Genomic DNA, 288,358 nt, shown 5'->3' on the forward strand with positions numbered 1-288,358 from the left:
TACACTTGTTTGTACAAAAATCGTAGTTATATCCCATGATTATTAAAAAATAAGTAAAACAAATCAGGAAATAGTCACCTGATAATTAAAATAAATTTCTATCGCAACTAAGCCAGGTAAAACAAAGTTCCAGGCAGACCAAGGCAATCTGAGGCCAAGCAAGCCTGGCATACCTTGATACTGCAATGCCAGTACATAGCCTGTGGCATATAACTAGCAATAGCAATAACTGTATTTCTGGGGCTACAGGTTACACAGATCAGGCAGATAGAGCCTGGATAGAGCTGCGTTGGCTGCAGTAAAGTTTTGTTCACTCATATAAAAAATTATAGAACAAAGTAAACCTTCTGCTTAATTCCATCTGTTCTTGTCCTAGGTCAAATTATGCACAGATTCATTCTGACCACTTTGAAAAAAGTGTGGGTTTCCTTTTTGACGATGCTTTTGCTTTACATGATCAGCTCCAACATCCAGATTAGCAAGACAACATAGATTTTTATCTTAATGTGTTCATTTCAGACTGTGTGCAGGTAGCATAAAATAGAGCAAAACCTAAGGCACTATGCTTTCATTCCATTGCCTTTCCCAACATGTCTGAGAACAGAGCCTATGACGATTCTCTCTTCATTCCCTTTATTTAATTGGTGTTTGCCTTGCACAAAACATCCAGAAATTACAGTATAGTAAGATTCACACCCTGCAACTTCTCATTCAAACCTCAGGTATGTTGACTTGCTAAAACTTCCACTCAAAGTGATGAGCTTTCCAAGGATTTAGCCACAATTAGAATTTAATCCTGGATTAAGAGAATACATCACACGAGGAGGAAATTACTGCAAATATAAATAATCTCAACCTGGCATTATGTTTCCGTCAGCTGAATCCACCTAAATATTTCCAGGTGCCAGTTGCTATTATAAACTACATACCATAGACTCTTATGAAGTCTTTAATACCAGCATTCCAGCAGGTGTAGGAGTAGATAATAGAAGTGTATCATAACAATGACCAGTCTAGGAAACTGCTGTAGCAGAGGAGTCCTAGACATGCTGGTTTCTGCTGCTCTTACCCTTTATGGACTTCCTCTAGATCCACTGTTTTTACTTACTGCTTTTCTGTTAAAAACCAGAAAGAATGCATCCTCTCAGTTTGCTGAAAAGGAAAAATACTTTTTTTTCCTGATACCTAGTTTATGCTTCTGAGCATCCCGTGGACTAACAGTGGTAATGACAATTCCAGAGTAGGAAAGCATCTGACATGTTACGAGATCACTTGAAAACAGTATAAGTGTTTAGAGAATTACTCACTAGCTATATAACAACTCATAATCAACCCAAGGCTATGAAATTTTTATGGAGAACAAGACACTTTTCCTTACTGCCTACGCATTTGATAATATCAAATATTATCCTTTTATTTCTTTTAATATACTAGGTTTTGATCCATAAATTAAGATATCAGCACTCACAAGTCTGCATGTCTAAGTTCCCAAGAAAGAGGAAAATAGAAATATCCTTCCCATTACATAATTTAATTTACTTCGGGATAGTAGTTTTCCATAGAATAAAAATATAGTAAAAACCACAAACATTGTACTCATACTTACAAAATGGTAAAGGTCCCTTGTTCCCTCGTTGAACAGGATGTATGATTCTAATATTAATGTCCACATTCTGGAAAGTTAACGTGATCATTATTTTTTGACAAATCACATGTTTCTCTTCCAAACTTGGGGAAGAAGTCAGGAGTGCAATTTCTGGAAAAGCAGACCGAGTTTGGGTTACCACTAGGTACCTACTGACTCTTTTGTGTGACGGTCAAAGGAATTCTGTATAAATCCCAGGTATCTGGGCCATGTAGTAAAACCCATGAGTTTTATCACAAACATTATTTTCTCACATGAACAGTTTTAACAGAACTATCATTATGCCACAGAATACAAGTGTTGTGTTCAGGGACTCCACTGTGGCTCAGAATTTAATTTGGCATTTTATAGCAGACAGCTTTCTGCTAATATACTGTGTATAGACCATGTTTTATAACCAAATTAAAGCATACTCGCTCTCTGAGGGAGGAAGGAGCTGCAAATCCATGCAAGTTGTGGTATTTTACAGAAGAAATTTTGACTCCATTAAGCTTTTATTTATTAAAGGTTAGATTCATGTTCATTTGCCACAAGACAGGTGAAAGAAAGCAAAAAATGTCAAAATCTGCATATCTTGTAACGCCGGAGACCTCTGTCAAATGTTAGGGCATAGGTTTCCCTAACTCTGCCTATGAATATTTTCGAAACACTATAGATACATTGTAGGTTAACCTATAGGTAAAACACAACCAGCTGTTGATTTCAAAACAGTGCCCCTAAGGGGCAGAGAAGGAGAGGCAGCATTGCTGCTCCACTGACTGGCTCACACCTGAGCCCCACCACCACAACAAGCCATGCTTCATCCCCAGCATTTCCAGCACCTCCGCTGAACAGTCATTACCTCTTGGAGTTACAAGAGCTCCAGATTCTACCTCAAAGATGGATAAAGCATGCATGAAATCACACGTTTGTCAAAAAACAGGGGTGATATTGGGATGACAAGGGCACAGAGGCAGACGCCTGTGTCTGTTGCAGCACTTCAGCCTGTCTCTCCCCTCATCAGCACTACCTGCCCCACTTTCTCTTCCTGAGCTTTTTATGTGTAGAGAAAGGCAGATTCTCTTTACAGTCCCTTCTATAAGGGACTTCACGGAGCTGAAGTGCTCATTTATTTTCTTTCCCATCCAAAACCAGGGCTTGTACAAAACCAGAAGGTAGATTGTCTCACTTCACTGGGTTTGTTTTTTTTTTGAAGCTGACTGCTCTCCAGCAGCATTTCCTAAAGAAAAAACATGTGTGCCATCACTCTATCAGCCTGCTCCTCCCTGCAAATTTGAAGCTATGTGCCAGTCCTGACCACCTGCAACAGGAAACTAATTTCAGATGTAAGGATTACAAAGACTGCCAAAGACTGTTTTACTGAGGTAAAACAAAGGTAAAGCTTTCTAAGCCTATAATAATGCCAAGTGAGAATTACTAATATACTTTACTAACACTGTCTCTTAAAAGGACATTAAGAAAGGGCAACAGTGGTTATCTGTCTATGTCTACCACAAGGCTGGGATCAACAGTTTTGCAGAAGACAGAGACATCATTGCCTCAGCAGGTTTCAAGATGCCATGGCGGTACACAAAAAGGCTAGAGATGCCAGCCTTCTTCATGGTAAACACTGATGCAAGATGTATCTATACATATCTAAAGACAATTTTTTTTTAAACTTTGAAGTATTTCACATTTCCAAGTCGATGTCCTTAACAAAATGGTATTGACACTGTGATTTCAAATCAAAAGCCTGACAACAATGGACAAGTAACAGGTATCAGTAGCTTCCACTGGAGAAACATATGGGGCTGCAAATAGCTCTTCCATGTGAAGGAATGCAGCATTCGTACAAGAGGAAAAGACTCAGCAAAACATATAGCCTACAGAACAGAAAATATCATCTCTTCTTTCCCTGGAAAGTTTTAAAACATCAATGCTTTTTGCAAGGACTCTGCTCTGACACAAGTTTAGGTAAAGGATGGAAGCAGATGACTTCTCAGAGAAGAAACGGAAACAAACAACTTCAGTAGAGATTTGTGAGTGGCTTGCCTGAAAATTACAGTCTCTCTGATCTTGTAAATGAATGGCAAAGTTCTTCAGCACTTCAAAAAGAGGAGTATCAGCTTTCTAGGGCTGTTTGCTTGGTGTACAAATAAATGGGGTGCTTACTTGGGCAAGAGCACACACTACCAAGCAATGTAGAAGGTCAGAAGAGGTGAGGAGTTACATCAAAACTGTGCAGCTTTTTGACATGGCCAAGGAGTTGGGCACTGCAACCACATTGCCCATTTTTGCTCATAATCCTTTGAGCAAGTCAGCCAAGGCTGCATCTGCTGAGGGAAAAACAGAGACCATCACTGTTCACAGAGACACAAGAAGTGAGCTTCCAAAACACTGTCAGACTGTCCTCAGGTCACTTTACCAATGCAAACTGGAAAAATAAAGCCTCAAATTTGAACAGCATTTTTCACCATTAAGGTGCCAAGGCCTTTCACAAAGGACATTTTATTTGCCTAGGAAAACCCAACAAATCCCTGTCAATCTGAGGGCTTGGCCACATATCAGCTGCGTGATCTGGGCCTTGTTTGCACCTGTGGTGAGTTTTAGGGTTCTTTTCCTATACTAGGTCAGAGATAAGATGTATTTGCTTTCTCATAATGCTTTCAATTACTTTGTGTCTCTTGAGAAGAATAATTGTAAAGCCCAAGGCTACTGAGACTTTTCTTTAAAAGGCTACAAGAAATGATTCTTTAACATCCTAACTGGAAAGAGGAGCCAGTAGAGCCATCTGTAATGTGGCTGTACTGTAACTGAACGTTCATTTCCACTTGGAGCAAGATAAAGTCAGACTGAAAGACATCTGGGTAATTCCAAGTGACAAACTCACAAAAATGTTAGCAATCAGTCATAGACAGAAAGTTGTGCCTCCATTCTCTGTTAGGCTCCTCCTCTCCCCACAGCAAAACCACCAGGAAAGTCATTCACAGCATAGTGGCCACGATGGTTCTCTGCAGAAATGCTAGATTTTTCACCCTATTTGGGATTTCTGGAAAGATTAACCGTTGGCAGCAGGAGACTAAGAAAGGATGAATACAAACACTGCAACCAGCTGTTAGTCAAGAATGAAAACCTTCTGACCTGTGTGAACAGCAGAGGGAACCACAAAGAAATCTCATCTTTCAGATGCTTTCTTGATGCTGTCCCCGTGATACAAAACACAGCTGAGGAGCACTGCAGGAATGACAAGCAGAGAGCTCTGACTGAACATACCTAATTCACAATTATTATCTCAAATCTTTAAATCTGTAACCTAAATCTATGTGCCACGTGAGATCATATAGATCTTGCCAATAGCTCAGTTGTTCCCTCTCTTTTGTATATTTGCTAAAATCTCAGGAATAAGGAGATATGTTTTGTTAAGTAGGTCCTTGGTCCCACCTCTGGTCTGACATCTTCAACTATGATAATTCTAAGCTGTGCCTTTTCTACTTCCCTCAGAACTTTCCACATATGTTTTTGTTTTCTGGTGGCGAGCACCTTCACACCCATCACCAGAGAGTTAGATGTGTATGTGCCCCAACCTACCCCCACTACATGCAGCTGACACTGGAAGGAGTATGTCTCCCACACCATGGGAAAAAGGGTTATGCAGTAAAGAGGAACAAAAGCCCTTTTCTCAGTGCTATTCCTGGCACAGCCTCAGGTTATCCACTTTGGTGGTATACAAATGTGTCATCCCAGTATTATACTGTCTCAGGATATGTTCATTCAAATGACTGAAAATAACTTCTCAGACTCCAAAGGGACATGTCAAACAGCTGGGCAAAGACACTTAGGACACTTTCCATCACCTGTGCAGGGGAAAAAATGGGCAAAACCAAGCATATTGTTGTTGGACTGCTCCAGAACAGTAATTAATACACTGCTATGTGGGCTAGCAGAAGCAGCAAGGAAAGTCTACCTGTCAGAGTGCTTAATAGCTTTAAGAGAGTCTCATGTCTTATCTGATATTGGGCTCTCCATACTGAGTCATATGAGATTATTATTTTAGCAAGACAGTTGAAGTTTATAGCACTTTTTTGTTGCTCACGGTGGGGATGAGATTTTCCTTTATCTTATTCCTCTGTATTGTTACCTCTGTCATTATGAAGCTGAGCACCCCATCTACAAGCCATCTGAACCCAAGTATGCTTCCCTGAAGTCCAGGGCTTTCTCTCCGTCACTTGCCTTCCTCACGCCCCCTTTCATACCAGTCACTATATGCTGACTGCCTCACCCCAGCTTTTATACCCTGTTGGAAGAGTTTCTAGTCCCTAGTGCTCCCTCGGTGTAGGGCAGCCTCCTTTCGCCCAGAGGACACGACTCCCACTCTTTTGTTGTTCCAAAACAAAATCGTGAGCAGTTTTGTTTTGTGAGCAGCCTCTGAGCAGCCAAAACACCTCTGCACCATTACGATTAGCATGACTCACGTTTGTAGCCTTATTAGTCTTGGGAGTGAGAGAAACTGGCCCTGCAATCCAGCACTGGGGTGTGCACCTGCAGTGGTGGAGAGGGAGATGTGGATCCATGGTTGGAGGCAGCATGACTTACTGTCTGCCAGGGCAGAGAACTCCCTGGCTGCAAATTCTGCTTCACGCCTGCACTTTGATTTTTAAAGCTGCATTCTCTAACAAAAAGGCTCAGCTTTCACCAAGTAAGACCTTCAAAGAATAATTTAGTTTCACAAAATCCTTTACACAGCTTTCACATAGAGCCTTCCTGAATGCAGTGTTTTTACCAGTCGGTGCTGGGTCAGGTCACTGACCACAGAACCAACCAGGCATCCCTACAAGTGACTTAAAGAAACCTGAAGGTAAAAATTAATTTGTTGTTTCAGATGAGGTAGCAGCAAACTAGCTGCAAGCAAATGTACCTAAAAATGAAAATGGTAATGACTGGCTCCAGTCACTGAATGTCTTCAAACAGGCACTGAATTCCATGGAAACAGAAGGTATACTGCAGATGGGCATCACACTGCAGTGATGGATTGTTTAGATGATTCTAAGCAGTGGAAATGCAGCCTAAAGGTGAAAACCCCTCAGATTTTGGTAAGAAATATGTACTCACTGGGACATATTAAAAAGAGATTCCATACCTTACCCTTAGTATTTAACCATCCACAGAATGAATTCCCATACCAACTACTATATGATAAGAGTTCACCCCCTGGGCCAGCTTTTGCAGCTAAGTAAATTTCATATTGTAATAAAGGTTGTAAAACATGGCTTTAACCAATAACGAATAAATATATGCAAAGGCTTTCCTGTGCTTGTCATATCACCTTCACATAGTGGTCTACTGTGAACAGTTTATCTTCGGACTTCATCTTGAAATATAACACCCGAAGTGAAGCGGATGCGTCAGCGGTGACGGATTGCTGCCATCCTGTGGCAGGCACATGCAATTCAGACCGACGTTTGCCTGAGAGAAAACCACCTTCTGAAGGTGTCATTTTAGAAAGAACTCTTACTAACTCATATTATTCTTAAATGCCACAGAAGGAAAGCTAGTCCTCCATAAACGACAATCTTCAGAGCTTAGAAAGCCGTGGGCCATTACAGCGATTCTACTAGAAATTACTCTCCTAAGCAGAAAATAAGGACCAGGTGAGAATGGGCTCGAGTCGCCTTTTTACTTGGAGATGTATTGCAGTATTTAGTGATCTAACTCCAGAAAGGATGCTAACCCTAACCTGATTCTAACCCTTACCATATAAAACTGCCAGTTCCAGAATGCACATAAATAAAAGGAAATCTCTGTTTCTGATGGTAACTTTGCTGCTGCCCTCAACTGGAAAAGCCATCAGACGGCTCTAATAAGGTGAGCCTTCTGCTAAGACTGTATCTAAACTCAACACAGTAGCACCATTCCTAAAATTGAATGATGTGTGTTTGTGGAGGGTGTTTGATACAAATCAATCAGTGAATGACCAATGGGCTGCTACTTTGTGAGATTCTATTTCTCACATCTTCTCCAGAGTTTTAGTGTTTGGTGGGAGAAATAGTTTTCTGTAACACGGCTCTGCGATCCAGGCACCTGGGAACACATGTGAGAACTTACAGATTGACAATACTGGGTCCAGTATCGTTTAACTTATTCATCAATGACTTGGATGAAGGGGCAGATGACTCCTCAGCAAGTTTGCTGAAAACAGAAAGCTGGGGGGAGTGGCCAATACTCCAGAGTGCTGTGCAGCCCTTCAGAAGGATCTCGATAGGAGGAAAGATGGAGAGAGAGGAATCTACTGAAATTCCACAAAGGGAGATGCAGAGTCCTGCATCTGGGGAGGAATAACCCCATGTACTAGTACAAACTGGGCACTAACCTGCTGGAAAGCAGCTCTGCAGAGAAGGACCTGGGGGTCCTGGTGGACAACAAGCTGTCCATGAGTTAGCAGTGTGTCCTTGTGGCCAAGAAGGCCAATGGTATCCTGGGTCGCATTAGGAAAAGCATTGCCAGCAGGTTGAGCAGTGCCTCACCTTCTACTCAGCCCTGGTGAGGCATATCTGGAGTGCCTTGTCCAGTTCTGGGCTCCTCAGTACAAGAGAGACATGGAGCTCCTGGAGTGGGTCCAGTGGGCGGTTACAAAGATGATGAAAGGCTAAGGGAGCTGGGTCTTGTCAGTCTAAAAAAGAGACAACTGCAAGGGTATGACATCAATGTCTCTAAGCATCTGAAGGGAGGATGCCAAGAAGATGGAACCAGACTCTTCTTGGTGGTGCCAAGCAATAGGACAAGAGGCAGAGAGTAGAAACTGATGCACAGGAAGTTCCACCTGAACATGAGGAAGAACTTCTTTACTGTGCAGATGACCGTACACTGGAACAGATTGCCCAGAGAGGTTGTGAAGTCTCCCTCACTGGAGATATTCAAGAGCTGTCTGTACACAATTCTGTGCCATGTGCTCTAGGATGACCCTGCTTGAGCAGGGAGGTTGGACCAGATGACCCACTCTGGTCCCTTCCAACCGGACCCGTTCTTGGATTCTGCAATTGTGTGACAGCAATACGCTTTACAGCTCCAGACAAATTGGAGAAACATACAAACTGAAGGCTTAAGAGATCTCAGCCTGAACAAAAGTACGTTTGCCTATGATACTAAATTGGGAGAATCTGTTGAGTCCCTCGAAGGCAAAGAGGTCCTACAGAGAAACCCAGACAAATTAAAGGGCTGGGCACTCGTCAACCGCATGAAGTTTAACAAAGACAAGTGTCGGATTCTGCACATGTGACAGGGCAACCCTGGAGGTACGTACAGACTGGGAAACAAGAGGTTGAAGAGCAGTGCCACGGAAAGTGACCTGGGGGTTCTGGTTGATAGCAAGTTGAATCTGAGTCAGCAGCGCCCTGGCAGCCAGGAGGGCCCATTGTGTCCTGGGGTGAATCAGGAAAAGCACTGACGGCCAGTCAAGGTAGGTGACTGTTCCACTCTACTCTGTGCTGGTGTGGCCTCACCTCAAATTCTGTGTGCAGTTTTGGGTGCTACAATATTAGAAAAATATAAAGCTTCAGCATTCAGAGAAGGGCCAAAAAGACAGTAAAGGGTTTAGAGAAGAAGCCTTACAAGGAGTGGCTGAGATCACTTGGTTTGTTCAGCCTGGAGGAGACTAAAGTGAGACCTCATTGCAGTCTACAACTTCCTCATGAGGGAAAGCAAAGGGGCAGGCACTGATCTCTTTTCTTGTGACCAGTGACAGGACCTGAAGAAATGGCATGAAGCTGTGTAAGGGGAGGTTTAGGTTAGATATTAGGAAAAGATTCTTCACCCAGAAGGTGTTTGGGCTCTGGAACAGAATCCTCAGGGAAGCAGTCATAGCACCAAGCCTAAAGAGTTCAGGAAGCATTTGGACAGTGCTTTCAGGCACATGGTGTGATTTTTGGGGCTGTCCTGTGCAGGGCCAGGAGTGGGAGTTTGATGATCCTTGTGGGTCCCTTCCAACTCAGGATATTCTTTGATTCTATGAAAACTTGAACTCTTTGAAACAGTGCAGTGATCATGTAATCCCAGAAAACCTACACTTCGCAGAAAAGACCAGGTGTTTCCCTGTGGTTGAGGTGCAGCACTTAAATCTCACCCTTGGCCAAGACTAAATATGATATTGGGACTGAGACCCCAAAACTGACTGGAACAGAGAGAAGTAGAGAGTCTTCAAGAGGCCTGAGACTCTGCAGGCTCTGACAAACATGGCCACAACTGAGACTCAGATTTCTAGAACTGTATTCTTGTCAGCGAACCAAAGACTTCACAGAGACTGAAAAGTAGCTGGCATCCTATGCAAGGCTGCTGTGTCCTACAGCAGATTATGGTGCATCCTTGGAATGGGCCCTGGGATAGAGTGAGCCCCCAGAGACTTTGCACCTCGGCACCCACATTCTCCTCTAGAAAGGCACTTTCTACATGCATGTCCCTCACAGGCAAAATCCTATACACTTATTAAAGAAGCCATAAAGCAACATACTGAAGGATTCATAGCACTATTAACAACCTTTGCAGGACTCCTACACACTCTGCAACTAGACAGGCTCCCACTCTTTGATAACACAAACCCTTAGACACCACCAGAAACAATTCACAAGCACCAAAGGTACTGGTATGAGTCTTGCCTTTGATGCCAGATTGTATACGCCACAATTTCCAAGAGTTAGGGCAGACAGATACTCTTTCACTCTGCAGATATCAGGTTTCTGTGAGAGTCCAACTTCAATTCACAGCAGACTAAATATCACTTATCTCCTGTTAACTTCACCTGTTCTACATAAGACGCCAGGAAAAAAGCCTGGATTGTTAAACCAAAAGGATAGGCAGACACTAGGAAGGCTGGTATGATGTGCATCATCTCTGAATTGAGATCTGTGCAAAATTGATGAAAAGCCATTTACAGACCACTGTAGGACTGTGCCCCATGGATGCATGTGCAGCCTAACCTTGTTTTCCCCTTAGCACATGACAAAGCAGGCAGAAAACCCTCAGAGTCCCTTTAACAACCAGCTAACTGGGAACTAGACTGAACAGCCTCCACAAACCGATCATCTTACACCAGCTAAGACCAAATGGGAGTTTCAGCCTTCCAGTACGCTCTCTCTTACTGATTTATGTTGATAACCTCCACTCTCACCCAGACTTGCACCTTCTCAACAGCTCCTTTCCTTCTGGGCTCAAAACTCAACAGCTTGCAGCAGCCAGGCAAACAGTTTCTGCCCATCAGCCTCACACCCACTGCTGCTTTTGCCTCTGCCAGTGCCTCTCTGTGCTCTCACAGCCAGACAGCCCTGCAACTCCCTGTTTGCTGTCAGCAACCCCCAACATATACTTTGCTAGGTTTCTGAGATGCTTCTCTGCTTACTGAGACACAACTTCCCCTCTTCAAAGACATAAGTCTCAACTACATGTGCTACATGGGATAGTTAAAAAGGAGAAGAGGCTTACACAAATGGTAACACAAATGAGGAGCCTCCATGCTGGGGAAAGGGGAAAAGAAAAAAACACTGGAGTAGCAGGGGGAGGACAATGGTCCTGCCACGTTCCTCTCTCTGAGGCATGGAGCAAAGGTTACCACGAAAGTAGCCTTCAGCAAATGGGGATGAGCAGGAATACAAAGGACCACAAACAGAAGAAGGGGTAGAAAGGTCCCCCTGGAAAGGAACATGGGCAGAGACAGTGAAAGTTGGCCACTGTGGGACTCAGTTCTGCTCAGGAAGCACAGGCCAGAAGGAAGCAATGAAAACCTTCCAGTTGGTCCTGCTGTTTCATCTCCTGAGTCAATGAGGCACTGCTGGTGGCAACATTGAGTATCTGATCTTACCTTCTCAGGTCTATCCATCCGCAGGTGATCTCCACTTCCTCCCGAGTTCTTCCATAGTGGCAAAGAACACAGCTGTCTCCTGACCTTCTAACACCTTATAATAGTTCAAACTGTTACTGCTTTCAGCTGTGAGAACTGTTAGTTCCAGGGAATAAAGTTTCTACAAAAAGATGCTAAAGGTATGGTCTGCATGGTATGTTCTCATCTCATGTTCCCGGTACTGCTCTAGCTATTAAAACACGTCTGTGAATTATTTAGGGATAATACTAATAGAAAGTATATTGAAATCTATTCTGTGTTCTTTTCTAGTAACCGCAGTGGTAGTGGATCAAGGGTTGGACTTGATGATGTCAGAGGTCTTTTCCAACCCGGATGATTCTATGATTCTTCATACCCTTCGTTATTTAAATACGTTTTTCAAATTTTGAGCTTTTTTTTTTGAAAATAAATCTGGTTACAGGTCAACTTTGTTCTGGGAGCCATTTGTAAGAATGCAGAATTGTCTGTAGGCAGCCAACAGAGCTGTTGATCAACTTTTAAAAGAAAATGTCACTATGAGTTTACATCAAAGGGCACATGACAAGGAATAGTCATTAGTAGTTCGCTAACCCAAAGACACATCACAGGGCTCTTATAATTATCCTGAAGACTACAGGATCTTACTTGATTTTTACCCTAAATTTCAATACATTACTTTTCTAAGCCAGGAAAGTCATATTTCACTCTAACTTCTTAAGTCAGTTCAGCGCAGTACAAAATTCAGTGGCATGCTGGAAAGACAGTAGAATTAGGAAAAAAACCTCTCTGTCTATCCTTCATGGCTGAAATGCCCTACAGAGATCTTAAGGATGGTAAGGACCATGTCCTACTGAAGCTGTTACCACTGGACAGTGCAGTGGTTCTGTGAGACCCTTATTCAATACCAAGTGCTTACGCAGCACACCTCAATCTTTTATGATCTCAGATATGGATTTAAAGGAAACAATTTTTCAATTTTAGGCAAAAGCTCAGTGTTTCTGGTGACAATGAGGTTTGGATCACGCTAATACAACTGTTTCCTCCATGCATCAATGATGGATGCATGTAGAAGGAAGCAGATCTCTACTCAACTATTTTCATAGGAGACAATATCAATTTCTTCTGGAAATGAAAGTGACAGAGTTTCTGCATGTGTCTTTTTCAAATTTATCTCAAGGACAATTTCTATTCCTCAGGTTGGAAAGAGGTCGATGCAGGTAATACTGTGATGTTTTTTCATGATGAAACAAACAGCTGTGTTTTGAGGGACTTCTATGCTAATTTAGGAATCTTCCAAACCCAGATTTCAAAATACAAAGATAAGCAGCATGATTGATATGGTGTTTACTTTGCATGCTTTGTTTTCCTGTGAAGGCAATACAAGCAGAAGGAGAAACATTCCTGGGAGCAGTCAAAGATTTGGCTGCAAATAAAAATGAACTGGCATTTTAACAGTAATGCTGCCATCCCACTCCAAAGACTTCCAGTACACTAACCTCTGTGCTCTCTCTGCTTGAGCTAGGGAACAAAATATTCCTCAAGGCCAAAAATGCAGTCAGTGGGCAAAACTGGATTGTTTTCTTTGAATTGATCAGTCCACTGAATATCATCAGGGGACCACAGAACTGTGCAGGATTGCATATCGACAGGAACAGACATGGGATCTGAATTTGCTTTCCATAGTTTTGAAAAAAAAATGAGGCATTCTCCAAACATTTTCCTGATAAAGAAAATCCAAACACTTTACTTTCTTTGCTGAGATTTTCATCTCCATTGTATTCAGTGAAAGTTATAACATGTTGTTTCCTAGAAGTATGAACTTGAATAAATTTGCATGCAATGCTGCGGAAAATGAAAATGAATATTTATTACATAAAGCTAACATAAAACCCAAACACAAAGATGGGTTGGAAAACAAATAAGAGAATTATGGGTTCCTTTTAAATTAGCATTAAGTGCAAAGAGAGGCTTCTATCCAACTTTTGCAGATTATAAACGAGAAAAAAAATCCTGCAGCAACAAAATTCAGTAACTAGATCTCCCAGTTCATATAGTTTCTTCAAGACTTATTGTTATGACTAGACATTGATCAGCTAATCCAGACAGCCATCGCTGATCAAGACATTCAAACAAAATAGGAAGAATTCCTGAGGTAGGTCCTGGTCAAAAGAACGTAAAGTTCCTTTCACCAGTTACGACAAAGCACTTAAACAAAAGCATTCCTTCCAGTTCCTTGTGGCAAGAAACTCTGCAAGGAAGGTATCTAGCACTTCTCCATCATTAGCTGGACCCTATAAAACCCTCCTAGCACATTGCTACCTGCAAAATTGCAGACACCTTGAAAATAAATCATATTGTCTTCACATTACAATAGGTAGATTTTCCGTATCACAGTTTCTTTTTAAGCTTAAAATAAAACTGCTGTGCCCCCAAGAGAAGCAGAACACTAAATTCACACAATATGTCTCAAGAACCATTTTGTTCTGATATTTCCTTTTTTAGTAGATGACACTTTCAGAGTTTTCTGAAGTGTTTTATAACCAGGGATAACTTGGAGGTTCGTGTGAAGTTTCAAAAATTAGGATTGATACCCGATCAAAAAGTAGTTCCACCATTGGCCAAAAGAAATGACAGGAGTCAGAATGGCTGCAGAATGACAAGAAGAGTCAGAATGGCTGTACAATGACAAGAGGAGTCAGTAGGTTCCGGCTTGGGCGCACCAGAGCCAATAGCTTTGCCAATAGGCCCTTCCCAACTGAATGGGGTAGATGTTGTTTTAAGTGAAGCTGCTGATCTCCACTGCCTATGGCAGCCAGACCTGGAGAAGCAGGCTTCCTGCTGCACAGGCTCTGCACCATCTACAGGTTCAGGAGGAGTTTAAACCTGCATTTTTAATTGTCCCTTTGGAAGTGAGGTGGCAGCTGCTGTGAAAGAGGCTGTGCAGACGCACACCTGATTATCAACACTGTCACCAAGCAGGCAGAATGCCGTTTCTGGTCTAGCTATGGCTTCCAAGTGACAAGCATGCAGAAAGAATCCCAAGGTAACACACTCTGGAAGCAAAAATGATGTGAATAGCTACAGTAAATGACCACTCCAAGTTAAAGGCTACAATTACCTGGCACAGTCAACAGCAAATGTTCTTTATCACCAATTTCCTACACCAGCTGAGAGTCCAGCTAAATCATTATCTTTCACCAGAAGGGAACTGACATTGTCTTCCCGTTTCTTTCCTTAACCAAGAAAATGTAATTCTAGGACTCTTAACTACCTCTGATATACTGTCCACAGTTCCTGACTCAAAAAATTCAGCTCTGTCCAGCAAGCAAATAAACTTCAAACGAAACAGCTGAAAACACAGAAGAAGAGTTAGATTAAAAAACAAAACAGGAAAAAAAAACAAAGGAAAAAAAAAGACGCTATTATAGCAAGTGATACAAATAACTGAAGTACCTTAAAATTCAATGACTTTAGGAGGACTTTGCTTCCAGGACTCTTCATATCAAACATGAAATGGATTTTTGGTAAAAAATGTATTTTTACTAAATCTCTGGTAGGGCATCTCTCAGCTACTGCTTTTGGGTGGCCATTTACAGCTGTCACATGCAAAAACTAAAATGAACAATGAAATCCATCTCCCGGAAAGAATGCAAGATTCAGTAATGGATCTGGAAAAAGGATGCGTAATAGAGAATACAAAGTGCATAGAACTCAGCAGAAAAGGAGATTTGCATGGTTCTTTTTATTCAAATGTTCTGAGATCTATTTTTTATGTACATATATAGGTATATATATAATACTTGCCATCTTTGGCAGCTGTTGTTTAATGCATACAAGGTAAACAGGTACTTTTCATAATGAAATTTTGCTTAGTTCGATGAGGGGTATGAAATACCAAAGCAGCTGCTTAGCTCACTAAAGCTGTTTCTGGTCTTTAATGATGAGTTTTCTTTCCAGTTTCACTACTTTCAGTATTTCATGACTTTAAGTCATCCAAGATTTGCTACAAGTAACACAAACTTTGTCAAAAGTTTTTTTGTTATTGTCTTTTTCTTACTTTTTTTTTTTTAAATTCTTCCCTTGGTTGTTGTGGGGTTTTTTTGGTTTTGTTTTGTTTGTTTGTTTATTTGGGTTTTTTTGTTCCATCTTTTCACTTCAAGCCTCAACAGGAGATTGAAGCACCTCTGAATAGATCTCATATAGAGACATGGTGGGTTTCACATGTGCACCATTTTAAAAATAAAGCAGGGTCACCCCCTTTGCCAATTTCCAGGAATCAACATCAAGTCAACATCAAGAATTTCTGTACAAAAAGCATGCCATAATGAGTTCATAACACAACAGCTACAGAAATAAATGGCAGCTTTCTTTCGTAGAGAAACTACAAATGAAATAAAATAAAGTAATGAAAAAACTTTACATATGACACACTTATGCAGAGCATCTATTTATTCCTGAGCAGGCTGGCAAGTATGTGTCAAGCTGGGGAAAGAGAGAAAAAGAATTTTAAACTGAAAAATTTATGGTCTGAAAAAGGCACAAAAGACAAAAATTCTGAGGCCCTTAAGAAAAAAAAAAGCATTATGAGAACCATTCTTAAACTGAATATATTTTACTGATCAAAATAGTATTTGGTGATGGTGATAAAATTGAGCATTGAAGTGATGCAAGGTATTGAAGAGCATATTTCTCTTTAACTAACAAAACCCCTGAAGATTTCAAATGGAAAAAACTGTCTGAAGAAAACACAAGTTTATCTCTTTAGAACCTTATATTCCAGTGCCTTTAGACATTCAGTATATAAATCTGGGTATAGAATCAATAGGAATTCAACCTAGAAAATAGTTCCTTTTTTTTTTTTATTAGTACTCTTTAAACTTTAATCTAATCTTTAAGACTGGTAAAATTACTTGTGGCAAGTGTTTAAGGTTGAGATTATGGGGTATGTTTCTTGTACAGGATTTGTAAAATACATTCTCATCTGTTTGAATGCAGACACATCATCACAGAGGGGACAGTGCATACAATTTATAAGAGAGATTTGTAGTAAAATTTAGAAACACAACAACAAATGTCTCAATATAATACTAACTTGGAAGCCAGGTGCAAGTTATTCAAACTGTACATGTACTTTTAAAAAGATATTGTCTTTTAAAATGTTTATATATTGAAGCATTTTCATTAAGATCAAACACTTATTAAAACCTCTAAAACTATAGCAGCAATATGGGAGCATATCTAAGCCACATGAACATTAATAATTAAAATAAAACGAAATATGAAACATTACATTTTTCAGATGTTTGTGTTAAAGAATTGGTAACACACAGTTACTTATGTCAGACCAAAGCATCTGGATTTGTTCATCTATGAACAATACCGTTGTATAGTTCAACATTATCATTTTCAAAGAAGTGTTGATTGCTGACTTTCACCAACACCATCCTGGAACGCGTCCTGGAGAACTCACTTGAATCCTTAATTCCAAGTCTGGCTACGATCCTTTTTTCATCTTTGCTACAGGAACTAAGGATGCTTTTAAATATGGATTCCTTGAAATAAGCCTTGTTTTATTTACACTATTCAAAGTTTACTTTTCCTTCCAACAACAAAATGTGCAGGAGGATTTACTACATGCTATACAATGTAAAAATAGACTTTAAAAAGTCTGAACAATGCAAGTAAAACTGTACAATGTTTGTTCCCTGCTCCAGTTCATTGCACTATTAAGTTAAAATGAATGAGTTGTCATGCCCAGACGACCTACTGTAGGATCAGAAAATCCACGTACACACAGAGGAGGCAAATGCATACTTCTTTTAGGTATAGTGCCAAATGAAAAAATACTATGAGTTATATCCACAGAAAGCTTCTCATCACAGAAAGGAGCATGGCTAATTCTGAAAGGCAGCCCTCTTCATGTAGGACACAGAACTGCAAAAGAACCACAAATACATCTTGATAAACATCAGTGAAGTTGGTCTGTATAAAAATGTAATGTATATACTAAAATATTTAAATGTTGAATTCTACCCTATTAGTAACACAGTAAAATCTAGAAATCTTTTGAAACTGGCAATTAAGTTATCAGCCTCTCTCAAAAGGTAATTAAGTGACACAACCCACTATCTTTAACTAGCTATCCAGAAATGAGGTAACTAAAGGTCATGTCTTAAACAGTGCTTTTTGAGTGTTCTATGAGAAAAGAGAACATTAAATAACAGGTGACACATGCAGTTATATTTTAAAAATATGCACTGACAATTTGAGATTCTAACTCTACTTTCTAATTCTGGTGCATGTACAAGAATCACACAGTGGGAAGATAAGACATGTCCTTCATGTGTTTCTCATTCCTGTTTCAACATAAGACACAAACCTCAGAGCAATCCAGCTTTCAAACCAATGCTAGCACAACACAAAAGCAAATAAAGAAGTCAGGTGTAACAATTAAACAAAAACTTCAAAGTCAAGAAAATAAATGTTCTCATTATCTGAAATACTTGCATAATTTAAAAATGGAATAAGGTGTAAATTCTGGCTTGATTAAAACAAAAAAATATTTAAGTTTTTACTTGAAAGGACAGACATGAAAGAGCAAGGTGAAAGATGGAAAATGACTGTTTTCATGACATCTACATTTAGAAAAAACAATACTAGGTATGTCATGCATTTTACTAAGTAGTAATGTATATCATATTATTTGTAGCACTGTATTTTTATGTCACGATTACTGTTTAAGGACAAGACTGTTAAGGAAAAGAACATAGAGCTTATCAATAAATACATCTTATAACAGTTTACTGTAATGACACATCTGATTACAAAGGCATTCAACTATGAATACATACTCATATATTGTTATATAATAGTTATGTTTCAAGGATGTCACAATTATTTACACTTATTTGTGTTCTTGAATAAGGAAAATATTAACCTTGAAAAGGTACAGAGAATGATTAATTAATTCATCCAGTCCAGAAGTGTGCCTTTTAAGATAAAGAATTTCAGTGTTGGTTTGGTACTTCGTTCCCTGTCAGCAAATTCATTCCCACACTCTTTTTCAAATCCCAGTTTTTACTTCATGATCCCTACCGATAAAATCTAATAACAATATTGATATATTAAAATATATTCAGAAAAAATTAAGTACAATTGCAAATGCTAATCAATTTCATGTTACCATCTATTTTAACTCTAAAGCTATACAATATTAAAATATTACACGAATCATATGCTGGTGGGATAAGAACTAAACTTTACTTGCCAAGGAAACCACTAAGTCCTTTTCCTTATTGTTAAGGATAGAAATGTTCACTGAAAAGTAAAAACAAACAGAACCCAACAAAAGGAAAAAATTCCCTTGAAAATAATTTGGGCTTCAGTAAGAGCAACATGAACAAGAGAAGGTAAGTTACTGCATTGGACCCAACTCTACACAGAACATGTACTTAGTCTGGCTTCTGAACACTTACCTGTGAGGAAATATTCCCTGTGGAAAAGAGCCAGGGGAGAGCTAACTGACCCCTGGAAAGAGGGACTTAAGCATGAGGAAAAAAATGATATTTTTAACATTTTAGGGGACACAAGGGGGCAGTAGAAATTGGGAAAAGAGGATGCTTTTAAAAAAGCAAACATCAGAAATAATTTCAAACCTAATAATCCTATTGAGAAGTACATATGTTTTTTTCCCCTAAGAGGAAATGCACTAAGTTGCACTGTTCTTTGTAATTTCTTTATTATACTGGATTTGCACAACCCATGTTCTGAGGATTTCTATTTGCAGCATTTCAGAAGCATTAGCTGGTTGTGAAAAAAAAAAGTACAAGAATGATCCATGGAAGATCAATAGGTGATCTGGCTGCAGAATTCTCCTTCAAGTTTCAATTCCATGCTCCAGCTCTTGCCCAAAATGTCTTGCCAAAACAAATCTATTCAATCATTATTAAATGAAGATAGTGACTATTAGACAACGCAGACAGAAGGGATCTGTGCATGTCTTCCTAAATGATCCAAATTTCGGAATTATTTTGGCATTTAGTTCAAGTTATTCAAGATAGTGAATGCTACAAAACACTCTGAATTTCAAAGAAAACATAAACTCATTTCACTGACTTTTGGGGTTTTTTTATTAGAACACCAGTAATGTAACATTTCCTGTTACATCACCACTTACTGCTCAACCTTAAGGTTCCATTTACCTTTCCAGGCTCACAGCATTCTTTTTTTATTTTTCCCATTGCATTGTGCCAACAATACTCTGGCCATTGTTAAAATAATCTTTTTCCTGATATTTTTTCTTCAGCTCTTGCTTCGAAACAATTTAAGTAACTTTTCAACAGTGGTCACCAATATCTGGGAAAGTTTACTAATAATTCTGTGGACAGCCACAACACCCACATAAGACTGCATATTCTAATTTCTTACATACCATAGAATAACAAGACAGTGCTGCTTTAAAAAAATCATTAAGGGTTTACTTTTAAGATTTTTTTTCTTTGCTGCGTAGAATAAAATATATATATATTTATAAATATATATAAAATAGAAACCTTGTCTGCACTTACCTGTGCAGACAAATGCCAAAATAACCAGATTTTCCATAAAGCTACACATATCCTACTGTCACATAGTTTTTTTGTTGTAAGATTGGACAAAATGATCCTCAAAGGAACAAGCAGTTAAAAGATTTTAACAGAACAAATATGTTTGGTGATATAATTCACACATTTCAAAGTTTCATTTCTTGATTAATGCTTAAGAAAAAGCAATAAAATCCATTTAGTTAAGACAACAGCTGGATCACAGAAGAGAAAATTGTAAAATGAATACAATTACCACCATACCATATGGATTATTACCACTGGATACAGAACTTCTTTTGGAAAACAAATTCAAACCCCTAAATCGTCATAAAGATTTTTACCTTGCCAAGACATTTTATGGTACAGCAGAATCTTCAAAAAGTAAGTCACTACTTTTATTTTGGAATGTAAGGAGTAGGCTGGAATTTCAGGTACAAAAGCTGAGCTAAAAGTTAATCTTAGTGATTGTAGAGAATTCACCTAATCTCCCTTTAACAAGCTTTAAAAGTAATTTCCAGACAATAGACAGGTGGTTGGAAGTATTTTGTGCCATGAAAGCCTCACTGAGCTTTCAGGTCAGAAGTTGTAGTTACGACTTCAGAAACAACTGGAAGACTTTGTTTCACAGGATAAATCTGCATTACAATGGAACACTGTTAGCTGAGTTATAAATATTTAACATAATGTCAACAGCTCAGTTAAGGCCACACCGAAAGGAAGAGTAAAACTCTGTGCTCCCTAGCTTGTACAACCGCCTGCCACTTGTGCACACAGACCCACACAGGATGAAGAAAGGCTTGGTCCTGTTCACTAAGGAAATGATAGCTGAGGGGAAATTGCCTTTTCCTTTCAGTATGAGTGATGTGAGTGATTAGTCTTTATACTCCCATCATTTGTGTTTTATTATTTAGAGATAACAGCGCTTGCTTGCATATGTATGATGTTTTTGTAATTGTCACATCTAGCTAGTAGAACATCCCTGGTGATTCGTAAGTCACAAACTTGCAGAGGCAGGAGGAAACTTCAGTTCAAGCTTCCTAGATCATCCTATCATTCGTTCAGGTAATCTACGTCTATAAGCCTTCTTTACAGGAGATTGCTCCATTTCCCTAGGCAGCCAGTTTCTTCTCAGTATCCTAGTGATCTGAAGGTTTTTCTAGATAGCTACATCTAAAAATAAGAGCAGACACTGTAAACAGCACTGTTAAATCCAATCACTTTCTACCAGATGTATTATGAAGAGCAAAAATTTTTAATTATTGACAACAATTGGGTCAAAGTTTGTGCCTCACAAAATTAAAGACCAGTGCCATTGCCATTAAAAAAACTTTGATCCTACATGGTTCTCAGCTCATAAGCAAATACATTTGTCTAATTTGAGATGAATTTTTAGAAAGGGTAAGTAAACAATGGAAAAATCAAAGGAATTAACTGAAAGGATCCCTGCATTCTTACTGTATGTGGTACTTGTGCAACCCTACACAAAACTTAGAAATTGACCTCTTCCAACAGGAAGTCTGTCAGAGCTTCTGGAATACTGAACAGCTCTTTTCAGATTTTCTTAAATAACAACATACTATATAACTTAAACCTGATAGTACTGTCAAATATGTGTAAGATGAGAATGTCTGTGTAAGAAATACAAAAACCTTTAAAAATCACCTGGAGTTAAGTCAAATGATTGTATATTTGAAAAAATAGCGAGACTTGGAAAGTAGGATATCAAAAGAAGAGAAAAACTTTCGCAGCACATGAAAAGCAGAATGTAATATACATTTGAGTGGCAGCTGTTTGTTCAGATCTTGGGAGTTTGATGCATATGCTAAACTTAAAACACTAAAAAAAATTGGTATCATTTATATGCCAAGAATTGAAGTAAGACCATGAGCATCAGTAAGATGTAGGCAAAAATGAAGTCAGAAGAAAAACATTTAAAAATAATTTAACAACCTGGAAGCTACCTGGAACACCTCCTTAAAGTAAAGTAAGCAGTGACTTTCAAAGCCTGAAATTCTATTAATATCATCAATGTATAATACTGGAAAATAAATGACTCATACAAAAACTTTTAAAATAAAATGCGAAGAAGCTATAACAAGTAAAATAGATAAATAATTTTTACTATTGATCAGAAGGCAACACTTAAAATAAAGTTATAAGCAGTCATATAGCAAATGCAGTTTGAGTTCTGATTCTGAAAAACCTGTACAACATAAGTTGTACCTATTTAACTTCATAAGCCAGATTTCTTTGCTCCTGCTGCTGTTGTTCAGCTGTTTGAATATACACTGCATACTTACTACATTATACTATCACAAACAAAGTAAACATGTTTTATTTATGAACTGTATAATCAGAAATCTTGAACAAAATAGAATATAAATGAAAGTTATGTTGATAGAAGGGCAACATAATTCATGAATTCTTTTCAAATACACCTTAAATGTACTTTAAGTTAATTTAGAATAAAATAAAATCCCTGCCAAAAAACACACTCACCCTTTAAAATATAGTCTGTTAACAAGCTTGGCACTTTCTCGCTATCTTCTTTCATGGCATGTAGAACTAAAGCAAGAAAAAATGTAAAGCCGATATTTAGCCATAAATTAAACACAACACTCAAAATAAATACCATGGAGCTGTTTCAACTACTCATAGGGACATTACTATCGGATTAGTCAGAAAACTCTTAATTGAAATATGAGAAGATACAATGAATGAGACACATCACATCTCCACCTTTCACTTGTGTAATTCTCACTGAACTCCACAGTACACGGACGCAAGAGTCCCATTTCATGTGGTTAATTATTACATAAAATATCATCAGACATAACAACAAAAAAGACCTCTTCCCTACAAAAAAAATCTCACCAAAAGAAAGCCACCACACCCAAAACTAATATGCGCTAACAACTATTGATGGGCTGGAAATCTCAGGCCACAAAAGTATACTCCATTACTTAATAGCTTTGATCTTCGCCTCAAATCATGGAACAATGAAGCTTTTCTGGAGAAATACTTATGTGACTTATTCTATGAAAATATTAGCGGCGGGTTTTTTCCTCCTGAAATGGTGAATTTAGCTGCTGTAGCTTAGAAAAATTTTAAATACGACTGAATTTGGCAATAACTTAGAATAATGCCAAAATGTCATTTTTTTGACGTATATGAAGTCAATCTTGTCCATCTTGCCTATTTTTGAAGAAAGGAAAGCACATGGAATAGCTCAACTTGACACATATAAGCTTGTCTGTTACTCCATAATGACAAACAATGACAACCCTTTATAAAGCACTCTGGACATGACTGAAAGAATCAAAAATACAGAATTATATCGAATAGCAGTAATCTTCAAATTCCTTGCACGAGACTCTAAACTCTAATGATAACAAGTGCTTAATAAAGTGCTTAATATCAATTTTTATGTTACAGACAGACACTAGTGTTCATAACTGTGGAATAATATAAAGCTTTGAAAGAAAAACCAACTGAACAGCCCTAAACATCTGCTTTACTGTTGGCCCTAACAACAGCAGAGAGTGAGTCAGAGACCTGCAATGCAGTCACAGGATGAAGTTCCAGCCACAACCAGCCCACAGAAGTCAATACTATGAATACTCTTTACAATGCATTTGTACAAGACATTCTGTTAATAAACTGTCAAACAACACAAAATGTTTTCAGGAGGCTTTAGTCTCTCTCTGCTTAATATTTTCAAGAGAAATTTAAATATGGCAAGAGGATAAAATTTCACTGCAGGAATAGACACAAAATGAGAAATCCATTTGTCACAAGATAAGTATGAATTAACAGCTAAGGGTGTCTACTGTAGAAAAATAAGGGGAATTTAATTCCTGCTTAAATATTTAATTTACTCCACAATTTATACATTATTTATTTTCTCTTTCTAGGAAATAACCAATGAGCCTTTTACCATCTCAGCCACCTGTGGAATCACAGAACTGTGCTGCTGAAAATCACCTTAAGACATAGTTAGATCCAAAGCCCTGCACTGAGATCTCATAAAATACACTGACGCACTCTACCACCTATTTTTAAACTGTTCCTATAAACCTCAAAAGAAGGAGATGCCATTGACTCCTAGAGATGCTCTGTTGTATTAAATCACCTTAGTAGGTAATTTTTAAAAATACAACTTTATTTTTTCTTGCAAATTAGAGTTAAAAAAACCCCCAAACAACCAGAGAACTTAGAACTTATAAATAATTTTGAGGATCTGGCTAAAAAGATGTGAAAAACAGGGAATTCAAAGCATTGTCAAAACTCTTGTTTGGTTTGGAATTCCTAATTATAAAAATTTACTAACAAAAAAACCAAACTACAGAGAGAAGGCAGCTATTTTAAAGGCAATCAAGCACAATCATTATGCAACTACTCACAAGTATGTTGACATCCACTTCAATTTTTCAAAGTCATTACAATAACCTCAATAAAGCACAGCAAGTTTAAACAAACAGGGGTATATTGGGCACTACAAGACAGTATTGCCAAATTACATGACATGCAGTATTTTCCATAAGGCCCAGCTGTCAAAATAATGTGAGAACTTTTACTTTCTGATACATGCAAGTTTCTAGCCTTCAAGGTTTCAATGAACAAATAGAAAACCAACATACCACGAAGGCTCAGTTAAAGCTGGCCGAAACATATGGTTAAAAATCATACAACTTTACATACATGGCATAGGGTAAGGGGGAAGAGAAAAGTATATGGAGGAATGGTTTGGAGCACACACAATTGTAAATACAAAGAGGAAAGGATCACTGGGGGAAATTCATATGCTCACTTTTGGTTAATGTTTGAAGATCTTCAACAGATGGGGGTCCATTTTTCTTCTCATAAGGAATGACGGTTGTTAAGTACTGTCAAATGAAAAACAGAGTTAGCTGAAGGTCCTTTCATGCAACTTTGTTGCTTGCATTTTATTTTGCAAAAATTGTAGCAACTGAAATTGTTAGCCACAAATAATTAAGATTCTACCTTTCCTATCCCAAAGCCTTTATCACAGAAGCCAACTTCTATTTTTTTTTCCAAATTATGTGGCCATCTGAGAAGCCATGCAGCTAAACACTAAAAAAAATATTTAAAAAATTGGAGCTGTTTACAGTATAAAGTTTCTCTGCTATGCTTCTTCCTCAGAGCCTATGCACACCAATAGCGAAATCCTTCCTCTTCTCCCTCCAGAAGTCCTTCATATACTTAAAGTACTTCTTACAATCAAAAAAAAACTCAAAGAACAACCTTTCCTCAAACAACACTATAAATGCAGATGAACAACTTTCAAACTTGCTCTTAAAAAAGAGTATAAATATCAAGCAGGCATCATGAGTTGTGCCTAAAATCAGAAAGTAATTCTTTCCAGAAAATACATAAAAAACCTTTCCAGGTAAATATGGATGTAACCTTCAAGTAACTTGGGAAACTAAGAACAGTCACCTTTTTAAAGGATTCCAGAGCACAACTGATGCAGGCTGTTGAGGTACCTTAAGTAAGGCATTCAGGTTTGCGGGAGAGTGCTAAGAAGTATTTTGGGAAAAAACCTAAACAAATCTTCAGACTCGAACTTTGTTTGAACAGCCTCAAAACAGCCGCAAGACTTTCTCAGTGACTGGTTAACTCATATCAAGAACATGAAATATTCCAAAGATTTTGACAGATCAAAGCCCAGTCGCAGCTCTGAAGGTGATCTCGTCCCCTATGCAAAGAAAATTAGGATGCCCCTAATTTCAGTTAGGTGAAAATGAAAATGTACAACTTTCACCTTGTGCTGCTTTACAATTCCAACCAAAAAGAACAAGGCGAGCCTAATGAAACACAAGGCCCCACTATTTGGAATTTGATTTAAATTATCCATTTTAATAGCTGACTGTGCTAACAGATTGCTTCAAACCAACTCAATTTTTTTCTATTTACTGAAATCTTTAATTCTTGTCTGCTTAAAAAAAAAAAGGCAAAAATTTCTCACCTCTTTCAAGATTTCCATGCCTGCAGTGCAAACAAGACTAATTTTCAAATTTCTGAAGCAACCCTATTGCTTTTATTAAATGCATTTTAGATATCTTAATTTGCAGCCTATGTGGATGCATATTCTTCTTAAAGAGGTCAGCATTTAGAAAGTACTGAAATCACTGGAATTTTCTCCAGTGGATAAACTTCCCTCAATTCAGTTTGTAAGAATTTAACAGGAACTTTATTATGGGTTAAGAGCTACAAGGTAGTAGGCAAAGTAACTCTCAACCCCTCATCCAACTTGAGACCTGTGTAGTTCTCCATGCAACAAGCAGAAAACACGTCATACAAGGTAAAAGGTCTCCTCTCCTAGTAACAGCACTTCAGTGAGAGTCAAGTGTAACTCAGACTCTGGTGAAGAGGTTCACTTTGCAGAAGAGATTTGAGTTGTTGCCAAATGCTGCTACAACCATTGCCATGTTTTCAGCAGGACTGTGCACCTCACGCTCAAAAACATCATCTGTCTAAAGTCAAACAGACTCAGTTCAGTGTCACTTACGGGAACAAGTTGTACGGGATGTACTGACACCTCACCAAGACCTTCTGCAAACATAGGGTGCTTTTCTCCCTGCCTTTTCTTTTGGCATTTTCTCACATCCACTCAGCACAGCAGAGAAAAGCATGTAATGCTTCTTAGGAAAGAGTCAATTTTCAATCTCTTTTATAGGAGATGTAACCAACCAAGGATCAGCAGAGAAGTGTCCACTTAACGAAATGACCAGAATCGATAGCTAGATATAAGGCTGTTGAATCTGCAAATGTCAAAGATGAAAGTGGATCTACTAACTCAGAAATCAGACCTCTGTCTTCTTCAGCCTTCAGAACTAAGTGGCATTGTACCTTTTACCTAGACAATAAACTACCAGGACATGTTTCACTGACCAAACATCGATTTATCCCTGTTTTTCTTCTCCTGTAAACTCCACCTATTATTTTCCCTCTCTAATAGTAAAAATTAAAAAAAAACAGAAAAAGTGATTTCTTTCCTAGTTTCCAGAAAAAATTCTTTTTCTCATCAATACTTTGCAGCTGTAACAATCAGTTTCTATAATAACACTATAAAAACTCATTCCATAAATTGCTGTGTGAAGGATAACATATGAAAAGGATGAAAAAGGGACTAAAGTGTAGCTGACTGACATGACCACTTATTAAATCTGTGACCTCTAAAATTTTGAAGCAGATTTGATGATAAGCAGCAACGCCCATCAAAATTTGTAATCAGAAAGTGTCTGATATGCCTGAAAATCAAAATTTGTAATCAGAAAAAGTGTCTGATATGCCTGAAAATCAAAATTAAGATGACTATCTTGAATTTTCTTATGGAAGTATGATCACAGAAAGAGCTACAAACATTTCAATGGCTTTTATGCAGATGGGTGTTGGGTTTTTTTTCCCAACTGCATTATCACATGGGAACAAGAAGTGCTCATTGGAAGTTTATCTTTCAATGCTGAAGAACTCCAATTAATTTTCACTTATGTCAAACATACACACAGAAAAAAGGGCTAAAATTTAAAAAAGGAAGTACCCACTATCAGAGGGTAGTAGAAGGTGGGAAGTACCACTTAAAGACTGAAGAGTCCTAAAATAAGTGTTCAAACTCGCCATAAACTTTATGTTGTGACATTATGTGTAGGAACTTCTGCCTTCCCAGGCACACAAAAAATTGTCTGTCCTTGCATTTTTTTTAATCGCAATTCCAGACTGTTAACTAACTCTTCCCTGCTAGCAGAAAACACATGAATTTGAGTTTATAATGACAATACACCCTGAAAAAATCCACTCAAATTAATACTGTGAGAGTAGCACTAAGAAACTGAATATCTGATACTTGTTTTACTTTGCAACTTGATACAATAAGAAGATGACACCAGTATTTCAGAAGCAAGGCCAGGGGTTTGGTAATTTGACAAAAAAGCCCAATCAGACAAAAACCTTCCAAACAGAAAACAAATGCCATAGAAAAATGGATTTCTAGGAACTAAATCAGAACAGATTTAATTATCTTTCCCACCTTTCTCCAGTATAGTTCATATTATTTCCATGATCCTTTAGGATAAAGGAAGGACAAAAAAACCATAACCCCACTAACAAGGATATCGTATAAGATAAATCAGGGGAAAAGTATGATCAACATGAAGAATAACATTAGTAAATTAACTCAAAAAATGACTGGAAGAGTTACCCACTCTGTTATTGTTAACATATGATTATGCTACTTATGTCTAAAAGGAAGCAGTGAAAGTCTTTTAACAAAAAGTGTGATGGGATGGCATAGCTAAATATGTTCATGTCATGAAAATACATGATATTTAAAATGCCTAAGGATACAGGTAAATAGTTGTATATATATAGCAAAGAAAAAAACAACAGAGCTATATCTTTATTAGTACTGAGATAATGTACTCAGTTAGGTAAGCTCTGCACATGTGTTCAAGATCCTGAAAGCTGGGGACAAATATCTGGATCAATGTATTCATAAACTCTCATATATATCCCTTGCCTGAGTAAGTGTGTAAGTCCATGATTTCTAACCTCATGCTTCGGGAATGACTTGAGTGTTGTCATTTTACCTCCTGAAGTCCTCTGCAGGATACAACACTCATCTCCCAGACAAAAGCCTAATCAGCCTTAACTTCTAAACTACCAGACAATTTATTGCCTCAAATTATTTTTCACTGGGAAAAAAAAATTAACTCTAATGCACTCCTTTGGCACAACTCCATTAACTATAATGCGTGGGTATGTGTTAAATAATGTGAAATACCAATATTTTGTAATGGGTGCCAAAAGACTAAATAATAGCATAAGCATTAACAGTTCACTAAAATACAGAATGCATTTAATAAAATACATACTACATTTCTGAAATAAACAGGCAAGTATTATTTTGAAATAAGGTATAAACTCTTGCCTCTGAGGGACATACAACATCTTGCCTATGGCTCAGGTATTTTATATCGGTAATCTGCATTGCACACATTTCACTGCTTTTAAAATCATGCAGTTTCCAAAGGCAAAAGACATACAATACAGCCTATGCATTTTCCAGGTTCTACTCTGTTTTTAGATATATCAGTTCTGGACACTTGAAGAAAAAAGAAAACAAAACCTTTTTTTCACTTGGGGGTAGTGTGCAAGTTGTTAATGCTGAAGGCTGAAACGCTACATCTAGCCTGATACATATTCTTTGACTAGATATTAGATTTTTACAGACATGCAATGTTATCTGAAGCATGCATCATGGCAAAACAGACTTTTAGTCTGGGGTAAGAAATACAGGTTATTAGCTCCGTGCATCAGAGTATCAAGTCCTGACTCTCTCGAGCTGTTGAGGAGAGAAAGAGACTGAAGGCTGATCAGAGTCCTGAGGCAGGGAAGGAGCAGAGATTCCAACATTTTATCCTATTTTTAACTGTCTCAGCATTTATCTTCAACTACTGTCAATTTTCAAGATCTCAGCTCCTGAAAGTGCAGGCAAAGAATGAGAAAAAAGAGAGAAGATAGCCCAGCACCTGTTTCTCTCCACTCGAGTTTCCAAACGTGTGGCGGAAGCCATTCTGTATGACATTTGAGATCCCTTCCATGCTGAAGCGCTACAAGCAGTGAAAACACAGCAGAGAGAAAAAAAAGGGACAGAGAAAAGTTCAGAGGACTATTAATCAGCATTTATCAAGACTGTGAAAGACAAATGACAAAGACAAGCTCTGAGATGTATTTCAGCACATTTCTATTTCGTCATTCATCTACTTAATTTTTATCATTAAAAAGCAAACCTTATAATGGCAGTTAAGCAATATTTCTACATCAAAATTTATTCAAATAAAACCTTCTCACTGCAAACCTGATAATCGAGACTTGCCTTTTAAGCTTGTTTCATTTTGGAATGTAAAAAATAGCATTTTTGAAAGTTTAGTTCGCAATAAAATCTCCTCTAACATTTGTGTTTGAATGATATACATTTAAAGACACTGTTGATACCAATTTTTCAGATTTTTCGGATTTTAGGCACCTACTAGAAACACTGTTCAGTCTCCACCTCTTTAAAATGTTTTACGTTTTCATGCTTCCTTTTCCACAACTGAAGCAACAATTATAATTCCCCCTTTTCTGTAATATGATAAAACATACAAAATTAGTTAATAATACACCCATATTGATTTCAAGCACCATTACACAGAATTGTGGAATCCAAGTAAAGAAAAAATAGTATATAATCCAACCACAGTTTTTTTTCCTTGAACTCTGTAATCGTTTTTGCTTGCTGGAGAAGACAAATGAAATAAAATAAAATAAAAAAATCAAAATAATTTTGATGTTTTGCATGCAATATAAAAATCAGCAACTGACAAGAATATAAGAAGAAGAAACTGTCAAGCTGCTGAAACAGGGCAGTAAAAAGACCACACCTCAGCATGTTTATCTGAATGTATATATATATGGGAGGGGGAATAAAATGTGCTGTAATACAGTATTCATTTGCTTTCTAAAGCACAACAAGGTCAGTAAAGACATAAATGTTACCAAAGCCATCTTAACCCTTTTAAGATATCCTACTTAAGGGAACTGGTATCTTCAAGCCTGGACTATTTCTAATTGCTCTCCAGTTTGCCTTTATGAGAGAGGTAAAAGTTTTAGAACTCTAAGAAACTGATTTACCCAAAGACTGTATCAAGGATAAAAAATTACAATATCTATTTTCTTTCAAATTCAATTATAGTATCTACAGGAGAATTCATTTTCTTAGAGTATGAAAATTTAACTCTACTTCCAATCTTTGTATTTAAATGAGACTTCACTACAGTTAATAAAATTACTAATTTATACATTATTTATTAATAGAAACTCACTCTTCACAAAGCTACTTGAACATACTCTCTGTATGCATATTCTCAGCACTTTCTTAAGAAAAAAAAGAAAAAAAAAGGAGTGTTGAAGTAAGGAAGTTTGCACCTCCTTCTGGGAGAGGGCTCTCAACTTTGTATCTAGTGACAGTGAAAGCTATTTTCAAAGGAATCACACATGTGCAGCATACAGTCTTACTTACGAGCTAGTCTGTTCACTCCCTCTTAGAAAGCAACCTGACACATCAGCATCTTCAAGCGACCAAATACAAAAATATCTTATACTGGGACAACATACAGTTATATTTGTAAGCATCATTCACGTTTCTAAACTTGAAACTAACTAGAATAGCTTATGAATCACTTGACTCAAGTTTCAAAACCAAACAGTTATTTTTCTTTCTAGATAAAATACCCCTTTTTGGTTTTCCATGACTGAGAACCAAGAAGGAACTTTTCACTGTGCTCGTGTAAAGTGATGACAATTTTGTATGCTTTTCCAGACATATACTTTCTTAGAGTTTCATTAACATTTAGCTACACACATAGATTTTTCATTATAGAGAAGAGATCAAAACCCCATTTAGGTTACATCACAGGTATCTTATTCTTGTAAGTTTAGGAATAGATTCTGAAGTGTTTATATTTCATTATAAATGTTCAGTCTTTATATTTGAAAAGCAAACCCCAAACCTTTTAATGTCCAACTGAAGCATTCCTTCTGGGACTTAGCCAAGATCTACAAAACCACATTTTTTGCCTTCTGTAAGAGGCACTAAAAAATTCAAACATTAATATCGCAAATAATTTAAAATTATACTAGTCAGATAAGAAAGAAAAAATTGCATTGACAAGCTAATAACCTAATTTCTTTTGTTCTTTGACTCCTCTTATTGAACTCCACTTGAAAGACATTTTTGTTCCGTTTTTCCTTTTGCTGCTGTTCTGTAAACAGTAAAACAAATTCTCCCCACCCTGTACATCTGCACTACACTTTGGCCTTATCCCTGTCTCCTGTTGGATGTAGTAACTCTGCCCCAGGTTAAGAGATCTGGGGTAAGACTTTCACTTTTTTCCTACCTAGAAACCAATACAATCAATAAATATCTGTACAACTACACCAACAATATTTCCTGCAAGACTAACACGTACTAAAATTCACACAGTGAAACCAAACAGATGAGTTTGCCTACTGACAAAAGAACACAGAGCAGTACATCCACAGACAGTATTTTCTGCAAGAAAGGTATGCTGGCTCCAGGCTAATTTGCAAACAGTTAAAGGAATCTTTTTTGAGTATGGGAAGAGGAAAATATTATACGACTTTGTGAAAAAAAATTCTCAACAGGAAGTGCCTAAGCCTTGTTTGTGAATGAAAGCATAGAAGCAGGTGTACCAGGTATCTTGATATAATCTAGAACTACTACTTCCCATTCAGAAAAAACAAAACACGTTTTAAAAGTATAAAGAGCCATAAAAATTTTCTTACTGTTCCAGGCATATGACCTCTTTCTTGTTTGCCATTCTGAGGACTACCATTTTTCAGCTTCTTTTTCTTCTTTGCAGTTTCTTTGTGTTCTCGCTGTTTGTTTTGCACTTCAATGAGGACAGAAATGAAACTGTTTTTCACTTCCTTCTCAAACTCCAACTCATCTCGTAGAGCCAGCTGCTGTACCAGTTCCTCAGAATAATCCTTAATAGCAGTTTCAATTTCTTCTAGCAGTTCATTTAATTCAGCAACAGACAATCTTTTTATTCCTAAAAATATTTCATATAAAAAGTAATCTGTCAAGATTTTAAGCATGAGAAAACTTACGGGGATTAAAAGAAAAAAGTACTCTGAAATTTCTCAAAACAAAAAATTCAATTCTTAAACTATATTTAACTCTTAACTATATTTAAACTCTAAAATAAAATTCCTAAAAGAATAAACACATCCCAGAGGCAACAAGATTAGCAACAAGAAGACAGTTAAACTTTTTTCTTACTTCTGAGAAATCTGAGATAATCTGCAAATACGAAGAGAGTGTTGGTAGTTAAGGAAGCTGAAATAAGTGCTAAACTTCTGACACCACTGTAAACTATTACTTTCTGCCTGCACTCACTGTTCAAAGTAAAAGGCCTTCATATTTTCTGACGACAATCAAAACTTTGGCGTTTCTGGAATCCCTGGGTTTTTCACCCATAGCAATACAGAAACTATATTCTATGAGCAAGAAAATCTTCTTGGTGATACTGCTAAGGTATGCATGCATATTAATAACAATTTGTGCCAAAGTTTTATGACAACATTTTTTGCAGTATTTAGCAGAAAAACTAGCATAATTCTCCAAATTTTCCACGTAATCAAAAGCATGGCCTTGCATTGCCTGAAACAAAAACCTAGATCAATAGCATTAATGGTTTTGAGATAGCATGAGACTGAATTGGTCAAAGCTAAATCAGAAGCTTGTAAAATGTCAGTTTGTAAGGAAAAAACAAACATCCAGGTTTGCATTTCAAAGGTACTACTGGGTCATGTGTTACAGAGAGTGAAATTATGATCAAGAAAATGTTCTGAGGCTTGCCTGGGTTAGAAATGAGCACATTCTTAGAGGACTGCTTTTTGTTCCAGTTTAAGTCTGACACACCCAGGAAGCTAGTAAGTTCCAGCAGTTGCTATGTCAAAGACCATAATTTTAAATAGCACTTGAGAAACAGCTAGTCCTGATTACACTGATGAATACAATCTGTTTAAGGACATGGAATAGATGTTTGCAATTATTTAGTTTCATAAAATTAGTCTAGTAAATATCATGTCTAAAAAAATTCTTGTAAGGGAAAACACTGACAAGACAAGTGTTGAAAAATATAAATAAAGCCACAAACTACAAAAAAGTGTTGCTCTTAGAAGCATCAAAGGTAATACGTGACATGTAGATTTTCTCTCTTAAATTACAGCAGGGAAAATTGATTGTAGAAAGCTCCTTGTCACTTATTCAACTAAAGAAAAAGCAATTAAACCTGTTAAGACAATTCTCTATCAAGGAGACCTTTTCAGAGTAGCTTAGGCCTTAAACTCTGTTCAAACCCTATTACAGTACTGAGAGAGAGCACCTGTGAGTCCCAACACTTAAAAACTAGCTTCACAGCCTAAGAAACAATTGTTCCAAAAACATAGGTGCAGGCTACCCAACTGCAGTTCTGACTTGTTTATGATAGATCAATTGTCATTATCAAAGTCTACAAAGGGCTACATAGGAAATACTCAGCTAATGTAGGTGAGTGAAGCAGAGGAATTCAAATACAGAAGACTACATGTACTGAAACTTAGACATGTAGGCTAAAGAACTCACTTGTGTAACCACAGCTTGACTGTTGGACTGCTTTAATACGTGTCATTTCCTACCCAAGAAAAAACTAAATACAAGCTTTGATTTCCTGCTCTGAATCCTAAACATGAACACCTCTGTTCTATCCTATAAAAGCCAGACAGTTTCCAGCAAAGCCTGCAAAAATTTCAGAGATGCAGACCGACACTGAAGCACCTTCACACACTGAAAAAAGGTAACAAGAGCTTTTAATAAAATAGTGACCTGAAAGACAAGAAAGCAGATTCTGAGAAACTGGTGAAGCAAAGTTAAATTAACTGCCAAAGTAACTCAAGGCACAGTTCAGTCGAGACTGACCTTTAAACCATAAAGATGCAACAGAGAAGATGGACTCAAGACAAAGCAAAATAAATATGATATGAAATACCAAGCAAGCTTGATTAGCTCCAAACCTAAAGACATATGGAACTGTCAGGAAAGCAGGAAGCCCTGCTGAACACAATACATTTTGCTTTCACATTCCTTAAATTTATGTGTTGAGACAGTTGAGAGTCCAGCCATGAAAATGGTATCTCCTCCATAAATCTGAAACATAGCAGAAACTGTAAGCGATGCCCCAAGAGGTCAGCCAGTTTTCTGAATCTTCTACAGTTTATACTGATGACCCAGACTACAGGAAAGAAAGCACTAAACTTTATAAGAGGGACCAAAGTATAGCGACTGTCTAATGAATATTATTCGTATCCCTATCTCCTTCTAGAATTGATTGTGACAAATGCATACATTAAACAAATTTTTCCATCATGAAAGTGGTTAGTCACAGGTTTCTTTTTCATACAATTCAACCTACTACAATTAAACTATACATGTAATTTCTTTGCTTTTGTGTAGGGAAGCACAGATGATTTAATTTGAGTAGAAGATACAAAGGATTTTTTTAACTTTTAAACTTTTTGAAGAGGAATGGGAGGACTGAAAAATATGCATGGTCCTTATGGGGAAAAAAAGGAATGGTCACCTTATTTTTGTGTTACTGTCAATGAAGATATGTTGTAGTGGCTGAAACAGTACCAAAGAAACACCCTTTTCCTTATTTACTGTATGGCTTCCAAGAGCTTTAGCTAAACCTAAACAGCATATGGGCATCAAGAAAGTGTCTCACTTTACAGAAATTGCGAAAGTTTAATAAACAATTACCAACTTATCACTCTACCCATGAAGAAATCCCATTCCACTGTATCAACCTTCAGAGTATTTGCTTTAAATTGAAATTCTATAAAGTTTTATTCTTATTCTTAGTTATGAAAGCTGACAAAGATAAGTCCTCTATTTATGTTCTTAATCTAGACTATTCTTTCAGGGCATTTTGAAAATATTTTTGAATACACATATATATCATAAGAAGACTTCCTTTGAATTAAACACATGGCCAACTTACCCTTTCAACTATTTTCAGTAAGCATAAGGGCAAAATACTTAACAAATATCACTTACTCTCTTCATAACTGTTGTTTGTACTGGATCTCTTAAGTGTCTGAATTTCCTGGGAAAGTATAGAGAGCCGATCTGACTGGGTGGGTGTTTCATCATCATCTGGATCAGGCGATTCCTGCATCATTTCCTCTATTTCTTCAATCACCTTTGAAAAACGAAAAGCCTTATGAAAACCCTCCTGCCTGAAGAGAAACAGCCTGCCATTTGATGAAACTAACACCAAGACCAGATGGAAGAGAGTCAACAATATCATACTGACATCCTGACATCCTCTCCATCCTCGCTCCCTGAGAATACCCGTATCTTGTCACAGTAAATTGGTAATCACGTAGCAAGCAGTGTGTTGAAACTACATGGTTATTTCTGTATGAAGGTACACATGATTCTGCTTAAGAGAACTGAACTAAAGAGCAAGCTGCAGTATCTTTCTTGAGTATTCAGCTGAAGGAAAACACACCAAAAACTAATTACCACCCTCTACTTCACTAAACTTCTCTACCTAAAAAACCCCAAGAAAACCAACCAAAAACCAAACCAAACCAAACCCCAACAAAAACAAAGAAACAGACAACAACAAAACCCCCATCTACCCACCCAAAATATCTCACACCAAACAAAAAAACTCAACCCAACCCAAACAACAAAAAACCCCCACCCCAAACAACCTCAGAAACAAAACCAAAAAACCCCCCTGAACAGCCCGAAAATCTACTGTGCCTATGAGAAGTTTTACGAACTGATCCACCATAACCTGAAGCTGATTTGCATCCCTGCACATAAGACTTGAGCCAGTCAGAAAGTATGAGAACAGAAATTCTGTGAGTGGAGAGCTTACTTTTCATTATACAAATGACCATAGTTCTACAGGACAAATTATTAACTAGACATCTGAATAAGTAACACATCAACTTTTACAGATTTAAAGGCTGTAATCATTGCTGAGATCCACCTCACAGTAAAAAAGAGCTGAGGCAGTTCAAGCAATCCTGTCTCTCATATTATTAATAATCCTCTTCATCAGAGTTCACAGGTAACCATTTAAATAATAAGAAAATATATTATTGTGTTTGCTTCCTAAAGCAGGATCTTAATAGACCATCATTAACCTTACTCAGAAGAGCAATTTCCATGGGTTTGGAGCCAAAGTCTTTAGGCACTAAGTAATCTGAAATCTTACTAGCAGAAACATTGATCTGCTCTCAAGTTAGTCAAAAACTTCAAAGAATTGTTGCTAACAATAAAGCCATGTGAAGTTATGAATTGCCATACAGTCATGCTGGAAAACTACAAACTCTACCACACCACTAAGATTCTGAAAATATTCCTGCTTTTTAACTCTTACACCTGATTTAGTAGCCTTTCTGACTGATTCATGGTAAGAAATGCGTAAAGATTTCAAAGACCCTGGACTATCAACCTCACCTGAAGTACTGGAATACTTTTCAAATCTGAATGACATAGTAGTATCTCACACACTATTACAACCCTAAATAAAGAACAACCAAGAAGCTTAGCTACCATGAGCAGCAAGAACAACAACAACAACAAAAAAAAACCAGACTAAAAGAACATATTACACCAACAACACTAACTTTGCTGAACACTTTACCTGCTCTGCTGTGAAAAGTGGTTCTTCATTGATACAAGAAACAATGATAGAATGCATATCCAACTGTTCTCTCAGCTCTTCATCATCTGACAGGTCAAGGTTCAAGTTATCATTTACCTAAAAAGCATGAAAAGGTGTATTTATATAAATATATATACACACATCCAAATGTGAGTGTATAAAATACATGTATATATTTAAAATCCAAAACTAATATTGAATTTTAAGAATGAAACAGATTCCGTGCCTGCAATAATGGAATCAATAATTCTTGCTGTCAAATAACCTGGAAAATGAAATCAAAACTGCAACTGCAGAAAGTTAAAATAGCCATCAGTCTTTAAACTCTTTAAATAATCTCTGCATATAAAGACCATATACACACTGACACATAGATATCTACATGGAAGGCTGTCAATCCAATGTAGATATTTAAATCTTAAGTGAAGATAGACACTTGTCAGCGGATGGTGAAAAACCTGCCTATAATATCTAACATCACACAAACCTGTTACTTTATGTGCTTTTACAGTTCTACGTTATCACTTAATAAAAGACATGGAAAAAAGCTGAGAAGAGCTGATACCAATACTGAAAATTGGTATCAGAACATTGGTATCACTCCAGATTATTTAAAAAAATACATTGTTGAATACCTCAGAGTCTTTTCAAAAAGAAAGAGAAGTAACACTGTTCCCATACATATACCATTAAATTATACTCATCCTTCCAAAACAAAGATATACATATAGTAAAAGAAAAGATTTAAATCCCCTCCTTAATTAGTCGTGTATATTTTACTCTCACACAGTGATATATTCTAGTTTATATACAAAGTTGTTAGTTTTTCCTGCATGTTGTCTATTACTAGATTCCAGCCAAACCAACCTAAAAAAGCCCCGCAGAGCTGCAAGCCCTAACCTTTGACATTTTTAACTCAATTGCTTCTACTGGTCTTTGGGCTAATTTACAAGCATTATGACTGGCTGTACAAAGTCCTTGGTCTCACTGTATCAGTTTTCAATTTTTGTTGTAATTCTCCAATTTTCCCAATTTTCTTCAGAAACCCTAATAGTTTTTAGATTCATTTTGAAGCTGCAACCAATATCCCCAGATAGCTCATCTATAGGGGAAAACATACAATTTACTTTTTTTCAGTCCTCAGAATGAAGTCAAATGTCCACTTTTTTCCCAGGATTTGAATTACAATTACTGTGCAGTGACAAGGCTCCACTAAGAATATCTCTTCACCTACTACACAGATACACTCCAATTTGTCATTTTTTTAACATCTGCCATCCTCAAATATTTTTCCATGTATACAGGATTACAGCAACAACAATGGGACAGTAAGCAAGGGTAAGTTTATCAAGAAGGAGATCAGCTTCCCCTTCCGACATGTCCAGAAATATTTGAGATTGTCAGGATATATTCTGATAATTTAGGTTAATAAACCACCACAGCATCAGCTGTAGCCTGCGCTAAAAGGAACACCTGGCTTTCCCCACAGCCACACTCCGTGCCTCCTCCTGTCCTCACAGCACCAGGGAATGACCCATTTAAAAGCAATCTAGCAAAAATAAAACAAACGAGTAATTATTGTTGTACCACTACGTACAACGCTTCCACCCAACCGCTTCTTTCACTCTCTGAGACGTATAAAAGTGTGCGCAGATCTGGGATGTGAAGCAACTGAGAGCAGATGAATCAGCCTTATTCATCTTACATTTTTTCCTACTAGAACAGAGGAGAAGTGCTTTAAGCACAACTTCCGCAGCATATTATTAGTTTCAAACGCATCACGGAAGTGTTGCTTGGCTGTTAGTATTCCTGGTAAGAAAGTTAAAACAAGCTGCTAGCTGGTCCATATGTGCTGTCACATATCCAGGAATACTGCTGAACACAAAGAAGCAGAAAAAAAGTATGTCAAACGCTCCCAAATGGACAGGCTTTACACATCAGAAGGCATGCCAGGTGGAGTGAAAGCTGAAAAACCTTGAGATATGTTTAATCCATAAACTGTTTTTCCCCTCTCCTGGCAGCACATCTAAGATTCTTTCTAATCCAGCAACAGCACTTTACACTTTTTTATGTACTTTCTTCATAACTGCCTGCAAATAACTTAAAAAACTATATGAAACTTTTTTAAAAAATATTATACTTAGTTCCTTATCGAGAAATCCATTAGTCTTCCAGTCCATTTTTCAGTGACACCAGGTCACAGCAGGGGGGGCTTGTATTTTTACTTAAAATGTAAGGATTTAATTACTCTAAAATCACTTAGAAAATCTGAATAAGCACTCTAATAAAAATTAGAATAAACACAAGTCAAATTCAAGGGATTGAATCAACATCAGTCTCAAATCAATAAAGTGAGTTCCAAATTGGCACCTTCCCGTGCTGAACCCCAAAAATATCCTCTTCAGCAGAACAATCTTCACTCCTGTCACATTAAAAGCATTTGTGGATTATCTAATGATGGCTAAAGTCAAAGCATTACCCTATTCTCAAGTTACACAGACAGATATTTTTACAACGTAACTCAACTTCACTATGTTTAAAAGATAAGCCACTCTTTTCCTCAGAAGACCTGTGAGATGGGAATTCCTCCTGGCTTTTCTTCCTGAAACATTTTAATCCACTTACAAGAAGATCGGAGGACAACCCTTTCTATAAACCTCTCTGAAGCTCTTAATTCCCTGTTCTCTCCCCAGACTGTTAGATAAGGAAAACAAAACAAACTCTGGCAATTCAGTGTCTCCTGGGCCACCTTTCCTGTTAAAGAAGCCATCTGACTGTAGACTGAGATGAACTTAAAAAAAGTCCACACTGGATTTACTAAATCAGGGTATCCCTGCCTCTTTTCCTCCCTTACCCACATCAGTGTCCAACATGAATCAGACAGTAGAAAGATTTTATGTGAAGCACTTTCTCATTTTACATTTCTTTCTATCATGCTCTGGCTCTAATGAACATTCATGTAGAACTAACCTTGCATTATTTCAACCCAAGGAGATGAAAACATACATCAATGGTTGTTAGATTTTTTATTTTTAAAAACCTCTCATGTATAATGGCAAGCATTAAAAATATTTTCAGTCATTTAATAACGACACTTTTTTATACAAATGCAAATAGTTTTATTTCGCTGCTGAGTAAAAAAGATCCAAAGAGGGTACTTCTGCTGATCAGAACTTACCCCTTTTTCGGAAAGATTCAGTGTTGGCAAGTGCAAAGCTCTGGTGTGGGAAGATTTCCAGTCAACTGGCATCACGTTACCATAATTATCAGTCAAAGCATTCCAAATCCTGCAGAGAGGAATAAAGGAACAAAACCACAGACCTTAAAATAAGCAGTAATTGATCAGCAATAAACATATTCTTAATGACCATATACCTCTATCAGTAACTATATCTTCCTCCCTAAATATTCATCTGCAAGTTACTCACAATATTTTTAATTTTGAAACTAAGAGAAAATGTTTTTTGCTAAACATAATTTATTTCCCTTTTTAAACAATGTACGCACAGAAGTGAAACAGAAGAAAAAATGAAGAGACAGCTTCCATGCTAATTATATAACCATACTCAAAATCTTTTTTGGGGGTGGATGAGCCCTTCCTTTAACAAAATTTGAACTGAGCTATAAATTCCATTCCTAATGCTGTTCCTGTTTTCCTGCTGCACATTAGCATAAGGAATTAGACTGAGTAGCAAATTCTGAACCAGTTTTTTTTTCTTTCCCTTTATGACAGAACAACAAACATACACAAATTATACTAAAACTTTGAAAGAATTTAGTTTTATCCAGAAGTACTCTTTCTGAGTTTAGCTCACCACTGTCAATCGTAGCTGTTTCTACAGTGGCAGTACCAGAACCTTGCACACGCAGACCCACCCTGGTAACCAGTTCAGACTTTCAACAGAGCAGCTCTGCGAGCAGGCTGCTTCCTCATCACTCAGCAAGCCCTGGCTTTCTGCTGTGGGTGGATGTTTGGAGTGGTTGCCTAGCTAAGGCTCAGAGGAGGTCAGAGGAATGGCTGAGCCAGACACAGAAGAGCAGATACAGCCCCATCACTGCCCAACGTGACTCATGGTTCTCTGAACTTACCTCACTGTTTATACCATAGATATCTAGTCTCTAGCTGACAGGCTTTTTTTTTTTCATCTCTTAAAGGACGACATACAATTTTGTTACCTTAAAGTAAAACCGCAGTATTTTTAATGAAGATAAGCTGACTGAATTTACTATAAAATTAGAAGTATAAATATTGGTAAAATAATGTTTAAAAACTGGAAATCAGCATGAATCAGAAAAGCTTTATTGCTCAGGGGAAAACCCCCCACAATTATCACGGTTGCAGCTGAGATTTCGTTCTTCATTTGCTTTCTGCACTAACACTGAGACAGCGGGCACTTTCCAAGACGCTAAACAAACACCACCCCCGGTCACTCCGAACTTCAGGACAGGTACTTCTCGTTAGCCCGGCGGGGTCAGAGGCTCAGGGATGCTCACACGCTTCCCTTGCCGTCACGGGAATAAAGCCGGAGGGCTCCACGTCAAACCCGCGCCGCGGAGGCCGAACGTGCCCTCCTGCCCGGGCCCGGCCGCTCGCAGCTGCAGCCCCGGGGGCGGGGAAAGGCTCCATTCCCGCAGCCCACAAGCCCTGCCGCGGCTCGCCAAGGCCCAGGGGCAGCGCTTTCTAGGACAGGGCTGTCAGGCCGCGCTGTCCACTCAGGCCGGGCCGGGCCCTCCCGCTCCCCGCCGCCCCCTCCGCACCCCCCGGCCCGCACTCACTCGTCGTCCTGCAATGCGCTCTGCTCCGTGAGAGGCCGCAGCGGAACGCGGCTCTCGCCGCCGCCGCCGCCACCAGCCCGGGCCTGCGGCGGCTCGAAGCAGAGGGACAGCTTCGCCCCGAGATCCCCGCCGCACCAGCCGCCCTTGTCGCGGGCGCTCTCGGGGCCGCTCCCCGCGGAGGGCTGGAATCCCGAAAAGTCCTGCCAGTCCCCCGGGTCCCGCTGCGAGGCCGCCGCCGCCGCCGCCATCGCCGCCACCGCAGCCGGGGACGCGGGGCCGCGCGCTCCCGGCCGTGCGCGCTCCCGGCGCCTCCCGCGGCTCGGGGCGGGCGCGGAGCGGCGGCGCTCGGCGGGCGGGGCCGGGCCGACAGGGCCCGGCTGTGCTGCGGGGAGCCAGGCCGGCCCTCGCCCCCGGCACATCGGTGTCTGTGCTGACACACGTCCCCGCTCCCAGCAGGGGCAGCTCATCGGGCATAAGAGGGAAACATAGAATAGTTTGGGCTGGAAGAGACATTAAAAAGACCACCTACTACCAACGCCCCTGCCATGGAAGGATTATTTGCGATAGTTTCATTGTAACCTGCTGCGTGGCTTTCTCACTATCATTTTTGCCTTCATTCATGCCACCCAGTTGTTGGGAAACTAAGCTTTGGATATACTTGGTTCTTACCAGCACTGTCACTCCCGTTCCCGTCCTTTGCCAGCTTTATATTGTGCTCTTACACACAATAGCTTATGATGGGCTTTTTTTAATCCAGGTTTTATTTAGGTTTTTTTGTTTGTTTGTTTGTTTTTGTTTGGGGTTTTTTTGTGGGTTTTTTTTTTTTTTGGAGCCCCTATAAACTTTTGATATCCCAGTGTACATACCAGGAATTTTCTCTGCTTAACTTCCTGAAGTTGATTTGAGCCTCTTTGAAGTTTCTTTTTGTACTTCCTACATGATGTTTGGAAAGAAACACAGCAAGGAGCAAATGCTTTCCTTGTTAAGCATCTGTATGCTACTGAGGTGATTTAAAGGATTTGCATTCTATCCTACTCAGCTATAGCTTTTTCAAGCTGACAAACACTGGTGGGCAGAGGCATTCCAAATATGATCCTTTCAGTGCGAGTAAGGCAAAGGAGACCAGGACTACTTTGAGTGTTCAAATGTGGATGCAGTGATGTTTTCTGTTTCATTCTGATGAAAAATAAAAATGTTTGCAGAGTTTGAAGATGGTCTTCTAGAACACATATGTCATCCGTAGCCTTAGTGTTGGGAAGGAGCAAAAATGGTGAAACAGCTAACTAGGAAAGGAGAGGAAATTCAGCATATGTAAATGTAAAGGGATGCAAATAAATACTGATCTATCCTAGCCAAAGTCAATTATGGGCTTCACAGTAACTATTAGTACTTGGGCATTTTGGATTATTGCAGCTAGCGCTGCAAGAACATTAACGCAGTGGGAGTAGCAATCTAAACTGTAAATACGATGCTAAATCCAGGGAGTACCATGTTTGAACAATGTGGACCCTAATCCTTACCCTTCATCTTAAAAGGATGTACAGGGAAGTACATGAATGAGAAGTACAAAGAATGGCAAGATTTGCCATAAGGTATGGAACTGCTCCCAAAGAACTGTATATTCAGCTTTTCAAAAAAAAATGGAGACAAGATATGGGTCTCTAAATTAACAGGTGGCATACAGATACTGATCTGCTGCTGATTTGAATGCAGTATCAGGGATATTAAATGAAACCATTAGGAAGATGGTTTCAAAGAAAGAAAAGAAAAAAGTTGTTCACACAGCATGTAGTCAAGCTGAAAACCGCCTTGCCTCAGGAAGTTACATACCAGAACTTTGCATCAAGTCCATTAACTTACAAATTACTAGAAGAAAAAAACATTATATGCTAATAGATAAATAAATGATCTGTGGCTCAGGAAGTCCATGAAGTACAAATTGTGATTCCCCACACTTTTTATAGGACCTTGTATCAGGGTCTCGTATGATTAAGCACAGCTTTCTGACAGGTACGACTAGATCACATGCTCTCCATGGCAGGGCAGAGGCCTAACTTTGCATTTGAGAGATTCATCTTTACTGAATGCTGAAAGTATTTGGAATTCCACAAAGCTCTCCGATGTTAAAATTCTTTAGTATAATATGCAGAACTTTCTGTAACTGCAAACTGTTCTTCACCCACAGTGTGTTCTGAGCTGTTCCAATTTCAGGTCAGCATAACAATAAAACAAGTTCCTACCCCCCATAATATCAATCTATAAGCTAATGTTTCAAGGACTAGTGTGTGGAAGCAATAAATGTGAACATTTAAGAAAATACACATCAATAGGTTTAAAACTTTTTATTGTGCTGCCAAGAGCCAAATTACAAGAAACCGCCTTACAGTTAAAAAAGTAAACAAGCAATCTGCTGAACCGCAGTGCACTCCGAGTGCCACATATGCATCTATTTTTCAGAAAATTATATCTGCATTTCTCTTACAAGAGCACAACAGGAACCAAAGTAAAAGAGTGTAATGGATACAGCACATAGGATAAATCATATCTTTAAAATAATAATAATAAAATAATAATAATAAAAAAAAAACATTTTACACCATGTCCTATATCCTGCTAATATTTTCAGAATATGGCCTTGATTGTAAAACAAAAGCAAGCATTTACAATTTCTGGATAAAGACTGCTTACTCTTATGCAAGGAATGGATGTTTTGTCTTGACAAAATCTCTGCAGTAACTGGACAGAAACATCTCTGTTTCAACATCAGATTGAGTACAAAACACTGGGGAGACCACATTTTTTCTTACTGGTGGTTGGAAACTGAAGTTATATAAGCAGAAAAAATGTTGACCCTTAATGATACACCTATTTTTTCTTTGATGCAAACAGCTAGAACACCTTTTTGATATTCTAAAACAAAAAAAAATGGTTAATCTTCAGATTAATAAATTAGGTCATTATAATAATAAATTAGGTTTTTTTTTTCAGTTTTAAAGTTCAGCAACCTCTGACCAAGTATTTAGAACAATACTTGAGAGTTCCTTTACAAAAAATACATTTTCTTTTCACATTAAGCATACTGGGTATCTGTGTCTCTTATGAGAAGCATTTGTAAAAGAAAAAAGGCAATGCACAAATGGGTAATTAGTATAAAAGTGCCAAGACCTGTTTGGAAAGTAACATTGTATTATACAGTCAGAGTTATAAATGAGGCAAGCTACAACAAACTTCCAGCTTAATGTGGACAATATTCCAGTAGTTGTTTCAAACAATTGTTTGAAAAAAAAAAAAAAAAAGAAAAAACCCCTAAAATCCAGGAGCTCATGGTGTTATTTTATGGAGTTGATTAGTGCTGCATGTATATTGTCATCAGTGTCTCTAGCCAATGCATTCATTAAAAAGCCTTTTTAAGGCTAAGCAGGAAAAGAAAAATAAGAAACACCCTGAAATGTAGCAAGTAGCAAGAGCAACGCTTACTGCTATAACCGTGCACATACTGTACACACGCCAACACAAGAGTGCACACACACACACACACACACACACACACACACACACAAACACTTTCAAATCAAATCAAATCAAATCAAATCAAATCAAATCAAATCAAACTGTAGGTAGAATGAGATGCTCTTTTCTTGTCTTTCCTAAACTCACAAGCGATTAAGCATTGATATGAAATGCCTGTTATTTGTTTCTGCTCTGGGTAAAATCTCTCTCAGATAAAAATACATTCAACAAGAAAAAAAAATAGAAAAAATATATACTGTATACATAGTATTTTATATATACAGTATATATATGTATAGTGTATATACACATGCATGTATATATACATATGTATACCCACATGCATGTGTATATACATATATATACACAAACATACAAATACTTTTTGTTGTTTTTAGCATAATTATATTTACATAAATATTCCTATAATGCTAAAGTTTAAAGAAGCATGATCTCCTTTTTTTCTGAGCTTCAAAAAAGGTGCTTGAGTAATATACAATTAAAATTAAGCAGCTTCCTAGCATGGAAGTAGTTTCTAAATCTGCATACCAGTAAATAAGAACATCAACAGGAAAAAAAACAACAACCTTAAAACAGTCTCTTTTTTACTCTCTTGTAAGCAAGAGCTTTGTCCAACAAAAATATTTTTCCTTCTCCTGTATGAACAACCAGAGATTGATATAAAATAACAAAACAAAACCACAACAGACAAAACAAACAAACAAAAGCCCCTGGAACTGCATGGTGTTCTTGACTTTTCCTTCCTTCTTTCAATACTGCTGTCAAAAGATCCAGTGCTCATATCAGGAATTACTTAGGCCTCAGTCATTTGCTAACTCTGCTGAAGTCTGGCTAATCTAGCCAATCAGCTTTGAAGAAAACAAAAATAAAACCAAAAAGCAGCACAAGATATAATTTTATACATCCTTAATAAACCCACCCTTTATTTTCTGCTATAATCTTTTCCTTGCTATTTCATTAACTACTGCAGCTTCTCATCATATAGAAAAATATTTGCAGCTACACCACACCTGTGATGTGACAAATTCTGTTCTAGGAGTATATTACTGTAGCAACAGCTGAAAAAAAAAATCAGACCTTTTCATATTTTTTTCATCTGGGGTTAGGCTTTGGGTGCAACAGATGCAATTTCAGAGCAACAAGGAAAACCACTATCCTGCTGCTCGGCAGTTTGTTTTCTTGTCTAGCCAAGCATGACCAGCTTTTCTTCTATGAAGCTTCCTTTTACCTCATTGCCTATCCCTAGCCCCTGATTCCCCCTCCCAAAAAACCTCTATAGCTATGTTACAAGCAAATACATCTTAACAAGTTTTAAAACTTTGGTTCTAAGAAAACACTTGGTCAGTTATCTCAAGGAAAAGTGGGAATGCTTTTTCTGGCACATTGCAGGAGTCAGAGCTCATCCCAGTAAGGTCTTAGAGCTGTACATGTAGTCACAAATCCAATACAATCCACTAAGCAAGTGCACAATTCTAGTTTTATTTTAATAGCAGACTGTCTCTCTCTTTCTCTCTCTCTCTTCTCTCTTTCTTAATCCTTGGTAAGGGTGCAATTCTTCAAACTGTTTGATAGAAATTATCTGCCTGTAGGTTGTTCTGTTTCTGCATGCTGTAAAATCCACTGTATCTTGAATCTGGGTCTGCAATTCTTAGCATCCTCTGAGAACTGTCCACCTGGACCATGGTACCTTTCTTGCAGTCCACATACACCAGTTGATTATTTAGGCAAGAGGGCTGTTAAAAGAGAAAGGAAATACTAAGTTAAACAATTTTTGTAGTCCATACATAATTAAAAAAGTTCTTTTCATTCAAGCACAAAATGAAATAAAGCTGGCAATGAAAGAAACTAGACTTTTGCCCAAGTTGGTAAACGCTTATGCCAGGCACAGTAACAGACCAACACTCTCTTTAGAATCACCATTTTTTGTCTTCTGAATGGAGCTCTGGTATTCTCATATCCCAGCTGGGCTGGTTAAACTGTTCTCTGTTAATCTAGCACCACGCAAGGGCTTAACCTGTCGCACCATGTGTGCAGTGGCTTGTTTCCAAGACTTCAACAGCCTCTTTATTGCTGAACATTTACAGCAATGTTTTGTTCCTGGTTTCCAAAAAATGTGAAAGTCTGGAAATAGACAGAAACACAGCACCTTTGTTGGAGCTTTGTAGCAGGACACAGGAATCCACTGCTTTTTCTGATTGATGAGCAGGAGAACGATGATCAGTAACAGTGCTATCATGATTGGAATTGTCACCAAGGCAACAGAGCCGACCGAGGCATCCTCACTGGGGTGCGGCCCACTGCCACTCCTGTACTCTCCCTGGAGATGGTTCATATCTGGAAGGCAAGTGTGAGCATTTGCTAGCGATTACAAATGGGCCTTGGCCATAATGAAGGATGTAATTCCAAAAGTCTCAGTCGTACGTCTTGCCACTCATATGAATTTGGACTTTCACTCCTGAAATGTCACCTTATGGATATAAATTAGAACAACCAAAAGCTAGTACCTTGTGTAGTGACTATATTAGGCAGCAAAAGGCCATCAAAAAGAGAGGAAATAGCAGGAATCTAAAGCACAATAACGAACAAGTCTGACAATAACCTTGTAGCTCAATTATGTTTGCATCATCTTATCTGATCACAACCAAATTCCCATTTATTAAAAAAACCAAAAAATCAGTCTGTTTCCACGTTGATGGAAGTCTTTTTTTTTTCCTTAACTTTTAAAACCAGTAGGACAAATATGATGTGTTTGCTCTCTCATGTGTTGAGACCATATTACAATACTTTCACCACTCACTCTGTGAAAACAGACCACTGGCAGTCTACTTAGAATGTAAGAAGTTTTGCATGTAATTTCAAAGAATGGTAATTTTCAATTACATATAAAAAATTCCACACTTTGCAATGTGTGTTTATAATCCCTAGCCAGGATAGTTGCAACCCAGCTACTAATGCCTGTGAGAAATGAAAAAGCTGTAATTATAAAAGTGTAAGCTTAGAACTTTGTAAAGCAGTTAAATTTCATGCATCCTTTCTCCAAACAATAGTATGCTATGAGGTCATCCTCAGATTTAAAAAAAATACACACAAGTTTAGGTTGTTCTTCAATTACGAACGGTTAAAGACAGTGTCATAGAGTGCTTCCTCTTCCCTGGAATAATGATTGCAGCACAGTTTTAAATAAAAGATATATTTACATACTTAGACAACTTTATTAGCTTTGTCTCATTATACCTGAGATGTTTTTTTTTTTTAAGCTCTGACATTTGCCTACGATACATGTTAAGCTGTGGTACATGTTTTCCATGTTTGTTTATCAATAGAAGAAAATCAAATTAGGGTCTATCAACTCCAATGGTCTTCTTTCTAGTTTTTGAATCAGAAAAGACATTGCAGAACTCCATCATACCAACACAGATGTTTCTTCCATGCAGAAGATGGAATGATAATGAGACCAAATTGCATAAATGTAATTTAATAGACTGACTCATCTTTACTCAAAGCAAAATGCATGTAAGAGTTATGCACTGAAGAATATTCTCAGACAACCACCTTTTCAAAGCATTACATAGATGCTACCTGAATAGAACAAGTAGATGCATTAAACATGGGGAATAAACAGGCCTGTGTTATCCCAGTTTGTGTCAAATCTCACCTCTGTGAATGTGGATTATGTCATTTTCACTTGGTGTTGGCCAGTTTGGTACTTCTAGTTCAACATCTCCTCGATGATTTGTCTTCTCAATGGGAATGTTAGTGGGTTCAGGTACATACATCTCTGTGAAATGAGATAAATGTGTTTCACAAATTACAGGCTGCTTAACTTCTCAGTGCTGCTCTTAATTCAGGAAATACACTCGGCCATCTGCAGTGCTTTGTCCTATGAATTCTTTTATTTGTTTCAGAATTTTCATCATTATTAGTCTGGGATTTTGTTTAAAACTTGTTTCGTAATGTATGCAGGATAGATGCCTGCTGCCATTATCATTATCCTAATGTGAATGGGATGATGGAGTGATGTGGACAAATTTGCTTTTGAAAATACCATTGCAGAATACATGCTTCACTACAGGCTTGCTCCTCTGCAATATTAAAAAAAAAAAAAAGAAAAAAAAAAAGAAATAAGAAGGGAAGGCTACATCTTCCCAGCTGATATGTAAACAGTCACTGCTGGGTTCTTTGCCTTCCTTTATTTGCAATTCTCAAAGCAGGGGAACTGCAAGAGGTGGTACTGCTGAATCTCCTCAGTTGTCCTGTCAGAAGTAGTTACCAGCTGACTAAGGTGAGCAAACTTCTGCAGAAGTATGTCAGGACTTACATTAAAAACCAGTTGCAATTCTTATGACCCTTCTGCCCATCGCCAAGACAATTTCATATTGCTTTTAAGCCAAGTTAAAGTGATAAATAAAGCAATGTGGTATTTGAAAAGTAACGAAGACACTCAGAAAAGACAAATATTAATCACTGTGACATAATCTGCAGAGATGTAAGAATATTAATTTTCCCACTTCATTAACATATTTCCATAACCTTGTGGAAGGACAAAGCGGGGCAAGCAACTGATTTTTGAATTCACAGTTCTCAGAATAAGTGAAATTCAAACTATGTCTTTGCACAATGTGCCTATCTGTTAAGAATATTAATTTTCCTGAAGTCTAAAACTCCGTTGTCTTTGTGGTACTGTTCAAACATGGACTGACATTCAAAAAACAATTTAACCCCCCCTTATTATTGGTCCTGGTAAACCAGCATCACAGTGAACTGGGCTGCCACATCACATTACCTGGACACATGGGACAGCAGCTTCCCTCCACATTGATGGGTTCAGCACATGGGAGAGGTGGGCAGCTGACAGTGGAGCAGAGAGTCTGACCCTGCAGGCAGTAGCAGTGTGTGCAGCTGTCAATGTCCCAGCGTTCCTCATCTGCGTATGTTTTTCCACTGAAGTGGCAGACGACTTTCTTTGGAACTGCATCTTCTGTTGAAGGAAAACAGTGCTGTGATCATGCAGTAAAGGCTAATTACACAAAAATCTGATTTTTTCCCTAAACGCAGAAGTGAAATGATTGCTACAAAGAAATCCCAACTGTAATTAAAAGACTCTCTCTTCATCTTTCAGAAAATCTTTGTTAAAAAGATGTCATTTCTGCTGCTTTATGAAGTATATAATTAGCCTGGGCTGCTTCTCCTCATGTTCTTAATGCAAGAGGCTAGAGGAAAGATGACTGGGACATGAAAAGATGATATAAAAAATGCTGTGAAAATGAAGAACTGATTCTTTTATGTTTGACTATTTGAGACTGCCAACTACTCCTCTTCCTCCTTGTTTCCTAGTAAATCCTGTTAAACTAAGAAAAAAATCTCCTAACCACCTAAATTTCTAATTCGCAAGGTTTGAGAAAGATGAAGTTGGTCTAGAACACAGGAAAAAAACCAGATTAGGCAGGATGCCAAGAAGGATGAAGCAATTTGCAGATGAAATAACTAGAAGTGCTTAGACTATATCTTATGATAAAACACATTTGAAGAGAATCTGATCATTCCCTGCAACTGTGTCAACCCCAGGAAAAGGGCAATAACTAAACTCAGTACATTTTTTCACGCTTAGTATTATATAAATGGGAAATCAGTGTGATCTTTCTGCCTAAGCATTCAGTACACCATTTTTTTAATGTTGCATCCTATGCAAGCCTTTTAGGTGGTCTTCAGTATAACTTCTATTTCACTGCAAAGGTAGTAATGAATTGCTTAGCCTAGGAAGTGTTTTGCTGTTGTAGCACTTTAGAGATAACCAAAATAAAACCACAAAACAGAAGCTCCAAAAGCCAAGCAGCACCTCATTTTCATCTTAGCTTCTTACTACCTTTATTTCTTAGAGGCAAAAATTATGATGATGAAATAAACCTGCTGATGACATGAATTTGCACATTAAACATATGCAGGATGTTACAGAATGAAATCACAAACTTCTTAAACCATCGGATAAATTCTGGTTTAACATTCAAACAGATGACATATTTAAATATTTCAGTTAGAATTACCTGTCAAATATAAATAAAAAACCCTTATTAAATAATTTGGCCATTAGTAAAGGTTTTAATTAGTGACAACATAATAGCCTGACATAATCTGGAACAACAAGGTTAGCAGTCAGCAGACCAGTGCAACAGATCTGGACAGAATAAATTCAAATGCAAAAGAAGATAATACTAATAGAATTATCTGAAAAGCACAAAGGGTTCCAGAGATCCTTGGTATGGGTATCCCATGGCTTCTATGGCTATAAGTATGGGTCCCAACCTCCCCAAGTAGAAGATTTCATAAGTAAATGTTGGGTGCATATGGGAAAGGAAAAGTGGGAGGAAAAGGTGCAGAAAGCTCATTAGGTTTTTATCCAGATGATGTGCATGTTGACATAGAGCCAGTGGAGCCCTGTGTTAGTCAGCAAGCAGATGTGGTTGGGGACAAGGGTGAGGCCCAAACACTCCTCTCCTGCTCATTGCCTATGCAGACATAAAGCTGTGTACTGCCTGGGCACTCAGGGCTGATTTGCTTCCGAAGTGCTACCTTGCCCCACTCGGGATACCTTCTTCAATTTAGCAGCTGGTTTGTCTGGAAAAGTCCTTTAACTCGCTCAGAGTTTTGCAAGTTTGTGAGGAACACATCACAATTTAACACAGTAAATAGTTTTTAGAAGAATAAACAAGGGTAAAATCACAATAGCAGTGTTGTACCATTAAACCTCAAGAGGAAATTTTGAAGTCCTAATAAAGTATTATCCTGTATGTGTCTCCTGTTTTGGTGTCCATCCCTATGCAAGTATAAACAAGGATGAAGATGAAGACCACAACACCAATAGGTGCTCAAGGATAGTGGAAATGAGTCTTGCTGTGTCTAGCTCTACCTGCTTCTTTCAAATTTCCTCTAGCTGTACTAGAAAATCAGTCTCATCTGGTAAACAGTCATTGCTCTGTTTTCTGCAGAAGAGTGATCTTGTCTCTAATCAAACAGATGCACCCCTTTATCCTCTCTAAACTAGAAGATTATTTTTCCAAATGAATCTGTCTTTGTAAGAAAAAGAAAAATGTTAAATACACAGGATGACTTTGAGGATTCAAAGAACAAGGCCTGTAAAATTTTGAATTTGAATTTATACGAACTGGATCCAGAAAGAAGCAGAATAAAATACAGTGCTAAAAGCATACATAATTTTTGAAGTTCCAATCAATGAAGAAGACCTGTTTCCACAGAGTTTGCCTATGCCCAGGGAAGTGATTGAGTCACCACCCCTGGAAGTATTTAAAAGATGTACAGACACAGCACTTGGGGATGTGATCTAGTGGCAGACTTGGCAGCGCTGGGTTAACAGTTGGACTCAATCTTAAAGGTATTTTCTGACCTAAATGATTCTATGATTTTAAACATTTTATCAACTATTACATGAAAACAGGTAGGAATAATCTGTACAAAGATGTGCTTAGACCACAAAACATAGTACAACTTAGATTATTAAAATGTATCATAACTGAAAATCTTCATATCTAAGCATTAATTAAAATCTGGCTTCTATATTTTGTATTGCTAATCAGTTGCTACTAAAAAAAATCATTAAGCTTTTATAGCTCACACATTTAAGTATTTGTAATATTATGCAACTATAAAGGATTCAAAGTCAATTAATTAAAGCCATATCTACATGTTGTGTGTATATATTTGCAAACTTGACATGTAAGGTGTAGACAACAAGTTTTAGAGGTTTCATTTTTGTAGTTCATGGCACTAGTCCCTTCCTCACCCAAGCATTCTCCACTACAATACTAAGACTCATGTTCTGACTCTTACTGGTTTGATTGCCCAACTCTGCATACATTCTGTATTTTTTTTAATGTTAAAATGTTTTCTGAATTAAAATTTATTTTTATGGCTCAAAGTCAATCACTGGAAGAAAAGCCTGCAGAAAGTCTAAAAGCCAAAGAAATTCTAAATTCTCTCCATTTTTTATGCAAACCATAAGAAGAAACAGTGATAGGATAACATAGAACTTTCCCCTCGAAATGTCGTCATCAGGAATCTAAGTATGATTCCAAAGGCAACTGAAAATTGGATACTTTGTAACTTTTTCAGACATTCTTTCATGGAATTCCTTGTACATCATATAAAACTGTATCATCTATTATTAAAGCTGGTTTATCTGCAATGAATTAAAGATTTCAACGGTTGTATCAATGGTACATGTCTGAAAGTACTTCACAACCTTTCTGACATGTTTCCAAAGGAGAATCGTATTGTTTATAGATGGGCAAGTTGATTCACATGTTCAATTAAACATTTAAAGCCCATCAATTTTACTACATTCCTTTTTATGGAACTCTTGTCTACTCTATATCCCCCTGCTACTTTTGGAAATGAAGGTAAGTAAGCTATCCAATTTTTCTCTATTAGCAGCTTCCATTCTACAGCCTTTGTACTTACTATGAACTCAAAAAAAAGTAATCTTTAAATAAATACTCCTATTCAACATAAAACAAAAAAGTGATCAATAATATCAAACTCTGCAACTTTAAAAATGCCTGGCAATTTCCACTATCTACAGCATCCATTGAAGTTCTAGTTCCACAGTTCTAGTTCCGTGCAATTTCATAATGCTTCACACCTCACCTTCTGCACTCATAATTAATGTTTTCCTCATATTATCACACAAATCTCAACATAACCTATGTTACCTGGCAAATCTTCCTTTAAATAAAACAATTTTTGTGTAATGTCTTCATCTAATAAGGTGTATTACCAAAATTTCAGGAGGATGTCCCCTTGAGTTTGTAGGCAAATTACATGTGTATCTCCATGCACTTCTACCTAAAAAACCACAAATCATGATCCTCAAAGCTCCCTATGCATATTTCACTCTCCAGTTCAACTGGAGGCACAAACTGCATCTCCCCAAACCAAGGGAAACATATTTCAATTTGGTAATAAAACTTCTTTCTTACTCCCGAGAAGGGAACAGCAAGTTAACTATTTTTATTTGCTCACCAATACAGTAAGGACAACATTGTCCCTTTCTCAAAACAGGTCTCTCACAGGATACCGGTGGGCAAGACTCTGAGTAGCATCTAATCACACCATCCATGCAAATGCAGCTAGTGCACACATTGGGCTTCCAGGACTCAGCTGTCAGAAAAATATCTCCTTCATCGTTTTTGCAGTAACTGGGCATGCTCTCGTTGCTTGATGAGGAGGGCTGAAGAGGCTCATCTGTAAATATAAACAGATTAAGTTATTTAACTTACAGTGGCTAACTAACTTCTGTCATAATTCCTTAACAAAGAGGTCACTCTTGAAGAACACAATGGAACACACTGGCTCACTACTTCAACAAAAGTAGGACAGAGTCTCATGCCTCTTCAGTCCTTACATGTGATGAAGACCTCATGATGTGCTCTAGCATAATATGTAGACCTTTATTGAGTTTCAAAAAAAAAAAAAACCCAAACAAACAAAAAACTCAAACCAAAACACATTGGAAAAAGGACAGCAAAGAACAAAATAATCACCATCTGAATCAGCACCTAAAAAAGCCACTCTGAATTGCAAGGTATATAGGAATTCATCTTAAACAAGAGAGATTAAATTTTAAATCTAAAACTTGAATCCCAGCTTCTACCATAACAGTCCAAATCTTAGAATGATGCAAAGTGAAAAGCTATTATGCTGCTGTCACCTTCACCAGTGGACTTAGATGAGCTAATTATAAGCTGTTGAGAAACAAATGGAATTTGATCAGGCTGCAGCCTGATGCCAATGGGTTTCCTTTAATTCTCATGCCCACCCATGGAGAAGACCTATTTCTGCAATTAAGCTGTATCTTAACAGACATTATGAATCAAGAAACAGGACTGTATGTACAGATAAAGTATAAGAGAAGAAGAAGAAAATAAATGATTCATGAGAGTATTCAGATCAGGTTCTCAATCTAACTGCATTAATCTATGAGATTAAGTTCAGTATATAGCCAGTGAGGAAAGATCAACTCCTTCAAAACAGTATTTTCAAGTTAAGCAAATATTCATTGTCATTAATAATGAGAAAAATGGAAGGCAGAAGAACTGGCTGAAAATATTTTATCAGAAAAAACCTCCACACCCAAAACAACACTCTGTAGCAAAACCTAACAGCAAAACCTAACTTTTCTTTTTTTCCTAAAGTAAAATTTTTAGATTTTGGTTTTAATAAAGACATTTTCTCAGCAAGTGTACATACAATTCACAGGTTTGTAGTAAATTTCCACTGCAATAAGCTCCCCCATTTGTTACGTGAAATAGGAATTCATGTTCATTTATAATCAAATATCTTTCCTGGGGGGGAGGGAAAGCAAATCTTGTTATCTTCTTTACACTGTGAGGCAGTCTAAGAGGAATCTGGCACACCTGCTGGGCTGGAATGCTTTGATATTACTCAGCTGCCTTCAAGTCACTCTCAAATCATACCATGTGAAAGTAAAAGCAAACAGAACTATTTTTGAGACCAAATCCCAAATAGACAAGATAGTAATAAGGAGGTTCATAGAAACCAAGGCATGTAGAAAGGAAAAGAAACAAGCCTGTATCTACCTAACACTTTGACTGCTTTCAAAGTTTCTCTAATCCTGTATGTCTCCATAAACGAGTGCATGTTTCCAGTGCCTATTTCATAAACCTTTCAACTAAGGATTCTGGTTCTCACACAACCCTTACATTACTAGATTGCCTTAAAAGATGTTCAAAGTTTAGGGCCACAGCTCCTCTTTACACTTAAGATCTCTCTTGCACACAGTCAGGCGGCATTTGAATTAGAGACCTGAAGGCTCTCACTCCTCACTACTTAAAAACAAAGGCACCTCAACACCCAACTGTGCACGTACAGAAACATTCTCATACTGAAACATCATATTCTCAGATCAGGGAAGGGCTCTGATGAAAGCTGGTTGTCAGCACATACCTGGGCACTGTGGACAGCAGGAGTCCTGTGTGCGGGTGGGGTTTTGACAAAGAAGAGGTGGACAGACTTCAGTCTCACACAGGACGCGTCCACTGTGGCATGTACATTGTGTGCAAGAATCAATGTTCCATGTCTCTCCTTCTACAAAGTATTCCCCACCAGGAGCGTGACAGATCGATGGACTGGTGAGCTCTGGCTTTTGCACGATTATTTCATCTGGGAAAAACAGAATTGGTAGACAGGCAAAATCAACTGTGATTCTAATAATTAACAACTGTACCCAAGATTAAGAATTTCTGTTATTGTTGAAAATATATTTCAATAATGTTATTACTGAAAATAATACATAACAAAAGGTTCTTGATGAACCTCTTTTGACTTTATGTCAACTGCATCTCATGGAAAATGGGAAAAAGATAAACAAGAAAGAGCTTGAGAATCATTCTGAAAAAAGACCAGTTAATATAAATCAGATGTAACTTCAAGCATATTTGGCATTTCAGAAAAAAAATCAAACGAACCGATGATGTAGGAATTCCAAGAGGTAACTGTAAAAATTCTACTCATTAGACAGTTTCTTAACTGCTAAATGTTAGTATCAGTGCAATTCCTGAAAGGATGAGTAAGTATGCTTCTCCTCTGGGATTAAGGAAGTCCAGGTTCAAGTTAAGTTTCCCAACAGATGCTACATTAAAAAACCCCAGCAAAACAAACTAACTCCCCAAGAATCCCACACAAACAAATAACCCCCCCAACCCACCAGAAAAGAAAAAACACAGAATCCCCCACCCAGCCCTCTAAAAACATATAAGCACTTAACACTGGTGGAAGTGCTTCATCAATGTTGCACAAAAAAAGAAGGAAAAAAAAAAAGAAAAAAAAGAAATCTCCCATCTTTGAAAACTGGACCGGAGGAGCTGCCACAGTGTGTAGATTCATATTTCCAGTAACTGTATCTTACCAAATGAACCTTACTGCCTTTTCAAACAATTAATTACATTACCTCTGCAGCCCTGGCTAAAAGATTCACTCCAGCAGTTTAGAGAACAGATTTGTCTTCCTTCATGTTGAGAAAGGAACTAAAACTGTGTCCCTTGTTCAGCATGAGGGTCCTTCAGCCCTTCAGAGGGCATTAAAAATGGGGGAACTCTCTTTACCTCTTGGTGTATTGAAAGAATAAAAGAATCCTACCCTGCACCTTGAGGGTGTTTAAGCACTTATCACCAAGAAAAGGTTATGCCACAAACAGCGTGCTTGTAACCTGCTTAAAACACTTTGAAGACTACTCCACATAAGGTGCAGTAAGGGCAGTAATAGTTGCCTGCTTGTAGTAGGCAACTGGTTGATTTGGACCTGGAATGAGTCCACCAGGTTTTTCCATGCACTGTGTATAGATATCGAGATGCCTCACACAGCATGTTTTATTCAGGTGCAGAAGCCATGAGTTTGAAAGCTACAAGCTGCAAAGTGAAGCTTCAGGTTTTTAAGTGATGTCCTTCAGCCTGAATTCAACCCATTCAACATTAGATAGCTAAGTTAGGTGCCTCTGTTAAGAACTGAACTGCATCATGTTTCCTGTGCTACTATGAATGGAGGGGAAGTATGCTAAGTACTTCCCTAAGTATGCTACATCTCTAAATCACTTTCAGAAGGTCTGTCTTTCCCTCCTACTTAATTATAATGATGCCTAACGTGAACATCATCCTAATCCAAATATCTTGGTTAAGGAGAGAAAAATTAAGTGGACAGCAGCTCCTCTAGTTATTTAGCAAGCCAAAGCCTACACAGTATTTGTGGCTTCTCTTCATCATTGCTGTACTTGCCTGGAGAATGGCTTTTGTGCCCTTTGGTCTATGACACTGCCACATGGAAGACACCCAACTTAGTTGTTGTCATTTCTGGAGAATGATCAGTAGAACTGAAGGAAGCTGACTCTGGCTGATTTTATTTTATTCACAAAGTACTCATGCTTTTCTTTCAGGGAATTATTTTATCTTTCACTGATTTGCTTGTGCTATGCTTTTCCAATTGCTTACATTTATGAACCACATACCTGATTCAGCAGCATTTACCTGAAATGAGACTGCTAGTCTGCTGCCTTGTCATTGTTTGATTTTTATTTCAGCTGGAACAATATATTACATTTTATGCAATGGCATCCTAACTTACCATGGCAAAAGCAATGCTAATTTTTTTCTGGAAATTTTCCGAGTCATCTGCTTTGCATTTAGTTCTCTGCAAAGTCACAGGCCTGTTATGCTACAGCTCATATATTGTTCTTTATCAAAAAAGCATAACTAGATATTACTGCTGTATGTATGGTATTGCCTACTGCCTCCTTAGCAGCCCTGATAATGAAATATCACTGCAACTGAATTGCTACAAATTTGCAACTACTACTGCAAATTTACTACTACTAACCTGAAGGAGCAACTAGTCAAACAAATGAACACTTTCTGCATAGCATGGTTCTGCAAAACACTAGCAATTAATGGCTTTGTGAATCTTACAGGAAACCTGGAGCTTTTCATGAGCATTGTGAGGAACCATTTAAACCTCTTGATTTATAGAAACATGGTTATAAGGAACATTGTAGCAGTTAAGGTATCTCTTGCTCTGTTGACAACTAATTAAATATTGAACTGAATGTAACCACTTTTTTCAGTCTGAAAAATGACCTGCGAGAGTTGCCCGTACCCTGCTGATAGGTTAAAAGTGCAATTCAAAACTCAGTACATGAGGACTGCTAATTATTTCAATACCCTTATGACAAACACATTTGAGTGACGTGCTCACAATCTCACAATTCCAAACCACATTCCTATCTATTAAAATCCATGATATTTATTTAAAATCATCAGTGAGGAATCAATAAATTGCAAAATAAAATTTGAATTACATTTTTAACAAATATAAGACCTCAGTGGGGGAAACAAAACCACACTGAGACTAATTTGGCCTTATTCGTATACTTATATATGCAATCCCTTTAAAATGCTGTGTCTGCCCTAGCACTGTAAGAGTTTACACCAAGTATGACTTTGCTAACACAGAAGGTAGGTGACCAGTGTCTTGAAAGCAGGAACAATGTCAGACAGAGAAGCCTATGCAGACACTCTCTCTTAAAGGAGTGGATGTTGCTGGGCAAGCAGTGGCTCTTTTATAAAAGAGATCAACATCAACCCACCAAAATTCTGAATCTTGAGTTTATCTAATGAAAGAACTGACATGCTAACCTGTCCCCGTCCATATGAAGTATACCATCCCCTAAAATACTACACAAATCATTGTGAAAAGGCTGAAAGAGAGACAAACCTTTGAAGTCGTGCATCTTTCTGGGGACTATATTTTTCCAGTTACCACAAGGTGTGAAATGGATTGGAGATCACCATGTGTCTAAGTAATCTAAAGAGATTGGTTATCTTAAGCCACAGGGAGAATGCAGTCTTCTCTGTCACTTTCAGAAAGTGGATCTGGCTATTTATTTTGCCCTTAGGGTTTCCTGTTCTTTACAAAGAATTTGAAACAATTCATAATTGCTCATATTCTCCTAGTGCTGTCTTACTGTTTTTCTATTCATAACAGTTTCATGAGCCTCAATTGTTCCTACTTGTAACATGACTTCCAATAAAACCATAGACAATATCACTGTATTGCAAATTAATCTACTTAGCACATAAAACACTGTAGAAATAGTTCTGAAAACAGAGCATTAATCTTACACCCTACCCATACCTTTTCATAGATGTTTTTCATATTAACACTTACTAAAATTGTATTGGAATGCAACACGAATTGTACTTGGTCTTCCCACTGAAAGCATTGAAATAATCTACAGGAGCCTTCCCTCAGAACACAGAATCATAATATTCAATTACTTAAGACACCTGTTTGTGTACACTTTTGAGGGGTTGTGAAACATAGATCAGGAGATAAATTTTAATAAAACTCCACTTTAAAATCAAAAAAAGAAAATGTAATGGCTTATTACAATATTTGCTATCATAGATAACAGAGTAGAAACTTTTACTAGTTTAAAGATTTCAGTGTGTCAAAGATTAACAAGCTAGGACCCACAACATGTATACGCTTTAAATTTTTAAATTGCTATTTTTCACAGCTGAGATCTTAACGACAGCAAGTAATCATGTTATATTTGTGCATAGAAACCTTCATCTATACCTATTACTGAATGATGCATGAGATTATTTTCATGTATTAAGAAACAGAACACATGTGAAATGAAACTTGATTACAAAGGATGTAAAAGAAATCACATTACCTGGACACGATGGACAACACTGCCCTGGATGTATGGTGGGGTTGCCACAATTAGGAACGGGACAGGTGATCAAGGCACACATTTCCCGTCCATTGTGACAGTAACATTCCCTGCAGCCATCGTGCCAGCTCTCCTCATTCTCATGTCGGCGCCCATCCATCGACAGGCAAGATCCTGTTTTAACAGGAGGCATGAGAGAAGCCGTTGCCTCTGCACAAAATCAAAGAAAAATGAGGTGTCCTGATAAGCATCTGTTGCTTAGGAAGAAACACGCCAATTTCATGCCTGGATTCCATTTATTTTTAAAGCACATATAAGACCAAGTTCTGTCATTTACACTTAGAAATAAAGTAACAACACACAGGAAACAATTAAAAGGTATGCTGAAGGGGATGACAGGATGTAGTAGAATTTATTTCCTTGGAAAATATAATGACTTCTTTCTGTCAAACCTATACCAATCACCAGAAATGCAGTACTGTCTAAATAACATGAGAAAAAAAGAGAAATGCTATGGAGGGAAATAGGAGAAAGCATGAAACATATTTAAAATGAAATATTTAAATATCACAGGATATTAGATTATCTATAATGTATCTGATAGCAAGTAGAATATAAAAGCATTTACAAAAGCTACAGATGGTCTTATGAATGATAAAAAATTACAAGCAAACGCTAACAGGTAGATATTGGAAATATTACATAAAGTACTTCTTGTGAGAAATTATTTGGTTATATTACTATGATAAATGAGATGTTTGGAAGAGAACTGCTTTGAGAATTTTATCCCTCATTTTTTTTTAGCTTTTACTGACATGAGAATACAGTAGCTTCTTGGACTGTTGCACTCCATTGGAACACACAAGCAGTTGGTCCAGGGAGGATAAAGTCTCATTGGCATCTTAAGGGGTATTTAAGTGCTGCAGGATTCAGCCTCAATATACTCTTTGTTAATCCACTGAGTGAATTTAGAGCCCAACACTCCCCTACTCTCCATCATTATTATGATGAAGGATTTAGGATCAGTTTGTCAGTGAACTGAATTGTTTTCATTGGTAAGTCAGTGATGCTCTGCTGACACACATATATATAAGGTTATTTGTATTAAGTTCCTCATTTTATTTTCTTCTAAAAAAGGGATGATATATGAAAAGTAGCAATGTTTATATGTAATTTTAGTAACCATTTTTCTGTTCTGTTTTTTTTTGCTTGTTGACTTTTTGATTGGTTGGTTGGGGTGGGTTTTTTTTTGGGGGGGGGTTGGGTTTTGTTTTTTTTTTTTTTTACACACTAACATGTAGGTCAGCACTTCTTCAGCTGCAGCAGATCTATCAAAAGTGGTCTAACAAGCAGATGGTACAAAGTTTGAGGCTGGTTTTCAGAATAGAAAGCCAATACACAGAAATTACACTAGCATACCATTTTATGAATTAAAAATAAATGCTGCACAAGGATAAAGTACTTCTTAGAACAGTCTTCATCCTATTGCATGAACAAAAATATTATAAAAAATTTAAATTCGGTTACTATACTTTTATACTTTAGTATCAGATTATATAAATTCTGATTTGACTTAATTTCACTGGAATACTGGTCTATATTGAAATTATTATTGACACTGGGAAGTCCTAGATAAATGAAGTATCCGATGTAATCAAACTTTTTTCCTGATCTATTCTAAAGTATGCTCCAAAATTTGGAGAAACACAGCAAGCACATAGGCAACTATTCAAAATTAAGTTCACACACCAAGACTGTTTTCACTTTTCAGTTTTTAATTACAATTAGTACAAAAGCTAATACTTGAAGAAACCCAATGTCTAAATACAAAATGGGAATAACTGGCTAACTAAAGGTATGGTTGAAATGATCTGAGATACAGTAGTTTACAAGGCAAAAAGAAGTAAGTAATGTGTTAAGGTTGCAGAACAAGCAAGTTCAATTTAAGATACCAGTACAGGAGCACTATAAATTTAAATGCAACACTACTACTCTATTAGTTTGAAGATTTTACCACTGCTAAAGTACAATATCAAGTTTTTGAACAGCGATGAGAAACCATAGTAACAGGGTTTATTTGACTTAGAAATGCACCTCGTCAAAAACAATGTTTAGGAGTCACCAGTTGCAACTCTTTAAACGTTGCAAAAATTCTAAAGGGAATGGTGCTTAGCTGTTGTACATGTCTTCTAAGCTTAGGACAAAAAGAAACCAGTTCAATGTGTAGGAAGGGAGACAAATTTTAGAAAATTTATTTAAAAATGTCATATATTGCTAACCACAAGAAAACATTATTTTAGAGAAATTTGATTGTTTTGTTTTTTTTTTTCCTTTGAAAGTGGAGATTCTTAATAAATTAAATCTTAGACAAACATCTGTCAAGGCTTATCCAGATAGACTCTATTTTATTCAAGGTCAAAGAAATGGACTCTCAGTTTTCCAAAGGACTACCCCAGCCCTGTACTTCTATGGCCCTACTTCTATTAATCCTGCTGTAAGCTATTTCTGGCAGAAGTAATTTAGGCAGTGGAACTAACTCACAGGCAGAGGATTTACCCATACCTTCCTCTTACTTAGGCATTTTGGGTCAAAATTTTAACAAGGACTCACATTTTCCCTGGAACATACTGGTGATTGCTCTAATTATTCTTTGAAAAGTTGCTAATGACATGATGTTGAAATGATATTCCTCTTGGCTTGGTATCTTTATGATCACGACAACAGTAAATACTTAGAGAGGTATCAAGTTAATTTCACTAATTATTTGTGCTTATTTTAAAATTCACCCTTGTTAAGAAAAGCACTTCACAGTGTGCATACACATAATTAGTGACCAAAGAATTGCATCTGTTTATAGTCTGGGATGCAATTATGGCACACCTAAGAGAACACTCTGCGTATGTTCCGTCACAGCATCACGACAATAAAGTGTTGTGATTGTGAACATGGAGACAAATGACAAGCTGAGTGATAAGAATTATCTCAATGGAATGCCCTTCAGCAGTTACCCTTTCTTATTTAATTTTTAAAATTTTAATTTCTAGTAAAAGTCATATATTGTAGCTTATGTCAGTGAAATGTCTCTCTGCTTCTCATATCTGCAAAGTACATTTATAACATTTCAACTTTTATATTGTTAGAAGTCTTAAAGTTTTGTTATAACTGTTTGCAGTGTATTATGTCATGTAGAGAAAAGATAATGTCGGATATTTCTGATTTATATGCTTGCATGTTTGCCTTCAGCTACAGGCGAGTGACTTCAGGAACTCATACACTTTCTTCCAGTGCTATGTTCCCATAGCTTACCCTATTACATTTTATAATTTTTTAAAATGCAAAAGAAATAGCTGCTAAAAATGGTAAGAATAGAATCATTACACAAACCAATGGAAAAGTAATCAAACTTACTTGACTATAGCTATAAATCAAAGCACACAAGTAAGAATCAAAGAAAGTAAGCATGAAAGAGCAGTGAGGATCAGAAAGAGACTGAGCACAAACGAAAAGCTATTACATGTAAAACATGGAGATGAGCTACGAAGGAAGCCTGATACCCAGATTAATGTAAAACAGAATCTGAAAATATCTTAAAAAACAGACATGCTAAAAGCAGCACAAATATAAAGCAGACAACTAATGAACATCTGATCTCAATATCCACCTTGAACTTGATGGTTACAGGTTCGGCATGTGGAATCTGTGAAATTTTTAACTTAAGAATACCTAGTCCTTTTTGCTGGGCAAGTGCTCTCTCTACTCATTGTTCATTACAATTGCTTGAAAAGTGTCCAAGAAACAGCACTCCCATTTTAGACAATATACAGGATATCTACCAAATCCAAAACTTGTTTGTAAAGAAAAGATAATGGTGAAGAAGCCAAGAAGAACATCGCTAATGAAAAAAAAAGCCTTCGACTACCTTATTTCTAGCAGTTGCTTATTAAGAGCCTGATCCAATTTTTATTAATGATAACAAATTTTTTGTGACTTTTTAAAGGGAGATGAAAGCAGAGCTGAGGCTTTCTGCTGAAGCCAAGATGCACACAGATAATAACAAACACCATCAGAACAATACAATCCTTTGAGCAACGTAGAACCAACTCCCCCACCAGTTACCATATTTCAATTTGTACATATTCTGTGCAGTATTCCTTTTCTTTTGCTCTGTTTTCCAACTGCTTTGAAAACAAGTTGTAATTAGAGGTGGTAATGCACTTGCACGTACCTCTACACTTGCAGATAACACAGCCGTGACTGTTCTGCTGGAAGCCCATCGGGCAGATTTTACCACAAGGCAGATCCGGGCATTTCTTACATCGACAGATTTCACAGCCGTGCTTGTTCTTCCTAGATGACCAAAATAATTTGTAAAAGGTCAGCAAGACACTTTAAATATCTACATGTCATGATCTTTAAAGCAAAAGCATCCCCTAAAAAAAGTGAGTGATAATTAAAGAAAATTATTGTTAATTGTCACCCTTAGATTCACTGGTTCTATGGGATGTACAGGTCTCCAACCCTGGCATGTGCTCCTACAAACAGTTTCATACATAGTTATCTTTAAATGTTTAATTTCATTTGGTGCAATTATTCATGTATTTTGTAAAGAATTACAAGATTAGGGTGCTCATTTCCAATTTTTAAAAAATTAAATTATCTGAAGACTTCATTAAACATTAATCATTTTACAAATACCAGCCAAGCATTGTGCCTAACTTACATTCTACATGTAAACCCAGAATTTAAATTGAAGACTATTTTCCAATTAGCTTAAAAGGGTTTAAAGTTCAAATTTTTTTCAGGTGTACAAAAAAATATGGGGAAGTTCATCCCAAAGACAGGGTTCCTGAGAACACTGGCATCAGCTCGGCATCAATGTGTTTTTAAAATATCTTTATCTTATTCACAACTACAATACTACGCCCATTAAAATGTGCTGTCATTTCTAAAAAGCTTTTACTATGTAGTTCTCATAGATTTTCTAATAAAAATGTTTTGTGCACACTTTAGTTAAAAAAAAAAGTGTTTCAGCTTACTTAAATACAGAAAACACATACAGAAATCTGTAATTTTCCTCTGTACATCAGTATACTAAATGTGTGATACTATAGAGTAAAATTACTGCTCTTTACAAGATACAGTGTAAGAGGCTGAATGCTGCTTTTTTTTTTTTTTAAATGCTTTCTATTTATAGATAAACTGTGTGTTTAGTGCTAGCCTGTGGAGAAGTCCTGACCTGTGTGATGTTTTCACCAAACTCCCACAACTCCCCTGAATGAGGCAGACAGCATGTCTGAGACTGGGAATGCCTGGGCAAGTTATTAAACGGTCCAGATGTGATACTTAGTGAGTCAGTGTCAGATCTGATACTCTGTGAGTCCATGTCTGATCAAGGTGTCATTCCATCATGTCTAGGACTTCAAACGAATAGCAGCAAACTGCAAGATTCAATATTTATGCCTTTTAACCTTAATCTGATTAATAGTAAATGACTTTGCTAAATATAGTTCAGAATAATCCTTATCAGCTGAAGAAAAATATTTTTAAGAATTTAGTGTGACATCTACACTGGGATTCCCAGGGAAGAATACCAGCAGTAGTAAATTGAAAGAAATCAAAAGGAGAAAAAGTGGATTGCTTTAGACACCACAGAAAAGTCAAAGAATAGAATGGAGTCAAAGAACGGAAAGAAAACAGAATTTGTTTTAAGAACATATTCAAGGTATGTCAGTATAAGTCAAAAAACACAATGACAAAAGACATTAAATAGACCTTACTCAATGTTTTTCTCATATTATAACTTTTGAATAGTCTAAAGCAAGTGGCCTTGAAAATAACAATTTATGTATGCGCTTGTAATATTAAAACTAAAAAAAGCTTTTCCTGTTCAAACAGAGCAATACTCAATCACACTAAGTAAACAGTAAAAAATTCTGGAGTTCATACCAGCTCTCTGCTATTATTCAAAAACATTCACATCCTTGAGCACATGGATGAAAGCAGTCTTCTCAGACTCTGTCCTGATAGCTTTAAGTTATTCACCTGGTACAGGCAATAAATTAAGACCTATGATATGGAAGCAGTAAAAACTCCAAAATCTACCAGCCTTAGTGCACTCTTTAAATATCACATCTGATTAACCTGCTGATATATCAGTTTATAAAACAATTTTAACAGACATTAACTTTTAAAACACAAATACAAAGCAGAAATAAAAATATATGTTCACATAAACAGTCTGGAGACTACTGAACTCACGTCCTGTACTAGCTACTGACGATGTTGTAGGAAAAAAAAATGGATTCCATCTTTGTTGCAAATAGCAATTAAATATATTCTGATGGCTATTATTCTGATTTTTTTTCTCTTTTCTTTGCCAAAGTTCAAAATCAAATTTAAGATAGTGCAAAGGATTTCACTGCCCCTTATGAAATAGTTACAGCATAAGAGGATGTATATGGTGATTTCGAGTAAATTTAGAATACAGTTGTAAGTTGTATTTCTTTATTGCTGCTGTTTTATTCCAGCCACCCTTCCTGCCGATTCCATCGTGAAGTTCCCTCAGTTTCAGACACCTTAACACCATTTGTCTTTTTGTCTTCCAGCTTTAAGAGACCTGTATTTTGTGCCTGTACACTGGCATGGCTCAAACTTCACACTCCCTGGATGTTTTTAAACAATTTTGCATGCTTTGTACTTGTTTTAATTGACTTCACTCCTTTGATACTTAATGGAAGCAATATTATCCTCTTTAAAAAACTGAGACAGCTAACCAGACATTATTTCTGCTCAGTCTTCTAGGTTTTTCTTTTCTGCTACCCATCTTCAGCCATCCTTGCCTTTGAAGCCACTGGGCAAAAGTTCTGGGAAGACTAAACTGATGCTGCTTTTCTCTAGCTTCCCTCCTGCTCTCCTTTCTGTCACTTGAGAAACTAAAAATAACTCTCATCTACTCTTGAAGTCAACATGACTGAAGACAATTTTATTAACTCTAAAATTCTTGCTTTTCCTCTCTCATCTACTACTCAGTGTACTAAGAGAAGGACACACTACACAAAAGACTGCCATTATAAAAACCTGTTGCAATTATGGACAAGGGTTAAACAGAACTCTGAAATGAATCAGAAATTAAAGGAGTATTAGTATCACACTAGGAGCTGCAAATGTAGTAAACTACATTAAAAATCCTACAGAAATAAATTGCATATGAACATTATCTGAAGATCTGCTATCATGAGGTAGAAATTAAACTGTTATGAAAAGCAGGCAATAACATGGAATGGACCCATGAAAAATAAAATATATTCGTAAAATATATATAGAAGCTACCAGACTAACTACTAAGAAATTTCTGTGACAAAAGATCTGCTCAGTTTTCTTCACCTATTCCACAGTCTAATAAATACCACAAATATCTACTTTTATGGAGAAAGAACTCCACCACAAATACAGGTTTTGAACACATTTACAAAAACTTAGATAAGAGATAGCACTGTTCTTCACAAATTCTGTAAAGTAATTATCAGAAATGTCTCACTAAAATTAGTTCTGCTGTCATATCAACATTAAAAGAAACTTGAAATATTAGATAATCATTTGAATAAAATAAATGGGCTATAAAATGAAAAGTTATCAAAGCATGCAAACAGAATTTTAAAAAGCTATGTGCAAGAGACATTACTTGTAAGTAGCTTTCTCATCTTGTTTGTCAAATTCTTCAAAAAATTTTAAGCACTTCTTTGCTTTTATAATCTGCTGCTGTTCTTTGAGTTGCTGTTTCTTAATATGTTGATCAAAATCCATTTTGAAGAATACTGTCATCTCACATCAAGTAACAACATATCTATTTTCCTGCATTTCCCCCTGCTTTGCCACAAAGTAAACACACGTACATATGCCTGGAGTTTTGCATATTTTCAGTATGGACAGGGATTGTATTAAATACACTTTCAGAATCAGAATACGTACAAGTATCCAAAGGGACAGTACTTGTCACATACAATGGGTTTGCACTTCTTAGGCCGTGGTCGGCACTGACAGATCTCACAGTTGTGGATGTCAGTCTGGAAGCCGAAGGAACAGTCCAAGGAACAGCCCGAAATGAGGCCAGTGCACAGCTCCTCCCCTGTGAAGGACACATACAGGTTATCACAACATGAAAACTGTTTATATCAAACCCATCTTTAGCAGACTAAATCTTCTGTTCCCTTTTACTTCATAACTTTTTTAGTACTGGTAAGCCTTACCTTCAGACTCTTCTGTTTTTAAAATATTTAACAGAATTCTCCAGTAATGACCCAACCTGCATGAGCAGACACCACAGAATTTCTTCAGTTTCTGTCAGGAACCTGGGGAGTACCACCATAAACTAACATGATTTAATTAATAGATGGTCTCTGCAGCCAACGGAGACCTCTTTAGGGATATGGACATTTAAGGTTTTTCCAAAGAGGAAGTCAGTACATTACTTATTCCGTTTCTTACTTCTGTGAGCCTGAAATGTAAAGATAATCTTCACATTTTTAACACAATAATATACTGAAGGCAGACTACATAAGGAATCTTAGCTTTACTTTAATGTCTTCTCTTCTGTTTTTGTAATGTTGCATTTCAGACTGCAAAACAAAGACTTAACCTGATGTGGCTAAGCAAAGTGTTTCCTTATTTTTTCTACCAGATTAATGCTCACTTGTTAAAGAAGGTATGTTTTTTACCATCTCAGAACGAGACCAAAGCTTTGGAGAAAACTGGCAAATTCACTGCCTACTTCTGCCATGGAATTCGGGCATACAAGTGCAATACAACATAAGAGCCTCATTATCCCAAACAACAGTTCTCAGTTTAAGTAGGATGAATATCATCAGGTTCATGGCTCTCACCTCTCCATTTTTATGCAAATTTGGTGTCTGAAGCAAAAAGGGTGCAAGTTTTGGGGTTTTTTTTTGCCATTCAGAATACAGAAAAATGCCAGATCCTTTCATAACCTCTAGAGATTGTGTGTGTAAGCAGAGTATCGATGCCACAAGATTTAAGCGTTTACTCTCAGTCAGATCCAACCTTTGCACAGCAACGGTAACCCTTATCTCAGGTTCTTGCTTTATTCAGACAGAAACACACAAAGATCTTAATGAACTTTCACACGTTTCTGAAGGATTAAGTCAGGCTGACCTATCAAAAATACTAGATTTTTTTAATATGTAGCCACTAATGCTGATTTTAAAACATTATACTGCAGAGGAAACTTTGGTATTTTCTCTGGTAAAGAGTGATGTATGTGTAATACAAAGAATTTCCTTGAAGCAAGTTAAAATAATGAGAATTTCTTTTGCATTTATGATATTTATATTAGAATGTTTGTACAGAATTATTGCCTCGCAGCATACAGCAATAGTAATTAACTAGACTTTTCATTATGTAAGGCTTTATAAGGTAGTCATAATTTTTAAAGCTAGTCTTGAACTTTATGAAGAATGTATGGAAAAGTACACTGGAAAATCTTCAAAAAGAATTAAGTTCAGTTATGAATTTTGATATAATTTAAGTTATGATATCTTGTGCAGATACTCATAACTGATTGGTGAATAATCCTGGAATTGCACAAGCAGAATCAATCAGAGCCATTCATTTTCTGAAGCATACTTTGTCATGGAGATGAAATGTTTAGGTGGCTGTCCATAAACATCAGGTTCATGAAGACAGGCTAAGAAACAAGAAGGTACAGATGCAAAGGCATAGCAGAAACAAACAGGTATCTTAAAAATGTGAAAGAGCTGGAAATAACAATTTTAAAAAAATCTGAAAAACCAGAAACAACTAGAACATTTTTTTTAGTTGTCATATTTCTTTATCTTATTTGTCTCCAGATTTTTTGCTCAGGAGAGTTACCAAAGTGCAACAACCAAGTTTGACTACGAAGTTATAGCAGATGGCAAAATAATGATGCCTCAAAATCCCACAGCCAAATATATCTGTTTTCAGTCTTCTGCTTTCATTTGGTCAGTGAAACTGCTTTTCAGAAATGTGAAACGAGTTTGTTACATGGAAAGTTAATATACTTTCTTAAAAGGGTCAAGGTGACTAGGATAGTGCTACACAAGCAGGAAGACAGTGTCTCATCCCAAGTAGCTTATGATGTTAAATATACTTAAATACTCTGCTGACATACTAACCAGAAGATCCAGTCTTGAGGCAATATCTTCCTTTCTTAATCCTTTACATAGTGATTATCCTCAAAAGAATTTTCACTTTGTAAGTGGTCAAGAAAGAAAAGCTCTTCAGAGCCCTGGGATGGATAACTAATAACCACCACTGCCTCTCAGGAACAGACAGTGGAGAGCACATGAAAAATCATCAACAAACTGGCTATGTCAAACATAAAGGGAAAGTTTGCTGAAGTCAATGCAGACAACTCTTCAGTTATGAACAGTTCAGGTATGAAATTACTAGTGTTATGTTAATGCTACGTGAAGTAATCAGAAGAATCTCCAGAGACCTCTGCTGACAGTCCTTCTAATAAGATGCTAAAAATTATGGTTTCTGAGAAGATTTTTTAAATGAAATTAATATGTTATCGCACTTAAATTTCTGACAGTATGAGAGTACAAGATACGGAAATAGATTTTAAATAGTTTTTGGGAAATAAAATCACTATAAAGAAATGTAGTGACATGAAAATCAGAAAGTGAATTCTGGTCTGCTTTCTGACTTTACATCTAACCACATAAATTTTTCCTACTGAAACATTATTAAAAACATGACAACTACAGGCAGTGTCAAAACGAAGTATCATCTGGTACACATACACAGTTTATGTCTGCTGCACAAGCTTATTGAAAAGCCTTGCCCAGCATTTTAAGCCAGGTATTTTTTTGAGAAAATGAAGTGAACAATCAATGTCACAAAGCGGAGTGAGCTATCAGAGAAAGAAGAAAAAGAGGAAAAGATTGCAAACTTAAATATTCACATGGGGATCAAATTCAGTATACACAACTGCCATCCTGAAAGTTTTTCTATACCCTTACCTATAGCTTTAAATTAATAATTACTAACAATCATAAATTCATTATGAAACCATAAGTAAAAGCAGATTTTCTGCAAAGATTTTGCATTTCAAGTGTCAAATACCAAAGAACAAGGAGAACTAGCTCATGAAAGTCAACTGCAATGAACTGAGGAAATCTATTATGGCAAAATGTTACAAGGTTCCTTGTTTGAGAGTGTTTTCTATCTCTGCTTAGACAAATTTCATAAGCAAACTGAATCCCAAATAATGGAATGTATTTGCAGAGAAGAGATCCAGCCCTAACTGGCCTAATAACTGCTTCAAAAGTATATAAGGGCAATCAGACAGGCTGAAATGAGGGGACAGGAAACATTTAATAAGCCAATGCAGAAGAAAACTAGTGTTTAGAGTTTGACAGAAATGCATTATACACTTGCACATCACTGCAACTCTAGCAGAATGGGATCAAGCTTCTGATCACACAGTATAAGCTGTTTTTTGCTTTTTTCTGACTGATTAGTTATAGTGACATCACCTAGGGAGCTAAACTGATGGTTAGATAAAAGGTAGATAAAACAGAAACAAAATGATCAATAGGAAATCAATTAAAGGGAAAACGTTTCTCATTGTGCTGCTTAGGGAAACATGATTTGTAGAAACCCGTTCATTAATTTTTCTTATGAAACATGAAATGTCAGTGAGGTAATCTCAATAAAGAAAATAATCCATCTAAACAAGGTAGTAGGAGGGCTTAGGGGAATAAAGTAATATTGGGATGAAATGTAATACTGCAAACATACAAGGTTGTGCCATCCATAAGAATAAACAAGGATTTATGTGCCAATCTCAGAGTTCAGAGGCAGGATACTGGTTGATCTCAGAACGATACTGACATGATATGACTTTAGAAAAAGATGAATATGTTCCTGAATGTCTCAGGCTAACAGAACCATATTTTTACAAGAAATACTTAGCTTTTTAATGTGAAGACAGACCTTGGCTGAAATACCACATAAAACACTGAAATAATTATGTACAGTAGATGGCTAGAACAATAATCATGGAAAGGCTGTTTGTCCTCAACCAATGACATTATTAAATAGTCTCCTGCTAGGAACTGATACTCACTTGAGGACAAACATGCACTGAATACTTATAGCAGTGAACCCAGCCCACATGACATGACCACACACTTTTCTTTGCCATGTGCAACCACGACTGCAAAAGTCAGTTACCAACAAGTCCAGCTGCTAGTTCAGTCTTCACTACTCCTCTTTATACTGGCAAAAGCTATTGCTTACAGACTTTCAGCCCCCTAAAGACTGTAGTTATAGCAAATACTTTGTACTGTAGTTGCAACAAATGAACACACTGTATGCTGACTCAAATACGGGAATTTCAAATTATTGGATTAATTTGGACCAATTTAATATAATGCTGTTGGAAAAAAATACAAGTAGAAAGAACACTGAGGATGAATTGCTTTTCAAAAAAAAAAAGTGCCAATCATATTTGTGAATTATTAACATACAGATATTGGCAAGGTTTTTAAGCCTGGTCACCATTGTCCATAAATTCCTTTTAAATATAGTGATTTCTTTCCTCCACTTACAGACAATTTCATACATGCAGATTACAATAAACTAATATTAGAGTTTCAGAAGAGCATGACACTTTTTAAGGGGAATCTGTCTGGGACATGGGGGATGGGACAACCCTTTCTGTAGAAGAAAGGCTTGCCTTAAGAACAGATGATTACCAAGGTATGGTGAGGCTCTACACAGCATGTTACACATGAACTATGTGGTGTTTTACAATTTTCCACTAAGTATCTTACTGTCGGCACTAACATCACCTCTTCTTTTAAAAGGTTGTCCGATATCTATAAAACCAAGTCACTGGCTGCTGAAGGAAAGAAAAATATGTTCAAAAATCAGCATGTAAGAGCAGCTGATATACTGACGTGACCTACTATAGTCCAGGGCCTACCTTGCAAACAAGATGACAGCAACATTCTGTCCCATCATATGCAATGGTAGCAATCTTTACATTTGGGATAATTCACTTAACAGCGAAATATTTCAGATACAACACAACCTCTCCACTGGTATGGTATCTCACAAGCAATGTATCTCAAAAGGAATCACAAGTCTTTGGCCTAAATTCAAACCACTGGATGCATAACTTATTCCTGGTTTCAGAGTGCTCACATCCCTACCTCACACCTATGAATAACAGGAGTGTTATAAAATATTGCCCAAAAACCAAACTGAAAAGTAAAAAAAATTTCAACTCCATGAATTGCACGTATAGCTCAAAAAATGTCTTCTGTTTGAACTTATAATAGCTTGATTGTAATTCCAGCTCTTATTTTAAAAAAAAAAGACTTTATTTATTCTAACAAATGTATGGTATATAAAAAACTTTAAGCTCTTAAACTGGGATATTTATGTTTCTCCAATATATTATTTTACGTATGGACACACTGATATTTGTACTGCAAAGACTGAAAGTCATCTTACTCTAAAAACTTTTGAAAATGCATTCCATGTTGAAATACTTTTAGCTTTTTTTTTTTTTTTTTAGTCCTCTAATTCACAGAAGAAATAACTGCCAAAGAATGTTACTAGATATGTGACAAGTATTTCAACTTGGCTCAGGCTGGTGTCCATTTCTGAAAATTTGTAGTGTGGCTACACAAAGCTAGCTACATACCTTTACCAGCATTATTTTCTTGACGCTGAGGATAGGTCATATCAGGAAAACTGTTTCACAGTACCTTTATAATTAAGCACTCCTCAGCCGTCCTCTCGGTGTGGATTGCTACTGCTGGTTAATCTTCGGGGGTGGGGATCTGGGGAGGCAAATTTATGAAGGAGAAAACTAGGTTACTTATCAGTAACTGGAATTCTCTGAATATATTGCCTCCACAGATCCACACTAACCCTCCCTCCTTTTGTTAGAATTAACTCACGATACACAAAAGCTGGATAAAAATGAAGGGACTGGGCGCTGTGATGCTAGAAAACCCTGTTTAAAAAAATCAACTCATGAGTCCATTGAGGCAAATTAATGGCTTGAATACTTGCTCTAAACAGCTCTAGGATTCACATACAACACATGAATTCATGAAAATGGAATTGTAGCAGTGATATCTCAAAGGTGGAATTACTGGAGAATGAACAAGTTTCAAGCACATTGGATTTGTGGGGTTTTTTTTCCCTTTCACGTGTCAAGTGAAGTTCTTATCTACTCTTACCGTACTAAAGCATTACTAAAGCCAGTATATTGTAAATTTCAGAGATCCTGCTAAAGACTTTTATTCTAATGAGAAGACAGGTAATATTTATTTGGCATGAATAGTTCATCGTAATTCAATCCTCTTCAGGGAGCACTTCTACTATCTTGCACATGTGTACTTAAGAGTTAATATTTTTATTCTACTTAAAGCATGTACTTTTTTCTGACCTAAGCCTTAAATTTTTAGGAAACATGCTTCATCCCAAATTTTCCATGGCTGTATTTCATTAAATGAGGTCTAATATGGAATAGCTATTCCCTTTCACAGTACTGTAGAAAAATAAGACACCCTTTTTCTATCTACAAAATTATTCAAAAAACCCAGGATGCACTCTCCTTGCACTAAGGGAGACTACCTGGACTACGTTTTATTTTATAATTTTTATTTTCCATGGAATTTGTTACTAAATCAAAGTAACACTGGAAGATAATACTAAAATAGAAAAATGTGGATGCACCTACCTACCTTTTGTCAAACCTTCCAATCCTGCCTTTGAATATCTACACAAGTAAATGAAGTCCCACATTGCCAAACCCAAAGTCCATGCTGGAATTTCACTCTGCTTCATCACCTATAGAGGGAGATGGTGTAACTTGCCAGAATATTGAAGACCATGCTTCAGGTGTGTGCTATATAGAGTGAATGATAACACCTCCTATTTAACTCCATAGTAGCAAATATTTTCTTCTCATTTAAGGAAAAGGTATTAACACTCTTCTGAAAAAAATATTTCTGCATATATAGCTAGAACCTGCTTCGGGGAAAGGGTGGTATCATGCCTAGAGAACTGTGCAAACACATAATATACAAAGATTTCTAATTTTTGAGTAGTTATTGAACAGTTTGCTTGGACAGATGAAAGAGACCACAACACAAAGTGGATGATGATGCATTATAATGTCCAGGGAAAACGACTCATTTCAGCCTTCTACAACTGCATCTCTCCATAAGCAGTCTGGAGTTAATGAAACTGGATGACAGTTGCATCTTAGAACTGCAAAGGTAAGCCTTCTAAATGAAGCAACAAATTTTTAAAATTGACAGCTGCACTCCAATTCAATTTTAGTAAGATTTGAAAGGTTAAAAAAAATACTAAAGTCATACAAGCTCAGAGTTATACCCTGAAGAGTACTTCACATTCAATTCATTTGGGGTAAAACACTGTAGTCTCAGTTGCAGGAGAGATTTTAAAGGCTTTTTCTTTTCCATTAATCTTATACAGGGAATAGACAAGGCCCTGACTTCAGACTCTCACTGAAGAATGACAATGTCCAGCAGCAACTACCAGAGTTTAAATCCTCTGTTACTGCAATCAGCAGCATTATTCAATCCGCCCATCAGTCTTCCTTGGAGCAACAAGAGTCCTGCCTCAGAAACAACCACTGGTCTTCCACAAAGACTCCTCCGAATGTACTCCTTCTCCAAAAGACTTTAATCCTCTCCAGTTCTCCCTATGAAAGCAAAGGCCTAGACACACAAAAAGCAATCACTTGCAAACTAAAAACCCCGATTTTTTTCTTATTTACTGTTTTCTATTTGGTTTTTTTTGTTCTTGTATCATCTTATATAATTTTTTAATGTATATCATGTTTTTCTATTTTATTCTTGGTATTTGCAGTGGTTCTTACTAATTCCTCAATTATACTTTTTACCTTTTACTGTCCTGTACTGCTGCTTTGGCTTATATGTGCTTCTGGTCAGTATGATCATTCTTTCTCCCTCATCTTTTGTGGTTCCATCTCTACTCATTGGAACTTTCTTTCCCATATCTGTCTATGCTCACTCTTGGCTCAGTACAGTTTTTTGCTCCCTTTTCTTATGACTGTGGTCTGGTTTTGTTATTTTTTTTTAATATTTTATTTTATTTTACTTTACAGCATGTATGTTTTTACTGTGTGCTGCTCCAGCATGTTTTTGCATTCACTGCAAAAACAGGAAGAAGAATAAAAGACAAAGTAAACTACTTCTATTGATATCATATCCTAGAAATGTTATGATTTGCTTCTTTCATCCTTCTCGTTCTGTAGCTGGCTTGAATCAGGCTGGATAAACTTGAAACTAAATTACAATAAAGCACCAAACAAGTTTCATGATATTGTACTTATATAATTATTCCAAATAAACCTGTTGTACTTATTTCTGGATACATGAATGTAAATGAAGATAATAATGAAGAAAAAATTATTTTCACTCTATGTTCTTTCACTTTGTCATTTTGCTTTTATTTTGGCCGAAATAAACTGAAGTATAACAAATCTTCAGCAGAGATATCTAAAGAGAAATCAGTAAAAAATGAAACCTTATTGGAAAGAGATTAGTAGAATTGGGATATGATGACTTCAAATGGTAACAAGAGGCAGGGAGGATTCCTTTACTCAGGCACTTTAAACCTGACTCTGTTGAGTAGCTTAGATCAGCAAAAAACAAGTCAGTGCAGTATAAAGACAGTGATATTCCCAAAAGTCCACATCAGTCCTCATGAGCTAAAGGTAGTACACATTCTCACATTCTTAAGAGAGCCAAGATGCAACTAAACTGTTTGGACATCAAAGGTTTGGACATAGGATCTCAAAATGCAGAGGATTAGTGCAGTATATTTTCAGCATATTTGACCTAAACCTCCTTTCTTCTCATTTCTCATACACTCATTTGTCCAGAGCCTTGCAAGCAGGAGACATTGCTTGACAGAAAAATTCAATTTCTGTCACTCTGATTGATAACCACCGAATGATGAAGACTTCCAAGCTATTATTTTCACTTCTTTAGAAAACAAAGGTTTCCCTTTGCTCAGTGACTGAGATTTTTAAGCAATCTACTAGTCACATTATTTAACCGAAAAGAAAGATGACAGACAAATGATACTATTAAGTTTGCTCCAGATTGCTACTGTACCATGAATATAATTTCAAGCAAATCTAGCAAGAAAAAAATTCTCTTGAATAGGTTCTTATGCACTATTTAATCAGAAATACTCCAAGCAAGAACAGAAATTTCCTGGGATGGGGTATGTGTATGTGTGCAGCCAGGTAATCCAGGATAAAAAAAAATGATCCTTTGGAGTGATGTGTCTCTTGTGCACCAAACTGGAAGAAAGGACTGCACACAGGTATAGATGATGGAATTTGCCAACTACATCCATCTTGTTTGTGTCAAACTCCCCAGTCAATTTAGTAATAATATAAGGAGAAGGAAAATCAAATTACCGTATTAAAAGCAGAACTAAACATTTCTAATTTTGTCCTTCAGAAGAACTAAGTAAGACATGTAATCCAAGACAGCTTGGACATAATATATGGAAAGTCATCCTTCCACAAATACAACTTATCAAAAGTAATATTTCTGTATTACCATGATAACATTATTGCTTATTGCATATTTAGTTTTATTAAGATGTCTTCTCCTTTACCTTATGGAATTAAAAAATGCATATTTCCCCAGGGGAAAAAAAAAAGCCAGGACACCCGTTTTTTTGCTCCTTTAGCAGAACACTAATCCAATCCTAAAACTCTTCAGTTTCTACCTATTAAGAGTTTTCTCTCGACCATATCTACTGGGGACCCCTAAAATAGTCATATTGGTTTAGAAAGTGGCTGCGAACGGGTGGATTGAAATCAAAGGAAGGGAATAGAGTAATACTTTAGTTGTGTAAACCTTAGATGCCACAAGAAAGCTGCAAAATTACAATAACATTAGAAAGAGAGTTTAAACCCACTCCTAGGCTGGGTTGGCAGCTAAGATTAGTACTCCACAGGTGTCCTTTGTTGGCCAATTCCAAAAACCAACCTGATATTTCTTTATATTTCTTCCACAAATATTGAACTTTTAAGGAAACACAAGCAGAAAATACATTTTTGCTGATACACACAAAATTCTCACAAGGCACAATAATTTTCCTTGGGGAAGAAATAAATGTTAAAACCTACATAAATGTTAACTGAAGATATATGTATATAATATAAGTATATGTAATAGAAACAAATTTAAATATGGATATGCTTGTATATATACAAACACTCCCCCCCATATATACTTTTCAAACATTTATCCTCAAAATCTAAGTTTTGATGAAAAAACTAAGTTGAAAATAGGCTGTTTAGCAATAGAAGTTTCTGAAGTGCACAAACCTAGATGCTCTTGAAATTCTTTACATACACAGAGGAAAACGAAATGTGGAAGTCTGACTAGACTTCTCAAAGTCTGAATGAATATTAAGTGCCAAATTATTACCTTTTCTACCCAGCTGCTAATTTTCTACCTTAAGTCAAACATTACATGTTTTCCTCCAAACAAATTTTAAGCAAGCAAGCAATGCCAGAAATCAGGAGCCTGTTTACAGATGAGCAACTTTAAAGCACGCACATAATAACACAACATATAGTCAACATTATGAATGGAAAACCCCAGCATACTAGCATTTTTACATACAGCTTGAAATAAAAGGTAGAAGCCACTGTATTTTTGCATACTCACTGGTTTTGCACTGACAAATGCGACAACCATTTTGGTCCAGCTTGAAGCTATAGATACAGTCTTTTTCAGTCAAAGTGCAGTTCACCAAAGCCTCACAGGTGGGTGGACCTATTGTGATATAAGTTGGTTCTGGGGGTAAGAAAAAATAAAACAAATAAATTTGAGATTCCTTGAATATTTTAGTTAAGTTCACAAAAATCCATACACAATGCAGTAGTGAATAGTTTTATTTAATTTTGTTTCTGATGAATACTCTTGGTACTTCTGAAACAATAAAAGCAAAAGACTTTGTTTTGAAGTGATGTACACTCAACACAAAGAATATGAAGCTGCAGAAAATTTTTGAAGTATTGAAACTGGAAAGAAATACCACTTTGTTTTTTTCTTATTAAGAAATCAGCTTTACTGCATATACAGTTTGAAACTAAGTGTAAAATATTTATTTTGCCCACTTTTCTTCAACAATATTTAATAAAAACTTCATGCAGCTTATTTTGCTTTAGAAACCGAAAAGAGCTTCCTCTGAAGCTCAGTTGATTGATACTACCAAGCTTTACATCAAAGCACATGACTCAGTAGCCAAATTGTTCTCTGTGTGAATAAGATCACGTCTAATGAAATTTATAGCAGAAGAGAATCTGAATACCAAAAGGGAATGTAAGATTCACTGCATGTGAAAGATCTCTGGAAACCATTCAACATGTCTATTCATCGAAAACATCACTTCTTACAGTATACTTTGCAGTACCAGATTACGTTTTTCAAGTTGAGGATATTATTGCCAATTAGAAGTTACTTATAAACAGTATAATACTTACTTTTTGACACCATTTAAATATGTTGGAGTATGAAATTTGTTTTGATACACTGGGCAGCCAGAAATATTAATGTATACAAGTATCTAGTATACATTTTGTTAGAACAAAAGTCCAAAGACTTATGGAAATAACAAGGAACTTCAAAACTACTATCACAAAACAGGATACAGAAGGAATGAAACACCTATCTTTTCTGAATGAATTTTTACTCTGTGAAACTAATTTTGTTTAGCTTGTGTTTTTCACAGAACTCAGGCAATGAAGAGCCAATGAATTTATAGTTATGAGCATTATTAACATTATAAAAAGCATTCTGGAAAAAAACCTGCAAGACTTTAAAGAACTATAAGTTTTCATTTCACTGTTTCAATTGAGTGTATCTTGTCTCCTCATCTCAAGAAATGGAGACTTACAGGAAATTAATTTAAAAAAAATTCAGTGTCTGTATTGCTAAATTGTGAAAATGATATGGACTGGAAGTGGTCACATCTTCCCATCTCTCATCCTCAAACCACAGATTTTGCCATTCTTACTTATAGGCAGATGGTCTATATTGCCAGAATAAGGGTAGAATATTTTTCAGCATTGATTAAGTTGTTAGATGTATAGACTGATAACCAAAATACTAATTTCTGTGCCTATTGGTTCCACGGCCAGCAGGCAGATTTTGCACCCATGCCTTCCAGTCAAGTGAAAATTATCCTATTACAAGAATGAGCTTTTCTGTTTTCATAGTCTTTCATAATTTTCAGCTTTCACAGCTTCTTCCCAGCCCTGCTCTTGCCAGCACAACAGTTTATACAGTGGATAAACATTTTTAATTGTTTTAAAATTAAGGTCAGCTAATTAGAGTTTGGAGGGAAAAAACTGCATTAAAGACACCACAGTTAAGTTAAAGAACTTCAAACTTATCTCAGAGGTCAAGGTTCAGATTACTCACTTTGCTGAAAGTTTCAAAGTAACATTCAAATTCTGCTGTTTGTATAATTTTTAGTAGGAAAGTAGCAATACACTTTACAAATATATAAACCAGCACTAACAGCTTTGTTCATATACAAGGTGGAAATCTGTATAATGGTATCCATGTATCTCTAAACCCCTCAAACTTCTTCTAGTTTAATTTAAAATTTTTCATGTTTTTTGTAAGAGTTTAATATAAATTACTAGGTTGGAGGTCAAAGTATGGGTTTCTGTAAATTCTTCATTTCACAGTTCTGAGTTTGCACATGTAGTGCAGAAGAGTAACCATAATGAGCAATGTATTTTAAAATCCATGGATTTCCAAACTAGACTTCTTTTGAGCTCAGTGAACTTTTTGTATTTGTTTCCAAGTATATTCAGCAAACTATCTGTTAAATCATATTCGTGTCTAATACTTAACATTTGCATACTTAACAAACCATTACTTTAGGAATAATGAACATATTGCTATATACCAATAACATCTTACATTCCATAAACACCATTAATTAATCCCAGCTGTTTAGGCCTCTGAGTATATAAACTACTTTTGCAACCAAACCGATTTTTTAGCATCTGGGGACTATTCTGAAAACCTCCTTTCCTACCTCACTCCATTCTCCAACCAAAATATCCTAAACATGCAAAAGATCAGAATGCAAGAGTTACCCTGAAGCTACATTCAGGTTACTGGTCAGCCAGCCCAAACAAGCCCAAACCCTACACTTCAAAAGATCAAAAAGCCACAGCAATGCTTATACTCACAGGTAGTTAAAACCACTACAAATCGTATGAATCATTAATGTTAGACAAAGCAAAGTTCACAGGCAGTAACACAAGCTGGAGAACTGAAGAAAACTTTAGCTTTACCATAGGAAGGCAGAATGTGAAGTAAAATTTGTAGTTAAAAAAAAGTCACAAAACCTTACTGAAAGTTGAGATGCAGGTTAATTAGTAGTCATTGATCCACTTGTGTGTAAGCTAAATCTAGAGAGAAAGAGGATTTTGTTTTACTGAAGTCCACCCCTCAAGATAACTTCCCTTTACTTGCAGGTATAATTTAATATCTCGGAAAAAGAGCAGATATTTGTTATATCATTTCTGTGGTGACTTTCCAAAACGATATCTCTGTGTTTTGTGCCTTGGACAAACCTAACAGTTTTTTGTATGCTTGATACACCCCATAACGTGGTATTTCTTTCAAGGGACGAAACTGAACTGTTGTTATATTCATTTGAAAGGATTTTGTTAGTCCCCTATTAATTGTGTTTTACTATTCTGTTACCTTCCACTTTTTGGCCTGCTTTTAGCATCCTCAGCATTTCCATCTGCTTTTCCCCCCTCCTCTCCCTAAAGGTAAGCCCTGAGATACAGTAATTTTATATGCATGCCTGCTTCTCAATGAGCTGCAAGTAGAGGACAAAAGAAATAATTTCATTCCCTGCCCCCACATGTGCAAAAATGCAGGCAGGGTAAAAAAAAAAAAAAAAAATCAGCCCTTTTCACTTCACTAGACAAGACTCAACAAATAAAGCCAGCTCTGCTATGCCAGACTTCTGGCTATTTGAATAGGCAAGCAGTAGCTAAGCTTGAAAAAGCTGTACCACGGCATGAGCTGAACTGGGCTTTCACTGCAGCTCTTGGTAGAAACTGCAGAAGAAAGATCCAGTGCACAAATACACAGACAATGGGTGGGAAAAACGGGTGCTGTTTCTGCCTGTGTGGTTTACCAAGGATACAAATATACTACAGAGAGAAGAAAACAGAGAGAAGGGGATTGAAGACAGTCTGGATGAAAATAATGGATTATTTAATAGAGCACAGATTTTGCTGATGACAAGTACTTATATATAAGGTTAAATGCAGATTCCTATTAGAACATCTTGCTTCCACATAACTCTGAACCTGATACTTTCTGTGCTGAATTTTAGTGCAGAAGATTATTAATTTCCCTGCTGTGAGGTTGATAAAATTATTTGAATTAATTTTTTACTCTGCTATTTACTTAAAAACAACTTCAAAAATTTTAAAATCCACAATGGATATTTCAGCCGCTGGTGGTTCATCAGTCTGAGTAGTCCACTGAAAAACACTACAATATGTGATCAAAACCCTGAATCTCATTCATTTTCGCTTGAAAAGGCAAAGAAGGGGAAATGGGGAAAGGAGGGAAAATAGTGACATACAAGTAATGGTTGGAGCTGGCTTTGTCCTTAAAGAGACTACATTAGCAATACCAATACAGAAACCAGTTGTCACAAAAAAAAAATAAAAAAAAAGTCAAGGTAGAATATTTTCACTGGTATATTTCTATCCAGAATACTTTTGTAATATGAGCAAAACCGATCCCTAGTCCCCTCTTTTTTGTTTTCTGAGACCTCCCACTTCTCCTGAGTGATGTGACACAGCTTGTATTACAAAGAGCAGACATTTTCTTGTGTTAAAAATGAAAAGTACTATATATACACACACATTAGAACACAGGATGGTCTAGTACTGTGCCTTATATATAGATCTTGTTATATTTTGATGAGTATTGAGGTTCTAAGCTAAAGTTCAACCGAAGTATTCAGATATGGAGAGAAACTGATGCACTCATGTTTCAGTGAGATAAGGGGAAAATTCGTTTCTCAGGATTAGAATTTTATTATATACACAGTTTGATCAGTTGAAGTTATCAAAAAGAGAAGACAGAAAACTAAAATACACCACAGATTGCTAAAGCCATGGAAAAAAATAAAACCAAAGATAAAAAATCAGAGATGAATTATTGCTATGTTGTTGACTTCTACTGTTTATCTGAGTGTTTTTTTCTTCTAACTTTGGAGATTTTATTAAAATTAACTAAAGAATTATATAGAAGTGAACAAAAAAAAAAATCCTTCCTAAAGGTGGTAGCAGAATGAAAAACTATACCCATCTTCAAATCTTAGTTGTTCAAAATCTGAACTCTGGCCATTGAGTGCGTATCAGAAAACGAAGAGGGATCACACTTAACTGCTCTACTGCAAAGCCACATATATTATGAGAGCACCAAGTGTTCAGTTTTGGTTTGTGTCACTAGACCTGCTTTGAGCAGGAGATAGTACTAGAAAATCTCTGGTGGTCCTTTCTAACTTGCATGACTCCATGAATTTTACTTTCACATAAACAGAGGACATTTCCAGTGAAAGCAGCAATATCCTTGATAGATCCTAATCAAGGAAATGAAATCCAAAGACAAACATTTCAATTTCTGATGATTTCTGTATGTTTTTGCCAAGTACTGATCACCTTCCTCCTGCAATATAAAGTACACGTTTGCCTAATACCATCTTTTTGAAATCTACTTCATGATTTAAAAACTAGCTTTTATTCAGGAAGCAAAATTTCTTCCAGGTGTTTATTACAGCAGTTCTCTGTGAAGTGTAATTTAGTGACAGCCATAACCACCTTTAATCAGTCTCATTTTTTTGTTATTTAATCCTTTAAGTTAATATATTACCCATGCTTCAACTCTTGACAAGGTATTTTTATTATTATTATTACATGAAAAACAATCTCTTTTCTTTGTTTCGTTTGGAATGTAGTATATTGGAATGTAGTATATTAACTCCAGACAGGTTTTGTTTCTTGCAGTAATACCATGTGAGGGAAATACCTACTTCATGGTTTTACAAAATTGGTTTTAAGTAGGGAAGTAACTATTGTATTCTACGTTTTTTCTGCTGCCCAACATTTCTCCTGAATAAGCTTAACAGAATAGGATTTTAAGATGTTGAACATATCATTTGGAGCATTAAATAAAAACCTTTTCGATGGGGAGGGGGAGAAAAAATGAATCAAAATCATGTTCTAAACAAGGAGAACATAAAAAAAAGAAAGAAACAGAAAGACCTCCAACATGAATAATAAAGAACATGCCCATGTTTGGGGAAAGTGAAATAGCTCCCTCTTCTGTAGTATTTTATAACACAGACTACCTTTAAAAGAATTAAGATGTTTTGAACCTATGAAACCAGCACTAACTGACTTAATGAAATACAGCATCAGTGTGTTCAAGCATTTACCATAAAAAAAATAAAATAAAAAAAAAAGTAACTGAACAGTAGTCTAGCTTTTTACCTAATGCTTTAAGTGATAACTGGCTAAAAAATGGTCCTGAAGGGTGTGCTGCTCAACAGCCTTTCATTCGAGTCTGCATACTTGTTTGAATTTTGTCTACTGTCCAAAAAAGTTAACTGCAGCCTACTAAGCAGCAGCATGTGTGTTTACTTAAGCTTCCTGTAAAAACATTCATATCATTCCAAGAGTGACTAAATGTTTTCCGTCCTCATAGTTTGCATTCCAGCCTTCCCCACCCCTCCAGTTCATTACATGAAAAATATCAGTCCTGAGTCCTGTGCTGAAGAATTTCCTTCCTGGGTTTGAAATACCTAATGCCTTGCAGGAAATTTTTTCCCAGCATTTAGCTATCTGCGTTAACTCTCAGGGTTCAACAATTCAGCATCACATAACAACTTATAAAATGTATGCAAGGACTTAAGACGATACAATTTTCTAATGTCACAAATAACTCCAAAAACATATTCATTAATACTTTCTAGCACATAGTTTAGTTTGGTAGCCTTTTGTCTCAAATTTTATTCATACTGTCAAACCTGAAACTACTAAAATATGTATTTCTCCTTCAAAGTAACTATTATAATCAAAGACTTTTTACTGCTGCAATGCGAAGAAGCTTCCTATGAACCAATGGTGCATGGGGGTGTGTAGTTGTCTTTCTTGCAGTGATGCAATCAAAATACATACTTTCTACTCTCAAGATGTGAAGTTAAAACCTTTTGTCTGTTGTAATCAATTCTTCTGGTTTTCAGTTTAACAGGCTTATATACTCTTCAAATGTATTTCAAGTCTGACAAGAATTTTTTTTGACAAATTTTAGGTGGAGTGAGACTAAGGTATAATTACCTTTGTTATACCAGAATCAATTAAGCCTATCAAGAAATGTCTGAATATATTAAGAAGGTCATTCAGTTATTGTTACTAGGTGAAGATACAGTAAACATAAATTAGTGTACATCTGGGGCAAATCTATGAATGCTATAGGCATTGAAAAGAATTAGAGGATCCATGAGGTTCTTTATAAGTGAGACATCCTTAGCTGCACTGATGTATATATTCATTAAGATTCTTTGGTTATTTATCCTTTCAGCAGTCTTCCACTGAACTCAACAATGAATCACTGAAATCCATGAAAACGTTATTTCATAGCAGTACAGTCTTCCTGAATTTCATTGACTTTCACTGGCAGTAGGTTTCATTATACTCTGGATGGTGTGGTTCAACAGGCTCAGCTGCCTTGTCTAGAATCACTATACTAAATCATGAGCTGGCAAAAGTAAGCCCAATTCTCTATAGCTTGGTGTTTGCATCCCCTAATTGACATTGATGAAAAGCCTGGTTGAGAGCTACAGTGCTGCTGCTGAACAATAACTTATATTTCATGCTCTAAGGAGAACCCTGGGCCCAAACTCTGTGTCGGTGAGCACTCCTCACTACCACTGACTTCATCCTGAATGAATCAAGTTTCTTTTCACTGGACTCTGCTGCCTGCTTTTACTTAATGAAGTGCTAGACACACTGAAGGAACTGAACTGAATCACAACTCAGCTAGAGTTTGTAGCCCTTTATTGATGAAAATGTTAATTTCTTTTTGTGAAGATATGTGTCAACCATAATGACAGCAAAGTAATGTGGGCCTTATTCACGAAAAATCCTCTGAGGGGATTTTGTTTAACACTTAATTTCTCATTCATGGTTTATGCTGGCACCCTGCCACCTGTACCTGAGGGCTCTCATGCAGAAGGACTTACTACGAGATAACCAATTACTGCCTATCAGCTTTCCCTATGAATAGCCCGAGCCTCTGGGAGATGCAAGGGAACAGAAGCAACCATGAACTTTCCTAAGGGGCATCTTTGGCATCAATGCCAGCACTGAACACTTGTATTTATTATGTTGTTTAAAAAACAAAACAAAACAAAACAACACCCCCCAAAAAAAACAAACAAAAAAAAAAAGGAAAAAATTAGGTATTTTCATACTATCTGACCCAATATTTACTTGCTGTGAACACAGCTATTATTCCAATTTGCAGATGGTCTGTGGGAAACCTGGTTATTTCTATCACTGTAGCTTCTTTAGTATCATTTATATGCTATTATATATTCATATGTTTTATTCCCCCTTTTTTAATAAAGTTCATTAAAAATGGAATTACTGTTTAAACCACAGTAATATTATTTGGAAAGAAAAGAGTTGTTAGGCCAGCAGAGAAACAAGCAACTCTGTAAGTAGCAATACTAACTGCACCTGATTGCCAATGGATCTGGTTAGCTCCAACAGAACAGGAACCCAGACCAGCCACTGTGAAGAACCTCTAAGCCAAAAGAAGTGTGAGCAGATAGCAAAATTTTGCAGTCCCTTTTGACACCTGAAAAACCACTCTCTCCTCTCTACCTAGCTGTCTGTTTTCATTAATGTGTAGAAATGTGTTCTCTTTCAGACTTCCTTGTGCTGCTAGAAGCCACTGGCTCTAAAACCATGGGGAAAGCACAGAGGGTCAGTCTGATTACCTAAGCCTTGGCTCTTAATGAAGACTGTCTAGAAAACAAAGAAAGAGAAAACAAACTAAATAGATAATAGACTAAACAAACAAAGGCAAATCCCAAAGGACCAGTATCATTACAGCAGCTATAGAAGCTATATAGAAGCATCCATCAGTTTAAAACTAATTGTTTGTGCTGGATCCACAGAATGGGACAGGTCTGATTTTCCCAGCTCCCACCAGTGCCTGGCTTGAAAAGCTGCATCAGCTGAAGAGCTTGGGTTTGGGGACAGGCCAATGATGAACCTCTTCCTCTCCTCACCAAACTGTCTCATTGTGCCTCTGTCTCCAGCTTCGTGCTTTTTCTGTGACCCTTCCTTTCTGTCTCTCTCCCTGTGGAAAGAGTCGCCTTAAAGCAGCCAGTTCCCTGCCTGATACATTGGGCTTTTATTGGTGGTCATTGCTGCATCAGATAACTGGCAAGAAGTGATATATTGTAACAAGATATCTTGCCAAAAAGGGTTTTGATCACTCTGGTGTTTAGTTAAAAAAAAAAAAGAAAAAAAGAAAAGCTGCATTGAGCTATATATCGGTGAGCCACAGCCATCACTTGCATAAACACTGAAAGCTACATGTGATTTACTATTACTGCTTTCAGTTATGTAAGCAATTTCCTGAGCAAATCTCGTTTCATTGAGGCTGAAAATTCAACTGCCATGCCCTAAACACATCAAAAAGACAACCTTAGTCCCAACGTGCCACAGGAGGAATTTTGTTTTCCTCAACAACTTTCTACCTTCTAAAGCACATCTTCCCTCTTGTAATCCAATTCCGTTCTTTCTTGTCCGATCTTTTTCTTTGCAACAACCTTTTAGGTTGCAACAACACAGTGAGTACCAGAGGCAGAACTTCTGTATCATCAACAGAATCAATGCTCAGGAAGAAGAGTGAAAAGTTGATTTAAAAGGGGAAGGAGTACCAATCCATGCATCAGATACCAGTGACGGCAGAAACAAAATAGCATTTTAAATGGGACCAGGTTGTCAGTAAAATGATACAACTAAAATTTGGGACAGTAAGATGTGTGAAGGAAGCAATGTTTTTAAGGCTTGTCTTGCCATGGCATACTTCTCCCAGTTCAGCCCTTCTATAAGGAGAAAACCAGAGAACAGAAATCTAAAGAAGCCCCTTGCCTACTAGGTTAGCAAGCAATACCTGTATTGCAGTGAAGGCAGACAGTACTTATTTCCTATCCCATGCATTAAACTCCAAGTAGAAACACTAGTAATCTCAGATTTAAGGCTTAAGACACATGATGCTATCTGACCTTGGGGGTGGGCCAGAAGTCAACGACTAATATACCAGTCTCTGCTGCCGTCAGCTCAAACATTTACTTTTTTCAAAAATAATTTTAAAATACACAGTCTTAATGTTAAACGCAGACAGCCAACCTTTAACAGATTGCGATTTTTTCCTAATGTTCTGGAATTTTCTTAATGCGTGCTTTCAAAGAAAAATGTTAACAGGTTCAGAAAGACACACAGGCCTCAAACGTCTAGTCCAGTAACACCTTGCTCTCATATATCTAAATATTTTTATTCAGGCTGCTGATCACAAGGCATAGCAGCCTTCAACTAATTTGATGCCCCAAAATATAACTTCAAGAAATTTACTGGTACCCTTGATGGTTCATTTCTCAGGGATTTTTTTATTTCCTATTATTGCAAGATAAGTCTCAGATGCTGAATAATTTCTGATGAAGTCATCCAAAACTGCTTCTTGCAAACTCAATTTTTTTAAATCTTGGGTGCTAGCATCTGAACTCACTGATATGTTTTAACAGTCCAGATTTTTCATCCTTGAAATAATCCCAAATCTGGATTCCTGGAATTAAATAACTTGTAGTAATGGAGCAAAATAATCTGTTTTTGTTATATTACTTTGCTGTAGGAGAGGGAAGGGAAGAAAGCCGAGAGAATTCAAGCATTTTCAGATATTCTCTGACCACTGGTACCCAAATACACTTAAATCTCCTCCTGGCAACAACTAAAAGTACTTCCACTGATTGTTAGTTTCACCACTTACATAATTTCATTACCCATTCATTATTTGGCAGTATGTGTTATCAAAGAAAGACCAAGTCATATGTGATGTTTTTAAGCTTCAAATTTAGGATAATTGCTCAAAATACCATTTAGTGTTATTGTCTTCCAGATGACACACTCAAAACCAGATGACTACAACTAAGCATATATCATAGAACAGCTAACATGACAAACAAATAAGAAGCCACATTATTTTTGGATAAAATATAATTAAAATGACACAAGGACCTCATTTAAATATTGATTCTATTGTGCTTTTCTGTTAGTCTTCATCTATTTCTACAATAAGTATAATTTCACACCAAACCCCACACCCTTAAAAATTACAAAACTTTTATGGACCTAAACAGTTGCTAGCTGCATCTTGTTCTAAAACAAAATGCATGTTATCGAATAGAATTACCTAACCTAGTCCAGAGGAGGTAACTTGAGTCCTCAAAGCACTGCAGAGGCATTAGTGTGGTATGTTAAAGAAGCACCAGCTTGTTTATATTCAATAATGAATGACGGAAGCCTACATTCTACCCTGTTTGCTGCCCACAGTTCTTCTTAATTAACTCAGTTCAATATATATAAGCATTTAATTCAGTTGTCTCTAATCCAGTTTCTCCAGTCTGGAACAGGAAATCAGAGACATTTGCCTATCCTTCCCTCACTGGAGGAAAAAAAAAATCCTCTGAACATAATAACCTATTGAAAATACGTCCATCAGTCTCTCTCTCTCTCTGTACTACCTTCCCAAGCTCCCTCACAGCTACCTAAATAATGAGTGGTGACAGCAAATATCTCTGCAATATCCATCATGAGGTGACCACTGGGGATTAAAGGCATTTAACCTGTTTCTTCATAGTAAAATTAATTCAGTGCAAGTAGCAACTCCCTACAATTCACTGGCAGCTTTTACACATTATCAGACACCTTCTTCATACCTTGTGATGTGAATTTCGGAATTAAAAAGCACCTTAAAAAACCCTTATGCTCCTCAAATTTATCCTAAAAAGTAAGTATCTCAGTGAACTTACTTGGATGGATACTGCAAACCAAGAAGGGCCCTGAGACACATGCAGATACACAAAAATAATTTTCTTCTATCACAGAGAGAACAGACAAATCTTAATGGCAGCTCACTGAGCACCCACAAGTGTCTGTATATTGTGAAGATGGCTCTGACAACAGGTCTAGATTAAACAATTCTAAATTTAGTAACCTGGTCTTTTTCCTGATGATTACTCCTCCATAAAATGCAATTCTAAATGTACATTTATGTATATAATTTAAAATATTTTTTGTCTCAGTTTGCAAGTCTTCACATTTCCATTGTCAGGTTGGGCAAGCATTTTACCATATGGTTAAGATAAATCTCAGTGATTTATACCATATGCATGTATTTCCACAAATGAATGAAAACACAATTTTAAACTTCAAAAATTAGTCTATCTCCCAGATACCACTGCCTTTTATAAGTTTCACTGAAATATTTATGCCCAGTATCAAACTATAGTGTGCAAAAAGATTTTTAGTTGCAACTAAATGACATTGATGAAGAAGAAACCAGGAATAATCCAGTTAACAGTAATACCAACTGATGAACATTTCTGATCTTCTAACTTCTCCTATATTTACTAATAAGATTTAAGAAAAGCTAAGAGCAACATCAGTGAATAATGTTGATCTTAAACCATCTCTTACTATACCCTTCTGGGCCAAAAGAGTATCAGGGATTGCCACATACAGGTATAGTTAAACCATGCTGATGTTTTTTGTCCTCAGTAGTTTATTCAGTCAATAGGCAATGCTGTACCAGCTACTTCAATCCTCCAAAATTTTCAAGTAAACCAAGAATTACCACGTAAGCAGCAGTCATGACAGAGGAAAGCAAAATAAGAGGAAATACCAATCTTACCTTCACACACTGGGCAGCACTCCCCGGGGACTTTAACAGGATTTAGGCAGCTCTGTCCGCAGGCCGTGGCAACACAGTGTGGATCTCCATTGATGCACTGGCAGAAGGTACAGTCGTCCTCTCGCCAGCGGTCTCCGTGAGCTTGGATCTGACCATTGGCATAGCAGCCAGCAGGGTTATTTACTGGATAAAGTGGGTCTGAAATGAGAGGAATGGTAAGAGAACGAGACTTAATGCTTTGATTTTCTGATTTTGTTTTTCAGAACAAAATGCATCTTAGATCTATTGATTTCTTTTTTGTTCCAGCTTTCTGAAGGAAACTGAAAGCATCTAAATGAACCATTGGAATGACTCATGTCAGCACTATATCACTACTTTATACAATGAGCAAAGATGAGACCTCTGGCACATTTCTTGCTAGAGCAAGAAGATTGCCTTAAGCTACATCTCATCACAGTTTTGGAGATATACTAGTTTTTCTGAACAGATGATCTGGCTCAGTTTTCAATTTCATTTAAGTTGAAGTTTTTTTCCCCTTGAAAGCCACAAGACCCACTTATGTGCTAGAAATCAAATGAAGATTTTGATATTTAAATAACAATTTTATGGAACATACTTTAGGTTACATTTCTCATCAAGTTTCACATAAATAAATAATGCAACCCTGTATATGCAAACCCATGACTTGAAGTAAAAGCAGCTTTTACTCTTCAGAAATAGTATTACTCCAGAAACTTGATAAGTTATGCTAATATTAATAGTAAAAAGAATATATACACTATGTGATTATATACAACTTATCATGGTGGCTAATAAAATAAAACTGTCAGGCTCAAAAATTAAGTATCGGAGAATGTACAGTAAGTAGGTCAAATTTTCAAAGCAAGCAATAATAGAAATTACATATTAAAGCAAATCCAATATAATAAAAGCAATAGATACAACTGAAAACATTTTTTAGTGGACATCAAATAAACACAAGTGATTTACCTATAAGTTAATTTTTCAAGAGTGTTAAGTTTAAAGGACTTGGGAGAAATAGGACATCCTATCTAAAGGAAGTTTCATCACTCCCCTCTGGAAGGAAGGTAATGCATTTTGAGCGTAGGAAAAACACATAGCGGTGCTAAGTAACTGTTGTCTTATTATAAGCCACTTTATGACATTGAATATTTGGATTGAAACTGCTCACAACTTCTACCCTATCCTGAACTGTAGTGACATTCACAATTCCAGTAAAATGGGTTAAACCAAGAATCACACGTTTGTGAAAATAAGGCACTTAAAAATTAAAATGTTTCCTAAGCTCTTAACTTTGCACCTTTCATGTTTTAGGATTACCTTACATCCATAAATAACTATTTTGACTTAGCCAAAAATCAAATCATAAACAAACAAATGAAGTGAATTTTATCCTTCAACTTATATACAGGATTGTGATTGACAGAGGAATACAGAGAAAGCACAGAAAAGCCATATAAGACTTGTGCTATTTGCAATAGTCTTCTATGTGACTCAAACCACAAAGTTCCTGGTATTCTTAAAAGGTCAGTCATGTTTAAAGCTATAAATTGAGTCCAGCAAATTACATATCCTAATGCTGATATATCCTACAGGACTTTGAGAAAGAATTCCTCCAGGAGTTAAGGCAAGAAGGGCTTATGCCTGTACTACACAACTCACATCGACTCTACCATTACTGTTTTAGAATTCTTACAGAAAAGAAGAAAGCTTTATACTCTTTATATTTCTATCATCAAGTAACATTAGTAGGAAACAATGAATCACCTTGAAAACCAGTCATGAAATAATCCACTGAAGAAAAGCAGGTAGAAAAGAATGCCACCTCTTCAACAACTAGAAAAGCATGAATGGGTGGGCTGTTAGGTATTTATTCTGCCCATTTAGAAGACTTACCTTGTCAATTTAGGTGTCAACATTACCCAGGTTATTATAAGAAAGCGATCAGAGCTTTCTTTTTTAGTTATTAGATTTCTCTTATCTGAGGAGGAGCTTTGAGATTTCCAGCTGATTTCACTTATAGAGAATCTATCCCTAAATGCACATTTAAACAAAGGGAGTAGGAGTGCTTCACAGGCCTTTTGACTATGCAGTGGCCATAACCTGATCCCCCCGGGGCATGATCCAGGTGTAGAGTGCTAGTCCATGCCAGTTTGCTGGAATCTTGGTTGTGTTCTGGCAGAAGATGCCTCCAATATTTTCTAGTATAAGCAAGAGAGTCAACGTGACATTTCGTAGAGAGACCTTTTTAGGAGGACTGCAGGCCTAGCAAGCAGAGGAGGAGGTTCTCAGCAGGGCAAAGGAGGTGTATATATATAATTGTAGAGCAGAGAAGGTGTATGCATTGCTCTAGTTGAACACGAAAAGAAGTGGGTTGCAAAGCAAGGGAAATGTGTCTTAGGGCCACAACTGCTGCTATGGAGATGCCTGTCTAAATGTCCAGTGCAGAAATGAGAAACAGCTTTTTATGTCCTTTGTGAAGAAGGTTCCCGCAGAATCCCTGCACACTTGATCATATTTAAGGAGGTTCTGATGCAGAAGGGAAAGCCAAACAGCTCTGTATAGAAAAGGCAGAGCGTCAATGTCAGAGAAGCGCTGCAAAGAACAAAACAGCACACTCAGGCACAGCACAAACGTAGAAATAAATTGAATTAAGGAGGAATCTACAAGCCTCAGAAGAACAAAAGCCCTTGTTTGCTCATTTCCATTGAACAGGCAAATAAAGAAAAGCAGCAGAATTAAATGCAAAGAGCATTAAAAAGATACTGTACCTTCACACACTGGGCAGCACTCCCCTTCCGGCACATAGTACCTGTCGCAGTGTAGCTCACCACACTGGGCAGAGAAGCAAATAGAGACTCCGCCTTGGCATCGACAAAATCGACAAGCATCCATCCGAAACATGTCTCCATCATAATATTCCATGCTGTTAAATATGCAAGTTGGCTTCACTTCTGAAAGAAAGAAAGAAGTATTTTACAGATATTGTTAAATGCGAAATAGTTAAGCTCATGTTGCTACTGACAAGAACAGATATAAAAGAGACAGTTGATTTTTCTTTCATTTTTTAAACTTAATTACAATCTTATTTTATTTTATTTTTAGGAACATGGTATATTTTATTGTGTTTCAACAACGGAATAAAATAAAATGCTATTCAAAATTACTTTCAGAGCAATTACCTACAATTAAAAGTCTCAATTTTAAAAAGATCCTGAAGGAAGGTTAGAGCACTGCTATTTCTTCACAGGTGTTAAATATTTCTCATTCTGGATGAACCTGAAGCTACTTCAAATTTCAGCATATGAAACAATAGATTTTTCTGTTTTAAGAAGACAGTTTCTGATGTGTCTTAAGTGTAATCTTCCTTTCTGCAGGACTTGGTACTCACGTGGATAAATTGCACTAAAGCTGTCCAATCAATAGGTTAAAAACTCCAACAAACATTTTGTGACTGCATGATCTGTTATGCAGAACTGAACACTTCAAACAATCTGGAGCTGTAATAGCCAGCTCACAGTTATACTTCTGAATTGTAATAATATTTATGTGATCACTTTAGTGTTTCAAAAACATAAGACAGCTATTTCTTGTGTGCTTCTATCTACAGCAGAGCCTTGACATATAATTAAATCCAAACTTTGTTAGAAACTAAGAGCCTCTAAAAATTCTGAAGTATTTTGCGAAGGACATTGTCTATTTACTTGGTTAACATTAAAAAAAAATGAAAGGGGAAAAAAAAAAGATGCTCCCTAAACCAATGAAACAGTTTGCAGATTTAATCAGGTTTTTTTCATGATTATTATTTTTTTATACTGAAGAGGTTTGGTTCCGGATTATGAAGCAGATTATCATGAATATATCGTAAGGTCTTGTTAGGGCTTTTGATCTTGCAGTTACCCCATACATATGAACTTCCCCCCACCTATTGTCAGCAAACTGTACTCTGTTCAAGCAGCCCAACTGATTATCCCCACACACAATGTTGTGTTGCTCCAGGGCCCAGGGCTGAATCATTGTGACTCAAGACACTGTAGAAAAAATACTCTGAATTTACATTCAATTATAAGACTCCGCATTAGTCATTAAGGAAATCATGACTTCACAGTATCATCATTATATTATTCAATGACTTAAGCCTCCTCCCTCTTCCCCACTTCAGAATAAGCTTTTTGGCCTCCTGTGACACTAGCCCAAGATACCTGAAAACAGCCACCTGAAGTAAAGCACTGTCTAGTTAACCAATGTATTTTTTTCAGAAGCTATGAATCTAGCAGTCTGAAAAGCCAAAGGTTCTGCAAACAGGAAGCTATTTCAGCAATAACATTACCGAACTGTAGATAAAACCATCATGTTTCATTGCATTTGAAGCAAATGTAACAAAGAAAAAAAAGGATAATTGTCCATGTTTCTGATTTCTGTAGAATAGATGGAAACAACTACTTGCTTGTATATGCCTGGCCACATAGGATTGAAAACCGCCCACTTTGTGGTCAGGTGATTTTCTTTTTTTTGCTTAGTGATTAATCTCACATGGGAGATGAAATATATTCAAATGAAAATTCAGACTTGCAGATTCCTTCTAGCCCACCCCAATTCTCTTAACTTTTGAGAGTTAAAAACTTTACATCTGAGTTACTCCTGACAATGAGTTTTGACAAGGTTTTCTTTAAAACTCTAAAGTACTTATTTCCATATATGCTTATACTGATCTCCAGCCTTGAGTCATTTGATATGATCATAAAGCATTAGAGTTGAAACTTGGAAGTATCTTGAGCAATGTTTGATTTTTATATGTCTGTTCTGTCTTCAAGGCATAATGTAGAAAGCAGCATAAAAAATAAGAGTAAGAAGAGGAAATACCACTGTGTCCGGGAAAACATCTATGACCTCATTAGAAAGCAATTCGCATAAACAAACACTTGAAAAATATTTCAAGTTTATGTAGCTCAAGCTGTTAGTTTAAAAACCTTCTCAAAAAGGAAAAAGTGCCAACACAACTCAAAAGGCCTTTAATCCATTTGCTTCTAGCTTCAATGTTTTGTTGCAGCTTTCCAGATTTTTATTGTTTCCCTCCACCCCAAACAGTAGATATGAATTCATGCCTTGTTAGAAGTAGAAACATCATCTTCAATGAATTATCATTCATTTTTAAATGTCCAAACAAGACTAAGTAAGTAACTGCAAATCCTGAACGGAAACAGTATGTTTTAGTCCTACAATGAAAACCACCATAGAATTTCACTATTTTACCATCCAGGTTTATGGTAGCTTATATATTTATACTGAACTATAGACCTAAGCTTATATGTCCAGCTATGAGACAAGGATTTCTTTGGTTAGAACTAAAGTAATATATAAGTATATATGAGACTCCAGTTTTGAAACTGAATCAAGCCAGAACAAGCACTAAACAAAAATCTCTAGCTTTAGATACTCCAAATGGAAGCCTAATGAAAGAGTGAGCAGCACACAATGAAATTATAATGATGCATTTCTTCCACCACAATATGCTGAAAGATTCTCTCAGTACCCTGTCTTTTTTTTTAAAGTGCCAATTTTAATGCCTTATTGATCTGTGTATGACAGTCACAAAGGAATGAAAGAACATAAAGCTAATATTAAATAAATGCATCTTTTCCTAGAGGCCAGTAACCATGAATTCATTGTTTTGCTAATAAGGAGAAAACTACACGTAGGATTTTTCAAGCTTCACTGCATCACAAAGTAATTCAAATTGACCAAACTTCATAGCACAAAACAGTTAAACATATCTGAGACTCCAAACCCTGTTTCTGATGCAGACTACTACAACAAAGCAGTGGGCATGAGACACAGACTATGGATTTGTGAACATAAATTCAGTGTCTGCTAGCTCTCAGATAAGCCAGTAATACAAGATCGATCCAGCCTTTTTTTATTGGGACTGAGAGCCCTAAATATAAGGGTTGCAGTAAATCCCATAGTCTCACATTACACAAACTGTGATTAATTCTCAAGACGTCTATCACCAATCTGAATGGCAAAAGGACACAATCTGTTTTATCAAATTAGTTTTCTAAGGTATTTTAGCTTCTACATTTAAATCTAATGAAATACAGTTCTATTGGCTAAACTAGTCCAAAGTAAAAAACTTTTGTCATTGAGCTTTTTTAGTTTTCTAATACTTATGATTTTCTTTGATTAGAGTCATGGAATAGCTTAGAAACACATTCAAGTTTGGGAAGCCACTCTTTGCAAGGCAAAAATTTGCATGCGGTTACACATAAGATGCTTCAGGCATCAGCCTGTAGGCAAGTATGTGCATTTTCTTTTGTAATATCAGAAATTCCAGCTCTCCTGAAGCAGCAGCAAGATTCAAAACAAGTTTCTGTTGTTTAAAGGATTAAAAGGTTCATGATTCTAGCACTTCAGATGTTTCTTTAGCAAAGACAAGTATTTGTACCAAAGCCTTGGAAGGAACTAGGGCAAGTGCTGTGAACTTTCTATTAAATGAAAGAGGAGGAAATTGATAAACTTGAATCCTGTGTCCCTATAAACAAAACACAGAGAAGCTTTCCATTTTTAAAAAAGCTGCGTTGATAGTTTAAACAAGGGAAGGATATGTTTCATTGGAATTGACCCATAACAATGTTGTAGGACACCACACTGTATGTTGCTTTCTTGCAAGCCTATAAAAGCAAGCTAGATAGAAAAAACCTATTTGAGTTCTTACTCTTCAGGTTGAACTGGCTACTGCCCTATTAACAAGATTACAAGACCGTTCTGAAAGTCCTTTGGTCCTGCATCTTCTAAAAAGATCATCCATAAACAGAGAAATCAGAAATAAACAAACCCATAACTATTATTTGTAAATCAATGCAATTATTTATGCATACATTTATACATACTTACACGGTTTAAAGGAATTAATTACTATTTTGTGGCACCTGCAGTCTGTAAAAGCTGTTAAAAGATACTTGGGATGCTGAGGAGACCCAGACTCAGTTCTACCTGATACATCCCATTTTCTTTAAAACAACCAGTAATGGAGAAACTGCAGCCTACCTATTAAACAATTCCACAGTTTTAACTACTGTAACTATGCAAAAATCACAGAAGGGGTAATTCAGGTTAGACAGAAACAGCAAACAAACAGAACGGAAGTTTCCCAAGTTTCATTACATTTCCCATCTTCAAGTTCTCATGTTCTACTGGTTTTTTCTATCCTCCAATGTGCAAATTTCTTGCTAAGAGGACTCATCCTTAAGACACCTCCCTTAAGACACCTCAGGGTGTCCCTGCCTTCATCCTCTCTTACACATAAAATGCACACCTTTCTTTCAATTTAATTTTTCTTCATCAGTTCATGCTTTTGAGTTTCTGTGGTTTTCCTCAAGGCTATCCTGTGGCACTATCCCCCTTTTGTCTCTATTCCTTCTGGAAACTAAGCATTGCTACTTTTTAACATCCTTCAGTACCTTACAGTCCTACCACAGGAAAACACCAGGACAGCCAAAGGAGGAGTTGGGGCCACAAAGGGTGGTGGTTGTGCTCCAAAATCCCCAAACAGTGACAGATTTTCTTGATGAAATTGCCAAACAATTCTTGGAAGCAAGGCATATTCTTCATAACAGAGGAATGTGTTTAAATCCCAGTGGTCTCTGTCAGTCCATCACAAGAGAAAATAAATGTTGCAATCAGTTTAGCCCTAGGCACATGAACAGGGCACAGGCATCTGAAACAGTCTCAGTACCACTGTAAGGTACTGGCATAGCCCATCATTCATTGCCAGTACATCTGTGATCGGCCTCTAGTGCATGAGAAAAGTTAAAAATTGCAGGGGAAAAAAAAAATCTCCAAAGCTGTAACATAAGGCTGTGGTTTGGTGTTATAACAGGTCTAACCATTTCTCCCATGCTTTGAGAAAAATACTGAATTCTAACCTTGTCGCCAAAGTGTTGGCAACTTTGCCCAAGTTTAAGCACCTAGAAATATCTGAGCCAGAACATTACTGAAGATATTAGCTTACCAAGACAATTCACTTTGGCAAAAAACATTACTACTTCATCAAAGTAAATACTAGAAGTTTTTACTTTTTTTTTTCTTTATAACTTTTACAACCAAACAGAACTGTACCATTTGACATCTAATATTCTTTGTATATGACATATCATCAGTTCACAGAATCTATCTAGCATCTTGGTTTTCATTATCTGGTATGAACAAGTTAGAAGTTAGACTTTGTCCTTTTTTATTTAAAAAAATAACTCTGTTATTTAAAACTCAGTCTCTACTTCCCATTGAGCAACCCTCCCACTCATATGAACCCTGTAGAGCTTTGAGTTTGGTTTCACATCCAGCTGTGGTCCTGACAATTGCTACCCCTCCTGATAAATTTATTTACATTGTAGATATGCATCTACAGACTGAATATTTTTTATCAGGAGGTTTGGATTGACTGGTTTTCAGTTTTCAACATTTTCCTTTTGCCCCTTGTTTTAAAAGTAGCTGGTAATGATTTGCACTGTTTCACATACTGTTCCCAATTTGACTACAGTGAGCATAATACAGGTTCAGAGGATCTGTAATATCTGACTTTGTCTGGTAGACTGACCTGCCTTTTCACTATACTAGGTATTTTTATGCATGCATCAGGTAGTCTCATTTTCAGTGGACAGGGCAACAAAAGTCCACACCTTACCCTCTAGGGAAAAGAGATTTGAAGGAGGGTTCCACAGCCACTCTTAGCACAGGTGGACTCTAAAATCACAGCTCACAAATGGCTATGGCAGAAAGCAGACTGGTCCCCTTGGCCTTGAACCATGCGGACACATTGATGAGGACCACTCGTCACACACATATTTCACAAAACACTCAACAATCCTTTTAAAGTAGCAGTTGTTTTTAAGGAAACTTATTAAGAAGTGAAAGCCCTGATTAACAGAAGGCAGCAGCTCCAGGACACTTGGTAATTGCTCTCTCACATTTCTAAGGCAGCGCTCACAGTCAGCATGTGCTTTACTGCAGCTTACATTGAAGAGACCCAGGCATCAATACCTAATTAGAGAACAGGCAAGTTTGGATACTCTCTTGTTTCCAAACAGTTGTACTCTTACTGCACGTGCAACTTTCAATCTCTTTAGATTCACTTGTTGATGCTCATAATTTAGAGCTGAATCATTTTTTTCTTTACAAGCTTCCCCCGAGGAAAAGCAGCATACCAGGATTAGAAGATAAAAGTCCTGGTGAGCAATGTATTTTGGGTGGATCAGAAGAATCCTTAAATTAGCTTCTGTAAAATGAAGGATTTTGTGTAAGACTGCATCTTGGGAATCTCTCATTCAATTTTCCCCAAATACACATTATATACTATCTAGTATTCTATAAATGGAAAGTAGTTTTCAGGCAAATGCAAGTGGGGAAACTTCACGGCAATTGGAATAACCTGCCTTTAAACAAAGCAATATTCACTCTCACTTTCCCCCAAATGTGTGCTCTGCTACAAGGCCCTAGAACCATAGAGCAGGTAAACTCTCATTTTTCAGTTTCATATACTAAGATGAAATCATTTGCTATAAATTTCCCATGTTGCTTTATTTCCTCTGTATCTACTTCACACTCCTCAAAAATGAGCACATTTGACTATGTGGTGTAGCTCTTCCCTGAAACTTCACTGCTGAACACCACTATGCTGATCTCTGATTCCCATATGCAACAAGCAGTGATGTATATAGTTAGCTATACCTCTAGTTACACTATTTTATGGCAGTCAGAGATTTAAATTTAGCAATTCATGCTTCTGTCTCCTTCAGGCTAAAATTCTGTTGCATGCACAAACTGTGGCTTGCTCTGAGGGTCATCAAGAATGTAAGATTAGGAGAAACAGCCAGTCAGCTATCTTCTAAGCACAGATGAATGACAAAATCATATCACTATTGCATTTTAAACCAGTGTTTGTTAACAATTCCGGAGAGTTGTAAGGTTTAATTGACAAATTAAAGAGTAAACATGTTTCTTCTGACAAGGAAAAAGAAGCAAAAATAAACAATAATGCTGTAGGCATCATTGTTGTCTGAGCTATCCTTTGGACATCCAAAGACCAGGCAGGGTATGCTCTGGGATGGCTCAAACACTCATCCTAGATAAATCATGACAAGGAACTTTACTGTGTCAAAAGGAAACTTTGGTTTGATTCCTATTACCATTTAACAACATAAAATGATTTTATTTACAAAGATGCTTCCCTTCAAAATGAAGGAATCAATGTATGCCTTAAAATTGGCTTTAAAATTGACTGACCTTTGGGACAAGAACCACATTCTAATGACAGTAAGACCTGTGCATTAATTGTAATAATGAAATCTTTTAAACACAGCAGTGCTTTTAAAAGCATAAATTTATGTTAGTTAGTATAACAGTTTTATGTAAAATATTCTGATATCTGCATACATTTATGATGATTAAAATGTCACACAGAACTATTAGGAGCATCAGACCTCTGTAGTGTAGTTTTTTCCTGTAAACAATAAGAAAGTTGTTCTTAGCACTTTCTAAATAATTTTTTGGATTAAAAAAATCCAAAAAGAAGGTCAACCCATGCAAAGATTGAACAGCCACAGACAGTAGGTCTTAACAACAAGCCCCAACTAAATCAAAATATCAGGACTATTTCCAAGCAGGAATAATTGATATTTTGGTGGTTAATTATGTCTATATAATTATAGAATAAACCATGAGAAACAGCAGATTGCACATGATGAGAAGCATAAGGACACACGTAACATAAATCTGAAGCAGAAAAATAATGTATTGACTTACTGCTGTTATTTATAATCAAACAGGAACAATAACTCCACAATCTACAAAAAGAGTAATTACTGCAGAAGTTTCTCTCACTACAGATTAATATGCGTTTCTAAGACAGACTAACCAAAAGCTAGTTTGAAACAGTGTATATCAGTAACAAAGATAATCACAGAAAAACTACAGATGTATTGTTGAGCTTCTATATCAGTTTTATATTAAATCCAGGAGAAACATTCATGAAATAATAACTGATCTGTCCCAAAATTGTTGACAAACAACAAAGAGAACATACTGCAGAGTCTCTACAGGACACATAGTTTGCTGCCATTAACTGTCCTCTCAACACTGGCCACTGCTGTTCTACAAGAGGAGAGCTCTTTCCTATGCAGTAAAGCCAGCCTTCCCATACTCTGAACATGCAGCTCTGCATCTATCACATTAGCACATCCTTGCAATAAATATTGCAGAAGTCTGGCCTGCTTTAACATTCATTATTAGGGTTACCTAAATATACAAACTGGAGTTTTTTCAGTCTACATACACTTATTCGTAACGGATGCCTTTATTTTAAGGTAAAGATGATTACTAACCTTCCTGACTGCTCCCTCCAGCACCAAAAGAATCACTTAATTCTAACATCCAATAGATGATATAATTGCAGGAAAACTATCCTAATGTGAGTGTGGACATGTCCTTTTTATTCCATCCTCTTGCCTTTTTCAAGAGGTTTTCAAACACAGAAGTAACTAATTGAACTTGCTGGGAATGCTGATTACACAACTTCCCCACTTACCAGCTATAAACCCATTAACTTGCATCTGATTAAAACACATTCTTTAAAAGGCATCTAATCCTAAATGGAAAGGATAAAGATAAGGAATTCAGCATCTTCGTGGCAGTTTGTGCCAACAGCCATCCCCCACTGCTGAGAACAGCATGTCCTAGATCTTACAGATTCGACTCTTTTTACTTGGATGGAAATTTTTTTTAATGAAGAAATTGATTTAAGCCTATCACTGTAAGATATTTTCTCCATCTGTTACCGATATTGACTGTATCTCTTCTGCACTTGTTAATATTTGAAGATACTTTTAAAAAAGAGAACTGGATATTACATTCAACTATCAGTTTCACAAACAACATCCCCCCCTTGTCTTCATCGTAAACTGACCAAAGTAATGGTAGGTATTTATTACACACACACATATTTATCAGTTTGTCACTGTCTTAGACATTTATTTAGAAGTTCTTGTCAGAATTAGTTTTCCAGGAATTTAGAGGTTTTAGAGGACTTGTTTGTCTCCCTGAAATAAGAACCACCTATACATCCTAAAATGCACTTGAAAAAAACCAAATTATAAAGCAATACAGATCATTTGTCCTCTTTACCAATGATTTGTCACACGATCCAAGTGTCACACACTCATTAGTAGTTTCACAGTTGTTCACAGATTGTTATTAAAAATATTTATCATCTTCAGGCTTGTAACTATTTCCTCTTTCCAAAGTGAAGCATCATTAATAACTGCACCTGGAATTTTGCTTGAAGCAATTTAAAGTTACATCATACAGCATTATTTTTTACAAATCTGATTGTAGCATGAAGTTGCATAATGACAAATGTCCTTCTCTAAAAAAAGTATTTAACTTTTCTGGCCAGGTTTCTCAGAATTATTTTTTTTTAAGAGGAACTTCTTAAAAGATAATTTTGATACTGGTCTGTAATATACTAATACTGATTTTTAAGGATATATACAAGACAAATCTACAAATCTTCATTTTTCTTCAACCTGGCCTTTCTACTTTCCCCTGTGGCATCAACTTCCTTTCAAAAACTCTTTTTTTTTTTCCTTCCAATTTATTCTGTATTCATAGGTTACTAAGGTGAAGATTAGAAATGTGAAAGAGGCAAAAAGGAATCCTGACCCAAAAGCAGCTTGAATCTTTGGAGTGAGTTACAGTGAGCAATAAGGCAGTGATGCACGGGGCAACAGTGCTAAGACAGTCCAAACTGTTACCAAGGAAAAATGAATATAACTCCTTGGAAACAGAATATGAAGATGACTAAGGACAAAAATGTGGGCAATTTAAACAGTTCCATCTCACAACTGCTATAATATGTACTGCAAAAATTTTGTTAGCAGAACCCACAAATAATATGCAGACTGAAGAGAAACAATTAGCAAGGTGCTTTGTACCTTTGAGACTGTTTCACACCAGCAAAGACATCATATCAGAAACTGGTTTTCCATTTCTTGCTCAAACTACTAAAGCAAATCCTAAATCTAACATTGCACTGAGGTGTGTCACACAGTTAAATCAGATTCAGAAATAATATTTTAACAGAATGAAACAAATATGAAACAAAGGAAGATGAGTATTACTTTAGTACAACAGGCAGTATATAAACAAAAATAAGGTAAGTTACATTTATACAATTTTATCCCAAATAGTGGAAGAATTAGTCTGAAAGCTAAAGAATCTGTGAGTCTTCCTGATACAAATTCTTTTATTCACATGAAATAACTTAATTTTTATATACAATATCCGATTATATGTACTATTATTTTTGATTCAGCATGTCAGTATTTAAAATATTGCTATGTGTAAATATCACAAACATTCTCCTGGGGAAATCTCTCTCTCTCTCTCTCTGCATGTTTATATGCATATCCAATGACCACGGTAAAATAACGGCTGTTTCAAACATATGATACATGCACCACTAAACAAAATCAAATATTGCTGAATAAATATTAATTAATAAAATTGCACCAACTTGTAATTTTTTATGCTCAGAAATTATCTGAGCATGTAAAGCTTAAAGAGTACTTTTGCCCTTACCAATTGTCAAATATTAAGTTTCTTCACGACTCACCCTATATAGCATATATGCAGTTCTATACCCATAACATAGAGCAGTCCTGAAATATAGTCACTTGCATAACAAATTGAAGATTTTTAAACGTTTTCTAAACATTTAGATTGGGAAGTAAAGAATGAGAATAAATATATTCCTACACTGACTTAAAATTTCTAAAAGTTGTACACTTGTGTTAAAAATTAATCTGCAATTGATTCTGAAAGCGAACCTCATAATCTAAACAGCTTGCTTTCGCTTACAGTGCTGCAACAAGCACAGTTGCAATGGTTAACAAAACTTTCACTTCTAGAAGGACTCTAGTGTTTGCTACTGGCAAAAGACTACATGAAAAACATATATTTAGGGAGTCTTGCTAAAACTATAATTCCCCGAATCATAGGAAAAAGTCTTTTAGAAATTACAGAAGCATGACAACTTACAAATGACAGTTTCCCACTTCAGCTAAGCTTCCAGCTCCTTCTTACTGAATGAACCTCAAGAAAATTATTTCTCTTAGATCCTGACAACATAAAATTAATCAAATGCCCAGCATTTTCCAGAGATAGATAAAACCCTCCTCTCCAGGTGCAAGAGAAGGTTTCACGTACCATTGACACATTCAAAGACATCACAGCACTTGCCAGGTGTTCCATCTCCACGTGAGACTATCTGGGGAACGGAGCCTGCCTCACACATGGGGAAACCACATAAACCAGTGAGACACTCGCATCTGAAACCAAAGAACAGCAAGGAAAACCCCATAAATAAATGAAGCCACATACAGGATGAAAGAATAAGCAAGAGAAAAATGGAAAGTTAGGGCACAAGTTCCAGCTTTGGCGTATTCATGTCTTAGAATCGCCTTTTATTAACTCAACAACCAAGACAGCTTATGAACCCGAAAGATTTTTTGTAACCATCCAAACTCTGTTTGCTGGTCAAGGAAACCAGAAGACGGTACTGTGCAACACCAATGCTGCTCTAGAGCTATATGTAAAAATGTAGAAAATTGTAATTCCAGATTACTTGAAAATAACTGTGTTCTCCAGAGTTGCAAAATTAGGCTTCTCATCCAATTCTATCTGAAAAATCAAAACTGGTGAAACACTAACAGCAGTCATTGCATCTAATCATTAGAATAGTGTGCTCTCATTAGGAAACTAGATTATATCCAGTGTTATGTTGGAAAAAATTAAAAGAAATCCAGAGCCATTAAATCTAAGCCAAATAAAAATAATCGCAAGCTCTCTTTTGGTGTTGATGGTGTTGCAGTTTGTGGAAGGGGCAACCAATTACATATGACGCCAAATAATGTAGGAGGCTAGGTATATTACATACTGTGGTTAGTTTTGAACCATTCTAAAAAGAGTATTTTCTCCATGTAAGTAGTATTTATTTGCTTATTTAAGAAAACAGCCTAAAGAACTGGAAGATATAAAATGTAGATAAACAGTAGTCACATTTGTTTCCAGATTCTTTGCTTTACGATTAACATAACCGTTTCAAAGTCAGACACTGAGGACTTTTGATATGTTTACATTTAACAGAGTTCTTGCCCTGAACAATGGGCACACTATAGGGAAGGTAGCAATGATTCTATAATGAAGTGCAAGACAAAATGAACAAAAAGAAATATGCAAATATCATAGCTGAGAAACTTCATGGAATAGCACTTAAATTTTGCAATTGCAAATCAATTTTTTTTGTAAACCCCCCCCCCCCCCGATTGATTTAGCCTATTACAAATACACATATATGTCAAGTGGAAACAAAGAACTCAACAGAAGATCCTGTAATTACGAGTTAAAGAAATAAGAACTCTATTTGCTAATAACTATTTCAAATATTTTAAGTATCCCCCATTAAACCACTTCTCAGTAAGAAGCATTATCAGCCCTTAATGTATTTGCTTATTCTTTATGCTCAAAACCCAAGAAGCTTGGGTCTCCTCTGCCATGCATGTCTCCTTAATTGCCCAGCAGTTACTTCATCTCAGATCAGCATTCAATGAATGAGGAAAAGCCACCTCTCAACAGACAGGATTTTAATATATCTCCCTTTAACTTCATCAGTGTTAGATAAAATTGTTATATTCTGCACTGTAAGGTATTACTCAGAAGGAAGTTTGCAGGAAATACAAGTAAAATCAAGGAATCTCATAGAACTTTTCTTAAACTGTTTGAAACTGAATTCTAAATTACTGTATTACAGAAGTATGTTACTATAAAGAGATAAATAAGTCCTTGAAAAAAACAGACTTAATTGTATCACATTTCACAAATAATGCTAAATATGTCAAGATAAAGTGAAGCAATTTAATTCTATGTGCACATACATACTACAGTACAGTAACAGAAACCAAAGTTTTAATTATCGTATCTCTGCTTTTGACATTTTCCTCTCGACTTTTCTGTAAATATAAAGGAAGGGGAAATCTAATTATTTTCTTTACTGTATGCTGTTTGTCTTCAGAGATGTAGAAGGAAAAAAAGGCATTATGGTTTCTACTACATGTGATCAAAAAATCCAAAGGATTTGTGACAGCAGTTTCCCTTTAAGACGACTACTATCTCTCACCTTTGCTGTCCCAATAATGCAGGAATTTGGGGGGTGGGGAAGTGGGAGAGCGGAAGAAAAAAGATGACCTCTAGTAATCAACAAAAAAGAACAATTATTACTGTCAGGTTCATGGAATTTGTACCTTAACCCATCTAGACACTGATTCGAAAGATGGTTTTCCCTTCTGAGAAGAATGAGGTACAGAAATAAGTGCCTACAAACTAGTAATGAAGAAAGAAAAAAAATAATCTTTCAAAACATATGTAGCACCAAAAAAAAGTACAGACACAATCTGAAAGCAGTATTAAAAGCCTAAATAAAAATACTAAGTTTCACTTCAATCACCCTATTTTCAACATCCAGATAACCTCCGGGAAAATAGGCAGATCAAATTTCCTGAAAATCCGCAGAGAAAACGGCACATGTGATGAAAATATAGTTGTGGACGTTGATTTTCCAAGTCTTATGAGTTGAAGAACTCTTAGTTCTATTGCCTTCAAAACAGGCTTTCTCAGACATGTCTGTATCTTCCTTATTCTTTGTCTCATATTCATTGTTCACTGATAAGAGTTCCAAGATAACATTACATGGCTAGATTAATAACTTGTACCTTTCCCCTCTCATTTTTTTTCCCAGTCAGTGGTTTTAATAAAAAAACCACAACCCCAAGACACACAACTGAACAACAAGAAAATATGAATCACCATGTTAAATAAAGATAGGACAATCTTCCATAAAAAAGGGCTGAAAGACATATTTAGAGGACTGGTGGGAGCCAGTGTTCCCTTGTGCAGCAAAGACTCCCTCCTCTTCAGAGGAATGAAAGTTTCACATACTCAGCATAAGCAAACGCAACCTCTTGATCCAAAATTTTATATAGTGACTTCCCATTTGGTTAAAAAATAATCCATGCATCAGAGAACGCCAAAGTAGCATATAATCTCAGATGGACTTTTAAATAGTCTGCATTCTTTTCAGCCAGCTCTGCTAGGAAAACCTTTGACCATTGTCCAAGCTATTAGCATGGAAAACATTGTTTTGGAGACAGAAGTCTGTCAGAAAGAAACCCAAGGAATTCTGGTAGCTGAGAATGGTTGTCACACTGCCAAAACAACATCTGGAAATTTGGAATAAGTGATCCCATTTTCAGTAAGAGAGCAAGATGGGTTTTATAGAACTAGATTTTTCTGAAGTGATTTTGGGGACAGAGAGACAGATGGAAGATAAGTTGCAGTCCAGCTCTGTGCTCTGTCACAGACAGCTATCCACCTGTATCTTACCCTTGGTAATGGAACATTAGGTTTGAAGAAGTTTAGCAAGTCAGTTTGAGTTAAGCCTGTTGACAGTGGTCATGATCAATCTCAGATTAATTTCTATAAAATTTAGCTGTTCAAATAGCTGTTCAGTAAGGTGCAATGTTGCTTCTAAGTTGTTCCCTCTGTAACTGCAACTTGCCTAACGAAAACAGACACAGAAGTTGCTACAAGGAAACCTTCCCAGAGAGAAGATTGCTTCGTATGTCAAACTTCTCCCTTTACGCAGCTTACAGTGACACCACTGCAACACCAAATGGCATGGTGCCATCTAAAAGTTCCAAGATAAAAGGGAGGGCAGTACTTGAGGTACTGAGAAGTTGGTACTCAATGTCTGCCCGTCACACACCTTATTAACAAAGGCCCTCAGGAAGTGTGCCTCTTGGGATGTTATTACTGTAACAGGAGTCAAGTCAAGCCAAGAAGAACATGTTCTTCTAACAAGGAAGACTAGTTCTGTACGAGAGTACAATGTTACCAATAAGAGTGCCCAGAAACTAAAACAGAATAATCAAACAATTATGCAAGAGACTTCATGGACTGCAGCCTGAAAAGGTGGTGACATGGTCTGGAAGGAACTGAAAATCCCAAAAAAGGAGTTCATTGCACTGAAATTTTTAAAATACACAAACAACCTGACTGGTAAAAGGAATTGTCTCTAGTTCTTCAGGTCAAACAAACAAACAAAATCAAAACAAAACCCCACAAAACCAAAAACCCACCCGACAACAATAATCCTAGAAATTTCAATAACTGAGCAAGGCAAATTTCAACATACAAAGAACCAGAAATGAGATGGTGTTCATTAATGAATGTTTTAGATTGAGGAAGGTGACTCCTTCAGTAATATAAATGGTCTGACTTTTAAATTGTTTTTATGCTTTTCAGAAGATAAATGATTTCATTACTTGTTTAATATACGTTTGAGGGGTGTTGGTGGTGAAGTTGTTTTTGTTTGGTTTTCTTTGTTGTTTTTTTTTGTTTGGTTTGGTTTGGGGTTTTTTGTTTGTTTGTTTGTTTGTTTTTAAATATAATCACTTTGCTTTTTTCTTTATGGTCCCAAAGTGCAAAAAGGAAAAGGAAGAAGATGGGAAAAAGAAAATCAAATTGAATACTTGTAAATGACAACTTTTACTTCAAATCCAATTATCTTGGTTCATTTACTTCTGTTATTAAACAGATTTAAAGAGAGAAGGGCTTGGTTAGTCTCAGAAAAGCTGTTTTGATGGTAGGATCAAAAGAGTTCTCCAGGCACAAGGCATAATGACTATGAAAATAAGAACAGACACCCTGGAAAAAAAGATTTAGTACCAGTGAATGGGAAGGTTGGGGCAGGGGTATATTGACAAGAGAGATATTTATTTTGAGGATCGAAACAAAATTAAAGTCTAAAGCACTGAGACTAGAGAAAAGCATTCCTGAAACATATATCACATTCATGTGGAGATTTTATCAGTCCTTTTTTTCCCCCCCTTGCAGCAATCGAATATAATTTGCATTAACGTTATTAGCACTTATGTTACTGAAATGTAGCAAACTCCCACAGATCTGTTAATATAAGCACTTAAGGATACTGTGAAATAAGGAACTTTCAGAAGAGAACTCTCAGCATTATCAAAGCTCAGTAGTGGCAAAGTAAAGAGGTTAACTACAAGACCCTCCCTATCATGAAGCACAGGGTATAAGTGATGATGATACAGTAAAATGAAATACTAACACAGCAGTCTCGTGAAATCATTGAAGGCTTATTTCCAAGTTGCTCACACCTGAAGGCACAATGTAAGTTCAGTAAACTAGATGATGAACTTTACATACAGCTGGTCAAGCTACAACTTAAGGAATCAAACGAACATTAGCCTTGGAAAACAAACTCTAGAATTTTCCTAAATCTCAAGCATACAGACTGGAGAGGTTTTGCTCACGAGTTCAGGATCACTATTTCATGCATTTGCATGACAAAGATATGATTGAGGATGTCAATAATGAAAATATTAATTTTTCATGGAAATCTTTCAGATCAATAATAAACATGTAGAAAGAGATGGCAGAAAAACTGAAAGTTGCATGTAACACTTATTATCAGATCATTTCAAAATGCTCAAAAGTTGTTCCCACTGCTACACAGAACGACTCATATGGAAGTTCTTCCTATTTTAATTCTCCAGGGGGTTTACTTATTGAGCAATCAAAGCTAGTGTGCTCCCAAGTAAGAATTTTTTTCTAAAATTCTGGATATTAGAAAATAGCAAACAGACATCAAGTAAAGGAAGATGTTGAAAAAATCAGCACTTAGGTCGAGTAGATTACCATCGTTCCAAGGCTTATTAGAATCTAAAGAGTTTATTTGACTAAAAGACTTGATTTCATCATTTGACTAATATTAAATCAACTCATCTGTTTCCCTGAGGGATGAGATAGTAAAAGGGGATAGACACAAAGGAATCATGCTATGGAACCTGTAGGCATACAGCCGCCAATTGCACTGACTTTTCAGGTGCAGTGATTTTTTTCAAGCACACTGATATGTATAGAGACCCTTTTGAATTCACCAGTATAGGAAATAAAGTAAAATATAAACCAGTCCAACCTGCATTTTTCTCATGTTTTTCCATATCAGTTGGTGTTTTCCTCTGTTGAAGATCCCTGTGGTTTTTACCACTATGTACCTCAGTTACTCTTTTCTTCAGTTTATCAGTCTTACCCTTCATAATATAAAAAACATTTCAAAACTAAAAATAAGGTATTAATTGTTACACAAATGTCTGTTTTCTGATACCAGGAAAAGTTACTTCTTTTCTTATTTCACTAATTTTTAATAAGGAATTATAAATATCTGATCCTCTTACAAATAAAACACATTTCCTAAGGACATCAGGTCAAATATCACTTACAGATAATAGCTTTATAAGTAATTCATTAACTTCAATTTTTCTTTAACTCCAAAATGACATACCTCCCTGAAACAAAGCCATCAGGGATGGCAAACATAAGCAAACAAAAAAACCCTCCAAAAACGACAAAAAAAGGCAAAAAATCCCACCAACTCCCCCAAATACATTATTATTTATTTGCTGTTTAATTTCATGTCCACTCTCTCCTCTTTGAAAGAAAAAAAACCCAACCCTAATAATTACTTTATGTTTGGTTTTTCCATGCCATTCATGCTACTAAATACTTTCCTTGTATCCCCGAAGGCAATTCTGTATTAGGTTAGGGAAGATAATCATAGAATAGTTTGGTTTGGAAAGGAACCTCTAAAGGTCATCTAGTTGAACCCCACCTCTGGCAATGAGTAGGGACATCTTCAACTAGGTCAGGTTGCTCAGAGTCCCATTCAACCTGACCTTGAGTAAAAATGAAGCCAGAATTTTGTTCCAAAATCAAAATGTTTTTGAGACCTAACAGCTCCATTCAATTAATGAGACTTTTCCATGCACGCAAGAACTGTAATGCTTTTGTAGAAACAAGACTGAATTTCACCAATGACATTTCAAAGAAGTAGTGAGAAACTAGTTTTTATTTTAAAACAGTCCACAACTTTCAGTTCCACTTTTTTACTTATTCAGTAATTTGCAAAGGAAAAAAGAAGCAGCAACTTGTGGCTTCTGAGTTCCGAGATGATGTTTACTGCTATGTTCCAGAGGAAATACAACTTCAAACTCTTTTGTTATAACCTCAATAATGCTGACATTATCATCTGCTCTGAGTACCACTGGAAACTGCTTTGAAATTCTCACACCTACTTTCCTTCTAAAATGCAAATTGTAATTCTACTGCTTTTTTATGCGTATGGGTTTCCCTAGGCATCTGTGCACTTGTCAGTCTGAAGACAACAGTCAAAGACCTTATTGACCTCTGTGATACAAACAGAAATTTACCTATTCAAGCCAGAAATTATTCTCAACTAAATCACCTATTCAATTTCCAAACAAGTTATTAGCTAAGTAAGTAGAAGAAATGAAACAAAATACAGTGGGAAGTCTCTGGGGAAGAAGGAAAAATAATACTCAGTGTGGTCAAAGTATACATTAATTATTAGAGTGACAAGTGAAAACAAAAATTGTAACAGAAAGATATACGTCTACCAACTTATTATAAACTGAAAGAGTTCAAACAGTAGCTTGTTTATCAAGAATGGAAACAAATCAAATTCTATAGAGACTATAATCTCATCCTAATTCCAAGCATAAAATGCCACCTACAAGTAGAAACAATTAAGAGTCTCTTTAATTTATCTGGTTTAAAATTTCTTTTTAGAAGTTTCACAGTGGAGGAGTAAAATATACTATTTACTCAGCACAGGGTCATATTAAAGAACTACATATAATTTTCCATAAAAACTCATACATAAAAAAAAAAGAAATTATTTGCATAGCTATCATCAATACTTCCTCCCCCTGCAGAAATACTTTTGGTTTGTTTTGCTCTTGGGAAATGTGCTTCTTCCTTTAGGTAGTATTGTTTTTAAGGTTGTCCAATTCAGTACTTCCTAGGAGTTGCTGTAAGACCATGGATGTGTATTTTCAACAGATCATACAGGCACAAAAAGCTTGATCTTATAAAAGATGCAAGCAGGGACCTCTGTACTTACAATATCTTTCAACTTCTTTTGCAAAAGATTTACATGCTATTTCTTCTGCAAACGTTCTCATGTTTTCCTTTCCTTGTCTGAGGTCTCTGATACTCAGAAATCAGCCATCAGGCTCCAGAAATGTCATATGTTTCAAGAGCTTCTGTTCAAGTTTTATTGAGATGGCTTTAAAAAAACAACCAACCAACCAACCAACTTATCATCTTTTCCTCATTTGTGGACTTCAGAAAAATATGGTTGCTAGCCAAAACAACCCACATTGTGAGGCTCAATGCCAAGGCAGCAATAACCATCACACTGAGAACATCTAGGAATTCCTGAGGCAGCCACAGTAAAGAAGAAAGGGAATGCCTGAACTCTGAATTCTGGAATTCATTACCTCTCTTGGAAGACACCATGCAGAAGACAGACATGAGACATGGGTTCCCCTTTAAAGGTTACAATCATGCCCTGTTATCCTTGCTCTTTGTGGATATTCAGTACAACGTAGTCTGTAAACAGGACTGAATATCACTTTCTCAGCAGACCTGAATAGAGCAAAATTATTTTCCTGAGAAAAATATTTGCCATTTCCCAACTTTTGAGGATTTTAAAGACTAAAATAAAAATGCCTAAACACCTATTTCCAGATATTATGAAACTTCACAAAATTGCAGTGTTCTATTCAACTGTCAAAACAAGCAAAAGCCTACTGCAAGCCTGAACTTGACATGGGATGGGTTTGACTGGCATCAATGTAGAGCTTTCCTTCAACATAAACCTGCCTCTTCACTAAGGAACAGCCTCCAATTCAACACAAAGTGTAACACCCTGATGGTCAGACGTACTTGAGATGGCAGCGGTCTGCTAGAGTTCAAGTACAGGAGGAACAACTTGAGCAAAATCGGTCACAATGGCTAGACATCAGAGTTTCTAAGAAGCAGAGCAAAGCTTCTGCAGAACCCTTAACATACTTTTGTTAGACCTTTTGTACAGCTACTCAAGTTACTTGGAAGTCAATCCCTGAATAGAAATTTCAGGAAGATACAGGTGTTTGGATTCTTACTTGGTCTTACCAGTTCCAGCTGAACCTTCCTTTAACAAAAACTGGGATCCACAACCACTTTCTCTGGGATACCAATTCTTGAAGATGAGATGGGTGGAGGAGAAGGATCTAAAATTCTAGAACAAATACAAGGGAGACCTCTGTATCAGAGAAAGTTGCTTAAGAGAGGTGACTGGTACAGTGGAAAATTAGGAAAAATTTACACCTCCTAGAAAATCATGACTGCCCTCTAAAGAAGGTTGGGGAAATCAAAATGATGAATCCTATACGGAACACACAAACAATTTATCATAAAATTAAGACAGAAAGACCTAAGAAAACAATACAGACAAAAATGCAAGAATCACAGGGAATGATGTAGCAAAGATATGGAACAGCCAAACAGCTAAGAAGAGTGAATAGAAAGGGTGTACACAACCCTTCCTACTAAACAGTATAGATGTAAAGTTAATCAGGGATTCAGAGGCCACCTCTACAGATGTTGTCAAAAGAAAAACATTATCCAACTAGCTGTGTATGAGTGCTGTCAAATATAACGCAAATATGGTTGGTAATAGCTTACTAACTTACAACTACAGACTTGCTGTCATAAAATGAGAAGAAAGGAACTGTGCCAGTTTACATGTAGCTGCTACTAGATTCCCTAGACACTCCTGTAACATGAAATACAGAACGTTGGCTGCTAGGTCTAATGCTGTGATAGGTTGTGGACGCAATATATGAAACAATGATAACAGGTCCAAGTGTCATAAAAGGGGATAAAGTACATTAAAAGCAATTGCTTACTGGAAAAAGTAATCTAGAGGGACAACAAAATTATAGAATGGCTTGGGTTGGAAGGGACCTGAAAGATCATCCAGTTCCAACCCCTCTGCCATGGGTAGGGACACCTTCCTCTAGAACAGGTTGCCCAAAGCCCCACCCAAACTGGCCTTGAATGCTTCCAGGGATGGGCATCCACACCTTCCCTGGGAAACCTAAATACACCCTCTTTCAGTTTAAAGCCATTATCCCTCAACCTCTCACTATACTAATCATAAATAAATTTCAGTGACCTCTAAAGGAGGTGTGGTTTTTGCAACCCCTACTAATCCTTAAACGTCTTTCAGAACTGCTAAATAAAGTACACTCATGCTACAAATATTTTAACACAGGACAGACGAAAAAGAGTGTTTTCTTAATAGAAGATTCTCAAAGTGGAGCATGAATTCGTAGATTTATTCTTTTTCCTACTATTTCATACGTTGAAAGGTAATTCAATATGATAAAAAAATCTATTTTTTTACTGTTCTAACTTATATTCAACCTCTGTCCAAATAAAGTTTAAATTAAACCTTTTGACTAAATCAAATCTTTTCCATGAGCTGTATAAAAATGCAAGTATTTAAGAATTGGGGGTGGGGCAGAGGGAAGAACTGGGCTGTTTTCTAATAAAGCTTTAATGCTCAGGAAAAAACAAAATGCACATATAAATTGCCTCTTGGACCCCCCAGTGGGACTGAGTAGGTGATTACAATGTTAAATAGTATTTTATTCTATCATCCAGAGAACCACCACTTTGACTTGCTAGTCAAGCATGTTTCACTTCATCATACTGCAGACCAAATCGTGGCATTGCCATTCACAGCAGCCCCATATTGAGACATTTAGCCACGTACAAGGGAAAAACAACAGGGAAAAGACTATTCAAACAAGGAAAAAAGTTCTATGACTAATTCATTTAAGAAATTTTTTCAGAGGTTTTCTTCTAAACCATACAACTATAATCCTACTCCTTCATGCTACTTGAGCCAATTGAGAGGTTTGCATTTGTAATGATATCCAGCTATCTGTAACTAAGTGATAGTGAAATGGCCCAATTCAAAGTCTTCATCCGTTCATCCATCAGGCACAAGCCTTTTGGGCTGCAGTCTTGCAAGACTTGCTGTTAATCACTTTTCTGACAAATGAAACAGTCATCATGACCTGTATTGCTTTTTGCTTTCGATTTATTAAGCAGTTCACTGCTCTTTAAGTTTCTGTCTCTCTGTAACTTATTATCTGCTTCAGTTATGCTTCATTTACAATTGCTTTTTCTCCTCCTCATTCTACCACATCATTCTTGAAACTGCCTTTTTTTTTTTTTTTTTTTTTTTTTTAAAGCTAAGACTCAGGTAGAAAATAAACTACTGGAAATTTGGATAGATAAACATATATCAAATTTCTGAACTTTTTCTAATCTATAACATATTCAGGCTTATGGTGTGAGCTTTCTAAAAAAGTATCTAAAGCAAACTTATTATTGGAATTTAGTGAACATACTCCTGGATGTATCTGTCCCCTCAGAAGAATATTACTATATCCTATATTATCAGCAAGATATTGAAGCCACCATGAGCATGCTGCAAGAGTTCATCTCAGCAGGTAAAGGAGAATGACACTGATTCATTGAGACTGATTCACTTCCAAATTTTGAGAAGAGGCGTGGGAAATGTTCTTCAATGTTAAGTAGTTTGGGGAAGGGGATACATTTCCATTTTATAAAGTAAACATCATGAGACAATATAAATTAAAAAGTAATAGTTGTTTTTTGTTTCTTTGTTTTTTAAATTTAGAATACAATAAAAAAAAAAAGACCAAAATTGAAAAGGAAGGCACTCTGACAGTCAAATTTTTAAGGCAAGCTTAGTACCTTCAAAAGAAATAATGAGATTCCATAAACTGCTTCTGTCAAAGCAACATCAGTTGCTTCTAGCTATAATTACATCCTTTAATCCTTAATTCAATCCTCTATCAGTTTTCCCACTATTTTTCTTAGAACTGATACCAAGATAATCAGACTTAATCACTTAGCTTTTGTTCTTTTTAATACTGGCATAGTACTAACATCTTTCTACTCTCTATCGAGTTTTCTTGGATTATATGGTTTTATTAAATGACTGACCAAGAATAGTTGGGGGGAAGGGTGTGTGTGTGTGTGAAATATCTCTGAGAACAGAGCACTGAATGAATCTTGAAATTACCAAATCTGTAACAGACAACAGCACAGAAGCAGGAATATAAAACTATAGCAAGAAGCGGAGACCTAGAAAAGACTAGTGAGACTAAACTCTCAAATTATTCTGAGAACAGTCACAAAGAAAAAAGATAATCCAAAAATATTTGGTGCAAACGTGCTGTTTACTTTGTTGTATAAAATCCTATGAAGAAGTACAGAACTATGTGAGCAATAAAGATATAAGCCAATGACAATCACTGAAATAAGCTCCTGTTGTTACTGTACATTTTTCACACATAAAATTAAACAGATTTTGATAGAGATTTGCACACTTACAAATAAATTCTCAAGGGAATCTGAAAATTTGAAGAAACTTCACTCACAAGAGAAAAACTGGGAACATCTGAACATAACAGATTCTGCACACTTTATATTGATCATCTCTTCATTTAAGTTTGCAATAGAAGATGACAAACTTCCATTAACAAAACTGTAATAACATGTTTTTTGTAGGAGCTCTGATACATTTTTTTCTTCAACAAGCTCCCTGAGAAGGGAGCATCTTTACCAAGAACAGACTTTTCTAAGCTTTACTAACATAATAGTTTTCCTAACATAATAGCTATTTTCCTGTTTTCCTAACATTTAGCTTTCCTAACATAATAGCTGGAAATGTAAGGTGTCTCATAACAGTCTGATGAAGGCTGAAGCAACCAGTATTTTGATGTTGATGCCAAATCAGTAGGCTGTTCTGTTTTAACCACTGCATTAGAAATCAGTGTGACACCAAATGTAACCTCTGAATGCAATAGCAAGAATTTATGGCCTACTGTTCCCACTTTCCCCCTGGCATTGCTAGCAGAGATTTCATTATTATGAATATGCATTCAAGAGCTCACCCAAAGAGATGCCAATTTAACACCAGATTTAACAATCTTCATTTTTCTAGCATATGACATACAAGAAACAGGCCAAGAACAAGATGTGGGACAGAAGTCAATCTGCTCCTACTGTATATGAAGTTATCAACTACTTCTTAACCAACTGAGCTACATGTCATCCATGGCCATGGTACTCTCCTTAACTGCTTTCTGGTTCTGCTGGTATTAGACCTTTATTTTAGTGGTAGTAAATGAAACAGATAATCATAATTTCTTCAAAAAGTCCAGAATCTTAACAAAAAAAGTTTGATGATGTCTAAAGACTATGACCTTATGAAACAACATCTCTTTGCTTTTAATAAATTATTCTCAAATGTACACTAAAACCATACAGTGACACTTCTTTTGAACTTAATTCTAACAATTAAAAAGAAATATGATATCCATTTAGGCTACTCGAAACTGAATGTGAGACAATGCAATGTTAATATTTCACAATTCTTAATATTTTATTAAGAAATTCCAAAATTAAGCGAAAACATCCCCTTTTCCCAGTGTAGACTCATTTATCCATAAATCTGCACTTTATTTGACTTTCTCTAAAATTTTGACATGAGACCCTTCAAATATAAAGCTCCAATGTTTCCTCAAATCTGAGAAAACGTTGAACCTGAATTCAAATGGTTTGATTTTCACGTTCCAACTAATTGCACTTTGTTTCCCTTTCTGCTCTTTCTTTTCATACATACACTTCTCTTCCCTCTAACCTTCTCACAAGCTTTCTTTTCTGATTATCCCTATGTCTATGTTCCTTCATTCCCCCCTTCAAGTAACAACATTACCTACAGCACACGAATGATGACTACAGCACTGTCTTCCTTAAGAAGCATAGCAGTATATTAAAATCAAAATAACTAAAGATATTTGTAGCAGGCACACAACATGTAAATCCTTTATATGATCTTATTGCTGTCAGATTCAGTTTTTCTTCTTTTCTTCTCACCTACTCCATTAAAGAGTGTATTATTGCTTTGGCTGAATTAAGGCAATCCAAATAGTAACATGAAGCAACATAGATTGAGCCATAAAATTAAAAACTATTAAAGGAATACAAGACACCTATAATTGTTTCTACCTGTCTGCAGAAACACCTGATTATGCTAATTGTGGTCTTTTTTTGCAGTTTTATACATCAAGGAGGGCAGAGGTATTAACACAAAAACCGGTCCGATCATAAGATCAGGTCATAAGACTCCAGGAGCTAAGTACTCATCTTTCCCATCTCTGATCTCTTGTTAAACTCTGATCCCAATAATGCAAAACAAATGATTTTCAAGAGGTTTCAGGAATTCACAATTACCTAGCAATTCACACACTGAAAGCCTGATTGTACAATTGGGGTCTTTGTGTGCAGGAGACAGGAATATTGGTTTCATCACTGAATTACCACACACACAGACAAGTACACTTCAGACATCAGTTACAGTTAACACCCAGCAAACCAACTGACTTTATTTTTAAACATTCACAAAGAAATAAAAAGATTCTTTCAAGAACATGTTTACTCTAGGTGTTTTATTTAAGGTCAGTTCCCATGTGTGTGCGAGAAATAGAAAATATTTCCAACTGGTCATTTTTCTGAAGTAAATGAAGTTTTATTTTCTTGGTACTTTATGTTCCCTGATAGAAGTAACACTGAAGTTATCATTGACAAAAAATAAAGTGGATATTTTTCATTCCCTCCCTGCAAGTACTAGAAAAATCAAACCACAAGTTATATTAGACTGTACAAAAATAGAACACAATTTTACTTTTGTAAAACAAAAATAATTTGCCCTATATATCCCTTTTTAATTCAACAAGTTGAAACAACTTTCAAAGTAAAAATGTACCATTAATCTTTCTATCATATCAAGGTTTCTGAGTGCTAATCTAAACTATAAATTTATGAAATAATATTCTGAGATTCCTTCTTTTACTTCATAACCTATCTTTCTGAATACAGTCCTTAGTAGCATTCTATTCTAGTTGCCTTGAACATGCCGAGCTGTATTCACAACAATGCCGGTATGATGACTATGATACCTACAGCCTCCTGTGCAATCCCAACTAGCCAGGTCAGCTCTCAACTAATATGGCATCACTGCAATTCCTGGGAATTTTATGGAAAATATGTTAAAGAATAAAGGAAGGATACTGAGAATCCATACCGTGATCTGGTCCAAAATTCAGAAAACAAGAAAATAGAAGAAAACAACTCCGAATTAAAGAACATTTGTAGTATTCATTGAGTAAGGATAGTACTATTTTTAAGTATCAGATCATAAAATTTGCCACGTTTAGAAATATATTTTCAAATTTTAATAGCCAGGATTAGTGCATCATATGATATTTTTCCTCATCTCTTTTCCTGCCCTCTTCTTTTAAAATAAATGTTTTTAAATCTTCATGCAATAAGAGACTCCCATACGTCACAGAAACAACAGTTCTAAGGAAGTCCCCATACTAAATGTGCACCCAAGGGGTACCCAACAGAGAAGATCCATGATTACACAACCTTTGGCATCTTCTACTTTCTGAATTCTTAGTAAGTGTATCACTACTTTACACAATGGGTTGAGAATAGGGGAATATTCTATGGTGCAAAGACCTTCACACTAAGTAAACCAACTAATTACATCTACAAGAAATATTTTTTTTGGTGTAAAATATCTTCATTGGTGACACTTTTTGCTTGAATTTGTATTTATTTGGCATATTGCTGAATCAGGTTTTGGGAAACTTGTTGTAAAAACAGAAACTCAAATAGTGTTGCATAACTGTGGAACAAAACAAACTCTATAGTGTTTTATTTTTTAAATCGCAAAAAATTACACCTGCTTGAACAACAGAAGTAAAATGGAAGAAAATACTTGAAATTTCTGTTTCCCTACAGTTCCAGACAGCCATCATCTTTCAGCTTCTTACAGTGGTCTTCCACACACCAAAAAATAAAATTTTTTTCCTTTAACTAGATGGAAATATCTCTGGCATATCTTTTGTCATATTCATCATTTAATTTCTTATCATTAAGCACCTTCAAAAGTTTCTCAAAAGTATTTACTTTTGCAAAGTTAATTAAACTAACTGAAAGTCAATGTAGAGACATGAACTCCTCAAGGAATTTTAGCAAAAATCACCTTCATTCATTTGCACTAAGATGATTTTTTTGGGCTTCAAACAGATAGATTCCCGTATTTCCATCAGACTGATATATCTTTAACCTACTTCCTATGTCTTTTATTCTGTATCAATGTTTACTGCCACAGAAGTGCGTGTTATTATCCTGTGCTTACAGCAGTACTTGAATTGCAGAGAACAAGTTAAAAATACTGAGCCATCAAGACACCAACCTTGTGGGCAGGGTGCAGCAGCCATCAGCCGTCAGCCTGACTTGGGTTTCATAGCTATCCAGGGGGCAAACAACTTGTTGAACAGGAGGACATTCAACTGTGCTGCAATCCACACTGAACACTATGGAGGAAGGGAAGAAGAAAATTTCTTTTACTTATGCTTTAGAAGCTTTTTGCAAATTACTTCCTCATAAGCAACCACTTACGCGTCATCTGCATCAAATCATCTTTTAAGTCAGAAAAATTATCCAAGTAATGCATGTTTGCTAGGCAACATTACAGAAAGACTTCCTTTCTCTTTAAGATTCACTTTTTAAAATTCTTGACTCAGGAAGCAATTGAACTAATATTAGTTAATAAAAAATTTATAATAATTAGGCAATTTTAAACAATCATTACACCTGTGAATAATATTAGTTACTAGAAATACACTAGGTTACGGAGAATATATACTTCCAACAGCTTTTACAACAGTAAACAATTGTTGGGTTTTTTTTCCCTAATTAAAGGCTGTTTAAATAGCAAAATACTTGGGTTATAAGAAATTAAGAAAAAAAAAGGAGATACGCTATGGATTTATGTCTGCACATATAAAGTATGTACTTTAAAGACTATTCCATTAGGTTGTTTTGTTTAGGTTTTTATATATGGTGAAAATGAAATGCAAATGATCATATCTTTCTGCATTAATGAGATAAAGAATTCCACTTAACAAGAAAGACTGACCAACAGTTTTTAGAAAGCAACAAATGTTTAGAAATCCAGAAGAAAAAAAATAAACAGGCTGAATAAAAATTTAATCCTTATGAGTCATTCTCAGGAAGGCTGAAACACATCTTTATCTTATTTGGTCCCAAATCTTCCATGTTAACAAACAATATCAGTATTATCAGGTATTATCTATTTGCTACCCCTTATCATAATTATACTAAGAAAGTACAGAATAAAACATGGTTCCTGCTTTAAGATATGAGCTACCTTCTGATTGAGCAAGCAGGATGAACAGAATGTTATCAGACTGAAAATTATACAGTACGATATCCCTGATTAGTGATTAAACTTCACTTCAGTATTGACACTATCACCGCTGCTTACTGAAGTGCTAAAGTAGCTTGGCAATGCTATACCACACTTCTGGAAGAGCTGATAACCTTCAAAGGCCTGTTTTCTGTCTTCTGGTCCTACATTTTTCCAGCTTGACGCTCAGCAGTACACAGCAACAATAACCAAATCGGTCATAATGAGACACCTCAGTCTCAGAATTACATGTGTTCAGCACATCTCTACTGCAGTGATTACAGTGTGATAGTAAATAGCTCATTAACACTGAAAAGCAGCCCGAATAGTCTATTAAAAAAGTACAAACTTAAGAAAAACTACAAACAAACTCCGAATCAAGAGCTTTCAAATAGATTTTTTTATTATTATTATATTGTTAGATTAATCATAAAATGGTTGCGGTAGTACAGGACCTCTTGGAGGTTCCCCAGGCAGGTCATGTAGATCTGGTTGCCCAGGACTCTGCCCAGGTGGCTTTTCAATATTCCATGGATGGAGACTCCACTACCCCTCGGGGCAATCTATGCCAGTGCTCAGTCACCCTCACAACAAAAAAGTGTTTCCTGATGTTAAGAGGGAACCTCCTCTGTTTCAATGTGTGCCCCTCACCTCTCTGGTCCTGTCACTGGGCACCACTGAAAAAAATCAAACTTGGCTCTGTCTTTACATCTCTTTCATACTTTCCTCCCAGAAGAGTGATGAAGACAGATAAGAGATGCAAAATATCTGGAAGAGGAAAAAAGGTTCCTACTTTCTTTCAGATTTAAACAGGTTTCAAAATGGAAAAAGTATTGAGAAAAACTCACAGATAATCTGAAAATATTGTAAGGTTTCAGAACAGTCTATAACTGAATTCTTCATTGCTTAAAAAGATATTTCCCAGATTAGCTGTGTTACTGTCCTAAAAAAATAAGAGTGCAAACAATTGCCACTGAACTACCAGTGTCTTTTCACATCTTCCTTTGATTCCAATAATTATCACATGTACATTTCATGAAAAGGTTTATTATAAGCTGTTATTATACATTTTATTATAAGCTAAAAAAAATTGTCTATTCTAGAAGCTTTAAGCTTTAAATACATAGTTTGACAAATATGTGTCTTCGAGAACTCATAAACATGTTTCAACTTCCTACCAGTGAAGACACACCCGATCAACCTTTACTTACAAGTCTTCAGGAATTTTCTCATGCACTCAATTTGTATACAGTATCATCAGAGAGTTACCAATTTTTCTACAAGAATGTAACAAACTCTGCCATGGTTGCAGACCCTGACATATGTGCAATAATGTGCCACCTCCTTTACAGACTACAAAACCAAAGGTCTCTGACTGTGTACCTGCTAATACCTAGGCGAAAATAACTTTCTGGTAGAATATGTTAACACAGTATATTAAGTGTATTAAGTTTCACCCTGGAATATTATATCAGCTTTTCAACTAATAGAGTGTACAGTTTAGGGGCAAGATCTAAATAACTACCTAGGCATCTAACGATCCAGTAGCAAGTCAGTAATTACATCTCTGATGCAACACGGTGGCTCAGCATAGGGTAAGACTTCAGAAGTTGCAGATTTCTGAGGGTTCAGTTCAAGGATACACAGTCTGCTTCTACAGCAGCTAAAAAGCATCACGTAACATCCTTTGCTTTCAGTTCAGATGCATTTCAAGTGGTTCCTCAAGAATAATGTGACACAACACAACTACATGTGATAATGGTAGTTACACTTTCTGCCCAGGGAGAAGTAGGAAGGAAGCATGAAAGTATTTCTCCATGACAAAGCATTACCCTTTTTACACTCCTTGACACTTCAGAATATATTACATACAACCATAACAGATGGCATTCCTGGACTTTGAATGCAGCTGTATCACTGCCTGAATCACTTCCTTAACTGCCCTATCCCAGACATTTGCCAACATGGACCCCCACATGTGCTGGGTTTTTTTCCTCCCTCACTGACAACTTAAAAACCCTTTCTCCAGCTCCATTCGACATGCATCTGTAATTCTTGCTCATTCATTTTCTCCAGTCCTTCCCCACTCTTACCTCAAGTTCTCTCAACAACAGCTTTAACAAAGCATCCAATAAAACAATGCATGTACTATTTCTAGGAGCAACAGAGAGTACAGAATTCCTCTTCTCTCAGCTATGCATAAAAACTTGATTTTGCTGACCCTTGTCCTTAAGCACAAGGCTGTGAAAGCTCCAGACCTGACTTTCAATGTTGAAGCTGTACCAGGGTGGAGCACAAGTTACTTCCCTGTGCGTCATTACACGCTACCTACTAAATTTTGCTGCTGATCTCGGACTTTCCATCAAGCTCTGACTGCACAAAATTCTTCAAAGAAGTAAGCTGAACAATAACATTTTCTTTACAATTGTGTTTAAAACAATATTTGGTAACAGAAAAAAAAGAGGCCATGCTGGAGATGAATAAATGAAAGCTCTGCCAGAAAGATTTCTAAAAGACTGACAAATGATTGGTTGTTCCAACATAGGTTATGTCTAGCATGGTAGACATTTCCCAGTGTGGGGAAGGATGTCAGAAACTAAAATATGACACTCCCTTTTACACCATATACAACAACAAAAAAAGTTATAAATAAAGGTACAACAAACATCTCTTGGACAGCTGCCAAAGTAAACTATTTAGCTTGCTTTATTCAGAAGTGACAGCTAGAGTTCCTATCACCACTTCAGCAAAATACATTTTAAGTAGATTTTAATTCAATCTTTAAATAAACAAAAATGATTTACAAAGCATCACTGTTCATAGTGGTTTAGCTTTTTAGCCACAGGCACATATACTCCCAAAAATCTCATTTCAGGTTATTTTTATTTTTACCATTAACACGTTATGCAGCTCCATTTGAGATTGCTCATTCAAACTATCTTTAAGAATTACTTCTTTTAAAAAATACATTTTAAGAACTGTAACTCCCAGCTTAAACTAAATTCAATGCACATTCACTAAATTCACTGCTCATGAATGGACAGTTATACACAGCTTGCAAGAATAAAGGAGGTTGCTTATGGCACCAGACCAGTTATTTTACCTCTGAGTTTTGTAACTGTAGCAAAACAATGAGCAGGACATACCTATTCTCAGCACACACCACACTGTGATGAGATGCTTGGTGGAGCAACAGGTAAGAACATTTAAGATATATTACTCTGGACAAGCATTTGTCCAAATTTGGGCAAATTTGGACAGTCCATAGACAAGTATGACTAGGCTACTAAGTTTCTTCAGTGTTCATTTTCAGTGAATACCAATGCCTTTAATTGTATCCCTAAAGTAAAAGTCGCAAAAAAAGAAGTGGATCTCAAAATAAAAAAAGTTATTTTTATTCTAGCATTTAGTGTTAAGGAAACGCTATTTTCTTTCAGTAACTGAGTTGCCAATCACAGCATTTGAACATATGCAGATTTCAGCAGAAGGTTCCCAACTCAAATGCCACAGTAAACTAGAGAGCAGTGATATCTTATTTAAGGAACAAAAATAAACACAATTTATGCTTTAATTGTGCAAGCACTTTATCTTGGCATAAGGCAGCACTGCCGTCATAGGAAGCAGTCCTCCCAGCTTCTGGTAATTTGTTTGAGGCTGGTCAAGCAGACAGAGAAGAGCAGGAAGAGCATTCTGGTAGCAGAACTCACAGAACTAAAGTTTTTAGGTCTATGGCAAAAACTGGAAAACATTTTTCTCTGTTTGACATGTAAATTCCATCAACTTGTTGACATACTCAGTAAAACTCGTGACATCAGCTCCATAAGAAACTCTGCATGAACAACTACCTCCCAGGCCTTATACTGTCCACTATCCCATTTTTTTTTCCAGCAACATGGTATTTCAGTTATAATTCATATAGTTTAGTTCCCCTCCAACTCTTCTTTCCTACAATTCTTCAGGATACCAAGTCAAACTCTGAATACAAAAGGTCTATTCCAGGCCTCTCAATTTCTAACCCCCATTTGCAAAGTTCTACACTTCCCTTAAATCTCATTAGTTTCCTTCCCCAATCTCTTCAAAGCCTCTACTCTTCTATCCTCCTAATACACATCTTCATTTTTCCATTCCCATGTGCCTTCACCTGCTAAAGTCCCTGTAGCAAAAAGTACAAACTGCTTCAGAAAACAATACACACACAGCTACATAAATTCACTAATGTGATAGAGAATCATATTCAGTTTGAAGATTCTGTAGTAAGTGAAAACAGCCTTTAAGAAGTAATCTCCATGGGTAAGTCTAGACAGACTTATTGCAAACTACAAGATGGGAATTCAAATAACAGCTGGGAGGACATGATCAGAGCTAACACCTACTTTGAGAAAGATAAATAATCCAAAGTCAGCAAGACAAAATTCAGTAAAGGCATAATTAAGTATATACAGGAAGAATTAAAACGTAAAAATATAGTGGTTCAGAAGCAATCATGATACAGAAAGATCCTGGCATCACAGCATTTCACTAACTAGAAATAACTCTAGTAAAACAATTAAATCTTATTTAGAATTTTGCATGAGAGACAGAAAACAATTATTCTACAGTATTTAGTGCTGATGAAGACTCTCCAAAAATATTAGTCTGCTTTTGGATACCACATTTTAAAGAAATGTGGATAAATGGAAAAAAACTTATAGAAGGGAAACATAACAAGGCAGGAGTTCAAAGGAGCTATGTCATAAGAAATTACAGCTAATTCTAGATGAAAGAAGCCTAAGGTTGACAAAGTGTTCAAAAAAATTATAGTAAAAATTATAGTAAAGACTTGTTCACCAATTACTCAGGACAGAGAAAAAAAAATTTGCCTAAATTTCCATACGGTGGAATTTGCATTGGATATTAGGAAAAAAAACCACAAAGAGAAGCACTAGAAGATACAAAGACTGTACAGTCTTCTTCTGTGGAAGATTTAAGAAAATTTAAACAAGCATAGGAAAAGTAGAGTTAAACATACTTGAACCTGTTTGCCTACATGATTTTGGATTATACCATTTTACATGCCTGTTTTCAGCCCTCTGTTTTCATTATTCATCTTTACCAAAGCCTGGATCAAAGAGTGCATTACATCTTTCACATTCACTTGGAATAATAAATCACAAGAAAGGGTGTTCTCATGAAATGGAAGATGGGTAAATACTGAAAATGTTGTAAAGTTTTTCAGTATGCTCCTCCATAACCATTTTGCTCTCTGGTTTTTAGGGTCATCACTTGATAATCTGGAGAAATCTCAAGATAGAATTCATAATTCCCTGTTCATGCACAGGGTATACCTACTATGAAAAACCTTTGTATAACCTAATCAGTATATAAAGTACGTCACTTGCACTAGTAGCATTCACAGAAATGCAACATTCTTACTAGGTTACTTTTCCCTTGCTGCTGAGTTTAAATTAATGTTTAAAGAAAAAAGATGGTAAAATTTATCATAATATTTTTTTAATGGATACTGGTCACATTTAATAACTTTAATTTTCAAGAATCAGAATAATTCAGAGGCTATATGGGTTTTATTAGACATAATTATATAAATTACTTTGCTTGTCAGACAGAAAAAACTGAAAAATGGGGAAACAAATTGTGTCTGCTTTTACCTGGTTTGCATTCATAGAGGTCACAGCATTCCCCTGGCTTTCCTGATGCCTTAGAAACCAATATATTCAAATAGCCAGGTTGGCAAACCTTCCTCAAGCAGCCTGCAGGATTACACACACAACGGCTTGGGAGTGGACAGCATTCACCAGGAGGAGCATAACCTTCAATCAGGATGGAATCTTCTGGACAGCGAGGAGAAAACTGGACCTCACAGCGGGCCTTGGAGCAATCAGGTTTCTCTTCTGAAAGGGAGAGAGAAATCAGCATGCCATATGTGTCAGTAAAACACTGTACTGAAGCTGTAAACACGAACTCGGCTAAAGCTCCCTTTCTTCTCTTTCCCCAAAACAGTAAAAAAGGAAACAGCTGCTGCTGAACTGATTAGTAAAACTTATGGAATATACTTAAAAAAACTATAGGTATTTGCAAGATGACAGTTGCCTTATGAAGTATTTTACAAAATTCTAATTTGTACAATGTGCGTGACCGCTAAACCCATACAGCCTCAAGAACAGCTGTGAAGCTACACGGTTGGCCAGGACATTTGGAAACAACTTGTCTCATCACGTCAGCTCTGAAGTTCATACCTATACTTCAGTTTCTGAAGATTTTGGATTATGAGCAACTGATTTTAACCGGTTAATTTATCAACCTGGACTGAGCTTTCACGTATTCAAAAAGCTAGTTAAAAGTTCAACACCTAATATATTTGCAGAGTCCATACATTAGCAGAAGAGGATTTTTTCTGTATATGCTCCCATGTTCCCATTAGAAGCATTGTTCCTATGTGCTTTCACAGCTTGATCACTAAGAGAAGAGGTTTGACTATGGTGATGACGAGGTTTGATGATGATCCTTATGGGTCCCTTCCAACTCAGGATATTCAATGATTCCTCATGTACAAGTACTTTATATTTTTTCTTACAAGCAACAAAGATTACTAGCTTAAACGTGCTACTAGATAGATAGAGTCATAACTCTTTTGTTATAGTTAAAAATCCCACTATTTCCATCTATCTTCAAAACAGCCTTGACTAGATATGTATTTTCCCTAGAACTTTAAATAACATTTGTAAGACCAATGTTTTTCTGAAACCTACCCTTATGTCTTATCTGCTTTATTAAACACACTGTTCAGACTGAACATTATGGTTACAGAGGTTCACTGAAGAAAGCTGTAAAAATAATAGATAACATACTAGTTTCAGTATTTTACTGATAGTCTTTCGTTTACGGATATAACAAAAGGTTTGATATTTTAGTTGTTAAAATTCTTTTTGTTTTCCAATAGATGTAGTTCAACATTTACAGAGAAGTGATAGAACTGCTGCAGTAGCAGCCCTTGTACTTATGATAAGACTCTTGATAGACTACTTGTACTCAAGATAGATCCTTAAATTCAAACTGTTCATTGATCTACCTTAGCATTATGCATCCAGCAATCTTCTGATTTCCATGACTAACAGATAATCTCATTGTCATGCAGTCTCTCTCATGAAAAGACAAGTTTACCTACTATTTTTTACTTAACTGCAATCAGATATATGCATGTATCTATACGAAGATATGCATTTCCTTAAGGTCTGGTTGTACTTGACCAATGCAATTGGTCAAATCCAAACAATACAGATACAATTTGACCAATGCAATTGGTCAAATACAATAAAAACTGTGTTTGACTGATTTGGTCAACTTTTAGAACAGCAAGATTTGTCAGAAATGCATGTCAAACTCTTGGAATTCTGACTATTCAGGACTCTAGATATATCTCTTTTGAAGACCTATGCAAAGCCTACTGTTGGAGTTGGTAAGATCACCTAGCAAAAATGTGAAAACAGGGATATATCATTATCAACATGTAGGACACATCTCAAAAAAGAAGACAGAAATTTAAAGCAGAGAACCATGACAAGTATTTTTGTATGAAATGTTCACTCAGTGTTTCAGAGTTGTCTTTGATAGTGTTTTCCACGTCATTGTGCCCAACGTAGTTAGTAGCAACAGAATAAATAAATAAATAAATAAATAAAGCTAGCATCTCTTTCAGAGGAAATGGTTTAAACATAACCACCACCTTGCAAATATATGTTCATGTTTTAATACCACGTAACATAACACCAGTAGATATTTAGGAAACAAACTAAAGGTTTTTTTTTTTTAATGCAGTGTCACTATTACTTTTGTATTTCACAGTCCTGAAAACCCTACTAATAACTCCATACTGATAGTAATGTAAATATTGTACTTCCAAATTACATCTCAAACTATGTACATGTTGAAAAATTCCCTTTCCAGTATACAAATGCAACTGAGCAACAGGAAAGTCAAATATATTAACCCAAGCTGGATCAGCCAACAGATCTTTCAGCTTCCCAAACTCCAGCCCATAGCAGAGTCAAAAGCAGGTTAATAAACTTCCTGCACATCATGATTTGATTCTTGATTTAGATGTAATTTTCCTTTATGGAAAAGAGCTACTGGTTGAAATGATATGTGGTCAGCCATAGATTAAGTGTTTTCTTGTACACTTCTTACTTCATATTTTTGAATGCAATCTTTATCTAAAACACGAAAATCCTGCAGCTCCAGGTCTGGCATTACTATATGTTAGTTAAAACTTTAATCTGTTAGCATCATGCTACTGTAACTGCATCCTGAGTCCAGAACTCAGTGCAATATAAGAAGGTGGGAGTTCAGTTTTACTGCATTTCGGTAAAAGCTGATGAGGGCTCCTCATTTTGATACCAACTTTGAATAAAAGACATTACTTTTAAGCAACCCATTCAGAAAAGTTTCAAGGTTTTTCTTCTTGTTATCTCAGCAAATGGTAAGATCTCTACCCACAGGGATTCATTATACTAAACTTGTTTACCTTTTCATTACTTCATCAAAGAAGGCATCAAAATTTAATTTGTTCTCAAAATAAATTATGAACATTAATACAGCCATAAATGTCACTGCTTTAGCCGGATTCCTGATTTAATTCCATTACATACAGCTATTTAAGATTTCATCAAAGAAGAAGAATTGTTTAATAGCTCTTTTTTCCTTTACTAACAAACACTTCTAGCCTTTACAAAAGGGACACACAAGAAAACACATAAGAACAAAATAATTAAAAATGCATCAACAACCTCAAAAGACTGAAAGGCAGGGTAATGGCAAGCTGCATTCCACAAAAAAAACCAATTGTGAAATCACTCACCAGTGATATTTCTGCTAACTTTGCCCCTTTTATACACCAACAGACTATTTCAAAGCAGCTTCTCAATAGACCAAAGTAGGTTCACAACAATAGCCTACTGCTTCTCTGTCAAATAGACATACACTATGAAGTATTCACCTGTCTCCTAAAAGTTGTTTTAAGCTACTGTATATTACACAAATCAGGATCTTTGAACCAATGTCTTCAAAGTCAGACAAGGCATCAGGACTTAAACTCCATTTTATTATCTATTCTGATAATAAACAGAATATAAACAAATACTATGTGTCCCTAGAAACAGGAGAACTTTTTTTCCAAAGTAGTGTATCAAACCTAAAAAATTAGACTTTTGAGCAAAGGGAGAACTATATAGATATGTGACTTACTATAAGATAAATTAATACAGTAAATATATACTTATTTCCGAATAATGAGGCATCTTAACAGACTACACTACAAGAAGATACGTGTCACATTCCCCTCATCCATAGTGCAAATTCCCTTCACAAGAACAATTTCATACAATCCTAACTGTATGTAAAGACAGAAGAATTGTTATAGCAGATATCTGCTTTTGTAACTAAGAGGTTGTACTCAGGACACTTATCCCACAATCTCCCTGCTCAAGCAGGTCATCCTAGAGCACGCTGTAGAAGACTGTGCAATACCTCTTTGGGCAACCTGTTCCAGTGCTTGGTCACAGACATAGTAAAGAAGTTCTTCCTCATATGCAGGTAGAATTATCTATGCATCAATTTCTACTCATTGTCTCTTGTCCTATTGCTTGGCATCACCGAGCAGAGCCTGGTTCCATCCTCTCAACACCTTTCCTTCAGATACTTACAAACATTGATGAGGTCCCCTCTCAGCATCTCTTCTCGAGGCTGAACAGGCATAACTCCCTCAGCCTTTTCTCACCGGAGAGATGTTCCGGTCCCTTAATCATCTTTGTTGTCCTCTGCAGGACCCATTCCAGGAGCTCCATGGCTCTTGTACTGAGGAGCCCAGAACTGGACACAGAAATCCAGATGTAGCCTCCCAAGGGCTAATTAGAAGCGCAGGATCACCTCCCTCAACCTGTTGGGAATGCCTTTCCTAAGGCACCCCAGGATACCATTTGCCTTCTTGGCCCACAGCTTGCTGTCCACCAGGACCCCCAGGTCCTTCTCCGCAGAGCTGCTTTCCAGCAGATGGGTCTCCAGCCTGTGCATGGCATTATTCCTCACCAGGTGCACCCCCTGTGCACGGGGTTATTCTTCACCAGGTGCAAGACCCTGCATTTGCCTTTATGGAATTTCACACAGTTCCTCTCTGCCCATCTCTCCAACCTGTCAAGTTCCTTCTGAAGGGCTACACTCTGACGTATCGGCCACTCCCCTCAGCTTTGTGCCACCAGCAGACTTTCTGAGGAGTCATCTGCCTGTTCATCCAAGTCATTAATGAATAAGCCAAACAATACTGGGCCCAGTATCCACCCATGCAGGACACCACTAGTGACAGGTCTCTAACTGTGCCACTGATCGCATTTTCTGGGATCTTCTGTTCAGCACCTCACTGTCCACTTATCCAGTCCACACTTCTGGAGTTTGCCCTAAGAGGCTATTGTGAGAAACTGTTGAAAGCCTTGCTGAAGTAGAGGAAATGGAAATAAAATATAGAACTTAATCACATTTCAGTCTCTCTTTTAAAAAAAAATGAAAGCATTAACAAGGAGAACAATCACTTGTCAAGGATGCATCCATCAAGCTTCTCATAAAAGTCTGAACTGATAACCTACAACCCACAAAGAAAAACTTAGATGGCTGCAAACACTGCCTTTATGTTCCAAAAAGGAGCATTTCAGATAGCTACACAAAGAACAGAAACTATCAGTTGGTTTTCTGACGAGGTTTCTCTGTGGGATGCATGCTCTTTATAGCCTTTCATCAAACACCATTGATGCTGGAAACATTTTGGTATCTCTGACACCTCAGAGCCCACAAAGGATCTCTACACAGTTAGAGTCTGGATCAATCAAGCTTTTACAAACTACCTATTCTGAGACAGAGAATTTTTTTAAGAAATTCAGAAATGTATCTGGAAATATAACATTTTTCATAAACTGAACACAATCCAAACAGGAAAACTGACATTTAGATGAATTCCAAATAAGACTCCTATCCTCAGAAACAAACTTAGTCCCTATTATAAAATGGTGCCCTACAGATCATTTAATATAAAGTTCTTCAGTTTAACAGTGACAGTGCAAGTTTTAGGTATAAATTACTACTGGTACCAGTTTTGCAGTTCAAGACAAACTTAACTTTCTGTAAGTCTGAAGGATCAGGCTTACTTGCTGTTACTTTGCAAATAGGCTGCAAAAAGAACCTGCTGTTATTGAGTACATGACAGAGGACACCCTACAATTACCAAGAATCATCTAAGTTACAATGTATAACTGAAAAATAACAGCTGACTAAGTTACAATGTATTATGTGCTTTCATATTAAGACACGGATCATTCACTTAAGAAGTCAGGATGTCTCAAAAAACTTTCACATTTTTATCTCAGAAGTGCACAGGAAAGTTCAGCATCTCAGAAGTCAAGGTATAACAGCATTCAAACTGAATTTTCACTGCAACCACAGTATATTTGTTGTAAAGTGCATAGGGGGAGAAAAGCAATCTTCAAATGATAGAACAATAAGAAAGAAATCAAGATATGGATTTTTTTTTCTTTCCATTAACTTTAGAAAGAGTCTCTCATAAAGCAACAGCCATAAAGCCAGAACTTTCACAAAGTTTCTCCATATCAAAAACTAATATGTATTTTTAAAATTATGTTTACCATGACCATACAAAGTTATTATGGCGAAGTGGAGGTATAATGGTAAGTTAATAAAGTCATAATGTTGAAAGTAATGCTTTCTCTGAGAGAAGGTAGCTTCTTTACCTTCCTGAAAGGTATTATGCAATACTCAAACTGGGTACTAGTTTGGATATGTTTTTATTAAGACAGTCACCGAACATAGGAAGGGGTTTTTATTTGTTTTGTTAAAGCAAAGTGGTTGTAACAAAACCCAAACAAGCATACACCACCCCCACTCTCATCTTTGTTAATACCAAAGCACTACGGAAATAAAAATGGCTCCTCAAGAAAAATTAAACACTTCGCTTTCACCTCTGTTTCAAATTTTTTTCCTTCATTATGTTTATAAGCTCTACTTTGACACGCAGAGAAAGCATATGCCAAGTTTATTTAATGAGAAAAGCAGAACAGTTAAAGCATTGGTTAGTACAGTGAAAGGATCTTAAGTTATAATCTAGTGTGGGAGAAATAGAGAAGAAAAGCCCCAATAGGGGTGGGAGGGTCTTCTCATTCTTCAGGTGAAAAAGAACAGATCCATGCTTCTCATGAAACCATTTCAGAGAGGGATTTTTATCATTTTGTCAAAGTGTCATGTGATGCTGTTACTCAGTGGTCACCATAGAAACAAGGACAGAATGTTTTATCCGAGGAGGGGGCTGAAGAGAACTATCAGATTCGGGTTCAAACGCTTCCACTGAGATATTTAAACTATTCTACACCTGCCTCTTTAAAACCAAGTTTTTAATAGGTATGCACACGGATATACACATATGTAAGTACACACAGATGGAGGGAATGTGTTGTTTTTTTCTGTTAGGTCCCTACAAAGAATACAGAATAAGAAGCATTTTGAAATAGCCAGCTTCATATTTTATTTTTCAGAGCAGTTCAAAATAGAATGTTTCATCAAGATGAACATTTTGAATGACTAAGCAAAGTAATGCACTACAGTTGGCATAGGTGCTTTGAAGGCACGTGTTGTTCAGCTTTGCATTTTTGTTTCACTGTAAACAATTTTTGTGAAATCTAGGCTAAAATACAGCCACTTTTACTGTACAGTCTTTGAAATACATTCCAAACAATAGGCATACTGTATTGTTATACAGTGACAGGAAGGAAATATTAAAAGGATTAGGGATAAACAAGAAAAATGATTACCCAGCTGAAGTAGTCAGACAGACAGGGATCGATATTGGAATGCAAAATACCCAAAAGGATTTTAGAGAATCAAAAGGGCAGTTATAGTAGATTAAAAAATGAGATTACCTTACAAATACAGTATGCACAGTACTGTATACGGATGAACTGCTACAAATAAAAAAAAAGGAACTACAGTCTGACCTTTTACCTAAAACTGAACTTTATTTAAAATCAATTCTGTTTTCTAAACAAGTCTTGCTACACTTTCCAGCATTCTGGCACTCTCGGTTTTATGTACTACACAGTGGGGCAACCTATCTTACCCATATTATAGCATCATCTTCTTGTAATATAACAACAAGAGCCTGCAGCTAACTTGGGTTAAAAAAGTCACATGCAAAAAGACAGTCGTAGATACCAGTTGTATGAAACATGCACTCATTAATACTCATCTTTGCAAAATGGTATTCAATATAGATTTGCCAAAGACTTTCCATTTCAAGGACCAAATAACCAGAAAAAAGGGTTATACTGCTCAAGAAAGACAATAATCCCATTTGGATAGCAAAGCTATTACAACGTTATAATTCCAATTCCTGAACTAGTTTCTATTCCTATACTAAAAATATTAAAAAGAAAGGTGCTAACTCAAAACAAACAAACCCCCAAACCTCACACCAGAATTGCAAACAATCCTGACCCCAGACTGCTGTCTTCCAAAGGAAGAGTTAACAGACTCAATGAGGACCTGTCAGACACCTGCATCTAAATGCAAATGCAAGTTCTATAAAACTAATAACGTCTGGGGCAGTAGTTACATTTGGGTTCAGACCTCCCAGCTCACAGCGTTCCTCTGTTAGGCTTAGAAACAGTCAGGTCTTGAAAACTCAAAGGTAGTTTTACTTTTCCTCCATTTAATTAAAAACCTGCTTTCAATGGGTATGCATTAGCTTGACAGCAACAAGTTAATCCAAATCAATAACGGACAACATTAGCTGACAGAACTGGACATGAGCCCAGTCCACTGCACAGAACACAGGGGAAGGTGTGCCATCCCAGGGGCAGGATCCAGTTTTATTGTTAACTGCACTGCTTTCAATAGCAATAAAGCACCTTTAAACTTCAGTAGTGAAAATCCTCCAGAAGTCAGCTGGAGAGATGAGCAGACAGCTAACTACCTGCAATCAGGTAGTGTTGCCTCTAATGTAAAAAAAATAAAAATTTAAAAAGTGTTTTCAATACTGTTATGACTGAAATAAGATCATACATTGTGATTTCTCTGTATAAGAGAGGCTATTATACTGGATGAATGGTACTACTCCTACTATTGCTCAATCTTTTTATTGGCAAAACAACTGAAAATTCCAAAGGAAGGAAGAGTATGTAAATAGTAATGAGGTGATCTCAACTAGAGACTCAAGACTTTAAAGAATGTCAAATCATTTTGGAAGTAAACCAAAAATGAAAACACTAAATTTATAATCAGTATAGATTTCAACAACATACAAAAATGTACACCAGTAATAAATTTACCTAAAGCAGAAAGTATTATTTATTACAACAGTATATTCAACTGTGAAAACAAAAGAAATGCTGAATGAGTACCAAAATGATGATAAAGTACAAGTATTTGGAACAATTCTGCTTCATACAGCTTGAGAAAACAATATAAGCTAGCTGATATTGGGAGAAATAATCATAAGCATTCACTGAAGGAGAAGTACTGCAACACACATCTGTGACAGGGAGGAAGGGATTTGAATTTGAGGACATACTGTCTACCTCACAAAGGACAAACCTCTGGAGGAAGCTCAGGATGTGAGGAGTACCAAACAACTCGCTTTACCACATAATCACACCCAAAGTAGTAGTCTCAAGTTGCTGTTTGCTTCCTAATCAGTCTGAAACCATGAACATAACAAGAACCCAGAAAACACTGCATCACTTGCATTTGCAATAAATGCAAACTACAATAAAAATAAAAACATGATTTACAAAGAATAAGAATTCACATATGTATGAAGCTAGCAGTTGAGACTGAACCACAGGCAGGACAAGTTTTCTAGAGTTACATTACAACAGCAACTGAGTTGTAAACATTAACTTAGAAATGAGGGGTTTGATATTCAAAGAAATGCAATTTTTTTTTTTCAGTGAAATTGAATCAACTCCTGTATGCCCTTCAGTATTTTGTTTTGGTATTTTAATAACAATAAATTTAAGATATGTTTTATTTTAGTTCTCTCTGATATCTTTTAATGTTGAAAAAAACCACCAAAACCCTAAAAGCCAGGGCCACACACAGTAAATGCCTTAAGATACTTCTGGCAAGTAAACTCCATTATGCAAACTAGTTTTCCTAGCTATTATGTTCAAAATGCCTCTGTTTCTTACCAGCTTAACCTCTGTTTCTTAGAGCCTTAAGCATATATTTTTAAAATTCTCTCACAAAAACACTCAAGATGCTTAATTATCAAGAAAATCAACACTGTTAAACATTTTGTTCTTCTCTTTACTAACCTAAGATACCACAGTCATCAGAAACTACAAAGAGAAGTTTCCTTCTTTTAGGTAAGGAGAAAGTGACCACTTCCAATGGTGAAGGCCAATACCCAAGTGTTTCAAGACATTTTCACACAGTAACTGCTATGGTTCATCTCTCTTGACTTCTCTGTGTTGGCTTCTTCCTAAGTTCTTCAAAATATCCTGTCTAATTTTAGAATTTAAACACATTTCTATTATATAAAGGTTTCCTTATAACCAGAGATCTTCCTGAATTTTTACTTCTTTTCCTTTATCTTTTTTAAACATTAACATTTCTGTAAAATTTGTCTCCCTAGAACCAACTACTGTAACTGTTTCTTTGCAATTAATCAGTTATCAAACCTGCATAGTTATGGAATAAAATTTCTATGCATTACTTAGGACAACAGAAAAAAAACTCTACCCATAATAAGAAATATGACAGCAAAGCAAAAGGGGACATAATTTAGGTGAAATCTATACTGACACAATTATACTGACAGTAAATTTTTATGTAAAAATTTTTGGTGCCTTGCAATGTAGAGATTCTACAAACTTTTTACCATGATTCCATTTACCAGAAAAGTTGCCAACATGAAGGAATTTAAACAGTCCTCCAGAAAAAGCAGATACCAGTTTTTATCAGATTTATTTTTGCAGAGAAATAACACAGCAAAACTCTAGTTAAAAGCATTTCACTGAATATGGAAATGGTGGATATTCCACACATAACATTATCTTTCCTCCAAAGACTAAGTCTTCTAATAAACTGCCATATCTGTCACTAATGCATAACCATCCCTCAAACAGACTAAAGACCACACAAAACTAGAGTATGGGAAGGGCAAACGAGTTGCTCCACTCTGCAACACTGCCACACAAAACTCCATGTAAGAAGCCAGGTCAGTTTTAAGACAAACTGAGACTCTTGAAATATCCACAGTTGTTATTCCTCAAATAGTCACTAAACAGGTGCCTGCACAGCGCTATGCAGGTGCATAAATAAAACATCTGACGATACCAATTAAACACAGTTTCACGTCCATCACACATTAAATGCTACTAGGTATCACCACCCTCTTGCAGCATCCCTTATTCTACCTCAAAGCAACAACATCCCACAGAGAGAATTAAATGTCAAAACTACAAAAAAACAAAGTCAGAGTTTACACAGCACTGAGCTTCTATTAACACTAGTACAAGTATTTTGCTGACTGCAGTAGTCATTAAACTTGGACCCCTCTGCTTCGAGCTGGATAAAAGCCAACACCTTTTATTACAAACAAAAGCAAGTCTGGAAAGAGACCAACAATCCTATGCCAAATATATAAAAATAATCTCTCAATTTCAGAATGTTGTTGGCTGCAACATTCTTCAACTAGATTCAGTTTCTGATCTCATTGGAAGCATACACTTCTGTATTACATACCTGGAAAGTTTGTTTCCAAGAGCAGCTTAAAGGGGAATGATCTAGATGACTGCAAGTGTGGTAGTCTGTATTTCCCCTAGTGTATTGTTTGGATTACTTTTTTTAATCATAACTAGTAAAGTATACCACAAATTACCCTGGCTCAGATATTTTTTCTGATTCTTTACCCTCTGCTTTTCTTATTCTTTCTTCTTCATTTATCTTTCCTCTTAAAATATCCAGGGTTTTTTATGCCCTCTTTAAAGCAAACCTCAAAAACTCTTTACTTCACATCTTTTCTAACGTGTCTTTCTTACCATACATCTCCATCAGTACAATACACAGCAACGTAGCTGGTTTGTGTAACAATCTACTTTAATATAAAATACTATTTTCTCTTACACATCAAAGATAAGCATATTTGTGGTATTTTGCATACCATGACACAACTAGAAAAAGAACAAACTAGGAAGTTCAGATGCCTAAGTTTTAAATTAGAATAGTTTCTTCGGGAACTTTGGCTAAGCCTCAAATGCAGATTAAATTTACAAGCACTAAAATGCAGGTTACATACCTTTGTGGAACATTATGCATAGTGACAGAAGTTACTGACAGAAAACTGCAGATAAAATTGTACTTAATAAGTAAAGTGAAGCAAATTAATATTATTTCCATTAAGATTCCTATGATGGCACCCCTTGCACAGGTTTGGGATTCAGTCACCCCCAAAGCCATTTTTAGATCAAATTTAGTGCAGTGCATGGCACAAGAATTGACATGCTCAATCTACATTAATCTTACATATAAAAGTTTGCAGCAAACATGCTAGTTAGAATTTTAATTGGGAACTGTTGCAAACAGAATAATTCTACTGCTTGAACTAGACTAATAAAAATAGATGAAGAAAAGAGTTGAGGTTGCTAGCAAACACTAGGAAGTCATATCTCAAAAGATGCAATAATCCTTACAACCACGATACTGCAGTGATCATATAAACTCACACCATACATTTAAGAATTTCCAAGGTTGAGAACTCATTCCTTCATATAGAACAAGCTGAGAACTGGCACTGCAGGAGTCAGCAAAGCCTGAGCAATGCTGACGAGGTGTCATGGCCTAGGGTTGGTATTGCCCAATTTAATACTCCCAGGACACCGCTCCCCCTCCCTCCTCCTATTGGAGGCATAAAAGACAAAGATCATGAGTTAAGAACAATTTACTGGAGACAGCAATGAGACAAGAAAACAAACAGTAACAGTAACAATATTAATAAGAAAAGGTATAAGAAAAGACACTATTCACACAGAAAAAACCCCCAATAATAGACAGTATCAGAGGCTCCCTGCACCACTTTTTCTCGATCATAAGGAAGCTCTTCTCCCTGGAAGAGAGTGCCTTTTCCCCAACCCCAGCAATGATGTGAGGTGGTGGCCATGCCCCCTCCCAGCTACCACAAAAAAAGTAATCCTGTCCTTGCTGGAACCAGGACACCAGGAAAGCCTGTTCAACAAAATAACAGCAGAAAGCAAAAGCTACCAAATAACCTTATCAAATACCACAGATGCTGATGCTTACGCATCTCAAAGCAAAGATTTCTTTTCCCCTATTTCTTTTCCCCTATTTATATTTATATAAAGAGAAAACAAAATCTAGTATTAAATGATGAGGTGTCTCACATGACACTTAAGATGTCATGTGACTCCTCCACGGTACACCTCAATGAACTGTAAATCAGCAGCACCTAAATGAGAAAGAATAAAAAAAAAATGTTTCTCTACTGACAAAACTCTTTAGTTAAAGCAATTGGAGGTGCTGATTGTTAATGAAGGCAGTATTAATGAGGTGATTTTAAAGGAGACTTTTCGTTAGCACAACTCAAAATGCACACTTTTTTTCAACAAAAAGAATAAGGTGCATAAGATATCACTGAGTATTACTGCTGATGAACAATTGTCCTCTAATCTTTCTTCTGATCTATGCAATGAATGCACTTTCTCAGCATAGAATAAATACTTGTTTTCATGGAGCTCTGGATAAAGACTTAGTAAGAGTTATCAGAAGTCTCTGCAATATAAGCATGCAGGAAAGACAAGTTTAAGTAATACTAATACCTCAAAAATGGTAAAATAGGATGCAAATAGGTTAGTTCTGTCATCTGCATGCCTTCTGAAGTATACCTTCAGAATCTCATGAGCATAAAAGAGTAATTTAAATACAACGTAAGAAAGTTAAAAATTTCACTCTAAATTTCTTACCACATGCATACCTTCCCCACACACTGTGACCCAGTAATGCCTTAGGTGAATGCTTGAAAGGAAACAAAGCTAGAAAGTTTAATAAATCTCTCACATACTTAACTTGCAGTACTGATTCTAACCTTACACTTAATTCAGCTCATGCCCTATAATATAGGATTTTAAATATCATTTTTAACACACTGACCTTCTCCACTTTCACATAGTTTTCTTGAAGTATGTTGTAGATTCCAAGACATTTTAAAATATATTTAAGCACCAACTATTTTGGAAAAAAAAAAAAAGCTAAAAAGATAAAATTAAACTGAGTAAATTTCATGTTCAGGCACAATTTCTATTATGCTGCAAAACAAGTAAAACTTAGATCACACATAAAAGTGGGCAGTAGGACAAGCTTAAATAACCTGTAAATGCACAGTTTAAGAAATGTAAAATCAATGTCTTTGGAAGTTAATTATTTATGTTGCAAGATTTAAGAACAAATCTTCAGTTAGCATAAATTGTCCTAGATGCTTGACTTAGTAAGGATTTAAAAATACTTGTGTGTATTTATACTTTCTCATGACTTGCACATTACAACACGGTAACTAAGAACATTGACTTAAAACAAAACCAAACCAAAAAACAACAAAACCATCCCAATAAAACAACAAACAAAAAAAATCTCACCTCCAAACAAATTTTAAAAAATGCATCACAAAAATAGAAGAAAATGCACAGAAACATACCAAAGGAACAGAGAGGCTTATATAACTAACTGGCCAAACCAAGAGGCATCAAGTGTATATAGAAAGGATACTCCAATGCACAGAAAATTCAGAAGACTTATCACCAAATTTTAGTACCACATTTAACTGGACTGAGTTTCTTTCTATTTCTAGTTTCAGTAATTCAGACAAGCGATTTTGGTCACTTCACTCCCCAATTTACCATCTATTTTATCAACACAATTGCTTCGTAAATGCAGGGGAACTTGTTCCACATGTGATATCATGCTTCATGCAACACACAATCCTTTTTTCAGTTAAGATTCCTAGATGCTACAAAAAAAGTCTCCAGAAACATTCCAACCAAAAATACCCCCAACTTTTTAATATGCATCTGAAAATGCTATGCAGCTGCTAGAAATTCTGAATATTCAAGAAAAAAAATGGCAAAGTTTTTCTTCAACAGAAAAATTGCATCTGAGGATTCATCCTTTACTAGATTCAGCTGAAAAGAAGGTAACAGAAAGTACTATCAGATGCACATTCACTGATCAGTCACTGGCAAGTAGTTGTGAATTGCAGTTTTGCAAAGAAGCTTCCATTTACCCAGTGTTTGGTAATCAAAATTCAGACTAAACCAAAGCATGATGTATCCATTTTTCTTCTTTAAATTAACACTTAAGCCCTAAGCTATAGACTCACATGCAGTTAGACTGTTTGCTACAATCATATTATTCTTATTGGAACAATACATGCTTCAGTTAATCGTTACCAAACAATTTTTTCAGAAGGAAGCTGCTTCAAAGAAAAGGTAGAAGAGCCAACACTGTCCCAGTAGTGTTTTACTCTACGGAGTAAATTTTCAAGCTGTCTCAAATGTATAATAGGAAAGAAGATATACATATATATATAGGAGACACAGACAGCAGCAAAACCAATTGCAGAGTAAGAAGTGGGCAATGTATTAATGTCTCATAGAAACTACCTGTTCCAACTGTCATCACACAGAGAAACAGAAAAACAAACCCTAGCAGGTAATGAGCAGTCCAGAACTGCTCTCAAGAATTATAAGCGCTACTAAGTAAAATTTCTGAGCATTTTCCCTAAGGCAAGTAATTTCTAAACAGTCAAACCAGTCCTCCATCACTTTTAGTGAGGATCTATCCTTTCCAAGTCTGCCAACTGCAGGGTAATTCCAGTCCAGATGGACATTTTGAGGTCATCTGGTCCCATCCCTACTCTGGGCAAGGCTGATGCTGGCTGGTCAGCTGCTCAGGTCCAAGTGAGTTCAGACAACCCTGAGGATGGCAATTCCACTTCCTCTCTGAGAGGCTTGTCCATCTGTTAGATGGTGGGATGTGCTTTTTGAGGGTAATCTAACTGGTGTGTTCCTTGTTGTAGCTGATGTCCAATACTTCTTATCCTTCCAGTGTACACCTTGGTGTACGGCACCTAGCTACATCTTCTCTGTAACCAAACAGCAGGCACCTGAAGACAGCAACAAAGTCCCTTCTGCTGCTTCCTTGTCTTTAGACTGAACTAAACATCTCCTGCATGCAGATCGTGTTCCCCAGCCTCCTACTCAAGCATCCGTCTTGTATTAGGGATCCCAAAGCTGAACCCGTGCTGCAGAGAAAGTGTGAAGTGCCCACCCGGCTCTGCTGGCCGCGCTCCTGCTCGCAGGCTGCAGTTGGTCGCCTTCACCGCCAGGGCACACTGCTGACCCGCGATCCGCCGCCTGCACTGACGGAGCCCTTGTCACGATAAATCACCGCTCCTGCCTGCGACAGGCACGCTTCTTTCCTGGACAAGTTCTCATGAGGACAGAAAATCTCTACAATGACTAACACAGTGCCCCACTGTGGCATTTTAATTACTAGTAAAACATTTTAAGGTAGATTTTCCATCCTATCTTTGCCACCAGCCAAATAGAAACTTCAAAGTCTTTAATTATTTTACTTTGCAGCTAGACGTTTATGACCAACAAATGTGATAATGGAAGTTCAAAGACATGTATTTTTGATCTTAGATTCAGTTTTTATCCTCCCTCCATCTCAGTTATGTCTCCTGAAGCTGTTCAAACGTTCAGGAGTAGCACAGGCGTACACACTGCAAAAAATAGAAATTAATTTTGTCCACAAATTACTACTGCAGTGGGGAATTTATGTGCTCCTCATCTCTTAAATTGTGACCTGAATTCAACTTTACAAATCCTGAATAAAAAAAAGAGGAAATTTTCAGAGTACTACATTTTGTTTACTGTTCTATTAATAGAGAAGTATTTAATATTTTTTTAGGAATTCCAGCTTGTTTGGGCTATGAAGGAAATAATCCTGTCTAACATTTTGTAATCTAGCCTTCACCTAGCAGCATAGTCTCCACATATTTTGATCAGATGTTCTTTTCTGCCCTTGATTTAAATATTAACTTTGAACTTAGCTTTACTTGTTAGGTAAGAGAGCGCTATATGGACACTAATGTGCCCATAAGTTTCCTTATGTTAATATGTTCTTCAATAATTTACTGACTTGATTTGACTTAAGGGGATAGTGCCAGAAGCACTAGGGTGAGTTATGACAACCTTCCCTCTCATCTCAGTATTGCTATTTCGAGTAGTTAAGCACAGGGAGCAGGGAGGTGTGCTGTTGTTCAATACAATTCTGTATTGAATAACAACTGAGGAGAAACAATAGTACTCTCCCCCTCAAATTCCAAGTCATATTTTCCCCAAATATTTAATATAAACTTAGATTACCCCAGAAACGCATCTGCTTCCAAGCAAAAAGCCTGAGACCTAGGAGGCTGGCATGGTCTAAGAGTTATATCCTCCACCTTCACTCAGTCAGTGCAGCCCCTCTTCAGATGCCTGCTCTTGTCCAGGCAAGTCTAAAAAGACTACAGCCTTGTTTATACAGGTCAAGAAAAAGGCACGTCCCAACATACCAAACTTTGATACAACAGGTTACATTCTTCCAGCTAAACACACCCTCCTTCACTAACAACCAGTCTTGCTATCACAAACTTTTGATTACACTGAGGTTTACCACACATGTTGTGGTAAATCAAAATGACCAACAGAATAGCTAGACAGATATGTATTATTTATAGCTATACTGTGTTTAACTAGTTTAATGACTAGCCTACAGTAACCTTGTCTTCTAAGAACCCAACATTAGAGAGCAAGACTTCCAGTAAAAAATAATTTTCATTTCTACTACAAAGCCCTTTGTCAAGACTTGGTTGTGAAAAACACTGGAATAAAACAAATACACTTGTATTCATACTCATGGTCACAGCTTTGTGTTGCCCTGTAATACCAGTCACATGGATGCTCCAATAGTGGATGCAGTTATTATTACAACACATAGCATTGTAGTAATCATCTTAAAATAAAGTTGCACAGTGGCCAGCAGTAAATGGGTGACATTTATTATGCTAACAAGGCTCAGATGCTATAGCTACATCCCTTTTGTGGTTCAAGAACACTATCATGTTACAGTTAGATAAAAATAATGATCTATCTTATAATGGTGCAAAATGAAAATTATTTTGGTAAATTTTTAATACCTCTGTTTCTTTCAGAGATTTCAAGTATTGTTTTTCTTTCTATATATAATAAATTAATACATTATTATAATATTTAATATAACTGGTGTACTAATACATTTTTATTTTTATACATACATTAAATTCAGATCTGTATACTGAGCAAGACTAAATGGGTAATGCATCACTTAAGAACAAGAACACTGGAACCTGTTATGTCCCCTTTTAGAGTTAGAAGTACTTGCAATTTTTTTGGTTTTGTTGTTTTTTAAATAGAAAATAAATACTCCTTGGACTTTAAAAGAAAACTTACTGAGGACATATTGACAGGACACTGGAATCTTGTATATTAAAAATAAACACTTTGCATATTAAGCAATACCTAAACATCATCTTTCAGCATATGTCTGTGTGGAATAGAGAGATTTCAACTCTAGCAGGCTCACTGCAGTCTCAACTTCACTAGAGGGATTCAATTTCATGAGCAGTAGTATGAAACAAATAGATTTCTGTAATACTTTAGATGCCAGAATAAGAAGTCAAAGTGAAACACAGAAGTAAACTGTCAAACCTAACATGAATATGGTGAAGTTTTCAAATACGCAAGCAAACTCTCAGAGCACACAACATGCAACTGGCAGATCTTGAAAGCATATGAGAGTCTAGATTACTACTTCACATTAACTTCAAATGTTCAGCCACCAGCCAAACCTTTCAAGACTTCCTTTTGATAAACCTTCCGAAATGAACTGAGAACTGAAGTTACATCATGGTTTAATCCCAGTAGGCAGTTTAAGTACCACACAGCCACCGGTTCACTGCCCACCCAGCAGTGGGGTGGGCAGAGAATTGGAAGGACAAAAGCACAAAAACTCATGGGTTGAGATAGAAACAGCTTAATAAGATAAAAAGGAGAAGTGTAAAAAGAATAAAAACTCCTCAAACAAAATCCCCACAAATGGTGCAAAAAACCCACAGCTGCTCATCAACAGCCAACTGATATCTCCAGCCACTCCTGGAGAAATGGCAATGCTGGCAAACCTCCCCATGTTTTGTTGCTTAGCATGATGTGGAATACCCCTCTGAGCAGTTGGGGTCAGCTGACCCGGCTGTGTCCCCTCTCAACTCCTTGTGCTCCCCCAGATTACTTGATAGTGAGGCAGCATGAGAAGCAGAAAAGGCCCCAACTCTGTGTAAACACTGTTCAGCAATTACTAAAATAACAGTACGTTATCAACACTATTTCATCACAAATCCAAAACATAGCCCCATACAAAGTACTACAGAGAAAATGAACTTCACCCCATTCTAAACTAGGACAAGGTAACACCAGAACTTGGCTTGCAAGGTTGTATCCCACTGAATGTAAACACAGGTTACAGGTTTACCCACCCTGAAGTACACCTTTTAAGAGATTGACCTTCTCTGGTTATTCTGAGATATTCCAAGAAAATTAGAATTTAGTCAAATACTGTATTTTCCTATTAGAGGAATGTTTTCCCTGCCAACTCAGTTGGTTTCCAGACCAATTCTATCCATGTTAGTTTATGCATTTCTAAGCCCTACTACTGTTGCCTAGTAAATAATAAATGCAGAAACATTTTACTCCATGACAGAAACAGTAAGAGTTCTAAAAACATATAAAATACAAAATGCATCTATAGATCCTTCTGAATGTAACTTTACATGTACCCCATGAATTCAAGGACTCTTGAGCCAACACTTCTTTTAGAAGGTTGCATTTATGTTTAGAATAGAATTGGCATCATTTGGAACTGTATTAATTCATGAATAGGAAGGGTATTTATTACATTCGCCATAGATTTACAATGCTTGTAAATATTTTCTAACAATAAAACGTTGCAAGATAGAGGTTTCTATCTGGACCAACACTACAGTGAGTCAAGACCTAATTTGCTTAGTAGGCAAATGGTAAATACATGAAATCTGTCAATTATTCCAAGCTTGGATCGCAGAGACTGAAGGCACAAAGACACAAACCTTCACAGATCTTCCTTCACATCTTCTCTTCAAACACCAGTCCTTATCACTTCTCCATCTGTTCTAGTTCTTCCTTTCTGAATTCCTCCCATTTCCCAGTCACCTCATGTTTAAAACTTCCTAGTCCTCTCCCTCTTCCCTCCCCTTCTTCAGATCCCATCCCTATTCCATTTAGTTAAAACAATCTCTTTCCACACATTGTCCAAGTGCGAGTAGAGAAGAGCCCAAAAGTCTGTCCTTGCTTTCAATCCCTACACCTGACAGAGATACAAGACTGCATGAAATCCTCCTTTGCCTTCTCATGTCCAAAAGCACACTGAATCCTCAGAGAACTAAAACAGGAAAAGTTTTTTCTTAAATCTCTACTGAACCTTTGCAAACATTTTCTGAATGGTTTATATCCTGGCCAACTACAAGCAATGTCTATTTTGACAGATAATGCCATATCAAAATGTAAAGAGACGGCTGATAAAAGAAAGAATATAATGAATACAGATTCTCTACCAGTTATCTCCAAGTAGAAGAATCACCGGTGCCAAAGTTAAATTTGAGGTACGGAGTTGTTCTGAGAAAGCACTGCAGGAAGCTTTTGGTGGTTTGGGTTCTTTTAGGGTTGGTTTTGTTCTTTTGGGTTTTTCTTAAGTAATGAACATTATACCGTACTCAATAAAAAAACCCAAAGAAAGCAAAACCTAAACTGATTATTTGCTCTGGGATTGTACTTTGTTGTTCTTACTTTGGTTTTAAATCATCCAGAAGCAGATGCAGCAAGAAGCAATTCAATTTACATGTCTGCAGTCCAGCAATACAATACACATTTAAAGACAAAAACATTTAAATTGCTAAACTATCTCAACACCAGTCATAACTCCCTCCCTCCCTATCTCTCTCACATGGGAAATGCCACCAAAAACAGAAGAGCGGAGCAACGACCAGGGCAGCTTTGAGTGTCTTTTTGTCCTGTACCATACAATGCACACAGAAAGAAACACGCCTCATCTGTCATCTTAAGACTTTTAAGTGATACATTTTCCTAGGTTTAAAGGCATACATGCAGAAGCAAAAAAATTAGAACTCATCCTTAGCTGGAAAGCAGATTTGACACACACAGTGAAACAACAGACAGACAGAACCCAACAATTGTCTAAATACCTTTTGGAGACAGTAACATAACTGAGAGGGCTAGTAACACCAAATTTGCACCTGAAACTTGATATAAAACAGGGTCCTGACTGAGTCACTAACATATAGAGAACTAAACACCCCGTGTACTTGCACACTGTTCCACACAGCATGGTTGTACCAAAACCCAACCACATTAATGCCCTAGTGGCATAATCCACTAAAATTCAGGCAACTTTGGTTGTTGCTGGTTCTCTCGACTTCATCAGTATCATGCTAGCAAAGTTATCCATAGTGCTTACACACATGGACCACTTTTTCTGAGACATATGTATGAAAATGTTATGCTTTTAGTAAGTACTTTATAATTGCCATATTGGTTCAGCAACAAACTGAAACTGGGCAGGTCTGCAACTGTACATTTATTCTCCTCAAAACTTCAGCAAAACATCAGCAAATGAACAGTGAAGGTCAACTCAGATTTTGTATAATGACATTTTCACAGAATAGCACAGAATTATGAACTCTTTACTGAAAGAAAAAAAGTTGTAACTATTGCAAACAAAACTAAGGTGTTAAGATTACGTACTGCACCTGAAGTGTGCTCTTAAAAAGTAAAAGTAAGTTAATTGTAAGGACTTTACCTCAAACATCACGAGCTAGCCTACAGTGATCGAAGGACAGAAAAGTACACACAAGCAGTCCCACCCTAAAAAGTAAGTAAATTTACACTCCCAGCTTGCACTAAACACTAAGACAAAAAAATGTCATTTGCTGTCTGTGATTTTATTTTTTTTAAATATTGTATATATACATATACTTAGAAGTATAAATTAAAAAAAAGAGGTATGCTTTCAACCTAATTGAATCAGATTTCAAGAAAACAAATTTGTAGCACAAAAAAGGAATGAGTCTACTTAAAGACTAAATGCATCCTCCCCATTAAATTATGGGTTTAGTTACTGTACCAGGCATGATACAATTGAAGCAACTACACACATGTATGAACACAGAAGCAAACTGCATAATCCAATGAAGTACAAAGCACAGCAATTTCTTTGAAAAAATAAAACCACAATACACAAGAATGATGACTAAGAAGGCTTTGTCCAAATATCAGATAGTAAAAGCTTGACTTTTTATTACAAAAGAGAAATTTATAGAAATACCTTCTAGAACACTAAACGAGCAAAAAAGCAGAATGACTACACAGACCCCAAATGATTGGCAGGATGTGACACCATGTGCATGTGTGATTTCTATCTTTGCAGTTTCCAGTAACAGAGGTTATAAACGTCACATAGACAGACACAGAGCTAGAGTTCCTGTGGATATGGGAACAACCAAATCAACATACTTGAACTAAGTTTCCAGGCTTATACCAGAGTTACCATCTTAATACCAAATGAAATTGACATTTTCATAATAAGAACTCCAAACAAGACAGTTTGTTTTTTATTTCCCAATTTGTTAGAAACAGCAAATATAAATAGCCAAAGAAAAAAGTTATGTTTCAAAGCTTATTCAGATTAAATACGATTTTTTTAAATTTTACTTCAGATTTTCACTTTGTCCTAGAATTGGTTTTCCTATGCTGCAAAATTAGCTTACTGTTTAATAATTTTTGCCCAAAATTTTCTCATTAATTATAAAAATCAAGATTTTGAAATTATTTAATATTCATATGCATAGCCAGTAACACCTTTTCATATTTAAGAGCAAAGAAAATATAAGTAGAAATGTACATGCAATGTACAAACAGTCACTGGGAAAAATATTTTACTAATTCAAGCTCTAAACAAATATCATTACATACAATGTTTAATATTCTATTTTATATTAAAAGTGCAGAGAAAATGAATAAATTACTATATCTTATTTTGAGACAGTTGTTAATGAATAAAATTGTCAATCTGTTCATATAAATATAAGGTTCAGGCAATTGGAAATGTTCATGTTTTGTAACATAAGTTTATTTAATCCTGTATACATAGTCACTTCAGCATCACTATATAGCAACTTCATTACATATAAAGAAGTCTGCCTTAATATTACTTTACAATAAAGGAAGTTAAATATAATTGATTACAACAAAAAAAATGCAATTGATATATTACTAGTTTAAGATTGTTAGATAAACTTTGGAGAAAACAAAACAAACGCCACCTCTGTTCTATTATCATCACCAGTGCATTTTTTCTCACCACAAAGCATACTGGTTTTTCCCAGATACTTCTGACCATGCTAAACTATGCATAACATTTGAGATACATGCAGTTTTTCCTCTGAAAAGATACAGAAGCAAGGGACTACCTAGCTGATTTAAGAATTCAAATGGTAGGAAGATTTCCAAACAAAGAAGCTAAAAGCCCAAAACAACAAACTCTGCTGCTTATCCTAAAAAGACCCTTCTCTCCCCCTTCAAATACACACATGCAAATCCAGTATTCTGCATCAGTAGCCTTTTATGTCCCTGAAGTTCATATTATAAAAACAAAGGTTTTCAGGAAGCACCTGATACATCAGGTTACAAAACAGTGCTACATCATATGACGCAATTTTAGTCAGATGGGTCTATAGGTTTAGTCTATGTTGTTTTATATATATATATATATATATACACACACACACATATATGTACACACACACACACAGGTATATGAACAGAAAACCTGCAGAACATTATATCATTCTGGAAAACCCACTCATTAAAATCATCATTGAATTTGCTACAATATTATTCATATATCTGCTACTAATAATAACAGTTATGAAATGTATTGGTAGATTTTTGTTCTGTTTTCTATTGTCACTGGGGAAAAAAAAGAGCTACCAGACCTGTATCTCCATAAAAACCATACTATATATTTCCAGAGTATTGAAGTCTCTCCAATCATATTCTCATTTGTCTGCATCACCACAAATGTGGATGAGAAAGAAACACACATCAAGATCAATCAAAAAAGCTTTACTGTATTCAAAAGAAAAGGTGTTTGCTATTGCACTGGGCTTACAGAGGTAGCCAAGAATGCCTCCCTCAGGCAACACCACTGAAGTAGGCTACAAGGAAATGAACAAGAAATACTCGATTAAGTAACTTAAGACAGAACAGTTACTCAGAGGTACAACACTTATGTAAAGAGTTAATTATGTTTGATAGACTGTGAGGAACAGCATAACTGCAGAACATGGCAAAGACTGAGAATAATTCTGATCTTCAAACCAGCAAAGTTGGATAGTGAGAACCATTGGCGTTGACCACAGGCATTCCCTGAGCAAACTGGGCTTAGCCTCCTCACAGCACCAACAGCACCACAGAAGCCGCATGAAGCTAAGAAATAAAATATGTAGCTAATGAAAAAAAAGTCAATGTGTTATCAGTCTGCCACAGAGTGTGGTGAAGAACCACTGGCAGCTGTCAATTGAGAACACATCAAAACAAAACCACAAGCAGGTCAAAGTCTCCTTCACTCCCTGAGCAACCCTCACCTGTATTTAGCCCACCAGCTCTAAGCATGTGCTTTCTCCATTAAATGTTTGCCTGAAGCAAACAAGCAATGAACTCATCCACATTGTCCATAAAACCACACGTAGGAGAAAAATTATTCAAATTAAGTTCTACTTGGATTTTTAATGAAGATAGTGATATAAAATATGCAGACCTTACTAGAATATCAGACAGAATATCAGTTGCACAGTTTAACTGTGCAACAGAAGAGGCGGACACAACTCTGCCTGAAGGTTGAAACAACCACAAAATAAGCTCTTGTCCTACCAACAAAATTTACCATCAGATGTGCAAAAACCTAGTTTGGGAGAAGTTTAAAGGACTGGAGAAAGTAATAAAGTTGAGAAGGAGTACCATACTGTGTAAATAGCTTTTATTCACTGATGCAGTAAACACAAAAATCCTCCCTTAGTGAAAGGCAGAGTAAACAGAAGAGGATTAACGCCACAGTTCAGATTTCTACCTGAAGGCAGTGCCAGGGAAGGCATCTGACCGCCCACACTGCTGCTACAGGCAGCCGGCACCACAGCTTCACGTGGAACAGAGGGAAAGCTGGCAGGGCTGCTTGCTTGCTTACATCCCCAAACAATCCTAAGCTGGACTCGGTCAGCATCCTCGTCCTCAGTGGTGTCTCAGCAAGCCAAAGCAGTTTTGGCCACCTGCCCACTATCAATTTCCCTGCAACAGAAATCGCTCCTGTTGCTTGCTGTGAAGTCAAGCGCTGCAAATAACTGTGAGCACACACCTACCATTTCTCTATTTAATTAGTTTTTTACAGTAGGATTGAAAATATATGCAAAGGTAATTTTTATACCACCTTCAGTCTTCAGTCTTCTGACCAGTGTGTAGTATGTAGCTTCATATTGCAAAGATCTTTCCACACAGAGCAAAGGGACATAATTGTGCAGTGGAATTCCAAAAATCTTTGCATCAGACACTTCCTAACACAGAGAGGATTCCTTTCACAGACACCAAATAACTACATTCATTATGTGGATGTGTTATTTGTTCCCTGACCATGTCAGTTTTACCAGACAAGAGTGTCCACTCCCCCGCCTCCCTCCAAATCTTATATCTATCCAAAATATAACTCAGTTACGCAGAATCAATAGTAACATATGCCTGAGTACCAGGGACTTCCTTCATTAATTTGGTAGGTAGTATGAAGGTATTAATAAGGTCATCAACAAAATTAACTTAGATACGATACCTAAATTTTGCCTACTTCCAGCTTGAATCTACCACTGTCAAATCAATGAATGCCTCTGCCTCAATAACACGTGAAACACTCAGAGAGGTGTGAATTCTAAAACTGTATCAACCAAAAAGACTGATGAAAAGGATGATAAAATAATAATTTGAGTACAGATAACATTTAGTTTCCAACTTGTATTAAAAGACTGTTTGAATTAAAAGATGTGCAAAAACAAGCATAAAAATGCAAAAATATAAGCCAGCATTTAGACTATAACACCACCATCACTCATTGTTATACTTGTAAAACACTCCTACAGCTCTCTGCAGAAATTACTGAAAGAACATGACACAAACATGTCCAAATACTATCTGTTATGGTTTACCACCTGAGATGATATGAATAACTGATTTTTTTTTAACCTCCTGTATTTTCCAACACATTAATACAACAACAGTAATATACTGCTTAACACTGGATTAGGCAACAGTTCAAACAGTACATGTTAAATGATATTATTTTTCTGGAAGGATTTTTAATATCAAAATTAAGTACAGAGAAAAAGTTAAGGATAATAGGAAGTAATGGGTGATCAAGGTCAAGACAGAGCTAAAGAAACATCGGTCATAAAAAGCTTCCAGAAACTGAGGACAAAATTTCTTCAGTTTTTGTATCAACTAAATCTTGAAATGAGAGAAGTTCCAAATTAACATGGAAAAGGTTAATCTCTTTTTGTAAACAATACATTAATTTTTAATCTGAATTTAACATTTCTTACACTGCCCTGAGTAAGGATTCACTAAGTCTACTTTTATTGACCACAGTCTTGTACATAATATGGAATTCCATAAAATAGTACTTAAATCAAATGCTGAGTACTCAATTTTGAGCACAACTTGATTAGTCAAAAGAACTGAGATTCTAATAAATAATCTAGTCTTAAAAAAAAAAATCTTTGTATAAGGTAAAACTAAATACTTATGCAGGTACATGAAAGCCTTCTCCACCTCAAAGTACATTTACTTCAGAAGTCTTCTCTTGTTCTACTTTGCTTGCTCACACATTTTTTGTAGATGTCAAGTGCTTATTTCAAATAATGGAAGATGCTAAGGAATGGCAGTAGTCCTTTTAGCACCACCCTCTTTTACCACCATTCTCACTCACGAAGTTTTGCAGTTGCCGCAAATTATTATCTAGTGCTGGTCCACAAACTTAAGGACTAATTGCTTTAAGAGATGTCACTAAATCTTGAGTATATGAACCTCTCAGATGCTCATTTAGTAGTAACAGCTACTACACAGCTTTTGAACTACAGAGGTTTTCCTAAAGACAGCATTACACAAATTTTGAACGGAGCTACTAGAACCAAGTAAGACTCAGCGTGAAGGTGACTTAACCTCACCATTTTAGGAAAGCAAAAACTTGCTAGTTTGAAAAAACTTGTCTAACTCGTTGAATCAAGCACCATTTCCAAGAACCACTTCCAAGCAACAAGAAAACTTCATGATCAATGATTAAGTACCATGTTGAACTACTTCAGACAAAAGATAAGAAACTAGTCTTTAAAAAGCGGCAGAACTAAATATAATGTTTTTCAACCTATGCTTTTCTTTTAGCTAGTGACCTCCAATAATGTACAAGTAACAGGAACCCTAATGTAAAAAGACAAAACAAAAAAACGAAAACCAACAAGAAACCTATGAAGTTTTGTTTGTTTTGTCTCACTTGTTTTTAAGTAGCAGTCCTGCACCTCTCTACCAATTCCTACTATCAAAGCAGGACATGGGATTTCGTCAGAGACAGATACATGAAGAGGAAGAAACAGAGGAAGCACCAGAATACATTCAAGCCATGACTTGTAACACTTGATAGTCTTTTAACTTTTGTGACCAAGATTACTGATGGAAGGAAGGAACCACAGACACTGAGAGGTCCATGGGAATGGATCAGTGCATTTAACAGACTAACCAGGAGCTGCAGAAAGGCACAGTCTGATAACCGCCTAACTGGGAGGCTATTAAGTGTTTTTCTCCTGATGAAAGTGTTTGTCAAATGACCTCTACCATGCCTGTAAACTGTAGGGAAATGGAAGTGTTGTATGCCATATAAGTAAAGGTTGGGGAGAATTTGCAGCCTGCTTGGGAAGAAGTGAAGAGGAGCAAGTAGGAGGAGAGGCACTACTGTCCAGGCCTCCATCCCAATGGCCTCTACTCACCTACGGAATGCCTGAGGTTGCTCCTCCTGCAAGAAGACCATTTGGGGCATCAGCAGCAGTGGGAAAAGTCCCGCTGTGCAACCAGGAAAGTGGGGAGAGCACCTACAAACAAAAATGGAACAAAATGTAAAATTGAACTTAAGGACGCTGAGATAGTTGAAGCTCACTGGATTCTAAATTCTAAGAAAATATATGTGAAACTTTAAAGGAGATCAAATTATATATCCCAGGCTTAGAAACTGTTGTTTAGTGTGTTTTTAATAAAATGGAAGATTTTATCCAAAAGAAATTCCTGGAAACCTTCCAGCTATAAACAGTTATATGAGAAATTCAGTTTATATACGAACCAACTTCATGAACATCAGATACAAGCTAACTAGAGGAAATTATGAGAAACCTGTATCCAATAAATTAAATCAATATTTCATGTACTAACATTCCCACACCCATGTCAACCTACAGGAAAGTAATGATGTCTTTGTAATTACTTATTATCTTCTAGAACAAAAGCAAAATAAAAGCACACATGATGCATCTGAAAAAAACCTGGAACTTAGAGGAAAGGCAAGTGGTATTTGTTATATAAGTATTTCTCCCCCAATTTCCAAATTCTTATTATGTCAGAAGAAAATTATAGAGGATTACACTGCGCCACAAAGTGACACTCATTACAGCATACTGTCCCAGTCTGGGCCTTGAGGTCTATCAATATTAATAAAAAGACTCATGAAATTGCCAGTCTAAGATCTATGACAAGGAACGTAGGAGTTTGTTTATACCACTTGGTTTAAGCACAAAAAATTATAAACTCAACTACTAATCTTTCTTGTCTGCGCTACAATATAAGCCTTCAACAGATCTATTACCAATAACTACTGTTAATTAAACAAGTACACAAAGAGAATATTTTCTTCCATGTAAAAGCTGGCTAGCAACATCTTAATTAAATTCTAAATTCTGTATTGAAAAAATACTAGATAAAAACCTCTTAATCACCTTTGACAGTCAATCTCACCCTAAATGTTTAAAATAATTAATCGCATTGAAGACAGATAAGTTATTTGTTTAAAGGCTACAGTCATAAAACCAGTAAGGTCTCACATTTATAGAGCTATTTAGAATTAACACAAAGGCATTTTTTGCATGAATAGCTTCCTGCAATTTCAGAATCCCAGGAATGCAAATTCAGTTATGAAACCAATTAATCTTTTAAATTACTTAATTATCTCTCAGATCCAACAAACAGGCAATTGTAAAATATGAGAGAAACAGGAGGCAGAATGAAGTGTACAACCTCTAACCTACTCCCAAAGAACAACTGCCCTCTGGAAGTGGTAGTTAGCTCTGCAAGGCAGGAGCCCTGGTACACGTGCGAGCAGCAGGGCTTGCAGCACTCTGGCTGGAGTGTTCTAAGTGCCTGGGTATATACTCCATTTGAGATTTGCACATATTGTCATCAGAAGAGGTGAATATGAAACAAACTGTTAGCAACAAGCACCTTGGATTCAGCTTTGATTTCAAAAGGCTTGTTTCAACCTTTCTGAAGCAGGTTCATCTGTTTCTTCTGTCTTAACACAGCTTGAGAAAATATATGTTCCTTGTGAACAAAAGCTAGGTCTTCTTCACTGCAATTTATCAGGTTTATTTTGATTTAGCACTGACTACTGCTCAGATATACTTTTCCCCCCACTTACTTGATTTTTGCTAATTTCCTCTTATTTTGTCTATTTGGTGCATTAATCTGGAGAGGTTGGCCCCACATATAACACTGGAAACAGTGATAAATACCTGCTGCATGTTCTCAAGAGACCAATGCAGCACTTTTTACACTTGCCTATCATAGACTCTCTACCTTTTCTTCAGGGCTGGGTAGTCCACAGCAGTTGCTTTCTTTTCCAAATCGAAACTGTTCGCTTTTTGGAAATGTCAAGATAAAAAGCAGCATTAGCCTATTCCATTAAAAAAAAAAAAAAGTCTTAAACCAGCCTGTTTATATTGTTTGCCACCCAGTTACTTGTCTGCAAGCCCATTCAATACACTGACCTTCAGCTCCTGATTTCAAACACATTACAGTTGTACATGTCTAGTTTTCTTTGAAACCAAATCTCAAGTGCCATAGATATTTCTCAAAGTTTTAAAATAAAAAGCACATTATGTTGAAAGACTATAAGGAGAAAAAAACCACATCCCAAAGAACAACAAAATACGGTAATATTAAAAGCCTCTGGTTTAGTCAGAATTTCTAACGATGAAATCTAATTAAGACTTTTTACCACTTCCTCTTGAAATTATATTTTGGTTGCTTCTAACTGGTAAACTAGCCCTTTAATCCAGAATTCTTCGTATTTCACCCCCAAGCTTTCCTATTAAGGAGAAAAAGCATCACATTTCAGCAATGTCAACTTGGATTTCTTCAAGGAAATGAGAGAAGAAAAGCAATACTGGCATTTCTTGCCAGTGCTAAAAGCAAGTTGATCTTTTTTTATTTGAGTTTCCCAAGTTTACGTAATTTGCTAGCATCTCTGTCTGAGAGCTTTTAAACTGGTTGCCAGTTTCAGTCAAAGACAGTTTGAAACACAGGAAAATAAACTCCCAAAAGGTAAGGAAGAATAAAACTGGTCTCTGATTATTGCCATTATCTAGTGACCTGAGAGACAGAAAAGTAAAAAAAGTGGCTTTTTTTGTTGTTGGGTTTGGGGCTGGTTTTGGAGGGATGGGGTGGTTGGTTTTTTTTGGTGTGTTTTTTGTTTGCTTGTTGCTGTTGATTTTTTTTAATTCAATACTGGCTTGCCTTTTTAAAATAGTTGGCAGACAATCGTATGTTTAGCTGTTAGTTACATACCATGCAGCTTTGCCTAGTGCAGGTGCCATAAAACATGCAAAAAGAGTCAGATAAACATAAAATACAGCAGAAACTTGCGTAACAATGACAAAGAGTTTTGTATCCCATAGACACATAGAACTTTGGTGACCTGGATCACCTTCTCCAATTTCCCTATTAACCACAATGCAACAAATCCATACTTTTGACATATTAAAAAAAGCACAGAATGTATCACACTAACACTTACCAGAAACTATAATCTAATCCAAACAGCCCAGTAAATTCTTCAACCCTTTCAAAGAACAGATGTATCACTATATCTTACTATGCATAGGCTTTTGGGGCTTTTCTTTGGATAGAGATGTGATATAAAAGAATATGATGCAAAGACAAAACACTCTAGAAATGAAAAGTTTAATCTGTTGCTTTTTTTTTTTACTATTAAGGGTAACTTTTATACTAACCCTATGTTTATATGCTAATAACCATGCCAAGGCTGAAAGCATGCTGCAGACACCATACTTTGCTATGAAATAGACTGTTTTAAGTAAACTAGAAGTAGAGAGAAGTGATAAAGTCATAATTATATTTTTTTATTTATGAACTTTGTTTATGCTATGTACAGAAAAGTATGGGAGAAGATAAGCTGCAGTGTAGAAGAGACAGTGGTGGAGGGATCAGGAGAAGCTGGTCTGGACAGACAGCTGGAATAGAGTAAGAGGAAATGGAACTATTCAGCCAGCAGAGGAAAGAAACTCTCCATACCAGAAGAACCTTTAAACTGCTGCTACTGCTGTTTGAAGGGGCAGCTTTGAACTCTTTATGGTTCTTCTCCAAGACTGCTTTTTGAAGGCCTTTTACTTCAGGCACAAAAATAAGTTCAAGTGCCCTCATTAAGTAAAGCAGCTTTGTCAATCTCCAAATCTGTAACACGCACAACTGGCAGATGATCACTTCACCCCATGCTTTAAGGTTATGCTGTGAACAGCACATGAAAACAGTGAGCAAAATTTGATTTGTACACCTTCCTCAGTGAGACTTTAGGGATGACAGTTTGGACACTTTTCACACGATAAAACATTATTTTTGTCCTGCTGAAGTTCTCTTGTTGGTACAAGTTAGCATGACATGAAAAGCATTATAAAAAATAGAAATACTGTACTTTAGCAAGATTTCCTTAGTTTTAAATTAGCTCCATGAATTAAATTATTAAGCACTTCATGGTGCAGTAGAAATCAGTCTAAAAAGCTCAACAATATCTTTCATATTTTTGCAATTAAAACAGCTATCATTATATTAACAGAAAGCAAAGGTTTAGTCTACTGTGCAAGTCAGGATTTTCATACTGTCAAAAGCCTAAGAGCTCTGTAGCACTTTCGGTGAACCAGAAAAACACCAAAAGATTGCTGAGGCAAACTAGGACACTGATGAAAAGCAGCAGGGAGAAGGTACAAAACCCCAAAGGGAACAACAAAAAAAAAAAATTCTTGCCCTTACTCCCTATTTCCTTGCAACATAATTACTTGGGAAAATTAACTTTGGACATCAACATTTGCTGGACTTTTCCATCCCCAGAAAGACAAATACATGCACAGAACACCTTCATCTGTATTTTCAAACTTCTTTTTAAAGACTGGATTTCTTAAGACTTCATAGTTACTTCTACAGTTATGAAACAAAACAAGAATGTCTCAATTGGACTTTGAAATTAAAGCTGGACTTTGAAATTAAAACCTGGCCAGAATGTAGGGAGAGTTTATGCTAAAGGATGTTGTATACAAGGTGAGACACACCACCAAGAGTTATTTTCCTCCAAATCCAAATTTTCCTGCAATACTGTGGCATTTTAACACCACTATTAAAGCAATCACTTATTGCAGAAGGTAGCATTAATATTTTTATATAGTAGAACCCTTGCAGTTTGAAGATATTAAGATGGAGGCAACCTAAGAAAATTGTAGAAGAAATTCAAGCATATAGTTCATGATTATCCCAATTTCTGAATTAGATGTTATTTCTATTAATCTACAATTCTTTGAAAGAAGTAAAACCCTTAAGGTTGTATTTTAAAAGTTGCACTGACCACAGTCATTAGACTTTATGTTCAAAGAAGAGAGCAGCATGATCCAGCAGTGCCTTCCTGTCTTACATGCCTACCCTAGAAAATTTTCCCTGCAGTAAACACTGCATCTGTTTCAGCCAAGCAATAGATACATTACATATCCTCTTCCTTGAAGACCTCTACTGAAGTTCACAGTTGTGGTAGAGAGCATAAAAGCCCTTGCAAGTAGGCTTTTTTTTAATAAAGAAAATTCTTTTTTTTCCACACGACAAAGTCAACAGCTTTGTGTCTAAGGCAGGAGTGTGCATTTCTAAAATGTTACTGTATGAGGAAAAGTTTTGTTTGAAGCACACACCTTTGTTGCAGAGATTGACAAGTAGTATTGTTGTATTTAAATCAGGAAGACAGAAATACATAAGGTCTGAATTTCAAACCTGAACAATTCAAGTTCCAGAATCTTACTTAACTATTCCATATATATAATACAAATATCTTCAATTTGGTGAAAAACTTCAAATAAAAGTCACATTCCAAGCTGTGACAGTAAAGTACTGTTCTAAAAAGCCCATTTTTATTTTTATTTCTAAAAAAAGTTTTTATTTAATTGCAGTGTCCTAGTTCACACATCACAGAACAGTTCAGGCAGGACAGGACCTCAGGAGGTCATCTGGTTCAGCCTCCCTTCTCAAGCAGGGCCATCCTGAGCAGGTTGCTCAAGATCACATGTAGATGGCTTCTGAGTATCTTTAAGGATGGAGACTCCACCACCTCTCTGGTTAACCTGTGCCAGCACTTGGTCACCCTCACAGTGAAAAAGTGTTTTTTGATGTTCAGAGGGAACCTCCTGTTTTTCAGTGTGTGACCATTACCTCTGGTCCTGTCACTGGGCACTATTGGAAAGAGCCTGGCTCCATCTCTTTTATACCCTCCCTTCAGGTATTTATCTACATTGTAGAGAACCTCCCGAGCCTTCTCTTCCATAGGCAGAACAGTCCCAGCTCTCTCAAGCCTTTCCTCATGGGAGAAATGCTCTAGTCACTAATAGTCTTTGTACTCTTTGGTGGACTCTCTGCTATGTCCATGGCTTTCTTGTACTGGAAAGCCCAGAACTGGACACAGTATTCCAGGTATGGCCCCATCAGGTCTGAGTAATAGGCAAGTATCACCTCCCTTCACCTGACGGCAACACTCTAATTCAGTCCCCAGATACCATCAGCCTTCTTTGCTGCAATGGCACAGTGCTGGCTCACAGTCACCATGACAGCCAGAGCCTTTTCTGCCAAGCTGCTTTCCAGCTGAGCAGCCTCCAGCATACTGGTGCCTGAGGTTTTTCCTCTTCAGATGCAGAACTTAGCACCCCTCCTTGTTGACGTTCATGAGGCTCCTGCTAGCCCACTTCTCCAGCCTTTTGGAGTCCTTATGGATGGCAGCATGACTCTCTGGTGTACCACCCACTCCACCGAGTTCTGCATCAATTACAAATTTGCTGAATGTACACTTTGATCCATCATCCAAATCATTAAAGATGTTCAACATGCCTAGTTCCAGTACTGATTCCTGTGTACACCAGTTGCCAGACTCCAACTGTGTTTTGAACCACCAATCTCTGTGGACCTGGCCATTCATCCAGTTTTCACCTCACTATCTGCTCATCCAGGCCATACTTCATGAGCTTCTCTACAGTGATCTTATTGGAGGCAGTGGCAAAAGCCTCACTGAAGCCAAGGCAGACTACTGTCCATTGTACCAAGTCAGTCATTTCATCATGGAAGGTTATCAAGTTGGTCAAGCATGACTTCACCTTGGAGAATCCATGCTGACTAGTGCAGATGACTTTCTTGTCTTTACTAGTCTTTACTAGTGTACATTACCACGCACATCACTCCCTTGCTTTACACTCCATTCAAACAAATTTTGTAGTATTTCCTACATATGGCTCCCTGAACTTTTTTAATACCAAGAAGAAGATTCAGTAGCATACAAGCTGACGTCTGTAACACTCACATACACCCCAAAATCACCCCCTCAAAAAAAATTACAGCAGCTATTGTCTCCAATTAAGCTCATGAATCTTTTTAAGACAAATAGCCAGATCTTGACTTTAAAACTGTAAGCCGTAAGAAAAAAATCTAAAGCTTAACCAGCCTTAACATTAATGAGATTTTTTTTCTAAGCTTCAGCTTTCAGGTTCTTGACCTGTTAAACCTTCATCTTCTAAATCCATGTGCTCACCTATTTAACAGGATCTTTTCTCCTGTTTTACAATTATAAGAAAAACAACCATAAGTCTTGTCTTTATACACTAAGGACACTGAAGTTGTCTTCCAAGGTAGAATGAACTTTTCCAGTTCTAAAAAAAGGCAGACACATCTAGAAACCTTTTCCTAAGAGCACAAGCTAGTTATCATTAGAAGTGTCTTGAACTGATTAAAAAAAAAAAAAAAGCTCTGAAATAATATTATTTTATCTTAATTTTCCTGAAATGTATTCACATTCATAGTACTGAAGAGAACCATGCACTAAGAGTAAGTAAAAAAAGAAAACAAGCAGAATGCACATCTAACACCAATACCTAAGGCAAGGTTTAGCTCACTGCTCTGCAAAAGCAATCTGTTTTAAAATTACACTTATTTGTTCACTGCTTAATAATCAAGTGGTGTCTTTTCAAGTAGCATAATTATCCACACACGTTAATCCTGTCTCACTGCAACCATAACCTAAGGAAAACAGAGAAAGTAACAATGACAGTTACACAGCGAGGCTGAAGGACAAATGGTCACTCTCACAAAACAAAGTGCAGCTGCCACCCTCAGATTACTAGACTGTCCCACAATGTCATTATCCTTAGATCCTTATTAAGCTCCTGCAAAGATACCAAATACAAATCTTAACAATACTATATTTCTGATGCTAGCCTCCATGCTAACCAAATTTTCACTGATTCTGTGCAGTTACACATTTGTTGGTATCCTTTGCTTACTTCCTGTGTAAGTTGAACAGAAAAATATTTTTGGTTTTAATCTGTATAGCCCTTAGTGCAATCTGAGATGTTCATCCAGGCATACATTATGGTAACGGCCTTTAAAAAAAAAAAAAGCAAAGCTCCTTCAAAACCCACAACCAAATGCAGTCTGTCTATATTACTAGCCACATTGATCAAGCTGTTTAACTGCTTTACTCAATTTACAACTCACAACAACAAATAACCATTTGTAATACATTCTGTGGGTAAAACACAGTGAAAGAACTATTTGTGAGCCCATGACTACAGCATAAGACTATGTTGACGATATAATATTAAAATTGTTGCCTCGTGTAATTCAAGATTCCTGTCTAGTCACATCAGCTAAATTTCAATAAAATTAAGCTGTCAACCCAAACCAGCTGGTAAGTATGCACTTTGATACAGTATGATAGATGACAGGGCAGGAGACCAGAGTGGTTGACTACGCCTAACAATGAGAACAGAAGTGCTCAGCACAGGAGAGACCAAGGTAGGGACTTCATCTCATATTTAGTAGCCACATGGAAAGTTCAAGCTTTGGCTGAAGATGCTAATTCCTTGTGAAAGTAAAATGTCCTTCAGAAATACAACACCTGGAAGTGTATTACTATTACAAAGTCGTAGTGAAAAATCACAACGGAAAACGATGTGGTTTATTTTAGATAACTGATTTTTATATTTATGTAATTTCCTTGGTCTTATTATTTGTACCATCCTGCAATAGTGTTGCCTCTCTCCTGGCTCCAGAGCTGTACCAGCACTGGGAACAGCAGCTGGCAATGGTCTCAAGTCAGACTTCCTATGGTTCACCACAAAGCAACTACCCTGTGGTGAACCGTAAGTTGGAGTGCTGAGGGGCCACTGCAGTGAGCCAGGGCAGACTGTGGTCACTGGAGAATTCTGTCAGGTTCCCATACAGACACATCAGAGAGAAAGGAGAGACAACAGACTACGGATTAACCTGTCAAGTGCTCATTAAGACAGCTATGCTCTTCCTGTATCAAAGTCAGGCACTTTAGAATGTGCATGGGTATCTCCAGAGCAGTGCACTGTACTCAGGGACACACTTTTAGTACTCAGAGCTGAGTCTGTTATTCTTCAATTAAGTAAACACTGAATAGTTAGTGAACAGACATGAAGAAGATTGCATGTTTGTTTTGTCTAGGCTATTGAACTCTTTCAGGTGAGATCTTACAAAAAGACAAAAAAGTGTCCCTTTCCCTGGAGGCGGCTAACCATACCCAGGGGAAGCTGCTACAGCCCCGGGATGAGACAGCAGGCAGGCAGAGACACAGCAAGCCCTGGATCCCAATACAGAGGAGACCCCTGAGAATAGGTAAACAAACAAGACACAGGTGTGAAAGAGACAGCAGGATCTTCCCAAGGTCTTGGTGGGGATTTGGAAGAGCTTGCCGTGACTCAGGAAGCCTGTGAAAACTGCCTACTTAGAAAGCAAATCTCTGCAAGACAGAATAGATAGCTCTGATTTTAAACCACTAAAGTTAACATTTCATCATGCATATATGAGTTCTTGTGCCATGTACTTTGACTTATGTTAGTATTTTTACTCTTACATAACCTACTTTTAAAGTGAAAACTCAGATATTTTGGGAGACATTGTTTATTAAATGACCAGGTTTTAGTCTTTTTCCCCCCACCCCATAGTTATTTCAAATTTCTTCCTCTTTTGCCTCCCTCTAAAATATAAACAGTATGGACAGAAATTTTCTGTGAAAAGCTTGTTACATATTCCTAGTTTCTCTGGATACATATAATATACTTTACTTCTTGCAAAATTCATAATTACATGGAAGCTTTAATACATATGCTTTTTATTACCACTTCCAGAACACCGACTGCAATAGAAAAACCTACTCTATCAACATGATGCAGTAACTTAATATTCTGGTACTCTAACACTGAATATTCTAGCTTTCAGTATTGCCCTTCATTATACTTCCATCGCTGTCCAATATCTCTGTTTCATCTTCTGGTGCAACTGAAGTGCTGCTTTATTATATTAATAAGTCTGTGTTAAGCAAATGTTAATTACTCAATATTCCTCAAGAGCGAAGTGAATGATTGTCAATGTTATAAAAACACCAAGATTAAAGTAAACAAACTCAGTGTTCTTGTCACCCATTCTTTCCTACATTGCTTAATATTCTATGACTCATGAACCACCTATACAACTCCCGTTACCTACTTGAGAGAGCAAATATGAAAAACATGACATTGTAGTAAATTATAGCCAACAAAACCAATGAGGAGGCTCTAAATAACCAAATCAATGCAAAAAATCAAAGGGCAGAAGAGCTATAAAGCACAGAATCCTTCCCTCAAGTCTACACACAAGGTGGGAAGTCTCCACAGGAGAAACCTCACAAAGATGCTTTGATCAGAAACTTCTACCGAGGAACTGACTGTGGAAAGTGCTGCTCTGCCCTGCAGTGTTTATTAGTTACAGACCCAGGCAGAAGGTCACTCTCTTGAGGGCCTTTATAGTGTATAGTACATTTTCTGTCCAAAACAGTTCTTAAAACTTTCTGAATGCTTGAATTTACTAGGAAAGTATGAGCAGAGACTTAAAATTAGAGACAACTACTGTAATTTTTTTTTGGTAGATTATCACAACTATACTGGAATAAAACCAACTTCTTTTCAGTGCCAAACCAAATTCAATTAGGACTGCTATGAAGCAAGTAACTCCCAAATGCTCATTGTCTGGTCTTTTTTTTTGTTTGTTTTTAATAAGTTTTACAGATAAAATGCTGCTTTTCTAAAGCTCTTATGTGTACTTTGACCATGAATACTTTTCTCCATATAACATCAACAAGGAATAGAATATATCACAATATCTTGGGAACAAAGGCAACGATGATGCTTTTTACTGAAATTTTAATGCTGAATTTCAGAAAAGCCTCTTTCTTGCCTTTTCCATATCTAAAAGATAGTTAACCCCACGGCTGCAAATATTTCTTTAAATTTGTTGTCCTTGTAAAAAAGGTTTTTCTCGGTCTACTGTGTAGACCAGTTAATATATTCAGTATATGACAACTCAAATCTGTGAACAGCTAAAGTAAAACCAATCTTTCCCAAACTCTTCCTAAATGAGGAATTCCTGACTGTATGCAAACTCAAAATTAATTTTAAGGGGAGTTCGGCTACTCAGGAGAAACACAGTGACACTGCTCAGAACCACCAGGATGAAATTAAGAAAGCCAAAGTTGGGCTGCATTTGAAACTGATAGTGAGGGTAGAAGCCACAAGGACTTCTGCAGGCTACACTGACAGTGGGGAAAAATAAAAAGATTAAGGAAAGCAAGAGCAGCTACGGAATAGAAGGAGGACCTAGCAATAAAAATATATGTGGAAGACTGACTTACTGTATGTCTGCCTCCTTTGCCTCAGTCCTTCCTGATAAGGTCTACTGTCAGCCCTCCTGGGTCTTGGCCACTGCGCATTTGAGAATGAAGGAACGTCAGGGTTGAGAATGGTAAAAGTTGGAGACAGCTAAGAGCAAACTGGATTTACAGAATCCCTGAATCCCCAAGAAGAATATGGATCAAGTCACTGTGGAAGCCACTTCCAGGTACATGAAATAAGTGACTCGGAACAGCCACCACTGATTGAATTATGTCTCATCACTGCCTACCACAAAATGACTGGTTTGGTGGATGAGGGGAGAGCAGTGGATGACACTTACCTTGACTTAAAAGGCTTTAAACTTGGGTGTCCATAACACCTTTGCATCCAAATGAGGGAGAAAGAGACTGCACAGGTGGACCTCAAGGTGAGTGAATAACATGCTAGACTACCAGCCTCAAAGCATGGTGGCCACAGCCCTGATAACCAGCAGGTGACCTCTTACTGGCAGTGCTCTTCTAACTTCTTACTCCAAGTGCCTGACTGGCAGCTATAAAGTAGGCAGCACCCAACTCTTCAAAGAGGGGCCCAGCAGGAAGGAGAGCACACCAGGGTCACAAACTGCAGGAAGTGTCACTCCAGTGCAACACATGGAAAACATTCTTCATAGGAGGGTGGTCAAACACCAAACCTCTCTGCCTGGGAAGCAGCCTGCAAACATCACACTTTGAAAATGTATTACTTCAGTTACTTTTACTTCTTAACTCTAAATAATCTTTTGGGTTATGTGCCAAATTTTTCTTGAACAAATGTTGGGTTTGCCCAATGTATCAGTTACAGTGGGCATTTCTAGTTTCTTAGGAAGCTGGCTGTACGCTTCATCATTGAGGATTTTGGGTTTGGATTTTTTTTTTTAATTCACATTGCAGTTCTTCACGTTCCATATCACTCAACAACCATTTCCCTGGGCCTTTTCTGAAAAACTTAATTTTTAATTCTAGAAGTTTTTCTTAAATAACCAGTTGTGTTTTGTCCCTCACTGTAAGTATGGTACACATTTAAAACAATTTCTGGTCTTGGAGGATTTTCTTTCTCTTTAAGGTCCATGCATACTTTATAACAACTCCATTAGCTATAATCACCTAAAAGCTATCAATTTTTAGTCAGATGGCTAATGACTCCCTATGCATGCAAAAGCATATCAGTAACTACGGCACACCCACATCACATCATAAACTATTTCATAGTTAATGTCTCTTGATCATCTCCATATGGGAAATTTCACACATAAGTAGAAGTTATTCATTATATCCATATAGTTCCTTTGAGAATGAAAATCAGCTGTTGCCAGAGTGTGGAAATCCTGCTTTTCAAAACAAGGAGCTGTCTTGCATTGATTCTGTTTGCTTCTTCTTGCAGCCAAATATCAGGCCCTTTTGCTCCCAACCAGAAGCGGTAAGATGGCACAGGCGCTAACTAGATATATCAAAGCAGAAACCAGTGATGCTTGCTAGAACACTACTGTAGCTAGATGTAGCTAGAACAACTACTGGACATCCTCCCAGTAGCATCAGTGTAAGAGACAAACTGCTGGTGAAAGCATCTCTGTGTAACTTACAGCAAACTAAGGGCTAAAGCCAGCCTTTAGCACACCTTTTATCTGACACAGGTAGCCAAAACATCTCTTTCTCCTTCCAGGCATCTGAAAGTGTATACAAGTTAAACGCTTATGACTTTTAATAGCTCCAAGAAGTTCTCACTACTAATTCATTATTCTCTTTTTAGCTCTAATAACCTTCACTAAAATGAAACTGTTCATTAAAATCAACTGTGGGATAACTCTATTTCTCTTTAGAATCCAGGCAAGCTTGGCCCTTTAGCCTCATGTGCCTTATTTATTAGAGATACCAGAAGACATGAGCACTGTTTAATTTCTATTACGCTCTACAGAGATTCAGAGTGGTTTTCAGATTAAGAAATTAGAGCAGAAAGAATATCTGTATTTCAAGAGGCTTAGAAGGAACCCTGCTACTTACAGAAAACTTGATATATTCTGTCTTTATATGCTTGCTGAGCTACCAGACTACATATATCCAGAGTTGAAGTTAAGAAAGTCTGATCAAGCATTAATATGGTTTTGAGACACTAATATGGTTTCATATGATGTTGCCAAAATTAACTCTAGCTTGCAAAAGCTGATGACAATAAAACCAAGGGAGGTATTAAATTATGAATCGCGAACTTTTTTTTTTTTAAGTAAAACTCTATGAAGGCAATGCTTCAATTTAACTGGAGGTCAAGTAAAAGTTTGACACTTGCAAAGATTACAAGATCAGTTTATATTCACACATTTAACAAAGAGCCTAGTAACAAATCAAGTGTGTCTCATCATCCGATGTGTCCCATTCTTGTTAAAGTACTGTTAAAAGATGCAAGGGAGAGCAATTCTAATTCATAAAAATCCTTTATTCTATCCTGTAGAAAAAACCATTTATCCTTGCATACTCTAGGTCCTAAGGCAAATTGATGTGATATTGCATGTGTAATCCATCTATATCCCTGCTTTATTCATAGCATCTCTTTTGTCATCATGCAAATTTCAGCAAATACTGTAAAAAATTACCCACCTAAGCAGATTTCTTTGTCATCATAACTACCTTACCAACTCTGTTCAAGGCCTTCTGGAGGCTTCTGTTCTGAAAGCACAAATTTACCCTAACTCATTGTTTACTCAGAAGGATGGTAAACACTGTTTGATTAATAAGCATTGCACAATCTGCTTTTGTGATTATACCTGCAAAATTTACTCATAAAACACAGTAACGTTCACAGTTTACTGTGACTAGATTTTTCCCTATGTGCTATCATTGCCTTCTAATGCCTTATGAAACTTCCTAGGGAGATGGCAATCAGGCCAATTTCTGAAATCTTTCTCTTAATTTTTAGTGCTGGCTCTAGCACAATAACCACGCTCATGCACTTTCTGTTGAAAATCAACACCAAAAAAGAGCTGCAGTGTTGATGCTGTATGTAAAACTAATAGTTCCATCACACAGCATCAAAAACTCAAGAATCATTTTCGTTACACAGCACTGAGGAGCCACCTACTCTGCAAGGCTATACAAAGGGCAACAGATATTAAATTTAAGTGCACCACTCATTTTGCCCAAGTACAGATGGACAAGATGGGTAGATGTCACTATTTCACAATTCTCTTCCTCTGGTTACAAACAAACGTGCTCTGGTCTTCACTGATACCAATATGTAAACACCAACTAGTCTATCGTCAAGCCTATCATACCATCACCCAGAAATCTTAACGGTTTTAAAAGAGTATTGGAATAAAACACATCATCCTGAACACTTATCAGAGGCAATTCAATTCATGAACGTGTTTGGCTGCAACATCAAAATGCTAGACAGACAAACAGGAGACATAGCTTTGAAATGCCTTTATTCCTTTTACAGGGAAACCATGCTCTTTTATATGACAGTTAATTTTTGCTGAAGGTGAACTTTCTATTCTTAATAGGCTTCCTAACATTGTATTTGAGTGACTCTAATCCAGAAACATGCTGGAGATTGAAAATCCCACTATTCTGAAGCCTCTCATATTGAGACTGCCCCTTGCACCCTCAATTATTCTTAGCTACTTTGACCTCCTGAGAGTTTAAGATATGTCACTATGTAATATAGAAAGTTTTCTGGGAAGCCTCAGGAACAGACACGTTTTCATCTAGAATAATTTTTTCCAAAACAATCACCATATATCGTTGAGGACTTTTATGGGAGGGGGAGCAGTATAACTTACCAGTTGTCCTGTTTATTGCAGTCATCATCTTCATCCAGCCTACAACAGAGTCCTTACACTAAGTGTTACGGCTCCCACCTACCAGGAAGCAAAAGAATTATCAATCAAGGTCATTAGGGAAGTACCAGCCTGCGCACTTCTATCTCAGCGACATTTCCATAGCGTGGGTGGATACCCAAGGAAAGTAGCTGCTTGAGGCATTAGACGGCTGGAGAGAAGCAATGGCTTATCAATTTCTCTCTTTCTCCCCTGCCACACATTTCTTAAACAGGAATCTCTGCTAAAGAAATCAGAAAGAAAAGAAAGATTGCTATAAGCAGTTACTGCAGGCCAAATGCACACTCAAGGCGTGCGTCCAAACCTGTGCAGTCTAAACACTAGGAGAACCAATGAAGTTGTCATAAGATTTCATGCTTCTAACATGCCTTTTCCAAGTATTACAACTGCTTTATCAAAAAAATGTCGGGTTTGCTTTGAGGTAAAAATGACAGGCATCTCAGTTGCCAAACTTATTGGCATTATGACATTTGAAACTCAATCTATGTGGAACTTAGAGATATAAAAACTTATCTACAGACAAGAGGTTGATGTGATGATACATAAGGTGATGAGAGAAAACAAGAATGAGATCATCTTTCTATTTGAGGTTCACCTTGGCCTGGTGCTAACTTTCTTTACAGTGGAATAAACAAGAAAGTTTCCTTAAATAAAGTTTTTGACATTGCCTCTTTTAGGAGCTGAGAATTGAAAATAACCCACTGATTTCACAAATGAAACAAAATTTTCAAGGATAGTCACATATTACTATCAGAACATTATTATTTACATTACAGAAACTATTCTTTAAGTCAAGACCCTCAAAAAAAAGCTTTTTCTGATTTAGCTCTGTACAGCATGTTACATGTAGTTGTAAGCATCCAGCAGCTGCAGCTATCTAGGAAAGAGGGGTGAAATGAGAAACATTAGCAAGTGAGAAAAACTGGCATTATTTTATAAAATAAATTACACCACAGAAAACATCCTGTGTGCCAAATAAAGACATCACATCAATGAAGCTATCTGTTTGAATTAAGTTGACTTGAGACACCCATTGAGCTCACTACACAAAGTAAAAATGGCTCAGATAACATCCCAACTAATGTGAAAAAATTGAAGGAAAAGAGTGTTTTCTTTACAGATTGCCAAGGAGTATTCCTGGAGGGTATACTCACAGGGGTAACTCAAAATGTTAGCCTGAAAAGTGGGCCCATGGGAATCTCATGAGGTTCAACAAGGCCAAGTGCAAGGTGCTGCACCTGGCTTGGGGCAATGTCCAGTATCAACACAGGCTGGGGGATGAACAGACAAAGAACACTCCTTCTGAGAAGGACTTGGGGGTGATGGTGGATGAGAGGCTGGACATGAACTGGCAACTTGCACTGGCAGCCCAGAAAGCCAAATGTGTCCTGGGCTACATCAAAAGCAGCGTGGTTAGCAGGTTGAGGGAGGGGATTCTGTCCTTCTACTCTGCTCTTGTGAGACCCCCATCTCGAGTACTACATCTATCTCTGGAGTCAACAAAGGAAGGACATTGGCCTGTTGAAGCGAGTCCAGCGGAGAGCAACAAAGATGATCAGAGGGATGGAGCACCTCTCCTATTAGAAAAGGTTGAAAGAATCTGGTTTCTTCAATCTGGAAAAGAGAAGGCCTCAGAGTGACCTAATCACAGCCTGCCAGCACCCAAATGGCATCTACAAGAAAGATGGAGACAGACTACAAGGGCATGTAGTGATGGGACAAGGTGGAATGGCTTTAAACTGCAAGTAGGTTTAGATTAGATATTAACAAGAAATTATTTACTGTGAGGGAGGTGAGGCACTAGAACAGGTTGCCCAGAGGAGCTGTGATGCCCCATCCCTGGAAGAGTCCAATAGCAGGTTGAATGGGATTTTGTGCAACATGGCCCAGTGGAAGGTGTCTCTGCCCATAACAGTGGTGTTGGAACTAGATGGTCTGAAGACCCCTTCCAATCCAAATCATTCTATGATTCTACAAAAATCTTACAGTTTCGTTTCTCTGCAAAAATGGAAACAGATGTCTAAATTTTGGGCATCTGTATTTTTCAGACAGTGCTTAAAAAACCCACAATCAACATTACGGTAACACCTTTACCAGCAAAATACAAGCAGAAGAAACATGGCAAAGGAAAATTAGGAAGTATGTTAAATTGAGAATGAAACAAGTATTTAGCTTATGTAACACCAGAATAAACACAGAAGCACATCCTATCTTCCTGTCATTCAAACACACCCAACATCCCTATAGAAAATGGAGAACCTTTACATGTGAAATTAGTCAAGATGTAAGAGGAGCTAAAGGTTCCCAATTTGAAGCCAGAAGCTGAATACCTTCAAAACTTCAAAGCTGAATAAAACATTTCTCACTAAGCTTGAAACCGAGCTGCTTAAAAAAAAATACTCCAGGGCACTAAAGATTAAACTCATATTATGCGTTCACAAATCTTGACACAGTAGGTACTATAGGCGAAACACTGAAGAAGTGCACAAAACACCTTCAGGTAAACCAGATGCTAACCTTCAGGCTAACCAATGCTTCTAACAGTTGCTTGAAGTGTTAGTCCATTCCTGGCTCATCCCCCACCCCCCCCTCCACCAATATAAAATTATTTACAATAACTGAATGAGCATTTCTTCACACATTTGTGTTGACCTAGAAAAACAAGCTTGTAAGTGGGCAATACTGTGGTTTTTCACCCTGACAGACTGCACCCTGCCACTACACAGTATCTATCTTATTGAATGTTCTCTGAACACATTTGTAAACCATCAGGTTGCCAAAAGCCCTTCAACAGGTATTTAACACTACAATGACTTTCCAGGATGGTAGTATCATTTGCTTCTGTTAGATGTCATGTTACTGTCAAAATCAAAATCAAAGAGCTCTTAAATTCCAAGTCCACAGCTGACCTTTCTGTCTCAGAGAATTAATACTCTTCACTTTGCTCAATTGTATCTTCTGTACTTCCCCGTCAGTGATTCATCTCACATCCAGTAAAACAGTTTTCCTTAAGAAGAGTGACACTCCTCCATTCACAGTGACAGGCATTCTTCTCAACTACTCTCAAGCAGCACAAGCATCTTGCAGCCTTTCTCAGTACAGAGCTAGGATCTTATTTAGTGACTGCCTTCTTCACCTTCTTCCTTTTCTTCTCAAAGCTGCACATAATTTACACATTTTCTCAGTTATCTTCTTCAGTTATGCTGTTAACACCTCTTTTGTTACCTACATTCCTAGACTTTCCTGTGTACCACACCAACTACCACGACACCTCGACCTTTCTTCTTTGATGCTTAAGTTGTCAACTTTATCATTTATTTAGTTTCTTTCTTCTGTTTTCATATCTAAAGCATCCAATTCCTGGTCATATCACTGCCTGTTTCTTTCTTTATTAAAGTTCCCATCAACAGGAATTACTGCATTTCTTACTCTAACCCATTTCAGTTTCCAGTCTCTTTGCACGACCTTAAAGCACATTGACATTTGTCCACTATCACTCTTCATCTTGAAGATGGGCATTTCTGAACAGAAGCTGTTCATAACAGTGAACGTTTGTGAAGTAGCATTTGCCTCTCAATATTCAAACAGGAGGTTTTAAGTTTTCTGTTCATTGAATTTTTCTGTCTCGTAGCTGAAGCTAACTAGAGCGATGAAAGCCCTTTAGAGCCTTAAACTCCAAAATACTACCATGAGATAGTATGGCATTTACTTCAGTCCTTACTGGAGTTACCAGATGTTTCCATCAATGTTTAACAAAACAATTGTCTGAGAAAGCCTGTTTGCTTATTGAGATTCACTTCGTAACTATAACTATAGTTATATAACTATTAACTATATCAATAATAGTTATTAACTATATCAGTAGTTATAACATGGAAAAGCTTTACCAGGGATGACAGCAGCAGAAAAGACTGAACTGAGTAAAATGCTATTGAGGATGTTCAATAGCTGTGCAGAAGAGGGGACAACTAGTATTTCAGAAAGTATTATTGCTTTTGTTAATGCAAGCAAAGTCGATAAGATAAGCAGTGATTTGCTTAAAATACAGCGATTCAAGCCATGAAGAACCATGTTTGAAAACACTGAAGGGAAAATAATTATTCCAGCCTCTGTTGACGGAAAGCCTACTACATGCAGCTTCCCCAAAAATCAGAAAAAAAAAAAAAATTAAAGTGCACAAAAATTCTATGTCTCACTGGGATCTGATCATTAGAGGTCTAAGCATAACTTGCACAAAACTTTTCAGTCAATGAAATGAACATCTAAAACCAGAAGCTACTCAGAAGAATAGATCTGAAGACCTCTGGAGTCAACAGAATGAAAAAGCGCATTAGGAACTTTGCAGGCAGGAGGTAGGGGGAGGGCAGGAAGCATTAAGTCAGAGCAAACAAAACCCAAAGCTTGGAAAATGTCTATGCAAATGTTTCTAGGAAAAAAACCCACGGAAAGTTTCTCTGTAAGGAGTTACGAAAATCTATTTTACTACTGAAGGGTTCTCTTGGGCTTACAAAAAAAAAATAAAAGAAAAAATATATTTTTAATTTAGAGCAGCAGCGCTGTATAAAGTAAACATAATGAGAGTAGAAATCAAGGATGGATTATAATAGTCATATTTTAAATTTCCACTTCCAGTGATACCAAGGACACAAACACGCTATCTAAACCATGTTAACATTACCTTGTCTTAACAAGTTAGCATTTATGAGCTAATCTGTAACAAGAAATGACAGAGTGCTCACTCTGTCCCAAATGCAAATTCCAGCTAAATTTATGAATTTTAATTTGCACTTGCACTAAGCTAAGCATGTGGACAAGAGCAGTTACAATTTAATTCGCTGAACACTGACCAGCTCTTATCAGATCATGTATCCCCACATCTTAGAGAAACAAAGTAAATCTGATTACAAAAGGATTCAAAATGGTTTGAGTGTAACAAACACTCAACATTGTTAGCAAATAATCAGCAAGCTTTAAGTGCAGATCTAAGACACTTTCATACAGGCTTCCAGGGATACTTCAGGAAACAATTCCCTCCTCCACCAAAAAATTAATGCTTTAAGATCGTATGTGAATAAGTAGAGTTGCTGCTGAGAAATATTCTTACTGTGGAAGGAACAGGAAAATATACTGTAAGGAAGAAAGCCAGTCAAGAAAGGCAGCAGCCTAGGGAAAGTAATTTCTTGTATTATCTGAAAGAAATGGACAATTGTAGATCCAAGACAAGAGAAGAGATGTATTAAAGACAGGATGATTACCTTAGCATCATTCAGCTTGAAAAGAAAACACACATTTTCATCTAAACAGTGTAGTCCTATTACAGGACAGCTAAAATTAAAAGATCATAGTCAATTTTTTTCCCCAGTTCATTTAGTACACTTACCAGCATTTGCTGTATAGACAATTTCACTGATGAGTCAGCTGTACTTCCTCTCTAAAGTGCTTTGAGGGGAGCTCAAGTGCATCCTCTTCCTCAATCTTTGAAGTGTTTACCTGTACCACCAGCTTTGAAAGTAAAAGGCAACAGGCAGGCAATGCAGAGACAGGAATGAGGCTGAGTACAATAGTATATTACTCCAAAAATATTTTAGTGTTGCTTTTCAACCCTTTCAGGGAAAAACAGTCTTTTTTTGTTTAACTGAGACTTTAGATACTATTTAAAAGATACTATTTAAAATTGACATTTTAGAATTCAGTCAATAACATATCAGTTGGCAAGATTAAAAGAACAGATAATATGAAATCATATACATTATATACACAAGTACATAACCAAACAGGATTCTTAGTAAATAAAATCATTAGTGTGCTATAACAAAAAACAATTTGAAAACTCCCAATATTAAATGAAAAAGAATCAATTTGGGGTACTAAGAACTAATGGGAGCACATTGTAATAGGAATGTTGATGAATGTGGAATTACAAAAATAATTATGTCTGTACAAACACAGAGTAAAAAGATTTTTAACAGTGGTGGAAATACTACAGATGAGTACTAAAACTGGCAAAGATTTGTCTACATGTGTGAGGGAAGGAAGGAGGGGAATTATTTAATGGTCAAATATTGAGATTTATTCAACATTTACATCAAATATTTTATATTCCAAAAGTGACGAGAAAAGCTAATGTACTCTGCAGTCTGTCACAGTTATTAATAAGGTTATTTCCCAAATCCAAAAATTAAATCTTTAGGATTAAATATTTGACACATGATTTAAAAAGAATTAGCAAGGAGTCAATGTTGAATGTTTATGTTTATATTACTCATCTTCATGTTAAAAGGACAAGCATGCTGCAAAACCATGAGAACACGGCTGTTTCTGAGCTGAAGACTGCAACTAAGGATATTTCCACCATATTTAAAGGTTAGGAAGCTCTCCACGCACTTGGTTTCATGGTATTTGTTATAGGTCTGTTGACCTAGGAAAAGTAACCTGTTTCTTATATAATCTGGAACTTAAAGAAAATTAAAGAAATTGACTTTTTCTTTTTTAAATTAAATCTAAGCGGTAGACAGGCAGGCTGCATAGTACTAGAGAATCTAAACATGACTATGCAAGAGCAAAACATTGCGAGTTAACACAGTTAAAATCCAGGAATTAACACAGTTTAGATTTCATCTCTTTTCTATAAGGAAGAGATTGAAAGAAGGTAGTGGTTGTGGTTTCTCCTACTTTCTTCAAATGTTAGAGGGTTTTTTTTTGGTTTGGGATATTTGGGGATTTTTTAATTTCTTTTTTGTAGTTAAATATAATTCTCAAATTTTCACTACTAACACCTAAAATCACATTTAAGATTTCTTTTTCCTTGATCACAAAAGTGTAGAAATGAAAGTATTATAAGCAGCAATAAAACCTTATCCTGTACTTCCATATGTAATTAGCAAGGAAGAATTTCAGTATAATATCACAGTGGGAATATTTCAGTTTCTGGAAGAATACAGCACAGAACAAAGCAGATGTCTTGACTAGAAGAGAAAGGACTTTATTATTGATAACAATGAACTCCCTAAAATGTCAACCTTAGAGGCAAATTACGGGAAATGTAAGAATATATAGCTCCCTCAACTACCTGAGAAAAAGTCAAAACAAATGTAAGTATGTAAAAGAAAGTGACTACAGGTAGAAAACTGTAATAGATAAAATGAACACGAACACTAGCAGAGATTGAGTCACCATCATGTTTGACTAAAGAAGAAGTTTACGAATCAACTACCTACAATGTAACATGGATTACAACAACTCATATTTGCTTCTACAGAAGCATCCGTAGTGAAGACTACAATGCACCAACATAATTCATGCACTCATGATTCAGGACCTGTTTTCCAGGCAAAAAAGCTGGAAATATGGCAAGACAAAAATTCAGTATCCTCTGCAGAGAAGCTTCAAATCTCTGTGCATCAGAAGCCCAAAATCCATCATTATGAATGTCTAGAAAGCAAGTCAGGAACAGGGTTTTTTATACTTATCCCTCTTCCCGATTTTTAAATTCTTGATCCATCATTATTTTCTTAATACTCTTCCATCTTTTTAACTGTTATTTCAAGTTCTATAGATTAAGAATAAAAAACTGAAATACATTTGAATTCCTATGTGTCCAAGACCTGTATGAGAGTAGGTAAGTTGACTCAGACAATGGTCATCTTTCCTTCCAACTCCTATACAACATTCACTGCAGAACAACAAGAATTGTAAATATCTAGAGATCTTCTAAAGCCACAGACAGTGGAAATCTCAATGTCATAATTTTTGGACATTAAGAACCACAGTCCCTTTATGAACTTTTAAACAATAGAGAGAAATCTGTATGACCCGACTAAAAAAGAGATACTTCATTTTTTTTCACAGAGAAGACATCTGTACATTTAACATTCCTTTTTCCAAGTCTTACTTAACAGGGCGGGGCAGTGAGGGCAACAACCACTTATTACATGTGAAAGAAATTCTATCATCACTTTCTGGAAAGGAGGTCACCACCTTCATATGCACATGAGAGTGTCTCAAAACATTTGGAAGGTATGGTTTTTGCTTGGTTCACTTGTTCTTGCACAGTTCTTTGTATCAGCTGCAGCCCCACTACCGCAGAGTGAGATGAGTGAGAAATATCTGTCAGTAGTTTCTGCAGATGCTTACATCCAGTAACTGCAGCCTGTTCTTTGTCTCCCTCCCTGGCCAAACAGAGCATGGCAGGGCCACAGGAGGAAGAGCCACAGTACAGCTCTTGAGGACACTGTGACCCCTGGGATCCACCAGAACTTTGAGAGCTTCAAAAAGTCAAGCTGAGAAAACACTTCTCTGCAAAAGTTACGATTCAAGTTATGACAAACTGGCATGTACAGTGTTCATGATAAAGCTCTAAATACACAGCACTAACTCTTACAGTTACTTCCTCAAAAACTAACTGAAAGTGATGCTGGGTTTGATGAGGGGGTTTTATTCCAAAGAAAATTCCCTTTTAAGGGACTTACCTTCTCCAGTGTCAACGAATCCGCAGGCTCAAGACTGATGGAAGCCAGGGACTGCAGAGCTGATAGACTTAATCCACCTGCTAAAAAGGATCATGCTGGAGCTGGTAAGAACCACTGGCTGCACAGTCCAAATCTAATTCACTTAATCCAGCGTGATGTCCCTAGAGAACTTATTGCCTAGCTTCTCGGCCAGGCAGAGTCACAGCACTACTCTGAAACCAATAGCCCAGGGTCACTGAGGTCCTAAGGGGCCGAAGACACAGCAGACCAATGCATCTCTCCCCAGACACACTCTCATAAATAAGCAGAAAAAGAATCTCTCACATCAAACTATATTGCAGAATTAAAACTCTTGCACCCCACTCAGCATTTATGACTACTGTGAAACAGAAAAGAACTGCAGGGATGAAAATAAATTTCTTCACACAAAAGTTGGCAGAAAACTCATTTGAACCCCAGCCACAATCAGCACATACAAACCAGCACTGTCAGTCTTCTCTGCATCTTGTTTCAGAAAGACTAAAGGATCATCACCATCATTTCAGAAACTTCTAAATAAAGCTCACTGCACCCATCAAGCCTCAGTACAATCTTGATCATCGGGACAAAACAGTGTTCTAAAGCCAAGCCTCTTTTTGCGCAAGTACATCACCCAATCTCAGAGGTAGACATCAAAGTGTCTCATATACTCCAAAACAAGGTCTAATATAACCCAAGGCTGATGGGTTATACAAGATATTTTCCCTCACGGTGGATTTCCAGCTCCTCTCAGACAAAAACCGATCAGGACCCGATGTAAGACCTCTGCCACAAAGGGGAACATCCCTTCAGTATTAACCATCAACTCAGCAACAGGATAGAAATACACCTTTATCTCTAACAGTGTTGTTCTTAAAGCACACTCCACAGCTATCTTTTGAATTTTGGTATTTTCAGTGTTTCCACATGCCCACCACATTTTAGTTTTTTTAAAGTAACCCCCTTCACCAACACTGAAATCTTCAGCATCTGAAGTCTGCCAAAGCTTGCTTAAAAAGTTTATTTTCTATCTCACTGAAATAGCTTCGTCAGAAATCACTATCACTTCTAAACTGTCAACAAAACTGGGATATTACATCCAGGCATCACTGCTCACCTACTCAGTACAAACTTGCTTCCATCACCAGTTTAGTATGCTAGGCATACACTGTCTGAAACGACAGTAGTAAGATCACCAGGCATCACACAAATCTCATGTGTTGGAGCTCTCAAGTCGCCACAGTCCAACTATCCGCTATTTTCAATACAGCACAGGAAAGCACAGAGTCAACAAATTTCTTTCTGAAAGGAAGATTGCTTTCCACGCACAATTTTTAAATAAATTGTCAAGTTCTAGTTAAAATTATAAAAAAATAAACTTATAAAAACCAATCTCAAACTTTTGAGAAATATCATCTTCAAAATACTATATGACATTAGAAAAGAATAACTTGAGGTGAGGAACTGAAAGCATATAATGAATAAATACCCACAGCTTTTACACTACAAATAAAGCCTGTTGAATGATCTCTGTGGTATTGGCTTGTAGGCAGCAATTGAACTGAGCTAGTGACATGAACAGGATACAAAAGAGAAACTTTACACATAATTCTGAACACCAAGATGCTTCAGGCATTTCTGTCATCATAGTGTGTTTTTAAAAATACATTTCAATTAAAAACAGATGATTTTTTTTGCTATTTAGGGTTGTTATTTCAACTTACCTGTCTATGATAAACAAACCTAGAGCCAAAGTAGTACCTTCCTGAAAACTCCTCTATTTTTTGCCTGAACTTCTTTCCTTCACAGTACTTTCTTCAATGTTCCCATACACATTTCATAAAGACTCTTCAGTCAAACACTAGTGATTTTAAAGGAACAGTAAAGACAAACTAGCTTTAGACACATGCATCAATACAGAGCTTTTCAAGCAAGGTCATGCTTCCTGCATCTGACAGCCTAAAATCTCTTAAAAAAAAAAAAAAAGGAACAAAATACACAAAACCACCAAACATAAAATCAAAACCAAACCAACCCTGTCCAGATTAGAATGAGAGTTACATCTACCACCATCAAGAGCACAAGTTTTCTAACATCCCTATCGCATCCCCAAAGTGGTACTGCAGAGCTTGACAGTGGCTGCAACAGCATTTGCATTTCCTGATCAGCTGTTCAGAGCAGATCCACAGAGGATGAAGGAAGGAATGAAGTGAGCTATTCATGAGTTGTGGGCATGCCCAGGAAGATCATCAGAGGAAAGGATTGATTTGATGCAGAGTAGCTGGGGAAGAGACAGTTAGGAGTAGGTATAGTACATGCACTAGAAAGGTGAAGGAATAAGAAGGCTGTGCTGACTGTAGCAGTAAAAGAAAATTGCATGTGAACTTCTATTTGGACTTGCTGGGAAATAAGAAACTTGTACAATTCACCCGAGACATTACATTCAAAAGGTCATTCTCATTCACGTGATTATTTCAGAAGAGCAAAATAAAGTTATAAACTAATCAATATTTACACAAGAAATGGAATAAGCTGGTATCCCTTCGCATTTCTTTATAGGTGATCAGAAATAGCTGTATTCAACTGCCATCATGCAGCATAGCATCAACTGTATGCAAAATTCAGAGTAGGTATCACATTCTGTTAAGTGATTATAACACCCTTTGAAAACCCTAATCAAGTTGCTTTGAAATCTGAGTTTTCATACTCCAAATGGAAATATCTAGATGTTTCTACAATTCAGCACCTAAAGAAACAAACCCATACTGCTTTTAGATTCATCATTCGGTATTTATCAGTCATTACTAAGCATCCACTTGGAGGTCTTCACTAAAAGAGATGGCATACTTATGAAGTAGATCACAAGGATGTTGATGTCTCCTGCCTAGGTCACACTGTATGCCCTAATGGAAGATGAGGGCTGAACCCCAGCTAATACAACATGCAAACATACATAATAATTGCAGAATTTGTCATGTCCCCACACCCACAACCTACATAGGCCACTACTAGTAAATAAAGACAGGCAATGACCCTATTCTTGGACTGTTCTCAGCCACCACACCCCAGCTGCTCTGTAAGTCAAAACAGCAGTAAGATGAAGCTAAAATAATCTCCCACACTGAGTGGATGACAAGCACATTGCTTGTCATCAATCAAAGACTAGTGCTGAGAAGAGGAACTTTATTAAAGATAATCATTAACTGGTATTCTTCAGATGAATTTGTTTCTAACTGGTAGCTATTCAACTGCAAGCATCTCACCAACAGAAACAAGTAATTTCAAAACACTAAGCTTCCAACACTTAAAAATCATACCTTCTACCATCGGTTAAACCATTCACTATCTCCATGCTCCTACCAATTTATTCCTTACAATGCATCGCTCTTAAACATCAGTTTGCTGTCTCCTGATTTCTCACGTATTAACAATAAAACCAAGAAACAGGGAAAGAAGAGATACGTTGACACCTAAACAAAGGTAAGCATAAGCAACTGCTTTGAGTAACAGGCTTTTCAGAAAGAGTAGCAATCTGAACAAGAAAGGAGTGTATTGCAGGCCCTCGATGTTTTGCTGAAAAGTATTTTCAATATACCCAGATGAAAAATCAAGACACAGAAAGAAATCTACAGAATGGATGCAGGAGTTCTGCCACCTAGTGGCATCCAGAGCCTCAAATTACTATATCTACCATATTATTATTACCCTTTTTTTTTTAACTGGAAGCATTTGACAGCACAGAACAGATTAGAGAACACATAGTTTCACTACCACTGAAATTACTAAGCCTGGTTCCTTGTGTCTTCATTTCAGAATTATATTCTGTAGCACTCAAGATGATGAGAGTTTCAATTGAAGCTTTTCTAGCTGTTCAAGTTGTCATAGTATACTTCTCTTCATCAGTCCTCCAGCTCTCACAGATTCTCTGCTGCCTAACACTGATGTTGATTTCATGTTGTATAGTCTCTCTCATAGTCACTTGCCCATTTTCAGTAGTTGCAGAATTATACCTTTGAAGTCCTTATCCAATTGTCAAAACTGCTCAAATCTGATAAATCTCAGAAGTAATCGTGAGCAGGAAAGAGGGAAAGGCAGAGACAGAGACAAAAGCAGTAGAATGATAAAAGCCTCATTTCTTCACAACATTGTCTGCACTGCAGTTTGTCAATGAAGAATCTTTGCTGGCCCCAATAGCTTAAGGGATTCCCCTGCCCAGTTCACAGCATGGACACACAGCATGTCATGTCATGGCAACAGAGAGAGGGGACACAGGAACATAAAGGCATGAACTGCTTAAGGCAAGCAGCTAGCAGAAACCCCTCTTTTTGCCAGGCCATAAACTCAAAAGCCCCCTTTTCCACTTGGGATTCAAAGCCAGAAGCACTTTAATGCCTAAACTAGGTCAGTCTTTGTTTACACAAAACACAGATGAGAAAGGAAGTATCAATTCATTCAGCTTAGTCAGGATGGGTCAAAACCATTGGACTACAAAGCACAGAGTAGCTCACTGCTCTTTTATTTATTTTTAAGAAAAGAAACCTTATCACAGGTACATTTAGAGAACACACCTCACACAGACATAGTGAGGTAACAAAAACTCTTTTTCATATAAGATAGATATACTTCTTCTGTGGCAGTATTGACAAAGAAATTTAAAGTGATCTCATATTCTTACTAGCCTATACCTTCACAAATGCTTTAGGTTCCAGCTCCCATTTGTCAACTTTTGTAATCCTGGTAAGCCATCAGGACTTCTGGTCTGTATCTACTACAGATATCTGAACCTATCTGTTATTTACTAAGGTATTTTAGTTTCAGTCAAGAAAAAACAAAGAAAACCCCACCAAAGAAACAACAACCAAAACCCCCACCAACAAAAATAAACAAAAAAGCCCACCAAACTACAAAACAATGAGGAAAAAATCCCTAACACATAAGCAAGATCACAAGCATGGTACAGTTGTGAGTCTAATCCTTTTGATATTTTTTCCTTTGCCTTCTCAATTTTTTTCCTCCAACACCATAGCAATCCCTACACTCCCCAGAAAGTTCCTTAGCTGTAGCCTACAACAATTTTCCCCCTAGGAGGGGAGGAAGAATAAGAAGTAAAAAAAAAAAAAAACCAACAAAAAAAAAGAAGTTTTCCCACAGGAGCTTCACAGGTGAGCCAATCTGCAGACCCAGCAATGATTCACAAATTTCTGCTGGAGTTTTATGAGAAAGTAAGAGAAAGATTTCAGCAGGTTTCATTTCTTGCTACATATTCCACAGATCTGAATTTCAATTGTGTACAGTATCAGGCAAGTGAGAACTACCACAGTGATGAAAAGAAGTGTAGATGTGAAACCATGTTTGACCATACAATGATAGGTTTTGTGGACTGCAGCTGTAAAGACAAACCAGATATCTGCTAGAAAGCAAAGCTCTCTTTCCCTTGTCAACGAGCTAGTAGCTTTCATAGCAATAGGCCCTAGGATTAAGAAGGAAAACAGAGGTTTGCATTAGCAAAGCAATACTTCACAAATGCAGGACTCTTGAGTATAAGTCAGACACAGACAGCTTCTGTCTGCAGCCTCCTGAACCAAACCGATGTTGGCTTACAGAAAGTGTAAGGCTTTCTTACAGTGAGCACTCACACTCTGCTCTATGTGTAAGAGAGCTACTCACATTACTGGAACATTACGGTGTCATTCAAAAGTAGTTAGGGATGTGTTATTGTGAAGATACAGCTTTATCTCAGTTTTCAAGTTTCACTTAGTCTCACTTCACATTAGTACTGAAAAGCTCTGCTGAAACTCATCTGCAACCTAAGCAACCTGCAGAATACAGCAGTAAACCACAACCACTTATACAGGACAATCCTTATAAGGGATTGTTAATTAGCGGTTAACTAGAGTCCTTATTTACCCCTCATTTCAATAGACAGCTTGCTCAAACAGAGTGGCAAAGGAGACAGTAAGTAAGCTGTTTTCAAGCAGTACTGACGTGTACCATCCCTTTATATAATGCTAGTTCCTGTAGACCTGGTTTGGGAATCTCAGTAACATGCTATAGAGTTTTGAAAAAGACTAAGCAAACACACTTTAAAAAAACAAAACAAAACAAAACAACAAAATCTTAAAGTTAGAATAACTTTATGCAGTAATAAAGAGTTCTAAATTCACACAATTTAGGTGTTGATAAAGGTAACAATTTTCTCCTGCACCTCAGACTCTTTCATTAGGTGATATATCGTGTTCTGTAAAAGCCCCAGAAGTATCAGCGAACCAGTCAGATCATCTGTTTCTTTATAATGAACAGGGCCCTGCTACCCAGGTACAGCCCTTGAGTCAGGATCCAAGTTCCATCCACCTTCAGTTACTTGTATGCTCTGCCAAAAATCCACTTTCCTGAAATACTTGGCTCTTCTTATTCATGACTCGGCAGCTGCCAGCATCTTGTTCAGGGACAGATCCAGTTCAAGGACACTGACAGCATTTAACTTCCAGTAGCTCTCCAGCTCTAACATGTGAGTTCCAGGCTCAAGCCATTTGTCCTCTACCTAGTATGCCTACATTGGAGGACATCAAAGCCCCAGCAGAAGGTATCCAGTTATTGCAAGCTGGAAGCTGAAAGCAGAGGCTTGTACCATGATAAGGACTGGATGCCCAATGTCACAGACTAAAGTATAGACTCTAACTCTATGGTTGATATGGCAGTACAATGTGCAAGACTTCTGAAAAGCAACAGCATGAAGATTCCTATTTTAGTTTTCCGTCACATGTGATCTACCCAGGTAAGGAATACCCACACTGTCCACAAACTATAACAGGACAATAATATAAAATAAGCCCATTTAAACAAAATTTTACAATCTTGTTTTCTATCCGTCATTCTAGTATGGTATATCAGTCACAAGTTTATTGAACAATTTTTGATATTTGAAGTGGTTTTCTTCAGGAGCATCCAGATTAGCTTTTTAAAAATATATCTGTACTCAAGTTGTAAAATCTTAATACTAGTATTCTATCCTGGCTTCTACAAATGAACAAGAGTTTAGGAACTTGTGTTCAAAACTCTCCCAAAGCAATTAATACATACTACATAAAGACCCAAAGCAGAAGGATGAAACGTTGCTTTTGGCATTACTTTGTTCCCCATTCACTTCTGTAAGAAGCCTGCAATGACAACTGAGAAGAAAAGACATCAGACCCACATGTGTAAGTCTGGCAAAAGGGCTGGAAGCCCCAGCTCACATAGCTAGAATGTCAGGAATTTCCTCTGCTGCTGTATATGACTGCACCTCCTAACCAGAGGTCAAAAGCAGATTTGAGTTTCCAGTTTGGGGTTTTAGGTTTTTTTTATGCTTGTTTGTTTTAAATCAAGAGAGTGTTTGCTTTGTCCTTCCAAAGTTATGTGCTAGTGTCAAACATGTTTAACATTATTAGTGCAGTCATTTACAGAAGTTGAGATTTTGGCACATGTGTCTGACAGGTCATTTCAATTCTAACACCTTAAATTATGTAGATCAGTTTGTCACTATAACAACAATTTTTACATGTCTCTAAAACATACAAAAGCACCATTTTTCTCTTCCCAACTGAAGCTAAGAGTTATTGAAAGCTTTATCTCTTCTGGACAGAAAACACATTTGATTCTAGAAAAGCTATTTAACATACATCATTAGTCGATGAATGGGAAGGAAGCTTTCTTGGATTTGAACAGCAAGAACTTAAAAAATACTTTGAACACAGAACACTTGAGGGAATCCAGAACAACAGGGAAGAGAACACACGAAGGAATTCAAGAAGGGGTAGAGCTATTTTTCATCAGCACTAAGGCTAAGAAAGCCTTTGGTTGGGTTTTCTTTTGAGAAAGCCATTCAACTTCAAGGTCAGGCTTCACATATAGAACACCCACCCTCTCTGCAAGTATCTGTACAGATTAATCCTTTATCAGTAACTAAAAATGCAAACACATGCCCAGAAAGTACATACTGACAGTGATGGACAGCTGTCCCAGTATTTGGAGAGCAGGTATTTTGTTTTTAAGCATCCAAAAAGGATGCACACATACCACCTATGCTCAAGACCAGCACCTAAGGACAGCAGACAGAGCACCATCTCAGTGCAGTGTCATCAGGAAAGGTGGAACTTAGTGCTGAAGAGCCCACTTACAACTAGGTAGTTTCCATACCCTTAAACAGACATTTGGATGTTTGCTTCTACTGTCAGCTGTAGCCCTGATAACAGCCTAGGGTAGGGTGAGGAAAATCATCTTGGATGTCTTTGTAAGAGGAATTTTTTTTTTTTGGTAAGTTTTATGCAGGGTTTTCTTCTGGGGATCAAGAGGGTGCAATCAAGCAACACCTGCTCATATTGAACGTAAAAGGGCAGAGTAAAGGACAAACAGAAGGAATAAGCTCAGAATAAAACTTCCTAGATCATTAGATCAGGCTGTCAGTGACAGATTACAGCTAATTAAAACAGAAGCAAGTCACAACTACAGGAAAACCTGAAATGGCTTTTGCACACCTTTCCCCCTCCCCCCACTGCTGCTTTTTTAAAGGGAAAGGGTAGACTGCATTTGTCACATAGCATCCAGCCAGATTTAATGCTACCAAATTAGCAAGGTCTGGTAATTTGGAAAAGAAGGTTTAATAATGCAAAGTCACCTAAAAAAATTCCATCAAAGCCCTTGGGAAGATGAGAAGTAGTTAGCCACACATCTAAAAGGGATTCAGATGTGGTTTTTTAATTGCTATAGTAGAAATTGCTATAGTAGAAATCCTCTTCTCCAAAGGGAGATAAACATTTACACTCATTAGTAATAAGAGGACAGTTTTCTAGAGAGGTACCTCCCAGCAAGACCTGATGAGGTACTCACTTGACATAGAAGGAAACTTCACCAGTTCTAAGACAGAAAAGTGGACCCAGACAAAATATCCCATTTCCAAGGTTGCTGGAAGTAGATGACAAAAATGGGATAAAGGAAGAGGAACAGAAGCAGGCAAAGTCTTCTGCTTGAAATGATTCACAACACACACTAAACCAGACCAAGCAACCAAACCCCAACCAACAAAGCAAGGGGTGTGTGTGCTCAACGTAAAATCCCATGATAGATCTAGGATAGTATCCTACTTACAACATCATTTCCCAGAGGATATTACATTGAAGTCTTTGATACACTTCTGATGACTGTGGAAGCAAACTAGAAACTCCTTCCATGTACATCGGCACCACTGCTTGCAGAAGTCCTGAGTGGAACCTTGGGTTGAAGGCAATGGGGGCAGGAGCTCAGCCTGACCCCAAAAGTTTGACCAGCAATTAAAACTCCCCTGCATTTACCAGCACAGAAAAGCCAACAGCGAAGAGCATGTTGAGCCCCATATTATGTAAGTTAATGTGCAGAACACTAAGTATTATTATAATTATTAAAAAAACCCAAACAACAAAACAGCTAAACAAATATGAATTTGCTTAGAGAATAATTGTTTTCTTATCACATTAATATCACAAACTCCATTGCAGATATAAATAATTTTGCTTTCTAACAAAGCAAAAGCTTTACATTTGCAAATTATTTTATAGGGACATGTTTATTACTGTATTAATTAGAAAGTGCTTTTGTATATGGGGAGGAAGAAGTGTTTGATCTTCTAGTAGTGAACACAGATAAATGGGCTCATACACATTTTTGTAATGTTTAAGTAGGACTGAGTTAAATTTTCATGCATCTTGAAAAGGCTACTGTTGGAACACCTGTATGAGTATCCCTGCACTAGTTGCCAGGGTAAACCAAGCTTATTAAGCATCCTAGCTGCAGTGTATTCTGAAGTACAGGTAATGGAAGTTTTCCAGAAACACTGCTCTTTTGCTCCTTTCCTCTCCCACCTTCCATCCTCTGAAAGGGATTATTCAACTCCAAAGTTTCTCTAAAACCCAACTGGTTCACAGGATCTTGCTTCCATTCTAGTCTCCATCTATCCATCTTGGAGACAAACATTGCTGGTAACGCTTCATTCTATTGCAAAGAAAAATTAGTCTGATGATGAGGAAGCTTCATAGTGTTTGTTCTATTTAGTAAACAGCACCATCACAACAACTTCAAGGTCTAAATTTGGAGACAGAGCTAAAATAGCTTGTCACCATGCTATACAGCCATTCAGAATCACAATATAATGATATATCATTAATTTAAAGAGACAACTGTGAAGTTATGAAGGTGATCAAACAAACAAACAAAAAAATTGACTTTATTTTACAGTAAACTGCTTCTCAATATTTATAGAGACATAACCATCATACTAAAATTGTCATATTGACATTGATACCACTATCACTGGACACATTCATTCAACACTCAGTTATTTCTGTCAGCATCAATGCCGCATATATCCAAACAAGACTTGCCCTGTTTAAACAAGACCTGTGACCCAACCACAGGAATATAGTTTCCTGCAACTATGCAACATTAACCTAATGTTTACACACCATTCAATTCGAGATCTTTGCTCAGGTCTCTTCTGTCACGTGGAGATAACTTTTGATCCTTAAAATCAACACTGCATCTGGAAGTGTTCTGCTAAAAGTCACCTGCTCCATTTTCACTCTCTTCCTCAACTTGAACAGAAGGTCAAGCATTCATTGAAACCTTTAACTTGCCACTACAGTTAAAGCGGACATACTTCAGCACAGCCTACTTGCCAACATGGAAAAAAAAGCATTTGGGAAGCACTGAATTTATCAAGAGCAACCTCTTACTAGCTGTAAGATACCTGCCCTGTTCTTTTTCTGCTCTCATAGAGGCTCCAGGTACAATCAGTTATCTTGTATTCAGTTTCAGATGAATGCAGATAAGCATTTGAAACAGAAAAAGGTATGAAGAATGTCCCTTTGTCTCTAGGAACAACCCTGCTTTGACTGTCCACATCTGACTGCTGGCTTTGTAGGAGGCATTTGTCACACAGTCCTATCCCTGCAGTTAAGGTTACACTTCTGTCCACAGCAATCTCCAAAACTGCAAGTTTGAAGGAAACTGAAGTGTCACAAATTGAAGATTCAGTACCCTCTCCATAAGCATTACATACACAAGGATATTGATGCAGAAGAAGAAAAAGCAGGTGTGGCATCTGTACAGCAGCTCACATGAGCAAGTGCAGCACAGCAAGGCAACAAGCTCAGTTACTATATAGTAAAAACACCACACATTTACATAAAATGACAAGGGAAAATATAGAAGATACAGTATTAGTTACAATTATAAGTAATTTTTGTAATGGTAACAATTCAGGGTTTTTTTTAACCAGCTGCTCAGTTTTGTGTTCTTTATTCAACCTTCCCTCCTGCAATGCAGCTTTTCCCCCATTAATACAAACTGCATTATTTATAATCTAATTAAACCTAAAATTAGGTATTCAGTCATATCAATATAGAAATATGAAAGTCAGTTTTCCCTTTTGATATCTTTCTGGAACTTCTACAAGGTTTTCCTCTGGTTAGCTTGAAATTTGATACCACAGATGTTGTCTGTATGACAACTCATCTTAAAAAACAGGACATGGTAAAAGAGCCAATACATTAGAAAAAGATCATACTTCCTTGATCAGCGAACAGTTCTCAGAGGAACTAACATCAGAAAAGTGACAAGTCCTGCAAATTTAACACTGTGCTGTCATACTGTGAGAGCAACTGCACTGCCAGTTGTGCCACTGTCACAAAACTCTCTCAACAATTAATGATCAAGTTATCTTCCTTTTTTGCTTTTGGAAAATTTCTTTGTATATTTAAGTTCTTATTAGTATTCCTAATCCATATTACTTCCATATCAAATATTTTTTCCTTCTGTCTCTATGCAGTCAGAAAAAAAACCCAAAAGTTTTTTTGTACTGCTGTTTTCCTCTGTGTTTCATGTGAAATTTTGCCTTCAAATGCACTGATTGGCACTCAGAAGCATGTTCAAGGGTAAAATCTGGATCTTTGCCACAACTGCATTCTTTATTGCAAACACATACCAACCTTCAAAGTTCAGTTATTTCAGCAAAAACATACGTTAATTGTTGTGCAAGGAGAATAGAAAGCATATCAGATTAAGCACATTTGAAGGTATTTCACTCGTCTCCTTGCTTGATAAATCAGCACAGAGCAGGATCTACTTTGTTCTAGTTCATTCGATACAGCCATTAAGACCACACAAGTGAAGTTTAACACAAAATCAGACCTAACAACAACCAAACAAGCATTCGGAATAAAATTACCTTCTCATATTTGTTATTCCAGGACTGGTCTAACAGGTATTGCAACATTTGTCAGCATAAAGTTATTCAGTTACATGTAAAAATAATGGAATGCAAGGAGTGTGTTGCAATAAACCAGCTTAATAGACACCAGCAACTCAAAAGTCCTTTTCCTTTCATATATGAAGGACAGCAGTGAATAGCTCAGAAAGGTGCAAGTCAGTTAACCAAGAAGCAACCCTTAAAATAACAGTTTGAATAACTCTATCAGCAGCAGGTTTTACATGTGGACAGAGATGCAAGTGAAGGGTGTTGGTTTACCTAGTACATTAATCGCATCTTTCATCAAAAAAGGTACAAATTTCATCCTTCACATTTACTTTGAATAAAGACTGGGTTTAATTTTGACATGGAAAATGCTTATGGTTTTGGTAGAGCACAACTGATAAAGTCAATTTGTTTCTCTTCTTAGAGTTCAAGGGTAAGCTGAGAGAACCTGTAAGACAAAACCACCATTATCACTATAACTGGAAGCACTTATGCTCTCTCTGGAAATCATGTTTTTCTGTGTCACATCAGTACCTGTAGTATCAAAGCAAGCACTTATCTTTGAAAGAATCTGCAGACTGACGTTTTTAGTAAACCCAGTTGAAGAGAACCCAACCTTAAGTAAAACCCCCCTAGTGAAAGACAGGATGCCTCTGACCCACAACTTTCCCCCTAGTGACCCACAACTTTCCCCTCCCTTCCCAGAGGGAAGAGGAGATAGCTGTTCTAGCAGAAAACTTTTTTAAGAAGCGAGTTATCATTGCAAAGACTTGATGATGCCTTTGAAGAATCAGCCTATGAGAGCACAGAAGAGGAGGAGCGGACTGAAGAAGCAGCTCCTGTTCTCTGAAGCTCTGCTGGGCCATCTGAACTGGTGCCAGAGTCAGGCATAGAGGAAGAGACAGCAGAAGATTCCAGAACGGGAATGCAGTCTGTCAAACTAGGTTCTGAGCTACTTGGACTGACACCACAATACAAGTTTTCAATGCTACTATCTATCAATGCCCTACAAATTTATCTTGAAAAAAAATTACTTCCTCTTTTACTTCCCCCACCCTCAATCCTCAGTATTCTCACATAATGGCTGAAGAACTGACTCTTCTGTGCCATCTGCAGCCAATTCCTCGCAGATCATGACTGCAAGAAGGCATAGATGCAGCTTATTAGACTCCTGGTTGTTACTGTGCTCAGCAGACAGCAGCATCTCCTCACTTTCTACCCTGTGGCCATATTTTTCACAGTCCACTCCAGCAGTCCAAGTTCAACCAAGCTGTCATCATTAGCAATCTCCTGAATAGAAACAAGCTTTCCAAGCTCAAGAACACAGGATTTCCTGAACCATATCAGAGCAGGCACTCATCAAGACAATAACCAAAAGCATTTTAAACAACAATAACAAAAAAACCCACCCCAACATAGGAATATTATTATTATTATTATTATTACTACTTAGGTATGCAATAGCTTTTCCAGACAGTTTCTTTCTAGCCCCTAATGTGTGCATTCCCTCATAGTAGGACAGTTCATGTTCTCTATACAAACCTTCTCTACGAAAAGTCACTGATGGTCCATGTAGAGAAACAGGCACTTCAAGCCTGGTAATTGAGTTGGAGAGACCTCTAAGGTGTAAATATGCTTTATGATACTCTACTGAAGTAACAACTCTTTGAACTCTTTGCAGCATGTCTACATGAAAATTAGACAGAAGTTAGCTACCAAATTCTATGACAAAACCAATCCTTTCAAATTTATCTAATCCTACTGTTTTGCAGGAAACCAAGGGACAGGGGTGACAACTGCCTTTCAGTACCTGTCTTATTGAGACTGCACTTGAGCCTCGCCATACTTTCTTGCAAATAGACATCAGTACCCCTACAGAGGTTACATATATTTGAGCAGAGGTTAAAAAAACCTCTTCTCATTACAGCCTTCCTCAGAATAGGGTAGAGCAAGACTCAAGGAGACAAAATAAAGAACGTGGCTTTAGGCCCTGTCAGTAACATCTAAACAATGTGACATTAGAGCCTATGCAGCCTGATTTCAGGAAGGGAGGACAGAAAAAGTTGCTTTAATGAACTGGGGTGCAAACAGAATGCAATAGGTAGGCAAGGAAAGCAAGAAAAGGAAACAGAGATAGGTACAGGTAAAATGAAATATGAGAAACCCAGGAAGGCAGGTAGACACAAGCTAACAGGGCAAGAAAGATCCTACATGAAGCTAACGAGAAAACTTTGGGTTAGCAGAGTAAGCAAGCTAGAACTGACACCAAGCCCAGGAGGGAAGACCACATACAGCCTGAAAAGCTTAAGACAAACCAGATAAAGAAGGAAGATGACTGCAATGGCTCTTTGAAAGGGAAGGTGTGAGCACAAAAAGACATAACGAAATGAGATACATGCAAAACTCCAACCCCTCAGTGCGTTCTCATCCAGAAATGGGACTCCAGATTTCAGCTCACTGTTTGTTATTTGTCAGGTTGTATTTACAGAACAGATTCCTTATCTGCAGGCTTTCAGTGAGCAGTGCAGGTTGATAGAGGTAATGCTTTGCATTAGGCCCAGCATCTCTTGTGACTGGACATATGTATACTTAGTATGGTTGGGCAGACTAACTGCACCCTTCCTTCTTTCAAGGAAACAACAAAAAATTCCAGCAAAAGAAAGGGTGCTGTAGGAATTTTCTAGGTTCCAGTTTATCACATATTCTGTAACATTACAAATCTATTTCAGCTGTGCTTTCAACAACAATATTGCCATAAAAAAAAATAAATTCCCTTGATAGGTAGGATCTTCCTCCTTCATGATTATCTTCATAAGTAGAAGGAAAGCTACCTAGCTACTTTACTCTCTTTTCCCTTCAGCAGGATGGCGTTAAGTACTTTCCCTTCCCTCAGTTGTGTTATGGAAGTTCATCAACACGTGAATGATATTCAAACGTATAATGAATATCAAAAATCTTGCAGAGAGATACGTAACTGAAGAACAAAATATTTTCAATTGTGTTATACCCTGAAAGTAGAAAAAACTCATGGAACTAGCTGCTTAGATGGCACTTTTCCTCTTACAGTTTTCTTCAAAAACTGATTATGTTGTATCCATCATTCAGGTGCTCAACTTACGTCTTTTTAATCACACTCTGTATTTAATTATCCATGCAAAGTGTGGTGAGGAGAGGGAAGTTAGACTATCCTCCCTTGGTCCCACTTTCCATGGCAACAGATTCTATTAGAGTATTTAAAGATTTAAATTATTAGTTTCAAATCTTCCTGCTATTATCTTTAACAGACAAGCCAAAAGAGTGAAGTATACATCAGTACTTTGAATTTCAGGAAAATCTTAATTTGACATATTTAACAGATCTTATGAATCATCCCTTTTTACATGACACTACAGTTTAAGATTTAGCTTGCCTTTCAAGAAACTCAAAGATTTCTTTATTTTAACATGCTCAGAGAGTCCTCTGGTTGCATATTCAACCATGTTTCAGGTGGAGTTTCCAAATGGATGAATTCCACTTTCAGACTATTAAACTTTGAATGCCTGAAATATTCAAACAGCAAATACTGGCTCAGACACACAAAAGTGTCTATTCCATTTTACCTAAGAGACTTGGCTTGCTTAGCAAACAGGGACGTGGCAAGCACTAGTGGAAAAAAGTTATTCTTCTTTTCCGTTAGCTTAGGTACAGGATGAAGCATTACTTTGGTTTTAATTATCAAAACAAGAACTAATGCATTTAAAGAAACAATGTCTATTAGCAGTCAGCATTCAATTACCAATCCTAGTTGGAGAAAGAGGGAGTAAGCACTTACAGTGTAAGACTCAGCAGGCAGATTTGACAGACTACATCTGTCAAATGCAGAAATCAAAGTTACATTATGACTTCTGCCCATCTACAGGAAATACAAAGGGATTTAACTTTCAACATCCCTCAGTGGTACTGTTTGGTAATCTAAGGATGAAAATGCAAATCCACACTCTCATGAGTAAAAGCTGGACTGTTATAACACTAAAGTTGTAACTGCCACATTTCTGGTATTTAATGATACCATTGTTGTTTCAACACTTGCATCCTTCCAAATTGTGAAAGATTAAAAAGTCAACAGGTCAATACTTCTACTGGTGCCCTATAGTCTGAGGCTTTGGAAGAACAGCCTTCCCACTCCCCAGGGAAATAAAACCAAGAAAACAAATTTTAAAAAAGTTAAAAAATTACACCTCTGAAACAATAACTGAACCATTGCTCTTATACCAAACAGTTCACAGGTAGAATACTGTTACCTCATGGCTAAGTATGAAATGCCATTCTTTTTAGAATGGAAATTTAGCTGAAACAAGAGATTGCAAGTGGCACAAAGAATCAACCTGCTTTAGCTATGCCATTCCACAAATTACGGCCATTTCTTCCGAGGCTGCAAAGTACAGAAAGGCAACCCACAGCAGATTTTCATAGCGAGTTAAACATGATGAATTGTCATTCCAATGGAGTCCTGCTGAACTACTACAGACTTAGTCACACATTCACAAGTTAAAAAAGAACTGGTGAGTAAGATTACTTAGGAACCCATGCTACTGCCCACGACTACAGCAACAAAAGATGAAAGGTTCGGCCTCTGCTCTTCCTAGAGCTAAAAAAGAAACCACAAAAAGCCCAGACAAAGCACTTGTATGCCTTTAGTGAGCAACATCTTGACCAATGATCATGTTTCAGCAGTTTCTCACAATGTCTCCTTGTTTAAAGTCTGTAGCTCAAAACCAATTTTCTTCTCACAAAAGAAATACAACAGATGACACCATATTACACTTCCTTAACTCAAAGATAGTAACCTTAAATATAGCCAGTAACCGTATAAATACATCACTTCTGCAATATGACTTTAAGCATTAAAGTTTAAAGTAGACTAATAACGCATGTCCATTACAGCATCACAGAAAGGGTCCAAGATCACTTTTGATAACTGCTCAAAACAATCCTAGAAATACACCACAAAAATTTAATTCCAGTCAACTCATTTCCAATTCAGCCATAAGCAACAAAAAGAAAAAACAAAACAAACATGGATGATGCAGAAGCATAACCATAAAACATATCAGGTCTAATGCAAATCTAATCAAAGGAACATATAAACTGTAAAATATGAGCATTAAGGTAATGTTACATTATGTAAACTTAAAGAAAATAGCAATTCATGCATTCATATAATAAAAGATACAAGTATAATCAATAACTACTACTTTTTCTAGGCCTTTACTACTAAAATTCACTGCATTTATTCATGGTTCAGTCATATCAATACATCTGAAGTGAGTATTTCACACTGCTTTACAGCTAACAATATGCAAAGGTAGCCACCACGAACTACAAACAGAACCATTTAGTCTTAAAATCTGCAAACATCATAGCACACAAATCACCAACTATTATTTTCTTCCATTCTTAAACTTAAAGCATTTGGAATGCCAAGCTTACCAAGGTACTATCTTCCTCTACAACATACACCCCTTTTCTGAAAAGTACAAGACCATGTGTATCTGAAACTAAACAAGTCATCCTAAAACATATTAAACTACATTCTAGTTTTTCATCAACTGCACAGAAAAAAATTACTAATTCTGAATTACTGAAGACGAGTGCTTACCTTCAATCCTTTTTAAGGCCGACAGACAAGTATCCCGGCTTGGAAATTCAAATGGATTATTACAGGTCCGAATGGTGTCACATTCGCATTTCCCGTTGATTATGTTACAACCTGTTATAAGGTTTTCATTGCATGGTTCAAATCCAAGAAGCTGATCGTCATCCCAGTTTTCATCTAAAATAAACAAACAAACTTGCTCACTATTAGATTTCAGCTGCAGTATATAAATTCAGCTTCTTGAGTTGGGTGCGATTCACATCAAGTTCAACATAACACTAGACAGAAGACAACAGATTAAAAAAATCATGAATTAATATGAGCAGTGGGATTTGCCAAATACCATGTTTCACAGCTATTCTATTGCCCATTTTGCTACAGCAATTGGCATTGTTTACCTTCCATCTGTACAAAAAACTATGTCATCTCAGAGAAATGCATAGTTGTAGTACAAATGAGTGCTATTCTAACAGAAATAACTTTTACAGGCAGTTGAAGTTATACTTATAATGGAAGTGAGAACATTGGACAGAATACGCAGCTGTTATAGAAGTCAAAATTGAGTCAGAAAGAGAGCATTTTAAAAGAGGATTAAAAAATGCATCATATAGAATTCACTCCACGGAGATAACTTTTTATTACAAAAATGCTGCAAGATGCCAGACCTCTGATTCCATTATATGACCAAAAGTGAGTTTTCCAGCAGTATCATACATATTCTAGGAGAACTGATCAAGTACACTGCACTCCTGCTGTCAAGGGGCTGGGGATAGTTGGGCTAGAATGAGTCCCTCTGCTCAAATAACTGTGCCTTTCGAATCAGTCCCATCAAATATGTGTAACTGGTTTTCCCACTACAAAAATGCCCATTTTCCTTTTAGGAGGCTCCAGAAGGAGACATAAATCCAATCAATCCAGAATTTCAGTAAGATTACCAATTCTACAAAAATCTCAGTTTTCTTCGGTCCAGTTCACATAACAGCAGCATTCCACCAACTCAGAAGTTCAAGCAAGACAAAATCATAAAACAGACTGGATTGTAAGTGACCTTAAAGATCACCTAGCTCCACTGCCCCTGCCATGGGCAGGGACACCTTCCACTAGACCTAGGCTCAAAGCCCCTTCCAACTGACCTTGAACACTTCCAGGGATAGGGCATCCACAACTTTTCTGGACAATCTGTTCTAGTGCCTCACCTCCCTCACAATAAATAATTTCTTCTTAATATCAAATCTAAGCCTACTCTCATTTTAAAGCCATTCCCTCTTGTCCTATTACATGCTTTTTATGCAAGATTGAAAAAACTAAACTAGGCATTAGGTATTCTTTGCTACAGAGCACCAGATAATTTTCCAAGCTTGTCTGTCTATAAAACAAGTACTACAAAACAGCCACACAAAATCCACTGACTTCTAGTAATGACAAAAGGAACAAATAGATATTTTCAATCTTTACATCCTTATATTCAACAGAAGCACTCGCATTGTGTGTTCTAAATAGTTTACCCCAATTTTATATACTAGCAACAAGCAAGTTTCTAATACAGATCCTGCCAAGACACATTTCAAAAAAGTTAAACCATCTTCCAGTTATGAAGGGTGGGTTTTTTTGTTGTTGTTGGGGTTATCAAAAGCTGTACTCTGGTATGAGAGGCCACAGCCGAATACAAACTGTTTGTCATTCAGTAGTCTCATGCTCAACCGTAGTCTGAAAATCTATAGTAAATAACAGTATATACACACATATGCTGAGGTTAGCATGTAAGTACTGTTCACTCAAACATGAAGAATATCTGCTAACTTGTAGTTTTTCCCGTTTTGGGAAAATAAAAAAACAACACCTGGAAAGAGCTGTTTACCAGTTCAGTACTGTACATGATCTACAGGAAGCGTCACAGAAGATTCTCACACGTATATTTCTCCCTGTACAACCAACTGCGTGCTTTCTACTGTGAGCTGGCAAAGTATCCTGCTCAAATAAAGAACTGACAAACAACAAAGTCAATTATAAATGTGAAGATGGGAATCTTCATGGGAACTTCATGGCTCTTCTTCTCCATAAAAATAGCAAAGGAAGAATAATCATTAAGCCCAGGAAGTAATTTCTTTTTTTTAGCTAATGTTAACCTATCATCCCATACAGCAACTGTATCAATGAAAGTCAAAGGAAGTGCAGAAGTTCCTGAAGAGAAACTATTAAAATTCTTTCAAAAGAAGATGCCCCTTTAGTAATGCTTAGGACACTTTCATCATGAGGAGGCCATGCATGCAGAGGAAAAAAAAAAAAAAAAAAAGTCCTGAGAATCTGGAGAACAATAATGCATCCTGTTTTTGAGAAGCCGGAATACAGCCTGGACAAGTTGTATTTTAGAAATCACAGCAGTAATCCACGTAACGACAAGAACAAAAGCTACATCTACAGTCCAAGACTCACTGTTTCAAAGTCTGTAACCTCAGGCACCACAGCTTCACCCAGATCAGTCTAACAAAATGCTTTGGGTTGCTCCCTGTTTCTGAAACAGACTATACTTCTAACATCTTCTGAATCTTGAAACAAGGTATTTTTCATTACTTGGTGTGAATACAAAAGTTACATTCAGACAAGAAGAATGCAAATCCAGTTTTAGCCTGCACATCTTCTACCAGCCTGCTTTTCACACAAGTTCATTTAGAAACAAGATTTCCATCAATGAAGGAGCAAACACATAACAGGAGCTTATTTTAGCTTAGTAAATCAATGCCAAGTCTAGAAGGATTTTTCATGCAGACTTAAGACTTTTTTTCCTAGTTGATTTTCTCCTTCTACGAACAGAATTTCAAGGTCCTATTAAATGAATAATTGTTTACCACTTAGGGAAATCTTCAGACATCACATCAATATAGGCAGAACAAAATTCCTTGGAATGGGAAGTACAACCAGATGAAAGCATTCACATGAGGGATGTAGCTCAATTGTCTCACTTCAATTCAAAGCTTTGGTTACTTGATGCAAAGGCATCTAGTGCCGTCCTTGATGCAGATAAATGGTAGTCCAGTAGAGCAAGCTTGCTCTTTTAGAGGTCAGCAATACTTGAAATGACAATGGAATCATGTTTTGAACAAAATATATAACCTAGCCTCTATTATTCCCAAAAGTCATCATGTCCTGTGGACTACTCTAGAAAACAAACTTTTACACACCAGTAATTTGGGACCTGGGACAGTTCATGAACTATTCCAAGCTATAGCACAAACATTTCCTGCATGCTCTGCTTCACCTTCTCTACAGCTTCCTTTTCAGGATACTGGTCTTTCGTGCCTACATCTCAGAAATCTGAATTATATGAAGGAATAAACTGAGATATGATAAATTGTCAAAGCTTTACTTCTCTGCAGGCAGGGCTGACAAAACCCAAATGTAAGAATCTGAGTCTGTTAAGCCTTGGTATGCAAATCTTATCTCCTAGCTGACTTCTAGTACACCCAAAAATACAAAAATCAAGTAGGTGTTTAACATTCTTGAGTGTTTAGAAGCAATCCAGCTGAAAAGAAGCCCAAGTATACTGCTAGTTTTCATCCAAACTGATCTTTGTTTAGCTGTGATTTTCACCACTTCATTGTGCCAGCATGATCAGGTACGGACAAAAAAGGGAAGTGCCATATTTTTTAGCAGCCCTGAGTTGTCAATGGACTCTTGTTATACAGAGAGTCACCTTTTGCACACACACCTTAAAGCAGTTCAAATGCTCCTAGCAGGCTGGTAACTACAGCTTCAAAGTAATTTCTCTTTCAAATAATTTCTATCTACATGCAGATCCCCACTCTTTCCAACTTAATCAGGCAAGTTGCCTTTTCAGATAATAATGCAGTTCTGCATTTACTCAGATCAAAGTTAAGTCCTGGACATAATACCTTTTTAACTTCTAAGTGTGCTTTAATACCATAAGGAAGCCATGGGAGGAGAGATTTCTCATTGATTCCAAACTTTTTTCATTTTCTTCTATCATTCATATAATCACTTGCTTTCTGTAAAGCAAACATTTTAGCTTGCTAAAGATTCACATACTGCTCTGGGTTGCCGAACTCCCAAGTCCTGTCATAGCACGCATCTAAAAGCAGGGAAGAGGATTAAGGCATTAACAAGTTGAACAAGAGGTCCTTAAACAAGTCCAGTCTAGGAAACAGTCAGAGAAATATATCTCCTGGCAAGCAGCATTCCATCACTTCTTTCATACTAAATCTTACATACCAGCATTCACAACACAGCACTATGCAAGGCATGATGCTCAAGACTGAAGCATTTATCTTCTTCACTGGAAGAGCTCCTTGTGCTTTCAAAAGAGCGTGTAACTGAGAAACTAACTTTAAGCCTTATTTTTAAGGCACACAGTACCCCACTAAAGTTACATTTACTGTCTCCATATGCAAAGGATCATCTCAAAACAGGTGCAAGCTAAAAGCACAAGAAGAGATCTTTTCAGAGACTCCTTCTCCATTGCTTAAACTTTTGCTTTCCCTTCTTTCAAGTTCTCAATTCCTTCTGCCCAGCAAAGAAACTTCTCTTTTGTATCCTGTCCCAACCTTTCTCTTTCTTTCTGGGCATTTAAGGAATATCAACTATTGTTTGGAAAATGCTATACTGTTCTCCTTCACTGTTTATAAAAGATAATGCATCACCTCAAACCAGCAAACAACACACTGAAGCGGTCATTAAAATATCACTGATGAAAAGTACTGCAGTGAATTGAGCGAACTCCCATAATTTACATTTAACTGCAGCATGTTACTCAGCTATTTCCTAGCATGACAGGTAGGTCTCAGGATGCTGAAAGAGCAGAGACATTGCTGGTCTGAAAGCTAAACAGTCCAAGTCACATCTTACAGACTCTTGCATCCTTTTAGATCCTGCATTTGAAGGAGGAGAAAGAAGGGTTTCACAGTGACAGAGAAGCAATCCTTACTGAGACTGGTACTGCCCTCTGGAAACTGGTGGAGGAAGAACCTTTCAGAAGCTCCTCCATCAAACCAGACCCAAGGTCTGAGCCTCAGCACTCCAGCACACGGTCTACACAAAAGCATTTTCAAATCAGTGGTATTCATTAAGACGGTATGAGACTCTGAAAGGATCTTAGAGACTTGCTAAAATAAAAAAAGGAAATACTTCTTGCCAGTAGGCTTTGGCTTCTCTTTGAACAGGAAAAAAGAACGATGGAAAGGAAATGCATGTTTTGGAGGAGCTGAACAATAGAAATGACTAATCACCACTAAAGAATGCTTGAAACCCAGCCCCAGACCTTGAAAAGCAGCAAAAGGGAAGACTAGCCTTGAAGTGAGTTTGAGCTCATATACTGGCTTCAAGCCTTTCCCTTCTCACGACTTATTCCTTCTATGAAGTCAGGAACCAAGGACTACAGCCGGCAGAAACTTTTATGGCAAGACACACAGCTGAGAATTTTGTGAGAAAGCATTTTTTCCACCTTTTGGAAGGGTCTACTTTCCAAGATCCAGTCTTTATGTGGAATGTACAGCAGTACAAAAGGGTTTTGCAGCTACCTGAGAAAATTTCTAGTCAAAGCTAGAAAGCAAAACTGTACCATAACATTTAGATACCTCAGGAACACACATATATGTAAGGCTTGTCTAAAATCTGACTGCCTGCTTTAGCTTATCCAAAATAGAGCATGTATCTCAGGTGATCAAATCTGCAAGTTAGTGAGAAAGATTTTCACTGCAGCAGCTCTGCATGTGTCTCAAGACAGTTATTTCATATTAAGGAATGCAGAAAGTATTTAAACAGACCAGCTTTCCACTCAATTATCAGAAACTCCACAGAAGCCTTGAGGGAGGCAAGGAGATAAATGGAAATGTTAAGTGAAGCATGTGATGTGGACAACTATTTCAGGTTTTAAAGTTTTCCCTTCCCCACACTATCTGGAATATTTTAGTTCTCTAAGTACCATGACCTCCCTCTCTTTTTTTATTTTTGGTGGGGGGAGTGGAGGTGGGGAGAGGATGGCTGGGGGAGGAAAGGTATATTTAGTTTGGCTTTTGTTTTTTTAGGACTTTCACTATTAGGGCGTCTTACAATAAAACTGAATGGTACTTCCAATAGCCTTCCTTCCCCAAAGATGGTCTTAAATAATATATCATTGGTTCTGAAGTCTGACCCCTATGCATTTACACACCTGAAAAAAGACAAATAAATTATTTTAAACCTATGACTAGAACCATATTTTCTTTGCAAATAGCTGACTGAAAATACTACAGGGTTTAATTGATCAGAGAGAGCCTCTGCCAGTACTGCCCTGATTAGAATGAGCACGGACAGCAACATTTCAGCTGTTGTAGCAGATTTTTCCTCTAGCTCTAGAAAACTCTTTATAAAAATAATTGCTAAGGCCTCAGAAGAGGGTCAAACCTTCATAACCATTTTCCAAAGGAGGCTAAAATTCCAATTTTTTAAGTTGCACTCTTCACCCACACACTTCAGAAGCCTGCATGTACAGCAGCACGCATCAGCTTCACTGCAAACAAGTAGTTGGCTGGCTGCTTGCTGCAGCTGCTAGGCAGAGGCAAAGCTGACAGGAGTAGGAAAAGTTTTTCCAAAGACAAATTCTGGAACAAGGCTATGAATTGAGCAAACTACACCAAGAACAGTCCACACTATTAGAAGAAACACAACATCTTAAATATTTTGCCACTTTTACCTCCAGTCATTAATGCAGCATCACTGAACACAATAATTGCAAGACGCTTCAGGGGAATTGCACCCAACTTCTTAGCTACAGGAGACTACAGGAGAAACTCTACCCTGGATTTAGAACTAGCCTCAAGGCTGTTTTCTTTTTCTAAAACCTAAGTTAGAGATAGACGTAAAGTTTGGTGTTTCTATTATGAAAGCAGCACATTTTACATTACCACGTGTAACACCGTTATCAGTATGGCCCCATACTTTTATCAACAGCCCATCAGTGAGGGGAAAAAAATACCTCCAACATGCTTACATCCATCCTTTCTGAAAAAAATTCTGAAGAGAGTATCACACAGCCTGTAGCAAAACACTGAAGTTTAATTCATTTCAAGGATAAGTGACCCAACAGAATGGGTTCTCTTGGATTTAGAAACATCACACTTGCTAGTTTTTTTTCACTAATACCAAAAAAACCCCCTTCAAACAAACAAACAAAACAACAACAACAAAAAAACCCAACCACCAATTGAAGCCTAACAGTATCACAGTAGCTGGCTGTATAAGGCTTAAAGCTTAGGAAATGAGTAAGAACATGGGAATTGCTGCATGCCTGTGAGCCAGTGCTTTTCCTTCTGTTCACAACCCTGTGCTCCCGTTTGTTTTCCTATTAAAGACTTGTATGCTCATGACCCTCAACGTGTTAGTGATTTGCAGATTCTGAAGTTAAGTGTCCAATACACCCAGTGAAAGCTGCTAGGGACTGAATACCACCCCTGGTAAAGGTGTGAACTGCTTCCATTCATCTCAAAACATTACTGAGGATTTACTTTCCCCTGACAAGGCCAAACTAGTCTGTTCAGACAAGAGCTCCCTCAGGGACCATCTCTTAATCCCTATGCTTATGCGGAATTTAATCTAGATATCTTTTATCCAAAGTTATCTTCCAATCTTAGTTTATGTTGGTAAGTTTGTCCACATACATAAGCTTTCTATGTCAGTGTCAGTCAGTCATGTTCCAAATTCCAGTATTGTAAGGCTACACAACTGGTGTCACTCAAAGTCTCAGGCAAAACCCTGAGTTCACCATTTCCAAGTTTACATTCCCTGTGGATTAAATGCATTCTCAAAGGAAAGCAGTTTATAAGTCACAAGAGACATTTAATAGGTCACCTCTACAAAGTATTTAATCCATTAAAACAGAGAAACATTCGGTTCTATCTGCAAGATACTATAAACTTTACTTATTGAGATGAAGAATGCTTGAGAGGGGCACAAAGGAAGGAAGGGAAGAAGAAAGCATTTTTGAACCATATTAATGGATTAATTATTGCATAATATGCCTGTCAGTAAAATGACATTTTGCTTGACTAAGTACTAGGCAAGAAGTTAAATTATGCAAGAATCCTTGAATCAGCTAGAGAGTACTTAAGCTAGCAAACATGCCTAGGGGGAATTTAAAGGTAGCTTAAAAAAAAAAAATCTTTATAAGCAGTCTGATTTTGGGGAGCTTGATGAAATAATCACTTTCTACGTGGAAAAATTCACATAAGTAGAGGATGCTTATGAAAGATTTTAAAAAATAAAAAAAAATTAAAAGAGAATATTCCTCTTACAGAAGTTAAAACATTTAGTAATCCAGCCTATCCATGGTGAGATTTCTAGCTTTGAACTAACTGTGCTGATCCACAACAGCCAAAGCCCAACAGTTATTGCATCAACATCCCTCCTCATATCTATTAGACTCTTCTATTTAATTTTTGTTGAAATACTAGAATAAAGTGATTTCTAAAATCAAAATATGATGCCTAAAACAGAGAGGAAGCCATTTCCAAGTCAAATAAGCACCTGATCCAATTCAAATTCCATGCCACACTCAAAATTATGTGTTCTTACTGATGTTGAGATTTCCACATTGACAGAATACAGAGTAGAAATATCTTATAAACTATCCAGTCTGTGTGTAGAGAAGACAGCATGCTCCTAGTAAGTGTTTTCTGGTGGGGGGGAGTAAGGGAAGGGGACTATGAAATTTGATCAAGACTAGCATATCAGAAGCTGAACTCACCAGAGAACTACTTCTCATTCCAGTTTCACAAGCTAAATAATTTTTCTGATGATTTTCTTTTTTGAAAACATGAATAATTTTTCCATTTGTTTCCCTGATAGTCTGGATTGCTGACAGTCTTTGAACAAAGTATTTTGACTGCCTTCATGCCAACAACCATTTGGTGCACCACTTAATACTGATGAAGTCCCCCAACTACATCATCAGTTCTAACACTTGATTTACTGGAGAAAGTTCTCTGTGCACGCATGGACATCAGAACCACTTGGATATTTCCCCAGCCACTCACTACATAACAAAGTGAGAAAAAAACCCCGGCCTAACAAAAAGATAAGAAACCTGGGCAATGCTATTCCAGTCCAAACAGATATAAACAACTGGGTTACCGACACGTGACTTCTCAATTACTTGAATTTCAGTAACTTGTACTGAAAGTAAAATGCTGCCTAATGTTTAAAGGTGTGGACTGCATCAAAGGCAAGAAGGCAATCATGTTGTATAGAAGACTGTCTGGAGATAAAGCATCAAGTTGAGGGCTTTGGGTCCATTGATCCATTAGACAGAGAGCACAGTACTGAAAACAACTGAAAACAAAATTCTCCCAAGGTACTAGTTACAGAAGTTACAAGTATCAGCACTAACTGTGATAAAAATACTATCAAGTCTGTAACCAAGTTGTTCTTACTTCAGAAAAGCAGGAAAGAACTCCATTAGCATACATGTAAACCAATGCCTGAACAAAACAAAACAAAAACAAGCTTAGGTTTCCTCTTCCAAATTTTGAAAAAAGCTGAGTTTTCAAAATTTCCTGTCTTCTCACAAGCTCCAGTTTCACTGTGCTTTGGTTACATACAATATATTGTGCTCTTACATATTTCTAAGAGAAGAAAACTACTCCATAGCAGGGTTAAAGGTGAGGAAATGGACAATGGACACATCCAAGCTCTCCCAGCTTGCCGCAACAAGGAGTGACAGACAGACTGTAATGCTCCAAGCTCCCAAAAAGATGCAGTTCAGTAAATGAGACTAGGATTAGCCACAGGAAGGCAAGCTTCTGCCATTGTACTAGGAGATTAACTCACATATTTTCCCAATACTTGCCTAAAATCTGCTACAGCAGCTTTCTCCTGGTCCCAAGGGAGCCCCAGCACAGAAGCTATGCACTAGGTAGAGAAGCCTCAAGTATTCAAGGCAAGCCTTAAACTACCTACAGTAAGCAAAAAGAATACAGCAATAGCTGTATCCTCCATTCCCCCAAATAAACAAACACACCCAAACCCCACTAAAAACAAAACAATAAACCAAAACCAAACAAAGTACTAGATATTATTGGTAAGTTACTGGCACAGAAATACCTTCTTTTAATATGCATCTAGAGGCTAATTTATATGCAAGTATATCATAAAAGAAACTTAAAAACACAGTGAGACTAGGAGTTTTGTTAACTAAGCATTTCAAATATATTGCAAAAACATGTTTCTACTACTCAGTTAAAAATAATTTCAGCTCATTTTCAGTGTTATATTATATGCTATTGTCATGTCTTTGAAGAGTTTAGCATAGCAATCTAGGCCCCTTCATCTAATAGCACCAGAGAAGCATGGTAAATGAAACAAGAAGAGTGTTATCACAAGAAATGCCTTCACAGAGTAACCAAAGTTCTTTAGCAGAACTTTTCCAAGCCTCTCTGATCCCCCACGAAGCCAGAGCCCTGCTCAGCTACACTGCAGCAGAAGTCAAGGCTAAGGTGTTTCTGGAGAACTTCAGTCTAATTCAGTAGTGGCTCTAGGACTACCTTCAAAGGCAGAGCAAGGGGCAGTTCCTGCTTTGCATTCAAAATTTCTCAATGCTCAGACTCTTTGTAAGGGGCTGTAGGCTCTCAACACACCTCATCGAACCAATCCAGCAGCATCCCTATAAAGCCAACAAATGCTGGAGCTGTGCAAACTCTCTCAAGAATGCCCTTCAGAAGTAGCCACCAGGGGAAGCTGACCTCAGAATTGTTTACTAAGGGTATAAGTGCATTCAGGAAGGGTATTTACGTACTTTGGGATGACACAAACTGAGCCTTAGAACTGCATAGAGATGTGAATAGTTAAGGTGGCGACATGAATGAGAACTTCCTTCAGGTTTTAGAAGGATAAAGAAAAAACAAAAAGCAAACTCAGAACCAGCAACGGCTTTCACTAATAAACAGTGCTTTAACAAAGAACAGTCCATTTGTAATTTCAGAAAGAGAAGCTACCAGTAACAGATGCCACAGAGACTCCTCCATCAGGTGTTATAAACTAACTCATGTCAATTGCATTAAATACTATAACTAAGCTATCAAACAAGTATTTCTACCTGTTGCTATTTCAGCTCTTAGAGTTTTCTGTAGCCTAGTATGCGTTGATACTCTGAAACAAGACACCAATGAAGCTTCAAAACTGATACAAAAAACATGCTTATAACTGTAGCCAGTAGGGGTCATTTCAGTGTAAAAAACTGCAATGAAAGAAAAGGCTAAAGACAGGAAGGAGAGCAAAACCACTGATTTCTATTCACGCAGTTCTGAAAGACGCTTCCATTTCCTCCTCCCCAAACTGGGGTAGGAAAGGGTTTGCTCTCCCAGTGGACAAGACAATTAAAAAAAGCAGCCTTTATTCCATTAACAGATAACAGCACGGCTCACAGATCAGGCATCACCACCCTAGCCTGTTGCACATGTGCCTGTAAACTGCACAACTGTTTAGGTCATCACAATCAAAAAACCAGAGCTATTCAACCTCATTTTTGCGATCAGAGGCAGTACAGTAAGTCCCCTTTTATCCTTGCTGCCACCGCGTGCACAACAAGCACCACAAAGAACAGCACGTTGCTTCTGTTCCTCAGAGTGAGGCAGTTTCATACCAGTAATAGGTATTCCAGGACTATTTATTAGGCTGACAGTTCAGCTCAGTTGCTTTTCATTTATAAGAATGAAAATTAAATAGATAAGTTATCTCCTCGACTGTTCCTATAGGGACAGCTGGATCTAGTTCCTAACCACAACACTAACTGAAATGCAATCTTGCCAACAAATGCTTCATGCTATTTTCTACAGTAAATGGGACGTGTTATGAGTTGAACTACAGCAACGTACAGATTGCATCACTTCAAAGGAATGAAATACTCTTAAACTGCCAGAGTTGTCCGTACTGTGATACAGTAAGGGAGTTAGAACATTAAGGCATTTAATGACTGCAGACTTTTAGTTCCTTTAACCATGGGGAATGGGGGAAGCTGTTTTAGCCAAGCTTTTACTTGAAAACACACGACAAAAGAAACTCCTCCAAAACCAGATAGGTTTTAAAGTACCTTTGGTTGTACTTTTCTGTTTATGAAAACTTTTCCAATACATGTTAAAAATAAGAGAGACCACAACAATGTACATATTCACCAACATGGTCTCAACCAAGGTCTTCAAAAGACTTTAGGGCCATTTTTAATTGTTTAAGAACACAGCTTTTAATCCGGGAACTTGTCCTACCAAAGCATCAGCTGATGGCATTGGTTGTAGCACAGGTGAGACACATTGCACTGCTCTGCTGTGGCTTGCAATTCATTGGTTATGCAGGCAAATGGAGTTTTAAACTAATAATGAGAGCCAGGACAAAGGTCAGCTGCCCACTAAAAATTACCGAGTTTAGCTTTCTCAAAATAGTGCATCATTTTAAATGCAAGTTTTTTGGACAGATGCTGCCTCACCAGCTCTCTGGACTTTCTACTGCCCTCTACCCGCCGAGAGGAGACTGCCTCCCTCTCCTTTTCCAGAACTGTCGAAGCTCCCGCTCCGAGTCACATATACATTTATACATATCCCAAACTACTGGTTATTTGTAATCTCTTTAGAGCGCCATGTTTTCTCTCAACTTGGGGGGAAAAGAGAACTTGAGGTACAAGAGAAAGAGACTAAAAATTTGCCTCTGGCCTTTGTTAAATTATAACATAAAAAATAAGTCTTAGGGACTCTGATAGATACAAAATTTGAAGTGGGGGTGAACTCCTTTTGCATTTCATACCAATTCATCACCTCGCCAAGTAGCCGGCAGGAAGATGAAGTGACTTTGAGAGGAGTTTTGCCGTGGGTATTTCTCCCACCCCCTCGATGCTCCAGCAGGGAAAAAGACACCCCTTATCAAATATCGAGCAGGACGGACGGGGAGATATTAAATGACAGGAACAGGAAGGAAAACTTTATAACAGATGATCAGCCTTTGTTGTTTCCTTACAGAGGAGGGAATCCGGAACAGGCATCATGTGTGCACGACTGACCTCCGCCGATCTCCATCTGCCAAACCCTTCCCGAGTCCTTTATCAAGGAATTTTAGTTGGGCATCAGTAGCTGGTATAAGCTATTAAGCAAGCCAGCAAGGCGCTATGGAAATAGAGAAATGATACAGTCTTTACGAAAATTGAGTGTAAAACTTGTAAATAGGGTTTTTTGGGTCTTTTTTTAGACAGGGAAGGTTAAAAAGACACGCTCGCAGATGGGACAGGCGGGCGGCGGGAAGGAAAGGAAGGCGCACCGGCGTCTAAGACCTCTCAGGCGCCGGTGCGCCCTCCTTCCCTTCCCGCCGCCTAGCGGGTACCCCCCACCCCAGGGAATGGAGAGATGGATGGATGATGTCCCGCCGTCTCTCACCTTCGCAGACGCCCACTTCGTACTCGGTGATGGAGTCTCCGTTGAGCGGCGGCCGGATGACACAGCGCAAGCCCCGGTCGCAAGCCCCGTGCAGCCCATAGACTCCCCCGCAGCTCTCGTTCCGTTGCCGAGCGCACATGAAACAACAGCCGCAGATCCCCAGCACGATGCTACCGGGGCAGCTCTTCGGTTCTTCGCATTTGGATTCGTCGCAGGGTAAGCAGACGAGCGCCCGCGTCCCTGAGTCGCCCAGCAGCTGGGCCAGCAGAGCCAGCAGGAACAGCCACCCCGCCGCCGCCAGGTGCCAGCCGACGTCTCCGCCCGTGCGTCTCCTCCCCGCCGAGACCGCTGCCAGGTACATCCCAGCCGCCGCAGCCCGGCCTGGGCCGGGGGGGACCCTCTCGGAAGCCCCCTCACCGGGCGGCGGACCCGAGCACGCCGCGGCTCCTTCCCGCCGCCCCCGCCTCCGGCCCCCCGAGGAAAGTTTCCTCTCTCGGCGAAGGCGGCCGCTTCGGCCAAACTTCTCCTCCGGACGGCGGCTCCGCCCGCTGCCCCCTCCGGGAAGCGGCGTCCCTCAGTCCGTTCGTCCCTCACCCACCGGCTCCCAGTCCCGCGGCGCCGTCCGGTAGAGCGGCTGCAAGCGAGCCCCGGCAGAGGAGGAGGCGGCGGCGGCTGCTGCTGCTGCTGTGTCCCGCTCACTGCCCGAGTCCCGACTCGCCTCCTGCCTGACTCTCGCCCCGCTCCGAGTGCGCCCTCTGCCCTTCCCCCATTGGGCGGTGACCGCCTTCGCACCGCCCCAGCTGCCGGGTTGCGCCTTCTCATTGGCTGCTGCCCATGCCGGCCCCGCCCCCTCCCTTTCCCGCCCCCCCCCCCCCCCAGCACCAGATCCCGGGGCTGGAAGAGGCGCAGCGGAGGCGAGGAGCAGCCTGGGCCCCACAGCGGTCGCCGCCACCGCCTCCCCCTGTCCCTCCCCTCCCCCTCCCGGGGCTCTAGGCGCGGAGCGGAGCGGAGTGAGGCGACGGCGCCAGACCGCGGGGACGGGCTGGCGGCGGCCCGGGGAACACCGGGGGCGTGGTGGGAGAGGGCCCCGCGAAGGGTGCAGCCACAGCAGGGCAACACCGGGGGGAATCGCGAAAGGGGCCCCGCCGTGCCCGGCGGCGGGAGCCTCCTCCTCTTCCTCCGCCTGCCTTTTCGAGGGGCGCGGGGATCTGGAACGGGGAGCGGCTCCGTGCCCGCTCAGCCCTGGCGCCACGGGAGGGCAGAGCCGCGCGCTCCCCGCCCCGCCCCGTCCCGTCCCCGCAGCCGGGCTGCGGGCGCGCCCAGGTGCCCCGCGGGTGCGGAGGAGCCGGGGCGGACCCGGTCCGCGGGGCTGGGAGGGGCTGTTCTGCCACCCCGAACGCTGTCCCGGGCCGCCCCTCCGCCCGCTCGTAAACAAGCGGCGGTGCCGTGGCTAGCCCGCCGACCGCAGCACCGAAAGCCGCCCCCAGTCCGCCAGGCGCTCTTCGCCGGCACACGGGCGAGAGGCACCCGCGGCTGCCGGCCGGTCCCCTGCCGACAGGCTCCTGTCGCTGACCCTGTGCCGCCCGGAGCGCTGGGGCTGCGCGGGCCGAGGGCGGCCCGGGGCCGGGGCGGGCGGTGCGGTGGCGGGGCGCTGCCGCGGTGGGCCCGGCGGCGGCGGCGGCCCCGGAGGACCGGCAGGCGGCAGCGCTCGGCGCTCCGGAGGAGCGCGGCGGGCAGGAGGTGCCTGCCCCGAGCCGGGGCGAAGGGGCGGCCGGAGGGAAACCAGCAGGAACGGTGTTACCGAAGGACGAGCCGCTGCCGTGTCTGCGCTCGGTAACCGCGGGCAGCAGCGAGCGGGCGGAGGGAAACGGGAGGTAGTTGGCTGCACAGGGCAGCCCCTCGGTATAATCTCAGAGCAGGACCTGCCGCCTCCGTGTCCTGCCCTGCCCAAGGTGCGTAGGCAGCCCTGGGAACAGCGCATCCCGCGGTCAGGAATGCGCGGAGCTGCGGCCGTTCAGAGGGTGAAGCCATTCGCTTCGCAGGTGGGTTTTGTCTGCTGCAGGGTGCTGAGCATGGAAAGGCTTGGATTGCAAGTACCCGAGCCAACGATTTGGGAAAGAGGTTCTGGCAACTTAATACAGGTTATTGTGGAGGGGGCCGAAAGTATGGCTTCTACAGTTTCTCCAGTCCCACGCGCTCGTCCCACTTTGGCAGAAAGAACCAGTTCTCATGTCAACCAAGGAGCTGCTATTGAAGGGCAAAGCTCCCCATTGACAAGGCAAAGGACAAGGTGCCACCAGGATGAGAAGAAACTGTAGTGTAAAGCTTTGTCAGGACTAGCATACCTTTTCGGTGTGTTTTAAAAGCGCTGTAAGTCACTGTCGTTCACTCCAGCCCAAATACCTACTGGTAACAAAGGTTCCCTATTACTAGCACAGTCTCATTGCTAATGGAAATAATGCAGCCATGTAACACGATGTTGAAAAATAAAGCACTTCCATATTTGTCTAAAAGAAAGCGTTTGCCATATTACTCTATTTTCAAAAATAATGTTTTTATCGTAGTGGAACATCAGGCTGTATAGAACTGTTTAGAACTTAAACTAAATTGTAGATTATTTTTCAAGAGCTACAATGTTTTAATTTGCCCCAATAGTTTGCAAGACATTGGTCTGTTTTTCAGTGAAACTCCATTGTTGTGATAAAACACCATCGATACAGCATACATTACATGGATTAGGGCCATATGGCTGACATACCTCAACAATGAATGGACAAACAGCGATCTACTGGGCAACAGTATTTGAACTAATACTCTGATATATTTTTAACAGATTCGGAAAGCAAATGACAAGCTGATCTCTCTAAAGGTTCTGCGTTTTGGTATAAACAAACCCAATGTATAATTTGAAAACAACTAAAAACATTGTGTGTTGCTTAATTCTGGAAAGCAGTAGGTCAGCAAAGAACCCTTAAGGTCATATTAGACAAGCGTTCAAACTCTGAATGTTATAGCAAATGGACAATACTTCCAGATCAAGCAACGCACCAAGCAAGACGTTTTGTGTTGTTTCTTCAAAAATGCAGGTTCTTCCTTCCCTCGTCAGCCCTCTCGTGTCAGTTTGCCGAAGCACCTGCAGGGGTCAGAGTACTTTTAATTCACCAGAAGTTTCCACCAAAAAACCCACCGTGATTTGGATGAGAGCAGTTTGTAAAAACATACTGTTTCCTATGAGCGGGAAATACTGCCTTTTGGTCATGTTTTTTACTGACGAGGCACATGAAGGGGGTTTGCCTTCTATGTATAGCATCGCTGAGATTGCTTTTTGAATGAGGCATACAGTTCCTGTGACTGTATTTTTAAAACACTGTTCACAAACCCGAGATGGAGCAGAAGGGAATTGCAATAGTGATTTTAGTGCTAGAGAGGATGCTGTATGATACAATACGTGATCAGGGGCTTGAATTTAATAAGCTTAGTTTATCAAAAGATGAAAAGTGAACTGATTACAGTGTACTAATCCCCTCATGTGGAAAAATGAATTGGTCTATGAAAAATATGTAGGTATTTTTCCAGGACTTGTGAACATAGCCAGCATGGAAATCCCAGACATGTTGGATTGCGTGCTCAGGCAGTTCAATATTTCCCAGACATGCCAGACCTACCAGTCATGTACTGTACTGATGTGCAGTATATTCAATGCACAAAGAATTCACTGGACCTACTGTGCCTGTTTGCTTGTGTGGGAATGAACAAAGAAGTGCTAGAAGCAGTACAAAAACAGATGAAGAGGAAAGCTGCAGACAGCTTAGATAAGAATGTTGTAGGGCCCTGAGAAAAAGAGAGCAAACTTTTGAGTTCGCTGCCAAGGCAGAGAGGCTTCAGCTATGAACAGGATTAGTACTCTTCTTCATACACTGTTTACCAAATGATAGCTGTATGTAAGGGAGCAAAATATAGAAATAATTATGGAACAAGGACCAAAAATTAGGGTTCTTGACTCCTTATGGCTTGCCCTTTAGGTACAAGTAATAAAGTGGTTATGCTTGTGCTTGCGTTTCCTTTTTCTGGCCCCAGGAATCTAAATACTTCATTGCACAGTGTCACAGATTTAACAGGAAAGGTAGAGAATTCTCCTGCCCCAAACCTGAGAAGAGTCCATAGGGATGATGAGGTACTCCTTGGAAATCAGCAAATCTGATATCTGGTGACTCTACAGGGAAAGTGAATATTCCTGCTTTCCCCAGCAAGGAGTGAAGGATCCTTCCTGGGAAATTCACTTACCCCTGCTCCTACCTTCTTCTTGATTTATTAAGGGTTCTACTGATCCAAATGGCTTAGGAGTAAGTGGATTCAGTTACCGGAGTGCAATTCAGCTCCTTAGTAAATAATGCTGAATACAACTGTGGGAGGAAGAAAAGCATTCTGATAAACAGGCTGTAACAGCTGAAATTTCCTGGGCTTGTTTTCCTGTGATGTTAGTGTTGTATCAAAGCCACATCTAGGCTGGATGAAGTTCCAGCAGTAATTGAGTGAAGCTTTCTTGGTCAACATGGAATGCGGAGCTTTTGCAAAACCACAGTGCTACGAGAAAACTGCTACCCCTTTCACTGATTCCTCACTCCTGTACTCACTCCCCTTCCTACTGGTAAATCTCCCCATGTGAGAAATAGGTGTTCGGCATAAATCACCTGTAAGTTTGATATTCACAATAATGACAATTTATTATATAGGTGAAGATAACATTTATATTACCAAAAATGAAAACATCTCCCCCCTTCTCCTAACACTAAATAAAACATCAAAATGTCCCCTTTTAGTTCAAAAGACTCTTTCCACTGTGCTGATATACAGTGGTAACTCCCTATATATATTGGTGTTTTTAATACCGAAGTTGTACTTTTTTTCTACAGAAATGTTTTGTTTCTATTTTGTGCATCACTGTGTCCTTGTTGCCCATTATATTTCTTTTTTATTCTTTAGTCTGTTAAGATCATTTATGTCTCCTTTATAGCAGTCTCTTGACACAAACTCTTTCGTAAACAGGTTATACACATGAGCAATCTTACTACCAGAAAAAAAAGGATCAAGATGAAACCTGCCACTAATACAAGCAGTGCTGAATCAGTCTAAATCACATGAGAATAATTTCTCTTATCTTCAGAGAGATATCATGGGCTTATTACATTTGTAGCTGCAAGATATTTCAAAACCCTTAAATGGAAAATAGTATTAAATTGGGAAGGTGAATATAAGAATTCATTTTAGTAGAAATAATATTTGTATGAGTTGTTTTGAACCATTTCATAAGAAATAAATATCCCATCAGGAAGTCTCAGAGGTTTTTTTCAGTCCTGTAAGCTTTTCCTCTTGGTTGAATCCCTAGCTCTGTAGTTCAAATCTTAAGTCTGGAATAACTAACAGGTAGAATTGTTTGTAGCTTTTTCCTCTGGTTGCTCATATGGAACATAGAAGTAAAAGGATCTGTGTTTTTAATGGCCTCAGATCAACTGCATAAGCAATTTTAAAATATAATTGCATGACTAATTTACTTGTGAATGTTTTTTCTCGAATTTATAAGCTATACATTAACAAAATTATAAATGAATAGGAATGACCATTTACAGGTGTAGTACTTCACATTTAGCGTAAATCACTGAAACTGTGCATTCAACCTAAGGATTTTTTCAGATCTGAACATATTAAAATATATAACTTCAAAATTGCAAGGCCGAGGAACTGGGGAGTCAATATGTATTTGAGGCTATCTACCAGGAGCATATTGGGAGTGGTTTGGTGACAATGGTGACAGTGGAGGGTGGGGACCCAGCAGGTGTGGAGCCAGCCAGCATGTCAGTCCTGCCAACACAACACGGCTCTTCTGCTCATGGATGTGAGCTGGCTCGTGCTGAGCCTTTCAGGAGTCTCTGGTCTTGCAGTACAGTTAATCCATAACCCAGACAAACCATCAGCGGTTGATTGAGAGGCAGCTCTAGCTGATCCTGCTTTATGACAAGAGGGCTATATAAACCCCTGTGAGTTTTCTGACAATGTTTCTATAACATTTTCAAGCACTGTTGCATATTCTGGCTGTATTCTGCCTGCTGGAACTCACAGATGCCAGGGGTTATTAGGAAAATCTCAACCTGGCCCTTTACTTATTTAGCAAATGAAAACTATTTTTGATGTCTTTATTAAAGCTGAATAGAAGCTTTCATTTCAAGAAATCACAGCAAATTCCCCATGTTTTTCCTAGCTCTTTCTAGATTTTAATGCTGAAAAATGTCACTGGCAATAAAAGCCACCTATTCCTACTGACTTGCTTCCAATTCATGTCTATAATCACCTTCTCAATTTCTGCAGATGATGCTGTGGGTTATCAAAAACGTTTAGGACAATATGAAAGGCCATTCTGGTTACAACAACTTCACATATACCAAATTAATAAGTTTGCCTTTTGGTATCTACCAAGTATGTTGAGGAAATCAGATTTTGCTAGTTCATCCAGCAGTCCTAGGAAGATGATGTTGCTTGTGAGAGAAAAGCAGACATGTTCCCAGACTAAACCAGTATTTCTATAACTTGTTTGAGCTTCTTTATGTCTCTTGATGAATAGTTAGTGGACAGTCTAACTTGCGCAGCTTTTTAACAGCTTGTTTAGTAGCATACACAGCTTAGATACCATTTGCTAAGTCCATATGTCTACAGTTATTGGGGTATGGTTGCAGTGAGAGAACAAGGTAGTACAGATTAGCATTCAGAACAACTGTTTAGTCTGTGTTACCTTTTATAACATCTTAGGGCAAACCCCCACAGATTACTATATTTTTTCAAGGATATGTAGGCCTTACCTATTCATTACTATTTTTTTCCTGTTAATATTTTCTTATTAATTTCATTATATTAATTGGCCTCCCATGGTTTATTTCTGTATATTAACAATAACTACTTGCTAACTTCTGGTGGGTTTTTTTCTGTACATAATGAGAAATATGGTGACTTGTACTGTAAATTGCAGTGACTTGTACTGAGAGATGTTGCAAGTCTGGATTTTGTTGTAGGCTTCAACAAATGTTAATGCACTCATCCTACATCAGAAGGTACTCAACATCACACAAGTTCATGTAACTTTTTTTTCAGTCTGCAGGAAGAAATGTTAAGCAGATTTCCTGGTTCAGCCTGTCTGAAAGAAGCAGATTAATGTAGCTGTATACCCAGTGTTTTGAACAGCGTTTAGCTTTTCAAGTGTGGAATCTTAAGTTTAGGGGCTTGGATGGGGGTTAAGGAAAGAAGCAGGAAGGTAAGATGACTTGCTTGTGACAAGGCCAGTGGTGCAGTTAGAAAGAGAACACAGCATCTCCTGCTTCTCGAAACATTTCTGCCTCACAAATTATTGTTTCACAAGAAAAATGATGGTGAGAGGAAACAAGCCCTGAAGAGCAGACAAGTTCTCAGCAATAAGAAAGAGGGGAAGGAGGATGATTTGATTAGTACAGACTAGTAGAGAATAGGCAGACAAGAAAAATTTTCTCAAACCAGAGGAAAGATGAGTTGCATGCAGTTATGGGGAATAGCATCCTACCATTAGTAGGAACTTGCAATATATTAGCAGTTTCCTAGACATTTCAAATTCTATCATTTCCTAACGAAAAAAGGACAACCCCAGAAGACATCATTGGTATTCTCCCAGTCCTTTCCTCTTAATATATAGGGGATTAATGTCAATAGCCTATTATGCCATTCCCCTTAAAGCAAAAGGGTTCTCCTCTCATGAAACCTTCAGGTCATCATTGCTTTTGAGCTGAAGCAGGTCCCCCATTCTGGGAAATGCCTTACTTATGGGACTGTGTTAAGGTAAAAATTCCCACATCCGTTCCTAGTTAGTTGGTCTAGCCCCCACAGCCTTTTATAACCTGCCCCCTGGTTAACTAGGCTCTAAAGTCAGTAGGTAGATTGAGTAGGTAGATTTTTGCATGCTTTAACTTATGATAGTTACGAAAGACTTTATAAGATCTAATATAATTAATGTATTCTCTTGAGTGCTTGACTGATTTTTTCTTTTTTTACTTTTTTATTATGATAAAAATCTTCAGAAAAGAAGATACAGAGAGTTTGGGTTACAAATTTGAAAAAATAAGTTAATCAACTCTCACAAGCTAATCTTTGAATTGTACCAGAAACAGCGCTATGGGGCTCCTATTACCTTATGACAGTGAAGCTGTTAGAATTTTCTTACTTAGTATTAAGGAGAAAGGTTTCCTGTTAACTAGCCAGTTAATTTGGTTCTACAGATGATTTTTCATTACTAGATTTACAAGCAGCACCACATCACACTTGTGACTATGGTACAGGTCGTATACATCTTTTTCACATCATCTCAGCTACAGTCCATCTTGGGAAAGTGTAGAACTGTCATCATCTTGACTTGCATTTTGGAAATGGTTTTCTCAGCCTTCAGCTTGATCTTGTGGTCACATTGAGATTAGAGTGCTGTTCCAGTCCTGTTGTCATGTAAAAGATTTTATGAGGATAAAACCACTGATACTGTCTCAGGAACATGAGCAGGTGATCAGGAAGGGGACAACAATTCACAGTTTCCCTGACTTACATGAAAGAGATTCAGAACAGTGTGATGTAAGAAAAGCCCAGATCCTCCCTACCCCTTCTGATTGATTTTTTATATCCAGAATCAAGCAAGGGCAAAAGCATCTCGAATCACCTTCCTTTCTTTGGTCATCCAATATAAACTTCATCAGATCAAGGTGCCAATACGTTACTTTTTAATAGCATTTTCTTATCTCTCAACTTACAGCTTTGGTGTTTTGTTTTTTTTTCCCGTTTCTTTGTTTTGTTTTTGGTTTGTTTTTTATCCTTTTAAAAAGAAAGCGAGGTCCTTGATTCAGCTTAAGTGATGCAATTGGAATCATATCATATGTTTTATAGAGAGCCTTTTGGAATGAATACAAACAAAATATACAAATGAACTCTTTTTTTTATTTTTTAAAATTCTGCTGGTATTCATTCTCAATATAACAATTGTGAGACACAATTAAACTTTAAAAATATAAAAAGATAAGGTATTTTAATAAATCATTTAATTTATTAATAACTAATTTTATTCAATAAATAATTTTAAGTCATTTTAATTTAAGCTGAAGCTAAAAAATTTGTAATTATGCAGTATTTCAAGTCCACATGGATATTTATATTAATATCTTATGTTAATGTCTTTGGTATTTTACATTTATTGTAAGAAAAGGATTTTTTTTCTATAAAATAGGCAAAGAAAAGTGAAAATTATCAAAAGGAATACTCCTTGGACATTTTTTGTTCTCTTTGTATCAACTGATTTTTCCAGATCACCATAAATAATTGAAATAGACAGTTTATATTCCATGCTTTGTCTTTTTACTATTTAAATGAATTTTTAGTAAGTGAGATTTAAAGCTTATGAGTGACAAAAAGAGTTTGGTTTAACCATAACTGTCTGATGAACATATTTTAATAGCAAAATCTTCATTTGGCTTGCTCCTAAAACCCACTGAAGCTAACTTTCCATTATAAGAACTTTACACACATAACTAAAGGACAGAACATCTATTGAATCTGGTAAAAATGCCCTAATTAACTCTATAAAGTTCTGGCTAATAATTATTTACACGAAATACATGTATCTTTATTAAACTATGATTATGATTATGATTTCTCCTTTTATCTGACCTTTGCTTTTTTGTTTTTATAGGCACAGAAGCAATCTGAAAGGCTGTGATGCTTAGTTTCATTCTAAATCTAACTGGTCTTAGAATTTTTGTATATATGTATTAATAATTTACGTGGACTGTAACCATGACAATATTGATAGCATATGTAGAATAAACTGCTTACCCAGGAATAGACTGGGTAGAATAGACTGTAGAATAGACTGCTTACCCAGGAAGAGTCAACATTTAGAATATTATCAGGATATTTGCAGTTCTCAAATGTGAACTAGAGGTTATTAATATTAATATTGTTATTAATACTGTTTCTTATATTATAAGCTATTAGAGGTTAGTTTTTTCAGTTGTTCTTTTCCTGTTGTACATTTGTCTATCAATAGTCTCATCCATTTAACGGTCGTGACATGTAAAAGGTTAAACTAGACAGTTGTCCTTTAAATTATATTCCTTTAAATGCCAAAGTGTGTCTCTCTATTTAAACCTGCTGGGGAAAATATTCATTGGGTAATAGTGCTTACTTGATCTCAGATTCTTCTTAGGCATTGTATTTAAGACCATTCAGAAGCAGACAGGACTGTTTTTTCACTTTCTGGGAGCTCACTACAAAGCACTTCATATCTAATATGGAAATATTTGATTAAATTGCAACCATCTGAAATTACTGTTTGGAGTTTAAATCAGAGCAATCACATATCCTGTCTTTTTCAAAACTTCCTATTCATTCTAAAATACTATTTTATTTTTTATCTGTTCTCTCAGTCACTTTCCTGTGTTCTGTAGTTCAGAGCTTTCATTAATTTCAATCAATACAAAGGTGCACCAGAGCTATAAAATGAGCTTTTTCAAAAATTTGGGACAGTGTGAGTGACTGTTGTCGCTTGTTGTGGCATGTATTTTAGATGAGTCGGATGAAAGCTCAAGTGCTAACATGTGCTGGCAGTTTCTGTCAGGTATGACAGGTTATTGATGACTTTCCTAAAGGAAATCAGAAATTGTCAGCATGTTTGGTGAAGGGGGTCAGATAAAGGGTTCTTTGGTACTATTAGGACTCCATTTAGATGTATTTTTCTGCTTCTTTCGCAGCTACAGTGTGCAGAACACTTCCTTTCCTTTTATTAGCTAGAACAACAACAAAGTCTCCAATGTCTTTAAAAGTCACATTGAAGTGGCCAGTGTTAACATTAGTCAAAATGCTGTTTCTAAATCTACATATATTTGTAGGTTTTCCCTCAGGATATATCAGGGTTAAAACTCTATTGTTAAAATATCCCAAATACAAAGACCGAAAAATCAGCAAATACAAATAAAAATAACCTTAGTCTAATACAAGAAAAGGAAGTGATTTCTATGGGCCACTGGCAAATGCTGAACTTCAAGAAAGGCTGCTTTCTGTCACAATGCCATGTTCGTTTAAACTCTGTATTGGTTTAAATACACTTAGAGGCAGTGCTGGTGAAGGAAGGGAGTGGTGGTGGTGGAAGAGGAGGACTGGACATTGTTGCATCATATGGGCAAGATGTGACAGGGAAGTTGGTACGTGGAAATTTTGTTCTGTTTGGGTAGTACAGCTACCTTCACATTTCAGGGTACCACTGTTGCCTAGTTTCTTCTGTCAGGTACTGGGACCTTTGGGAGACAACACCCGCAAATCCTTCTGTAATCACCTGGAACTCCAGTTTGGCCTTAGGGAAGCATTAATAAATACAGACAAAATCTCTCTAAGATGCAGGGAAGTATGCTGTGTAAAGCAAGGGAACCTGGACATTTAGGGGAGCTATCTGTAAGCTGCCTTTGTAGCTGTAAGACACTTCTCACTTCTGTGAATAGTCACCCTTGGTCTTTAGCGTCTTAGCTTTAATTGCTTGGCCTTGCCTTGCCCAGCCTGGCCTGGCCTGGCCCGGCCCCATCTCTTTCTTCTTTTTCTCTCTTCTTTTTATTTTTTTCATAAATGTGGAAGAAGGCTTTTGATAGGAAAGTGTGAAGAGGTGTGAAGAGGTTTCTGATAGGCAGATTTAGAAGAACAGATTTTCTACAGATTTTATAGTATTGTAGCTATCTCTATCACACAGTCCTATGAAATTGAAACTGAATTTATATTGGACCTCGGGGGAAAAAACTCTGAAAAATATTTCTGTATTTTTGGTATTTAAAAAAGCTTGTTTCTTGTTTGAATTAACTCTGTTATGGTATATGTAAGTTCACTCAAAGATTTTTGGAATTATTTGAAGCACAGTCTAACAGTGTAACCTTAGTAAAGAAATTGAGGCAGTAGGCAAAGGATGTAGTGGTAAATGAAGAACGCTAGCTCAGAAGACAGACTGAAGCTAAGTTCTGGTATACAGCATCCACTGGCACCAAATACATAACACAGAAAAAGGTAGAGAGTAAATGTTGCCAGTTGGCAAAAGTGTAGTTAATAGACTAAATTATAATTTTGCATTAATTTACCCATATCACATCAGTCAAAATCAGGATATTCTGTCTGGGAAAATTTGACATTTTATGACATGCATTAATTAAAATAATTTTTTCAAATACCACTTTTTGTATGAAGCACATTTTGTAACAGATAATATAATTAAATTATCCAAATTCATGGAAATAGAAGCATATGTGCTCAACAGATGACATTTTTAGTTCAAGTCTCTTCATCTTATACAAAAGCAAACTGTAGGAAATGTAGTAATAAAATTCTTTTAAGGCACAGGAGATATGGCAGCAATGATAATACTGTGCCTCAGTGACCATTCACCTCCATCAGCAAATGTCAGCTGGAAATCTAATGGATAATGAGAAAATTTTCATACCCCAGCAACACAGATGAGAAAGCTGAACATCTTTACATGTACCCAAATGTGCTCTACATGATCACATGGACTCTTGACAAGCCAACCAACTGTTACGAAATTCAGTCAGAAAACAGAAAATGAATTATTCAACACAATCTGAAAGAGTTTGTCTCTGAAGGGTGACACTCATTTCTGCTGCATTACACAAAAAAACCTTGCTTGGGGGGCAAAGACTCTGAGGGGAGTTTGTGGTGGTTTTTTTTTCTGTTTATTTTTGGTTTTCAGTTTGTGGTGTTTTTTTGTTTAGCTGTCAAACCAATTACACAGACAATAAGGCCATTTGAATATTTTTATTTCTTGTCACCAAGATTAAAACCCAGAAAATTGAATTGAACTCAGTTCCTCCAGACTGGGGAAATCTTGTTTTTGATTCTCTAAAGCTGAAATATCTTGGTAGCATTTAGTCATTACTTTGCCATTTCTAAAATATTTCAGTTTTTAGGTACACATTGATTCAAGTGAGGGTGATGGAAAATTAGATTCCTAGTGGTATTACTGACAAGGCTTCTCCTCATATCAGACAGGCCAGGAAGGACTAGAGGACTGGGCAGTCATGAACCATATGAAGTTCAACAAGGGAAAGTGCCATCTGCACTTGGGGTGGGGCAACCCTGAATGTACGTACAGACTGGGGAATGAGATGCCGAAAAACAGTGCCATGGAAAGGGACCTGGGGTCCTGGTCGACGGCAAGTTGAGTATGAATCAGCAGTGCCCTGGCAGCCAGGAGGGCCAATCATGTCCGGGGGGGCATCAGGCAAAGCATCACCAGCTGGTTGAGGAAGGGGATTGTCCCGCTCTTCTCTGCCTTGGGGCAGCCTCACCTTGAATATTGTGTGCAGTTTTGGGCACGACAATATAAGAAATATGTTAAATTGTTAGAGAATGTCCAAAGGAGGGCAACAAAGACAGTGAAGGGCTCTGAGGGGAAGCCATATGAGGAGCGGCTGAGGTCACTCGGTCTGTTCAGCCTGCAGAAGGGGAGACTGAGGTGACACCTCATTGCAGTCTAAAACTTCCTTGTGAGGGGAAGAGGAGGGTCAGGCACTGATTTCTTCTCTGTGGTTACCAGTGACAGGACCTGAGGGAATGGCCTGAAGTTGTGTCAGGGGAGGTTTATGTTGGATATTAGAAAAAGGTTCTTCACCCAGAGGATGGTTGGTCACTGGAACAGGCTCCCCAGGGAAGTGGTCACAGCACCAAGCCTGACAGAGTTCAAAAAGCATTTGGATGATACTCTCAGGCACATAGTGTGACTCTTTGGGATAGTCCTGTGCAGGACCAGGAGCTGGACTCAGTGATCCTTGTTAAGTCCCATCCAACTTGGCATATTCTGTGGTTCTGTGATTCTGTGACCTGAAGCCTTTTCTCGCAACTAATTGAGTCTCAAGCAAAATCAGCAATCAGTTGATGAGTTTCTCGCAGACTAGATATCTCAAATACTTGCACTTTAGGCAAAATACCTAATTGTCTTTTTTTTTTTTTTAATATAATTTTATACATGCCATTTAGCAAGCTGAGCTTGTCTGGAAAATTTAAAAAAAAATAAATAAAACAGCTTTATTTTTATTTCAAGAAATAAACAGAAGTAGCAGTAAGTTTTTATTCCTTTTTTTCATGGTTAGCATGGTTACTGCAGTAATCTAAAACAGTGTATAGAAAATATATTAATGCTTAATTTTAAGGATAATGAAGTTAAATAATTTATGTTGTGAACACAAAAAGATTTCAAAGACATTTTGCTGAAGAAGTCACCGTCCAAAAATACTTTGTGCAACTAATTGCCCTGTGTAGGAGAAAAACAGGTAAGAAACAAGGAGTCAAACTACCAATTTTAGTACGAGTGTCAAAAAGAAAATATCCAAGCTGGAAGCAATGTCAGTCAGTGCATGACAGTTTACAAACCTTTAATTTATAATTTGAGTTTCTGAAGGAAAAGATCTGTTAGGGTGGATACGTAGTAATTCAAAATCCGCTGAACTAGAATATACTAAGTGTTCTTTTAATCAGCAATAATATATCTAGATTTTAGAAAGAAAAGATCTCTTATCAATAATACATCTTTGCAGAAGAAATGGAATTGCAGGTGGGTGTTTTGGTCTGCTTTTTTACTGTAGAGTCACAGTTTCATTGACGATATAGCCTGCTCTTGGTCCTATTTAATTAACACCAAAATTAATATAGTCATTAATGGATATTGAATTTTAAGATTTCTTTCTTCTGAGAATTCACAGACTGTAGTTGTATCACAGGCATGGGAATGACCAATTGATTCATTATGAGATTGAAAAAAGTACACTAGCAGAGAACTGGTATCTAAAATTTTCCAAAGTGCCCTGGCTAATTAAGGCTCTTAAGTTCAGAAACCCTACTGAAGAACCTGCATCCCATCCAACTTAAACAAGGCACAGTTTAGATTTTCAAATGTGGATAGGTGATGAATGGACTTAGTGTAAAACCCAATAGGCTTGTATTGATTTGAAATCAGGATCTAGTCTCCTAAGATAGGCTCTATCAAGGTTTGTTTGAGTGCTACCAGGTACCCACAATTACCCAATTTAGGGGACTTGAAGGGACCGTACTATGGTCTGGCCTATGTATGTGCTTTCTTCTCATGGAGGCAAGAAGAGAGGAATATGGGAGAGAAGGACTAACTTACGCAGTTGCCCTGCTATTCATTCAGGATCCAGTCAGGGCACATTCCAGGACTGAAAACTATCCTATAACTTGTATTTAAATCTTTTTCTTTTTTCCTTTCAAAAAGTATTTGGTGAGCACATATATGTGCTGGTACAATGATCAGCAGCTTAATATAGGCTTGAGAAGTCAAACCACTATCCAGTAGCAAAAAAACGTAAGTCCAAGATGAATTCTATAGATGGGAACAGTGTTTCATTTTCAGCAACTTTCCTCCTATTTTGAATGCTCTTTCATAGGCCTGAGGATTTCCTTTGAGGAGAAGCAAAACCAGAGACTTAGACCTACCAGTAGAAGTTCCTAACTAACATTAGCTTTACCCTGAACACATTTAAACTGTATAAATCTCAATTACCTTCCAAATTTTGTTTCTGTGACAGTTGCAACAAGAGAGGGAGAACTTGATAGTACAATTTTTGGGAGTTGGAGATCCAAAATGCAATCAGAAGACACAGAAGTTTTATTGCTGCTCCTAGATCCTGATGAATCCTGTGAGACCCCCTTGGACTGAGCCCACTGATCATTCTGTGGGAACACAACTCTTCTTTCTCCCTTCAAGAACAATACCGTGGAAACTCTGCTAAGAGTTTGCCATGGAATTTCCATTTCCCCATGTAGGATTTTCCTGTACAGGATTAATCTGGACAGTTAATGGCTTCTTAGCTGAGCTTTAACTTAAGTTCCAAATGTGAATGCTCTCTTGGGTGGAATAGCAGTCTACTGGAGGATATGAAATATTTCCTCAATGGAGGCATTTACCAAAGCCTCTGTAGGACTTCCATGAATCCACGAAAGCCAAGTCTTCTGAAAATTTTCATGTTAATTTATATAGATGTTTTAAAAAAAGGAGTCAGCGTATCCCATACCTCATATACATTAATTTTCCATCCAGCAGAATAACTTTGGCCATCTTGCACATCAATGAAAACCACCTCTGTAAGAGAGTGTAACTGAACAAGATGTAGCTTAATGGAAACTTTTATTTCCAAAATATAATAAAGTTGCAGGAATAGTGAAGGAAGTGAACATTACTTGCACTCATGGTACACTCATTTATGCCTTTATGAATATGAATTTGTATATTCCTTTTATGCTGCTGTTTGTATAAATTAAGTCTACCATGGCATTTAAAACTGAATTAAAATATTTCTTTTGTTTCTGCTTGTGAGTATTTTACAAAATAATTATGTTTTAATGTTTCTTTTATAAATGTTTATGATGGATAATACTATGCATGGGCCTGGTCCAAATCCCACTTAACTCAGTGGGAAGATTCCTTTGATGTTGATGGGAGCTCGATCAGGCAATTGATATGACTTGCTATACTTATATGTATTAATATACAAAATTGTTAATGATCCATAAATTAACAAAGATATTACTTCCATCTGATTTTCCAGTGTAGATACATTACCTAAATCAAGTAGTTCCATAAGGAGTGGAATTAATGAAGCGTAATTTTGTGTCGTTTGTATCTGAGGGTGAATTTCTGTGTGGATTCCCTTATGCCTAACCATGATTTCACTCACACTGCAGCCTTTGCTACCAGGACAACAATGTCTGTATCACCCCAAGCTCTGAATCCAGTTATTTTTACAGGACTTGCGGGAGATGTATACAAATGAGTCTTCTAGCTCCCTGTTGAATTTGGGCAAAAGCAGCTAACAAATTTACTTACGGTGAGTAGATAAATGACACAAAGGCTTACACATGCTATAGTTGCAAGCTACATTCCTGGGGAAACTAGACTAAAAGAAAAGGAGTGCACACACTGGACTTTGTATCATCAGACTTTGATAATATGCTAAAGGAACAGTTAATAAGAAACCACAAATGTAGATTTAAAAGGAAAAAGTAATCTAAGTTTTAATAAGCAACACAGGAAGCTTGGTTATCCTCGTAAGCACAGTTCAGCATTACACAACCTCATGACTTCCCAGGGGAGGCATCTTGTTCCACTGAGACCCCAATGCCTCCTGGAGCTTCCCAGCATACAGTTGGTATTTGAAATATTTATGGTACTGCTACATGCCTCTGGGAGCAGTTGACTCCATCAAGAATTAAGACTTGCTTTGTAAGTCAGTGCAGAATGGGAACATACCTTGGCTTGGTTCCCTCTGTGCTCTGGTAATCAAAATAGGGAATGATTTTACTTAATTTCTGGGGAATGCACTCCTAAGAATGAGGAAAGAGTCCTTAAACAAGCCAGAGGAGAGAAACAAAGAATTCATAGTGTCAGACCTTGTGGTCTTTTTTCATTCTTCTCCTTTCTTTCCACCCTTCAAGACTGCATTTTCAAAAAGACTGTTGCAGAAGTAGTAGTGAGCATACTGGGTCAAACTTACCATTGGAATTGACCTTCCTTTACTTATTTGGGGAAGAATTTTATCCTTACAGTTTTTAAAATTAATTGCATGAATAAATAATAATTGAGAATATATTATAACATTCCATAAATGTAAAAGCCTTAATTCCAACATATGTTTCCATTATGGAGTAAATAATATTGAAATTGATGTATTTTAGGTGGAATTAGTACTAGTATTCAAAGTTAACATTGCATAGTTCTTTTCATTACAGTTGCTTATAGCTTTGCCAATGTCAACAAATTTTCTACATGTATCCTCTCTTCCAAGTAGATTTTATATTTTAACTTAAATTCAAAAGAAAAATAAAGAATGAAAGGAAAACAAGTATCTGTGTAAATGTTCAGGTTCAGTCCTCTTCTCAAAAATCAATGTTCTGTAAAGCTCTACCAATGCCATCAAGATTATTCTGAAAGACAGAAGGAACAGTCCTGAAATAAGACAGAGGAATATACCAATCTAAGGAACATCCAGGCAGAATTGTCCTAACTGTAAACCTTTGAGAACCTAATTTCTATATTGTCAGTAGAGTTTGTTGAAGACTTACTGATAAAAGTCTCAAAACTTCTCATTTTCACTTTCTGACTAAACTCTTTAAGTGGGTGTCATTAATTTTGTGCACATAAGATATTGTCTAACCTTTGTTTGGCTAATTTATAGGCCTAATTTATGCCATATTCTTCTCCACCATTTAGAGTTTCTGATAGATAGTGGATGAAGCAAAAGAGAGACAGAAAGAAAGAAATGTTCTCTTTTACTTAGCTTTACCAAAGTGAGACCTGAAAAAGCTTTACTTTGCCAGGAACTTTTGTGTACCGTAGAACAGGACTGTTAGCGTGCATATGTTCAAGTAGGTCAAATCAAAGTTATTTTAATCATGACATTTTATCATTTTGCTGCTTTAGCATTCTTTTAAGACCATTTTTATTTGAAATCAAGCATATCTGATTGCTTTACAGACTACTACTTCAGTTAACAGACCCTCATTTACCTATGACATACATTCTAAGGTTAATCCATTGTGTTCTCTAAAGGATGTTAGAACTCACGATGCTCTTGGGAACAATCTGTATCCTACTGGCTACTCAAAATGGTAATTTTTCAAAATTCTAAGTATGCCAATGTTTTTCTTCCATATCTTTTTCTAGTCATAAAATGAAAAATATAGAAGTCTATATCCTGAATAGGTGGTTTATTGTTCATCTAGTAGTGTATAATCTTATGAAATTGTTGCCATATTTTTCTAACTGTGTATCCATCCTGCTGCAGACTTCCTTTCAAAATATTTTTTTGTGGGGGGTTTCCACAAGATGAATGTTTGAAGAGTTTGAAATCAATACTGTATGGTCTGCCATGTAGGTGGTATCCAAAAACCTCTTCCAAATTTAGCTATATGTTTTGTAGCACCTGTTTCACAAGTTCTTGGCACCTGCTCTCATTATGGGAGTATTACATTTACTTCAGTAGGGATAACATCCAGTCCAGTATTTGTTGGTAGTCCCACACAACATCAACAGCTATACTACTAGAAGAAACAAACATCAGAATAGATGAGCATTACATGCTGGCCCACAGATCCTTCTTGTCTTAATCCTGTGGCCATTTCTATTAGACTTAGGAATTTACTACTCTAGGTAAAGTGAGAAGGATGCAAAAGCTATATTTCCCTCTGTGTTTCTGGTAAAAACAACAGGAGACAGAAAAAAGGTTTGCAAAGTATGGCTTTCACAGAGCATTATGCGATCCTTGGAAATTTTTTTTGTACCATACCATCCAGATGATTTGAGAAAAGGCCGGGGACAGCCAGCGAGTTTGTACAGTCTACCTTTGCAACTGTGGAGGTCAGCGCAGCTCAGGTCTGCATTGGGGAGTACTTCATTTGCTGTGGCTTCATCAGGCTATGAAAAGTCTGTCCTTAGCCACTGACAGAATACTGAGTAGCAGCATTTGAGGGTCAGCAATCAACAGCATTAATGGAGTATTGCAACACTTACAGGGGCCAGGACTGCACACATGAGCATTTGTGCTCGGCTATTGTGACCACTTACATGATCACAAGAGTTTATGTGGAAATTATCAGTTGGAAGTCTATCTTCTGCTTGCGAAATGCTCACAATGCAATGGTGGCTACAAATTAAGTCTTCCGATTTTTTATTACGGTATTTCACAACAAATGTATATTATGTCCTGGGGCAAACTCTGATTTATGAGATCTTAGAGATTTAAATTTTGAGATTCTTTTAGCTCACCAGAGCAGAATATAAATTTTTAGCATATTTGAGAAGCATGGACAGAAATTTAAACTTTGCTGATACATACTTGATCATCATTGAGCAGACTGTCAGTCTATATTATTTAAAAGCAAAACCTGTAAAAATTACCAGTGATCCTCCGTTTCATATTGTTTCAATTAAAAGTGAATATAAACAATGTAGCATTTTTGTTAAACATTTTAAAGCTCTTTACAAAGAGGCTAAGATAATAATAATAGATACTGAGGAAGATCAAGAAACTAAGAAAACAGTGACTTTCACAGTGTTACTGGGTAGGTAACACAAGCAGTACATGCTCCCACTATGGGGCACAAAGGGACAGAGACAGATAGCTGTGTTGGTCTTGTTTTACAGCCCAGTGCAATGCTAAAAACTGGACAATGTAACCTTCTCCCGTGGAGGAGTGAAGCAACATGTGCACTACCCCTTTCTTCCCCTCTCATCTCAGGATGAAAACCTGGAAAAAGTGCTCTGTATGTGTTTTTTAAAGGCATGGTCTAGTCCTTAGTGTATGGTCTGAAATGAAAATACCTTGCTGAAGCTAATATTAGCTTCTCAGTTAAAGTTAGTTTACTACTTTTACCACATCTTAGCCCCCCCCACCCCCGAATTCTTAACATTAAATATACAACCATTATTTACTATTAAGATTCCTGTATGCTTGAAATGGTAGTAATTTTTTAACACTTTTATGAATCTTTATTTGGCACAAATTAACTGTTTTCACTATATCCTAATTTGTTCTAGATTCTCATTGCCTTAGCAGTGATTTGGCTCTGATTCTGAAAAAAATGAGGAGAGCAAAGACAATTGTTTGCAAGTCAGAACTAGATAGAAGTTTTATCAGAGTAAGATGTTTGGGATTTGACCCTCTGAGTAGATTTTGTTTTTAAAGCAATTTCCCAGAAGCCATACAGAAAAAGGAAACAAAGCTAAATTGGGACAAGGTCAACTGGATATAGAAGTGACTGTAACAAACCTCAAATAGTTCTGTTATTTTTGTTTCAGCTAAAGTTCACAGAATTTTTATTAGGAATCTAACCTAGATATTTACACAGGAATCAGAAAGAACAGCTTTCTAATGACTACCTAGTGGGAAGGTTGTATTCATAACTGGTGTTAATTTCATACTCGATGCTGACAGATATTGGTTTAGATATTCAAAGACTGAGAAGTCTCTCTCTACCAAGGGTATGACATATTAGAAAGTAAAAGGCTTGGAGAAATCTTTTGAGCCTAGTTTGTAGTTACTTCTTTCTTGGAAATATGTGTATATACATGTAAAATATACTCATGTAAACACAGAGACACACAGGTATTTTATCAGAATAACACGCGATTATTTTTCATTTTAAGTGTTTTACAACCAATGTGAGTAGGAGAAGAATCAGAAGAATCAGTTTAAATCTTATTTAAACAAAATACAAATGCAGACAGTGCATATTTTCAAAGTAGAAATTCATGAATTCAAATCAAGCGGTAGGGCTAGTTTATCTCAATTAAAAAGAAAGACACTCTTTTAATTTTAGACACTTCTTTTCTAAAAGAAACTTACTGTATTATAGGTGGAGCAAATATTTGCATACCCATGGTCTCTTCCTGTGAGAATTCAACCCATCCCCCCAAAACCTGCTGAGAAACATTAGGTATCAGATAACGTAAGGCAGAGAGGTACTCAGAATTTCGTCTGTTGCTAAGAATAGAAATTACTGAGAAGGTGTCTGCAAATCAGAATTCATTTTCTGTCCAAACTAAAATAGGTTAAATTAATTGTTCTCCTACAAGGCATGTTACTTTAAAATGAGAAATGTTGAACAGCCTGAGTTTATTTGGAGTCCTTTATTTGGAAATTTTAGGTCTGGGAATATTTAATTTAGGTTATTGCTACATTTTGCTGCTGATGTGAACATATTAAGAAAATTCTGTCATTCTACTTCCATTTCTGTGATGATTTTATAGTCTATTTTCATCGTTGTAACATGCAGATATTATTTTCTTTTATGTGCAATTAAGTAAATATTAAGCAAATATATAAAACATAAACAGCATATTGGGAAGATAGGTATACTCTGTATGCTTGTAGTGAAGGCTGTTGTTCATGATTCTGAAAGATGACCCTTGACAATTCATGTGACATGGAAAATGCAGAGGTTTAAAAAGGGATACAGATAAAATGCAAAACTCAGCCAAGGCCAACAATATCCCTTGCAAACTGTTTTTAATAGTCACAAACAGCCAAATCTTTTAACAACAGAATTAAGTCTAACTGACATATGAAGAAAAGTGCACCTGATATTTAGAGATAAACACACATCATTTTCAGTGTCATAAAAAGGTAGGCTAGATCTAACCTTCAGCCTGGATTCAGAATGTCATGATACAAAGGGAAATAAAGTTTCTTTTTGTTGTATCTTGATCATTATCATGCTGACTAAGTCAGGAGCTGTCTCTAAGTCTTTCTTAAAAACGGGAGCAAAAATGCAATTTAATAGCAAAAAGGAAATCTGATTGCAAAAATACTACAGTAGTCCTTACACTTTGTGACTAGTCCTAATGACCTTGAAAAGACAGGCCAAATAGGGACCATCTCAGTGGGACTACTGTTATTCTTAAAATTATGACTCTGTTAAATTTGTTAACAAATTATGCTTCTAATTGTATAATTAGTGAAATCGTTTGATCCTCATTGCATAAAATCCCAGTAATGAGCAAAGGTGGGAAAGAAGAGATGAGTTATTTTTTTCCTGTTTTATAAAGGATAAACTTAGGTGCAAGAAGATGGAGAGTCCTGCCCGATGCTGGGCAGGGAACCCTTGGCCAAGACCTGAACTCTAAAGTTCCACCTGAGTACATTAACCTCACAGCTGTAATTTTAGTTGCAATGAAAAAGCTGTTTATTTACTAATTTGATGTAATGACAGTTGACTGAAGGATAATCTTCAGGTAATTTGAAAAGAGAGGATTTTTATGCTGTCCACCTTAAAAGAGCATGAGTAAATTAAACAATTAGAACTGGTTACAAAGGTAAGCTAAAAGCTAAACATAATAAGACACTGTTTTCAGCATTTCAAAAGAACCAAATACAACACATCAGCAGCTTCAAAATCCTTTTGAATAAGTGCACTCAGAAACAACTAACTAGCAAACAAAGCTATTATGAAAATGACAGTGTGGTCAGTGAACTTTTGGCATGTCAACTCTATAAAATGTAGGCCCCTAGAAATATTCCTCACATTTGAATAAGTAGAAAAGAGCCAAATTTAGCAATAGATACAGTGGATGGAGTATGATGATTTGCTGTTTTTTGCAAACTTTGACAGACAATTTCTTTAAAAAGAGAAGTGTATTTTTTATATATTGTTGAAAGGATGTAATTTTTCTTAAGTTTTAAAGGATTGAGCATAATGAAGTGACCAGAATCTTGGAGACCAAAGAAATAATTTCATCAGATTACTTTATATTTAGATGAACCCTTAGTCTTTTCAAGTAATACAGGCACTGCTTAAACAACATCCTGTATCATAGTATAGCTATTCTATATCCTACCATATATCATAAGTTCTAGGTAATAGAGCTAATTCTATTGATAGATAGATCATTTTACTCTAATAGAGTTGGTCAAGTATTACAGAATCACAGAATATTCTGAGTTGGAAGAGATCTACTTGGATTGTCAAAGTCCAGCTCCTAGGCCTGCACAGGACAGCCTCAAGAATCATATCATATGCATTACATGAAAATGAATGTCCCCTGAAAATAAAAAGTCTTCTTTTTTGTTAGCTATTGATTTCATGTAAATAAGCAAATGAAGGTTTATAGGAGGAAGAACTACTTCAACCTCAGTAATAACTAAAGTTATAAGAAATAAGAAAGTAACTGTATCTCATTTTCTTTGATGATTGTCAGAGCAGAATCAGCATAGTTTCAGTAAACATATTGTTGGGGCGTTTCCTTTCCCATATCTTTCAGAAGGGCTATTTTATACAGTCTCAGTAGAAAATCTTCACATTTAATGTAGGATTGTGAAACTGCTAGATAAGAATATCAATTATTAAAAAGAATAAAAGCATCAAGGTGGATTGTTTCTACTAATATGATTAAAACTACTCTGCCCACAGAGTCTATTATAAATTGCACTAACAAAGTCGATTTTCTAGGTTTTAATTCAAGAAAGTGATCAAGCACATGCTTAAAGTTAACTCTCCTGAACAGGAGGCCTTTAAGGATAAATATGGGCCTCTGGAAATGGGAGCTAGGCTCCCAGATAAAATGGGGCAGAAATTATGAGCTGATGTCTAACAGTCTCTTTTGTACCACCAGAACTGCTAAAAGAATCACAACAGCAAAGGCAAAGCCGGAGGTGCATCAATGCCTCGTTTCAGCTCATGACAAGTATGATCTTGCTTTTTTTGGTTTTGCTCTTTAATAGTTCTTATTCTGCACAGAATTCGAAACAATGTTGCTTGTATTGTCTGAATATATTAATTGCTTTAATAAATTTTGTTGTAAGTTTGAATTGTTTCAGCACTTCTATTTTAATTTGTCTTTATAATTGCATAGTTTAGAGGTACATACTCTATTTGTTTGATTTCTGAACATCTTTTTTTAGATATTGCATGGATTCCTAAAATAGGGAAGATATTATGTACACTCGTATCATTAGAACAGACCTGTTCAGCATATTGTTTCATTAAGAATGGATATGTTGCACAATTTTTGGGGCAATTACTGCGATGGAAGCCCTTGTTTACTTTCTCAAGTTTTTTTTGCCACTTGATTTCCTATTTCTAAATTTAGATAGCCTATTTTATGATGTCATGGTTCTCCTGGAACCTTCACAGGGTTAAGACATGTTGATATGAAAGATACCATGTGATATAAAATCAAAATGAAAACTATGGGCAACATACTTTAGATCCCAATAGTTAAAAATAGAAATGTAGCAGTAAATGTGGGGAAAAGGTGGAGGAAAAGGAATTAAGATTAGAGAGCAAATCAAGGCTGATAAAATATGTTTAAAAGGACAATGCTTTTCCTCACTGGCATTTAGGGATGTAACTAAAATGAGCTCAGTGTGATTTTGCTGGAGATAAACATTTAATTCAAATGACAAATTTTTTTTTTTCCTTGAGATTTATCCATAACAGATAACAGTGCCCTCCCCAGATTATCCACAATGGGATGCATGCAATGCATTTTTAAATGCTCTTTTAATTTGCTCAGGTATCATTATTAGATATCTAAACTATGACCTGGTTTGCTTAATTGAGTAAGCATAATAAATAACGCATTATTCATGTTACATATTGGATAAGCATGCAAACAGGTATTAATAAAATAATGAATGGTCTAAAGTCTACTTCTGCGAGTTCAAGCTTGCATTTTTTAAGTTCAGCAAACTTATATGTCAGTAAATTTCAATTGCTAAATATTCCCATAGAACATGTGCTGGAACTGTATTTATTTATTTATTTATTTTACATTTGTGATAGAATAACTGCAGAGTTTTTGCAACAATATCCTGCCAAGCTTTTATTTGCTACATAATAGGAATTTTTTTTGTTGTCTTGTTTTTGTTTTTTGTTTCTTTTGCACGATCACTCTATTAGGCACAAGCTCCAAGTTATTTATGGGGAAAAACACCGATGATGAAACAAAAACTAGAACACAGATGACATGAACAACTTCTTGAATTTTTTATGATACTTTGGAAAAACAAAACAAATTGAATTGTTCAGACTATGATACTGTATTTTTCTAAATCTGCAAATAAAAAAAGGATAGAGAAATTCCTCAAAAGTGAAAATTTGCTACAGCTTTGAATTCCCAGCAATCTGAAATATGTAATTAATATAAAATAAATCTGCATTTCTGTGGAATGCAAGGGCTAAAATGAATGCAAATGTGAAAGAAAATCTCTGGTAATTTTTTTTCCCATGAAAAATGGTAATTCATGGAATATGACATTTTTCTTATCTTTTTATATAGACATTTCCTTTACTGTAAAACCATTGAAGAACAGAGAGAAACGCACAAAGCCTGGAAAACCTAGAGACTCCTAATCATCATTCAGAGCATCTGCCTTTGACACCAGCTTTCACCCTCTGGTATCACTGTTTTAAAGTTGACCGAATACTGTTACCCTGATCTAATACTGTCTTTCCCCTCTCCATCCCCCCCCCGAACAGATCATTTCTGCCCTCTCTATGACATCAGCTATAGTGACCTTTTCAGGCATGGGAAGATCAGGTCAATCCACTGATGTTGCTTAAAACTTGTGATGTTCTTCCAGGGTTAACTTTAAATTTGTTTACTTTAATAATAGAAAAGAAGCAGCTGAGATGTATTGAAAGCTGGACCACACATCTCAGCATCAGATTGCTTTTAGATCAGCTTAAATTCATCATGAAACCGAACTTAACCAAGATGCCTAAAAAGGTTGAATAGACAGCCTTTGGTTTCCTCACTTCAGTAGAAAATGCTGATAATGTGAAATTTCTTAGCCAACTCTGACTGGGGTTTTTATTCACTTTTCTTGTTTAATAATTTTTAATGACAAGGGATATATAGAATATTTTTTCGCTGTAGTTTCTGCTACATTTGTTGAACATAAGTTCCATAATCATATTTACCTCCTCTTACTTCCTCAGCTATTGTCCCTGTTTTCAGTCACTCACTTTACCACGGTGCTGTCTATCATTGGTAGATATTACTGTCAAGACTTATATTGATACATATATTTTCCTATTTATAACAGAAATAGTAATTCAAAGCTTAACAGAAAAAGAGATTCCACTTATCATACTCCCAAAAAAACTCTTAAAACCTTCTCATATTCAGGCTCAGATGTAATCCTCCATCCTTACCCAGAATGTTTTTCCTTTACAAGAAGTAACACCATTTTCCTCAACATCACATGTTCCTCTAATATTACTCAGGCTTCTCTGGAGCTGTGCTGTAGTGCTGTGCTTAAATTCCACAATTTTTTCTATTATAGAGTCTGCAATATGCAGTTTCTTTCTACCTGGTGAAATGCCTGCTATATCTCAAAATTATGTCTTTTTTCCTCTCTAAACTTGACAAAAGGAAGGAGATTCATTGAAAATTCTGCTGGAAAGACTGATTTTCTCATTCTTGTCTTTGACAGACTCATCCCTTTCTGTGCATCAACACACGGCCTCCCTGTTCTTCAACCCCTACAGGGCAGTGTCCTGCTCTTCCCACTCAGGCTTCCTTCCACATTGTTTCTCCTACTCATCTCTGTGGATCAGGTTTAAGATCTTGCCTCCGCTTCCTGTAGCATTGAGATTCTAGCATCTATCATCCACCTGTTAGCATTTTGGAATATGGCTTTCCACGTCTGCTTTTCACATAGTGAGAAGGCCATAGGTTCTACCTGCGAACCTATGCAAAGTTACCATACCATCTGCCTGTAAACCCTTCCTTAAAATTCTCCTGTGCAAAATTTTGTGCAAATCTCTTGAGAGCAGCTAGACTCTCTCAATGTCTGTCAATCCATCACGTTGATCTAACTAGCTTTACTGTTTCTTGAACTTCTCAGTTTGTAACCCCTCTACTACAAGGGACTTGCTGTATGTACCCTTAAATTTAAAGGATTTGGGAAATTTTTTTTTTTTAACTTTTTTTCCATGGTACAGTTCTTAGTACAGCGAAGTCTTAACCTATGTCAGAGTTTGCAACTGCTATGGTAAGAAGAATCAATCACTATAATAGAATAGTAGTTATTAATTTAAGAGTACAAAAAATAATATACCATAACCAAACTCAAATTCTTTTATTATTATCAAAACATTACATTTACAACCAGACAACTTTTAGTGTTTTATCAAATTAAAAATCTCTTTATCTATTTAAAAATCTTTTTATTCTTTCAATAAAAATATTACAACAGTACTAAAATCTCGGCAGAGTTTCTGTACTTGAATATTGCAAACAGTGGAGAATACACATTGGTATAAATGTCACTGGATGTCACATGAAGAAGACGTGCTTTCTTCCACTTCCTTTGGTACAGGCCTTAGTCAGACAAAAAGGCCATGAATGGCTATGGAAGTTGCTGCTGGTGTTATTATGGTAGGAATTCTAAAAGCATTTTACATTTATGCAAAGGAGAGATCAAGTTATCTAATTATCTAAGAATAAAGATATAACTAATTGTAAATTTGTAGTGGATATATGACTAGAGAAGAAACACTGTTTTTCCAGATTAGACTATTTTTTTTCTTACTATACCTCACCCTGAACATGCTCTTTAAGTTGTGCAACCCTCTGGGTCCCTATAGATATTAGGCTGATGCTTTGTGTAGAAGCCCCCTTGCTCAACCTCCACCTTCCAGGATAATCTAGACACAGCAGCAGCAGTCTAACAGGATGTTCCTTCATCAGTGGTGCTGTCAGAAAGAGCCGCTGTGTGACTTCAACATTTGGGAAAAATTCCCCCATAAATAGAGTAAACAATAAAATAATTTGTGATTAATCTACTACATTTCTAATGCTTCTCCAGTTCAGGTCAGAAATGGTGATGACTCCTCAGAGAAAGCAAACAAGGTCTGGGCAAGATGCAGACATCCCATATCTTCATTAGCCTCAGTTTAGCAGATTGAAAAGATTCTGAGTCTAGAGAGCTAGATCTAGTAGTAGTCCATGAGGACAGTCCTTATTCAGAGTAATCTAAGTTTTTAAGGTCCTTGGGCTTTTCAGTGTCATTTTAGATGCTGGACAAGAGACACACCACTTTAGGGAACCTGTTCAGAGCTTCCTCAGGGCTCCAGTCCCTTCATGCTGCTCAGGTCAGGTATGGCCTATGGCAGAGTTAGGGGATGAAGTGGTCAACACTTATGACTTTATATATTGAAGGGAAGCATGAAGGAATGATTTAACAGATGTATTTGTGCCTGCAGAAATTTATGGGCATGTTGATATTCTGTGCCAGGACTTTTGAGCTGCTGGCTTATATCCTTGCCAAAAGTCATGGAGCTCAGATTTACACGGAGTATATTTGTCATTAGGGTTGGTATTCATCAAATGTAACCTTGGTATCTTGTATTACTAAATGTCTCAGTGTGAGTTGTTTTAATTTTTTCCAGAGATAACTCTGGATTTGTCTTTGAAGCACTCAACATTCAATCCCCCTCTCCTGTTTTGCCTTTGCTCAACTCCCAGCTGTGTTAAGTGTGATTGGTGACATTTCTAAAGAAAGGAATCATGACCAAAAGTTGCCTCACTGTCGGTGTCCATACTGTTATGGTATGGAGGTGATTTTTTTTTTTTTATTTGAAATATCACAAATGTTTTGTCTTCTCACACCACTATGTGATGCCTGCAACTTGAGGGACTGGCCTCTACGAGCCCCTGGCATATGGGTTTTATGCATTACAGTCTGTAAAGGAGATACCACTTGCAAAGATTTACAGTGTGCCAGGACTGTGTGCCAGATGGTAAAAGCCATATGAGTTGCAGAGCTCTTAAGAGATTTTTTTTTAGTTTGTTTTTGTTTATCATAGAGAATACACTTCTGGGTTCATAAAGTTTCAGCATGTTCTGCCTACTGCGTCATGGAGAAAAATATTAACTCCATCTCGAATCCAGGCCACCGGGTGTTATAAAAATAGTATTTAAAAAAGGAGGTAGGCTGGCCATTTCCTGGGACAGAAAAAACAGTTGGTTTAAAATACATTCTTGCTATTTTGATACTAAAATGGATTGTTACTGCTGTTATTCTCTGAAATGATTTGTTCAGAAGATTAACCAGAGTTCTTTGAAAGAAGTATATTTAAACACTCTGCTTATCCTGCTCACCCAGAAAGGCAATTTTCTTGCTGTAAAGAATTACTCACATTTGGGTTGGAGCGTATGTTCACACGGTATCACGGAGGGACTTCCCCTGTCACAAACTACTGGTGTGATTTAGAAAGCCCCCGCGGTTTGAGGTTGCAGGCCAGGGGGACGCCAGCGTAACTCATGGGACGCTCCGGACTAGCAAGAACTGCAGAGTTCAAGACAGATCTGTTGCAATAACAAGGACACAGCTCCGAGGCATTGAACGGGACCCACCCGGGGCTCGGTGGGCGCGGGCTGGGGCAGGTGCCGCGGCAGTGCCCCGAGGTGCCGCCAGGTGTCGCCCGCTCGGGCGGGCGGGGCACAGCGGCGGCGGGGGGCGCCGGGCAGCGCTGGGGCAGGGGCGGGGGCAGAGCCGCCTACGCCGCCGCCGCCGCCGTGTCTTCCTGTTTATTGTACTTCAAATAGCTGACCTTGGGACAGACGCGGCCCCGCTCCGAGCGGCAGCGCTGCCGGCCCGCCGCGGCGTTATCAGCCGTTTGTTTAGCTGGGTGGGAAGCCGAGCCCCGCCTGCCCGGGCCGGGATTTTTCCATCAGCCCCACTGGATTTTTCTAGGCGCTTCGTAGCAAAGTCTCTTGACGCGCGGGGTATGCCCTGGTTTTAGAATTTATATCCCCGGTGCTCCGTTAGGGAGCGCAGTGCCACGAACGCGATCGGAGCTGGCTCCGAACTACACCCATAATGCCGCAAGTTTATATGAAAATGAGGTAATCGCAGGTTCAGCATAAACATCTATATTAAAACCCCCACTTTATGCTCTGAATCTGACTAGAAGTCTCTTCAGCTAGACTACAGCTGCTGTTGACATACAGGCTATGGACGCGATCCAGGAAAACGAGATATTTTGAGACCGGTGGAGGGCATCTAAAGTTTGTGTTGCTTACTGGTAAAATTATTCATTTTTGTTGAAACCTGCAATTCTTGGCTGAACCGTGCTGTGATAAATAGAGGTAAAACATGGTTGGCTTGACTATTGATAGTAAGCTGCATACTGCTTTGTGTGAGTGAGAGATCAGTGCTGCTTGTGGAGGCGTCCCAGTCTAATCCCTGCCGTAGACGGAATTGACAGCACAGCCACATGGCGTGCACGGCAGATGAACTGCATGAATGCTTTAGATTTATATGAGTAAATTCGAAGTGTAAATCGGTAGCAGGAATTCTGTTGTTGCCACCAAAAATAACCACCCCTTGTGCCAGTTCTCTTCCATGTTTCCTGATACATCTTCGTTTTCTTTCCCTTTATGTCTGCTGCAAAACATGGAAGCTTTTAGTCAGTCTCTCAGCTGCTTCAGGGATTTTTTTTTTTTTTTTTTTTTGCTGATCGAGCTGACCCAGTCTTGTTTTCAGGCACCTGGGCTTAAGACAGTTCAACCAGTTTGCTAACTTAAATGTGCCATTTTACATACTTTAGTGATTTTTTTTTCCTTTTTCTATTCCTTTTCTTTTTTTTTTTCCTTTTTCTATTCCTTTTCTGTGCAGTAGTTCAAAAATTTACCTTCAAAACACAAATACTACACAGACCAAAATATTAAGTGTTGAGGAGCTTCCAGTCAGACCCAAACTTGCAGCTGCTGATAGAAAGTGTGAAGCCAATTTTTGATACAGCTCTGCATGCAGTTCGCATGTGGGACAGGCATATATGTGAATGAATTATCACACAGAAGCCCTTTACAACCAAGCAAGCAGATGTATTCCAAAAGGGAACAGATCCATAAAAAGGGAAAGCAAGTTTATAGAGAATAGTCCTTACCAAACAGATCAGGCTGGGGGTTTTTTTAATAGAAAAAACTTTGGGGCTGTTTTTCAGAAGTTTGTGCAGCTGTTAGTTTAGTTGAATAAAAGGAGGTTTTGGCTTTCAGTGTAAGGTAAATATTTTCAGGGATCAAAGAGGTGGAAAATGGGGGCAAGGGGGTATGTATGTTAAGAGCTCAGCTCTACTCAGCTCTGAGTGGGCTGTTATCTAAACAGGTATTGTGTCTATGTTTGTGTCTACCACACAACTAATACCCTACCAATGAATGAAAATATATATCAACTTACGTTTTGGATAATGTGAGTAAAACATATCCAGAAAGCAAACCTTAGAAGTTTTTGTTTTCATGGTCTCCTTTCTCCCTCATGACTTCAAGAGGTACGATGTCTAGCCTGATGTCTTGGCACACTCTTATCCACTGACAGAAATGCTTTGAACTTCATTTGGAGGGATTCTGGTTAACCACTAGGTAGAGGTTGAGAAATTCTCTATTCATGTGGAGATGAGCCCTCAGTTGCACTCAGAGATTTGTCTTAAAGGCAGATAGAAGGATCTGTTGGGTGTTTTAGCTGTCTTCAGTTTTGAGAAGAGGATTTTGGGATCTAGCCACAAACATTCATAAAACAGACACCTCTCAAGCAACAACCAGAAGCAAGTGCCTAAACCTGAATGCATCTTGCAAGGTGAGGAATGGAGGCCCCCATGGAGGCCTCTCACAACTCTTTCCCACCTCTGGCCTGAAGTGACACTGCTTCACCATACTGTAGCTGTCCTTGGTTACAGGCAGCCAAGCTTCCAAGAATGGAAAAGGAGGGAAGTTGTAGGACCCCTAAGTGCATTCAGGCCCTGATCAACTTCAGCCATCATGTCTTTACTGAACACAAGAATCAAAATAACTGCCCTGAGATTTTTACACTGTTCCTTGATGTTTTCTTTATACACAGCTGGGAGAATGAGATGTAACTTGTCCCTGGCACAGAAGAGGAATAAAGCGTGACACTCTCATGTAGACCACAAAGGCCTCACACGGCTTTAAGCCTGAAATCTGATGGTTCATTGACAATCAGATTGCAAGGACCGTCACAGCTTCCTGCTTGAACTAAATACTTCGTCCACATCCCCATGCTTTTTGTCCTTACTTTCATGTGTCCTTGAGAGTTCTTGGTTCTTCTGTCAGTCCTTGTGGCAGCCACCTTCTCTCCACCAAGAGCTTTCATTTGTTAGTCTCTGGTACAGATGTCACTAAGCTTCGTCCTGTGCTGCTCTGTATTTATGGAAACCCTCTCTTGAAATTATTTGGAGAGCCACTCATGCTTTCCTCCTTCAGATTCCTCCTAAGGAGGATGTGTTTAGAAAATTGTCCAATTACTCTAATGATAGCTAACCTGAGGGGAAGGTAAGAAGAAGGTGGGGCTTTTTTAGGTATTGTAATATTTAAACGATAATTATGTGTTTCTAAAATGGTTTAAACTTTAGATTCTATTTTTTTCACCAATCACTCTATTTCATGATTTGTATTAGTTCTTTATGTGCAATCTCCATTTAATTTGGTCTTGTAATAATTTTCCTTCACTAAATAAAAGAGCTGATTAAGAACATCTTACTGATGCCTCTGATTCAGAAAAATAGACAAATATGTCTTAAACATCTTCGTTGAACTGGAACCAAAATTACTAGTGCTACTTGTAGTATAATTTTTGCCTGTATGATTTTGTTACCTTTTTCTTAATTGCAAAAGATTATTTCTTTCTCTGCCAGGGATTTGAGCAATGACAGTATATGACCCATCAGGTTAAGCTATGAGGCAGTCTTTTTGCACTTCCATGGAAATTTTATTTTTCCTGTTTGCCTTAATTTAAACATCATCACTGACTTTTCATGAGCAAGAAAAAAGGTCACTGACAGAGATGACAATAGTTAGTAGGTTCTACCTAATGTTAAGATGTCCAACCTGCCAGCAGCCTAGTATATCTTTAAACAAATATGCCAGAGGTCTTACATCCACAACTAGAAGACTTCAAGTACTCCTAAAGAATGGATGAGAGGGCAATGAAAGAGTGTCACAGGTTAATGCACAGAATTACTTTGAATAAGTAGGCTTTTGAAAGAGCAGTCTCAGAAAATATGCTGCTTCCTGAGAATGCAGTTTGAAGCTTTAATAATTGCTCTGGATGGAAAAGTGACAGAAAATGAATAGGATTGAAATTCTTCACGTTGTCACAGGACACATAAATGAGACAAAGACTACGTCTGGATTTTGCAGAGATTAACATTCAGTCATATACTTATCTATAGGTGGTACTTGTGCCAGCACATAGCTTTGTTGACTGGCTAGAATTTCAAAAACTCATGGAGTTTATTGGTTGTTTGTGGATTATCTGAAGAAACTGTTTGATAACAGTCTGCAATTGTTTTGAAACAATTTCAGACACATTCACTAAAGCATGTTAGAACTACTGCTTATCTCCCAGTATCAAATAGATAAACAAGGCTTTTGTGTGTACATTTGAAAAATACTGGAGAAAATTAAGCAGAATTTTATTTGCAAATACAAACTCTGTATCAAAGTCCACCACACCGGTAACTTTATATGAAGTCTTTTTAGACTTTATGATTTATTACAGATATGATTTATTTTGCACAGGAACTAGGTAAATATGGTAGAGGAAATAGAATCTGTAATATATGCCTCCCAGGCATTCTGTATCTGTCAGTAGAATGTGCCTAAAATTACAAAGGATGAAACAATTAGGACAAGAGTATTGTCAAGAAGGTATATTACTGGGAGCATGGCATAGCTGTGTTTGGGAAAAGGGACATAATGAAGAAATATACTGACCAGCTGTTACCAGACAAAAAGGTTTAGGAAGAGCAAAGTGTGCTGAAATTAAAGCTGATGTCCATGCAGTTACTAGGGAGGAAAATGATTATGCTTTTTATTGGCCTGAAGGGGTTGTAAATGAAAATGTTACAGTAGAATGTGAATGATTTAATACAGATGAAGGGCTGAGAAAGAACAAATGCCAATTCCCCTCCTAACAAGCTACCTTCAGCCATAGGGCAAATACAGAATCAAAGTTATGTATAAACATGTCATGGGAACCATGTTGGGTGTATGTTACATGTGGCTCTCTTATTTGTGAATCCGTTACAATGAACAATGATTAATACATATATATTGTGTATGAATATATAAAACAAACTCCTGATTTAAGAAGACTTTTAGTTATGCTTAATCAAAGCATGTATTTAATTCCCACTGAAGTAAGCTGTACTTGAATCCTTGCTTGATGTGGGACTTAGGCAGTTACTTTCCTTTTCTGGGCATCTTAACATTTCTTGAAACTCACATTTTGCAAGAAATGTTACAGAACAGTATTTTCTCATGAAGACTTTGTTATTGTTCCCATTTTCTTTCATCTAAAATAAAAATAACTCATGCTGAAAATGCAGTCTGTGTATACTGGCAATTAAAAACAAATCAGGAAATCACTCTGCTATATTAAATCACACATGCCTAGTTACAATTTAACATTCTGGGGAATGAAACCAAATTCCACCCTGAAGTATCAAGCACTGCTTTTGTAAACACTAGGTTTCTCATTCAGAGTAACTTTTTTTGTCCCCCATGCTTATACCATTAATGTATGCATCCCAAAATTCCTGTGGAAAGTGAAATTACTGGGTTGCCTACCAGTAAATACATGTGGTTCCTGTTTAAAACGATGTTCCAGGTAACTTAAAATGAGAAATCTTGGAGAGTGGCCAGGTTTGCTTTTTCACATGAAAGCAAGGTATTTTGCAATTGGCTATGCTTCTTTAGTAAAAAGGTGTCAAGAGCAGACATTAAAAAGAGAGGAAACAGGAGAGAGAAGGAGTTTGTGGGAACCTAACACAGCACACTAGGTCCAAGTTCTACCTTTTTTTCACTGAAGCAACCCTACTGAAATAACCACTGCTGGAAATAAACCTTGGTTTATAAAGATATTCAGTAAACAAAAAATAACTGATGTCACAGTACCTCAAAGTGGAGGAGATGCACCAAAGATGCTGATGTAGACCATTTGGCCAAGTTTTTTAGTTCTTCTCATCAAAACAAGTTAATTCTCTTGTTTTTCACAGATCTATTTCAGCTGCTGTTTCTCTTTCTACGCAGTGAGAAAGTATACGGAGTTTATGTAAAATGTTTTCTATGAATAAGCACAGAGTCATGAGGCTGGGATCCAAAGAACGTGTAGGCAGTTGATGAAGTCTGTTATGGAGAATTAATATTGAAAAGGATAATGATTATTATTAATACTGACTTCTGAGGGAATATTGAAATGGGCCTAAATGTAGGTAGCAAATTCATATGACTGCAATACCATATGGCAGTAAAAAAAGGACAGTGTAATTTGATGCTGCACACAGAGAAGCAGTATCAGAGAGGAAGGAGAGAGCTGCAGTAAGGTGCCAGTGTAAACAGTACCTGGAATTCCCTTTTTAGATTGCTGGCCTGGATGCACTGCCAGATGGGTGACACCCAAAGAGCAGCAAAATAGCAGGGAAATGTTGAAGATAAAACTACAGTCTTGAGAATGCGTTGTTTTGCTGAGGATGGCTGAAGAGAAACATGTTTTGAATACCAAAGAAATGCAAGGATAACAATTAAAGAACATGTGGAGCTTCTTAGTATGAGAATAAGAGTCTGGTGTCATGGGCACTCAGTGACTTTGTTGATTGTACATACATTTTTCTCTGCCTCTATCATTTAGACTAGCTGCTAGGTATGATGGGACTGCAGTGAACTATCTCAGGACACTTGTCATTTGTGATACTTGCAATTAGCCCCCTCAAAATATTAGAACTATAGCCTGTAGAGGATATGCCTGCAGGCAGAGGGGAGTTATAACAGGTACCATTGGAGTTTGTCTCAGCCAGGGAAGCTGGCAAGGCAGCTTGTGAACTGGCGTACCAGTGGAGACCCTTGTTCTTTGGGTGTATCATTCAAGACAGACAGGGCCAAATTGCTGCTCAGGCAGAGTAGGCAGTAGCCAGCAGTAGCAGAGCCAACAGCTTTGCCTATGCCAAAGGGCACGAGGGCTGTTTGTAAGAGGAGAACACACTGCATAAACAACAAATTCCTGCCTCCTTCTCCTCGTCCTCCTCTGCTCTGTGGCTGAGAAAGGGGTGAGAGTTTGCCAGAAGACAAGCAGCACTAATCCCTGTTTCACAGACACCTGAAGAAAGGTTCACTGCTCCATCTCAGTTTGACCCTCATCCCCGAGGGTCTTTCCAAATTCTCCTGGCCCCACCATCTCCCCCAGTGTCTGCTAGCTGTCTTTGAGTCCTTTCACCCACTGGTGTGCTGAGCCGTTTTAGTCTTTTCCCACCACCAACTTCCTTTCAGCGCATTCCCCAACATGTATCAGTTCTCCCTGTATAGTAAGTTGCTTTGAGGGATTTAGTTTTATCACCCAAGAGAGAGATGTTTACTCACATGAGGTTAATTTTTACTGCCCCGAAGGGACATCCTAATTTAGGATAGATGAGTTGATATAGTAACTTTCATATGTTGATTGTGAGCCCCAGACTAGGTCTGCATCAGCCAGCAGAATAGCTCAGGGTGAGCAAGTCTGTAGGCCAAAGCAGTTGGAAGTCCCTCCTGTACGTGCTTCATGCATTTTGGGAGTTTGTACTAGATTTCTTCTGATACAGTCTGGAGTTTAAATAAACAGTAGCATTTGAAGTGTCACAGGTCTGCTTTAGGCCTGCATCTTCTGATTTAGCTCTGTCTAAAAGGAAACCTTTTTGTGTATTCTGAGGCAGCTCCACATGCAACCCAAACCACATATAGTGGGGGTGAAATTAAAACACTGATGTGGATGCACTTTCAAATGATTTCCAAATATTCCTAAGAGCCACTTCTAGGAGATTTGGTTTTTAAAAGTCTTTGCAAATAACAAATTATTGTATTCATCAGTTTGTTTTTATCTATCATTGTATGAATTCTTTCTAAGAATTTTAATAAGATATAGAGACATGTTTACTATTACAGAAGCAGAATTGTTTTGTTCTTATCATTTTATATTAATCTGTGGTGCTTTTCAACTCTCTATTCAATAATATTCTCAGCTGGGGTTTTTTGCACTGAAATAAGACCATAAACAGAGCCCACAAACATACTGTGTAAAGCATCTCATTTCAACCTATCATGTGAATGGAGATTGTTTTATGAGTAGAATTTTGTGAAAGATCTCTGCAAGATTTTTCTGCCATTCAGATGTTTGTACCAGTTGGAACAGAGAACATGTTGCTGAATAGATGGTGAGTAAAATCTTCCCATTCAATGAGACTAGGAGATCGGATATTAGATCAGACATCATGTCTGGGAGATTATCTTAGAGGCCTTTCTCGGTCTTAGTGCAAAGGTCTGCTGCTGAGAAATGTAATGTTTGCATGTCTCTTGTATGGGCTGAAACTAGGGAGGGAGAAGTGTCCTAGGAACTGTACTGTGAGAAAAGAAAGATCAAAATTCTGAGCAAGGACTTCTCTTGAATCTTAGGTTTACACATTCTGATCAGCTTTGCAGCTTGTTATTTTTCACCCTTTCTTTGACTCCTAGTGATCATGTTCAGGTAAACAATGCTGCTTCTCAGAAAGTTGAGAGTTCCCAGGATATCCCTTTTCAGCAGCAAGAAGCAGGGCCCTTCCATGTGTGCACGAAAACTGCAGGTCTATGAACTTGTGCTGGGGCAGTGCCTGTCTGCCCCACTTCAGTGTGGTACCCTGACTGTAGAACAGCACAAAAGCACCTGGAAAAATGGTAATTTCAATATAAAAGAAGTTATAATTGTGAACATGAGAATAATAGGGGGGGGGAAATCTTGTCCTTTCCATATAGCAATGCTGTGCACTACAACGAAGGAACATTGGTACTGAGTTAAATCTGAACTACTGAGCTCTCAAGTAGATGTGCAGGAAAAGATAGCACACAATAGTCCAGAGAAAGAAACATAGTTAATTCAATAGCACCATCTTACACATGCATTTTTCATGGGGACAGCTAATGAATTTTGATTTTTTTAGGTCTGGTGCAGCCAAATTGTGAAAGAAATCGGGATCATTCATACTTTCTCTCTATCAGCAGAAATGTTCATCTGATAGGATATGATCTCTGTCATCTACAATGCATGATGGAATCTCTTGAGTAATGTTTTAAAAAATATTAGTGAAAGCATGAAGACAACCGGAAAAATTGCAAAGAGAAAGTACCAAAACAAATGAAGTGACTTTCTTTAGAGGAATTCTGAAGCAAGGCTTCAAGTGCAATTTAGGACATCATATGGAGAAAATAAGATACAGGACAGAAAAGCTTTCTTCTGGAGCTTGAAATGAAATTGTGAATCAGCAAGGTACAGAAATATACAGTGCAGATATTTCAGATGGGAGATGCTGCAACTAAGTCCCTATGACTATTATATAGCTAATTACTTTTATGTTTTCTGGATGAACCTAAGTTTAGGTCTTTTTTAATAGATTCACAAATAATCTTCTGGTAACAGCATTAGTGGTTTAAAACATCTTCCATTATTAAAATTAGGAATCAATTGCTGCTTACCCAGCAAGTTTTGATTTCTGAAAGGCATACCTTATTTATTTATAAAATTCTGTCTTAATTAGGATTTGATGTGGTATTTTTTTCTCAGACAAAAATGTCAGACAAGGAAAGGTAAAATATAGATTTTTTTTTTCTGAAGCAAAAGCCTTTGATATTTATGAGAGGTACAGGTCTGTGAGGATGCAGAATATCTCAGGTCAGAGAAGAGACTGGAACAAAGATGAAATTGGGGATTTACTGGAGGGCATTCATAAAATGTAACCAATTCCATGACATGGGTTTCAAATGACTTTATATTACTGATTGTTTGAAGCAGGAAATATAGACAAACTAGGAAGGTGATAGAGAATGCAAACACAATAAGGCTTGCCAAAACCAAAGCAAGGTCTCACTGAATTATTCTGTTAATTTCTCAGTCTATGAAAAATATATCAGGCTTCTGGTAATACTCTTTCCAAAATACTCTATTGTCATTCTGAGAAAAACAACTCCAAACAACCTTGGAATGTCTAAAACAGTTTGAAATGATTCAGCTAGCATTCACATTTTTGAACAGTTCACAGAAATGTTGACAAGCACTGAATTCTTCTAGCAAGTTTCTGATTTGACGTAGATTGAAGCCTGTTTCTCTTTTTGCAGCAATCCAAATCGGCTGTTGCAATTGTCCCTGAAGCTCTCACATTTACAGGGAGAAGGGTACAAAATAAAAGATGGTGAATTGAGGAAAATTCAGACCAGGTAACTTCTACAGGCTGCAGAAGAGGTATCCATAGCCTGATAGCCTAAGTGTGAGTCTATTGTAATAATTCAGGCGTTATCAATACCGCGTAGAAGAATAGTTAAAATAAGATGCATGCTGTTGTGAAATGTCAATAGAGCTTTTAATAACTTGCTTTGTAGCCTGAACCCAGATAGGAACCGGATGGCATGGGGTGCAGCAACCAGAGACTCGTGTCTGGTTCAGAGTGTGCGTTTGCACCCTTCTGGGATGCATATTCACCATGTGCAGGCGAGGCATTAGTGGATTGTAGGGTGGATTGCAGGGGTCCTCATGATATGACAGCATCCACATCTCCCTCTGGAGGTGTCTGCAAGTATCTGGGCTCCCAGGAGAAGAGAGCTTGTAACCCCCACTTCATGTGTGTGTGCATGAATATGTACCTAGCTGTATCTATGGGGCAATAGTCCTTCCTGGGATTTCTAATATAAGGGAGTTTAGAAACTTTTGGGTATGTATGAACATTTCATAGGTATATAATATTATGGTTTATCTGTTTTACTATTGACATTGGTCATGAATGTATGGATTCACTCACTGCCAGTTAATTACGTCATTAAAAAATTGCTACAACATTTTGATTGCAGTTTGGTTAGGCTACGTTCAATGAGCAGATTTTCCCTGTGACAGGAGGAGAGAGGAAAAATCTTTTCTCTTTCAGGAATTGGAAAGGATGCAGGTTACTGAAGAGGATTCGATAGGCAGCCCTACGTTTACAATGCAAACGGAGTGGCAGAGATGGATTCATGGGCTACACGGAAGAAAAAAAATTAACCAATATAGATCATGTTTATGGTAGGAAAATGAAGTTGAAGAACAAGGCCTGGAGAATTTTAGGACAAGCCCTGCAGAAGTGCTTTCTCACATGTATTGAGTGGGGGGCTGAGTAACGGAAGTAAATAAGAAAACAGACACTTTCCTGGACCAGGGAGACAGTCAGTGTTAGTTGCATTTGAAGGCATTGGGAAGATGTCCTGAAGATCCTGACAAGTTTTGTGGAACAACTAAAGTTGCCAGCTGAGATGATGAATAGATAAAAAGAACCAAGTTCTGTTCAGTAAGGAAGGGACTAAGGAAAGATGCCCTGATAAATTATAGGAAGGGCAGAGATGGAAAGGCTCATCTCAGGAGCAGAGGTGAATCTACTCTTGTTTCACATGGATTTGGAGAGAACAAATACTCCAAGTGTAGACCTAAGCAGTAAAAAGACCTAAGCTAGGTTGCTCCAAAAAGAAGGAGCATGACTGCTCTGTGTCCTTTGACATGGATCGCCGTATCTGTATCACTGCTGCAGCCTTTGTCTTTGCATGCAGACAGCAACTTATTCCAGGCAACTTGTTGCATCTCTGGCAAGAAACTGAATCTTGAAAGAATTTCAACAGCATGGTAATTTTTGGGAAAATTATTGAATGAGTGGTATGAGTAGGATTATACCAATAAAAGAAATCCTGCCACTTTTTATAGCCATATAATATATGGAATTCTATAATATTTATGTGATGATATTGTTTATTATGCTTACACTGTAGCTACGTCGTCTTCAAAATCTCTCATTTTTAATAACTACGCAGATTCTTGGCTACACCGAAATGTTACATTCTTGGATATTTTTTAGATTTATCCTATTCTTCCAATGACAGGTAGTCTTTTTCTTTAAGTTGATGATTTGCAATCAGAGACTAACGATCTTTCTGATAAAAAATAATTTGAAGAATATTTAGTTTTTCAGTATAAAAGTAATTGAAAATTATTTTATACATGCTGATTTGGAAGTATGAAATGACTTACTGACACTCTCAGTGCTATTTCTTAGTATGATAGGATAAATGTAATTAATAATTCTTAATCATTTTCAAGTCATTCAATAAAAGGCAAAGCCCCATTTCTTGTAGTTTAACTGATTAAGTTTTGGAGTACGAAAACATAAGCTTGAATATTGAAATTATTTCCTTCACCGGAATGTTGGAGGATATATAGTTTTAAGTCATGGGCAAATTTATGTAGAAAACTTTTGAAGAAAAATATAATATTGTGATATTTTTACATAAAGTGTAATTTGGAAAGTTATGATTTGATAGGTAAAATAACAACCCTTATTAAGTAAGTGGGCTCTTACCTTCACATATTCTTAAAAATCGAATGTCAAACTGACATATCGTATTGTTAGAAGTTGGTTCAGCATGACTTTGATACCTTTTGTTCCTTGTCTGATATTTTTTTGAGTTGAACACTTTTTTCCTTTACCAGTTTTATGAATAGTTTCTTAGCTTTTATAGCTCTTCACTTCCTACCATAAATTAGAGGACTTAGGGAGGAGTTGCTCCCTCGAGTTACTTCTAAAGTTCCGAAGGTTTTGGCACAGCCAACTTCTTAATGTTCAATAACTTTCTAAAGAATACGAGCTTTCTGAGAGACGTGCAACAGCTTCATCCTGTAACTTTGGGATTGCATTTACTGTTCCAGGGAGGAGTTGCCTTTCAATTTGGCACAAGGACAATGTGGTCTGATCAGTGTTGTCGAATGTTTGCTGCTTGCAAGTTATTGGAATGAGGAGGTAGCCAAGAAAAGTTGCTATGGTAAAGTATTGTTTTGATTTAAAAAAAAATAGGGAGGAAGGCAGCACAGACCTACCACAAAGAATGACTCTGTTGTGGTGATATATTATGAATCAAAATAACATAAATAATGTGTTAGTAAACTGGCAGTTCTGAAGGCAGAGATGATGTACAGGTGAAAAAAGATTAAGGTAGAAAGAAGTGAAAGGAATTGACTTGGGAATTAAAAATGTGATAGATGATTTTTAGATCAGAACTTTAATTAATCTTCCATTGATAGAGAGTAAGCTGTATTGTATGAATGATAGTAGTTTAAAAGGGAGACCAAACTGAGGAAAAATCTAATGAAACTATGACTAATTATTACATAGGTTTTGAGCCCACAAAGTATTTTCTATGGAAGTTTCAAGGCCTTATCCTGTGTATTATTTAAATTTGATTTTCAAGTAAAACAGATTGGCTTCATCCTAAAATTGCGGGTTTTTTCACATAGTTAATGAAGCAGTCATCTTTGGGATGGCTGGTCCCTCCTTCCCCAGTCAAACTTACGTGACAATAGTCAGATATACAAACCATCCTGTCATTCCCTTTAATTCAGTGATTCTTGTGAACTTTACTGCAGAGTGTTCCTTCTTTTGAAAATCTTTACTTATGGGGTGGGGAACCAAGTCTGATACAGTGACTGCTTGGACATCTGTGGAAACCAGCGTTCATCCAGTTTGCTGTCAGTGGCTTGTAGTTGTGCACATCCTTATCAGATGCTGTGCTTCCAGACAAGACAATACATTGATGCTTTGCTATTTTATTTTTTTGTTTTAATTTTTTTTTTTTAATGCCTGGGACAAGAACAGTTTTCCCAAATGCCAGTCTGCAACTATGCACATGAGAAACCCTGCCTTTCTATATGTGCCTGTTCTTCGAAAAGGAGTGCTGATTTCCTGGTACTAAGAATCTGTCTCTTAATATTTCAAGATAAATAATAAAAATTCCTGCTAACCTAAGAGCTAGGATAGGCAGATTTCATGCCTGAGCATACAATTAAACTAACCATCTTCGCAGTTCTTAAGAACTTGACAACAAAAGAGAAATATTGCCTTTTCATTCTGTGTATCCACATGACCCTCTAACAACATCTGTAGAAGATCAGTGATAGCCTGTAATCTGTCATCTCACCTTTGCAGATGATTTACTGTTCTGTTTTTTTCTCCTGAATTGTTTTACTGGTGATACAGGGTTGTTGCCTTCAGTAAATTATTACTGGTGGTGTTGCAGGCTCAAAAACCTAAACCCATTCTCTTTCAATGGAACAGCAATGTTTGTGACTAACAAGTAGGTTTCAGCCTTTATTTTTCCGGCTGACTAAAACCACATCCACAAAGGCCATTTCTTCTGAAGAAGTGATTCAAAATACCTCTGACTATATCTCCAGCCACAGAGAGTAGTATAACCTGAATTACTATGGAGCCATGCACCAAGGCAACCAAAAATAAAAGAACTATGTAAAATTTGCAATGAAACATTCCTGTAGTCATCCTTCTGGTAGAAATTATGTGCAAGAAAGGGGCAGTTGATGTTAATAATTCATCCAACTCTAGAAAGCAATTACTACGTTTTCCTTGATTTAAATGATAGCTAAATGATGTCTGTCCAAGACTTTGTGTGCGCAGTGGGGAAGATGTAGCCTTAATCTGCATAGAACCTCTATTAAATCCATGACTGCCTTAACACATCATTAACAGAACAGTTTAATACTTACAGTATTAAAATGATCAGATCCTTTGAAAGTCAGCCAAACAACATAGAAACTCATTTCCAGAACTGACTTCTACCTCTTTATAGTTACCCTCCTAGTCCTCTCCAAAAGCTCTTGTATGTATTTGCTATATAGTGAAAGTCCCAAATTCTTACTTTTTTTGCCTGAAATCAGGAGCAAATTCCCAAGTTACTCTGCATGTCTTAATTTTAAACTGATATAGTCTGTTCTTTTTTTCTCTAGTCTAGGTGTAGTTTAGGCACATTTACACTCCTGTCTATCTCACATTGGCCTTTTTAGCCACCAACGCGCTTGTAACAAACGTGGGTAGTGCCCTTCCCAAATCTTCGTTCGCGAAGCCTGGACATGATGATGATGACACTCCTTGTCACGTATGCAGTCCAAGGTGTGGAGAAAATTCTTCTTGCACTCTTGGGCTGTGCCTCCACTGTCATGTTTTGAGCTCTCCTTGGGCTCAGCACTGATCAGTTGTTGAAGATAGCACAGGGCTGAAAACAGGGAGGCCTGGAGGAAATATTCCCTAGAAGCCCTTCGTAACATGGGCATGCGGGGCATAGCCTCCTGGGGCAAGGAGAGGCACAGGTGCTGTCAGTGATGAGTTTGGGGAGCAGTCCCACCGTTAGGTTTGCCGGTGGTGTGGATGGATTATTGCTGCCCCAAGGGTGCTGATGGCCAGTGCTAGGCCAGGGATGGTGCTTCTAGAGCCTTCTCTCCTTCAGCATCCCTGATTCCTGCAGTCTCTTACACAGTGTCTGTAATCAACTGTGCCAACATGCATGAAGCCAGACAGGGAAGGGTCTGAATGCCACTGGTAGCAGCAGCTTCGATGGGAATAAATTATGCCTGTATGAGATGCCTGTGAGTTGCTGTCACATCACTGGTTCTGTTTTCCTTGTCTGTCTTCATTTTGCAAAATGGTAGGTGAGGACCTGAACTGAAAAGCTATTAAGAATTGGGTTCTTTAAGCTTTTTGGCCACACATTTAGAGAGAGAGAAAACTATTTACTGAGGAATTTAATCTGAAACCTGGAAAACTGCTTGCCAAAACACAAATGGGAAGAAAAATTGAAACGAGCACTCTATATTACAATCTTTAGGAAACACTACCTTTAGTTTTATTTTAGAAGCCACTGGTTATTGCTGTATGGTGACAAGGCAGAGAGTGGCAGTGGAGGGGTCATGCTTCCAGAGAGCTGCTTACCAGTTTCTGATCTAAAGGCAATCTTTAAAAATAAATGAAAAGTAAATGCAGTCTGTGTGAATTTGGAGATGACCTAGCACACACTTTAGAGCTGCTTGAAAGAGGAGAATTCAGTGTGTGTGTGTGGGATGCTGGAGAGTTGCCCTGTGTTTGGATATGCAAAATAAAGATCTGCTTTGTAAAGGAGCTGAGCACCTGGAACTTTCTTCTGGCATTAGCCTACTAGTCAGATAAAACAGATAAATGCTAATCTAATCAATCTATTAAATAATTATTTTTCAATTAAATAGAGACTAAAAAAAGTCTTAGTAACAAAGCTCTCCAGTCAATACCTTTGCATAAGTAGGGTGTGAGTACAGAATGCTAAATAGAGGCTACACTGATATTTGCATATATACAGAATATACACACACACATATGCCTTCTCCCACTTATATCTATACTAGAAAAGACAGGATAGCTGATGTATGAGCCAAGAAAAACATTTATTTTGGATGATACATTTTTAGAACTGACTTCTCTGCAGAATTCAAAAAATGTGTTTGAAATTAGAGAGGACTGTTTATAGAGGATATAAAAAAGTAGATGGAAGAAGAAATCACTTAGAGAAATGCTAAACTCCTCCTCCACAAACTGCCCTTTGCTATGACCCTGACCTTTACTTCTGTCAGTTGAAAAGATCGTTAAATATTTGTTGTGATATTTTGGGAATAGACAGGTACAGATAAAGCTATATGCTGGCTACTCTAACTCATTCCCTCCCTATAGATGAAGGTGTAAGGAAAAATATATCTAAACATGCCTAAAGACACATTATTCTTCATGCCCTAGGGCATTAATGTTTAAATTAAAACAGTCCCTCAAAGTTATTAATTTTTATTAGTGCAATACTGAGCTCTGAAACATGAAATAAATAAGCAGTGATTTCAGTAATCATCATACTTGCATGTTTTCTTGCTGCGTAATTACTTTACTTCGATACCGTATGTGGTCACATGGATGCACACTTTGCTGAGCCCATTTGTTCTGTAACAACCTGCAGTCATCCATGCTGTAGATGTCCGGTTTGTCCACACTAAACATGATATGTTTCACACATGGAACTGTGAGACACACAACTGTGAAAGCGATTTCTACTTTTATTAATGCTAACTGTTACCGTGCCTGCAACTGCCAAGTGCTGTGTGGCACTTACAGCGAGCTACTTAATATAGTGGCCAGTGGGAGAGGGAGAAACTCTTTCTCTCTTAGGGACATAGTCAAATGCAACAGCTGTTTTAGAGATAAAAACATGAACACAGCTGGCTTCTGGGCAGTTGCTTTTGTTCCCTAAAACACTCACGTGCAGTACCATACATAAGCAAAGCATGGATTTCACATTCTTGGCATTATAGCTAAAGATCTCTTGTTGATTTTTGGAGAGCGAGTTTCTATCATGCACTCCAAGTTTTTATTATATGAACATCAAACAATGTATTGCTGATTATGATTCTTAAGCTCATAAGTTTCTGAAAGCCTTTGGAATCTGTCCCTCTTTTCTCTGTGATAATCTCAGGATGTAACCAAAACTCTTTTGAAAAAGAAAATAACTTGGAAATGGTATATTGACCTAGTCCAATGCATACTGGCTGCTACCCCTTTGCAAATAAGGCTCCTTTCAGATGTGTTGCTGTTTGTGCACCTGAAACTGCTGCTTATCTGTGCAAAAGTAAGCCACTTTGTTTAAATGAATGACAGAAAACAAAATTAATTGGATATCCTGTACAGAACACTGTGGGGTTTTTTTAGTGTTATCGAGTTTACGTCATATCAGTAATTTGAAATTACTGGTGAACCAATAGCACTTATTTTAGGAAGAAAGAGCCCTACACCATTCTGTGATAATTTTTGATATTATTCTTTGGTTTACTGTACAAGCACATATACTTTCTTTAACTGTTTCCTTCTTTGAGTTCAATGTTAGATTGCAGTATTTCATACCTGCTTTGTATGACCATAAATGACCCGTCACACATGTGACACGTGATAAAACAACCAAAAGCCAAGCTCATACTTACCATTTTATAAACTCTTAAGTAATTGTCATGGCCTCCTTTGCTTATTTTTTGTGTTTCTGCAGTTAAAAATCTTACTTATTATAACTAAAAGATAGCTTTCATAAGCTAATTTAAAGCTGAAGTGTGACTTGTTTTCTGTGTGTCACACAGAGGAATGTGCTATCTCTTAAAAATTAATTTATCTTGCTTCTTGGAATTGCTTTGCAGCTATGCTGCAGAGATAACATAACAGTGTCAAACACACTTCTATCTCCAAAAGAAAACAAGGAAACAGCTGGGAGTGATTCCCAAAACCGTCATTCATTGTGCAATGTTCAGAAAGTCACAAGTAGAGATGCTAATACATCTCTTGCATCCAGGATTGCCCTACATATGTAGGACAATTGACTTCCTTACAATAGCAATTGGAAAACTGGAGCTTCTGCAGTTGTTGTGTGCTTATTTGTAACCAGTTAGTGTAATACCACAATCTCAGAACAACCCCAATAGCAAACAAATACAGCAAAAATGTGGATTTATGATGTGCATTACCAGTTTTTGTCTTTTTTCACACAGAAAATCCCCCCTTTTCCTCCATCTCTATATTCTCCTCAAGCCAAGCTGATTAACAAACAGCCTGTGCTAATATCTTGGAACACAGACATACACTCTCTCTCTCCCCCCCAGGTGATAAGATCTTGGTTGGAGAGATTGACTATTGATTAAATAGTGCTCTTGAGGTCTCATCCTTAAAGGACAAATGTTGATATTTTGAACATTTCTTGAGTAGATTCTGGTGTTTTATAAAAGCAGCTGACAATTTAAAAATCTGAGATTCAGTAACATAAAATATTATGAAAAATCCACATACTGCAATTTTACCAGGAGTGAAAACTTCCTTTTACTCTAGAGAATACAGAGACTTCTAACAGATCAAATAATAGAAAAAATAAAAGTGCTTTACTGGCATTTTTAGGTCATGTTTCAATACATACTGAAATATTCTCTTTTATTCCTGAGTTGTTCCAGATTGAATTATTTTCATATTACTTCCAGCAATTTTTTTAACAGAGTTTTGAACTCTCATTAGAGTGATGATTTATTTTCTCCTTTTGGTTGTGTAAAGCCGCTGAAGCTGTGTGGCTATATTGGGAGCTGACTGGGTGACACATGTACAGAGGTATAATTAATACAAACCAAATGCACATCCAGTGTAAGAATTATATTTGCACTTAATCTAATATGTATTCATAGCAAGAGTGAGGGGATGACTTCTTACTCTTTCAACTTCAGAGTTTAAAGTAATAAAATTAACTATGCAGGAAAAAGACAAAAGTGAATATGGAATGCAGTAACATAAATGAAGGAGAATCCACTTTCTTTTCTGCACGTAAAATGTTGGGATATTTTTTCAAAAAAAAGAAGGCCAGTATTACAAGTGCTGCTGTGTGTGGCTGTAGCAGCTTTCCAAGTGAGTCATCAGCTGTGTTTGGATCCAGTCTTTCAGTTCCACTGCACAGACACCTGTGACTTGAAGGAAAGGATTTCCTACATTAGCTGGCACAAGCAGTAGGTTTTTATAGCCTAAGGATCATCTACTTGAGAAAAAGAACTAACAGTGAGTTGCAATTTTAGAAATTGCTTCACAGCTACCTTTGACAAACCCTTTCCTGAGGCTTTGTGGCTGCTTCGTCAGAGGGAGAAAGGGGCGGATTGGTGTCGCCTCTCACTCTGCAGAAGGGGCAACCTATGGCTCCCCATTGCTTCTCGGTAATAAATGCTGCAAAGTGCACAGTGTCACCGCAGGGACAATATACCTCAAACAATACCTCAAACAATACAGGATCCCCTGAATCAGATCCAGTATCAAATGCTACCTGGACATGAAATATGGATTAAAAGGATAATTCCCCTATCTATAGAAATTATGTATCTGGATGTCATTGGATGTGTCATTAGATGCCTACCTGCATTTTACGACATCTTTTAATTTAATGAAATCATTATTTCAACATCTGTTTTGTCTGTGAAGAGAATCTGAAATAAAGATAAACCAAGTCTAACCATTACAGAAGAAATTTATTACTTCCGTACAGATCCTGAAAGAGAGGAAAATTTGGTTACAAGTTTCTCATGACAATTATTTTAAAGGATGATCTTTATTTAGTTAAAAAGTATTATAAAACCTGTTTCAAAAAAGAAATCTATGTGGGTTCTGGCAAGCCATTTTTTTTTTTAAATTTTAATTTATACTGATTTTTGTGTGAACAATTTTCTTTACTCTATGAAAACTTAAAATGGAAAAAAAGATTGACATAAGTGAAGAATTTCAGTCTTTTCATATGAAATGTCACATAGAAAAAAAGCCCCAAGCCACTTTCTGAACAATTTTAATGAGCTTGAAACTACTCTGTTAATCTCAGTGGAGGTTTAGTAATTTCATGTTAATTTTGTTCATTTTTTTTCTCCTGTAAGAAAGGGGAGGATTGAAGATCTGCACTATTTGTTGTGATTGATATCTCATTTTGGCTGTCAGTCACCAGCAGGCTTTTGTTCCTGGTGCAGGTCAGCTGTGAGAAGGCAGAATGCCCAAGGGTACACCCTCATCCTGGGCAGAGCTCGGCTGTCATTTCCAAGCCCACAGGCACTCGAGTGTCTCCTTAGATAGCTCTAATGAAGTCTAATCCCACATATCCATTTTAAGATGGACTCTTAAAATGAATCATAGCAGCCAATTACATTTTGTTTTGTTCATTGGTCCTAGTTGTATTCCTTGCTGATAGCCAGTGTCAATACATGTGCTCTTGCAATGGACTATGCAAACATAAAATTACAGTTAAGTAGTCAAAAGTCAGGATGTGCAAGCAGAGCCATACCTTCACTCAAATACCATTACCCCAGAGTTTTAACCATTTTTTCATGGTTCTTAATCATACTTGGCTCTGATTGATTAGAGCCTTAAAGGCACATTTCCCTTTGCATGGCAGTCTCATTGAGCTTCCTGTAAAACAGGCTGATTGATCTCATTTAATTTATGCCTATTTCATTTGGGGACACATATTGGCCTCTAGGAGGGGAGAGTCCATCTCTGCCTACAGGGATCAGTTGTTTGGGTGCAATTAGTTTATAATAGTTCATAGCCTCAGACCAGTTCTCTACCAGAGTGCTTTTCACAGCTGCCCCTGACTTGCTTGTATGAATTCAGAGTTACACAAGTTACTAAAAATTTCCTTGCAAAATATGGGTTTTAACTGCTGGACAGAAGTAAGTGTATATATGTCAGTTTCTGGTGATATTCCTCCTAAAAGGTTTGAGTGGTGACAAGAACATTTTTTCTCAACTGCAAATGCAATTGTCTTTTTAAGTACAATGCTTTTATAATCCTGGGCTAGGAACAAGTTTATCAAAAAGCTAGAATTATTTTCAATTCTTATTATTACCATCTTACACATTGTAACTATGTTGATTTTTCTTTTCTTTTGAGAATCTGAAAAAATAACAAAAAGCTCACTCTTCATTTCTTAATATTTGAATGGATAGATACTTCAGACTTTAACTGTGCTGTTGTCATGCATCACAGACTATTTTTATTCAAAGTAAAACATTACTTACGCAAGCAGAATTTTCCCACACTATCACAGCTTTAGAAGGTGATTTGATGAATTTAAAGGGACCATTTTGCACTACTAGGATAGATGAATCTGTGGTCTGACACAGTCTGGTTATTTTGATGTCCGGTTTTAAACAACTGAAGTGACTAGGGGCACAACCTTAAAATACAGACTGTTTTCATACTCCAGACTGAAAAGTGTCAGATCTGTGGTATCAAAACACGCTGATTGATTTGCTGCATGTTCCACTCTATGTTGTCAACATACTCCGTACTGGGGAAATTACAATGTGTACTAGTCCACATGTTCTGTACAATGCCCATTTACACCAGATGCTTCAATCTTGCATCTTTAATTTCTTGCATTGCAATAGATGTATTCCATGTAAGCTTGTTTTCAGAAAAAAAATAAGCCATATGTCACGCACTGATAAGAATTTCCCACATGGTTATAAGTGAAAGTGCTGTTCTGCTTTCTTGTTACAGAATTTAATTACCTTACATGTCTGTGTCCATAGCACCAGATTGGCCATTCAGTCAGTTGGTCACTAGTTCAAAACCTGCTCAGAGGCTTACAACCCAATGTAGTCTTACTGTAAGTCAGTATCTCTACCGTGCAGAGAATCCAAGTTGTTTGAAAAAAAAATTTTTTTCAACAAAAATGTATCTTGCTGAGGTGAAACACTTGGAAAAAGTTCTTAGATGAGCATCATGTGGTCTGTGTGTGCTTACAAAGGGGTATGTTAATGGAAAATATATTGGAAATGCAAGCAAAATACCTGCAAACAAAATTAACGCTCAGTGGGAAACAATAGGAAAATAAAAAAACGGAACGCATCTAAAAAATTGAAGATGTCTCTTGGTGCTTCTTCCAAATAGTGAAAGAAAATTATTAAGAGAAATACAGTAAGGGTTTTTTACTGTTGTTATTATTTTTTCTTTATCAATAGGCTTCAGGAAACTGATAAACATGCGAAAAATATCCAACTGTAGCCCTGAGTTACCCAAGACCTAAGACAAGCCAGGTGTGGGGACATTAGTGACGATGAGAAATAAGGGGCAACAGGGCTGTTGTTGCTCCTTTGGAGCCCCACTCAAAGGGCTGCAAGTGAGTGTGAGATCATCTCCTCGGCTGTTCCTCCCCAAGAGAGTAGAAGTCATGGGGCTGAGAACCTCAATCTTTTTCTCAACAGAAGTAATTTTTCTCTGGTCTTTTTGTATAATGAATCAGTTATTTGAATTAATCAATAACATCCTGAAGTATCACTGGACTGGCAAAAATTTCTTTGATTGACTTTCCTTTTGTTTTTCTCTTGAACTGCTGTCCTTTTTTGTCTCTAGAAGGCTGTGTTGGGTTAATCCTGCAAAGGGATACAGGCTGCAACAAAGTGCTGAGGAGCATCAGTGAAAATAAATGGTGGGAAGTAAACTTTTCAGTGCATTTTCCCTCTACTCAGGACTTCTGGGAGGTGAGGTCCACCTCACTCTCAGTCTGGAGTGACTTCCTGTACTCTGCTTCCATTGGTGTAAAACCAATTACTCCTGGTTGCTTATATCTCTGCACATTTGGTGCAAGATATATCAGGTCCTGAGTATTTTAAATTCAGAACAGAATATTTTACATGTCTGCAGTGATTTTCATTCATCCATATAATAGCTATATGCTTTGTCCATATAAAGATAGTTTATGATTTTTACCATTTGACAGCATTGCCACTGGGCTATGCAATGCTTAAAATTTAGTCCTTCCACAATTCCATAAAGCAGCAATTAGCTAAAAAGGAAAATAGTTATTTGTGTTTAAGCATAAAGAGGAAGAAAATATATCTGCCAAAATTGAGTATTTTAATTTCCGAGAAGTCGGAGGTTTAGAAGGGGTGTTCTGGTCTTGAGGTTTAAAATCTAAAATATTGGGAAAGCATAAAAATATTATTTTGACAAAATAGCCTGCCTTTCCTATTTTCTCCCAACTATGTATTTTTACCTATTTTTTAACGGATATCTTAATTATGAAACTCATTGTATCTAACAATAGTTTTAGCAAGTAGGTCAGTCCTTTTTCACATTTTATTGCTTTCTACCATATTCTAGGCAATTGTGTAGATATTTTAATATGTCCAACTGGAGATAAATTATCCTAGAGGACATCCATGGTTGTTTTGGGGTATGCACTGGAGCCAAAACAGTATTGCTATGGAAAATCATCGTGATGCCTCAAACTAGTAAGTCTCCATAGCAACTTAAAAAAATAATGACAGCTGTACCAAGAAATTTGCTAATAGAAGCCCTTAACACATTTGTCTAGACTCAGTCATACTTCATACTCATTATAACCAGTAGACGGATTGTAAGACAATAAAACAGAGAGAAATAAACAGGGAATATCTGCTTTTCCTGGTATTTCCCACTGACTTCAGTTAAGTTATCTGACCTTGTCTGTGGCCAATACAACCATAAAAGTGAAATGTAAGAATATTTAATAGCAGATTAATCGCAAAATATTTGATTCTAATATGTACAGCATTTCATTTATTATACGCGATATATACAGTGGAAATTTCTCATTAATTAGCATAAAGATAGGTGTTCTGAAAACAAATAGGAAAATTCTCATACTGATAATGTTAAAATTATTGGCTGTAACAGTCTGTGTTGAAAAGATTGAATGAAAAATGCAGCAGTATGAGAGACATCCTGTTCTAAAATGGCCTCGCTCAAGTTCAAATTACAGGCCACTGATATATAGAGAAGGATTCTGTACAATCAAATCACAAGAGATATTGCTAGCTTTGGCCTGCTGGAAGTGTGCAAACACACTAGAGAATAAGACAATTAGCTGTGCAACTGTTGAGCTACAATATATAGCAAGAACAAAAATTTTTATGGGTTGGTATCAGTTCAAAAGAGATGTGACATAGGTTGCTGATTTTAAGGCACCCTTTGAATTTTCTATATAAACAAAAATTGTATCTAATGGAGCAGAACTCTATATAAGACCTTAAAAAATAAAGAGTTAATCACAGAACTGAAAAAATAGTTGAAACTGATTTTATCTGATTACATTTTTATTGTTAGTTCTGCCAAGAATACATGTTCTCGGGGGGGGTTGAAAAGGACAATTTAATAAAGCTGAAAATAATTTTGTGACAATCAACTGAAGAAAATGTAAACAGAAAGATGAGAAAGATAATTGTCCATTGTTGAATAACATTTTACTAGATTCCGAAATTGCATTTTCAGAATGATGTTGTTGCAGTGATTTAAAGAAAGAACAGTATGGGTCAAAGTAAAATGAAAAGCATCTCTAAATCATAGTGAAACACAGAAAAAGAAAGCTGGAACAGTCATAATAACAATTGTCTTGGATTTTAGAAAGTAGATAGTGGAAGCAAAATGTTAAAGACAAAAATCTATGGTTAGCAGATCTAAAAATGAAAAGGTAGAGAAAGGAGTTCCCGGTTGTACTGGGAATCCTGATAATATTGTTGTTCTGTGGCTGTATGATGATAGCAGAATTCATGAAAAGCAGAATCTCAGTCACTTGGTGTCTCCATTTGGGGAAAGCCAGATGGTAGTTATATGACATGATGATGCAGTCCTTTTAATTTTAACCAGTTACATAGCAGTTTGTTTAATTTAGACATTTAAAGTTTGCATGTGTACTTAACTTGCATCTGATAGTTTTAAAAGAACTAGCAAAAGACCCCTATGGGCATTTTATTTTGGTGATTACAGTGTTGAAACATGGGAATTTTCAAGTGGGGAAAAATCTAATGTGTGCCAATATTTAAAGATGATAACAGAACTAACTCAGGAAATTAGAGGCCTATCAAGTTGAGATTGCTCAAACACAATTAATGTCCATCAACATTAGCTTCACAAAAATAATTTTTGTCAGACTAATTTGATCCCATCCTTTGATGAGATTACAAGTTCTTTTCAATCAAGATAATATTGTTGATGTAATAAACTTTTTGAAAGGACATGCATTCACACCAGAAGACATTTTGTTAAGAAAATAAAGCAATAGAAAACCCACCTAACATCTATGAATTTAATTAAAAATAAATAGGTCCTATAACCGTAAATGAAGAACCATCATAGTGAGAATTTGTTCCTTGTGAGATTCATCCCCCCACACGTTATCTTTCTTAATGAGACAAGAAAACATGACATTTTGTTGATGAAGTTTTCCTATACCACTAAAACTGGTAGAGGATTAAATGATAAATAAGGCTGGTGAATGACAGAGAGCAATCTGAATTTCTTTACAAAATGGAACAAGTTATTTTTTTTGGAAGTCTGTGCAGAGAGAACAGTGTGAGCTACACTTGTAGGATGGAAAAGACTCCATGCTGGGAAATAGGGACTGAAAAGGATTTGATTTTATGATGGATAATCAGATACACGTGGAGCTCCCGCGATGCGCCACGGCCAAAGTGCTAAAATGATCATTGGCATATAATGAGGAGAATATGAATAAAAGCAGGGAGCTTGCATTATTCAGGCAAAGATTTACTGTGAGGGAAAAGGGAAAGTGCTACACAGACAGTAGCTCCTTGGCGAGGTCTGGCCTGGTGCTTCATGCCTCTGACAGGGGAGAAAGTGGGGCACTGCACAACTCCTCCCTTGTGCCTGTGCTGGGGTTCAGCAGCCAGCCACCATGCTTCATCCCTGCTGACCTTACCCTGTAGGAAAGCATTCTGGTCTTCTTCCTTGAGGTTTTTTTTTTTTGGTTTGTTTGTTTTAAACATTCTTATTTATTTGGTTTTCTTTAAAAAGAAGGGTTTGATAGGAACTCTGGATGAGCTTAAAGGACTGCAAAATATGCTGAAAATGAGGGACTAAATTTCAAACTCTTGATTTACTAAAGAATGGAAAAATGGTACAAAGGCATTCTTAATTTCTCTGGAAAAGATTAGCAAAATCCATTGCCTGGAATTAGAGAAATTTAAGCTTAAAGTAACTTACCACAGAGAAGCGAATTGACCACAGGAAAAACTTACTGAGGACTTTCTCTGAACAGAAAATTTGAAACCATGATCAGTTTTCAGTCTAGCTTACCTGCATTATCAGTCTTGATACAGAAATTCACTTAGAGGAGTCCTGTAGATATGTAATGAAAGAAGTCACATTAAATAATCAATAGATCCCTTCTAATATTAATATATTTTGGTCAAAAATACAAAATGCTCATGTTGTTCTGTTGACATGATCTGCAACAAGGTCTTAGTGATGTTTTTTAAAAAAGTGCTTCGCAAATAATTTTAATTTGTAAGCCAAATATCAGGCATATAAACTGTGAAATGTTCAAATTCTTTGCTATGGAATAAAAGATTGTTTTTTCTCATTGATGTAAAAAACAGAAATTCACCTAGATTACAAAATCTAGTCTTTCATCTCCAATTAAGCGTGTTCAGAATTGCTTATTTCTGTCCATGTAGGAAAGGGAAAGCATAATGCACTGCAGCTGTAGAGATTAACTCTGGAAGTCAGGAGGCTCTGTCCTCCTGTGGGAATACAACTGACAGCCCAGCCTGCCCATGGGCCACCCTTGTCCCCTTGCATGGGGTCGTGCAGGAGATGTGTTGGAGCTGGGCTGGGGGACAAGGGAAGGAGGTGATGGAGGGGCTGGAGTAAGGACATAGATAGAGACTCCTGCCACTACTATGATAGAAAATATTCTTCTTTATGCTTTCAGATGGGTTTATTTGCTCAACATTTTTTGTTCGTTTGTTCGTTTTGTTCAGTTCTAGTTAAAAGTACATATTAACTCAAGCCATTTGTTTCTCCTTTCTCATTGCACCTGCTGGCACCTGTTTCACCTTGTTATACCTGCTGGCATAATGTCACTTGCCACTGAGTCATAGCTCTTAGAGCTAATTCAGCCATCCATTCCTCTGCTACCCTGTCCTTCCTGCTTGGAGTGATTCAGAGCCTGGTCTTCACATGCAGCCTTCACCAAGAAGTTAACATAAAAAGGAAGAAAGAACCCCGCACCAATAAACCCTGCTGCTTGCATGGTTGGTCATTTGGCCCATGTTACAGGCATGCTATCTGCACTGTCAGTGAAATGAAAAAAACAGTGCCTTTTTGTATGTCATTTGCTGCCAAAAAAATTCCAAGATGATCTGTACAGTTTGTGAACACCTCTGCTAAAAGAAAGAAAAGCTGAACTGATGGGGGAACAGCATGGAGTGGATTTCAGTGGGCTGGGGAGAGGTTCCATTGTCCCTGGGAGAGAGCACTGCTTCAGGTTGCCCCTAGAAAGACCAAACATCCCAAAAGACAAGCATTCTGTAGAGGTAAACAGAGAAGGGTAGGCTTCCTATGGCTTCTTCAGCCATTTGATAGCCTTCACAGCAACCTGAAGAGCCAGGTCGCTTCAGAGGTTGCCTCTGAAAACATACCATATCTTTGCTTAATTCTCTAGGTTTCAATTTTTTTCCTTTTTTTTAAAAAAAAAAAAAAATTTTTTTTTTTTATTATTTTTATTGTTAGTACCCACCGGTTCTCTGAAATATGTGTAGACTTCTTTTGGGTTACACTCTGCCTCAGTTAAATGTCTTTAAAGGTGCAGCTTCAGCATTACTTTACTTACACGTATACTTGAGTGTGTGTATGTACTATCTACATCTGGAATGAGGGGCTGTATTAAAAATAAAATAATTATAAAAATAAAATGAAATGGCCTCACATGGAAAGCATTTGGAAAGGAAAACACCGGAGTAAAAATGGAAAAATAAGTACGTGTCAGGCCAGCTGCAGGTTAGGAGCAGCTCTCTGGGAAGCCAATGGGATTTGCTGATGCCCTTCATGGGAAGGCAGAGATGAAGCAAGTACAGCTGCCCTGCAGCACTCTAGTGACCAGGGCTTTAGTCATGCTGCAGGAGGACTTTCAGCTGTAACCTTGCTGGCCTCAGGAGTATTTCTCAGAAGCTAAAGAGGTCAACTTCAGCAAGACTGTGCCCATAGATAGTAATGACCAAAAGGGAGATCCCTGGGGCAGGCAGCATGAAGCTTTTGAAGGTGCTTGTGCCAGCAGATATCTGAGGCATGGGGCATAAGAAAGGGAAGTTCCTCTAACAGCCAAATACATATGTTAAACCCTTCTCAATTTATTCGTGCACAAAGGGTAAAGAGACCCTAGGCTGCAAACAAAGACATCATGCACCGAGTTATTTGTCAGCCTCTAAATTAAGAAAGGATTTTAATACCTTCCTTTAAGGGATTTACTCACATGATTAAAGTTACGCATGATTTTAGGAACCCCAGAAAATCAGTCACCTGATAAACTCTCTGCTTCAGGTTAAAATAAATTACATTTAAAAAGCATGTTTCTTGAAAAACAACACAAAGAAGAGATATTATAGCAACAAAAATTTTTCTTAAAAATTATTAAATTATTTGGTCTTTTAATATTTGAAAAGGCTTCATTACCATGCAAACAAATAACAGGTTGGCTATTCACCTTTTGGAAGATGGCATTTGCATTCCTATAATAGGAGAGAAGAACCTTAGAAAACTAATGAAGGAGCATAAAAATGCAAATTACTGCAGCTAATTGGCTGTGCCTTCTTATACCTTCTGAATTATTAATTTATGACCGAATAAATCTGCCCCTTTTAAATAAAATAATAAAGAACTACATTGTGCTCTATGCTGTTGAGTGGATAGTGTTTGTTCCCTTTATTTTATGGTGAGTTGCTCTTATTTGCACTAGCGAGATGCTTGCAGTGTTCAGTAAAACTGTGCAGGTCCAGCACTCCTCTCATGCTGACTGACAATATATTTCCTTTTTCTAAAAAAACAAGACAAAAGATGATACCATTATTACAATAATGCTAATTACATCTTTAGTGCCATTGGCAGTAAAGTTTAATTGTGAAGCAGGCTCAGAATCCTGCAGCCACCCATTTACATGCCAATATGTGAGTAATTCCATCCACTTCATTGAGATAACTTACATTCATTAGTGGTTGCTGCCCAGCGGGTTGAAGAAATCAAAATAAAATATTTGATAACAGAGTTGATGTATGTGCATTTTCCCCTGAATATTATTTTTTCTCCCATAAAAAATTTGGGAAGCTTCTGAGGAACTGCTTATTTTACCTGGGATTTCCATCCCTGTGACACAGCCCTTTGGTGTACATGAGCACAATTTTACAAGTGCTAGATATTCTATCTGGCAGACCTGTACATTCACTGTTTACACAGATTCACGGGGAGGCCCTCATATTCCCTGTGAACACTCGCTGAGGCTGTGCAGCACATAAACAGTGTGTCCAGTACTTTCTGCACTTGCCTTATGTTGCTCAAATGCTCCACAGTTATCTGAAAAAATCTGGATTCCTGTGTTTAAGTAATTCTGTGAGACGAGGGCTTAGAAATTAGGCTCAGCTTGCATGATTTGCTTTTTCCCTGATGGCTTCTCATATATACCTGTAGCATGCTTAAATTAACAATTTTTCATTAGAAAAAGATGTATTCTGGGCACTATTTTGTATGAGATGCCTGCATGACCAAGATTGAAGAATTTGGCCTGTAGGATGGATCTCTGCTTTAGAGGACACAGGCACCACTTTCTGTAAGGCAGAGTGGTTATTATTACAAAAATCAGCCCTTCAAGATGAAGTTTCTTATTCTCCATTTTAGTCACCAAATGATTTCTTTTTAAAATATAGCCAAAACAGGTTAAAAGTTTTGTTGCATGGATTATATGTTGCTTAGCACATGGTACTCCAAACCAGAAAAAAATCCATGTGCCAAGGAAATTGTCTGTTTGTCCCAGCCACCACTGGGGCTGGGGTGCCTAAACCAGCTGCCACACTGAGGCAGCTCATGGGAAAAGCTTTGCTCGAGTTTGAGTTATCTGGCCAGCTCAAGGCTTCAGTCATGAAGACAACACAAGGGAGTAGCTGTGAGTCCGGGGGATTTCTAGTGTTGAAGGTAGGTAAACAAAAGCTGAAGAATATTAAATCTTATTTGTTTTGTTTATCTTTTGGCAGTTCTATAATTCGATTGCACACAAGCTTTGCCTAGCTCTTCTTCTATAGCATCCAAATATTTCACTAGTATCAATGCATTTCCCAGGTGGGAAACGAACCTTATCTTCAGTTTATAGAAGTGAAATTGAGAGATGCAGGGTAGGTAAAATAGCTGCCCAAGGCTGCCTATGAAAACTTGGGCTGGAACTTGGAGTTTCATCCCGCTTGCTGCACAAACTACTGAGCCATCTTTTTTTGCAGTCTGGATTTTCAGAATATTTTTTAAATGAAAGAACACAAACTTTCCTCTAGGATGACAAAGAGACATTGTCTTCTTAGGTACCAGAAATTTGGTGGCCATAGCATGCCAGTTTTTGTTGAGCAAATTTCCATATATATATATATATATATATATATACACACATATACATAGAAATATACATATATATATCAATCACTGAGCAGCATTCTGTAAAGGATCTGTGGAATATTATATTTTAGAATCAAGACCAAACCTACTACCATTTGAAAGGGTCATATTAAGCATTAGATCTATAGTACGTGTTACTTAAAATATTAATGAAGCATGTAATAGCTGTTAAACTAAAGCCAACAAGAGCAGTGAAGAAGGTACCCTGATATATTACCAAGAAGATCAAGGAGGAAAACATCTCAGGAATAGGTATTTCAGTAAGAGCCTATGGGTGGTAATTAAAATCACTTAAGCATAAAAGAATTTAATCCAAATAGATGTGTGAGGAATGTAGTATTTACCTGCAACTTGCTGATAGTGTCTGCTTCAACTACCTCTTTACACCTGGAATCTTCTCTCTTAACTAGAAAGAAGATTAGCAGATGTGTTTATGCTCTAGGAGTTGTCGAAGAAACAGAAGAAAGACATGGAAGAGATAATAATTATCCATAGATTCACACAGAGAATGAAGAGGATCACAGGGACTAGTCATTTTCATTTGTCAACAGGCCAAAAACTAAGGGGATTAGCCTGCAGCAAATTAGATTAAATATCAAGGAAAAATATGAATTAGTCATGGAGGGAGTATTTTAGAATCAACATCATGAGACTATTTAAGGCTAAACTTCCTAAAGCACAGCTGGAGATGGTTTAAGGTTGATTTAAGTCTCCCATCACAAAAAGGATAGTGGAGCTCACTAGGAACAGGCTCCTCTTGTGTTCCAGCCATGGGCAGTCTTTTGAACTTCAGTGTGGGTTTTCTTCTCCCTTTTGGAAAGTGACAACCTGGTCGACTAGCCCTCTTCCCTCCTTCATGCTTTAGCCCATTAGCTGTGCACTTCTTAAACAGCTTTCTCATTTGCACCTGAGGAAAGGCAGACCTCTGGAAGTCTGCTGTTCTCCCTGCTTTGCTAGGGAGGAGATGGAGATGTTCATTCATAAAGGCATGGCATTTTCTGCAAGATATATGAGTAGTCGCAAACTGAGCTTCTTTAAGAACAGGCTTTTGGAGAAAAAGCCAAAGTAACACTTATTGCCCCATGAGGAAAGAAACTCAGCACAGTGACTGAGAAATGCTACACATTCCTTTGGGAAGAGCCACATCACTTCTTCCCAAGCTTTATTTAACGCTTAAGGGGACTATTATTTATCTCTGCTGACAAAGTTGCAAAATCACCTGGTCAGGTCCTCACTGGCAGCATAACACCTCCCGCTCCCCCGTCCTTGGGCTAAGCGTAGAGAGTGCGTTGCTTTCATCATGCCAAGGGTCTCCTGGTGGGAAATACGTGATGGGCACTCAGCCTGTCCCAAGGCGGCAGAGCCTCCAACACCCCAGGGAGCACCTAGCAGTGCTTCCTAATCCCGGAGTGCCCTCTAGTGCTGACAGCACGGTGCGGCTCCCGCCCTGCCGAGGGGAGCGGGTCCCAAACATGGCACCCCCTTGGGCATGGCCTGAGCCAGGCTTGCCCCGGTGGAATGGGAACGAAAGCAAGATAGCACGTGGGGCTTCACATCTACCTTGCAAGGTGGCTCATTAGGTACCCACCCCTGTGCAAATAAGTACTGGCCATAAGTACTCCTACTTTTGCCATAGGGCATTCCTATTTTACCTTAATTTTCCATAAAGCAGTTAAATATGGAAGATACAAAGTGATGGGCAACCCACACTTGCAATATTTGGAAGAATAACCCCCAAATCCTTTTAATTTATGGACACAGTGTTATGCAGACTCATTAGAATCTGAAGACATATTCACTGAATTTGAACAGGGCAGCTTGCTCTTCATAAGGGTGTCACTGTGTTGCTCAGCAACTTGTGTACCTGGGACTGTTTGACCTAAAAGACAACGACTTGGATATATGTGATGCAAACAGACTAAAAGGAACAAGGAAAAGGTTTTTAGTTCTTCTCTACCTCCACTTCCCTTGTATTGTAATTTAACTTCCCAGCTGATGGGAATTTTACTTTTAAATGACAAATGTGAGGCAGCTTTATAATATCGGTCATTACCAGGTGATGATTAGGTGACTTCCTAATATGGAGGTCTCCTAAATTCCTAGTAGAATTAAGGCAAGATTATGTACTTTGCGTTAAGTCTACTGCTGGAGAAATATTGACAAACCAGTAAGTCTATCAGGGACAGCAGGGCACAGAAATCCGTGTGACATGCTACCTGTGGAACCTGCCACATCTGCTGTTAGAAAGTCTCTGTGTGTTTAAGTTCTCTTTTTAAAAAAGATACTATTACCAATTATGACCATTGTGGAAATAGACTTGGGCTATAGGTGCAGATCCTGTTGTGGTTTTACAGATAGGAAGACGGAGTTATAAATAGGCTCAGGTGGCTCAAGGAAGTTAGTGACAGGCCTGTCTGTCTGTCTGTACATTGGTGGAGAGCCTGAATGGGATCTTCAGAGAAGAGCCTAGGTGATCTCTTTTGAGAAGAGCTTTATATCCTGTCTCAAAAGATTTGCCAACACTGAATGCACTGGTCTTTTAATGACTGAGGAAATTATTGACAACATGTCTTCAAGTACTTCTCTGGTAGGAATTTCCTACCAGAGTCAATCCACATCATTCCATTTGTTTCTTTACTCGCTGTTGTGAGTGAGGTCTGCTACTGCAGGTGGGAAACAAGGAACCAAGAAATGGTTATTTAACAGGGCAGATCATCAGAGGGAATAAATCATTTAGGAGTAGATGAAGACATGATATTTACCCTCACCGAGAACTTGCTCCCATCTGTGTATTCGGTACCAAAATGTACTGGAAGGTTTTTATGGTCTTGTTAGGAAACACTTTCTGGTATTTGAACTAGTATTAAAAAAATAAGTAAATTGATTTTGATATAGTAAATATTTTCAAACATGACATCTACCACATATTGAATCTTTTTAGCAGTAGAAGTTAGTTGTCTCAAGAAGGTAAGAGCCTCTTGGGGAAGAAGGCCATCAAAATTGGTAATAATAATGATGAACATTAATATGTTATTGTTGATTTAAAATGGATATTCTTTTTCCTGTATTTGAAATAAGTGCCTCACATTAGATTACTATCTTAATCTGTTGCTTGGAATAACAGAGGGAAACTACAGCTTTAGTGCTGAAGTATGACAGCACTTCTTTTTGCTGCTGGAGCTGTAATTAACCAAGTAATTTATTAAGGGAAGGGCTTTACATCACATGAGACTTGGATTACATCATGTGAAACACTGAAGCAGTTTCTTAAAATATTTTTCTTTGGCTTGCTTTAGAATTTCTTGAAGAAATGAAAGTTTTTTTAAGTGTCAAGAAGTCCACTGGCTTTTGAAATTGGTGGAAAAGTGACAGCTAGGTTGAAGTGACTCAGAACTGAGTTCAGAGATTCCTATTGAACCTAATGTTTAATCTACTTAAAATAAAAAATTTTGCTTTGATTTTGGTTATTTTAAAAACAAAACAAAACATACTGTTTTACTTTGACCTTGTTTTTTTGTATTTCTTCTGAATCTTTGGTATATCTACTGACATAAAGCCAAAGAAAGTCAATTAGCGCTCCAGACTAACTAATTTGGTGTGGCAGAATAATGCCCTTTACTGTTGCTTTGCAAATACTCTTCTTGCAACCGTCTTGTTTATGGGAAATCCTGGAAAAATAGCAAAATAACAAACCAAGGAGCTTTGTTCAAGCATTTATTTTTTATTGAGTGATAACTTCATCAACTGAAGTCAAGGTGCTTCTGCAGAAACTATGTCAATCTGTACGTAGCTATAGGAAAGAAAGGCTCAGGTCACTAAATAATTTCTGTGGGCTTTGGGTATGTTCTGTTGATGGCAGTACTGTGAAAATGTTGGTAATTAATATTATTTACAAAGGAAGAGATTTAAATTGCTCTATTATCTTTAGCAATTAGTGTCCTCAGATTTCAGCTCATAAAGTTTTTGTTTATGAGTTGGCCCTAAAGCATGTACAGACCAGACCTGCTTTCTCTAAGATTTCTAAAATGTTGTTGCAGACATAGTTTTGTGGATGTTATTTGCTTGTTTTGGGCATCTGGAATGCCATGTAAAGTTTGTTTTCTCTCTCTGAAATGACATGGTTCAGGATTTTAAAAATAAGCGGTATGCAAAATTTTACTTCCAAATATAATGATTTAAAAATGCTGAGCAGTTCCATTTGGTGCCAGAGAGCTCAGTGCTTCAGAAAAATAAAATTACTTATTTTTCAACCTAAATTTAGACACCTTCATTAAAACCCTCTGATAAACGTTCCAAAGGAATAAGTTAATAGTTAATTATCACCCTTACACTTTGGTTTAAAAAGAAATATTTTGTGCAATGACAAATCTGGGAAAAAAAATCCTACAGATAAAGGTACTTTAAAATGTGAAAATTATTAGAAACCAGTGTGAAGGCCACCTGGAAGCATTTCTTAACAGAGATAGATACAACAAAAAGCAGAATGGTAAGTGCAAAGGCAAGGCTCAAGTTGTTTATTCCTAAGCAAACAGGAATTCTTCAACAAATGGTAGTTTTGCCAAATTGAATGAAATTAAAAGGAGAGAAAGATGAGAATTTAGAGATGTGGGAAACCTATGAAACAAATAACCAGAGATATGGAAGACCAAATAAAGCTTAAGTCATCAATAAAGTGAGATCAGAAAACCTGCATGAAAATCTGTAAGTTTGCTGAACTATAGTTAAGGATGGTGAGTACTGCAGTATGGTGAAAGATTTGTCTCAGTCTTCACCATATGAATTAATGGTGAATATATTTTTCTGTAGCTTATTCTTTCTAAGGAACAAAAATAAAGGATGTTACAAGGTCAGGGTGCTGATGCCTGGAGATACTGAAATAATGTTCAGATATTTTTAATCCAGATCATGTTTCATTTGATAAATCATAACTTCTCTTTAAAAAAAATATCCCCAAACAAGTTAACAAAAATATAGTGAAGAATGGGATGACATTTAAATTGAATTTTCTTTTCAGAAAATGCTTCATGCCTCATGAGAGGTATGACTGAGGAGAATATGACTGAGAGGTATGATTGTAAGACAAGAAAACCTCACTAAAGTAAGATTAAATGGCTAAGCCTTAGTATGGGCAAAGGTGAATACTGTAGTGCCTCAGTCTCCCTCTCTAAATACATGTGTTTATATGCATATTTTTCTTGAAAAGTAGGTGAACACTAAATGAAAAATATGCAGTAGACAAAGTGATCCAGGTTAGCTTGGATGAGAGATGACTGAGGAACTTGGAGGGACAAAAGCATGCTAAAGCATGGTAGAGTGGAAGCTGAAAAATATTACTGAGTAATGCAAGGCAAAGAACACAGAAAAAATAATTAAAAAAAATAGCCTCAACTACTTAAGAAAGAGATAAAACAAGGTGTTATTGCTATTTTAAGTGGAGATCAAAGTAAAAAGAAATATGTTAGAAATCAAAAGAAAAAAAAAAGCCTTAGGATAAACCAATTCAACAAGTTAAAAGCAGCTCTCAGTCTCAGTTACAGGTGAAATTTTAGTGCTAGAGAAGTAAGTGGAAGAAAATACCCTGCTGACAACTTTAGTGTTAGGAATTCACTCATTTCATTTTTAGTTATGCTTTACTCGCAAGAATGTTAAAGATGAAGGCCAAGTTCATCATGCAGCTGCATTAGCACTGTGGCTGTTACAAATTTCACCCAGTGAACCACTGGTCTAGTCCAGCATTATTAATCTTCTGGGAAAGTAAGCATTTGTTAAAACTGAGTTTAAAAAAAAAGGGAACTTATGCAAACATGTCACAATTAGAAATGCTCAGTGAATATTTATGATAAATATATTGAAATGTGTGGAAAACTTTATTAATCTGTCACTCAGTTTTCATGACAGGATGACATTTGCATTCATTATTTATCTATTTTTGAACTTAAATGCATGGGTTTAGTTGCGTTTACCCTATCTCTATTACTTTATAAAGCTGCCATGTTTATTAATAATTGTGTAGTTTAATATTTGTAGCGTGAGTTTTACAGAAACGTAGCACCCCAGTAGCTGCCACTAATATTACCTTATAAAGCTGAAAATATAAAGTACTTTATTTTATTTTTAATGTAATGACCAGGAGGCAGTAGGTGTGGAGCTGAATGCAAAGTAAGTGAGTCATTTCAGTTCCCCAGTGATTTGTATCATCTCTCTGCTCAATACTGATCCCTAGCCAGGCTGTTGGCTTTACTTCCCAATATGTGGCATGGCACACACAGCTCATAACAGAGCTCTTAGTGACTCAACTTCTACCAGGGGAAAAAACGGACACAGTTTTAGCCTTGATCTTGCCAATATCACTACTGCAGCATGTAAATGTAGGCGCTACCTGGCTTTCTTCTAAAGCAGCCTTCTGAAGAGAAGGAGCATAGCTACCAGAGAGCAAAAATGGCTACTGCATTTCAGCCAAAGCAAGAGAGAGATCACACCTTCCTCTTTCTTTTGGGGTTGCAAGAATAAGAGTTGTGAGATAAAAAAGAGAAAATGTAAGCATATGGTGACACTATGAGACTTCAGGAAAGCTGGCAGTGCTCTCTAGAGAACCAGTTCCCCGTGGTCCCTTTCAACTCTGCATGACAGCAGCCTCTGGTGCCTATCAGCAGAAAATGATGCTGCTCTGCTTCTTCACCAGGTGAGAGCAGTGCTCTGGGGGAGGGGGTGAAGCTCAGCAGAAGAGGAGCTTGTTTATCTTAACATGCGTTTCAGGCTGTGAGTTCACCAGCATAATGGCGTCCGCTGGTTCCTGTAAAGTTTGTAAGAGCTCCTAATGTGCATTTTTTGAACTGACTTCAGTTAGTGGGAAGCTCACTGTGTGGGAGGCCCAGCTCCTGGTGAAGTTGGACAATGCCACTTGCAGAAGTCATGCTTTTTTGCCTATAAAATTTTCAGCTTCCACTTAATATAATATCTAGCACAGTACAAAGGCTTTTATTCTAAGACTTAGAGGATAGTCTGCGGGGTATAATGTACTCTTAGCTACCAAAACAAACCACCTCACTGGTTCTGAGGAGAGGCTTGTAATAGCACCATTTGTTCAAATACTGGAATAAAAATAAAGCAGTTAATCTAAGGAGTACTGACAGACAAAAAGCAGTAGCAATAAAAGCTAATTGTCTGTTAGCTCCAGGTATATTTTTATTGAGTGTTTCAATCCTAGCCTAAAAGCATATATTAAGAAAAGGCTCTGCTATCTTCACAAATCAAGCAGTAACTGGAGCAGGCTGCAGTCTCATTTCCCCATATACTTTCCTTCCCAGCCCAACCCTCCTTCAACTGTCTGCCTCCATTTTGAGGATCTTCTAAAACCTTTGTGTAGGTTCCACTGAAGCTATTCTCAGTAGCCAACAACCTGCAGTAACAAGGTGATTTCCTGATGTCCCCACTTATATCTAAGGAAGTATAGGTTTAAGGAGGAAGTCACTGTAGTTCGTATGTAGAAAGAAGGGGCAGCTCATCTTCGCATGAGTTTGATTTTTTTCAGTGACAGAAAACATATTTTTCACAAGGTAAGTAGCAAAATCAAGGCTTTCATTAATTATTTGATGTGCTTTGTGTATGGCACATGTTAGACATTTGCTTAGTAGGCAGAGGACCTGCAGATTTTCTGATATGCTCTTGTGTCTAATTTAGTTTGATGCAGCCTTTCTGCCTGGTCCCCAAGAAATTAGTTTTTTTAAGATGAGATTCCCCAAGTCATCTCCTATCGTCTGGGTCCCCAGCCCAGGAGCTCTGGGTTTCTCTTATTGGAGCCCTCTCAGGTTTTCCAATAATTTGTTTATTCAACCAACAACAAAGCCACTGGCTTCAATGATTTTAAGCTTCAACCCCTACCTTGAAATAACAGGGCTTTGTTTTTTCTGGTATATTTAGATTGATTATTAATAATAAATACATTATTTGGTTTTATCCTAATGGATCATGAGCAGCAAGAGTGCAGAGATGAAAGAAAAAGTTATTTCCTATTTCAAGTAACTTTTATGAATCAGCTAACCCTTAGTAAACCAAAGATGGGAAATCTGACTCTTTGTCATAACCCACATTGATCAGCACTGTTGTGACCATGCTGTATTTAGCTATTTTTATCTAACACCTGGCAGCAACTTTTGTATCACTACTGAAACCATCAATGGAACTATTAAGAAGGAAGACGCATTTAATAACCCCTGCAGTTCTCATCGCAGCAGGGCTAAGCCTAGCAGGGATGTTCTTACCATCAGCACTGGATTTCAGTGCTTTTTATTACATTGGCCTTGTTTCGTTAGAATTCAGCATTCTTCAGGCTTCTTACAAAACATATACTTTGTACTTTGCAAACTCTGTTGGCTGTCGTGGGCGAACTTGTGTGACCAGAAGACCAAGTGACAGTGTTCACAGAACAGAGGGAAAAGTCAATTTAACTTTAAAATATAAGCACTTACTGAGGCTAGAGATGAAATAATGGAGGCAGGCTCATCTGCCTAGTGTGACAGTGGGATCTGAAAGCAGAATAAGATACAGAGGAAAAACAGGGTAAGCAGCTGGAGTGAAATGCCATGTTTGTTAGGCAGGAAATCAATAATCTTTGATGGTCTAGTCTTATATAAACCTTTATTCTGGGCCTGGTATGTTTGGAAATTACAACGAAAGAAACAAAAGCTGGTTACTTGGAAAAATCCAACCTCAGGTTGTTTACTAAGCTGAAGGAGTGCCTGGAATCGCTCTTTTGTAGAGGAAAAACAAGTGAAAAGGATTTTGCTGCTGAAGGCTGAATATGTACTCTTCTGGGAACAGAAAACACATGGATTTGATCACACCTCTTTCTCCTGCTTCCAGATATCTGTTCTTGCCTAAAGAACTGCACTCTCTCTGGGATAGCTCAGAAAACCAACATGGTCATTAACTTTTCCAAAGATAGCAGTGGGGAAGCAGCAGCTGAGGCAATGCAGTGACTCAATATGTGACCCTCTGGAGTCCTTGGTGCATCTTAGAAGGTCATTTCAGGAGATGCATTCTGGTGGGACCAGTGGGAAGTGGACCCTAGGGAGCAGCTGGACTGGAGGATGATGTGTTCCAACCTGAGTGCTCAGACTGCAGCACTGCCAATCCCAGATGTTCACAAATCACGAGGAAAGTCTGAGAAAGGCCTGAGATTGGGTAAAAACTTAAAATTGAGATTTTAAAAAGAAAATAAGTTTAGGGTGTGGTTTATTGCCTTCAGGTTTCTTAGCCTTTGGGGTGCACTTGAGTCATGTTTTTAAGTTTCTCTTTGCTACCATGAGGTCTAGGAAACTTACTTAAAACCGTAAGCCAAGATTCTCACCTAATCATTTGGTTGTGGGAGCTGAAAAATACAAAATTATGAGAGGTGCAGCACTGACTGGTGGGGCCAGGCATATGGCAAGTAGTTGGGAAAGGCCTCTTGGAGAGGGAGGGGAGGCAGCCTGTGAATGGGGTGCAGCAAAGAGGCCTGTGAAGTCAGTGGGGAGCAGTGTTGAGAGGCAGGTAGGAGAAGAGGATCAGCACTTGAAGAAAGTGAAGTTGGACATATCAGGAGATGGGAAAATGCTTCCTACAATAATCTCCATCAGTTAACCCCTACGAGTCCTTGGTGGAACAAAATCAACTGTTTATCAGGTAAATTTGCTTTCCCACAGAGACTGAGATTATTTCATTGATTTACAGAGAGAACATGCCAACATAAGTATGTCAGTAGGTCAAGGAAAGTGATACTGCCCCTCTACTTAGCCCTTGTGAGGCTACATCTGGAGTGCTATGTCCAGTTCTGGGCTCCTCAGTACAAGAGATACATGGAACCCCTGGAGTGGGTCCAACAGAGGGCTAAAAAAATTATTAAGGGACTGGAGCATCTCTCTTATGAGGAAAGGCTGAGGAATTTGGACCCATTCAGCCTCAAGAAGAGATGACTGAGAGGGGACCTCTTCGATGTTTATACATATCTGAAGGGAAGGTGCCAAGAGGATGAAGCCAGCCTCTTCTCAGTGATGCCAAGCAATAGGACAAGAGGCAATGGGCAGAAAGTTCCACCTGAATATGAGGAAGAACTTCTTTACTGTGCACGTGACCGCACACTGGAACAGATTGCCCAGAGCGGTTGTGGAGTCCCCCTCACTGGAGATATTCAGGAACTGTCTGTACACAAACCTGTGCAATGTGCTTTAGGCTGACCCTGCTTGAGCAGAGAGGTTCAACTAGATGACCCACAGTGGTCCCTTCCAACCTTACCCATTCTGGGATTCTGTGGTTCTGTAGTTGTTACTCAGAGAAGTGGATTCTTGGTCTGAGCAGAGTGAACTGAGGATGATGAGTGGCAAGTCCAGATTAAAACTAACTGATAAAAAGATAATCTGTGGCAGCCCTAACTTAGCTTTTCAGCATAGTAATAGAGTAAAAATCTTTAGAGCCTGCAGAAAGCCAAAGAGCAACTGGACTGAAAAGATGAAACAGTCTTAAGGCCATGAACATTTACATTTTGCAATTTCCATCTTTAAAAAATCAAGTTGAGACAGGAGTGGATGAGAGTATTGAGAGCTGTGAAAAGCCTTAGCTTTGAATTAGCCTTCCTTTAGCTGTGAGGTGCTTCCAAATGCAGTGCAAAAGTGTAGATAAGACTGCCTCACAGTTCAAACACAGGGTGAAGATGTAAAAATTGCAGTCGTCCTGTCAACTCAGCCACCAACGGTGGGATGAGTGTACTCAGTGTGATCGATTTTATAGGTGAATGTAGGGAGCTATGTATGCAGACCTTAATAATTCCTCCGTGTCCTCCACTGTGAAGCAAAGAAGTGGCACAAAACACTCTATGATGTGTTTTACTCACAGTTCAGCAATGCCTCCCCTCAGAAAATCCTCAGCTGAAGGCAGAAATTGCATTTGCATTTCTGCGTCTGTGGAGTCTTTGCCCAACCCAGTGTTAGGCATGTAACTTAAAGGACTGGTCTCTGTCAGGCAGAAAAAATAAATTCTTGCAGTGGTGAATGAGAGCACAGCCTTCTGTGTCCTCTTGCAGTGCTGGTGGCACAAGTGCGCTAGCTGGACCCTCAGCTGCACACATCTGTGTGTGCAAATACCCCTTTTCTCTGTCCAGAAGCATCCTCGGATGACTCACGGTACTCAAGGATGGAAGTTCCATTCTGTCTTAGACATTAGAAAAAATTGCTCTCAAGAAAAAAAAAGGAAAAAAAAAGAAAAAAAAAAAAAAAAAAAGGAAACAAATTGGGTTCATTTTCTTTTTGCCTCACAAATACGTACTCCATCAGATGATGGTTTTATTATGCTTACTGCTGTACTGAGCAAACTCCTTCCTGCACAGAGAGCTAGCTGGTGTTTTGGGTTGACTAGCTCATACTTAACCATGTCTTCAAAGACTCTGCAGTGATGCTGCATACTGAAAAAAAATTGTGCAGATTAGGCACTTTTGAAAATCCCGTTTTGAAGGATCAGTTCAATACATTTTGTTAAGAAACTTGAACTAAAATAGAACCGTGAAATCAAAGCCTAGCTAGCATTAATATTCCACGAAAGTAAGAGCGGAGCATTACAGACATCAAATCAAAATCAAGTCAACAAATTGACTGCGGCACTGGATCAAAATGAAACGAAATTGCCAACTTGATGAAAACCCACAGTGTTTATGATCTCTGAGGATCTATGAAAGCATATGTCTGTTTAGCTAGAAATTTCAAAAAGCACATTTTTCCAGAGCCAGACAGAAACGTAGCACCGAGCTGGGTTATTCAGTGGTGAAACCACCATTTCAGAGCCAATTATCTAGCCTCCTACTTTGGATCCTCTTCCTCAGTAATGAGTAAATCCTAATCCCACCTCCTGAGTGGGATGTACTCAGACTGTGTAGCACAGTCTCAGAAAAGAACACTCCTGATAAGCAGAAGTTTGTCAGAAGTTATTTACCAGAAATTGCAGATGACAATTTCAGGTCTTTTAGGATCAAACAGAGGCCCCAGAAAATATATTAAAGAGCAATTTTATGCAGTGTTATATATAACTTCTAAGCCTCAGGAACTTTCCTTCCCTCCTCTTCTCTTTTTCAGAGACGTTCGTGCACATCTGGAAATATAAAGCTACATTTAAACACTAGGAAACTGAATAGTATAAAAAGACCTGGGTGTCTGCTACCTAACAAAATAGGAAAAAAAAAAGAGATGGCTAAGACAAAGGAATGTAACTGCTTCTTTAACTCTCTTACTCCTTCATACTTGCAGAAGAGAGGTAAGGACTACAGCTGAGGAGTGAAATGGCAGCGGTCACAACTCTGAGATTAAGGCTTTCCTGGTTTTGGGAAAGACTTGTGGAATACTGATGCTGCTGGTTGGTGCCATAATTCCAAATAGCTAGAGATTAGAGTAAATTGAGTCTGAAATTTCAGTACTTTCCAGCAATACAGTTGCTGTCCTGAAGTTAAAACTTGTTTGAATTTTCAGATGTCCCTCAGTCAGATTTGCAGTGCTTTTCTCAAAGGATGAGCTTGCAATTTGGTACAACAGGGCTCGAATGCACTCTTACGCAGCAACTATAATAAAAAAAAAGCTGTTTAAATCACAAGAATATTGCACTTTGAATGCCACAGAAATAGATACCTTAATAGACTCAAATGCATCATTCAGGTGAATACATAGCACTAAGTAACAGGAGCACATCTTATTGCTTTTGAGGGAGCTGCCACTATTTTTGGTGAGGCAGAGGTCCCAAGATGACACCATGCCATTATACTATGGAGTGTTCAACACTTAAAAGAGTTTTTTTTAAAGGAGCTGTTTGGGAAAAATAAACTCCAGAACAACTTGGCAAAGAGCGGTGTCAAGACTGCCAGCAAAATAAATAAAAATATACTGTGTGTCTCATCAACTCAACTGCATTTCAGAAGTTCTTGCTTTCTGTTTTGGAAATGAACTACAAGTCAGTTTCTCAGCAGGAATCTTTGTCTTCATATGCTTTATACAACAATATGTATCAATATAAAATTTGCCGTCAAACCTTACATTTTATATGCAGTCTACATATAAGCTATTTTTTCCAAACTGTATTTTAATCCTATAATTTCATACTACCATTTTTGAACTTGTTATCATTGTTGATCCTTTTGATTTTGATTGCCAGAGTCACTGCTATACGTTAAAATTCCAAAGAGATCAACGCATGACCTAAAGGGCAGTATAGTTCCTGCCGGAAAGCTGGTGATTTGATATCATGTGTGCCCAATTTTGAAATGTAAAATTTTGTTGGGGCTTGTTTTTTTCTTTTTTTTTTGCTATGTTTTTCCTATTGTTTGTTATGGTGGACCACATTGTGTCAACACTGTGGAAAAAATTGTGCAACTCCAGTTCTCACCCTTCTTATAGGGTATGCAAACAGACTTTCTTCTCCCTTTGAGCAAGCTACTACACCATGGTTTTTGTCTGTGTAACTGGGGTGGCAATACACATTTTATCTCATAAGAACTACTGCTTTTATATTTGAGATTTAAGGCACTGTGTATTTCCCATTTTATTAAGGACAAAATAAATGTTTAGATTTTCAGGGTTTTTTTCCAGTGGACATATAAATGTATATATACACACACATATATATATATATATATTTTTTTTTCAGAACTGTGCAGAACAACAGAGGGTGACTGGAGAACTGAAAGGAGAATTTTTGCCTAAACAAGAGTAGCTGAAGGAAAAAACTTTTGGGTCAGTAATTTTTAATCTGATAAAGTTCCTTCAGAGTTTTAAGTGAAATCTCAGGATTAAAATCAGCCAGTAAAAGAGAAGCCTGCCTTTATGAATCTTTAATTATGAAAAATTATATCAACCTTTTCACTTCTACATTGAAACTTTTAAACTGAGTTTACAATTGAATTTAATATAGAATGCACTGTAATAATAAGAAATATTAAATATAAAATCATTTCCAAATCAGAAATCCCACAATCTGGAATTGTTTTGAGGGCAAAAGGAAAAAAATCTGAGATTTTTGGAAGTCTAGGATTACCTCCAACTCCAGAACTCCATTTTTTTATTTTAATAAAACTTGAAAAATAGAGTTGATCTCTTGCTTTGTAGATATCAGCTGAAAAAAACCCCAAAACCCAAATCACAAAACTGTGCCCAGATTGAGTCTGCAATTTAGAAACATGATGCTGTTATTTCTCCTGCACAAAGTTTTGCATAGGAAATTGCAGTTATGTATAAAATACTAGTTCAAAAATAGTTTTCCATAAGGGAACATACCTAAGCATAAATACAGAGGAGCGAGTTAAATTGGAACTTTCAGGTTAGTTTTTTGGACTGAATTTCCTCTCTGGCAGAGAGAGGCAGCTAAAATGAATGATAAAGTGACTGGGTAAAAGCTCTTTTCCCAGTCTGTGATCCCAGCTATCACAAACTAAAAAAATGTGTTCATATTTATAAGCCATCAGAGCTTTTCCCTAAAAATACCATTATATTAGGTATTTTTTAATAAATACATAATCACTATAATTGGTACCTCTAATGAAGGCAAAGGCTAATTCCAGTGCTTTCTTCCTATCAGAAAATATTTCCTGCCATTTTAACAGCAGAATTCAGTGGATATTTACATCAGGTAATGCTAGTGACAAATTCCACTTTGGCTGCAGTGAGGACTGGGACCAATTTTTCTTATGTTTAAAACTTGTCTTTTTATCTCATTCAGTGTAAGGAACAGAGATGAGCTTTCTTTTTGATGAGAGAGTTGTGAGTCTCTCCCAGAATGAAACCTCGGGTCAGGATGTCTCTTGACTCCCTGTACCCCCACCTGTGTAGCTGTCGCTCACCTCCTGCTTCTTTCTGATCAGAAAAACAGTGCTTGCAGTAGTTATTCCAGTTTTAAAATATTTCCTTAAGAGAGTTCTATACTACAGATTCACAAACACTTCTTTAGTTTGGAAGAGGGATGTTGATCAGCAGCACTGCCACTTTATGAACTGCTCCTATTTCCAAAATCACCTCTGTTGTTACAGTCCAACAAACTACCAAAAGAGCTCAAAAAATTGCTGGCTGCAGGGGCTAATTCATCTCCTTTTTGAGGTGCTTCGTTCTTTCCTCCTGCCATGATTACTGTCCTGTTTTTTTCCCTGGTGGTTGTTAAATCACTAACTAATTATGTATTATCAAAGCTGCACATAACAGTGGAGTTTGTCTTGTGTTTGATGTATATAAAAACAAGCCGAGTGAGTGAGTCAGTCAGGGTACAGATGGCTGTACCGCTCCACCTGGTGCCTGTATTAGCACTTATTCATGCCTTCCCTTTGTTCTTCTGGGCTCCTTTTACTTTTTACTGCACAGCTAGAATAGGTACTGAACTGCTGCATTATGTGTCCTTTAATGTTTTTTTATTATTACTATGGGAGAACAAAAATGCTCATAAAAGGTGTGTTTTCTTTCTGGGAAAATTTCTCAGTAATGCAGTAGCTCCTGTGTTGGGGAAATTGAACCTTAAAGGACATGACAAAGATTACTAGATGCCCACTTAGTTTCTCTGGTAGTTACTCAGGCAGTTATTTGCAAGAAATGAAAAATCCCTGAGCCTTCTTCCATGCTGATATGAGTTCAACAGTCTGCAAATATCAACAAAGAAATTTACATGCTTATCCCTTGAGAAGTCTGTGCACATATGGTATTCTTTTTCAAATTATTTAATTAAAGCTCAAAAAATATGTGAAATCTGGAATGCTCACTTCCAAGAACACCTACCACATTAAATCAAACTCCCCAGGTTGACACACGGAGGCGTTTTCTAAAACGTAATTTAATTTTCCTTTCTGTATTCTTCACCCCCCTCCCTCCCCCAATTCCCTCACCTTAAGGAACAGTGAGAGACCTACATTCTCTTTGGCAATTTACTCAATTGCACAAGTGAACCTGGGCAGAGGTGAACTCATGCAATGCTGAAATATGGAGGTTGCTACCTTACATGTTAACTCTTTTTTTTTTAATATAGAGGTAAAAGAAGGGTTTTTATTGTCTGCAGAGTCTTGTTCATGTTGATCAGTAGAAATTCTAAACTTTCAGGTCTCAAATGTAACCCA

General features: G+C 37.4%; 2 protein-coding genes across 6 annotated transcripts; both read right to left on the bottom strand.

Annotated features, from left to right (window-relative positions):
• Window positions 1–15,210: 15,210 nt before the first annotated feature.
• Window positions 15,211–42,443, bottom strand: FEZ2 (fasciculation and elongation protein zeta 2). 2 transcript variants are annotated; one of them, XM_032682869.1, is made up of 9 exons: window positions 42,163–42,441; window positions 40,565–40,673; window positions 37,366–37,482; window positions 35,757–35,901; window positions 32,441–32,709; window positions 29,623–29,703; window positions 24,882–24,957; window positions 22,571–22,636; window positions 15,211–17,420 (listed from the first exon to the last, which is right to left on the bottom strand). In XM_032682869.1, the coding sequence occupies exons 1-9, from the start codon at window positions 42,408–42,410 to the stop codon at window positions 17,404–17,406; spliced, it is 1,128 nt and encodes a 375-aa protein (XP_032538760.1). In that variant the 5' UTR covers window positions 42,411–42,441; the 3' UTR covers window positions 15,211–17,403. The 2 variants fall into 2 exon arrangements, with proteins under 2 accessions (XP_032538760.1, XP_032538761.1); XM_032682870.1 differs by lacking the exon at window positions 29,623–29,703 and having other exon boundaries at window positions 42,163–42,443.
• A 2,046-nt stretch (window positions 42,444–44,489) lies between these two features.
• CRIM1 (cysteine rich transmembrane BMP regulator 1) lies at window positions 44,490–241,713 on the bottom strand. Of its 4 annotated transcripts, XM_032682577.1 has the most exons (19): window positions 241,534–241,713; window positions 214,822–214,906; window positions 198,377–198,550; window positions 171,934–172,011; window positions 129,193–129,435; window positions 122,531–122,651; window positions 106,381–106,502; window positions 94,893–95,075; window positions 92,101–92,298; window positions 79,726–79,854; window positions 68,921–69,077; window positions 65,178–65,299; window positions 60,953–61,162; window positions 56,671–56,886; window positions 54,727–54,948; window positions 50,477–50,671; window positions 49,349–49,471; window positions 47,840–48,027; window positions 44,490–47,426 (listed from the first exon to the last, which is right to left on the bottom strand). In XM_032682577.1, the coding sequence occupies exons 4-19, from the start codon at window positions 171,965–171,967 to the stop codon at window positions 47,250–47,252; spliced, it is 2,640 nt and encodes an 879-aa protein (XP_032538468.1). In that variant the 5' UTR covers window positions 171,968–172,011; window positions 198,377–198,550; window positions 214,822–214,906; window positions 241,534–241,713; the 3' UTR covers window positions 44,490–47,249. The 4 variants fall into 4 exon arrangements, with proteins under 4 accessions (XP_032538468.1, XP_032538465.1, XP_032538467.1 ...); XM_032682574.1 differs by lacking the exons at window positions 171,934–172,011; window positions 214,822–214,906; window positions 241,534–241,713 and adding an exon at window positions 211,774–212,496; XM_032682576.1 differs by lacking the exons at window positions 198,377–198,550; window positions 214,822–214,906; window positions 241,534–241,713 and adding an exon at window positions 177,371–180,455.
• Window positions 241,714–288,358: the final 46,645 nt, after the last annotated feature.

The sequence above is a fragment of the Chiroxiphia lanceolata genome, chromosome 3 (assembly GCF_009829145.1).
Source record: "Chiroxiphia lanceolata isolate bChiLan1 chromosome 3, bChiLan1.pri, whole genome shotgun sequence".
Classification (NCBI taxonomy): Eukaryota; Metazoa; Chordata; class Aves; order Passeriformes; family Pipridae; genus Chiroxiphia; species Chiroxiphia lanceolata.

What these genes read in the sequence shown, in the direction of transcription:
- FEZ2 (XM_032682869.1), bottom strand. Translation starts at nt 42,410, where the DNA reads ATGGCGGCGGCGGCGGCGGCCTCGCAGCGGGACCCGGGGGACTGGCAG. An exon ending in AGCGCATTGCAGGACGACGA is followed by an intron (nt 40,674 to 42,162) that starts GTGAGTGCGGGC and finishes TCCTCTCTGCAG; the next exon opens with GATTTGGAATGCTTTGACTG. An exon ending in TGAATCTTTCCGAAAAAGGG is followed by an intron (nt 37,483 to 40,564) that starts GTAAGTTCTGAT and finishes CATGCTTTTTAG; the next exon opens with GTAAATGATAACTTGAACCT.
- CRIM1 (XM_032682574.1), bottom strand. Translation starts at nt 212,134, where the DNA reads ATGTACCTGGCAGCGGTCTCGGCGGGGAGGAGACGCACGGGCGGAGAC. An exon ending in GTGCTGCCCAGTGTGTGAAG is followed by an intron (nt 79,855 to 92,100) that starts GTAAGATTGGTA and finishes TCTTACCCCCAG; the next exon opens with AACCAACTTATATCACAATA. An exon ending in TGTTATCTGCAAGTGTAGAG is followed by an intron (nt 61,163 to 65,177) that starts GTACGTGCAAGT and finishes GATTTTGTGCAG; the next exon opens with AGGCAACGGCTTCTCTCATG.